This window comes from Drosophila willistoni (genome assembly GCF_018902025.1).
Source record: "Drosophila willistoni isolate 14030-0811.24 chromosome XR unlocalized genomic scaffold, UCI_dwil_1.1 Seg143, whole genome shotgun sequence".
In the NCBI taxonomy this organism is placed as follows: Eukaryota; Metazoa; Arthropoda; class Insecta; order Diptera; family Drosophilidae; genus Drosophila; species Drosophila willistoni.
Window position 1 is genome coordinate 7,872,706 of NW_025814056.1, and position 245,416 is coordinate 8,118,121.

At 37.4% G+C, this 245,416-nt stretch overlaps 53 protein-coding genes across 65 annotated transcripts; 27 read left to right on the forward strand and 26 right to left on the reverse strand.

Moving 5' to 3' along the window:
- Window positions 1–333: 333 nt before the first annotated feature.
- Window positions 334–5,628, reverse strand: LOC6645540 (guanine nucleotide-binding protein G(f) subunit alpha). The gene is made up of 5 exons (XM_002068216.4): window positions 5,330–5,628; window positions 2,264–2,476; window positions 2,023–2,191; window positions 1,314–1,411; window positions 334–1,234 (listed from the first exon to the last, which is right to left on the reverse strand). The coding sequence occupies exons 1-5, from the start codon at window positions 5,338–5,340 to the stop codon at window positions 535–537; spliced, it is 1,191 nt and encodes a 396-aa protein (XP_002068252.1). The 5' UTR covers window positions 5,341–5,628; the 3' UTR covers window positions 334–534.
- Window positions 5,629–15,152: 9,524 nt separating this feature from the next.
- On the reverse strand, window positions 15,153–16,622 carry LOC6645541 (coatomer subunit zeta-1). The gene is made up of 4 exons (XM_002068217.3): window positions 16,542–16,622; window positions 16,107–16,474; window positions 15,935–16,025; window positions 15,153–15,514 (listed from the first exon to the last, which is right to left on the reverse strand). The coding sequence occupies exons 1-4, from the start codon at window positions 16,557–16,559 to the stop codon at window positions 15,467–15,469; spliced, it is 525 nt and encodes a 174-aa protein (XP_002068253.1). The 5' UTR covers window positions 16,560–16,622; the 3' UTR covers window positions 15,153–15,466.
- Window positions 16,623–16,907: 285 nt separating this feature from the next.
- On the forward strand, window positions 16,908–19,532 carry LOC6645336 (coiled-coil domain-containing protein 13). Its single transcript, XM_002068218.4, has 3 exons — window positions 16,908–18,542; window positions 18,596–18,966; window positions 19,027–19,532. The coding sequence occupies exons 1-3, from the start codon at window positions 17,121–17,123 to the stop codon at window positions 19,220–19,222; spliced, it is 1,989 nt and encodes a 662-aa protein (XP_002068254.1). The 5' UTR covers window positions 16,908–17,120; the 3' UTR covers window positions 19,223–19,532.
- A 2,076-nt stretch (window positions 19,533–21,608) lies between these two features.
- LOC6645337 (class E basic helix-loop-helix protein 22) lies at window positions 21,609–22,678 on the reverse strand. Its single transcript, XM_002068219.4, has one exon. It carries the CDS (start codon window positions 22,676–22,678, stop codon window positions 22,280–22,282), a length of 399 nt encoding a protein of 132 aa, XP_002068255.1. The 3' UTR covers window positions 21,609–22,279.
- Window positions 22,679–22,684: 6 nt separating this feature from the next.
- LOC6645338 (LIM and SH3 domain protein Lasp) lies at window positions 22,685–56,316 on the reverse strand. Of its 2 annotated transcripts, XM_023177297.2 has the most exons (8): window positions 56,260–56,316; window positions 55,278–55,663; window positions 36,199–36,293; window positions 26,271–26,403; window positions 26,042–26,177; window positions 23,389–24,699; window positions 22,924–23,141; window positions 22,685–22,864 (listed from the first exon to the last, which is right to left on the reverse strand). In XM_023177297.2, the coding sequence occupies exons 2-8, from the start codon at window positions 55,344–55,346 to the stop codon at window positions 22,685–22,687; spliced, it is 2,142 nt and encodes a 713-aa protein (XP_023033065.1). In that variant the 5' UTR covers window positions 55,347–55,663; window positions 56,260–56,316. The 2 variants fall into 2 exon arrangements, with proteins under 2 accessions (XP_023033065.1, XP_023033066.1); XM_023177298.2 differs by lacking the exon at window positions 56,260–56,316 and having other exon boundaries at window positions 23,389–24,636; window positions 55,278–55,955.
- Window positions 56,317–58,162: 1,846 nt separating this feature from the next.
- On the forward strand, window positions 58,163–59,673 carry LOC6645340 (60S ribosomal protein L14; the record flags this gene model as incomplete). The annotated part of the gene is made up of 4 exons (XM_023177508.2): window positions 58,163–58,246; window positions 58,531–58,632; window positions 58,866–59,060; window positions 59,354–59,673. Coding segments are annotated over 4 exons (585 nt in total), but the record flags the coding sequence as incomplete, so codon positions are not given.
- A 562-nt stretch (window positions 59,674–60,235) lies between these two features.
- On the reverse strand, window positions 60,236–62,716 carry LOC6645343 (LETM1 domain-containing protein 1). Its single transcript, XM_015177815.3, has 5 exons — window positions 62,454–62,716; window positions 61,905–62,075; window positions 61,181–61,810; window positions 60,830–61,118; window positions 60,236–60,759 (listed from the first exon to the last, which is right to left on the reverse strand). The coding sequence occupies exons 2-5, from the start codon at window positions 62,000–62,002 to the stop codon at window positions 60,418–60,420; spliced, it is 1,359 nt and encodes a 452-aa protein (XP_015033301.1). The 5' UTR covers window positions 62,003–62,075; window positions 62,454–62,716; the 3' UTR covers window positions 60,236–60,417.
- A 2,155-nt stretch (window positions 62,717–64,871) lies between these two features.
- On the reverse strand, window positions 64,872–65,446 carry LOC124460662. Its single transcript, XM_047011960.1, has 2 exons — window positions 65,175–65,446; window positions 64,872–65,118 (listed from the first exon to the last, which is right to left on the reverse strand). The coding sequence occupies exons 1-2, from the start codon at window positions 65,283–65,285 to the stop codon at window positions 64,879–64,881; spliced, it is 351 nt and encodes a 116-aa protein (XP_046867916.1). The 5' UTR covers window positions 65,286–65,446; the 3' UTR covers window positions 64,872–64,878.
- Window positions 65,447–70,606: 5,160 nt separating this feature from the next.
- Window positions 70,607–81,111, forward strand: LOC6645344. The gene is given in 5 exon segments (XM_023177345.2): window positions 70,607–71,176; window positions 78,786–78,947; window positions 79,545–79,752; window positions 79,836–80,031; window positions 80,112–81,111. Coding segments are annotated over 5 exon segments (1,572 nt in total). The 5' UTR covers window positions 70,607–70,984; the 3' UTR covers window positions 80,926–81,111.
- On the reverse strand, window positions 72,218–73,491 carry LOC26530277. The gene is made up of 2 exons (XM_015177850.3): window positions 73,384–73,491; window positions 72,218–73,328 (listed from the first exon to the last, which is right to left on the reverse strand). Exon 2 carries the CDS (start codon window positions 73,311–73,313, stop codon window positions 72,648–72,650), a length of 666 nt encoding a protein of 221 aa, XP_015033336.1. The 5' UTR covers window positions 73,314–73,328; window positions 73,384–73,491; the 3' UTR covers window positions 72,218–72,647.
- A 1,900-nt stretch (window positions 81,112–83,011) lies between the features above and the next one.
- Window positions 83,012–85,119, forward strand: LOC6645324 (cytosol aminopeptidase). Its single transcript, XM_002068225.4, has 3 exons — window positions 83,012–84,251; window positions 84,311–84,775; window positions 84,844–85,119. Exons 1-3 carry the CDS (start codon window positions 83,217–83,219, stop codon window positions 84,982–84,984), a joined length of 1,641 nt encoding a protein of 546 aa, XP_002068261.1. The 5' UTR covers window positions 83,012–83,216; the 3' UTR covers window positions 84,985–85,119.
- A 1,905-nt stretch (window positions 85,120–87,024) lies between these two features.
- LOC6645325 (cytosol aminopeptidase) lies at window positions 87,025–89,191 on the forward strand. The gene is made up of 3 exons (XM_002068226.4): window positions 87,025–88,252; window positions 88,311–88,775; window positions 88,843–89,191. The coding sequence occupies exons 1-3, from the start codon at window positions 87,212–87,214 to the stop codon at window positions 88,981–88,983; spliced, it is 1,647 nt and encodes a 548-aa protein (XP_002068262.1). The 5' UTR covers window positions 87,025–87,211; the 3' UTR covers window positions 88,984–89,191.
- On the reverse strand, window positions 89,130–91,153 carry LOC6645326 (TBC1 domain family member 13). 3 transcript variants are annotated; one of them, XM_023177439.2, is made up of 6 exons: window positions 90,994–91,153; window positions 90,832–90,905; window positions 90,306–90,772; window positions 90,211–90,213; window positions 89,620–90,143; window positions 89,130–89,556 (listed from the first exon to the last, which is right to left on the reverse strand). In XM_023177439.2, exons 1-6 carry the CDS (start codon window positions 91,011–91,013, stop codon window positions 89,442–89,444), a joined length of 1,203 nt encoding a protein of 400 aa, XP_023033207.1. In that variant the 5' UTR covers window positions 91,014–91,153; the 3' UTR covers window positions 89,130–89,441. The 3 variants fall into 3 exon arrangements, with proteins under 3 accessions (XP_023033207.1, XP_046867788.1, XP_002068263.1); XM_047011832.1 differs by having other exon boundaries at window positions 90,211–90,216; XM_002068227.4 differs by lacking the exon at window positions 90,211–90,213 and having other exon boundaries at window positions 90,994–91,152.
- A 517-nt stretch (window positions 91,154–91,670) lies between these two features.
- Window positions 91,671–92,867, reverse strand: LOC6645327 (stress-associated endoplasmic reticulum protein 2). The gene is made up of 3 exons (XM_002068228.4): window positions 92,790–92,867; window positions 92,519–92,644; window positions 91,671–92,026 (listed from the first exon to the last, which is right to left on the reverse strand). Exons 2-3 carry the CDS (start codon window positions 92,600–92,602, stop codon window positions 91,916–91,918), a joined length of 195 nt encoding a protein of 64 aa, XP_002068264.1. The 5' UTR covers window positions 92,603–92,644; window positions 92,790–92,867; the 3' UTR covers window positions 91,671–91,915.
- Window positions 92,868–93,296: 429 nt separating this feature from the next.
- On the forward strand, window positions 93,297–105,821 carry LOC6645328 (trafficking protein particle complex subunit 11). The gene is made up of 10 exons (XM_002068229.4): window positions 93,297–94,358; window positions 94,419–94,649; window positions 94,714–95,157; window positions 95,229–95,627; window positions 95,698–96,111; window positions 96,246–96,436; window positions 103,593–104,128; window positions 104,197–104,973; window positions 105,045–105,239; window positions 105,309–105,821. Exons 1-10 carry the CDS (start codon window positions 93,616–93,618, stop codon window positions 105,336–105,338), a joined length of 3,960 nt encoding a protein of 1,319 aa, XP_002068265.1. The 5' UTR covers window positions 93,297–93,615; the 3' UTR covers window positions 105,339–105,821.
- On the reverse strand, window positions 96,542–100,744 carry LOC6645237. The gene is made up of 5 exons (XM_002068233.2): window positions 99,959–100,744; window positions 99,314–99,419; window positions 98,928–99,254; window positions 97,823–98,632; window positions 96,542–97,406 (listed from the first exon to the last, which is right to left on the reverse strand). Exons 1-5 carry the CDS (start codon window positions 100,742–100,744, stop codon window positions 96,577–96,579), a joined length of 2,859 nt encoding a protein of 952 aa, XP_002068269.2. The 3' UTR covers window positions 96,542–96,576.
- LOC6645238 (trypsin alpha-4) lies at window positions 101,056–102,315 on the reverse strand. The gene is given in 3 exon segments (XM_047011893.1): window positions 101,056–101,889; window positions 101,891–102,009; window positions 102,282–102,315. Coding segments are annotated over 3 exon segments (987 nt in total).
- Window positions 102,386–103,147, reverse strand: LOC6645239 (trypsin beta). The gene has a single exon (XM_002068235.1). It carries the CDS (start codon window positions 103,145–103,147, stop codon window positions 102,386–102,388), a length of 762 nt encoding a protein of 253 aa, XP_002068271.1.
- On the reverse strand, window positions 105,661–113,499 carry LOC6645240 (protein KIAA0100). Its single transcript, XM_002068236.4, has 8 exons — window positions 113,304–113,499; window positions 113,116–113,242; window positions 112,046–113,050; window positions 109,924–111,983; window positions 109,376–109,856; window positions 108,266–109,310; window positions 106,021–108,146; window positions 105,661–105,949 (listed from the first exon to the last, which is right to left on the reverse strand). Exons 1-8 carry the CDS (start codon window positions 113,354–113,356, stop codon window positions 105,860–105,862), a joined length of 6,987 nt encoding a protein of 2,328 aa, XP_002068272.1. The 5' UTR covers window positions 113,357–113,499; the 3' UTR covers window positions 105,661–105,859.
- A 168-nt stretch (window positions 113,500–113,667) lies between these two features.
- Window positions 113,668–114,726, forward strand: LOC6645241 (mediator of RNA polymerase II transcription subunit 4). Its single transcript, XM_002068237.4, has 2 exons — window positions 113,668–114,031; window positions 114,099–114,726. Exons 1-2 carry the CDS (start codon window positions 113,795–113,797, stop codon window positions 114,663–114,665), a joined length of 804 nt encoding a protein of 267 aa, XP_002068273.1. The 5' UTR covers window positions 113,668–113,794; the 3' UTR covers window positions 114,666–114,726.
- A 667-nt stretch (window positions 114,727–115,393) lies between these two features.
- LOC6645242 (cell division cycle protein 27 homolog) lies at window positions 115,394–119,795 on the forward strand. Its single transcript, XM_002068238.4, has 3 exons — window positions 115,394–116,013; window positions 116,115–116,190; window positions 116,737–119,795. Exons 1-3 carry the CDS (start codon window positions 115,990–115,992, stop codon window positions 119,292–119,294), a joined length of 2,658 nt encoding a protein of 885 aa, XP_002068274.1. The 5' UTR covers window positions 115,394–115,989; the 3' UTR covers window positions 119,295–119,795.
- Window positions 119,796–119,827: 32 nt separating this feature from the next.
- Window positions 119,828–121,371, reverse strand: LOC6645243 (meiotic recombination protein P22). Its single transcript, XM_002068239.4, has one exon. The coding sequence runs from the start codon at window positions 121,214–121,216 to the stop codon at window positions 120,134–120,136; it is 1,083 nt and encodes a 360-aa protein (XP_002068275.2). The 5' UTR covers window positions 121,217–121,371; the 3' UTR covers window positions 119,828–120,133.
- A 56-nt stretch (window positions 121,372–121,427) lies between these two features.
- On the forward strand, window positions 121,428–122,803 carry LOC6645191 (nuclear receptor coactivator 5). Its single transcript, XM_002068240.4, has 2 exons — window positions 121,428–121,998; window positions 122,069–122,803. The coding sequence occupies exons 1-2, from the start codon at window positions 121,553–121,555 to the stop codon at window positions 122,736–122,738; spliced, it is 1,116 nt and encodes a 371-aa protein (XP_002068276.1). The 5' UTR covers window positions 121,428–121,552; the 3' UTR covers window positions 122,739–122,803.
- Window positions 122,804–122,807: 4 nt separating this feature from the next.
- On the reverse strand, window positions 122,808–123,651 carry LOC6645192 (39S ribosomal protein L50, mitochondrial). The gene is made up of 2 exons (XM_002068241.3): window positions 123,381–123,651; window positions 122,808–123,318 (listed from the first exon to the last, which is right to left on the reverse strand). The coding sequence occupies exons 1-2, from the start codon at window positions 123,500–123,502 to the stop codon at window positions 122,883–122,885; spliced, it is 558 nt and encodes a 185-aa protein (XP_002068277.1). The 5' UTR covers window positions 123,503–123,651; the 3' UTR covers window positions 122,808–122,882.
- Window positions 123,652–124,079: 428 nt separating this feature from the next.
- Window positions 124,080–125,090, forward strand: LOC6645193 (60S ribosomal protein L18). Its single transcript, XM_002068242.3, has 3 exons — window positions 124,080–124,133; window positions 124,274–124,360; window positions 124,453–125,090. Exons 1-3 carry the CDS (start codon window positions 124,131–124,133, stop codon window positions 124,927–124,929), a joined length of 567 nt encoding a protein of 188 aa, XP_002068278.1. The 5' UTR covers window positions 124,080–124,130; the 3' UTR covers window positions 124,930–125,090.
- Window positions 125,091–125,532: 442 nt separating this feature from the next.
- Window positions 125,533–127,501, reverse strand: LOC6645194 (folliculin). Of its 2 annotated transcripts, XM_023177401.2 has the most exons (4): window positions 126,983–127,500; window positions 126,030–126,924; window positions 125,869–125,971; window positions 125,533–125,796 (listed from the first exon to the last, which is right to left on the reverse strand). In XM_023177401.2, the coding sequence occupies exons 1-4, from the start codon at window positions 127,334–127,336 to the stop codon at window positions 125,676–125,678; spliced, it is 1,473 nt and encodes a 490-aa protein (XP_023033169.1). In that variant the 5' UTR covers window positions 127,337–127,500; the 3' UTR covers window positions 125,533–125,675. The 2 variants fall into 2 exon arrangements, with proteins under 2 accessions (XP_023033169.1, XP_046867784.1); XM_047011828.1 differs by lacking the exon at window positions 125,869–125,971 and having other exon boundaries at window positions 125,731–125,796; window positions 126,983–127,501.
- Window positions 127,502–127,816: 315 nt separating this feature from the next.
- On the forward strand, window positions 127,817–129,220 carry LOC6645195 (spermine oxidase). The gene has a single exon (XM_002068244.1). The coding sequence runs from the start codon at window positions 127,817–127,819 to the stop codon at window positions 129,218–129,220; it is 1,404 nt and encodes a 467-aa protein (XP_002068280.1).
- Window positions 129,221–129,593: 373 nt separating this feature from the next.
- Window positions 129,594–130,752, forward strand: LOC6645196. The gene is made up of 2 exons (XM_002068245.4): window positions 129,594–130,237; window positions 130,296–130,752. The coding sequence occupies exons 1-2, from the start codon at window positions 129,594–129,596 to the stop codon at window positions 130,435–130,437; spliced, it is 786 nt and encodes a 261-aa protein (XP_002068281.2). The 3' UTR covers window positions 130,438–130,752.
- LOC6645197 lies at window positions 130,406–131,316 on the reverse strand. Its single transcript, XM_002068246.2, has 3 exons — window positions 130,793–131,316; window positions 130,548–130,717; window positions 130,406–130,433 (listed from the first exon to the last, which is right to left on the reverse strand). Exons 1-2 carry the CDS (start codon window positions 131,314–131,316, stop codon window positions 130,573–130,575), a joined length of 669 nt encoding a protein of 222 aa, XP_002068282.1. The 3' UTR covers window positions 130,406–130,433; window positions 130,548–130,572.
- A 445-nt stretch (window positions 131,317–131,761) lies between these two features.
- On the forward strand, window positions 131,762–139,440 carry LOC6645198 (girdin). 4 transcript variants are annotated; one of them, XM_023177399.2, is made up of 13 exons: window positions 131,762–131,925; window positions 132,010–132,073; window positions 132,138–132,479; window positions 132,994–133,745; window positions 133,819–134,097; window positions 134,212–136,249; window positions 136,309–136,547; window positions 136,615–136,690; window positions 136,763–136,926; window positions 137,253–137,357; window positions 137,636–138,055; window positions 139,258–139,289; window positions 139,391–139,440. In XM_023177399.2, exons 3-13 carry the CDS (start codon window positions 132,405–132,407, stop codon window positions 139,420–139,422), a joined length of 4,212 nt encoding a protein of 1,403 aa, XP_023033167.2. In that variant the 5' UTR covers window positions 131,762–131,925; window positions 132,010–132,073; window positions 132,138–132,404; the 3' UTR covers window positions 139,423–139,440. The 4 variants fall into 4 exon arrangements, with proteins under 4 accessions (XP_023033167.2, XP_023033166.2, XP_023033168.1 ...); XM_023177398.2 differs by lacking the exon at window positions 139,258–139,289 and having other exon boundaries at window positions 137,250–137,357; window positions 139,391–139,409; XM_023177400.2 differs by lacking the exons at window positions 139,258–139,289; window positions 139,391–139,440 and having other exon boundaries at window positions 137,250–137,317; window positions 137,636–137,728.
- Window positions 139,441–141,608: 2,168 nt separating this feature from the next.
- On the forward strand, window positions 141,609–142,889 carry LOC111518999. Its single transcript, XM_023177510.2, has 4 exons — window positions 141,609–141,865; window positions 141,933–142,021; window positions 142,079–142,354; window positions 142,436–142,889. The coding sequence occupies exons 1-4, from the start codon at window positions 141,845–141,847 to the stop codon at window positions 142,563–142,565; spliced, it is 516 nt and encodes a 171-aa protein (XP_023033278.1). The 5' UTR covers window positions 141,609–141,844; the 3' UTR covers window positions 142,566–142,889.
- Window positions 142,890–143,509: 620 nt separating this feature from the next.
- LOC26530125 lies at window positions 143,510–144,453 on the forward strand. Its single transcript, XM_047011829.1, has 3 exons — window positions 143,510–143,772; window positions 143,858–144,261; window positions 144,323–144,453. The coding sequence occupies exons 1-3, from the start codon at window positions 143,719–143,721 to the stop codon at window positions 144,444–144,446; spliced, it is 582 nt and encodes a 193-aa protein (XP_046867785.1). The 5' UTR covers window positions 143,510–143,718; the 3' UTR covers window positions 144,447–144,453.
- A 9-nt stretch (window positions 144,454–144,462) lies between these two features.
- Window positions 144,463–146,586, reverse strand: LOC6645627 (dentin sialophosphoprotein). The gene is made up of 4 exons (XM_023177511.2): window positions 146,569–146,586; window positions 146,075–146,476; window positions 144,686–146,019; window positions 144,463–144,628 (listed from the first exon to the last, which is right to left on the reverse strand). Exons 1-4 carry the CDS (start codon window positions 146,584–146,586, stop codon window positions 144,508–144,510), a joined length of 1,875 nt encoding a protein of 624 aa, XP_023033279.1. The 3' UTR covers window positions 144,463–144,507.
- Window positions 146,587–146,722: 136 nt separating this feature from the next.
- Window positions 146,723–148,784, reverse strand: LOC6645629. Its single transcript, XM_002068252.4, has one exon. The coding sequence runs from the start codon at window positions 148,715–148,717 to the stop codon at window positions 147,671–147,673; it is 1,047 nt and encodes a 348-aa protein (XP_002068288.2). The 5' UTR covers window positions 148,718–148,784; the 3' UTR covers window positions 146,723–147,670.
- LOC6645628 lies at window positions 146,853–147,607 on the forward strand. The gene is made up of 2 exons (XM_023177425.2): window positions 146,853–146,884; window positions 147,182–147,607. The coding sequence occupies exons 1-2, from the start codon at window positions 146,864–146,866 to the stop codon at window positions 147,605–147,607; spliced, it is 447 nt and encodes a 148-aa protein (XP_023033193.2). The 5' UTR covers window positions 146,853–146,863.
- A 330-nt stretch (window positions 148,785–149,114) lies between the features above and the next one.
- LOC6645630 (titin homolog) lies at window positions 149,115–154,939 on the forward strand. The gene is made up of 3 exons (XM_002068253.4): window positions 149,115–149,501; window positions 149,873–152,002; window positions 152,074–154,939. Exons 1-3 carry the CDS (start codon window positions 149,423–149,425, stop codon window positions 154,155–154,157), a joined length of 4,293 nt encoding a protein of 1,430 aa, XP_002068289.2. The 5' UTR covers window positions 149,115–149,422; the 3' UTR covers window positions 154,158–154,939.
- Window positions 154,940–155,955: 1,016 nt separating this feature from the next.
- Window positions 155,956–156,857, forward strand: LOC6645631. Its single transcript, XM_002068254.4, has one exon. It carries the CDS (start codon window positions 155,992–155,994, stop codon window positions 156,787–156,789), a length of 798 nt encoding a protein of 265 aa, XP_002068290.4. The 5' UTR covers window positions 155,956–155,991; the 3' UTR covers window positions 156,790–156,857.
- Window positions 156,809–159,007, reverse strand: LOC6645632. The gene is made up of 3 exons (XM_023177286.2): window positions 158,957–159,007; window positions 157,236–157,409; window positions 156,809–157,071 (listed from the first exon to the last, which is right to left on the reverse strand). The coding sequence occupies exons 2-3, from the start codon at window positions 157,407–157,409 to the stop codon at window positions 156,898–156,900; spliced, it is 348 nt and encodes a 115-aa protein (XP_023033054.1). The 5' UTR covers window positions 158,957–159,007; the 3' UTR covers window positions 156,809–156,897.
- On the reverse strand, window positions 157,342–159,013 carry LOC6645205 (tRNA (guanine(37)-N1)-methyltransferase). 2 transcript variants are annotated; one of them, XM_023177285.2, is made up of 3 exons: window positions 158,957–159,013; window positions 157,490–158,886; window positions 157,342–157,409 (listed from the first exon to the last, which is right to left on the reverse strand). In XM_023177285.2, the coding sequence occupies exons 2-3, from the start codon at window positions 158,829–158,831 to the stop codon at window positions 157,390–157,392; spliced, it is 1,362 nt and encodes a 453-aa protein (XP_023033053.1). In that variant the 5' UTR covers window positions 158,832–158,886; window positions 158,957–159,013; the 3' UTR covers window positions 157,342–157,389. The 2 variants fall into 2 exon arrangements, with proteins under 2 accessions (XP_023033053.1, XP_046867922.1); XM_047011966.1 differs by having other exon boundaries at window positions 157,355–157,409; window positions 157,480–158,886.
- Window positions 159,014–159,429: 416 nt separating this feature from the next.
- LOC6645206 lies at window positions 159,430–161,008 on the forward strand. The gene is made up of 4 exons (XM_015177802.3): window positions 159,430–159,592; window positions 159,659–159,774; window positions 159,836–160,023; window positions 160,095–161,008. Exons 1-4 carry the CDS (start codon window positions 159,534–159,536, stop codon window positions 160,845–160,847), a joined length of 1,116 nt encoding a protein of 371 aa, XP_015033288.1. The 5' UTR covers window positions 159,430–159,533; the 3' UTR covers window positions 160,848–161,008.
- LOC124459656 (adenylate kinase isoenzyme 1-like) lies at window positions 160,879–161,859 on the forward strand. The gene is made up of 4 exons (XM_015177840.3): window positions 160,879–161,004; window positions 161,065–161,184; window positions 161,243–161,385; window positions 161,445–161,859. The coding sequence occupies exons 1-4, from the start codon at window positions 161,002–161,004 to the stop codon at window positions 161,749–161,751; spliced, it is 573 nt and encodes a 190-aa protein (XP_015033326.1). The 5' UTR covers window positions 160,879–161,001; the 3' UTR covers window positions 161,752–161,859.
- A 322-nt stretch (window positions 161,860–162,181) lies between these two features.
- On the forward strand, window positions 162,182–165,920 carry LOC6645207 (adenylate kinase isoenzyme 1). Of its 2 annotated transcripts, XM_002068258.4 has the most exons (4): window positions 162,182–162,526; window positions 164,723–164,806; window positions 165,049–165,549; window positions 165,615–165,920. In XM_002068258.4, the coding sequence occupies exons 1-4, from the start codon at window positions 162,524–162,526 to the stop codon at window positions 165,705–165,707; spliced, it is 681 nt and encodes a 226-aa protein (XP_002068294.2). In that variant the 5' UTR covers window positions 162,182–162,523; the 3' UTR covers window positions 165,708–165,920. The 2 variants fall into 2 exon arrangements, with proteins under 2 accessions (XP_002068294.2, XP_015033289.1); XM_015177803.3 differs by lacking the exon at window positions 164,723–164,806 and having other exon boundaries at window positions 162,186–162,526.
- Window positions 165,921–167,844: 1,924 nt separating this feature from the next.
- Window positions 167,845–168,832, reverse strand: LOC6645208 (brachyurin). The gene has a single exon (XM_002068259.3). It carries the CDS (start codon window positions 168,757–168,759, stop codon window positions 167,941–167,943), a length of 819 nt encoding a protein of 272 aa, XP_002068295.1. The 5' UTR covers window positions 168,760–168,832; the 3' UTR covers window positions 167,845–167,940.
- Window positions 168,833–175,964: 7,132 nt separating this feature from the next.
- Window positions 175,965–177,238, forward strand: LOC6645209 (THO complex subunit 6). Its single transcript, XM_002068260.4, has 2 exons — window positions 175,965–176,168; window positions 176,240–177,238. The coding sequence occupies exons 1-2, from the start codon at window positions 176,056–176,058 to the stop codon at window positions 177,147–177,149; spliced, it is 1,023 nt and encodes a 340-aa protein (XP_002068296.1). The 5' UTR covers window positions 175,965–176,055; the 3' UTR covers window positions 177,150–177,238.
- A 2,695-nt stretch (window positions 177,239–179,933) lies between these two features.
- On the forward strand, window positions 179,934–181,315 carry LOC6645210 (inositol oxygenase). The gene is made up of 4 exons (XM_002068261.4): window positions 179,934–180,011; window positions 180,084–180,258; window positions 180,319–180,895; window positions 180,972–181,315. Exons 1-4 carry the CDS (start codon window positions 179,994–179,996, stop codon window positions 181,078–181,080), a joined length of 879 nt encoding a protein of 292 aa, XP_002068297.1. The 5' UTR covers window positions 179,934–179,993; the 3' UTR covers window positions 181,081–181,315.
- Window positions 181,316–183,022: 1,707 nt separating this feature from the next.
- On the reverse strand, window positions 183,023–184,786 carry LOC6645211 (esterase-5B). Its single transcript, XM_002068262.4, has 2 exons — window positions 183,363–184,786; window positions 183,023–183,300 (listed from the first exon to the last, which is right to left on the reverse strand). Exons 1-2 carry the CDS (start codon window positions 184,765–184,767, stop codon window positions 183,053–183,055), a joined length of 1,653 nt encoding a protein of 550 aa, XP_002068298.1. The 5' UTR covers window positions 184,768–184,786; the 3' UTR covers window positions 183,023–183,052.
- An 889-nt stretch (window positions 184,787–185,675) lies between these two features.
- LOC6645212 (inositol oxygenase) lies at window positions 185,676–187,038 on the reverse strand. The gene is made up of 4 exons (XM_002068263.4): window positions 186,961–187,038; window positions 186,714–186,888; window positions 186,077–186,653; window positions 185,676–186,000 (listed from the first exon to the last, which is right to left on the reverse strand). Exons 1-4 carry the CDS (start codon window positions 186,976–186,978, stop codon window positions 185,892–185,894), a joined length of 879 nt encoding a protein of 292 aa, XP_002068299.1. The 5' UTR covers window positions 186,979–187,038; the 3' UTR covers window positions 185,676–185,891.
- Window positions 187,039–191,053: 4,015 nt separating this feature from the next.
- LOC6645330 (carbonic anhydrase 2) lies at window positions 191,054–194,432 on the forward strand. Its single transcript, XM_002068264.4, has 4 exons — window positions 191,054–191,277; window positions 193,294–193,769; window positions 193,832–194,059; window positions 194,131–194,432. Exons 1-4 carry the CDS (start codon window positions 191,232–191,234, stop codon window positions 194,398–194,400), a joined length of 1,020 nt encoding a protein of 339 aa, XP_002068300.2. The 5' UTR covers window positions 191,054–191,231; the 3' UTR covers window positions 194,401–194,432.
- Window positions 194,433–206,953: 12,521 nt separating this feature from the next.
- Window positions 206,954–209,419, forward strand: LOC6645331 (opsin, ultraviolet-sensitive). The gene is made up of 3 exons (XM_002068265.4): window positions 206,954–207,515; window positions 207,945–208,261; window positions 208,339–209,419. The coding sequence occupies exons 1-3, from the start codon at window positions 207,241–207,243 to the stop codon at window positions 209,223–209,225; spliced, it is 1,479 nt and encodes a 492-aa protein (XP_002068301.1). The 5' UTR covers window positions 206,954–207,240; the 3' UTR covers window positions 209,226–209,419.
- An 8,044-nt stretch (window positions 209,420–217,463) lies between these two features.
- On the forward strand, window positions 217,464–219,561 carry LOC6645332. Its single transcript, XM_002068266.4, is given in 2 exon segments — window positions 217,464–218,067; window positions 218,625–219,561. Coding segments are annotated over 2 exon segments (924 nt in total). The 5' UTR covers window positions 217,464–217,629; the 3' UTR covers window positions 219,111–219,561.
- Window positions 219,562–220,968: 1,407 nt separating this feature from the next.
- LOC6645333 (neurexin-4) lies at window positions 220,969–232,987 on the reverse strand. 3 transcript variants are annotated; one of them, XM_015177814.3, is made up of 13 exons: window positions 232,908–232,987; window positions 232,628–232,820; window positions 229,591–229,707; window positions 225,718–225,914; window positions 225,347–225,488; window positions 224,105–225,283; window positions 223,915–224,040; window positions 223,638–223,841; window positions 222,645–223,574; window positions 222,402–222,581; window positions 221,910–222,254; window positions 221,708–221,845; window positions 220,969–221,634 (listed from the first exon to the last, which is right to left on the reverse strand). In XM_015177814.3, exons 2-13 carry the CDS (start codon window positions 232,737–232,739, stop codon window positions 221,444–221,446), a joined length of 3,861 nt encoding a protein of 1,286 aa, XP_015033300.1. In that variant the 5' UTR covers window positions 232,740–232,820; window positions 232,908–232,987; the 3' UTR covers window positions 220,969–221,443. The 3 variants fall into 3 exon arrangements, with proteins under 3 accessions (XP_015033300.1, XP_023033306.1, XP_002068303.2); XM_023177538.2 differs by lacking the exon at window positions 225,718–225,914 and adding an exon at window positions 226,250–226,446; XM_002068267.4 differs by lacking the exons at window positions 225,718–225,914; window positions 232,908–232,987 and adding an exon at window positions 226,250–226,446 and having other exon boundaries at window positions 232,628–232,884.
- On the reverse strand, window positions 227,967–229,058 carry LOC26529690 (L-aminoadipate-semialdehyde dehydrogenase-phosphopantetheinyl transferase). The gene has a single exon (XM_023177539.1). It carries the CDS (start codon window positions 228,983–228,985, stop codon window positions 228,008–228,010), a length of 978 nt encoding a protein of 325 aa, XP_023033307.1. The 5' UTR covers window positions 228,986–229,058; the 3' UTR covers window positions 227,967–228,007.
- A 243-nt stretch (window positions 232,988–233,230) lies between the features above and the next one.
- Window positions 233,231–236,452, forward strand: LOC6645334 (protein ERGIC-53). 2 transcript variants are annotated; one of them, XR_002724167.2, is made up of 6 exons: window positions 233,231–233,461; window positions 233,708–234,420; window positions 234,496–234,992; window positions 235,059–235,184; window positions 235,554–235,800; window positions 235,864–236,452. XR_002724167.2 is itself a non-coding variant. In XM_023177264.2 (5 exons), exons 1-5 carry the CDS (start codon window positions 233,260–233,262, stop codon window positions 235,588–235,590), a joined length of 1,575 nt encoding a protein of 524 aa, XP_023033032.1. In that variant the 5' UTR covers window positions 233,231–233,259; the 3' UTR covers window positions 235,591–236,452. The 2 variants fall into 2 exon arrangements, 1 of the variants encoding a protein (XP_023033032.1); XM_023177264.2 differs by having other exon boundaries at window positions 235,554–236,452.
- Window positions 236,453–245,416: the final 8,964 nt, after the last annotated feature.

Below are 245,416 nucleotides of genomic sequence, written 5' to 3' on the forward strand. Positions count from 1 at the left end.
TTATCGACTGTTAACAATTTTTATCGCACAACTTTTGGATACCGCGCAATTTAAAATTTCAATCTATTTATTATTTGCAATCGGTTAAAAACTTTAATTCAGACGAAAAGATACATATGTAGGTAAATAAAATGTGCGTACATTGTTGTTTATCCAGACATTTAACAAGAGGAAAACAGGGCAACTTGAAACTTTCAGATCGTTTTAACACAGTTTCACAAGAAACGAAAAGTTTCCCTCCATTGAGTACGTATTATTGATTCATTTATGTAGAAAAAAAGTTTTACAACAACATTTTTGCTATTTTCCATTCCTTTGTTTTCTTGGGGTTTGGGTTTTTGTTTTATTAACTTAACGCTTAGGTGCATAGCATATACATATACATACATATAGAATAATAATGAGAATGATATCTGATCAGAGTTTTAATGAGAATATATGCAATTCGGACATAAGAACTACTTAGCATCTAATTCATATACGGTTAGATCACAGTTTGGGGTATTTTCATTTTCTGATTTTGGAAAGCTCGAACTAATATAGGGCCAAGCCCGACACATTTTCGGATAGTATCATCTGCTGAACATCGCTAAAGACATCACGAATGCATCGTGTATCTGTGGCAACTGTGAAATGATAATAGCATTCCCTTTCCGTTGAGCTGTAGTCCGTTTGATTCCTTGAATTCCGCTTAAACGGCTCCTGGGTGATATCCACCATCTTTTGTTTTATAAACATTTTCGTCCAATCGCTCTCATCGAATAAGTTATTCTGCTGGCGGCGACTTTGGAACTCCTCGAATTCGGGAAAATAGTCAACAATATGCTTGCCGGCACGAATTTTCCGCTCCATAATGTCATACTTGTTGAGGAAGACAATTAAACCGGCGGAGGATAGGAAACGATTTTGCCAAACGGCGCGAAACAATTTTAGGGCCTCTTGCAAACGATTCTGGGTGGGATCTTCGCGTAAATTCTGATCGAATTCACTGCACGAGATGAGAAAAAGTACAGCCTGTATGCCCTCAAAGACTTGAATCCATTTATTTCTCTGATCCCGCTGGCCGCCAACATCGTACATCCGGAATTCCTGATCACCACCGCCCAAACTCTTGGGCAATGGGACACGGAATGTGATCTGTGATATGCCAGTTGTAATTTTTCGACTATGCAAAATATCCTCAGTGCTGGGTATGTAATCCATATCGCTGATTCTCACAAAATTATCCAGAAAACTAATGAAAATGAAAAGAGTTAAATAATCCAGTTAGTAACCATGCTTCGGGGTCAATGTGATTTCAAGTCTAAACTTACTATTTGGCACTATCCAGCAGGGGAAACTCATTTGAACGATTATAGCATGAACGTATGCCCACATCATTCCATAAGGCCATGACATGATCACAGTATTCCTGTAAATAGAAGAGATTATCAGTTAGCCAAATGTTTTTATGTTTTGTGACTTATTTTGAATATTACTCATAAAGATTTCATGAATGAATGGAAACAAAGCTATATCTTATCGCCCCGCCAATGACTACAATGAATCACTCCATTAAGACTAAGGTAAGGAGGAAAGTTCAGACACTAGTGACGAAAGTGCATAGTTGGTTTTTTGTTTTTTGCAAATCTATTGGAGCAAAGCAGAAACAAAATGCCTTAACTCAAACCTCCTAAACACACTTGTTTAGGAAAGTTTTTTTTTTTTTGTTTGTTGTTGTTGTTGTTCTGTGTTCTTTAGAACATTCCAATCAATCAAAGATAAGCACAAACCACGATCAATTGATCTGACTGACTGACTGAATGACTGACTACATATAGCGCACACGATTTCTGACGCAAAGCCTCAAGTATTTCAAAGTCATTTATATATTTTTTTTTCCTTTTCCTAACTGCGACAGCAGAAAAATGGCTTTACGCTTAAGTGCATAGTTTTTTTTTTTTCTTTCGTTTTTGTATTCTTTGGATAAGATATAGACTTCTAATGCATGTCTTTAATGCCAGAGTTCCTGTCACGCCTTACCTCACTCATATAGTCGGGGGCCAATGAGTCCAGGGATAGAATATAGTCGGCACTTCGTTCGCTACTCCGGCTACCAAAGCCAATATCCAATAAGGTCATTTGTCGTACCAATTGTATGATCGAGTCATGAATATTTTGATAGATTTCAGGAATCTTTTCACGTCTTTCACTGTAAGAGAATGAGAAATGTGTAAAAACATTTGCCATTTGACAATTAAGTTGGACATTTTGAGATACTTACTCATCAGTGAATCCATTGATATGCAATATTCTCATCTGTTTAATAATTGTCGTCTTGCCCGATTCGGCTGTGCCCAGTAAGAGAATCTTAACTGGCATATCCGTGTTATTCTTTTGCATATCCTTCATCATATGATGACGCACCACTTCGAGTTCTTCCTGCTGCATGGGTCTTGTTGTTTGTTTTGGCTGTTGGCGCAAACAGCGCAAAAGTCTGCAAAGAAAACAAAAAAAAAAAAAACCGGGTTAGAAAGAAAAGCAAATTTACTTAAAAAGCAAAACAAAACTTCTGACTTCTAAAGAAAAATGCGACATTGTCTCATAGAGAGAGCGAGGAGATGCCTTTGCCTTGGCATCTATAAATAGAAATGTGCAAATGTTTGCATACAACTCTAACCAAAGATACGATGTTGTTATGTTTAATTAAAATCACACACCACCGAAACCGCCAACGCCAACGCCAACGCAATAGATAAAACCGCAGAAAAGTTCAACCTTGGTGGCTGGAAGATCGGAGAGAGAGGGTCCCAGCCTTTGGGGTATTACAAATACTACCCAATACAATAAAAATTACTAATAAAACATACTGTCTGGCTGGCCTGGTCTGAATTGGTCTAAATTGGTCTGGTCTGGTCTGGTCTATCTGACGCAGTGTCGGCAAAACGTTACAACATCATTTACCCTTCCTATTGAAGTACAAACTTTAATTAAGGCATTAACATTACTATACGTGCATATATGGGACGACAGATACTAAATCAATGCGGAAGATATATACATTTAGTGGTAGTAGCTTTTAGATGGCCTAGATAAAGAACTAGTTACCAAATATATGGGAAATCTATATTAAAAGATCGTCTCACTGAAAGCAATTCTAAAAGATCAAATTCGTATTCTTACACAATATATTGCATACTTTACGGCCCATTTGACGTTTCAGTTCAGTTTTAGGAACTTTAAGGATATTGAGAACTCATGTGGATCGTTTTAAAGATATTTCCCATAATAATCCATAATTGATAAGTTTTGCAATAGCTTTTATCGTATGTTAGTATATGGAAAATTTTTCATATGACCCTAAATACCAGACTAACCAGACTTTAGACTGCAATACATATTGATATATAGGTATATATCGGGATTTTTATTGATCCGATGTGATATCAATTTGTTAAAGAAAGCAAAGCGAGTGGGCAGGGCGCCTTGCCTGCAATTTAATTTTTTTTTGTTTTATTTTACAACGGGGGCAATTCTAATTGGGCGATTGCCAAAAACTCGTGCTCTTTGCAAGAGAGTGAGACTGAAAAGTCTTATCAGAGAATTTTGGGCGCCCGCCACTCAAGATATGGGGGTAAAATAACTGAAACCTTATCAGAACTGAGGCAGCGTTAATTGGCGGCGCTCAATCGTTAACTTCGGGTTCTCTCTCCCACTCTCTCTCTCTCTGTCTCTCTTTGCCCAACTGAGTGGGTGTAAAAAAATGATGATGAAACCTGAATTATGAATTATGCACTATTTCTATGAATTTGCTTTTACAATTTCAATTTTTTTTTTTTGTTTTTGGTTTTCTTTTCTTTTAAATTTTGGGGGAACTTTGGCGGGGCTTGTCTTTGAATAACCATAACCTACCATCGATGGAAAGGTAACATTTATGGATCACGTAGATCAATGAGTCAGTGAAATTTCCTACTTAATTATGTGCGTGTATTATTATCGTCAATTTCCTTAACTAAATCTTGATTTTAACTGCCCTCATCGTCACCCTTGTCAACCCCCCCATATATCCACATACATACGTACATGTATATATATGTATATTGTTATTGATATTGCCATCATTGCCATGATTATGACCGTTTTACAAGAATAAATAAGCCCGGCAGTCGTTGACCTCCATTTGGCGCTTAGTCTTGGCAACACAAATATGTGGGTATATGTATATCAATTTCAATCAAGGAAGGCCTTTAAAAATACAGTAACTAATTTTTTTGTAATTTTATTTATGACTAAAAACAAATAAACAAATTTACAACACATTGTATTTAGTTGCCGACTTTTAGATGGACAGGTGCTAGCTAATCTAAACAAATAACCATAAAGCAATATAATTTATTCAGGCAAAAAGTAATTAACTTTAGCCCGTGACTAATTTGTTATACCATGCGATATTTAGAGAAGCCAAGGAGCCAAAATTATGGGCTTAAATCGGGAAATGAGTTTTGAAAAGGTCAATCGAATATTATCATCCAAATTGTGTGTGAGTGTGTAGGTGTATGTGTATGTGTGCGTGTAATATCAATGGTTTTGTATTACTGATACTGATATTGTATACCAAAAAAACAGTCGAAATAGTCGAAACAGAATTGTTTGAATCGTCGTTGTCAAGCGTTTTAACTTATCATGCTGATTTGAAGTCTTAACCTAATACCAATACTTGGGTAATTTCATTTTTTTTTTTCGTTTTTGTTTTTTTCTGAAGGGTTTTGTTGTGAAAGAAACGTTTTTGACCACCCAAAACATGTGAAAAAGTAATGATTTGTTTTTTTTTTTTTTTCAATTTTCTTTTTGTAACTTCTTTCACCTTTAAATACTTTAAAAATGTAATTGGAGTTATACCACAAAAAATTTGATTTGGAATTGAAAACGAGAATTGTATAAAGTAATTCGAAGAGCAATTCTGATTGTGTCAGCTCTGAAGAATAGAGTTATGGATCCAAATTCTTTAGTCCCTAGTATTTTTTTCCATTATAGAAGAAAAAGAATATAAATATTAGACATAAAAAAGTGGGCAGGGTCATGGATCGGCTATACGTAACCTGGCATAATGTTCAATTTTAAGGAATTTTGCAGACATGTAAAAATAAAAGATCAGTTTTTCCATTATTTTGATAGACTTAAAGAATAAGTTTCTTAATTGTTTCGGTTCTCTTTAAATCAAAATTAAAATGTACATATGTATTTAAGTTTTTTGTTTTTGTTTCACTGGTTTAGGTGAATAAAGAAAATCAAGTGTTTCGAACTGATTTCTGGGATTAGATAGTATTATTCACAATCTATTTGTACTAACCTTAATTTCATTTTTTCTATTGTTTTATCAATTTTGATGGTTTTAAGTAAAAAATTGTGTTTTCTGCAAATAATTTTGCTAAAGTTTTTTTTTAATTTTAGTTCACTGCACTGCGGAATCCTAGCGATATATATGGATGCTTGAAATTCCTTTAGTTTATTGACAGTTCTTGGTTATATTGTTTGATATTTATCTAGCACTTGAGTTCTGATTTCACTTCTTTTACTGCTTTTTGCAATAATAATATCCATTTGCTTTATGTATGTATGACAAAAAAAACAACAAAAACAAAAATACAAGAATGTGTTGTGGTATATATGTATATATATATATATATATATAGGGAGGATCCGTTGATTGGGGATCGTTGATCTTTAACCGGCGACACGTCTAACACCGTTTTATGGTCTCACAACACTGAAAGTCACAGCTAACGGAACATTTTCTTAAATATCAGTTAGCCCCCCAACCAAAAAAGTGACACACACAGAGATAGCCCCCTGAAAACGAACGAGACAGCTAGTGGGAGAGCAAAAAACAAAAAAGAGAGAAGAGAGTAAAAGAGTTGAGAGCTGGAGACTGAGCGCCAGCACTTGAATGGCACAATGAGCACAATGGGAAGATAAATAGAGAGACAGAGAGAGAGAGATAGAGAGGGATGTAGGGAAAGAGGACTAATCGCGAATCGTTTGTTAATTGCTTGTACGGGTGTTCAAAGTAAGAATACAATGATAAGATAACAAATCAACCACACACGCTCACGCACATGCACACGCACACGAACACGCACATACAGGTGCTTGGCGTTAAATGAGAGTGAAAAGGCGACCCGAAGAATAGAGCGCCGAGAACCTCGAACCCCCGGACGAACGCCGGAACAACGAAATCACGAAATCACCATCTCATTCGTACTCCCTCCAACCTGCAACCTGCCATCCTGTATTAGCTAGAAAGCTGCCAACTCATGAACCTGCCAATTTTGACATATCGAACCGCTAAAAACAAAACTAAAGCAAAACGAAAAGAACGACCAAAAATGAAGAAGAAACTTTTCGCTTTGACATTTTCAAGTGTGAACTGCCTGAGCAATGCGGCATTTTGTCCCACTGTTCCACTTTGCAATGGAATTGTACCTTGCACTACCTTGACAACAGACAAAAACACAGACAACAGGAGCAAGGGAGATAGATTGATAGTAATGCACTTGATAGACAGTTTTTTTTTGTTTGAGGATTACAGACAGATAGAGAGACAGAGAGAGAGAGAGAGAGAGATCGCACACTCATCGCCCTCATATTGACACCTTGCCCAACCTTTCTATGGAAAAGAACTGGCCATTTAGCCAAACAGGAGACACCTGTTAATGGGCTGATTTTCATCTACTATTATCCCAGTGCACAGTGTGTTTGCACTCCAAACAAACAAACAACAAAATGATGAAGAAAACCACAACAACACTTGACAGACTAGAGTCTAATTAAAATGTAATGTACCAGGCCCCTAAAACAGTCTACCCAGTGAGTATAGGGCACATGCCCTCATCATATGCAAGAGAGCTTATCACTAGCCCTCCGATAGAGAGAGATATCTCGTCGCCAGGCGCCTGGGGATTTGACTCACTCCCTGGGCTCATAAATTTGTAGGAGGCTTAAGTCGGCCCCGATCCTATAATATTAGAAGGCCGCCACATGGCAACAATTTGATTTCAATCGATCGATGAGTTGATGAGAGACTCAATTGATTTGTTTCGTGTTGTTGTCAAGTCTCTGGCACAGTTCAGGGTCGGTCCTTAAACCCTTTACCCATTGAGTTACCAGGTTCAATTCAATCTGTGTTATTCTGCGCAATGTCAATGTTGATTTCCCTTTCCCCTCGCCAATCGTCTTAAAGGTACTCATCATTTTGTTTATGTTCTTGAAACAATATAGGAAAACGTTGAACCACAACCAAACCATATATACCATATAAATGTGCCTGAACAAAATAAAGAAAAGTCATGCCAATGTTTGTATACCCTTACAAGTTTTAACCCTTACCCTTTCCCCTAACTACAGGTGTTAAATGGTGTTCAATGTCTACAAACTAAAGCCAAAGTACTGCGATCACCTAGAAGGAAATTCCTTGAAGTGTCTGTAAGCATTTAATATCAACTGATTTCCATCATTATATGGACAATTAAAGAGAAGATGCTGACCAAAATAAATCATCCCTTTTTGAAACGTTAAAAAATCAGCAGGGCAATCACAAGGGGACGCTTAAAAATCGTCAAAGTCAAGCTAAAGTAAATTTATAACATGTTGATAAAAGCTTTAAAGGGAATGACCTTTCTTTTGTTTTTTTTGAAAAGTGTCGATTATCCATAAGAAAAAAGTGTTTGTATAGGTATAATACATTGATTAGTCAATCAAATTATGAAATAGAATTCGACCTTAAATGAACTCTATATGGATACAGTAGACGCTTATAAAGTAGAACCATTTTAACAGTTGTGCAATTTCGTTTAATAAAATTTATAAATTATAACTAAATGAGCTAGAAGAAAAGTCTTTGTTGTTTACTTAACTTTTGCACAGATCAACTTCTATATTTCTCTAATTCTAATTTCCATTTCTAAGTGATGCTAATTTGAAATCGAAATGATTTTGAGAAATCTTAAAGTTAATTGTTAAAAAAAATACCTCACATTCACTTCTAGATCTTGTCTATGAATGACTATTTGATTAAGATTTGTTAGATAAGAAGTGACCGACTTTTAAGAGTACCGATATGACATTATATAAAAATCGTTAAATACACTACAGCAAAATCGGTGATGGACTTAGAAGACGTAGAATACACAAAAGTTAACAATAAAAAGAAAATGAATGAGATAATCATTCAATAATTAGGAAATATAAAATTTGAGTTTTCAATGTTAGTAAGGATAGATTTGGAATCTATTGACTTTAGGTAGGCATGTAAGAGGCCAAAAAAGGAGCTAAGATCATCATATGTGCTAAGTAGACTCGAGTAGTATGCAGGCAGATCGAGTTTGTTTCTAGAAGGCTAGATTTACCAAATTCAAGATGTTAAGTCGTATAATATGCATATGTAGTAATACTTGTCCTTAGTTAGCCCTGCCAAATATTAATGTATTGCATTTAAAATTATAAAACAGATATCTGCTATCTGTATCTGTTAGCCCACCAAATTTCGTAAAAATCGGATGTAAAATAACCAAGTTATGTGTAGAAACGTTTTACATCAAACGCCACCAAAGTGCTTGTAAGCGTGAGTGAGATAGCCTGTACATGCTTTCTTTAAATCCGCCACGGAGGAAAATATAAATTAATTAGATTGTACTTACAATAAGATTCTTAATTAAATTCTTTTTAATTGCAGACGTTAAACACACATTTAGAGCACCTGTTTTTGAAGGATCTTTTCAAGTTACACACACACGCATATACCTAAATGTATATACTTGAGATCAGAGTTTACTTTCCCAGTGATTACGACGATGTATTTGCTTTCAGTATATACATTTTATTAAGGGCAGCAACACTGCGTATACGTGATTTATCAATCAGCCATAGAACCCTTAGCTCCTCAGCTGGCATCTTGAAGTATTCTTGTTATGCATTAAAGTAGTGAATAAAGTGAATTTGAAGTACTTTGTCTGACACTCAAAAAGTGATGCGACATAGCATATACAGATGCAATTAATACGTATTAAAGTCTCCCTAAATTGAAATAATTAATAGAATTAATTAGTTGTCTGAGACTCTAACTATTGAGTGGACATTACCTTGGCAATAGCCAGTATTTCTTTCTTTAATTGTGGACAATTTCACAATTCTTTTTGTAAAAATTGTCATTCGTGTCGATTGACTCAATGCAGTACACAATATTTGACAATTTGGTTGGGATTGCTTGCCCATGCCCATTCCATGTATATTACTTTATTCATTTATTATTTGCTTTGGTGTCTGGGCCGATTTGAGATCCTCACACTCGCACACACACACACACACACACTTCACGTCACTTGAGTTCATTTATTTATTTCGTCTCCGTTCATGGGCATGTCGTCAAACAATTATTATCTATTTGCGAAAATTTTCCTAACCATTTAACAGAAAATCATAAAAAAACAAAACAACAACAAAAACGAATAACGAGAAATGTGAACAATACTACATTTTATTAGGACTCAAAGGCCCCCCACATACCGAAAAGCTTTTAGAGTCACTTGATTCACTAAGATAATGAATATTTAAAAAACTATTCTTGAGAATATATAAAGTCATTGTTCGGATACCCTATAAACACATACATATAGTTTTCAGGAAGCTTCCATGTGTCCTTAGTATTGTCTGATAACCATAAAATGACTAGTATATTCGATATTTCTTTTTCTCTTTTGGCTTAGTCACAAGCAAATTAGTATTATACCATATATCTTATCGGACACGTAACTTGAACAGTATTTCATTCGAATTTAACTAATTGACAATCATCGTTAAATGCCAAAGATCGTAAAACTAGAAAACAAAAGGTACACAAAATGTAATATCATTTTATAGGAATTTCTTGCATCGAATGGTAATGGAATTTCAACAATTTCAACAATTTGTTTACCAGACACCACAAAATATCGAAATTCATTAGAAAATTGCATACAGACCTAAAAAACAAGTCGCCATTCATTTCCTAGTATCAGTTTTGTTTTCCTTTCCCCCCCGCCTCCGCCGCCGTCGTTTTCACCCACTTGATATGCCAGATGAGCCTTTTCCGTAAAGCAGCAAAAAATCAAATCAACACAAAAACAAAAGAAGAGCTAAAACAGAATTAACCCGAACAGAAAACAACAAAAAAAAAAAAAAAATCCGAAACTAGAATGGAATCTCTCAAAATTCCACACGTAGATCGAACGAGACGATGGGCGACACTAACTGAATGCTAAAACCAATAATCTAAAACTCTCTAAAACCCCCCTCACCGAAAAATAAAACCAAGAACCACCAAAATAATAAAGAGAAGAGGAGTGTAAGTGTATGTGTGTGTGTGTACTTTTCTAAATACCTATAAACAAACAATTTATGTACATACATACGTATTTACACTAATACATGTGTTTATGTTATATAAATCAGATTTCGGAGGCGCAATCATAAATTTTATTTGCGATTTTGGATTGGGCAGGTGGGTGGGTGGGTGGTTGGTTGGGTGGTGTGGCGGTGGTCGGATCAATGGCGCTAATCACCAAATAAGTTATAGCACCTCAACGAAATGAAAAAAAAAAAAACGAAAAGGTAATCGAGTAATTGATAATACCCACCTACCTACCCATACTTACCTACATCTACTTGGTCTGGTCTCAGTGCCAACTCATTCCACTCACTTAGAAAAATGATATATGTATACCTATATATACATAAGTCGCCGGGCAAAATTTTATCAAAAGCCAAACGATCTACAAACCGATATCCATTTGGAGTTCTGTCATTGATTTATTTAGTTTTTAAATACAACATTTAAGTTGTAAGGACCAAAAGAAAACAAAGGCAATCACTTGCTAGAGTTTTTGGAACCTAAGGACAAGGTGTTCTATAGGACAAAGTTAGACTTTCCAAGGTTTTGGAACCTAAGGACAAGGTGTTTCTATGAGAAAATAGACATTACCTTTTATAATCACAGAAAGTAATCTAACAATTTGGTATATGGTTAATAAAGATCCTTCAATTCGAATCAAATTCAACTCAAGTGATGCATTTTCAAGGTCTATTAGCGATAGATATTTTTAGATTTATAAAATATTTCCATTTTTTTGTTTTTCCATACATATTTTTGAGTTTTCCCCATCAGACATCATTTGTTTCTTTAGGGAACTTGTACAAGATTTTCATTTCTGACTTCAAAAACTTTAGTTCCAACTTTGATAGGCCAAAAACTGTGTAGGGGAATCTTAAAAATTTGTTGTGGGTATAAAGATTTGATATATAATGAAAAAATTTCTTCGAGTGTTCGCAAAACGTGTCGCAAATCAAAATGAAAGAAGAAATACGCCCACAATAATAAAGAACTACTAAATTAGTTAAAGGCAACTGTACTTTATGACTTGGAGTGTGGATGTACACACACATTAATTAATTAGACAAGGTCGAGACTTCTTGCTTGCGGTTTACGTAATCACTTAATATAGGTCTTGAGAGTAGAAAGGTGTGCGAGAAACGTGATTTAGACGCAGGCCAATCCATAAGTGTCAATATTTGTGATATTGTCACTTTATAATTTTGTAGGCAGGGAATTTTTTATCGTTGTTGTTATTGTTGTTGTGGTTGATTGTGATGGATGTAGATGATGTGATCGGACACGAGATAAACCCCAGCCCCCAATCCATGCTTCAGCTCCGTGCATCGTGTTCAAACTGAAGTCAACCTGTTCAGCCATTGTGTTGTGTCTAATTCGACAACAAACAGCAGATAAACCGAGTGAACGCCGTAGAACTCTGGAGTAGCCCAACAACACAAAAAAGGCGTGGGGGGTAAATGTACTATAACTTTATTATTACCTACTATTATGTCTCTTTTGTACTTTGTTTGTTTTTTTGGTATTTGGTATTTTTTTGTGTTTTTTTTTTTTTTGCAAATGTTGACAAGCATTTGATTAAAGAGCACGTTAATGGTTCATGGGAACATTGATGAGTAGTGGAAAACAAGTGAAAATCAATTTGGGGTGAGCAGCATAGGAGGTCGTGAAATCGATGCGCAATATATTCTTCTTCTGTCCATCTATTTGAACTGTTTCAAAATGGGTGAATCCCCTCGACACCCCCACTCCTGCCCCCATCTTATGGCCTCTCGATTCATGTTGATTGCTTTGTGTAACAACAATTGAACAACAACCGGCTAGATTATGGAATGCCATATAACTAAATCGTTTAAGCTCAAAACGATCAATATTAATGTCATACTTACTTACTAAACAACTAACTATTATACTTACATACATACACGAATACATACATATGTATGTATTGGTGGTTAGTAAAAGGTTTCAAATTTGATTTGGTCAATGTATTTGTAGTTTCTCGAGAGCAAATGCACTTGGAAGTATTCTTTCTTTTTCGAGCGGATCGAAAAACAACATGCTTGAGTAGTATGTATGTATGTATATACAATTCTATAATTAAAAACATTCATAAAGATGTTGAGATTAAGACCCATACATTAATCGATTTTTAATGATCTAGATTGTAAAAAAATACGAATACAACAAAAATTTGTATTGAAGTTCTTTAGCCCCGCTCTGTTCTCAAGTGTCTGGCCAACCCCTTGATCATTATGATAGGACCCGGACCTGGAGACGGACCCGTACACGTACCCACAGGGACCAACCACCCACCGAGTGTATGATAGATATCGATTGGTTACGATTTTTGGCTCTCCAGCAGACGATGAATTCACGTGGCTATCGGTAGCATTTTCTTTTGTTTTTTATTGCTCTAGGATTTATTAATTATATTGCGACTCGTTTTCATAACTGAACGATTTTGCGTTTTTACTATAAGAACAAGTGTGCAGATATACACAGATATAGGTATATTGTGCCAATAGATTTATATTGTGGCATTACAAAACTTCAAATTGTGATTGCACAATTTGTAATCAGTTTCATAATTGTAATACATATTTACATTGGATTTGCTTTACTCAAGATGTAACTCTTTAGTTGATCGCAATTAAATAGCCGAACAAAAACCATAAGTATATGGAATGGAATATACTCTTCAGATTGGCATAAAGATAAGCCCAATCAGTTAAGATTTCGTAGAAATTCGAAACGAAAAAAGGGGAAACCATATGTTAAACGAAATGATCATGTGATTAAGGAAGAATGAATCGACTTTTGACTAAACTAATCAATTTTAATTAATTTTGAAAAATAATATCCGCTCTAGAACTCTAATCATAAGGAAATTACTTCAAACTACTAACATATAAAAATTTATATAATATTGCAGCAAATTTCTGGGACTCTAGTTTTGGATAGATTTGAATAATATATAATCTACGTACAGCCAAGTCTTGATAATTTGTAACCCGCTAAATCGAAAATGGCGTTAAGTCGACAAAAAATTCTATCCTCTTGAAAAAAATTAGTTAATTTGGAAATCCCAATAATTTGAATTTCTGTGTAAATCAAAAAAAAACTGATCTTACCTTACCATTTCGAATTATCGTGACTCGACTGTCACGTCTTTTCAGAGTTTTCTTTTAGCAAGTTTTTTGAAGAGATTCCTAATTTAATATTTAAATACTATTCATGAGCTGCATTTGCCTAGTTTCTACTAATATCTATGTCTACTTTTTCAGTACTAAAAGTGAGCAGATTCCTATTGGTATATAAAGACTATATAATGTGTCGACTTGACAAAATATATCTAAGCTTAGACCAGATACAAATTGTAGACTAAGTTTTCAATAAATTTCGTAAAGTTCAATAAAGAACTCTTAATGTTTAGACCAAAAAGATATAAGAAAAGTTATTGATTAGATTACGACCTTTTTATACCATGCACCCGTGTGGTGTAAATGTATGTAACATGCAGAAGGAAGCTTTTCCGACCACATAAAAAAATCAATATATTCTAGATCAGGATCAACAGCCGAGTCAATCTAGCCTTGTCCGTCTGAACACCTAGATCTCGGAGAGTATAAAAGCTAGGGCCACCAAATTTGGTATAGGGACTCGTGTAGTATTTAATGTGATCAAGTTTATTTCAAATTTTTTTCCAGCCCCCTTTCGCCCCCGCAATTCAAACAAGTGTTTTTCTCTAAGAATATTCTAGCTAGAGCCACAAAATTTGGTATGTATAGTACTCGCTTTGGTAAAGAGCGCATATTTTGTATCTGTAAAAATTTTGCCATGCCCTCATTCACACCCGTAATTTGAAAAAACTCGACTATCGCCCGTAATTTTGTCAATCAATCAATCAAATTTGGCATACTTAAATTTGATGTTAATATCCAGCAACATAGCAAATTTAATTAAAATCGGTTTCAAAACAGCCGAGTTATGCATATAAACGTTTTCCCATAAGACCGGAGTTGGCCGCTGTCTGGTGGGGGCGCTAGTGTGCTCATATGCTTAAGTGAGCGAGATACTGAGATACGCTTGTAAAAACACGTTAACGGTTTCACTGGTGTATGGTATACCTAAGTCGGCGGTAAGTCAATTACATCATTAAATTTCAAACCTTCCATTTAAGCCGCTTAAGGTCAATCTTCCAAAATAAGATTATTTCAAAGGCAACACAAAAAGGTGAGCAGGTTGTCTGTATATCTATTTCAAGAACAACCAAGTTCTATTATCAGCAGACTTTACTAAAGAACTCCAGAATTGCAATAGCAAATTCAAGGTTTGGTATACATATATGAAAAGTTGTTGCCTTTTCTTTAGAGCTATTGGAACCGAAATTCAGCATCGATAAGGCTATATAGAATATGTGTAAATTGTAAAAGTGTTGAAAGTTTAGTGTAGAATATGAAATTTACACCGTTAAGTATGAAAAAGACAGAGACAGAATATTAAGCACTATCTACGTGAATTGTAGATTGCATGTACATATATTAAACGCACTGTTTAGCTCAATATATTGATATTGAAACACTTTTTTAAAACAATGTTTCCTCGATATTTATCCTAAGCAGCATTTAAAGAGGAATTGTTAATAAATTTACATATGTATGGCCAACCAAAATTGGTTCAAATACAAAATTTACCAAATTTAAGCCTGGCAAAAGGATAAACATTAATTTGGGTAATAAGAATTTAATTCTTTTCTTTATATAATATACATAGAGTAAACTTTATTTTATAGTTCGTTCTCATCTTCGGTAATTTACAATTTGTTAGTCTTTTTCTTTTGTTTCTTAGAGTGTGAACGCCCTTGAAATAGGAAACGACAAAATAAAACAAAACAAAAAAAAAATGAGACAAAGAAATAATGTAAACTAATTCTCATGCTAGTTAAATATACTCGTATATATATATATATGTATGTATAAATGTATATGTGGCATTATAATCTAGGCGGAAATAGTTTTGGAAAATCGAATGTATTGCGACAACATCGGTGATTGCATCCGCTCCTCATTTCAGTATGGACCACTTCAATTGTTCACGCGCCGATTGTAGAACCTGCGAAAATAGATAACATACGAGGAACATATGTATTTATGTATATATATATATATATATAGAACGGCAGATTGGTTTCAGTGATCAATTAAGCTAATGCAACTGATGTGATGTGACAAATGATAAAATCAAAAAATAACAAAACGAACTAAATTCATTTCTCATTTATTTGTACATTTTTGGAAGACAACAAACGAAAACAAAACGGGGAGGAAAAAAAAGGTTTAAAATTAGAAGAACTACATATACATATCTATATACGTATGTATATATACTTTGTTCTGTTCTTGATCGAGAGCTTGACATACATATATAACTACATTATTATTGAGCACAATAATTGTCAAAGAGCGAGAAGTGCTATGAAGAACTAAATGGATACGAAGACTACCAAAAGAGGCCATTTAAGGTGTTAGTTACCTGAGCCACAGTCTGTTCGGCAATGGGTATATCATCATTACGCAGATCAACCCTTTTCACCACCGACGATGGATCCGCATCCAAGATAATCCTGAACGAAATGCACACGTAGAGAGAGGGAGAGAGATGTAGTGAACGTCATCTTATTTGTTGCTCATATAGGCCAACTTACCCGCCATCACAGATCTCATCAAAGGCCAGCATGATGATTTCCAGATTCTCCAAGACCAGACGTTTCTCCACATTTTTCTTGAGAATCAGGCTAATGGAGTCATATAGACAATTCAACACCGACAGCAGAATCAACTCATTCTCGTAGGCACTGCCCATGACATAGAAGAACAGATCGACATTGCTTTTGTAGACACAGGTGAGACCATCAAGCATAATGATTTCGGTGTTGGAACGATGTGTCTTATTGAACAGATTCTTTTCAAAGGCCTTCTGCTCTTTCAACGTGGACAGAATGTTTTTGTCATAATACTTGGCCAAGATGCGGTTGCCGTCATTATCCATAATACACATGCCCTTGATAATATCCTATGAAACGAATGCCATCAATTAACACTTGAGTTATTGGGTTATTGTCAATTAATTCAATATTTACCATCATAAAACCATCCATTTTGTGTATTTTGGTTTTTAATTTATATTTTGCCTGCTAACACGTCACTAGCATAAGCCGACTTATCGACTTATCGACTTATCGACAATCGACTCATTTTGAGTAATGTAAAATAGCTCTGTTAATTTAACATTGTCACTCACGAGTCGTATGTTAAAGCTTATGTTAGACTTTACCCGTTATTTTTGAATTTATTAAATATTAAATTAGTGAATATTTTCAATAACCTTGACTTCCCGTTGACAGGTCTGCGAAATGTAGAATGCTTTGAGAAATATATTATTGAAAATAGATTTTGTACATTTGTATTTGCCTGATTATAATATATAACTAACTAATACGTTAGCTTCTCGACCTTTGCATTTGCTTTCAGTTTTATATGAATTAAAAATCTAACCAACAAAACTCTCAAACCAAATTTCGTACTACTTGTTTTCAGAAAAAAAAAATATATAAAAATAAACAACGATAATTATAACATTTAAAAACACACAGAGACACAAATTTAATGCATGAATTTGGTGCATATTCTGAACTGATATTTTAAATCTATGATCTATAATGATGGAAGGACCTCCTACCGAGTATAGTTTACCCCCCAAGGAGAGCCACAGTAAGGGAGAACGTTCGACACGCCACCGCAAGCATGAGGACTGCAATTCATCCGTTAGTACCGTGGCAGCCCATGTGGTCGTCTCGACGACAGCTGGTAAACCCAAGATGCCAAAAGCCGAAGCCAAGAAGCTAAGAAAAAAATTAGTTGAGTTCGAGCAAGAGAATCAATCTTTGGCCAAGACCATAACCGATAAGAATCAGGAGATAAATGCCCTCAAGAAATCTGTAGAGTCGCTCAATGATGTCCTCAATTCGGTGCCCATTGATGAGTTGCGTTGCAATTCATCCATAGCCTCAACCAAGATACTTGAGTTGAGTAAAAAGAATCGACAAATGCGCGCCGAATTGGAACAGATGAAGAATCGCATGAACAAGAAGGATATGCAGATTGAGAAACTGGAGAAGGAAATGAAGGCAAACGAGGACAAGATGCAACAGCATCAGGATCTGGTCAAGAAGGGGAACAGTGCTGATGATCTTCAAGCAAAGATCTCGAATATGCAACAGAAACTATTTGAGACGCGTAACAAGAACACCGAATTGCAAAATCAATTGAAAATGGCCCAAAAGTGCCTGCAGCATGAGATTGGAGGCGAGAATTTGAATATCAATACCCTGGCCAATAATCTCAATCAGGCCAATTGGCGTGGCAGGGCCCAACAGATACTGACCCTTCAGACGAAGGTGCAGGAGCTGAAAGCTCGCTTGGATTCCTATGAGGAGCGTATGCCCGATCGAGCCGATTATGTGCCAGTTCCGTTGGGTTCCGATTTAGATATGACAGCCAGAACTGCAACTCCTCGCACCATGCAGTGCAATTCGATCGGCTCCGGTGGCGGTGGCGGCGGTGATGGCAACTCCGGTGGAGCCACATTCGATCGCTTTACCCCGGGCGTACGCAAGAGTGAGATACTCCACAAGGCAAAAGTGGAGGCATTGGAGAAGGAGATATTAAGTCTACAGACACAGCTCGATGATCAGCGTAATCGCACATTGGCATTAAAGGTGCGCAACAAGAATCTCAATGAGGAGATGCTCAAGTACAAGATGCGATCCTCTGAACTGGAGGAGCAAACCGACTGTAATGGCATTAATATAAACACAATGAACGACAAACTAAACCGACAGCGTCATCAGTATGAGAGTCGTTTGGATGATCTACGAAACGAATTGATTCGTGTCACCGAGGAGCGTGATACGGCCAGAAGGCAAATGGATGAACTGAGTGGCATGAATCTGGAGCTGCAGACCACGATGAAGCAGAAGGAGGTCTGCATGGAGAGTCTACAGGATATGGTAAAGAAACTGGAAACAGATCTAAGAGCTGTTACCGGTGGCTTTCTCTTCTCCTGTCGCGAGTTTCGTAAGGTGAGCCCCTATTCGGATCTCTCTCTCAACATCTCAATCATAATTTTTTGCAGGAAGAATTTGTTGGCATTCTGGATGCCTTAGAGGTGGAAAAGAACCAGTTGATGCTGCTGAATAAGACATTAACCGATCGAGTCGAGACCGAACGAGGTAAGAGCGAAACGACGCTTGAGCAAAATGCCAAATTGAAGACACGCATCAGTCGCATGGAGGCGAAAATTCGAGAGTTGGAGAAGGAACTGGATGTGCAATCGGATAAAAAGAAGCGTACCCAACGCATGGCCGATTATGCCAATTCATTGAGTCGCACCTCTCTGAGCGGTTCCATTGGTTCATTTAGTTTTGAGAATCAATCGCAATATCAATCCATCAACACCCTAAATACGGCAAGTGAGACCAACAAAACGGAGGATCTTAAGAATCAGTGAGTATATTGATTAATTTGAATACAAAATAATCAATATTATGCCCTTTATTCGATTAGATTGGAGCTGGCAAACGAGAAGATCACTTTGCTGACCGAGAAATTGAATTATTTGACCGAAGAAAAGTTAGCGGATGCCAAATTCTTTGACGAAACTATAAATAATTCAAAGACAATTATATTGGATACCATTTTGAACTCACGCGATGGCAAATTGGTGGTTCTAGCAGAACCGACGACTAGTGAGAGCATCTAGTTGTTGGTACTAACTAATTTCCACCACCCAATTCCAGCTCTCACTTCTCCCATTTCGCAATCTACCTACCATATATATATATATATAGAGAGAGAGAGATATGTATATATATATATATATGTACAATCTCCATTGAAATTGTTTTTACCCATTTATTGTCTTGTTATTTTAAAATTGTTCCGGATATCAACAAAAAAAATGAAAAAAAAAAAATTAAAACCAGCCACAGGAGGAGGCAATCATTTATAGATGACCCCAATTCCAAGCTTAAATTTCAATTATTAAAATTATAAAAAGAAAGAGTTTCCAATTATTAATTGTATTTGTTTTAAAGTTTTTATTTGTAACACACACACACACACACCCACACAGACACACAAACACACAAAAAGAGCAGCTTTTGGCACTGCTTATCAAATTCAATTCGATTCAATTTATTTCTTTCAATTGATTTATTTTTCTTTTTCTTTTTAGTTAATACAATTTGCAATTGGCTGTAGGCATGGTATTTTTTATATATTGTAGTTATTGTTTTATTATATAGTTTAAGTGGATTTGTTTTAAATTATTTAATATACATATACATATGTATATATGTTAAATACAATTACAACTCGTGACTTGCTCTGCGACTTCTCTCATTTTGTTTTATCAACCCCTCAAAAATCACATTCTAAACAGAAACAATTCATTTTATTCCTTCTTCCTCCTACTGAAATTCGTTTCGATCCATTCATATGAATATTTTGCATTGCATTTGTTTGTTTATATTGATATATTGTTAGTTAGGCGGCTTATTGCTTAATTATTTAAATTGTTTATCTATAAAAAACACGTTTAGCAAATTAAAGGCACTTCAATGGGGTTCTGTTATTCATTTCTCTTCACTTAACATTTTCATTTTTGTTCCTTCTCTTTTCTCTTTGTGAAACGAATCAAAATTTTCATTTTTTTTTAACACTAAAACTTAAAATATAGAAACGAAAAACAATTTAATATCTAACTATATCATTTTTTATAAACTATGTGAAAAAAAACAAAAAAAAAAAGAATTTACATAAAATAAATTTTCCAATTTTCAGGCAAACAGGGCAAATTATTTTGAAATTTTCAAAATCAAATAAACAGAATTTAAACAAAATATTTGTGACAAAAAAAATGAAATATAATAACTCACACCCAACAAATTGCAAGATTTAAAGTTAAACAAGACATGGACAAATTTTTGAAAACAAATGATACAAGTTTTCGTGGAGACAAAATATTCTCAAAATAAATAACAAAAACTCTTTTTGAATTATCATTTCATTATACTTATAAAGAACTGCATGTTTTTTGTTTTTTGTGTTTTGTTTTTGCTTATAATTTAAGATAAATCATCGATAGTTTTCATTTAACAATATACGAAAGTTTTCATTCCAGTCATTTTGATTTTAACTATTAACTTTATTATGACTAACCAAAACAAAATTTGCCCAGTTTGCTATCTAATCATATAATATTAACAAGAACAAATATAAATTTTTGTTTTCAAATATTTTTCCTTGCGGGTTTTATACATAACATTAATAATGTTAGTAATTTAATAATTAGAGAAAATTGACAAAATTGTAGGGATAATTTAGCGCAAAAGCTTTTAAAAAGCACAAAAGACACTACCATTTTGAGTAGAGTTTAGACCAATTGATTTAATCCATTTTCTTCTTGGTAGTTATCTTTGTATATTACACTAAAGGCATGAATTATCTTTTTCTTGATTAACTTTTATTATTTATGCTAGAATTCTAATTGAATTAGAAGCTTAAATATTGCTGCGAAAATGGTTGAAGTTTATTTTTCTCTAGGCATATATATATATATATATATATATACATATATATCATCGTGTATATAGAGAAAATTGATTAGCATTAGTGTGATTACGATTATTCCGATTAATTTGTATATTGATCAATAAATATTGTATATAAATTTATTTATATATTGTTTCAGGACTGAAAGGTAGATAAATGCAAATCTTGGCTGGGTCAATTAGCTGATTGGTCGCTGATTTTTTAACTTGGTTCTTCTTGTTTACTTTGCCGCTTACGAGACTACAAAAAAAAATTTAGGTATATATGTCGGCATATGGCCAGACTTCTGTTTTTTCTCAAAGATAATAACCCTGTACCGTTGGATAATGGCTAAGAATTAAAACTTTAATTACTTTTAATCACACCCTAAAGGAGTCAATCCTCGGTGTATCAGTGTAGCATTGGAATATTGAAAGAGTTTTCCTTTGTTAGATTATATAGTAGACAAGTTGAATACTTCGAGTCGGACGGACTTGGTGCTGGATTGCATTGATTAAGACTTTAGTATTGGCTAAGAGACTATTATTTAAATCATTCCTATTATCTAATTCCAAAAGTGTTTCTGCTGACTATTTTTGTACAGGGTATAATATAGGTCGTCTTCCCCTAGTTGTTATTAGCAAAACCAATGTTTAGATTCTTTGTAATTTAGCAAGATTTAGTTTTCCATGTTTTTTTTTTGGTTTTTCAAAATTTGTTCTAATTTTTCATCTCATGCGCATTGTGAAAAAAAAAATATATATACATATACATATAAGATTCTATATATATATATATATATATATGTGTGTGTGTGTAGTTTATGGATTAGTTGCGGCTTGTTTATGATAAGTATTTCAATATTATCTATAGATCTATATAGTTAATGTGGTTTATCATTTTCAAACTGAATTAAGTTTACAATAGATTTGTTGTTTTGTTTTTTTTTTCCTTCCATTTTTTACATAGTTGGCCTGACTATATAATTTATTATATATATCTAAGTATATATATCTATATGTCTGTATATATATATATATAAAATTTAAGTGTATATAATATTTTGTTTTAGTTGTTGATGTTTGCAAACGATTTTGGGTTTTCAGATAATTTTCTTGCATTTTGTTTTGTTTCTTTCCGCTCCGCCGCTTCTGCGTGCTCCACCTTCTGTTCCTTTTGCTCTATTTCTACGTTGTTTGTTGTTTTTTCTTTTCTTTCTTTATGTTTAACGCCGTCTCCGCCTTCTGAATACATGATTGAAATAATAGTAGATATCCTGTTCTACTTGCTGTTGATTGGGTGTCTTTCGTGCCGCTTCCTGCTGCTGCTTGGGATCCATTTGTGGATGATAATTGTTATAATGATGATAGCCATGCATATCGTACGGATTGTGATGACCTGGATGTATACCGCCACCTCCGGCTGCTCCAATCATTCCTCCTCCGATTCCGCCGCCGCCGCCGCCACCATTTGGCATGCCTCCAGCACCCCTCATCATAAGATTGGTGTGCATATTGCGATCGGCGAGAAACACATTGATGAAGAAGATTAGGACAAGCAGTATATAGATTAGGCAGACCAGTATGACCACAAACTGCTGGCGGCAGCAGCAGTAGTAGAACATTCCCTATTATATAACCGCCTGCTCCACATAGTTGGCGGGCAGCATGCCGGTCTTTCCGGTACGCTCCACGCGACCGGTCATCCAGCCGGAATCGATGGATTCCACTTCGAAGATAACATCGCCCTCGCGAAAACTAACCTCGTCGACGTCCTGCGCCTCGTAGTCATAGATGGCGCGATATACACGCTGAAAAAGAGACAGGAAATTAACATTGAAACTTAAAACTTGAAGGAGTAACTTCTTACCAAAGATCCACCATGACGCGATGATTTTTCCTGCACTGAGTCATATGATGGTTGTTGGCGTAAATTTTGTTCCTGTTGCTGCATCATCTGAACCTGTTGATAGTATTGTTGCTGTTTCTGAGCCTGGGCCTGCTCGGCACTGCTCAGCGATCCGTAAATACCATTGGCTGGATCAATATTCTGTATGGAGCCAATTCTCTTGGGATACACACTGTTTGCTATAAAAATATTCAAATTACCAAATTTATATGTATGTGATATGTAGGAGGGGGGAGAGAGCAGGAACAATTGAGCACAGATAAATGAAGGACAAGATTTTATAATGATGGTTGGAGTGCTTTTTGGTGGTGAAATTCACACAACGAGCCGAGCGAACGCTTGCGATATTGCTTGAACTACCAAAACCCAACTTAAAATCATGGCCTTTAACTACTAATACTTCTACTACTAGCTAGCACTACTTACCAGCTCCGCCGGATCCACGCTGTTCGGTTGAACTGTAGACCAAAGTGGTGGTCGATCTACCAGCACTTGGCATGGCCCGTGGGCCATCGGTCAATGGATCATAGTCGGCAATTTTACCAATATTGCTGCTGTTCAAAATCTGTTGCTGCTGTACAACAGACTGCGGCAGATGGCCATTGCTGGGATGATGCTTAACATTCAATGAATTCTCGGATGGCGTAACTGCAGCATAATTTGGTGATGCATATAACTGTTGCAAATGACCAGCACTGGCGGCGCCACCTGCGACACTTTGCTTGCTCCTTACGGGTCCACCCATATCGGTTTGGCTATTACCTCCAGCGGTATTTATTGCCGAGCCGCGCATTAGCATCTGATGGCTAGTGGAACCATTGTTATTGGTGCTTTGTAGGCCACCATTGCTAGCATTATTATTTAAGAGGCTGTGTTGCGATTGCTGCTGTTGGTGTTGTTGTTGTTGTTGATGATGTTGCTGTTGCTGTTGTTGCTGCTGCTGTTGTTGCTGCTGCTGTTGTTGCTGCTGTTGTTGTGCGGCTGCTGTAAGCGATGAATTGCTATTATGTTGTTGCATCTGTTCATAGTGATCAACAGCATTGCCACTGGGATGATGAGAATTATGAAGTATGGCTGAACGCAAATCATTGTAGTTGTTTATTGATGGCTGTTGCTGTTGCTGTGATGATGGCAACTGCTGCTGCTGCTGTTGCTGTTGCTGCTGCTGCTGTGATGGCGGCAACTGTTGCTGCTGCTGGTGCTGCTGTGATTGCGATGATGCTGTGGGATACAGATGTGAGGCTTGTTTAATGGCTTGTTGTTGCTGCTGCTGTTGCAACTGTTGCTGGCGTAAAGCCTGCGGTTGCTGATAGTGTGCATAAGGATCATAGATCAATTGCTGCTGCTGTTGTGATTGCTGCCTGTGAATGTGTTGCTGTTGTTGTGGTTCTTGTTGTTGTTGTTGTGGATGTTGTTGGTGGTGGTATGTGGGCGTTATGGCCGCTGTATTGTATTGCTGATGTTGTATGGGTGGCGGTGGCAAGGTCTGTTGCTGTTGTTGCAGATAGTGTTGCTGTTGTTGTTGTTGTTGTTGGTGGTGCTGCTGCTGTTGGTACAAATGCTGCTGCTGTTGCTGCTGCTGATGCTGCTGCTGATGCTGCTGCTGATGCTGCTGCTGATGCTGCTGCTGGTGATGCAGTGTTGCTGCTGTTGCTGGTGGTATGGGCGAGTGGGCTGTGGGTGCATATTGCGAGAATTGTTCAGCTGCCAATTGCTCTGAGAAATATTCCGATTCATCTTTGTTTTTTTGATTTTTGCGACATAATTTTTTCAAAATTTTCACAGTTTCCACAATAGTTAGAGTTTAGTTGTGTGCGGGTGTGTGTGTATGTGTGCGTGTGTGTTGTTGTGTATCGTTAGGTTAACGGTAGTTCAAAAAGCACACAAATTATGAGCAATTGATTGATTGGTGTTTGTTGTTGTTGTTGGACAATGTTGTTGTTGTTGGTTGAATGTTGTTGATGGAATAATATATGACAACAAATAAATGTTAAAAAAGACGAAAAAAAAAAGAAATCGGCAACAAATAAGAAAGGAGAGAGAAAAAGAAAGACAAATGAAATGAAAAAATAAAAAGAAAAACAAGTAAATAAGGCGAACGAACGAACGAACGAACAATAATCAATATTAATGACAATATGTGTTGTATGACAGATGTGAGATGAGGTCGTATTAATTGAGGTAGGGGATAGGGGGTACACGTGGGGTGAGCGGTTGGGTGGTGGGTGTTGGTGGTTGCCACAGTGGTTATTATTGTGCGTGTATTGTTGGTTTGTTTGTTTTTCTTGCATGAGATAAGAGTTAATTAATGTGATCAAATTGAAAAAACCATTTTTAATTAGTTTTTCCCCTCCGTTTTAAATGTTAAATACAAAACAAAAGACAAATTGCTACAGTGGTCTTTGGTATATTTGTATGCAATTAAAATGTCGAAACAATAAATACAAATGAAAGATTGATTTGAGGCATATTAGAAGCTTTCTCACAGAAAGAACAAACGGGAAATTTTTTAAAACTAAGCCAAATAATTCATTTAAAGTACTTTGAATATTTAGTTTAACCCTCTCTCAAGGCACATATCATTATTTTAGAAAATCATATCTTTTTTTTTGAGAAAATCATGAATACTGACAATTTTTTAAATCATTTGGGAAATTAATTTAGGTGAAATAGTTACTTTTTGCTTAGTTTAACGTGTCTGCTTAGAGGGTTAAATTCTAAATAGTAAAACTAATCTCATTTAATATTTTGACACAAATCTAGTTTAAAGCACTGTGCACAGGAGCAGTCGTCAGTAGTAACCAGCAGCAAGTAGCAGCACTTATGATATGCATTAATGGGCGAGCAACAGTTAATGACATTCGGATGACGACAATTGGCAATTATTTACACATTAAATCACAACAAAGTGTACATACATATATATATATAAATATTTAAATTAACTATTTAAAAGCACATATGTAAGTACATAAAAGGGATGAGAGTGAAAGGACTAGTGGTTGGTGGATTGGTTGGTTACTTGGTTGGTGGTTTGGTTAATTATTTTTTTTATCTTTTTATATGTATGTCTACTCACTGCTGCTATCGGAAACCTCTGCAGAACCGCGCTGCTTCTCCATGGCTGCCTTCTTCTCGAGATCACCATGATATGCCACATTCGATATGTGCTTCGTGTTCTGTTTGATGCGCAACGTTTCCGGGTCATCTGCCACCTGTCCGTGGAACAAGCAATTAATACGGTTATATGGAAAAGGAATATAAAATACATATGTATGTACGAGGATTGATGGAGGTATCTCACTGACCTGTGTAAATTTGCCTTTGGCCTTCTCAAAGTCTGCATGATACTTCACATTCGATTGGATTTTTGTATTCTCAGCAATGCGTTTCAATTCAGGCGTATCTGCAATAGCCGTTGCCTTCGCCTTGGGTATATGTCTAAAAGAACAAGAAGAAATAGACTGTTAGAGAACATTCTGAGAGAGAGAGATAGAAAGGGAGGAATGCATATTTAGATCTAAAGTGAAGAGAAGAGTTTTGGCTAGCTATAAAAGCAACAGTCAGACAGACAGAGTCTGCATTTGGCCATTGGCAATGCATGAGCTGGTTGGTTGGTTGGTTGGTTAGTTTGTTGTTGGGATGTTTGGTCGGCTCATCGGTTCTATAGTTTCGTGTGAAAAACCTCTGACCTCTCTTTTTCTTTCAGCCGTTGCGGTTTTCTATCAATTAAAAAACTGTTTTAGCCCTCAGGCAATATCAGCAGCAGCAGCAGCAGCAACAACATCAGGTAACGGGAATGATGCGAGAGAACTTTTTTGTGGCCAAAATGCAATTTATCACATCCATACTCCCCCCCACCACCACACCCACATCCACAACATATCCCTTTAACAACCTACTCCACCTCTCAACTTTAACCAATCTTTCTGTGTATAAATTTTGGAGGGAAAACCTTTGTGGCTTAACATGAATAAAATTAACATAATAAAATGGCATGTTGTATGTATGTACATATATAAAAGGGGGCGTGCCAGGCAATGCCACAAAGATATCTCAAAATGATAAAGCGAAAATGTCAAAATAGAAATTAATGTAAAATAGGGGCAGATCATCAACGAAAAGAAGGTTAATAACACACCTAATGATACCTACACTTTAGTTTTGTAGAAATATTTCTATTAAATATATAATATACAACTGAACAAAGGGACAAGGATCAAAGTGTCCAAGTTTGTATATCTTTACAGGTTCCAGGTGCTAATCGAACTTCCCCAATCATTAACGTTTCATAGTCTGACATTGTTTAGAAGAGACATTACTAGAAGATATAGTTCTTTGATTTTACTGCCTTTTTTTTACTCTTTTCTTAAGAATCGCTTAAAAAACGAGAGCTTAGACTATCTATTTATGTACAAATTAGAGACATTATGATTAAAATTTGACACAGGAATTAATATTAAACTTGTAATTACATATGTATTAACTTTTAAGAAAATTGTATTCTCCACCTGTAATTCCTATGATATTTAGTTATATCAAACGAGACAGAAGAAGAAGGTTTCATAATCTATCTTGAGCAGATTAGAATATATAAACTCTTCCTTTTATAGCCAGAGTATTTTAAATAGTATACACTAAAGATGATCTCACTATTGAATTAAAAAAAAAAAAAGAAAAACAAAATAAAACCAACCAACTGTAACGAGCCACACCTAATCTTAATTAACTTAAATCTGAATACTAAATCTGGATGATCTCGACCATTGTTGAGTATTTCAATAAATCAGAATTGAATGAAGCGAATAGAATTGAAACAATAGTTGTAACACAAATTCTTTTTGTGTAATTTGAATTATAATTTTTTGTTTTTGTTCATTTATCATCGCACACACACACACATTGAGAAAAACTAATTAAAAATTTATCAGAGGTCTTTCAGCTCTCTCTTTCTCTCTCTCTCGCTCTCGTTTACAACACAAATTATTATTTATCAAAAAAATCAAATCAAAATTGATGAGAAATGAGTATTATTGAACGGGGGCGAGTGAGAGAACAAGGGAAGTTGGGGAACAACAATGGAATTCCATTCTATATGAGTAATGTGCGCTTCTCTCGCTCTGTCGCTGTCTCTTTTTCGCTATCTCTCTATCCCAGTGGACTAATACATCAGTTTAATTATTGGTCGACAAACAAGAAGGAATCATAAAGTTAACCGACATCATGCAATGATATTTATCGATTTGTATACTTTATATAGTATGTACGTACACATATGTATGTGTGTGTTTGTGTGTGTGTATATTATATGATGTTGTTGCAGTACTTTAACCTATCAGTTGGCTAATCGATCGATTGATAACCACCAACAGCAACGGCAACAACAATAACAACTGCAAAATTATGCAGTAGAAAAGGTTGATAAACTCATATTATAGTTACTCGACGACATTACCCCCGCCCCCCCATTAGACCCCACCAACCAATCCGCCACCCATTCATCACCCTCTCCTCTTGGCCTACTCGTGTAAGTAGGTGGATTGGCCATTATAATTGCTGGCCAAGTCAATTGGACTTTATATAATATTTATGGGCAATTTTAGTGATTTTCTATATTTGCAACAGATGGCGCCACCTGCCACCCGGCCTTCCATTTAAATTAAACCAACAAGTGAACACAATTGTGGAATGCGACAGAAAGAATGGGATAGATGGGAGGCAACCAAACAGAGACAAACAGAGAAAGAGTAGTACAAGGCCGACCAACACACACACATGTGTGTGTGTGTGTGTGCGAAGGTAGTTGCTGGTTGTTGTAGGCTTTTGCTTTATCGTTCAATAAGCGTAAATAAGTACAAAGGCGGCAACCGCAAAAAGCATCGTCCGCATTGCACGTTGCATTGGTCACACATTGTCGATGTTGCTGCTGTTGCTGTTGCTGCTGCTGCTGCTGCTGCTGCTGCTGCTGGTTGCTGGTGGCACACATTACTGTTCATGTTGTAGTTGTTGTTGCTGCTGATAGCTTGTAATGAGAACATAACAATGCTTAAGCGCCAGAGGCCACTACATTGCTGCTGTTGCTGTTGCTGCTGCTGCTGCCTATACCAGCGGATGTCTCAGCACGTTCCCAATAGATCAACAGCAGCAGCAACAACAACAACAGATTTTTTTTCTCCATGTGTGCGTGTGACATTCTTTTTTTTTTTTTTTTTTTGTTCTGTCTTACTTTTTATTATCAAAGAATTTTAATTTATTTGTAAACAATACACACACAACAATGGAGTGCCAGTAACAACAACAACGGTTTCATTTTTGTTGCTCTCTGGTTTCTTTGCTTTTTGCATATTTCGTTGATGACCTGTGTATGATACGTCAGAGTTAAATAGGGTATATATGTATGTGATTCTATATCTTTTCGAAGCCAAGAGTAAAATATCTTCAAATTGTAGAAACTTGTCGAAACTAAAGTATTTCAGAATTGTTTAGAAAATACTATACAACATATTATATATGACATAGGTCTAGAGAAGATCTCAGATTGAACATGATTTCCATATACCTACTATGATCAGAATCTTGAAATCGCTAAATTCATATAGTCGAATTGTGATAAATTTAGACAAAAAATTAAAGTTTTGACCCCTAAAAATTATATTGTCAACTATATATCTTTTCCAATACAATCATATATAGGTTAAAACTTTTTGCTGTAGATTTTCAGATTCCAAATATCTATCGGGCCTAATAGAGTGAGAAGATGATAGTGTATATAGCTATAGTCTGCTACCATTTCAACAAAATGTTGATCACGTTGTCGTCTTTTATCCTTAATTATGGTTGTTGTTAATATTTTTTAAACGTAAATTGCTTGTGATGTTGGCGTTGGAGTGAGAGAAGAGAGAGGCAGACCTGGTTTTCCATCAGCTAGCTACTGTGTGTGTGTTGACCACACCAAAACCAGCTCAACACAGGCCAGCCAGATGAGTCGTAGTCGAGTAGCTGTTGCTACTGCCAACCGACCAACACGAGATATAGATACTTTAGTTCTCCCATTCGGTCACTCATTGATGTCAGTCAGTCTACATTAATTCTTTTTTTTTCTCTCTCTCTCTCTCTCTCTCTCTCTCTCTGTCTTTTTTTTTTTTTATTTTTTGCATGTGGAACATGCTTGGTGATTGGTGTTGAGTTACCATGACAGTCTTTTGTTTCGTAATAAGAACAGCCAACAATAACAATACCAACAATGTGGGGAATGTACATAACCGAGCAGTTGATAAATCCTCACAAAAGAGTTGCAGAACAACCTGAAGGGGAAGGGGAGCAGGGAGAAGAGTAGTAGTAGAGATTATCGCAAGAATTTCATTAGATAAATATTAAAAAAACGATAAGAATTTTTCGTTGTTTTTCATAAATATTTTTAGTTGCTTTATAAAACTACTTCAATATTCCATTTCTATGATTTTCCATTCCAAGCAATTCAATTTTAACAAAAGACTTAGTTTTAAATGTTAGTTTTATTTGAAATGTTTTTAAACAATATTTCTAGCCAACTTAAAGTTAAAATACAGGTTTTAAAATATTTTTTTTTCTAATGGCATCTATGATTTTTCCCGAATCTGCAGCTTTAAAAACTGATCACGAATAATGGAATTTCTTTCTAAGTTACCTTAATATGTATACAAATCGTTTAAGCTTTAAATAATAAATAAAATGCTTTCTTTAGAAAAATGTTTAAAATCGATTTCTTTAAGGCGGCAAATTTAGTTGTAGTTCTTTAAATTTTATAGCTGAGATCTTTGCCTTATTTAAATTAAGTAGATTTAATTAGGCCGATGTGGCAAAAATTCTTCAAATTAAAAGAAATTTATTTAAAAATTCAATTTAATTGCATTTATGGGGTGACAGAGTCCTAGGGTTAATCGATCAAAATCATCATTTCCTACTTAATTTGGTTTAATCAAAATGAATTATTTAATTATCTGTTTTAAACCTTTAAACCGCAAGTAAATTAAGTTAAAATATAATTTGCCTTGGTCCATGAAATGAAATGAAATGAAATGCATTCTCCACACACTCAAACACACAGGCACACACACACACAGAGACAGGGTGTGGGTCATAATCATCCCATATCAATCTGTGTATATAATAATCCCCGGTTGCAGCAGCAGCAGCAGTCAATCACAAATTGTTGCGAGAAAAATTCGAAAATTCATTTTTGGTCATTATGATTCGGTTTTCCCCACTTCATTTACCCCTCTCCTCACCACCCGCCACACACCATCATAATGCCAACTAGTTTTGTTCGCGTGTTTTTAAGCTTTTAAGATTCATATGCAAAATAGGCGGAGAAACATCATCCAAACAGAAGGAGGCGCTGGAGGTAGTGAGGGTGGCGATGGTGCTTGGTGGAGTTGATTGCCACATAAAATAGTTGACACCACTCCCAGCTCATTTCGGAAGCAAAATGCGACCGACCTACAATTGTCTATATGCACATACACATAAATATATATGTATGTATGTATGTATTGGAGTGTATATCTGTGTTTGTGTGTGGATCATTGGGCCAAGCTCTGGCCTGCTCCTCCGTCTACTCCTCATCTGCCATCCCCACCTCCATTTCATTGTTTGCTTCGCTTGTTATTTAGCATAAAATGAAATGAATAAAAAATAAAAAAACATAGAAGAGAGGAAAGGCATAAACCGGCAGCGGCCAACTATTTTTGGTAATTGAAAAGCGCTTTTTGTTGTCTTGTTCGTTGTTTTCTATTATTTGGTAGGCGGCTTAAGTAATCACCAAAAGAGTATTCGGTTTACGGACGGGGGGAGGGAAATGCATATATACACACACACACACATACGTATCTCTACATATAATAAGTTTCATTGTAAATGTTTTTTAAGCTGGATTCTTCGAAATGAAAGTAAAAATTGTATACAAAATGAGTGAGCGAAGACCCAAAAAATGGGGTATTGAGTTCATCCTCTGATTCTCTACCACTTCCACTCCCATCCATCTGTATATTCCTTTCTCAGCGGACATGGTTCACTGGGTTTTTATGTTAATAAATATAAATGCCACACAAATATGTACACATATGTGGCATTGATAGCGTACGAAGGGGCGGGGGAGGGGTAGGCGGAGAGAAGAGACTGCGAGCCCCCCCAACTCTCAATTCTGTGTTGTGCAGATGTTTTTGCATATGTTGCCTCTTCATACTGATATATATATATATATATATAATTCCATATAAATGTGCAAAAAACGAATAACATTGTAAACATGTCGTTTTCTAGTTCAATTCCAACTAAATGGGGCCTGGGTAATGTAATGGATACATGAAGAATGAAATAATGTAGAAGAGGAAGTGCGGGATAGACACGAGGGAGAAGAGAAAAAAACCTAAATAAAAAGAGTTTCATTGGCTGAATAGCCGAGAGTCAGTCCCAAGTGGTTGAGAATGATGCAGATGATACACATGTCCTGCAATCTCTCTCTGTCTCTCTCTTAGTCTCCTTCTAAGTGGACACAAAAGGTAGAAAAAAGACGACAGGAAAAAGGAGAGGAAAAATGCTTAGTTCAAGATGCAATTAGGAGGGCAGTGAATGGGATGTCTGGAATCAGGGCCAACATCCTCCAGAGGAACTTGGTAATACAATGAAAGGCCAAGCGAAGCGGAGAAAGTTTTTAAAAAGATACAATTTACCCTTAAAGTAACAAAACTTGTTTTTAAGTATAGAAAAATATAACAAATGTTGACCCCAAATCAATTTTCTCTAATATATTGCATACCTTTGGGGGATAAACCCCAAAGTTATTGATGGCTAATGCAATTTTTAACAAAGATTTCATTTATTTTAACTGACTAGCAACTGAACGGAGTAAATAAATTGCAGTTTCAATTAGTTCAAGTCGTGTCCTGGAGTGAAAACACAAAATCCTAGCATACTTTTCAGCTGTGGGAACAGAAACTTTGCAATAACAAAGGATAAACCATTTTAAAAGCGTAAAACTATAACAAATCATTTGGCACTAGGTTCAATTTACTTTCAAGTGCGCTACACTATCCAATTAACCAAGCAACGAGCCATCAACCACTTCATAGATGTATGTACATACATATAGAATGTATGTGTAAAACTTTAATTGCATGTCTCCGGAACTTCTCATAATTTATTACAATCGTTATCCCATTTGGACTTGCACTTACACACACTTGAGGGGACATGCACACACGCACACTTACACACATCACATAGAAATCCATTTCTGACCTCACCCATAAAAGACAGGGAAGACAAGGAAAAAGAAGAAGAAGGAGACAACGACGACGACGACGACTATGGAGAAACTTCTTCTCCTGACCCAAAAGTGGTTGACTGAATGGCAAACTTTTCGCACAAAGAAAACGAACAAACCCTGAATAGGGCGTGCGGCATAAGGCAAAAGGCAGGCGGCAACGAGAAGAATAATAAAAAGTGAAAGAAAAATACTTCTCAAGCAATTATAAAATGCAAACCCAAAGAACAAGCAAATCGCTGCTGCAAATCCGCAAAAGTACGAGTAAATGTATATAGTTCACTGGCATATGTACGTGAAGTCACGTAATCAGGGAATCCGACCAAACGAACACACACACACATATATTTAGACCAGCTAAAGACTCTGGTGGGCCAACAGAAGCAGCAGCAGCAGCAGCAGCAACGGTGTTGAGAGTAGGAACTGCAGTGAAAGTGGCAAAACGGAAAGAATGGGCGTCCATCTATTGCAGATGGCAAACCCATCAGACAGGCAGACAGACAGCCAGTCCAACAGTCCGACAGGCGATGACATCAGCTATTGAAATTGGTAGAGTTTATAGGACGAGATAAAGGGACTCGGGAAGGGGTTGCATTGGGTCGGGTTGGATCGGCGGTGCCGCGGGAGACTCTTTCGCCACTGTCGCAATGAAGCTAACGGACGCATAACTCAATCCGCATGGAATTTTTATTCCCGCAGCGGTGGCATCCACAATAAATCTGCATTAGAGACAAGCCCGATTCGAGGCTGCTTCTTTTTTTTTTTTTGTTCTCCCCCCGAAATGTGGAGAAATAGCTGCTCTACCAATTGCTGCTCCACACTCATTCCTGGCTTTGGCTCAAGGCCAACAACAACAACAACACCACTAGCAATAGCAACAACTAGAAAATGCCACACGCATTGCAGCAAAAAAATTTGAGTAGAGTCTTCCCCTTCTTCCTCTTTGCCTATCATCATCATCATCATCTACCATATCCTGGGTCATAATACACAATACAAAAACAGCACAAAACACTTGCTCTTCTCTTCCCTTTCTAGCTACATATCTATAGCTGTTGCCTCTGGCCTGTCCAATGAGCCGTATTTGTGTGTGTGTGTGTGACATTGTCAAGAACAATAATACAAAACTGTAGAAGAGAAGGAGACGCAAGAGGGCATTTAAGGGGCAAGGGGGCAACAAAGGGTTAAAGTGGTGGTTAGAGGAGTGGCAGGAAGGCAAACCTCATATGCTGCACTCCGCACAGTGACACACATTCTGACAACGACGACGACAATCGCGAGTCAAAAGTGCAACGGATACCAGGAAACAAAACTCTTAAGAGTGTGTAAAAACGTCAGTGCAAATCATTGAAAAAGAACTAGTTCCACAATTTCACAATGTAGGAACGATTCTATAACAAAAATCTTTTCATGGATCAATATATAATTCCAAATATAGTTACCGTCAATCACAGATTAAAAGGCCTTTAAATATCCACTAATCATTCGCCTCTCCTCGCAGAATATTAACCTCTTGAAACATTCGCAAAAAACAAGTTGGCAAACTCTGGGTCTGGACACACGGCAAATTGTCAATATTTTCAATCATTTTATTCTCTTTATGAACCCTAAAAGTAAGTCTTCCAAAAGATCGGATACTTTCGATCAATTTTTAGACTGTCAAAATGCTTTCATCGAAAATTTACTAAAATTGCTGATCCAAAAATTTGGATTCCGATCAAAAAATCCAGATTTTCGGCATCCTCCCCAAAATATTGTCTAGTCCCATTTCATGCTAGGATGGATCTAAAATCTGGATATCTGAAATCTTTTTTCCATTCTTAAATATCTAATATCTTATTTATTTAGATTTTTTTTTATTTGAAATACATAGTTTTACTTCTAGTTCTAATTGTTTGAATTTCTCTTCTTGTGTTCATGCTTCAAATTTTTTTATATTTAATTCTTTTTTGGTTATAATTCTTTAAATTCTTTTAGTTGTTCGGTTTTTTAAATTTAATTCTTCAACTACTTCTAGTTCTGATTAACGTGACTTCTTCAAGTTTTTGTTAAAGTTATAATTTTAAATTTAAATCACTTTTTACTTCTTTTATCACTTTTTCTAAGCCCTAGATCTGAGCTAGGTCCTGCACCTGATTTCAACTCTTTTTACACTATTAAGGATGCAAAAACAAGTCCATCTCCTCTGTCTTTCATTTGTAGAACTAGTGGCGCGGCTTTTAACTTGCTCAACTCTAACGACATGTGTCTTAATGAAAGCCTTTTCAGTTATCGTATTTTTTTTTTCTTTGGTTTTTTGCCTGCATTTCCGCACTTCAGACTAGCAACAACTAGCAAGTAGCAGCAGCAGCAGCTGCTGATGACAAGTTAAGGAGAAGAAGAGTCTTAGCATTCGGACACTCTGTGTCTTTGTTTGTGTCTGTCTGGAAAAGAATAAAAATATATATATATATATATATGTATATATATTTGTGTATTTGGAGCAGCTGCTTTTTGGTATGCGCTTATGCTTCTGCATTTGCCATTTGGCGTTTCCTCATTTCTAACGAAAAACTCCTCCAAACATTTATACAAAAATAGTTGGTTATCTTTCTCTGGTCGAGAGACGAGATAAGATAAACGACGCTAATGAAGCTAATGAAGATTGCAAGGCAAAAGTGGAATCAAGGTTGCCTCTTTCCCACCTCCACTCACTATCTTCTGCTCCACACTTTGTGCCTCTCCTCTCTTTTCTCGTCTCCTCGACACCTAACTGACTGTGTGATCCATCATATAGCTATGCCAGCCAAGTGATTGCGATAAGCCTTAACGTGATTGCAGCCAACTGTTCAGAGTCTCTTTCTCTCACTCTCTCCCTGTGTGTGTGTGGAAGAAGGGGGCGTGGGGCTTGGGGGCTGTGAGTGGGTTGGTTTTCATTCTTTGGTTGTACTTACGCCTCGCAATAGGGCATTTTGTTGTAGCCCTTGTAAGTTTTCATATTGAGCGCCATGCCGCATTCTGTACATTTGAAACACGTTTTGTGCCATGTCTGGAAAGAGAGGAAAAGCAGAAAGAGGAAAAATGCAATATTATTAGTTGCTCTTGTTGTTAGTTTGCTGTTTGCTGCTTGTTAAATTGGCGCAATGTGCACACAAAAAAAGAAAAAAAAAAAACTACAAAACCAAGTCGAGCATAAGAATTTGACAAGGTAAGTGGGTTAAAAATGTTTGTTGTTTAAAATAATTAAAAGGAATGGTAACCACAATGAATGAACAAACGAACACAATGCCATAGAATGTTATTTCTCTCCCCCTCCCTTAACTAAAAGTTAAACCTTTAATCGAATATTAATTTTCATTTCAATTTAAGCAAAATTTTAAGCTTCTTTTTGCTTAAGTACATCTGGTTTAGTAGTCCAGTAGTCTTTTATATTGAATTGCTTTCTAAGCTTAATCTTAAATAAAAGATTTGTTAAATTTATGCTCAGTGTTGAAATCGACTACTAGTCACCCCTAATCTCGTCTCTTTACTCTTTAAATAATGTTAAATGTATGTAAATTTAAAATAAACTTCTTAACTATTATCTGTAAAACAAGTGATTAGTCTTGAGTTATCTCTACTATTTCTCCAGTATGGCTACGTTGCTAATCTAGAGTCTCTCCAAGTTCCGACTATAAATGTGACACAAACTAAAGGTTTTTTTTTTATAGCAAACAACTTTGAATTGTATATTCCCTTGGCTACGATTTGCATTGCATAAGAAAAATGTGGCCAGGCCTCTTATCGTTAGCAAATATCTCTTTCTATGCATAAAGGCATAGAGAGAACTAAGCCAAGTCAAGTTCAGCATAGATCAAGGTAAGCTCTTAGTCAGTCAGTTAGTTCCCATATACCGTTTGCTTAAAGATAACTCGATGAGATAAACTTAAAAATAGAAGGCACAGAAGAGAACAGAAAGAGGGAGAGAGAGAGAAGAGGAGAGATGGCAAGCCAGACACAAATCTTGAATTGCGTGATTTGTGGCAGCAGCTAAAGAAGAAGACAAAGTGTGGAAACTTGCCCCAGACACACACACACACACACACACAACACCACATCATACGACACTTACACACACACAGTCAGCTTGGATCAACATTCAAGAACTACATACATACATAACTGGATAAATCTGAATGGAAATGGGTGTTGCTGCAACGCGTTATGCAAATTTTTGTTGTTACTCGACTGTGGAAACTTTTTTTTTTTTCTTTTTTAGAGGTGACTGTGACTTGGCTTTGGCAACAGAGCCTTGACGTGGAGGTCAATAAACGATTAACTTGTCTGCGGATTAGCAAAAGATGCGAAATATGCATTAATTGGTTTTGCCTAGACATCAACCGCAAAACCAAACCAAAAAAAAACTCTTCAAACATAAGGCAAATAAACGAGAAGAATCGAACAAAATCAATTTACCAAACAATGGTAGACATATGGTACATGGAATTCCATCTAATATGCTTATTATATATCCGAATTTTAGATGCCTATGACTACGATATGGATAGGATATCATTTGCTTATGGTTGATTTCTCACATTATGCCTACTAATTAAAAATTCTATTGAGAATTTAATTATATAATTTGCCAAACTTAAACCACTGACCTCAATTCCGTTTAGCTTTCTCGCTAAGCTTAATTTATAAATGGTGTCCTAATGAAATTAACTACCAAGCTCATCTAATGCCATCTATTAAAGATGTACACATCTTAAAAGTATACAAAAATATTGAGTAAAAACGGGTTTAAATCAATAACAACATTTTATTTCATGACTTCACCAACAAACAGATTAAACTTTGATCCTCACACATACACAATCAGTTGGTATGTTTAATACTAATCGACATATTAGTATAGCCCAAGATTCCTAGTGTTGCGCATGCGTAACCTTAGGCCAAAAGGAAAATAGGATTTTCATTTCAATTTCGCTTTCACAAAAAACAACAACAACAAAACCAACAAACACACACACACACTAAATACAGTTACAATCGCAAGTTTAAGTTGCTGTTTATGTTATTGTTGTTGTTGTTGTTGTAGGTGTTAGTTGAGGTAACTCTTTTTTTTTTTTTTGTCATTGTTATGGTTGTTGTTGTTGCTTTTGGCTTTAACCCACTTTTCACTCTCGAGTCATTCTGTGTTTGCGCTCACTTTTCGTCTCAATTTTCAATTTAAATGTTTCTTTTGTCAACCCGCCCCAGCCACAAGACGATCGGAGACGAGGTGTTAAATTTGCATACAAATACAAAGAAGAAAAAAACAAAATTTGCATGCTAGCCAAGCGATTGGATTGGATTACCACCAAAACCAAAAACCCAAAACCATTGGAAAGCAAATTGCAAATGACAAATGAGGCCAACACGAACGAATAAACAAAAAAAAAAAAAAGGCACACACAGTCACACACACGTCCATCAGAAGCCAACCACGGAAATAATGACAACAAATGGTAACAGGGCAAAAAGAAAAAAAAAAAAAACATCGTCTATTTATAAGTCTGAAAAGGCAACTTCAAATGTCAAAAACAAAATCACTTGAATGTCTCCATTTGGAGCAGAGGGAGAGTTTTTTTTGCTTTTAATCGCAAAAGTAAAAAGCATTTCAATGTAGGTCAAAAATTGGGAAGCATTTTACGTTGTTACTTGTTTTGTGCTTTTGGCCAATTCGTGATGATAATTATTTAAATACTTGGATTAACATATATATCTCTTTACTAAGAAGAATTAACACAAATTGCCTAGTTCTTCTTTTGATAATACTCATTAGCATTAGTTGATAGTGCAACGATAAACGAAACAATTAATTAATATTTAAAGGTTAGTAGGAAGAGACTTGTATGTTCTGAAGCAAAGCTCTCTTTATCTATCGAGAACTTTACATGAAATTAGAATCTTTTTTTTTAACTCTGAATTGAATTTAACTAATCTCTGCTTGTAAAACTATGATAATATGTAATATCAAGTTATTGTTTCCTAAATACGATTTAGGATTATAGTTTTCAAAAGTATCAAAGAATTTGAATTCAAAAATCTAAAACCTAAAAAATAAAAAGAGTTTTAAATCACTTTTCTTGTTTTTAGACTTGGTAAATATTAAAAAATTGATTTTAATTGCCGTAACTTAATAATTTTTGAAAAACTTTTGAAAGTAATGAATACTTTAAAGATGTATCTAGTAGAGCCGCTTTGGTTTAAGATTTTAATGTAGATAGTTTTAATTTTTCAGCTATAATTTTTATGCTTTTATTTCTCTAAATAATTATCTCCCAAAAGTAGTAGAAGAAAATAATATGTTTTTTGTTTTATTTTTTTTTATTTTTGGTAATTCTGTGAGATTATATTTAGCACATATTTGCACGTACCACACATACATGTTTATTAATTTTATTAAGGGGAAATGTGAAAGAGTAAGGGAGAAGAATAAAAGCAAAAGATGAGATCAGAGATTCGACCACCAGCTGAAAGAGTGTGAGTAGGATAGGGAGATGAGAGAAAAAGAACAACAACAGCTGGCTCCAGTTGGCTTAAATTATTATTTTTTGCAATATCAACAAATAAAAAGGCAATTACACATCAAGCAATCTGCAATCTAATGTTCGAAGGGAGAGATAGAGACACAGAGAGAGAGAGAGAAATATCATGATGATGATGATGATGATGATGATGGTGGCGGTGGTGATGGTGATGATGATTCACTAGCTAGCTATGCCATATCTACCAGCGATCCGAGCAACACCACAGAACAACATCAGCTAAAGTCAACCAACTGTATTGCTGACTAAAGACTTTTCATTCATTCAGTCAAGCTAAAAGAAGAGAGAGTCGCCGCACAGTCAGTCGACACCGATACACACACACACACCACACAACACTTTAACACGATGTTTTTTTTCTTTTCTTGTCTTGTTTCTTGTTTTCTTTTTCATATAGGTATGTATCTTTAAGTTTGTCTTTTTCATCTACTACTATAACCACTACTATAGTCTTACCTCTCTTTCCACAACTTACTGTCTCTCTCTCCCTCTCTCTCTCTCTCTTTCTCACTCTGTGTGTGTGTGTGTTTCGCCAGGCATTAAATCATGATGAATATCTTCTATGGAAACCAAGTTCTTCTTTTTGCTGCTTGTTGATAGCTCAAAACTACGGCTCAAACTCATAACGGTACCAATTTAAATCTAACAGCATTTTAGCATACTCAAAAAAAAAAAAGAAATACGTCAAACATTTAATAGAAAATCTTTTCAGACAATAGAACAGCAGCAGCAATAGATCCAAAAAAAAAAAAAAACCAAGATATTTTCTCCTACTGTGAAAACAAAAGACCGTAGAAGAAATAAAGACGGAGCCAGGCACACAAAAATAAACTTAATTTCAAGTCGAAATTTCTATACCCTAAGTGGTGTACAACGTAGAGAATTAGGTGTCCGAAAATATTTGACCACCCCCTCTCCTTGCCCCCTCTAGTTGTAGTTTAACAAAGAAAAAGGCTATCGTCCCTCCACCGCCGCCGCATAAGAAGTCAACAACAATGTGAATTTCGAATTTTTGTGTTTTTTTGGTATTTGAAGTGAAAAGTTTTGACAGCTTTTTTATTGTATATGTGTGTGTGTGTGTGTGTGTGTGTTTATCCTCTTTTGTAAAATGGACAATTGAACCAAGAAACAGCAGCAGCATAACAGAGCACAAATGCTTTAGAAATTGGCAAACAAGGCACACACACACGTTCACACACACACATACTACAAGGAGTTTTCAATTGCACTTACAATATGCCACTCTATTGAAGTGTGTGTAGAGAGGCTGTTGATGATAAAGTCATTGAAAAGAGGAAAATTTATGTTGGATTTTGTGATATTTGTGAAAAAGTCAAAAATTGGTTGTACGCCACACGCTGAGCGGGAAATGAGGGGGGGAGGGGAGGGGGTGAACGTACGTATATACAGTGAGACCAAAAAGTATTGGCCCACTTACAAATTTTCAACTTTCAGGCGATGCAACTTTAAAAATGTAAGCAATATGTAGACTATGGTTTAAATAATTATCTAATTAACAAATCAAAAAATCATTTGTAATGCATTTCTCCACAGTTATATTCAATAAAATGTGAAATGGGGGAAATCACCCCCTTAAAGTATGCAATGGGCTGGAAAAAGTATACATTATTTGCAAAAAATTTATAACTTTTCGGTTGACTTGGATTTTGTACGAGAAATGTTTGCTTTGAGGTTTTTTATTTTCATCCCCAGACTATTCCAAACCTATTTTAAAGCGAAATTTTGGACTGTTTATTGCATACTTTTGGAAGCAAATTTCGTTCATATTCCTCGCTCAGATCCGGCAATGCGAATAAACTATAAAAATCACACGAATTCAAGCCAAAAAAGTATGTACATTGGTATATTTGTTTTTTGGTCTACTGTAAAGGCCTTTAATATTAAAGAAATTCATAGAAATAACAAAGTTCCTAGATTATGATTCCTTAGAAAGAAGAAGCTATTTAATACCCTGCCTCTCTCTCTTTCTCTCTCTCTCTCTCTCTACTCAATTGGAAACCATCTTAATTATAGAAAATTTGATTTATTTAGTGCAAACACTTCAATAATTTTAAAAGTTAAAATATTTCTTTAACAATTGTTGTTCGCAGTTGTTTGTTGACCGTGTGAGAAAAAAAAAACCGAACAATAAAACTCTAATCTGGGAACTTCCTTTCCTACCACATTGTGTCATATAATTTCTTAACTAGTTTTCAAACAACTTTCATCTCGCTGCTGCAATTTAGTTTTAATGTCTATTTAAATACATACATATATCTGTTGACAATTAGAGTTTGGCTTTATCTTCTTCTCACTCTTACCTACATACATACACATAATCAATTTGTACGCAATGCTATGATTTTGATTTTTAAGAGTATCTAATTTCAGAGGAAACAAAGAGCAATAACAACAACAACAACAACAACAACAAAACGAAAAGCCCAAAATCCAAATTCAAAAGCCTGTTCCGTTGGCAATGTATTACGTCATTTGGTTGAAACTTTATGGATCGTGTATAACAACAATAATAGCAACAAAAGCAAATGTTTTATATGTGTATTATATGGTATATATGTATTTGCAATTGCAAAATCCGAAACACACACACATACAAATGGAAATAGACATGCGGCATGCGGCAGGCAAAGCAAGTTCCAGTTTTGAAAGCGACACAAAAGGCAATTGAATTTATGACACCCTTCTCCCCCCTACCTACTTCTCCTCGCCCGCTGTCCATAAAATCCAAACCCATACCCCCAAGCAGCACCATCTCTCTATCTCTCTCTATCTATCTATCTCTCCAATTGCTTTTAATTAGTTGAAATTGAAAACTTAGCACAAACTAAGAGAAGGGGACGGCGCATAGTGATCGAGGGAATGGTGGGTAGGCGAAAAATACACACATAATTAAATATGGAAAAGTCTTGCCCTCATTGATGATCTCTCCCCCAACCAAAAGGAAATGTGCTGCTACTGCTAATCATCATCGATGACAACGATCGAACGATAGAGCTGAGCTGAGCAGAGCAGAGCAGAGCGTAGCGGCAACTGCATTTGGCGTGTGAAAATTGATTGAAAAACCTAAACCGAGACTTACATAAGCCAATAGCCAACAGCCATAAGCAATCAACAACAATCTACTGCAACAGCAGCAGCAGCAACTAGAAAAATGTTGACCAAAAATGTATTTTTTTTTTGTTTTTGTGTTTGTTGTAAACAGTAATACGACTAAATATTCCGGTCACGTCAATGGAATTACTTAACGCGCTTGATAATGACAATTATGTCATGTATGTATGTATGTATGTATGTATGTATGTATGTATGTATGTATGTATGTATGTATGTATGTGTAGACAGTAGACATACCATAAAAAGGCATCCAACTACTAACGGAGATCCATGACTCAATCGCTCAATCAGATACACTGAGACTTTTCTCGCGCTCTCATGGCAATCCACTACACTCTATCTCTCTCTCTGTCTCTCACTCTGTCTCGCACTCTGTCTCACACTCTCGATTTTCTCCCCTCATTTGGCAAAATTGCAACTAAAAACCACCTTGACCTTATCAGCCAAGCGTGCAAATATATATATACAATATAATTTAACCCAACGAACAAACAAAAATTTCAAGTTAAATTGACCGAGACTTGAAATTCATTTGAAAAATTTCTTAAATTTTGTATACCCTGCTGTGCAGGGAATGGGTATATTCAGTGCTTTGAAAGTCAAAAGGAATTTTAAGCAACATTGCCTCGATCTAGATTCTAGAAGGTCAACCAGTCCTAATAAGTGACTGATCCTGGGGCATCTTTGCCGAAAGGATTAGCCTAATAGATCATTAATGAACCAATGGCCAAAATGGCTTCATAAAGCCGACTGTTTCGACTTTGGGACACACAATCTGAGACCACAATCGACGCCCTTTTATGGCAAAACATTTTAAACTTTACAACGACTTTTTTTGAATTAATTGATTAGTTAACTTCAGTGTTCATTTCTTGGCTGCTTGGGTACTTTTTAAGTCCATGCTTGAAAAGATGTAAGAGATGCATGAAATTTTTGTGATTCGGCTCTATGGCCCGCACCATTTGGGCAAACTTCGCCAAGCCAAGAGTAGGAAGTAGTTTAATTCTGCTTCGTCGCTTTCACTTCCGCCTCATCAGCGCTAAAAGAGAGCTCTGTAGTAGCTGCTCCCCTATATCATCATCGTCATCATCATAGGCGCGCACACACAGCAGTAGTCTTTGGTGGTGGCCACCGCCTACCACTAGAGCAAAACCGACCATCACCATCATCAGCTGCAGCAGCGGCAGTTCCCCCGTTTTCGAATCCAATTCGGAATTCAACTCTACCCCTCCTCTGTTTCTCTCTTTCTCTCTCTCTCTCTCTCTTTAGAGCTGCCTCGACAAGTGGGTTTCACTTGCATAGAAAAACACAAACACCACGTGGGTTTTAGAGGAAACTTCCTTTTGCTCTTGTCAAACCATCTCCATATCCATTTCCCTCTTCATCTTCAACTTCAACTACTTCTTCTCCATCATCGTCATCATCTTCGTCGTCAAGTTGGCAGCTGTTTGCTCTTCTTGCTCATATTTAAATTGGTATTACCAACATTTAAACATCGATTTGATATATGTTTCCTCTTTGTCGTCGTCGCTGTCCACAGACTTTTTATGGAGGCGTTTAGGAGGAGTGTTCTCTTTAAATACGTGTGAAATTTGAGATAAATTTTTAACAGTTTCTCTTTTTTTCTTTCTTTTTTTGGATTTTGTGTGCCTCCACGTTGTTTGCTTTGGATGATTAGCTTCTGTTTTTGGCTGCTTTACTTTGCATATCGTTAAACCAAAAACGGAAATGGAAATGCGACCTCACAAATGATGCAAAAACACAGTCAAATTATACACTTACATAAAAAAAACAGCTATTATCATTATAGCCAAAATCAAATATAATTGTGTAAGCGATTTTAATGATTAGTTAGAAAGAAAATTAGATTCATAAATTTTTATTAAGTAAAGTTTTCTTAGCCTTTTCGGCAGTTTTTACTGTCTAATTTCGAATGCTTCATAAATAATTTCATCTAAATTTATTTTCCTTTAAAAAATTACTATTTAAAATTTTAAAATAACCCTGAAATTAACTTAATCTAGAGTTTGTATATTTTGTTTTCTCTCTGTCGGCAAATAAAAAAAAAAAAAAAAATTTAACTGATTATTTTGTTGGCGAAATAATATTATTCCATAGTTAATTGCGTTGCCTTCTTTTGACCCCCACCACCCCTTGCATTTTCCCCCCACTGCCATCACTGTGTGGCTTGACGATTGTAATTTTTCAAATGTTCAACTTCAATTTGTTACTTCCAGGCCCCTTGCCCCTTTCACTCTTTCACTCTCTCTCTCTCTCTCTCCCTCTCTCCTCTATGTGTGTGTGTGTGTTACTTTTCTCCTGGTTCAGCATTTCTCGTTTACTCGTTCGGCTTCAGTCAATTAGCAAAGTCAATAGAATGGCTCCCGTATATGCGCCGTGTGCCGTTTGCCGCTTGCTGCACACACATTTTCCACATTTGCTGACGTTTTTGCATTTTATTTGTTTAATTTATAAACGTCAAAAGAAAATGGGGGATGTTGGGGGGTTGGGGTTGGGGTTGGGGAAGAGAAACTCGATTCTTTCCCTCTCGCCCCGCACGCTCACGCAACCAACTCAACTCTCAAAATGTCAAACTCAAACACAATTTCTATTCTATTTGTAGCTAAGCCAAAGTCTAAATTGATCATCAAACCAGTTAACAGTTTTCCCATTTTCCATTTCCGTCTCTCTCCTCCTCCTCCTCTCCTCACACTTTTTCCCAGCCTGCTTATGGAAAAGTTTCTGGTACAAGTTTTTTCCTTCTTTTTTTTTTGCAATTGCAATTGAATTATCTCTCGCACTCAATCACAATCCCTAAAGTGGTTAAGTGTATCTTTCGAGTTTGGCAAATTAGCTTAAAGGGCGGCTGGTGGCCCTTCCAGCTTCTATGCAGTTAGTTCTACTTAGGAACAAATACAGAGACAGGCAGATAGACTGAGAAGGCAAATGCTGCTCTCTGCTGATGCAATTTAATTATTAATTTGACTAAAGCCAAAGAGCACTTTACACAGCGTTTCAAGTAGTGAGTAGTGAGTGTCGCAGCCACACAATGGGAATAAGCGAAAAGTTGAGAATGTGGAACACACACACACATATACACACACACACACCATGGTGGTTGTCGTCTTCATGATATTCTTCCTTCTGAGGTTAAATGTGGAACAGAAAACTGAATAATTGACTGAGATTTCAAGCAAGATGAAAGACACGAAATTAAACTGAAAGAATCTTTAACTAAATGCAATAGTAAAGATGCCTGGGCTTATGAAATAGTCAGCAACTTATATTGGCCACGACGTTATGAAGTTGAAGCCAAACAAAATGTATTTCAATATTGTTAAAAGGTCCAAAATCAAGTGGGAAATAAATTTACTCTACAGCAAATGCCATCTCACTTGCACTTAGTACTTAAGTATGAATTGGATAGATGAAAATTATATGCAAAAACGTCAAAATAAGTTAATGACAATCGACAATCATTTAAACTTTTATTAATCGACATAAGAGATTATAATGTACATTTTTATTAGTTAATACGAGTGCAGGTTATGAATGATAATTAAAGTAATTATAATTCTGGGTCAAATATTGATTCAAATGTTTCGTTTCTTATTCGAATTTCAAAAGTATATAAAGAGGAAAAAGGCTGGAGGAGGGAGTGGGGGGTTGGGGGAATGGGTCCAGAATCAGAAAGACAAGTCAAGACACCACCAAAAGACCAAGGAGCGTGAAAAACCTCAAGTGCAATGCAATAATAATAATAATAATAACAACAACAACAACAATAAGAATGAGAAAATGAAACAAAAAAGAATGAGCAGAGAATGGGGGAATGTGGCATGGGGGGAGGGGACTTCAAGAGTCAAGTCAACCACTTGAACTCCAGTCCTCCTTATAGAGAGTAGAAAACGATCACTTGGTGGACGACACTCCTCCCCCCTACCCTCTGCCCCCTGCCCACTCTTTTACTAAAAATAAACCCACACACTTAGGGAGTGAGAGGGATGGTGGATGGGGGAAAGAAGGGTGAGTTTCAATTGGATGATGACGACGAAAAACGAAGACCCAAGAAGGAGAAGAGTGTTCTTTTACCCCCTCCTCACCCCTCTCACTGGCATTACGCCTCCTCCCTTTTTCCTGATATTGCACGATTCACTGGCAACCCCTTTTGAGTGATCCCTCCATTCTCTATCCATTCAACAACCCGCCCCCCAACTCTCTCTCTCTCTCTCTATTCCTCTTCTTCCTGGTTAATGAAGATCAATTGAATTTAAACAAAGGGAACACACAACAACAAGAAATAACTAATTTCTGCTGGCTGCCAGGCACAAAGAGGTCAAGTAAATGCGTTGCTTTTCTTTTCGTGTATGTCTGTGTGTGTGTGTGTGACATGCGACAGTTGTTGGCGGGGAGGCATAGGGCGTGGCAATACAACAAATTACTAGCAAATGCGCATTAACATAAACAACAAAGAAGAAAAACAATTAAAAGAGAAGAACAAGACGGGTGAAGAAAGGCAGGAAATCAACAAAAGATGCCCGGAAAACGAAAGAAGCTGTCCGCTCTCCCTCCCCCTCCCATCATGCCGCCCCATCTGACTAACATTCATCCATCATCCAGAAGCAACATCAGGTAGTTAAAACTTGGTCAACTTGGAAATTAATTAAGCCAACTTTATAGTAATAAAAAAAAACAACAACCAACCTTAACTCGAAAAGCAACCAAACACAATGGGCTTAATGTTTAATTGAGAGGAAAAGCAGCAGCAGCAGCAGCGACCAATCTAAGTTAGACCTAGCCAGAAGCTATTTAAAGTTCGACTTCCACTTTCCATACTTTTGAATTGGCCATTGCTTCTTTTCTTCTCTCTCTCTCTCTCTCTCTCTCTCTTTATCTTTGTTACAACAAACAAATTTGGGCCAAGCGAAACAAAATCAAAGCCAAACTAAGCCAACAGGCAAAACGGTTAATAGAAGAAAAGAAAAAACATACAATTTGACTTGGTCCACTCAACTCTATTCACCTGGTCCTCCCCTTCCCTTCCTTCCCTCTCTTCCACTACTTCCTCTTCTTAGTTATAAACTTTGGTCAAAGATTTGAAAAGAAAAAAAAAACAAAACCTCATGAATCTATATCTATTTCATCAACATTTTACGAGCATTTCTCAATGAAACAAAAAAATTCAAATCTAATATTTATACATGCAATTCCCTTGGCAATATTTTCCCATGCAATAATAATTAAATTTTTAATGCTGTTACAGTGAAACCTCGATATAACGAATCTGAGGGGGATCGCAAAATTATTCGTTATATCTATTGATTCGCTATAGGTACTGAAATGTAAAACCTTAGTCCTTTCAAGGGACTTAACAAAAAATTCGTTATATTGGGTTTTTCGTTATAACGAAGTTCGTTATATCGAGGTTTCACTGTATTTAACTCTGACAATTAAAATAATAATGAAATACAACACATGCTAAGCAAAACTTTTGTTTTTATAAAATTTCCAACATTTTAAATGCAAAGGGATGAAAAATAAATAAAATTAAACAAAAATTTGTTGTTTGTTTTCCAATACAGATAAATAACAAACAAGTTCTAGTTCAAGCTCCTACATCTCCCTTCGTCTCCCTCTCTCTCTATCTCTCTTTCTCTCTCTGTCCTCATTATAAATGAGAAATAATTGGAATTTCATTATGAAACTTGTGATGTGTTTTTTTCCCTCGAAATTGATAATCATTTTGAGATAGCTGTAAATAAATTTCTACTATATATATTTTCTTCTTTCAACTTTCTTTTGGCAAACTGCAAAGCAGGGGGAAAAAACTAAAGGGGGGAAAACATTTTTTCTAATTGCCAAAAAAAAGTTACATTAGTTCATGAAAGCGAATAATTAGACAACAGAAAGAGAGAGAGAAAAAATGATTTGGAGAAGCGTGGAGAGCAGTGGACAGAAATTGGAGCAACAACCATACACATATATATATATAAGAGTGAGAGGGAGAGTGAGAGTGAGATAGATGCAATCTTAAGATAAAAGTGCAAAATGAAAGTGAGTTGCATAATCTTGCAGTTAGAGTTCCCAGTTAAAGTTCCCCTGTTTTTTTTCCGTTGTTTGTTCAAAGTTCTCACACACAAAACAACACAAAATGAAAAGCAAAACAAAAAAGGGGCAGAGGCAGGGGGTTAGAGGAAGAAAGGGAAGCGCATGAGAGATGCAAAGGTAGCGATAAGTTTCACTAGCCCCCCCACCCCTTCTTCTTTTCGCCAGGTCTCTCTCACTCTTACCCACAGTTGTCTGTCTCTGTCTCTGAGAAAATGAATGTCGATTGTTTGTTTATTTGTTGCTGCTTGACCACTTTTATTTTTATGCCTCAATTGGCTTGGCTTGCCTTTGCTTGCATTTTTTTATTTTTTCCATTTTTATTTTCATACTCTTGCTAAAAGAGACGATCCTGAAATTCTCATTCATGTCTATTAATATTTTCCAACACAAACTGATGGAAATGTTTCTTAAGACAGTGTATACACACTTCGTTTTGTAGAGGCCTTGATTTTGTGTTTTGTTGTTGTTTCCTTCACTTTCCCCCCCCTGCTACAACAATTTCCCATTTTTTCCGTTTGTCATGCAAAACTGAAAACTTTTTGTCAAGAGCTCAGTGAAGAGTGAAGAGACTCTGGAAGATGAAGAAGAAGAAAAAAAGAGTTGCTGCTGAAGTTGGGGGCGGGGGGTGTGGTGGAGTAGTAGAAGAGATAAAATATGCATAAATAAATATATTTAATATTTGCTGACGTTCTTCAAATGCAACTTAAGCAATAGACACAAAAAGAGAGAGAGAGAGAGAGAGATGTATACCAAACGACAAAGAGAAAGAGACACTGTGAGGTCTCAAGCAAGTTTGTTGCTCAAGTCATTTGTCATTTTGCACACAGATAGACAGAGAGAGAGAGAGAGAGAGTTAGTAGATAGCAAATTGTCGAAGAGAAGGACGAAACGCGAGGCGAATGCAAAAATTAAAACATTCGCCTAAAAAGTGTGCCATGACAGCAGGAGACAGGGACAGAGATGGAGAGAGGGAGATGGAGAACGCGGTGGACAATTGGACGAACGAATAGTGTGGCGGTTAGTTCAAAGGGGCCAGCGACCCCGTCCGTTTAAGTGGCAAACCAAGTCAAATGTAGAAGAGGCATACATTTTGGATTTTCTGATGCTTCGCTGACTTTTTTCTCCTCACTTTGCTCTCTCTCTCTCTCTTTCTCTCTCTATAGCGATTTCAAATTCGACTCGTGGCAAAGCGCGCGTGGAGCAGCGGCTCCATGAAAATTGGCCAAAAAAAGAAAAAGAAAAAAAAACTGGCACGTTCCCGTGTAGTTTCCCCTCTCTTCTGATTCGCCGCCCCTCCCTCATCAACAAGCACATCATCCAACCATCTATTCCTACTCTTCCTTTCTCTCTCCTTCCTTCTTGACAACATGACAACAAAGAGGTCATTTACTTTCGTTGCAAGCATGAAATAATCGTTGTTGCTGTTGCTGCTTCTCGTTGTCGTCGTCGTCGTCGTGAAGCCGCACAGCCCCCGGAAAGCCCAAAGCAAAAGTCAAACGAAAAATAAAACTCACAGATAACTGAAATTGGCAACAGAAGCGGCAACACACACACACACACACAGAACCATATATATGTATATATTGCACATACATACATATATCTTTTTCTAGTGACAAGTTTTGGTTTTTGGTTTTTATTTGTTGCTATCAAAAATCGATTAACAAAAACCACAAAAAAAAAATACTCCCGTTTTCCGGGTGAAAATGTTAACAGATAATTGGCGGGTAGAATAAGAGAACGTTTAATGCTGTCACGAGTATCGATCGATTTCTATATCAGGATATGCCCATGTCACGTGCAGCAGTTAAAAATTCAACTAAAACCGAACATTGAACATTAAATGAGAACACAACAACCAAAAACAAAGGGCTCAACAATTTTTTTTGGTAGGGTCACCCACAATATGAAAATCTAAAGGAAAATATAAAGCAAAAAAAAAAAAAAACCCAAATGCTTTAATTTATTTATTTGTATTTAATTTGCTTCAAAGTTGTTGTAACTTTTTAAGCCGAGAGATCTGAGATTTAAGAAAAAAATTAAATAGAATTTCAAAAAAATACGCCTTTTTTCCTAAATGTTTAAAAGTATTTGAGTTTTACAAACTTGAATTTCTTTAAATGTAAAAACAAATGCAAAAAATTGTAAGAACTTTCACTGCCTTCAAAATTGTTTCTTGAAAATAAAACAAAAAATTATTTAAACAGCTTTTTTTTGTTTTCCTTAAAAGTCTTAAAAATATAAACGAAAATGGAGTGAATAAAATTGCTAAAAATTTATTTATCTATATGGTAAACTTTGCGTAAATTTTTCTACTTTTTCGCAGGTTACGTGTTTTCATCTACAAGGTATGAAAAGTATTGTAAAGGATATGTCAGATGCTACTAAAATATTTTGAAAATTCATAAAAACTCTTTATCCTTGCTAATTTGTAAATTTGCCAAATTTTAACCAATTGTCAAAAGTTTATTTTATTTTAATCCCATTAAGTTGGAATTGAAATATAATCATTATCAAGTTAACTTTTCTAACAAGATCATAAAATGCCAATTAATGGCAAATTAATGAATTCTGATGAACTTCAATTTCATGAATTTCTAATTTAGTGAATTTTTTGAGTATTTGAAAAATGCGTACCTTTTTATTATTTTATATCTTTTGCAATATGCATTAAATTCTCGAGAACTAAAGTTTTTTCATAATATATACATCATGTTGCCACACACTAAATTCAGATTTAATCGATATAATTCTTTTTAAAATTGATTAGAATTCAGCAAAAATATAGACTGGAAAAAATAGACAAATAGAACAAAAATTTATGTTTATCGTTTTGGCTGATTTTTATTTATGTCTTAAGTTTCAAACATGGAAAGTGATCTTCTAATTTGAATTAAATCCCTGAAAACTTGGAATTTTGTTTTGAAGTAAAAACATAAAGATTATTTTTAAATGTATTGGAAATTATAAAAAAAAATGTTGCACCTAAAAAATGAAATGGAACGAAGTTTTTTTTTTCCTAGTCTTCCATTTGTCATCTTGCTATGGGGTGTGATTTCATTTCCATTAAATCATCTTGTTTTTCACTTTTTTTTGATGAATCACAGAATCAATTGTGAAAATGAAAATCTAAAATTATTAATATGTGATGATTTCAATGTAGAAAAGAAAAAACCTTCATTATCATTGAAGAAAAGAGTTACTCATAGAACTTTGATTAATCTAAATCGAAATATTTACATCATGAATATACATACATACAGAGTTATGTATGTATATGTACACACATGCATATATGAACATAATAATAGATGACTCAACATGTTAAATATTTGCACGAAAAATGCAATAGTCTTACACACAATATATACACACACACACATGACACACCCTAACCTAAACTAAATAAGTGTAACATTCCCCCCTACCACCCCGGGGCACCCATCACTCAACACCCTCAGCACCCGCACCCTTTCCCTCGACACACAACGATGAAAATTGCAGCAACTAAGAAAACTACAAAAGGCAAACTTAATGCCATATAATGTAAAGGTAAACTTAGAAGTCTGGAGGCCCTTTCCCTCGCACCCCCTCCCCCCCACCTTTATCTACATATATGGTGTTCTACATATATCTTACTCCATTTGTGTGTCTGTGTGTGTTTACAAGTTTCTCAACATATCCATTAGACAAGACACACACACACACGCGGCATAAATATTTTATAACTAACTTGAAAATAGATTTCATTACTCTATTGTCTATCTCTCTCTCTATATATATATATTTAGAGAAATACAGAATTTGGATATTGGAGATGGGGCAAAGGGAAACAGAAATCGAAAAAAGTATTTGCCATTAATGCCGAAGTGTAAATGCCCTGCCTAACGCATGCGTGCTTGACCTACAGTAATAACGTGACTTTTTCCCTATTACGTGCTCTTACATGATCCTTCTCGGCTTAAAATCGGCAAAGATTAAAGATAGATCCACAATTTATCACCCATTCTTCTCATTTGACCCAAATTGTGGAAGAACTTTAGGTTCTAAAGCGAAACGATTCGGACTATAATTAGAGGCTTATGCTTATGCAGGGGGCAAGGTTGACACGGTTGACGATTGACACAAGTTCATTTCGACAACTGTCACTTGGAAAGTCTCATTTGGAATTTTTGTTAGCAGAGAGGAGATGCATGCAACACGACATTCAAGGTTCTTGTTTAACAGTTCTCGTTTTCTTTTTCGTTTTGTTTTTATCGAATAGTTAGATGAAAATATTTGTATCCACCAAAGAGACAAAGAAAACACTGACAAGTTTGAAGGCGTCGACGTTAGTTGATTCCAAAAAAGATAGATACCAGGCACTGACAACCAATCGTCGACAAAAACCTTGTCACGAGTCTTTACTGTACTGTAAAAGAGTTATTATTTACTTTGCAAGCAAAACTAGCAAATCGTAGATTTGAATTTAAAAAATCTATTTTTGTATGCATGGTTGAATCACGCTCAATGTTTCATTAAAAGGCCAGCAAAAAAGAAGGCTCGAAAAATGGCAAACACCTTGAACATTATCAGAGATTCCGTCTGCTGATTGGAAACCAGGTATCAATCCATTTCCAGGTAAAACCTCTAACAATCAGGCCCATTTGAAGTTTTCTTAATTTTTATAGATTGTTGAAATTGTTGACTCGCAACTCTAAACTTGCCATGGCCAATAACAAATTTTGTATTTAACATTTGTACCATTTAACTTTTTTTGAAAAATTAAAATTGAGAAAAGAAATGGAATTGAATTGAGAACGATATATGGAGATATTAACTTTTATCTGAAAATGTATTAAACGATTATATAAAATCAAGTTTTGTACTATTTTCCAACGTTTTTTTTTTAATTTTCTTGCCTTTCTTACCTAAATCCTAAATTAGCGAAATTGAATTGAGAATTGAGATATAAAGATATTTATCTTTTATCAAGTTTTTAGAAGTTTCTTGCCTAATGGCCACCCCTCAAAAAACATCTCATACTTGGAAAACCGAATATTTTTTTAAGTGCTTCGTTTTCTTATTTAGTCACATGTATGTACATACATATGTATGCATGCACATACATACATACATACATACATACATATGTATGTGTAACCGATTTCATTTAAAAAAAAAAAAAATATTTTTAAATTAATGACTGCTAGTAGATTAATTTGATAGTAGATTCTGATTAATCTATTTAGGTTGAAGCTCAGTAAAACTATGAGGAAAATGGCAACTACTTTTCAATGTAGTAACTAAAATTGAAGAAAGAATCATTGATTAGTGGAGACATATGTATATGTACATATGTATGTATACAAACATACATATACATACATATGTACATGTATGTAAAGGTTTTTCTTCACTTTTAGTAATCTTAATATACCTTTCTTTAGCCTATGGCTGCAGGGTATGTGAGGAGAGGGAAACACAGTACACAAATAAACTGGAATTAAGCATAAACCAATAAGCGCAGTACCAGAAAGAAGAAAATGTGTGTGTGTGTGAGGGAATGCGAAAACTAAAACTGGTCTCAAGTCAGGCAAAATCAACAAAAAATACACACATACATATACCTATACATATATGTATTTATGTACATACATACATAGATATATGCTTGCTCAAGGTCGGTCAACGGATTTTTCTTCTTTTTTTTTTTGTCTGGTGTTTCGCGTTAAGCTTTAGTTGAAAACAAAATAAATACATATATGAAACAGATCAGAAAACGCAAACGCAAACAGCCCAATGGCTGGACTGTGCGGTGCGCTGATATTTCAAGGGGGCGCCGCAACGGAAACAGCGACGCTATGCAAATTAAAAGTAATTTTAAATTTCCTGAGTTGGCGAAATTGAAAAATCGCCCACGCATAAACACACACACACACACACACACATTCCCATGCACAACACACAAAAAACGCAGCGACAGTGAGACAAATAAACACAGAGGAGTTGGGAAGGGAGAATGCGCCGTTATTTTTTGAATTCCAAGAAACAGTTTAGCGCTCTCGTTCTCTTTACTCCGTGTTGTTGTTGTTGTAATTATTAGGAGCAACAGGCACGCATGATCAATGGGGGGGAAAAATATCAAGTGCCTAGCTAGCCGTCTCTTTTTAACACACACATGTGTTGTTAGCCACATTTGAAATTTAAAACTAAAAAATGCACGTATAACTCACCTTATCCAAACATTTGAGCTCCTCGATGGGATATACCACCTTTTGGCAGCGGGCACAAGTTTTATTCATTTTGTTGTTGCTCTTTCCTTCTCTTCTCAATTGAAGTTTATGATTTGTTGTAAATGTTGTTGGTATTCTTTTTGCTACTTTTGGCGTTTGGGGGGGGGGCACACAGAAACAGGGTGGTAGCGGTGGTGGTGGTGGTGGGGGTACACAACTCCACTGATCTCCTTTTACTGTCTCTTCTTCTTTATTTGCGCTTCTTTTTTGGATGATGCTCTTCCTCTTCTTCTTCTTCTTTAGCGTATTCCTCGTCCTCTTCTATACCAGTGTGTATATATGTGTGTGTGTTAGTGTGTACACCAGAAGAAAAAATATTGTTGTAACTATTTTTGAAAATGGGGGAAAAGAAATTTTGCTAAGAAATTGCGCTTTGGATATTTCCTTTTTTTGTTTTGAGGATTAGGATTGTGGGTTGTTCTTGTTGTTGTTAATTAACACGAATTTTGCATTGCGAAACGGAATTTTGTTGGTTTTTGATGCCTATTGCCGAAAGAGGAGTTTTTGTTCTGTGTTCAACCCGAATACTTATTTTACACTATTTGGACATTTGGATTAACATTTTCAACTGACAAAACTGGCAGCAAATAACCGGTTTGCTTTGTTTCGCTTTTTGTTTTAGCACTTCTGTATTTATTTTTGTTGTTTTTTTTTTAGTATTATTGGTATTGACAAGAAAACAAAAAAGAATATTAAAAAAATCTGTTGCACAGGTTACAAAAGCAACGCGCGCATCGCAGCACGCGAAACACGACAACAAAAGGGAGAGAAAAAGAGTGCAAAGAAGAGTTGAAAAGATCAGCGGGGAGTATCAAACGCACGCGGGGAGTATAAACGCATCCTCTATTAACAATTTGTCCCGAATTCACCGATTTTTAATATATACATAGCTATATTCATATACATTGCTTGCTTGCATTACTTCGAAAAATTTACTTCATCCGATCGACTCAAAAACACACCCGCTCACGTTGAAAACAAAAACAACAATAAAAAACAAAAAAAAAAAACAAAATAACGGTGGTTCGCTACGAACTACATGGAACCACATCGAACTCGTAGCGAAAACACAAAGCCGACTAACTTATACTCCTCATTTACTTTTTGTTTCAGGGATTAACACATAGACAAAACTCATTAAAACTGATGTAATATATTTTTGTAAGCAGATCAATATTTTATATAATAAACAGGCATCTTAAAGATTTCCCAATGCCAAAGCCTTGATTTTCTATGACATTATTAAAGGTGAATTTATTCGAATCACTCATAAACATTTTTTTCATTCTCCAAGTAGCGAATGAATTGAAAGTTTAAGGTGGTTTTTTAAATTCCATCAATTTAATTTTTTGTAAGCAATTGGTAGACCGACATTTCTTTTTTTTAACTTTTGTTTCCCAACCAAATTTAAGTTAAGTGGATATTGAAGCAAAATTGGCAATGGTGAAGTTTAGACCGAGAGAGTGAGGCGCCTACGCAACATCCTTGAGGGTCACTTTGCTGCCAACTGGATGTACATCCAGGCTGCTAATGTTGTTGTTGCTGTTGGTGAGGTCAATGCTATTGTAATTCTCGTCTTCGATAAGAACAGACTGAGTCTGATGGCTGGGATTAAAGATGTCAAGTATCCAGGATTGCGATTGCCAGTCTTGATTCTGTGAAATGGTTGGAAAGAAGAGAAATATTAGAAATTATTTACATTATAAATTCCATTTCGTTGATCCCAAATCTATCAATCTATTTCCATTCTTACCTGGAATGGACCAATAGAGGATCCTTTTTGTAGAGCTTGAATTCGCCACGCAAATGCTCAATATGACTGTTATGATCCGAATTGACTGGCACCACGGGCACACCAGGTAACAACGAGATAACGTAGGCCATAGCTGAATGATCTTGATTGGAGCTCAAATAGACTTCACCAAAGTCCCATTGAAGCCAAAGTGTAGTATTCAATGTCTCTCTTAATGATTGCGGAGCATCAGTTTTTGCGCAATTAATAAAAGAAAAATTATGTTTTTAGCGGGACTATAGCTGAAAGTAGCTATTTCCGGCCAAAGTGTGGCCGAATATCACGACATGTTGAAAAGCACATCAAATGGCATTGCCAGAGACAAAATTTTCTGGGCGGGAAATCGAAATGCGTTGCTGATCAACAAAGTTTTTCAAAATGGATATGGGATATGTATTTGTTTTTAAAATTGTTTTTAAATGTATGTTTTGTTAAATTTAAATTTAAATAATTTTAAGTACATATGTATGAATTAGAGAGCTGCATGAATGAGAGACAAACGATAGTCGAATGAATCCAATCGAATTGAATTCAAATGCAACGCATTTTTTGCGAAATCCTTACATGATAGACAAAAAATAACCCCAAAATAACCAAAGGAACCTTAAAACAAATTGTTATAAAATAATAAGTAATAGGTAAGGTGTCAAAATGCTTTAAAAAGTGAACCTCCTAGGAATACCCTTCCGAACCACACCGAACTCCTTGAAACCACGTCGAACTCGAGCCATTAAGTCGAGCATGCAACAAAAGAGTCGAACATCGAGCAATTGACGCCAACTCATACCGATGATGCCAACCACGAACATTCGCTTGCAACGACATGGCGAATTCGCGCGGCCAAATTGAATATTCGCCTTTGAGTGTGACCAGCTTCGGTAAGACTGAAAACGTCTGATCATACGGACAGTGTAACCGTCTGAATAGTGGGAGCGCCGTGCCGGTATTTCAAGTGTGACAGTGTTTAACAAATGGTGCTGCCACTTGGATTTTGTGTCGGTGCTGCAAAACGGAGTGTCGAATACAACCCTGATTTTTTACCAACACCGACCGCCATATTGCTGCCGAGCTGTCAAAAAATATTTTGCCCTTCTCTTTCTTTCCGGTTAGCGTCATGGTAAGAATTAACAAAGTTTGCTCCGAGTCGGTTGAAAAATGTGAAAAATAAAATGTAATAAATTGTGTTAGATAAATTAAACATGGCCTGAATGTAAAGTAGCCAATGCATTTAATTGAAATAAAAGCCTGTCCTCAAGTTGACATTAATCGGCAAAATGCCCACTAAAAATAATACTTCACGTGGTGGAGCACCACACACACACAAACACACGCACATACATTAACTGCCGCATAGCAAAATAATTCTAATTGTTTTGTATTTCTACGCATTACTAATTACAGCCTTTTGAGAGATTCGTACAAACTGGTCGCATTGCCAAGGCCTCCGCAGGTCCCCTGAAGGGTCGCCTGGTGGCCATTGTTGATGTCATTGATCAAAACAGAGTAAGTCAATACATTTCGATTTGGAGAAGGACTGAGTGTGTGGGGACTTGCCAGCTTGCACATGATGATAATTGTCTTCTTGATAGGAAGTGCCAACTGACACATAAATGAAGCCAAGTTAACCCAACTGAAAAGCAAGACCCAAAGATAAAGTGCCTCACATTACACAGTCCCAACTAGAATCGTTTGTCCAAAAATAAATATGAATACTAATTTGTTTTGCATTACCGCAGGTTTTGGTTGATGGCCCTCTCACCGGTGTTCCCCGTCAGGAATACAGATTGAACAATCTGCATCTGACCAAGTACCGCATCAAGTTCCCCTACACAGCGCCCACACGCATTGTGCGCAAAGTGTGGCAAGATAGCGACCTGAAGGCACAATGGAAGGTCAGCCCATGGTCCGTCAAGGCCCAAAATATCTGCAAGGTAAGCACTTGGAACGACGTACTACCAACTCTCTTGTGTGAATCGCCTGCTGGCTGGATTGGTGACTGTAAATGACACTGTTTCTGTGTGCACATGATGATAATTGAAAGTTCTTGATAGGAATTGCCGGCTGATACATATATGAAGCTAACTCTTGTTTATTTACTGAAAATGCGCCAAAACAGTGTCCAACAGTTAAGTCCAGTGCGGCAGTGACGCCTTCATATCATTTTCTCCTTACATTGCCTCAACTGTTCTGTTTATTAATCGATCACTTTACTATTTCGTTTTAGCGCTCTCAATTGAATGACTTTGACCGCTTCAAGCTGCGTTATGCCAAGCGTCAGCGCAACAAGCTGCTGACCATTGCCTTCAACACACTGAAGAAGCGCACCAAGGCCGATGGCACTCCACGTGTTCTCAAGAAGGATCGTCGTGAGCGTCTGCGTGCCGAAAAAGCCAAGGGTGGCAAGAAGGCTGCTCCAGCCAAGAAGTAAAAACACAACCACAAAAACCCTTTTTAACGAAAAGTAACTGCTTGATGAACATCTAAAACACAACATCATGATGGAGCAAATAAAAAGAAGTGTTATTTTTAGGAAAAACACACGAATCCCTCTTTGCTTTTATTCTATGACAAAAAAAAAAACTAATCGGGGAAGGAATTTTATCATAACACTAACATTTTGAGACAGTCGCCTAACTTGCTGTATGGATAACTTTTATTTCATCATATTGTTGATAATTGTTTGCTTAATGAAGCATTGTCCAAGTTGATTCCCTCCTACACTAACTTCCAAGCGGATAGGAATACGTTCTTATCTCGATATTGCTGGTTCCCTGTATACCAGATAACTTGGGCATTTGTATCCAATAGACAAAAACGTGCTACCCAGATGAATGAAAGAGCACGCTTCCGTCTTTTGGGCGTCCTAATAGTGAGTGAGATGGATGAAATAAAAGTGTATGAGATGGCATGATAAGTTGTTAGTAAAAGTGAGCGAGATGGCAGATGGAATTTCAAGATTCATGGAGTGTTCACTTGGTCCATCTGTTCTTCTCTTCTAATTAAGTTTTAACTAACAGAGATTAGAGGGTTGACATTTAATAGATCGATAATCTGTGTGCAATTCAGTAAAAATGGTACTTTAATGATCTGAAACGCTTAACATAAGTGGATTTCGAAGGTTGAACCGCACAAAATTTAAATTGCGTATAGAGTTCTTTTTTTCCTTTAACAATTTTATTTGCTCCCATGAAACAACATAGAAATATATGTAATTACAAAAAAAAAAAAACAGTCCAATCTTTAAAGCAGTCTACCAAATTAAAATGATCTGACTTGATGGTACAACAATTAGTTAGCCTCGGTCTTGCAGTATATGGTCTTCCAGTTGTTTGGGTGATTGTAACCCAGAAGAATGGGCAAGTGAAGGAACAAGGTAATGTGCTCTCCTTGAATGGACGTCGAGACTTTGACCCAATTACGAAGCCATTCAATCATTTGCTCATTGCTGAGATTAACCGGATTGAGGCCGCGCAAATAGCAGGAGTAGCGCAAGGCGTCCACACTCAAATTGTGGACATCACCTTCTTTGGTTATGGCCTGGTCCATGTAGTGAACTAGAAAGGCATGCTCATGTAGGCGATGACGCTTAAAGATGCTATTCGGTAGGCCATGCATCTTGACCAGATATTTCTGCCGAAAAAGATGAAAGATGAAATTATTGGCTCTTTGTATATATGAGTGTTTAGTATGGGGATCTTACGACATGTTTACGCGACATTCCCAATAGGGAATAGGGACCTTCGGCAAAGATATCTTTCACAGCAATCAATTGCTCGGCAGTGGGATGTGTTCCACTGCCCAGTTGACCTAAGATGCATTCGAATTCGGCATGATTGTGATGTCCGGCCAAGGACTTCAATTTGGCCTGGAGGCAACGGAACACAGACTTGTTATATTGGAGGCGATGCTTCATGTAATAGTTCTGGAAATCTGAACGCTGTTCCAGCGTCCAAAAATGGGATGTGAGAAATGTGCGTGGATACCAAAAGCTATAAAAGATAAAAACAATTTGAATTATTAGTCGGTCAGGTGGATAAATGGGTGAGCTTACACTAGCGGAAAGAATGCATAGCCAACCATTGGCAGAGAGCATCCAATCAAGGCTGGAGCCACTTTCATCATATCTCTGGGCATTTGCATATACAACTCGAGCTCCTGGCGATTTAAGGCACGTATCCCCTGCGGCGAATCGTTAGCAATGCGAGCAATTTTCAAGAAGCGTTTCATGTCTCCAAAGAAATCCTTGACCCCGTCAAAGAAGACATTGTACAGCTGCATGGCCTTGGGGAAATTCTTCTCCAGCACTTTGTCATAGTTCTTAACATAGTTGAAATAGCGTGTGAATATATAATCCTGCATATTGTCCCGCATCTGTTCGCGTTTCGATTTCTGCATATCCTGCGATTCTTTGGGCAACTTCTCATCATCGGAAGTCGAATCCGATGACGATGCTGATGCGGCAGACGATGTCGAGACTGTTGTAGTTTGTTGAGTTGCTCCCACTATGGGAACGTCTTTTGGTTTATTGGCATCCCAGCCAGCTTCATAGATAACCTTGCCCACACTGGTTATCTCGGAGGCGACATTTCTTTTGAGTTGCGGCGGTGCTCCTGTTGTTCCCTCGCCAGCTTGTTGCTGAGATTGGCTGCCAAAGGGGAATCTATGTATACGCATCTTATCACTGTAAATGGTAAATTACAAAACAAATTAAGGTCATCGGCCATGATAGTAATCCCTTAGCAGGGTCGGATGCGGGGGCTAGGGGGTTCACTCACCTGACTATATACAACTGTAAGAGCTGCCGGCGCTCCTGGCGCAAGCACCAGGTGACTCCAGTGCTGGCCAAACGGCCCGCTCGCAGAGCGAACGCCATTTGTTCCTGTGACTTTATGTATTCCTCGCCCTCGCACAATTACGCAACCGGCAATTCGGCAGGACCTGTGGACCTACAGTAATATTATGATAATTGCTCCAATATCAATTTCACATAAGGTATCACTTATACGCTAATACAGTGCCGTCGAAATAGCTCTTTTATGGCTAACTTGAAAATTTAGCTAAAGATTTGCCATATTTCCATGGAAGAGAAAGATGCAAATAACAAAAACTAAATGATCAAATTACACCAAACCTTATGCAATTTAAGTATACAGTTATATTTTTACTTTTTTTCCTGTAGTTATTCATCACCACCTTGCAATTGACCGTTTTCTGGCTAAAAGCCAAAGAGCGGCCAACATCACTAGGCAGACCGGCGATAGATGGCGCTGTTTAATGCAACTGGAAAGGAAAAAATTTGTGCTATGCACATTTAAATAACATACCTTTTGGCTGATGGACGACTTCGCGAATACCGTTATGAAATATAGCACTACCGTTAAATTTAAAATTGACGATTTGAACACTTTATAATTTTGCTTGCCCGATAATGACGAAAAATGCGCGTTAAAAAAGTGAGAGCGTTATAAAAATATTTGAAATATGCGCAATTTTTACCACATAAGCAGTTTTGTGTGCACTGCTTTGTATTTGTAGGTTAATAACAGCTGCTGCTGTTGTTCGGTCGACTACTGGTGATGTTGTGAGGATACGGATTCAAATTTGTTAGTTGACCCGTAGACGTCTGTTGCGTCGGTTGCTTTGTTTGGGCTCGTTTCAAAAAATTTTGTTTCTCTTGTATATAAGTATATAATTTTTGTTTTCGCCTCGTACTAGATGCTGGCTGCAAGCAGCAATAACAATAACAACAACAACAGCAACAACAATAAGAAAAATTAAGCTGAAACACACGCGCCACGGCTAGGCCAACAAAACGAAAAACGTAACTAATCAGTACAAACACCCCCCCGTACCTCTCATCCAAGACCCCTTACCACGAATTTTCTCACTTCTCCTGTGGCACACTTTACTGAAACAACCATCAGTCATCAATGCCAGCTACTTTTGGCCATTTTGTGGCATAAACGGAAACGGAAACGGAAATGTGCGTTAGTTGTTTAGAAGCGTTAAAAGCATGTTGTTGTGGTACGCCTCCTCTCTTTCTCTCTCTCACACACACACAAACACAAACACTTTTTTCTCTGTGTGTGTGTGTGTGTGCGGAAAGAAGACCTTCAATAAGAAATTATAAAACTTAGCGCGTGTCCAAGTTACTTGACTTTCAACTTGTGGCCAAGCAATAGAAGACATTTCCTAATGCATACATACTTATGTATGTGTATACATAAAAGCATTCATACATATGTATATGTATATGCTGTGGTCTACATAAGCATAAAGTTTATACGTATATACTTATGTATATATACATATATTTGTTTGTCTCTTTTATATCTTTGTGTGTACGCGTTCCTTTTTTTTTGCGCTCAGCTTACTTTCAGCTGCTTTCATTTTGCTCCTTTTGCCGATTTACCCATACAATATGTATGCATGTATGTATGTATGTACACCTACGCATGTATGTGAATATATTCTTGTTTACTTATTTATTTGTAAGCATACATATCTTATATTTAGCGAACCAGGAAAACGGCTCAGTTACTCAGTTATTGACACATGCATAATATAACATCGTATAAGGCAAATATGTCGACTAGAATTTCGTAGATAACAACCCAACAATCGACAGACCAAAACAACAGACCCAACCAACCGACAGAGCCGTACCATTGCCACGGCAAAGTTCATAAAAATAGAAATACATACATATGAGAAAGGAAAACAGCAAACAACAACAGCAATAACAACAGATAGAAAAAAAAAACGAAGGAAAATAACTAGCTTACAGTCATAAATGTGTTTATATTTATCTACAGTGGCTTAAACTCTATTTGTATCTAGCTAGGCACTTGTCCTAGGTCTTAAAGAGATGTTCAGCTAGTTCTCATAGGAAATTAAAGTGATTAAGCGACTTATTTTCAATCATTCGAGTTTATTTAAGGTTTCAAGCTGCATATGTAGGTTCTCAATCCAAAGTTTGGAATTATTCAACAATATTAAGGGTACACTATTTTATTAATTCACATCTTAATGTATACCTCACTCCAACTAGTATATCATATTGTTTAGTATAAAACTCTCATATTTTTTTTAGTATAAAACTAAGTAAACATCGTGTCATACGGCAAAATGTTAAGAAATTCAACAAGAAAAACGACTTTAGTATAAAACTAAGTAAGCAATTGAAATCCAATCCGAATTGTGACATTTGACAAGGAAAAATATTAAGAAATTCAAAAGTCGTGTTAAAAATCAAGAAATTACAATGTAATGTCCATAAGCAGAAAGAGGAAAGAATGAGATGCACATATACATAAGTAGAAAATGCATTTGGATAATCGCATACAAATCGTGTTGAATACATGATTTACATGAGAATGTGGTATTAGGCAAATTTGTTATTATTGATGCTCAGAAAGTCCTTTTTTTCCTTTATAAAACAATAAAAATCGGAATAACTTATTTATTTCTTTATTTGAAACCCAGTTTAATAAACTAACTGCAATCTGAAAATGAAGAGATTAAAATTTAGAGAAAAGTTTCTTTCTGCTTGAGTAACTCAGACTCCACTTATTTTTCATCATTTAAATCAAATTTTAAAATTTAAGATTTTGGCTAGAATGAATTGAAGATGCTTAATAATACGATGACAGTTCTTAGATTCTTTTCAATACCAAAATGCCAGTGACTATAATACCTTACAAGACGTTACTAATAAGAACAATAAATAACAGTAAGGATAGATATATATTAGAAGATGCCATTGGAAACCTGCGGGACTAAGTGGGGGCCTATTATGCCCCATCTTAATTTCTTAAACGTTCTAGTCGGCGGATTGCAGATCAGATCCTGAGCTTTTCGACTGTGGGTGTCCATCCCAGAATGTCCTTCAGTTTGTGTCTCTCCGTAGAAATCTTGGGCAACAAAATGGGACATGTTCCGGGTCCTCGGTAATCCCGTTCTGGCACAGGGTGCATTTGAAGCCATTTTCTTTGCCGAAACAGTAAAGGAATCACCTGAGATTACATACATACATACATACATACTTTCAAAGAGTGTCCCTTAAAACGCAGACACTCCTCCTTTCCCTTCAATGCAATTTCATAACCAACACTTTCAAATAGATTTCTTGTAATTTTCATTTTGTCTCTGTCCATTTTGTTAAACTTTTCATTTAATCAAAGAAACAGTGTAATAGATTTAACATTATCAGTTCAATTCCAGCAAAGAGAAACTCCTTTGGAGTTTAGCCTAAAAATCGACCATTTCAAAGATTCGATTTTGTTTTTTTTTCTAAATGTTTGCCATGTGCACCTGGAATAACTTTTCAATGAAAACTTTCACAAAACTTTCTTAATAGCATATTTTAGCTTCTAGTGGAGAAGCTCCAACTCACTAAACTAGATAAATTTCAAAACTAGAAAAGAGAGAAAAGTATTATTAAGTTTGTTTAGAGTTTAATTATGAAATGGAAAAAGAGAAATGCTATTTTTTTTATATCCTTGCTTATACTCTTACTTGTTATTAACTTATTATCAGCTGGAACATTCCATCTAAGCCAACTTATGATTGTTAAATAAATTAATTGCGACCATTATGGTTGATGATAATTGAAAGAGATGTCAGTATTTAAACTAACTAAAGCTTAAAATCAAGCCGTTTAAGATAAATGAAAGATATTCAATTAAATAGAGATAGAAACACTGTGAATTTATGTGCGAGTGTGTGTGCGTGTGTCTGCTTTTGTATGGGTAGTGAAAGGTGTCTACATTGGGGGAGAAATTCAATTGAAGGAAACGTCAATATGTGTGTATTTATGTAGTCGAGCAACCGCAACGAGCATTGTTAGAATATAAATAACACAAATACCTTGACTGCGTAAATAAATAGCTTCAGCACTTTTAACTACATATGTATCTATGGGATACACAGGTTCAAGGATACAATGCCATTATATGTATGTATAATTGACAAATGTATGCAGGTACATACATATGTATGTATGTGTCCTGTGGCCAGTTCCCACGCCTTGCTTATCGTTTGGCCAATAGCATGGGATGACCTCGAATACAATTTAGCCAAATCATACAGCTATTTGTAATTTATGAGCTATAATTTCAATTGAATTGTTTGCCAATGATTCTGCATATTTATGAACAATTTCAAGTTTAATGCCTTTCAATTTCCATTTCCATTTCGCGGCCGCGCGAAACGTGTTCAAACACAATGCTATAAAATTGATTTATTTAAAAATGTTTGCTTTGGCCACAATTCACCACATCAAGATAAAAGCAAAACATTTTCCCATTTCAATTATAAAACCATTGACAGAAAATAATTACGTTCTGCATTCATTTAATGTCTGATCAAATCTTTACTTAAGTTTCCACTCTATTTTCATCCATTCATCTTGGCCATCAAGTTTATTGGCAGTTTATTTCTTGGTGAACAAATAAGTTTATTGTTATTGTTGTTACACCAATGTTGGCCAATAGAACGTTTTCAATATAAGCTCGAACCGATTAAACAATTAGCCCAAAGATGGCCAGAGAGATACACTCGACAAAATGGAAAGTAAATAAATTGTCCGTGAAGAATAAAAATCGATAAAATCTCTTGTGGTTACAGTTTCTAAGCTTCAAACATCTAAGAAGATATTTTAAGTGCATTTACCATCTCTTTAATGTTAAAAACCCTTTTGAGTCAAAGTTAGAATCATTCATATTGAAATTGAAATACATTTTTTGAATATTGTTTGAAGCAATTCAAGCAAAAATAATACAATAGAATATGTAGAATCTATTAAGAAATTTACCTTACTTTTCGATATGGGCCGATTTAAGATGTTAAATGATGGAAATTTATCCCCCAAAAATATGCAATATCAGATAGCTTTAATCTAAATTCGTTTTAGGAAGATTTCTTGTAAAAGAACTAATTTAGTCATTAGATATACAACTAAAGCAAGACAAGAATTTATTGTTTTACTTTTACGGTGTAATCATTTTATTGTCTATTTCTTGATCAACATTAATTGTGACATTGCCCGTTTACCTAATGACATTAACTACATGGGCAATCAATAGAATCAACACAAAAGTGACTAGCTGAATGGCTGGCTGACAGAATATTGGCCTAATTGGCCGATGGCACAGCAAAGTGGCAGCTATGACAACAGCGCAATATAATCGTTAATTAGGCATAAACTTGGGCTGGGAGAGGTTGGATAATGGGCAGGGGCAGTTTAATATTGCAGTTTGCAGGTTCGGTTTTTAAGTGCCGTTAACTGAAAATTGCTTTACAGAATCCGATCAAGTCAAATTGGCAATGGGTACTATATATGTATGTATATGTATGTATACCCAAGTTGCTGTTGTTATAGGGTTAATCATACGCACCGTTGAACCGTAGCAAATTGCATTATATGCTAGAATTTCATTGCAAACAACAACAACTAGAAATTAAACCATTGACAGAGAGCACATGCACACATACAGATACATGCATAGATAAAACTAAAATGGAACGACAAATTGTTGTCGCACTTCTCTAACCCGAATGCAATTGTCTCTTACCTTGACCATGAAATTTGTGTTGAAAGGGTTGCACTTAAAGTTCTCTCTTTCTGTGTGTGTGTGCGTGTGAATTTGGTGAGAAGGTTAAAGTTAATAATCTACTATGATAAAAATTAAACAAAGTATATAATTAGTTTAGATTAAAGTCTGAATTCTTCACCATTGAAAACCATCGAATTCATTGTGTGATCTCTTAGATTTTCAACTCTTTCTGCCTGACTTCTGCTGATTCCAACTCATTTAGAGAAATTTACAGATATATAAATGTGTCCAAGAGTTCAGTTATACATTTTTGTTGTTATTTAGAGATTTACATAATTTACAAATTTTATACCCTTATAAGAATAATATATATATTCATATTGAAAGAGTGGAACCAAAATAATTTAGCTTTGCATTCGAAAGAAACATTAATCGCATTGTTTTAGCATAAACATATTGAGCATATTATAGCCATTATTATATTGTGCCATAAGGAAATCCTTCTAGTTTTACGAAGTCGTGCAAATAATCTTTGAGCAGCTTTTCTTGTTCATTTTTGTCAAGCATTCATAAGCTAAACATTTTTCCCTTAATGCCAACAAAATGCTCACTAGGAGGTGGCGACAATGCCAAAATGCCAAAACGAGAAATGAAAATGAAAACGACGAAATGAAAGGGAAAGGGAAAGGAAAAGGAAAGGCAGAGCAAGGAAGGGAAAAGAAAAGTCGTCAGCGTCGGCGACGGCGACGTGAAGAATGCAAAGCACGCGAAAATGTGTTTAAAAGTGTTGGGGGAAAAAGTTTACAAGAAAAACTATGTGGTCGACAGGATGAGAGGTAACTCTGTATGCAAATTTCAGAGGCACACACACACACACACACACACACAGGAGGATAGCAGTTGCAGTGACTTGCGGTGAGTGTGCGAGTGACAGCCTGGCAGACACCTTGTCAATGTCTTGCGGCAACAAATAACCCGGACCCGAACCGGGACCTACAACAGAGAAGGAGATGGAGACCCACACACACAAGAACGCCAGAAACACAAGCCAAGTGGCAACAGCAACAGACTTTCAGCTGACTGGCTCTGAAACACACACACATACACACGATTTGCCTGCATATACATACGTGTGTGTGTGTGTGTGTGTTGGCCATAAGGAGCAAGTTTAACATGGTTGCTGTGTTGCTTTTTGTTTCTAGGCCTTGAATACGCCGCGGGTGTCACTTTAATGAATCTGAAATGTTGATGTTTCCTTCTGACAAGCAGAGACAGAAATAGAGAGAGACAACAACAGAGCACAGCAAGAACAACAGTAGAGAAAACAAAAACTATAGCATACCTTTTAGCGTGAAATCGGGTATAAAGCAAATGGGAAAGAAGGGAAAGCAACTAAATTAACAAATATAAGAAAATGCCTACGTCAACTCAACCTCTAATTAACTAATCCAAATAAAGAATCATGCCTAATATGTATCTATAGAGGAGGTAAAAATTTTCAATTAGATAATTTTGTAGTTTCTCTGGGTTAGTTTACTTTATCCTCCTTTCATCATAGCCACTTTGGTCTTAGGCAAAATAGATTTTCAACTACTTTATTAATTTTAAGTTAGGTCCATAAAAAATAAGCAAATAGTCTATCAATTTATCAATCAAATCGAGTGTTCAGTTCTTTAATCAAATTGTAAATAAATTCAATCTATGATGATAATGAGTTTGATACCCAAACTTGTTGCCAGCCATTAAGTAACAATTTGTTGAGTTATTTCCGCCACTGACTTTCTTTGAAAGACATTTGGGAAATTCGCCAATTTACAAGGCTCTTGTTAGCAACAAAAAAGAAACAAAAGAAAGGAAGCACAACAATTGCGATGAGCCATAAACATAAATGAGCAATAGAAAAGGAAAAAAAAAACCTAATCAAATCAATGGAACTTTCTTTCTCTATCGTTTAGGTTGGCATCGAGGCCATTGAATGTACTTAAGAACCACTTAATCCTTTTGGCCCTTAGCCATATTTCAACACGTTTTATTGGTAACATAGAAATAGTGTTCTATCATTACCTAGCCCAGAAGTTAAGACCTTTGATCTCTATAAAGATCACCTAATTTATGGGCACCCCAGGAATCAATAATCACGTTTTGGCACTTCGATTTACAAAGTTTCCATGGAGTCAGAAGGTTTATCTTGTGAAAATAATTTCTGCAAAACTTTTATGAAAAGAACTTTTCATAGTTTAAACACTTGGATCGTTACGTCATCCATAATATTTCCATTTTACGATTTGCACTTCACTTTAATTATACTTAATTACTTGGGGAATGGTCTTTTTGTTAGTTCAACCTTTTTTAATCCAACCAGGCATTTAAAAAGGAAACTAATCTTATTTCCCCCACTTCTTGGTAAAAGTGCCATGAAGAAACACAGTTTATAAGATGATGGCTGGCAAAGGAAGGGCTGACGGTTTACGCTGTATGGTTTTGCCACCGATTTGTTGGCTCAATGCACACACACACAGACACAAACACTTGAATGAATATATATGTATGTGTGTGTGTATAAGGGAAAGTGTCGTGGTATGGGAGCGAACATTTTTGGTGCTTAAATAGAAATACAAGTGTGAAAAGAAAGAAGGAATGGGGATGGGATGCCTGTGGCTGCGGTTTATGCCCTCTTCACGTGCCTGGGCCAACGAGCTTCTCTCGCTACAACGAGCTGGGCGCGAGTAAATTGAATTAAGTTTTCATTAAGCAAATAACTTGCAGCTGCCATGAAATTTACAAATTGCATTATTTATTGCACTTTGCAGAGGCGACCCCAAATAAACAATCATCACATAAATATATAATCAAGGCAGACACACACACACACACAGGCGGAAGAAGGACTAGGACAAGGACGAGGAGAAGGAGGAGGTGGTGGTGGCGGTGGTGGTGGAGCAGGCGGCAGGACCACTCCTTGGCTGACGGCCAAGCGGCATGTAAACATTTAAGGGCCCAAAAACTAAGCGAGAAGCGGAGGGAGACAGCAAGTCAGTGCCGTTGAGCGGAAGAAGGATAAGGAGGACGACGAGCAGGTGGAGGAGAAGGAAACCGACGTGGGTGGTGGAGAAGAAGCCATGGCAAAGGCAAACATTTTACAATATTAAGTAGTAACAGCAACAACAACAACAACAACACCCTGAGGTACAACCTGTTGATAAACTACACTAAAGGAACACCCAGCCAATAGAGAGAGAGAGAGAGAGAGGGAGGGAGAGATAGACAGATAAATAAAGACCGAACGAGATATAAGAACAATGGCCATTCACATATTTGACTATGATCATTTTGCCATTAGCGCCATTGTCATTGCCAGCATGCAATTATTATTCTTCCTGATCAACTCTATCCTACACATGGACAAATTGACCGATTTTGCTGGCGGCGTTAATTTCATTATCATCTCGTTGCTGACCTTTTTTCTAGGTCAAATCGATCGGCCATCAAAGGTAAGTGAAATTATTGCAATAACGATAATAATGGGGGGAGTGATATCTTAGAGCAATTTTATTCCTTAACTAATATACACATATATATTTTGATTTTATTTAGCCATAAGTTCTAGAATCCTGATTGTTCTCGTTATACCAAGATACTATAAAAAGACTTTTGGAAAGTAGTTCTTAGACCTCCAAGAAAGCTGTAACTTAAGATATCTAAAACTAGCAGCAAGGAGCAGATTCAAAATAAACAATTAAACAAATTATTATTGTTTTGTCTTTATAAACTTTTTCTTAATGTCAAATTGAAGCAAGATTTGTATTGAATTCGAATTTTCAAAATTCTATTAGTTCTTCTTCCGTTTAAATTTGTCGTAATCGAAATCATTGGGTGAAACCTCAAAAATTCTTTTATTTGGAAGATGATTTGGATATAAAACCTTTTTACGTATTACAAGTAGAAGTTTACTTTAGCTGCACAGAAGTTCATATGTCCTTTTTAGTGCAGCCATTTTGAAATATTTCATTTCTTCAATAAATTCCTAATATATTTGTTTATAATGTAGGTTTTTTGATCGCTAGTTTCTATGTTATAGTGCTACGATCCGAAGTATTGTCACACTTGATCTCAATTCGTCAAAAAAAATGTTAGATAGCAAGTTATATTCCAGTAGATTCCTGATTAATTAACCAGAGGGTCAGTCGAATAGATATTGACTCGTCTTGTCATGCCGATAAAGAATCTATATACATAGCTTGTGGCATCGGATTGTATGATCCGAAGTGATACTTTTTCCCCAGAATGAATGACATAAAATCAAAATGAACTAGACCATAATAAGTCTATATTTAAAATGGTAACTCGATTCTAAGTATAAATAATGTAGCATCTTTAGAGACTGTTGATATGAATCTAGAATATATAAGTATGTACCTGGGATTTATACCACAACAAACTTAAGGTCTTATATTTTCACCGTTTTCTGTGGCTTTTTACTTTGACAGACTTAAATATACCCATTTTAACCGTTAAATAAAAATGCCATTATATTATCATTAACTATAGGAATTTAGAATTTAATATTATAGAATTATTAACATATTTAAAATTTAGAAACCATTCAAATGGTATGTCATGGGCATAGCCTCAATAAACATAAGAAAACTGACGAACAATTTAGAAGTACAAACATTTTGTGCAAAAATGTACAATTACATGTGACGTTTGGTTGTGCGATTGGTTGTGCGTGTGTGTGTTTGTTACGCATATAGGTAGAGGTACGTGAAGAGTTGGCTTATAGTGGTTTAGTGGGCGTGGCATATCAGTGAGTTGTATGTAAGAGTGAGGATTTGTTGTGATTGCAGGTAGATTTGTCTTGGCCAAGATTATAGGTGTGTAAGTGTATGGTGTGTGTGTGTGTGTGTGTGTGTTTAAGTGTGTGTGTAAGTGTGTTTGTGTGGATCAGAGGTAGGGGTTTGCTTATTTACTTTTGTCCTTTTCATTGGGAAATTGATACTTGAATCTCTGGTCATTACTGAGCGCTGTCCAGGCACGAGCCCCATCCATGATTACGTCTGACAGCTTTGACGTCGAAGTGGTATGTTTGCGGACATACAAGTACAAAAATCTTAAGTAATTAGTTCTCATTGAATTTAATCGCTTATACGACTTGTATTTTGCCACTTCTGCTTGTAGGCGTTTTCGGTCTGTTGGTTTCCTTTTTTTATTTGTTGTTGTTGTTGCTGTTGCTGTTCCTGTTGGTTTTGGTTTTGTTGTTCTTGGTTTAATTCGAGGAGGTGCCTTGAAAGGGCGTTTCGGGCCATCCTGGAGATTTTGGGTTTCCATGTTACCCAATTCATTCCAAGTCTCTGCTGCACGAACCGCCGTCGCTGCTACTGTAAAAACCGTCTCTACTGCTGCACGAACCGTTCCTGCGGATGGCATATTTTCCATGCAAGTCACAATATCACTTGGTCCTCCTGCTCGGAGGAAATTTGGCTGCCAATTGAAGATTGGTTCTGTAATGTCTATGCCGGATGATCCTGATCCCGATGAGGATGAAGATGGATCGGCTCCCGCTGTAGATGGGGCTCCCGCTGTAGATGGGGCTCCAGCTTTACCTTTACCGTTCCACTTGCGATTCATCGTTTCTTGAACTTCCTGAGATGTCTAGACTTTAGCTTGTCCTTTGTGAACCAACGATTTTTCAACTTACTCTGACTTGGGGTTTTCTTCTTGTGATTTTTCTTTTAGTGTGTTTTTTGTTATATTTTTTGTTGATATTTAAGCGCTTTTTTTTAAATTTTTTTGTTGATATTGTTATTTTTTAGTTTTTTTTTGATGTTTTTGCCGAAATTTTTTTGTACTTTTTTTGTTTATATTTTATGCGCTTTTTTTAAATTTTTTGTTGATATTTTAGGCGCGTTTGTTCAATTTTTTTTGTTGATATTTTGAATGTTTTTAAAGTTTTTTTTTTTATGTTTTTTGAGGAAATTTTTGTTGTACTTTTTTTGTTGATATTTTATGCGCGTTTGTTTAATTTTTTTTGTTAATATAATAAGCGCGTCTTTTCTAAATTTTTTTGTTGATATTTTAAGTATGTATTTTTAAAGTTTTTTTTTTATGTTTTTTGCTGAAATTTTGTTGTACTTTTTTTGTTGTTTTTTTTTAGCGCGTTTTTTTTTAAGTTTTTGTTGATACTTAGTGTTTTTAGTTGAAATTTTGATTTACTTTTTTTCTAAATACTGGTTTAGGATTTTTTGTTGTTGTTGTCGTTTAGAGTTTTCTTATTTGTTTATGTTGGAGCTCCAATATACTTATGTGTGTTTGCCACTGGGATTCGGTTTAGAATGATAAACTTAAGGAATGAAGGCAACCAGGTAAACTTTTTGAGGCTGAAAACTACGTTTCAAATTTGAAGTTTTGTCTCCCGGCTACTTTGATTTCCCATTTAGGTTTTACAGCCGATTACACTATTGAACAAAAAATTGTATTCTCATATTAGCGTTATCGATAACACTAGGTAACAAAATAAAAAAAATTTCTCAGACATTGGGATGTAATTGTTATTTCCTAGTCTGTTATGTCTTAAAAGTGTGGAAACCACCAAATATTCCCCATAAATTTTGCGGATTACATACTTATTTTTTACCATTGATCTTTGAATTCCATTCAATATTAGGATTAGCAAACACATAATGACAAATAGCTAAGCTATTTTTAGAATTCGCCACAAGCTTAGTCTTGGCCAAAAGGAGTAGGTGCTTTAATTGGCGGCAATTGTTACATTGCCAAGTTGGCTAGAGAGTAAAAATTAAAACTTGATGTAACGTATACGCCGAATAGGTTAGCTAGAGTAATAAATATATAAGTTAAAACTTTAAATGTATAACGTATACGCAACGTATGTTGCCAAATGTGTTTAAACCATAGTTCGCAAATGACAGTTGATCGTTTTTTCTTATATGCTACGCGTCGTATCATAACCGAAAAGATTGTCCAGAAACGATCTCGCTCTGAGCGGCTCTCTTTGTTTTGTTTTGAATTGGTTTTTGTCAAGCGCTTTGCATTGACTCATTTGTGTGATGCTCTCAAATGAGTGTCGCGTAAAAAGCAATACGATTTTCGATCACACAAAGAGTCTCAACAAAAGACAGTTTGACTAAAAAACTCAACAGAAATGATCTTTGCCTTTCGTGTGCATGTAAATACGAACGCATCAATCGCGTGTGTTTACCCATACATACGCAAAAGACAATTTGCTTCATTTAACTCAAGCAATCGATCAGTGTTTGACTTGAGCGAAACGAAAACAGAAATAACTGTCTCGATCAGAGCGCGAGCGAGCTAAGTCAGTCGCGACAAAAACAGTTTCTGTCTGAGTTTTTTTTATTGTGTGAGTGAAAGACACTTATTTGCAGACAATGGAAAAGTGTTTAAAATTTCTCGTTAAATAATCGTGTTAATCGTTTCATACAGATTTATAAAGAAATATGCATAAATGTTTTGAATTAGTTAATTAATTTCTAAGCAATTCAATTAACAATTACAGTGAAATGTGTCTGTGTGTGTGTGTATATATTAATTGTCTTTATTAAATTTGCTCACAAACCAAAAACGAATGCATTAGAAATTAAGTTTAAACGCCTGATCCTGGATGCCAGGCTGGCATCAAGGACATTGCTATCGAACAACCTTGTAAATAGATCTCTTGACGGTAACTGATAGCCCTTTTCTAATTTTTTTTCCGTTTCTTAATTTTCTTTGGCTTATGGCCAATATTCTCAGTTGGCTTAAGTGGAAGATGGCAAGTCGCACCGAAATTTAACAGCAATTTAAAACTAAACTAGTGAACTAGGAAGCCAATGGGTATGAATGAGTGTGTGGGCATTGGTGGCCGGGCGGAGGAGATGATAAGGGAGAGGAAGTGAAAGAAGAGTGGTTAGCGGTTTTGGTTGCTTGCTGACATTGAAAACTGAATTTTGCATACGCACGCAGACACAAACACAAATACTAGCACACACACACACACACACAAATACATAGTCATTGCCTTGCTTGCTGGCAAACAAAAGGTTACGCCCAGGCAAGGCCCATTGGCTTTTTTTTTTCTTCTCTATTTTGCACTGTTGTTGCCTGCGCCTGCATGACCTTGGCGTACGTGAGGGCCCTTCATCTGTCTGTCTCTCTCTCTCTCGCTCTCTCAGTTTCTCTCTCTCTCTCTCTGTTCCACTGTCTGTCTGTCTGTTTGTCTGTCTAGTTGGTTGGCTGGGTGGTTGGGATGTCTGGGTCTGCCTAAGCTCCCTGCTAACTAACGGCTCTTTACAAAGAGAATTGTTGCCCAGCTAGTTACCAAATTGATGGCAAACAAAGTCTTAATTAAATACTTAAATTCAATATCGTAAATTTCAAGCAACTTAAGCCTTTTGCTCTTTGTCTTTTAATCTTTATATACATTTACTTTCAATCGTTAAATTTACATAGTTAAATTAAAAGTTTCTTAGATAAACTTTTCCCAACTGTATTATTATTAGTTTCTCATTCTTTATTTGGGTTATTATATTAATCAAACTTTATACTAAATATCCAAAAATTGTAATTTAAGTTTGAAAAGTTATTGACAATTGAAATTTCTTTGTATATTATCCAAAACTGGGGCGAATTTTGCATGCCTTTCATCATTTGGCCATCCATAAAGTATACGCACTGTATGCCTGCTAAACTAATATCAATATGAATACAAAATTTTGATAATTGTTGAAAAAATTATCGACCTAACTGATGTAGTCCTATCTATATTGACCTTGTTTTATCTGCTTATAAAAATGAGTGCGTTCCTTTAATGTTATACAAACAAAATGTCTATTTAATATTATAAATCTAAAATGTAAATCACCATAACGACTTGAGATATCAGGATTACTCTTGAGTTTGATTGTTAGATAAAGTTTATAACATCCTCCATTAATTGTTGATCATAGCTAAGACAAAACAATGTTTGTATTTTCCTTGATCTTGACCTTTTCTCCTTAGTCTACATATATCTCTCAAAAATCATTGTTTTAGAATTTATTGGTTTTCTTTAACTAAACTTTTTATAATAAAGTAAATTTAGACACTTTTGTATATCTTTATAATATAGATTATAGTATATAGATACAAAGAACCAAACAAAACTCATAAAATTCGATAGGAAACGCAAACCATGGGACCTATTTTTACAACAATAATAGTAACATTTGATGACTATCTCATAAAGAACAAATTAAAATAGTTTAGCTGACTTTTATGACCGCACACAAACACACACGAATCGATCGTAAATTAAACTCGGTTTACCCTATCAAAGTTTCACGTTAAATGCATGCAATGCAAAATGATTTTAAAGCATGCTTTCATTTGCTGCCTTCCTTCCTCAAAGCCCTTTTGCAAGGACGGAAACGGAAGTGATGTTGCTGTTGTCGTTGCCATTGCCATTGCTGCTGCTGTTGCTGTTGCTGTTGCTGCTGCTGCTGTTTGTTGCTATTGTCATTGCTTGTGGTTGTTGTTGTTGTTGTTGTTGTTGTTGCTGGTTGCACAGTATAGAATTGCTGTCGTCCATCCACGCCCACATAAAAATGCTTTATTGCATTTGTATTCAGTTGGTTGCATCGCTGCTGCTCCTTGTCGATGGTTTATCGCCAGCTCTTTTTATAAATCGAGCAATAAAATTGCTTAAGCCTTGACTCAATCAAGTCATGTATGTACTTACAATATAGACTAAATGAAAAATGGTTAGCAACAAAACGAAACCGTCTGTCTCTCTTTCTCTCTCTCTCCTGGTCCTCTCTCTGTCTCTATTTGGATGTATGTGTGTCTGTATCCGTACTATCTGTCCCATTAGGCTATCAATTGTATAAATTGTTTGCTGATGGCATCCAATACCCAATCCCCTTTTAAGAGCTTCAACCCTCATACCCAGCCCCAGCCCCAGCCATGTGACCTCAGTTTTGACTGCTGCTGGCGTTTTATTATTTTTCATTCTGTGTTTTTTTTTTTTTGTATTCTGCTGACGGCGATGTTATTTTTAGTGCCTGGACTTTGGTTTAGCATATTCACTGTCATTGACAAAGCAATTTAATAGTGTTACGCTTGGTTTTCCTTTTTGGGTTTAAGCTGTTTTTACTTGTTTCCTTTTTTTGTTTGCATATTTCATAAGCCCTTTGAATGGTCTGGCAGCTACCAATGTCATTTATAAATATGTAAAATATCGTCCACTTGCAGTCGAATTCATTCATTATTTAACAAATGACTAAAGTCAGCAGAGCACATACATATACATACATCTATGTATAATATATATATTATATATACCTTACATAGACTTGCAGTCGTGCGTGTACTGACTTTTTATTTATGCAAAATTCGCATGACCACCCCAAAAAGCGGTTTCTCTACAAAAAAAAATTAAAAAACAACAGAACAGAAAACAGAAAACCAAAAAAAGCAGCGGCAGAAAGGCAAACCACTGGGGGGCGTCTATGAAAAATTCGTGCAAATTGCTCGTCAGGCCATAAATACCAAATAAAAAGTGACGGCCACTTGATTCGCAAAGACGAATACCAAATGCCCTTGTTGGAAATTTCATAGAAATTGAATCGCATATAAAAAAGTCCCTTTTCATTTCCTATCTGTATAAATCTTAGCGCTCTGTCGTCTTTCTTCTGAAAACCAATGAATAAAGTCACCAAAAACCAGACAGATGGAAACGTTTTCAAGCCCATAAACTATATATATATATATATTCTTGATCAGCATCAATCAATCAGTTAAGCAAAGATTTTCTATAAAAAACAAAGAGTATATGGTGAGAGTGAAATAAATGATTTCAATGCAATGCTGATGGGGCGCCATTGCCATCAAGTGCAGATGTATGTGTGCGTGTGTGTGTGTGTGTGTGTGTGTGTGTGTGTGTGTGTGTAGTTGATGCACGCCACTTGGCAATTTAACCTGTAGTTTTTAAGTGGCCTGGGTTTTTGGTTAATTTTGGGGGTGGTGCAGACGCCTGCTCTACTCCACTCCACTCCACTCCACTGTGGATGCAAGACCATTATGACCACTTACTCTACTCATTTGCAGGCCTACGATAGTCGCCAATTGATGGTGACATTCTTTGTGTGCCTATGGGGTGCCCGGCTCTCCGGATATTTGCTATATCGCATCATCAAATTGGGACGAGACAAGCAATTCGAGGATACTCGTCGAAATATAATACGCTATGCAGTTTTCTGGACATTTCAGGTGAGTGCATGGAAGGGCATGGAAGGTCCTGAGCATGGAGTATAAATTGCGTCAGCATTGGCATCATCCACTTTTCAATTTCACTTTCAATGACACACAGAGACAGAGACAGAGAGAGAGAGATAGAGACAGTGACAGAGCCTTCAACTTGGCCCGTTCAAAAATCAATCAATGTGTCAGTAATTGGCATGTGTGCCAAAGGGTTCTTTTACATATTTTAGCACTTGTCACCCCTCCCTTCCTCCCTCCCACCAAGCATTTACACATAACCCACAATGCAAGTGTCAACGTGATGGTTGTGGGTGGGGAGGGGAGGGGAAAAGTCGGTACAACAATTAAAATGCCGTTTTGCCAAGCCATGACACATGTGGGTGACGCCTGCTACTAAACGTTCTAATGGTTTGCGGTGTCCTTCGTTGTCTCCGTGTCTCTCCTGTCTGTCTCTCTGTCTGTTGCATGTTCTGCAGTCATTTTGTATACGAAATTTCTTTCCCATTTTTTTTTTTTTTGTTTGGGAGGCAATTTGCCAATGCAATTACAAATCTCACTTGTTGATGATATATAGGTGTGTATATGTATGTGTAACCATTATTACAGGCCGTTTGGGTGTATATTGTGTCACTGCCCGTCATAATCATCAATTCACCGCGTCATTCGCAACCGCATGCACCAAAAACAATGACCACATTGGATTCAACTGGAACCGTGATGTTTGTTGTTGGTCTGTTGGCCGAAACTTATGCCGATTTGCAAAAATTCTCATTTCGCCAGGATCCAGCCAACCAGGGCAAATTTTGCAATGATGGTAATGATGATGATGATGATGATGATGATGATGATCCCTTTGCCCTTTAACCATTATAATTTTATTTTTATTTTACTGACCAGGCCTTTGGAGCGTTTCACGACATCCAAATTATTTTGGCGAGGTAATCATATGGTGGGGCATCTTTGCCATATCACTAAACGTTATAAGTGGTCATGAATGGGTAGCGATTGCATCGCCAATATTTACCACATTAATTATACTGTTTTTATCGGGCATACCATTACGGGAACGGAGTGCCGATGAGAAGTACAAAGAGTAAGTTCATCCACATTAGTGTGTGGCCGAGGAGGGTAAATATGGTAATGGTGATTCTGTTTGTCTTTTGTTGTCCACAGTCAATTGGAGTATCGCAAATATAAGGCCTCCACCTCACCACTGATACCTGTGCCGCCGGCGGTATATGTAGAAGTGCCAAGTGCTTTGAAGTTTATATTATGCTGTGAATTTCCCATATACGACAGCATGCGTATACAAAAGGATTTGAGCCCGTATTCATTGTCGATAGCTCGCTCCCATTCGCATATATAGCAGTCAGTGGCCCATTCCAGCAGTGCAGCAGCTGGCATGGGTACTGGATCCAATATCGGTGGACATTCGCTGCATAGGGGCCATTGTTATAGGGCAAATGGTGGCGATGCCGAGAGCCATCACAATTGCGGTGGCAGTTGCCGCAATGTTCATGTGAAAACCAATCCCTATCAATGTGAGGCAGGCTATGGTAACTATACGGGGCAACATGCCTACGGTCCTGATAACGATGATGATGCCGTTTGTGATGGCGATGGCGATGCCGATGGCGATGGCAATGGCCTCGTCGATGATACAGATACAGATGATGGTGGCATCTATATGATGGGTCCAACGTGCTCCAGCAGCAAGGCCAACATTAGCAAGGCAACACACAAGACACACTATTTCGATGCTGGCGGCGGTGAGGTGCAGGTGGAGGTGGAGGTGGATGAGGAAGAGCCAACACCGGTTAAATGCACCTACCTAGCCGAGGAGGAGCTGGCCTCCGACTATGATGAGGATATACCACCCATTGACCTAAGCAAGGCCACAAGTGTGGAGAGTTTTGGCACTCGAGTGCGAACCGAGCAGTCCGTGAATGCCGAGGGAATGCCCGTGACCGTGACGACGATTTTGTGATTGCAACAACATATGGAAGAAGCTGAAGCTCTATTGTGAGAGCCTCCATGCTAAATTCCATGATGTTTTTATTTATTTTTTTAATATTTTTTGTATGTTGTACATAAGCTTAAAGCGCCCCCAGCCATGCGTTTGAGCTTTGATTTTAGTTTTCTTTTTGATAAACCGTAATGCCAAAGGAAAAAACAAAACAAAAAAAGTAAAACATTAAATTAATTACCAAACAAACCAACAACAAAATATTCACAGCTGATGGAAATGCTTTAGTCTCTTAAAAGATACAAAAAACCATACATACATAAAATGAAATTTGCTCAAAATAACTAATGTGCCTCTTATAACTCTTAGATTGTTGCACTCTTTCAAAGTTTATAAATTAGTCTCTCTTCCCAGCATAAACAAAAAAAAAAAGAAAAAACAAACTGTTAAGCCCCTTTCCTCCCTCTAAAATGGAAAGAATACCGAGTATATAACCTTGTCCACAGATACAAAACCAAAGTAATACATATAGCCAGAAAATCGAAACTAACTATATTTTCTTACGGTATCAGAATACACCACATTACACACACACACACACACACACACCTACACCCCACCAAGTACAAGAAAAAAAAAATACAAAAATAAAAAACAAAACCGAAACATATCCCAAAGAAAAGGTAACCCACACGCTCTATACTGAATTTGAAGTACAAGACAAACAAAATAAACAATTAATAAATAAAAAATAAAAACAAAAATAAAGGATAAAATTTGTTAACAAACAGAACTTGAAGAACAATGATGAAATGATGATGAAAAATGTTCTGTAAGCCATTGTTATTTTATATACAAAACAAAACGAAAAACAAAAAAAAACCAAAAAATAAGAAATTAAACACAAATCGATATCGAAATTGTGTTGTAGATAAATACATATACATACATATGTATGTATGTATGTATGTATTCTTATACTAACTAAAAAAACCAACTATATAATCTTAATAAAACAATACTGTATGTATGTATGTGTCTGTGTCTAGTTTGTGTATCAAAATGTTAAGCAGTATTATGAAAAGAAAGCATTGTACCTTGATAAATTATAAAAACAAGAAAAAGTAATAAAGAATGAAGAAATGAAAATATATATATATACATATATATAGATACAAATTGATTTTGCTTCATTTATTTGGTTACTATGAAATCAATGGAATATCATTCTTCTATCTAAGCCAATTGATAATTTCGATGTGAGAGATTAAACGAATTAGGCCAATTGTTTATGAAATTATCTTGCGGATACTTTTTTTTATTGAAAAATATAAATTGTTGTCAATGAAAATCGTTTAAAAACATGCTAATTTACAGATTTGCAAAGATAAACTCTCTTGAATTTATTTGTTTTTTTATCAGTCTTCATTTTGGCCAATTTGAAAAGGGATTTTCAAAAAAGTTTGTTCTTAAAATTGCATCAAAAGCCATGAATATTTAGGCCCCTAAAAGTAACGAGCCCTTAGCGTTATCCGGAACTGTAAACAATAATTAAATATTCATCATTTAAACTCTTTATTATATGACAAGCTAATGGTTGAGACCTTTTAAAAAGATAATAATTATGATTGGAATTAAGTCTATAAGCCAGATACTCAACAGCCCTAAGAAAGTAAAACAAAAAACCCCTAAATCTAAGACACTCTTCGTAATGATACTTAGAATACCCTTCTTTATAGAAGAGTTGGCCAGTTAAAATTAAGATGAATCCAATATTTTCTTATTAAAATGGACAACGAGGAAAGCGATTGAGGAAACTCTTTTCGACATTTTTTTAACCAATATAAGACTTTTTCAAGAATTTTTGATTTGTTTCTAAGAATATGAAGACACGTGGCTCCCAAAATCATCTGAGGAATATTGGCCATATAAGATGAATTTCTTTAATCGTGGTTATAAGGTTACTCAGTCGTAAATCATTTGAAAAGAGTAAAATTAACTAGAAAAATTATGAAATCAATGTAGGCCATGAAATTGTATCAAGTTGGCCATGGAAATTTGTGATTTTGCTTGATTTCGGAAAATTGTCCATGTATGTCGGCCGGACTGAGCATAAAATTAGTTCTCGTCGGCGTCTCGTAGAGTCAATACCAAATCAAAAAATTCGTAGTTTTAGAAAAGTTGTATGTTTCAGGAGCAACAACAAAAAGTTATAATTCTCTAACTCGTGATTCAAAAAGTTTTCAAATTGAAATAACAAAATTCAAGTGTAATATTATTGCGGAGGACGAAAAAACCGTTCAGCTGTCACCATGTTTGGACTGACGCGAAAGATCCTTTTTAGGGCGACAAAACGCACTGAGCTATGTCGTCGTTACGCCTCGCAGGCGATCAACCAGATGCTGCAGCTCCAACAGATGGATATTTGCGCCGACCAGCCATCCCGAGGACTAGTAATCGGTGTCTATGCGGATGAAGAGGACAAAAACGATGCAGGCATCCTGACACCAACTGGCTGGCGCTATAACATCCAGAAGACTAGCGGACGTTTGATTGAAGTGCTGCGCATGTCTGGACCCATTCCCAAGCGTGGCGAGGCTCGTTTGCTCTTTGCCATCGAACCCGACCGTGTGCCATACTATTCCGTGGTGGCTGTCGTCGGACTGGGTAAGGAATGCTTGGGATATAATCCCTACGAGGTGCTCGATGAACAAAAAGAGGCTATCCGCCGCTCTGTGGCGGCTGCCTGTCAGATCCTGGCAGAACTGGACACGGATCGTATTGAAGTTGAGAATTGCGGCCATGCTGAATCGGCTGCTGAGGGAGCAGCCCTGGGCATTTGGGCTTATCAGGAATTGCGGGATCCCAAGACACGTTTATCCGTGCCAACCATTGACTTGTACGCCACCAAGGACGAGGTCTGTGATATTGAAGGATGGCGCATCGGACTGCAGAAGGCGGCGGCTCAAAATCTAACAAGACAGCTGCAGGAGATGCCCTCCAATCTGCTCACACCCACTGCTTTTGCCCAAAATGTGGTGGAAGTGCTCTGTAAGTCTGGCGTGAACGTGGAGGTCAAGGTTGAAGGATGGGCCGAGAGCCAATCGATGCACGCCTTCCTGGCTGTGGGCAAGGCCTCTTGCGAACCTCCCATTTTCCTCGAGCTAAGCTACTATGGCACCTGTGCCGAGGAGCGTCCCATCGTTTTGGTCGGACAGGGCATCACTTTCGATGCTGGCGGCTTATGTCTAAAGAAACGTAAGGAACTGTACAATATGCGAGGTGACATGACTGGTGCTGCCGTGGTTGTGGCCACCTGTCGTGCTGTTGCCGGTCTACGCTTGCCGGTAAGTCCATTTGCCAAATCACGCAGCGTTTGGCCTTTCTCATCCCATCTCCCTCTTAGGTCAACATTCGCGGCCTGATCCCACTGTGCGAGAACGTGATTGGTTGCAACTCCTTCCGCCCTGGCGATATGGTCAAATCAATGAACGGCAAGACCATTGAGATCCAATGTACAGATCATGAAGATGTTCTTGTCTTGGCCGATGCCCTGCTATATGCCCAGAACTTCTGTCCCAAGTGCATTATTGACATTGGCACTTGCTCCGGCTACATGCGTCAAGCCTTGGATGAGGCTGCATGTGGCGTCTTTACCAACTCTGAAATACTCTGGCAGCAGATCAAGCATGCCAGCATGCACACTGGCGATCGCGTCTGGCGCTTCCCATTGTGGAACTACTACAGCAAGGCTGTCCGTTCCGGTGGACGCAGTGATGTCCAGAACTACGGCATTGGCCGTGGAGGTCGCCCCTGCAAGGCTGCTGCCTTCCTACGTGAATTTGTGCCATGTGGCCAATGGATGCACATTGTGAGTACAAGAAATATTGGGGGGGAACATATTGAGGGGGAATAAACCATTTTCTTCCGTCTTCTTAGGATGCCACCAATGTGATGGTCACCAATGGACTTGACTTTGAATATTTGCGCCGTGGCATGGCCGGACGCCCAACTCGTACTCTAATTGAGTTTATTGCTCAAACCATTTGTAAGGACACAGCCCCAAAAATGGGCCAATAGATGACCAAGATGTCGTCTCCAAGTATTAATCTTGTGAATTAATCTCCAATAGCCCAAGTATAGTCGACTCGAAATTTATCGTGAAAATTAACGCAATTTGTAAATGAAAAAATAAAAGTGCACACCAGAATTGAATTTAAATTGTGTTGTATTTTAAATAATAAACCTTGTTTAAACCACTTCTTACAAGACCAAAGAAAAATATGTTTAATAGTTTTTCAATTATGTAAACCTTTTAAAAGACATCGCATAAAGATGATACTAAAATAGGGCAAGCACTAGTTGTTGTTTATATGTACATGGACTTTTTGTATTCACTGTTCATAAGTGACTGAATGACTAATTAGGTCACATACATTCTATCTATATTTAGTTTGAATTATTTTCCCCCTGTGCCCGCCTAACCATATAGAGTTAAAAGCAACCACAGAATCCGATTAGAGAGTATAGGTTTTTAGCAAGAGATAACTAAGAAGATCGTCATATAGACAGTAAGATTGTTTACAAGTACAATAATGACCGATGATTAAATGTGTTGTAGATTTGTAAACTTAAAGAAAATTCCAAAAGAATAGATAAGAAATCCAAAATCTACAATTTAAAAGCGAACAAGGGCAAGTCAAAGAAGAGTATTAGACATTTAGTCATTTCCGTATTTTATAATGCTCTCTGAGGATAAGCTAATAGAAATAAAAAGAATTGCAATAAGTCCCATTCATGATTTATTAGGATGATTAAGTCAAGAAGGTAATAAGGTCAGAAATAAACGATGCTCAGGTGAAGAAGCCTTCGAGGCAACAAGGAAAACATTCTACGCAATGTATTTAATTGCAAATTTCATTGAATTGGTCGCTCTCCCCCCTGCACCTGAGTTAGAGGCGATGGCTGCTATATAAATATCTGGCCTAATAATCAAAATTCAAATATTTATCATTAAAAATTGACTTATTGTTTTTCAAAGTATACTCTAGGCTGATTTATGAGCATGATCTTAAACCAATTACCAATTGGAGACACCTCCAAAACATGGTTTTCAAACGCATTAGCAGTTGGTGCCAAGTCAGGGCTGTACGGCGGATAACCCATCAATTCGACGTCTTGGCAGGTCAAAAAGGAGCTGATTTGAGCCAATGTGTTAGAGCTCGTGTTGTCATAGTATTAAAATTTTACCTTTGCTTTGAGACTGACCTCTTGTGGTACTTACTAATGACTAATGATAGACCTATGATATAGGTATAGGTATACATATATATATAGGTACAGATTTGGCCCACATAAAATATATACAGGATTACGCAAATGACTTTAAGAAATATTAACAACAATAAGGAATGACAATATTGAAATAAATATTGAAAAGACCAGAAAACAAAGCTGTTGATGAAGATATATAATATAATATAAGGATACTTTTCTGAAACCGATAAATTTTGTATCATCAGAGATCAATTAAAAATTCCAGTAAGATTTAATGCATTGCATAACAAAAGTAGAGACCTCAACTTTTGAAATGGTAAAAGATTTAGCATTTAAAAATCCAAGAGAAAGAAAACTAGAAATATCAAGTGCAAAAAATGGCGAGAATTGGGAGAAAAAATTAAACATTTGAAAATATTTGCAATTTTTTGTTAATTTTAACATAACACAGAACTATAAAGAGTTAAATATATATGTAAATAGTTTAGAGGATTTATTTGCGTCTCTTTTTACATCGGCATCAGTTAAGCCATCCTTTAGCAAATTAAAATGGCTAAAACGACTTGAGTTCTGATCACTGATATCAATGTATTGTGACATAAAAGAAAAACATAGTGATAAGGGCTAAAATAAAAGATAAAAGAATTGCTAAAGACAAATTTCCATAGAGGATAATATTAGCCGACTAAAGGAATTTGAAGACTATGACGAAATTGTTTGTTAAAGTCACAAAGCAAAAGTAATTTTGAATTTACGTTTTTTTCGTCAATCAAAGTTACCTGGATGCAAAGTGTCAGTTGGAAAAAACATGCCCCTATGGCTGAGATCCCACATTGTAGTCATTAATTTTTATTCCTTTTGAGGTTGAACACGCACATAATTTTAAGAATTCCGGGTGTACAAATTTCCTAAAATATTTTTTTTTTGGTTTTCAAGTGTATAATTTAGAGTATAATATAATAGAAACGAATTCTCTAACAGTTTATATTTTATAACCACCAAGTGAAATTATACCCGAAAAAAAAGTGAAATGTTTCGTGCCGCGCGTCGTTTCCTTTCGAAATCCTTGCATTTGCGTCAACCATTCCTGCGGCGTGGTTATGCTTCGCAGGCATTGAATCAGATGCTGACCATTCAGCAAATGGAAATATGTGCGGATCCTCCGTCAAGAGGACTAGTAATTGGAGTGTATGCGGATGAGGAGGATAAAAATGATGCTGGAATCCTGACGCCCACTGGATGGCGTTACAATGTACAGAAAACTCAAGGCCGTTTATTGGAGGTGTTGCGGATGTCTGGACCCATGCCCAAGCGTGGAGAGACCCGTTTGCTGTTCGCTGTAGAACCCGAGCGTGTCCCATACTATTCGGCTGTGGCTGTGGTAGGACTGGGTAAGGAGTGCCTCGGATATAATCCCTATGAGGTGCTCGATGAACAAAAGGAGGCGATTCGTCGGTCCGTTGCCGATGCATGCAAGATCCTGTCTGAGCTAGATACGGACCGCATCGAAGTGGAGAATTGTGGTCATGCGGAATCGGCTGCAGAGGGTGCAGCCCTGGGCATTTGGATTTACCAGGAACTGAGGGACCCCAAGCGTAGGATCTCGGTTCCATCAATTGATTTGTATGCCAGTAAAGATGAAATTTGTGATATTGAAGGATGGCGCATTGGACTGCAGAAGGCTGCTGCTCAGAATCTAACCCGGCAGCTGCAGGAGATGCCCTCCAATCTGCTCACACCCACTGCTTTTGCCCAAAATGTGGTGGAAGTGCTCTGTAAGTCTGGCGTGAACGTGGAGGTCAAGGTTGAAGGATGGGCTGAGAGCCAATCGATGCACGCCTTTCTCGCTGTGGGCAAGGCCTCTTGCGAACCTCCCATTTTCCTCGAGCTAAGCTACTATGGCACCTGTGCCGAGGAGCGTCCCATCGTTTTGGTCGGACAGGGAGTAACTTATGATGCAGGTGGTTTGTGCTTGAAGAAGAAGCACGAACTCTTCCATATGAGAGGTGACATGACAGGAGCAGCTGTTGTTGTGGCCACCTGCCGTGCTGTTGCAGGACTGCGTTTACCCGTGAGTCTTTAAGATGTGCAGCAAATGGTGGTAACTGAAACTAATTGCTTCCTTCCAGGTAAACATTCGAGGTCTTATTCCTCTTTGCGAGAACGTAATTGGTTGTAACTCGTTCCGTCCTGGTGATATGGTCAAATCAATGAATGGCAAGACAATCGAGGTCCAATGTACGGATCACGAGGATGTCTTGGTATTGGCCGATGCCCTGCTATATGGGCAGAATTTCTGTCCCAAGTGCATTATTGACATTGGCACTTGCTCCGGCTACATGCGTCAAGCCTTGGATGAGGCTGCATGTGGCGTCTTTACCAACTCTGAAATACTCTGGCAGCAGATCAAGCATGCCAGCATGCACACTGGCGATCGCGTCTGGCGTTTCCCATTGTGGAACTACTACAGCAAGGCCGTGCGTGCTGGTGGACGCAGTGATGTTCAGAACTACGGCATTGGCCGTGGAGGTCGTCCCTGCAAGGCTGCTGCCTTCCTACGTGAATTTGTGCCATGTGGCCAATGGATGCATATCGTAAGTGTCAGCTTGGGTCGGATTAATTAACATTAATTAATTAATTACAATCATTTGTCGCTTAAAGGATGCAACCAATGTGATGGTGACTAAAGGCGATGAGTTTGAGTATCTGCGACAGGGCATGGCTGGACGTCCTACACGCACGCTAATCGAGTTTATAGCTCAAACTATTTGCAAGGACACAGCGCCTAAGGCGCAGAAGTAGAACAGTTGCTCTTCCTTTGACACTGTTTTACGCCACGTTGCCACAGATACACACCACTTGAACAAGCCGTATATGTAGAGTCGTATACAACCTGAGATCGCGTCCTATGTGTTAATTAATGTTTTTGTTGCTTATCTGGAAGATAATCTGTTTAAATTCATTGTTTTATTGATGAAAAATATAAAAATTATACGTTATATAAAAAGGACACACTGTGTCTGTGTGTGTGTGAAATTTGTTTTTGCCCGAATATAGTGTAGGGATTAGTGCGCATTTGGCCATAATATTTAATGTATTCGTTGATTGATTGCTTAAAGGGAGGGCTGGCAGATAGGAGAGGGTATTGCTTATCTCAGACTCAATATCGAAATTGGGATTCTTTCTCAGGTAATTCGTATATGTGCAACTTATTTTTTGGGATAGTGTATTCCAAATCGGAAAGATATTCGAATAAAATGCTACGCTAAAGATAAGGCATGAGTGAGTACCACATTAATATCAATTGGTGGATAGTTTTGCAGCAGCTTCACGTTAGAAGCAAAATCATTCTCCAGAATCGCTTCGCGTTGCATTCTGTAAGGGATAAATTAATTGATCAATAACTTAAGCTAGTGGTAGAATGTGAGGACCACTTACAATATCATGGAACAGCAAATTTTGATAAGGAAATCGAAACGATGCTCGTCGGAGAACACTGAGTCCCAAATGCGTACCACATCGGGCAGTGGGAACTCTTGAGAAAGCAGGAGAGTTAACCAACGAAAGCTATAGTATTGTGGATGAAGCTCTTGATGCCGCAAATGATCATAAATGCCTATGTCTTTCGATTTAAGCATATTCGATAGTTTAGCCATCATACACCTAATACCGCCCTCCGCGTCGTCCAATGTCTTGATAAAAAAGTCTCGTATTTCACCCATTAGGGCTGTAAAACAAAAGAAACAATCCGCCTCGGCGTGAGCACGAAACGAGAGATCAGGATTCGAGGCCATCACATAATAAATGGGACCGACTATCTCATTCATGCCTTGAACATATCCCTGGCCGGGATTCAATTTGGCATAGAGAAATAAAATGCGTTGCACAACCTCCCAATGGGCCTCTTGGCCCTCCTCCATGGCGGCATAATTTTCCGCAGAGCGTTTTGTTATCAAATTTATCTGTAAACAAAAATCACTTACAATTAGACACAATCTGTTGCAATTTGCTCGATGAACGATAACTTACTTGCTGCTAAATATCCATACATAAGTATGCATAAGCAAAGACACATACAGACAGACATTAGGGCGATCTTTAGCGGTAAATACTACGTCACTCACCTTTGTCATGCCAAGTCCTTTACGTTCCACATTTGCTGAACTCAGAACTGATGGTACTACACGTTCGTGAAGCCTTCTGCCCTGTTCCCCCTCGCTGTGGACCACAATGTCACAGGGATACTCTGTGGGCTGCTGAAAGAATGAGATGTCCGGGCAAAGACGTCTCACATCCTTATCGATTTGTAGCAAAAATTCATTGTCATTGAAGAATGTATTCCATGCACTCTCGGGACCTTCGCTTAGTGGATGATCTTGTAAGCCAACGCCCCCCGATTCTCTGCAATCTGTAGCACCATCGCCCTCGCCATTGAGTGTATGACCAGGCGGCAGAACGAGTTCCACAATAAATTGCTTGTATAAAGCACGTTTCTTGCTCAGTGTGGTCGCCCAACTGCTTCGCTTTGGACCAAGATAGCCCAATAGAAGTTTCCAACTGAGGGCCCGAAAACTCTGGACATCTGGGACACCTGTGGATTGACATTTGGAATGTGTGCCGTTTTAACATATGGTATTACTCCACTCTCACCATTGAATGTCAGCTGTCGCAAATGCTTCATGTCAATCACATCCTGGGCGAAAATATCTTCGAATTCCTTAACACTACATGGGGTGGTGGGCAATTGAATGCGAGAGAAAGTAACAATATCAGATTAAGAAATGCTAATGAATGGCTTAAAATAAAACCAACCGCGCCTTAAACATGGCCATGGCTTCCTTTCGGTCTTTAGACTCTCTCTTTAGTGATTTTTTTGTAGTTGTTTGCTACAGTTAATAGTCATCTCTTTTATTTACATTAATTAAAAATTTGTCCCAAGTCCAATGTTTTGGCTATTGTGCTACAATGCTGCCAGAATGTTGAAATGTCTGCGAACTGGCCACACTGATCCGTTAGGCCTATATGACACTGCATTAAACATCCTTTCCAAATAGGTGTATTACAAAACTACTTCACAAAATATTTAAATTAAGGAATTTAACTTTAACTAACTTAACGTTTCCTTGCAAGCTAAAAATCTCTACCGAATAAAAAATATCGCATCGGTCTCTAAAGTTCCCTCTTGTGGAATTTCCTTCCATTCGAAATCAATCAAAAGCCAATTGGATTTAGGTAAAAAATTATCATATATTTTCATATATTTCATCTGTATTAAGTGTAATATGTATGTGTGTTTGTGTTTCGTATTGTATTTTTTCTAATCAATCTTTGCATAAACATATTTTGTTTGCACTATTTTTCGATTTTCTTTTCTAAACGGCTGCAAAATGTATCTTAAAAATGCATTAGATGCGCCTCCTTTAGCACACAATTATAATGAATCAATCGAATCCAACCAATCGGACCGATCAATTATATCAGCGAATAGATGAGTTTTAGTTTAAATTTATGTGGCGAAAGGAATGCACAGTATAATATACATATATAATATTATTAATATTTGTTTGTTTTCTTTGAGCTTAAGAATTAATACAAAAAATATATAAAATTATGGACTTGAATTTTGCATCTCAAATGAAATCAGGATTAAAGCCAAGAGCGGGAGGAAAGTAGAGAGTGGGAGGATAGGAGAACAGTGGGAGGGAGGAACAAAGATAATGTATCGCCTCCCCCTTTACGCAGCGCGTATGGACTGAATGATCTGGAATATTGCCGAACCGCAAACTACAAAGATGAACAAGGCCAGCAGCCAAGGTCCTACGGGATATTGTCCTTCTTTCGTTTTCTGAAATGAATAGTTTGAAAACAATTAGGAACAATTACATTAGTAAGTCTAAGAAGGGCCTACATCTACATAAGTGTTCACAGCTTAGGCAATCAAATTTATAAAATCTCGATCCAATGGATCGCTTCTTGTTACTTGGTCTTAAATAGTAATATATCCAAATTACTTTTTAGTAATGAGAATTTATATTCTCATCTCATAAGTTGCCATGTACTTATTAATTAGCTAATCTACGGCAATTAGTATACTGCACTTTACAGATAACTTCCAGAAGCAGCGAGATAACATCCGTACATACACACACAAACACAAAGAGGCAGTCACAAGTAAAATCAATGACGGCGTGGCACTTTCGCGATTGATGAATTAACTTGAAGCCCTGGTTCTGTTTTAGGCTCGTGCCACTGTTGTTATCTCTTAATTTGTTACTATTCTTCTTTTTGTTTCCTATAGAATTTCCATGCATTTTCGATGCAATATGTATTTACTTACCGACGATTTGGGTACATTGCCACGCATTGTTACATATTTACTGGCCTTCTCATTGGCAACGCGCATTCTCTGTGGTGGGGCCATCTCGATTTGTTGTTGTTGTGTGGTGGTGCACTTGCAAATCGCCTAGAAAAAGCAAAAAGAATGTACTTGAGTTAACTTGCAATTGTTAACAAAATGTGCCAGTCAAATTGTTGCTTGTTTTTTTTTTTTTGTGTTTAATGCTACTTTCACTTGGTCTTATATATCCGGCACACACTTTTTACTTTACCTTTTCAGAGGAGAATAACAAAACGAATGAAAACGAATCAAAACGAAATGAACGACGACACGTATGCTTGATTTAAGTGTTGATCAGCAAAAACGATGAGCGATTTCGGTGTTGATAAACAATAACGATGAGCGAATTTAGTGCTGATACCGATTTCATAGATTTAAATTCTATCGATAGTTCAAGTGTACTATTTAAAAAACAGCCAAAAAAAAATGAGCAAGCGCTCCCCTTGATGAAATCTTTACTAGTTTTTTAATTTCGAATCATTTGAAATGGCAATTTTTAAGAAACTTGTTTATTTTTGGTGACGGTTTTGTGAGTAAGGGGCTGAGAAATTGACATTTAAATGGGCTGGATTTAATCTTCAAAATCTTCAAAATATAGACCTAGCTTTAAATACGAAAATGACAGCACTGATTAGAGCGATTCCTGCGACTTGTAAAAATCACGTTATATTTATCAAGAGTCACTGGCAAGTTTCTGAAATTCAAATTTAGCTTTCCAGTTGCAATAACATAAAACTACCTGCCCTATTGATTTGTTTGCCAGGTTTTTATTGCTTAATTGTAATTTTATTCCGTTAAGAGTGTTCCCCCCTTGATAGTGACACGTCTAGTGAAATAGCAGTGACAGCTGTTATCGATGTTCCACACAGCTGATCATCAATGACCAGATTTTCATCTTGGGGGCGGCTTTTATTTACACATTTTGTGCAAAAATTGGTAAACCAAAAGCTCAACAAAGGCTGGACGCTTGAAGGAGTCCCGAGAGTGTACATCTGACTCAACGAATTTCTCGCTATTACCCACGGACATATAACAACATGACAATCGATGGTACCGCTCTGCCCTCGGAACTGTTGGTCACCCCACAACCACTGATTGGCTTCTGTGGCTTGGACACTGCCCGCAACAGTGTGCACAAATCCGTCTGGGATGCTTTTACTGGCAGCTTACGTAAGCCAACGGACAGGGAACGAGCTGCTGTGCAGTATAAGCAGTTGCCCCCGAACTATGACTTCCCTGTGGCCAAGCCCAAGCGAGCCTCATACGAATGGTATCACCCAAAGGGTATCTTAAAACGAAATTGGATGCTTAAGCATTTGCATGTGCTGCCCTCGGTGGTAGTTTTATTCCAGGATATGGAATGGAATGACCCACAATGGTCGGAAAAACAATTGCAATGCTCTGCGTTGGTGCAAGCTTTAAAGAACTCCCTGCAAGAGCGTCAGACACGTCTCTGTTTGGTTATACTGCAAAAGTCGGCACCATTGCCACCCGGTGAGGATTTAATGGCCGCTGAACGAGTAGCCAGCTTGACCTCTGCTTGTGGCATTCCAAGCAAAATGTTGTTTATACTGCCGCATACAGAACATCTCTTGGGCTATACCTTGAGATTAGAATCAGCATTCCTGGACATGGCCCAATCCTACTATGCTTTGATGTCCAAACGTATACGAACTCATCGAGACCAGTTAACGGCAGCTCATGCTACATTAAAGATCAGGCATCAGTTTAAGCTGGGATTTGTGGCTGAAATCAGGCAGGATTTTACAACAGGACAAAAGTAAGATGTGCTTTGAAATAAAACGAACTAAATTTAATAAAAAAAAAACAATTGTTTTAGACACTACTTCCAAGCTTATGCCAATTTGGATGAGATACGGCTTAATGATGGCAATTGTATGGAGATCAAAACTCTGGCAGGATTCCTCAACTATAAGATCTGCCGCTTAATGTTTAAGTTGAAAACTCCCAGAGATGCCATCAATCAGTTTATTATACACATAGAGAAATATAAAAGTCGTGTGGGGTTCAAGGATTTGGCCTTTGAACATTTTGCCTGGCTGAGTACACAGTAAGTAGAACAAAATCGACATATATAAGCTGCTGGACATTAACTCTGTTATTCCTTATTTCAGACACTCGGTTTTTGCTGAACTCTTTTGTGAGGCAATTAAAAATGGTCTGCCAGCTTTACAGACACAACATCCTGGCATTTATTACCACAAGGCAGCTGAATATGTGATGAAACGACGTGAGGCAGCTCAAGAGACTTATGCCAATGCTACTGCCAATGCCAATGCCAACGTCAATCCGAATCCGAATCTAAACCCCATGTCACTGTACACGGAGTTCTTTGGTATTCGATCAGTAAAAATGGGGGATCCAGCTGCCGAGCAACAAGCAAATTTACAACTTTGCGAACAGGAGCATGGATTTAATTATTCAGCGGGCATTATATCGTTACTTAGTCAGGCCATGACTCAATTTAAGATTTACAAGTGTCTGAGATTCCGCAAAAAACTAGCGATTGACATGGCTGAAGAGTATTTAAAAAGTGGGGATCATTCCAACGCATTGACGTAAGATTTTAATACCAATTTCCTATCGACTCGCATGAAATTTATATATGTATATATTCTTTGCCTTCCAGACTTTACTCGTTAATGCTTCCTGACTATCGACAAGAGAAATGGTCAACAATCTTCAGTGATGTTTTGCTTAAAACGTTACGTTGTGCCTTGTTATCAGCCTCTGTAGCGGATTATATAGTCTGCAGCATTGAGGCTTTGGCTCTCAGTCATCATGGCGATCAAAAGGATCGGATTTTGCTATTAGAGAATCTTTGGCAGGTCTTTCAATTGGTGCCCCCTATGCCACAAACTCAATTATCGAACGAAATTCAAACTCTCTGGTTGAATTCATTGGCCCAAGTGAAATCACCCATCCAAATTGATCTGGATAAGGTGCAGGATGTATTGCAACTGTTTGCTACATTTGAGCAGGTGCAACTTAACAATAATGATCTAGTGCAAATTAAAATTATTGTGAGGTAAGCATAAAGTCAAAAACTACTAAATTCTTACATATAATTTTCATATTAATTTTCTCTAATTTTGTAGAGTTCTTACCGATGTACCTTTGCGAATAAGGAGCTTTCATGTTCTATTATCAGATGTGGCTCAACCCCAAAACTCATTTAAACTAGAGGCCCTCAAATATGTGTGTTTCAGTAATCTTCTAGAGCTGCGACAGGCAAAAGACAGCACCACAATTGATCTACGTCCATTTGATAAGAACATGAGACTAGAGCCAAATTGCTATTATCAACTCTATTGCACTACCGAAGCGCATCAATTTCTTGAGAATACGCAATTGCGTATTATGCGTCTCGAAGCCCTTATGGGTACCGATCAATGTGGAGCTCTCCTTACATCAAACGCAAATTATATACGTCCGGCATTCCGATATCACACTCGCAGTCGTGATCTTGATGATAATGTTACAATCAATTCCATTTGCTATATTGCGCCCACGTAGGTCAAAACGTTTCGTACCGGAAGCACGGACGAACACAAAAAAATTGCATGACATTTGTTATGCTCCACTGACTTTTTCATTTATAAAATTGTTTTTTTTTTTTTTATTCTTTGTCTGGCTTTGATTGCAGTTTCCATCTAAACACGCAAACGAACCTTGGCCATGGGCATGGCCCTAACACGTGTGAGGATGTTTCAACAACCACAAAAATGCTGGTCAATGAATATTATCCAGTTGTGACCACCATAAGTAATCCTCATAATGTGTATCTACAAAACGTTGGTGTGCATCTCAGTGTGCCGGTTGCTCTAAGGAATAGCGGTGAGTGACAATATTTGTATATAATATATGTCTATATATTCATTTAATCTACTGTGGGGTACAACATTTTAATGCTAATGCATAATACGAATTCAATTGTTTAAAATTTAAACAGATTTACAGTTTTTATTCTCACAAATTTACAAATTTAATGCCTTATCAATGAAACTTCGTACAGTCTTAATACTGGTGTAAACACCAGGAGAATTTTTTCGAGCACAACCAACTCCCCATGACACAATGCCACACAATTGACTCTGAAAGACAGCCGGTCCTCCCGAATCCCCTTCGCATGCATCCTTTTGGCCCGGCACAGAAGCACAAAACATTGTGGAAGTGATTGTACCCCTCATCCGGTATTGACTACTGCAGGTTTTGCGCGGAATTAACGCCACCTCTACACTGCGCAGTTGTTGTGAAGGGGTTCGACTACGTTCCGTTACAAGGCCCCAGCCAGAGACTTTGATTAGATCACCGGCTTTCCACGTAGAATTGCACAGATTAATGGTAGCAATGTTAGGACCACTAAGTGGATTCTTTAGCTTCAACACAGCAACATCCGTGTGAAGAGTCCGTCCATTATAGGCCTTGGGGGTGTAGACCTTGGCAACGCCGCTACGAATCCCCGTTTCCGAGAGTCGAGATGCTCCGGCTACAACCAGTAGACGGGCAGCTCCAACACCCTTAACACAATGGGCAGCGGTGACCACATGGGTGGGCGTTACCAACGATCCACCGCAAATGAATTGGCTACCAATACGTAGACTAATCAAATACGGAACACTGCCTATATCCACTGGAGTGCCACCAACAATACGCGAATTGGCTTCGTTAATGGAAGAACACGCTCTAAATAGAATTGAGAGAACAAGGAGCGATAATATGTGCACCTTTGGCATTTGTTGGCATCGCTGAGAGCTTCCTTTACATAGCTTAAATTCGAATATTTCCGTTTTTTCTTCACTTGTTCAAATATTATACGACTACTAGCGACTGACTATTTGTCATGCTTTATATATATATACATACATACATACATATGATGTGCATATAATCGTTCTTTTTTGAGGAAATAATCATTACCAGGGCAAACATATTGTTTTAGCCCAACTCAAATAGTAATAATTATTTTAATAAACCATTTTGTTGTGACGTTATCGAGCTCAGTCCATCGGAAAAATACATTTGCAACACAAATGAAAATTGAAAAATTGTGTCTGATCACAATGAGTCCACAATAATCATTTACTACATATATATATTTCGATGACCTTGTTTCTTATTTTCGAACGTTTATATAAAACAAGTAAAATTACATAATTTATGCCAGAATTCCATTAAGAATTAATGAAAGAAATAGAGTATAGTATAGGATAGTAACTCAACGATTTAGATTTAAAGTTTGTTGTATAAACTCATAAACACGAACACTTGCCACATTGGTATATACGCCCGGATAGCTAATGCGGGCACAACCAAATCCCCAGGACACAATACCGCACACTTGTCCCCGATAAACCAGTGGACCACCAGAATCACCAGAGCACGAATCCTTAAGACCACGCACAGCAGCGCACACCATGGAATCACTAAGTTGAGCCTGCCCAGCATAGGCTAGACGACATTCCAGATTGGGCAACACTCGCACCATTGCCGTTCTTAATTGGATCGAAGGCTCTCGATTGTTTTCGGCAGTAACCCCCCAACCGCTGATTTTCACATATGAATTGGCAGCTGGCGGAGATCGACACGGCTGTATAGTGGCCACTTGTCCAGGACTTAGGCTCATGGGTGTTGTCAATCTCAGAATGGCTACATCCATGTCAAAATTATTTGGTGAATAATTCGGTGGAATGTGAAAGCTTAACACCTCACGCACCATTGGTGCGGACTCATCTAAACGCGTAGCACCGGCATGAACTGTGTAGTCCTTGGCTTGGAAGCCATACACACAGTGTGCTGCACTTAGGACACATTTGGCAGACAGTAAAGAGCCACCGCAGATGAAATTTTGACTTTGTCGTAGATAAACGATATACGGAACCTGGGCAATAGTTGTCTCCTGACCGCCCACTATGCGCGATTCGTTGGCAACGATGAGATGATTAATAGATTGCATTATCCAAATGCACCAGATGCAGAGCAAATAATATGACAACCAGTGCCAGTCCATGGCGTGTGCTAACTGATTTGCATCTGCATCAGATGCAAATAAATTGGAAGAGAATTTGAAGAGTAATTTCTATTGCCATTGTCATTTTTCTTCTAATTATTATAAACTCAAACCTTTCAATGTGCTTCGATCGAAGTTCATTATATTCCCATAAAAGGGGAAAGGGGACTAAGGACACAATGAGCGTTGACTTAAAGGTTTATTCAACTTTTTTTTGATTTTAACAATGACGTTCTATGAAATACTTGACAAACGATGTCATTGCGGGACTGCTAAGCCTTGTGTAAACACCTGGATAACCGCTGCCACAGCCATTACCCCAGGATACAATGCCAGACAGTCGATTCTCAAATAGTATGGACCCACCGGAATCACCTGGGCAGGCGTCTGTGGCATTCTTCCCGATAGCACAAAACATATTCTCTGTCACAGGACTCATGCTACCTATTGTCGTTAGGCATACCTGCTGCGGAACTAAATGCACTTGGGCAGCCTTTAGACATTGATTGGGATTAAATGGCCAATTGTCTTTGGTCAAGCCCCAACCAACTATGGTCAGATTCGCGCTGGCTGGCAATTCATTAAAGTCAAGTTTAACCAAACTTGCTTTACCCGCTATATCAAAGGGGCGCGTCAATTTTAGGACTGCAATATCCGAATCGTAGTTACAGCGAAGATTAAACTTTGGCCATACCGATGCATACCAGACCGTACGCACATGCTCCTCAAGTACAAGGTCACCCAGACATTGTTGCTGGGCATGAACTGTGAGGTCATTGACAAATCCATTTCGTCCTTCCATGCAATGGGCTGCAGTGAGCACACAAGTTGGCGTTATCAAAGAGCCACCGCATTTGAATTGTCCCCTGCGTCTCACATTTACAAGATGTGGATAATCCGCAATCGAAGCCAAGTCACCGCCAAAGATTTTAGCCTGTGGTGGGGAGCCTTTAAGAAAACGCAGCAGACACAACCAAACGAACAGCTTTAACATTTTACAAACTGAATTCTTCAATTGGCAACACGCTTATATATATATACATACATACATATACATATGCATATGCATATGTATTTCCAGTCGTATAAGGCGCATTCCTCGGCTAATTGAAAATTGATAAGCCCTCAAAATGCCATCATGATGAAGAATGGCTAAATGGGTTGTTTCCTAAGTCTAATTAAGTAATCAGTTAACCAACAAACTGACATTAAGTTTTTCTTTTTGCGAATTATATTTTATGAAAAGTTTTTGAACTATCGCGAACAGCCCCCTCAACCCGCATCGCTGCCCACCCCTAAAACATTTAACTAATACATGATTTATTCTAATTGACATCTCATGGCTATGAAGAGTTATTCGAGGAGGCAGATGGAGTATGCTCTTTGACTATATTTAAGAACCAATTCCTTATCTGGGGCACACTAGTGTAAACACCTGGTAATCTTGTCGCACAGCCATAGCCAAATGATACAATGCCAGCCAGTTGGCCATTGTAGACCAAAGGACCACCAGAATCACCATCACATGCATCCTTTCGATAGGGTTTTGCTGCACATGTCATTGACCGGGTAATGCGATGAATACCATAATAAATCGAACGGCAGGATGACATCGACCACATGGGCACCCAAACCGTATGCACACGTTTAACTGCTACGGAGGATCCTGATTTGGTTGAGCCCCAGCCAGAGACTTTGACCAGAACTCGCGGTGGCACCACCTGGGAGGCCAATTCAATTGTTTCGACATTTGCACCAACCATCTGGGATGTCAAACGCAATGCAGCCACATCCATGTTCAAAGTATTCATATTGAAGTCGGGTCGAATGACTATTAAGTCAACATAGCGTAAAATGGCATGGGGACCCTCCTGGTTAGAAGCTCCTCCGTAGATGCGTAAATCCTCCTTCTTAACATTGCGCACACAATGAGCTGCTGTAATGACCCACAGAGGTTTTATAAGAGAGCCACCACAAACCTCTGTGGAGGTGGTCACTAGCATTAAATATTTCTCATATTTAATATCGGACACCTGGCCACCAATGATACGAGGTTGCACCACATCTTGGGCATCAACCGATACCAGTAGACTGTAGCATAGAATCAGTAGTTGTTCACGTGAAATTGCCAACATAATGATTAATATTTCGATCTAAACCCTGTAGGGAAGTGGGCCAAGAGTTTTTATAGTGATTAACAAATCTTTTCACTATTTAAACAAGTGTTCAAATAAACAAATTATCTTTTAACACTACCTACACATATTTGCCCTGGAGAAACTAACTAATCTAATATTGGCATACATAATCTCAAACTGGGAAGTTGCTATACATTCAAAGAGATTTCCCTCCCATATACTCGATCTCTTTTGAATTAATGGCAATGCCATTAAAAGAGATAACCCATAAGAGTAAATTGAATTCAGAAACTTTATTCACCTTAAAATTATGAGTTATTGGCCATAACACTGTTGGCCCATTTATATATGGTCGATACTGTGGTATAGACCCCGGGATAACCAGCTCGCCCGCAACCATAACCGAATGAGACAATGCCCACTAGTTTGTTGTTGAGGGTGCACGCACCGCCCGAATCGCCACTGCAAGAATCCTTATTCTTGCCCCGGGCACAGAACATATAATTTGTTATGGTGGCCAAACTACGGTAATCCTTGCGACAACGGGTCTTACCGACAACCTTAATCTGAGCTGAACGCATTTGATTGGATGTGCTGCCACCTTCGCGGGTCAAACCCCAGCCCACAATGCGCACCGTCGATCCCGCTTTGGGTGCACTCTTGGCCATGGCAATTGTGGCAATATTTGTTCCATTCATCGATTGATTCAATTTCAATAGGGCTGCATCCATATTCATGGACTTGGTCGTGAACTTGGGTGCCACGGCAATAAAAATGACCGAACGTGTCACACCATCGCTGCCAGTTAGAGTGTTGGTGCCACCGCGCACTTGAAACTGGGAGGGACTGTGACCCTTAACACAATGGGCAGCGGTGAGAATCCAACGATCGGCAATTATGGAACCACCGCAGAGCTCCGAACCGCGACGCACTTGCACCAGATATGGAGTTTTACTCACTGATGTGGTACTGCCTCCCACAATGCGGGACTGGATTTTGGCTGGCTTCTTTACAATACTTTTGTTTCGCAGTTTGTTTTTGCTACTCCTGTTGTTGTTATTCCTTTTGACGGCCGTCTCGCCGAGCTGCGATCCAAGCACTATAAGCAAGATAACGTATTCCCAGCGCCAAAGCATCGTGGTAGTTAACTGACAAGCTGATGACCTTGCCACCACTCTTATATACCTCATCTTTTTGGCGAAAACAAAATTGTAGATATTCAACGAGACAACTGTGCAAACACAGAACATAGGTCACAATGCCTAGATGGCATGGGAGGGAGTACAGATCTTATATCATACCCCAAGGTGCCAATGACGCAGACTGCTCATCAGGGTTGCCGTGTCACATATACATATAAGAATGTGCTATGCTTTTTGGATTAAGATTATCATGAAGAATATCTTATCCCAACAATTTCTGCAATATGTCAAGACCCTCGGACATCAGACTTGAGTTTAAATTTAAAATTGGGTAACATATGTTTTGGTCAACCTTGATTTTAATTATAGTTTTAAACAAAATGCGAACTTACTGGGTAGTAGTGGCTTTGCAACAGTTTTATTCATTTTTATAATATTTTCTTTTTGTAATACTAAAGCGGTCTAAATTGTGAATAGGATGATGAAAGATCATGTGCTAGCAATATATTTGCATATTATCCCTAATCCAATCGTACATATAAACGATGTCGGTATAGACACCCGGACTTTGCTCTCTAGCACACTGATTGGCCTTGCCCCATGAAACAATGCCAGCCAATTGGCCACTGGGATTAACTGCCGGGCCGCCAGAATCGGCCGCACATGCATCCTTATAGCCCGGCACAGAGGCACAATACATGCTAGCTGTAATATTTCGATAGCCATAATATAGATCCCTACATTGGCTATGCGCCATCACACGCACTTGCACCGTATGCAATTGATTGGGCAGTACTTTTGACCTCTCATCGGTCAGACCCCAGCCAGAGACACGGAGAATTGTGCCCGGACGCGGTGATCGCAAGGCCAAACGTATGGGTTTCGCAATGGGTGATAATAGAGGCTGTTGTAATTGCAGCAAAGCCACATCGTCATCCAGAGATGATCGATTGTATGTGCTGGGCAATAGAATTCGACGCACCAATCGCGGATTCCGCATATCATTCAGATAGCTAACGCCACCGCGTACCACAAAATCACTAGGATCTCCTTGTTTTAGGCAATGGGCAGCGGTTAGGACACAATATGGCGTTATCAACGAGCCGCCACATTCGAAATTCCCTTTACGCCTGATATTCACCATATACGGATGATTTGTCACTTCACTGCGATGTCCGCCCACAACACGTGGATTTCGTTTCAAATCGCTTGTATCGATATCTTGATTATCCAATGCCTGAACAGTATTCCATTCCATTATTAGCAACACCAAAATAATGAAATCCAGCATCTCCATCGCTCGGTTGTAATGATGCGGCGTTAACGTTATCTTTCTTTCAACTGTTAGCCCCTCGAATGAGCCACTTGTATTTATAAAGACACGTTAACTGACCTTACTTAACAATATCCATACGTTACACAAAACACCTGTGCAGCAGCCATGGAACCACGACGACGACGACGACGACTGTTTACATATGACATTGAACTTGCTATGTGCTATATGTCTTGTTACGGAAGCCAAGCGACTGTCTGCCCACGTCATCTATGCATGTATGTTAGGTGTCCAGAGTTAAAAACGAATCCAATGCACAGTATTCGACTAGATTATGTTGCGTTAGGATCTGAGCATGTAGATAGTCTGCTATCTGTAGACAAAGATTCTAATCTTGTTACATATATTCTGTTGTTTCGCCCTCTAGTGTTCCTCACCACCGATATTTCTGCGGGACGTCAAAAACTGCATTCGCAAATTCAAATCGATGTGGGTGAATTATCCGGACAAAGTAGTCAAACGGCAACATATTACATATTCAGTTTGAAGGAGACGGAAATCAAGTTGCAGCAACGTCTGACCTATACCCTGGATGTGGATCGTCCGAATGGTAGTACAAATGTTCATGCAACTGCTGTGCAGGTTGCAACTGCCCCAACAAGTTCCGACTCAACGCCCGAGCATGATAACAATAATGGCAAAAGCATGGCCATTGCCGCTGCTGCAGCTGCTGTCATTTCGCCCGTACAGATTGAGTATGTGGATGAGACACGACTACGTAAATCCCGTGACGATACGTTGAGTGTGAGATGCTATATGGATTTTAAATTCAGTGCGCGATATTATACCCTAAATCGTCAGCCGTTGCCCGAGGTTTATAAGGGTGAGAACTTTTTGCTACGTGCCAATACCGAAGTAATGGCCTTAGAGGATATTGAAATCCTGGATAGCTTCTTTATATGTGTAAGTATTAAAATTCATATCCGCTAGTAAAATATTTTGTAATAATCGTGTATATAACTTCTGTATAGGATCACAACTTAGTGCAATCAAACTACAGCTTTAAGCGAAAGAAATACACTAATCGCTATCAGACTGGTGATAAATTGGAGACGGTGATAGTGCTGCGCACTAATGCCACTCTGAAGGATTGGATTACTTCTCGCGATTTGGATCAGAAAACTAAAAAGTTCCAAAACTCTTTAGCCAGCAAGTTTCGAAAGGAGGAAGTGGATTCGGCTGCTTTGGCGCCTCCGACAGCACCGCCTTCAGCCAGCCTGAGTGCCTATATGAGCAAAAGTGGTTTAATATCCAAAATACCCACGACAATGACCATAATAAATAACAATACCGCCTTGTCGAATGTTCTCCAGGCGGCCAGTGCGGTGGCAAAGGATGAGGATACTGGTGAGGCAGTTGCTAGTCAAGAGGCTGGCTTAAAATCCACACGACTCATTTATAACAAAGCCATGGAGGCCATCCAGGCCACCGGACATTGCCGGGGCTTTATAAAAGGAGTTTACTCCCTGGAAGAGACTCCTTCGAATAACCCCATCTTTGGCATCTTCTGTATACGCTGGCGTCGCCTTAATGCCAAAGAGGAAAACGAATCAAAGTTTACATTAAGTGGCCTTAACATTGTGGAACCCGCCTTGAATATCTACTGTACCATTGAGGAGAAGATGTTTGTCAAAATGCCCATGGCATTTAAAGTGGTCCTAAAGAATCCAACAAAACAAGTCCTTCATCTGATTGCGACCTTAAGCATCAGTAGTACGGATAACTTTATATGCTCGGGACACAAACAGGTGTGTATGTTTAGGCTTCATTTTACGGAATGGCTTAAATTCAGATTGGTTTTTGTTTTTTTTTCTCCCAGCTGGATTTATCGATTATGGCCTTTGATGAAAAGGAACTGGTCTATAATTTATATCCCCTGCATGTGGGATGGCAAGAGTTGCCTACATTGAGCTTGGAATACAACACCAAGGCGGATCCACAAAAGAACGACAGTCAGAATGCCCAGCTAGAGGAGTTGGTGCAAAGGGCTATGCCCAAACGGGTGTTTGTCTTGGTAAGTCTTTGCTGCAGCCTTAATCAATTGACTTTTCTATATAAACTTTAATTTATGCATATTTTGCAGCCCCAGTTGAGACAACAGAACAAGCAGTAGACGTAGGAGTTGCAACTCCAGCCGACGATTAGTTAAAGTTCACCGTTTTAAAGTGTGTGTGCATGTGATCTTTTTTTTTTGTTTGTGAATTCTTTTTAATTAATTTTTGGTATGTAAAAATTAAACTAACTCTTACTCCCAATTTATTGATTGAATGTAGCAACAGAAACATACATACAACATACACTTATAAACATAAATAGTTTTGTTTATAGTTAAGTGAAATATATATATATATTTATAGAGTAAGATAATACTTGAGTATGCTGGTGAATTTGCGAGTGTGTGGCTGTGGCTGCGGCTGTGTGTGTATGTGTGTGTGTCTGTGTATGTGTGATCTTTATTTGTAAATTGTTACTTGACACTCTCGTTAAATGATTAAATATATACCAACATTTCAGAGCCAGCGATATTTTCGTACATCATTCGAAACGTACAGTAATTAATAAATATAATAAATTATATCTATACACTCGAACAATATATATATCTGTTATATACCATATATATTATCTATCGTTTCACTTGCTGTTGCTGCTGCCGCTGCCGCCGGCGCCGCTGGATGGAAATTTGAAAACACCGCCTCCCTTACGCTGATGTCGGTTCTCATTCTAAAAGAAAAGCCATGACATTAAATAGTATAAGAGTAGTATGGTATGAATATATGTAGGTGCTTACTCACCAACAATCGATTGCCAAATAGCATTTTGGCCTTATCCTCTTCTTGGGGTGTGGCCCGTTCGCCTGCGCTTAGAACCGGTTGCCGGCGATGAATTTGCAACTTCTGTTTAATGGCCTGCGAGACAATCACCCGCTTGCTGACCGATTTCATGGCCAGCAATAGGTCCAACCAAGTCCAAGTCACATTATGATACTCCAAAGTGGGTATGACTAATGAATAATCAGTAATATCCTCTAGATTTTTCTCCTTGTTACCCTTATAGCTGACGCGAACAGGCACTTCGGGAATTTTAATGTAAATGAAGAGTTTATTTTTTTCGGCACGCTCCTTCATCTTTTCGACATCGTCTTTTTCAATTTTCACATAGAATTCAGAATCCTTGTTGCTCTTTTTGCTTTTGCCAGATCTTTTGGAGGATGACGATGTTGATGCAGTCGATAGGGAAACAGAGGACGAGCCTGCCGATGATTTAAGTGATTGCAAATTTGTCGATGATGCTGAGGTAGTTGAGGAGTTCTCGTCTAAATCTTCACTAGCCTCCGTCTCGGAGGCATCACGATCGGGAAAACAAAACTTCAGCATAGTACTGTAGAATTTCTTTGTAATGGCTATGGTAATCGGTGCCACATTGATTTCAAAGTGTTCCTTAACTGAGATACCACCAACTGGTGGCTTCTCCCTACAAAAGATGCGTAGAACACGTTTGTGTGTATCCACAGGCATGTCCTTTTGTATTTCAGTGGCCAATAGGACATCACGATATATCTCACGTGGCAATAGATTCTCCATGCGTATGTTACCTAGTTCAAGTAAATGCTCCACAGAATCATCGCTCTTGGATTTTTTGGTATAGAGAAAAGCACTTAGCACCAAATCGGCAATACCAATCTGACCATCAGTCTCTGTTAGCCGCCATTGAGCACGTTTGAAACAAATCTCATTGGCTCGGACCATGGTCACGGACTTGTCGGAACGAACATTGGATATTTTACTGAGCTGGGACAGTTGTGTTTCCTTATAGCAAAGCAACATCATATCCAACTCCTCGCTGTAGGTATTCAATTCTTCTTTACTTTCACGGATTTGCTGTTGCACACGTTCAAAATCTACACGTAAATCTAAAGTGTCACCTTCTTCGAAGCGCTCTTTGCTAATTAAATGAATGTCCTTCTCTAGGGAACGTATTTTCATCAGAAGACTACGTATTAGTGTCTGCTTTTGCTGAATGGGTCTCTTTTGATCTTCCGTAGAGTGCAATTGCAGCTGGAAACGCATTCTGGCCAGCTTTTCAGCTGCTTGTTTGCGTTGTGGTTCCACATAGAGCAACAGATTGTTTACAATATCCAATATCATTGCGTATTGCAGAGAATTGGTGCACACATCCAAATCGTGATGCATCAGTGTAAAGGCGTCAACAGGATCATCTTGCTTCTCCCATGGTGACAAAGATTCTTCCGAAGGAGGAGGAGGCACTTCAATAATGCTATTCGGATCAATGGCATCGCCATAGCTCACATAGAAAAATTCACATTTACATTTTGAAACAATTCTCTGCAATTGCACTGGTTGCGATTCCCCGGAATTGTCACTCAAAAAGGCACCCACTGTCTCGGAGACAACACCGCCTACACTTCTACCACTTCCCACCAAATGGGATATATCTTCTGGTAGATTATTGATCACTGTTTCATCCTTATCTTGGATATTATCAACGGTCAGCCACATGATCTCTTTTTCGAGAAGGGAATCATCACCAGCACTAACTGTAGCATAGTACTGCATGCACTCGAGCAGTCCTTTCCATGTGGTCTTCGAAATGAGGGAACGATCCCTCCATACAGGACGATGAACACGTTGCAAGATCTCTGCTTTGGCGGCACTAATTATCACATAACCCGAAGTTTCACAGCCCTTCAGTAGCACCTGTGAATTGACCAAACTGATGGACCAATTCTCATGTATCACATCTTGTGCGGAGCAGGCCTGTAAGCCTTGCAGCTGCAGTTCCCTTGACTGGGTGCTATGATCATCACTATAAACATTAAATTTATGATCGGCCTCGGCGATCAGTTGCTGTAACATGGCTGTGGCATGTATTTGACCAGGGGCCTTCTTAGCATTTACAACTGAAACAAAAAAGAGAGAGATAGACATGTGTTTGACAGGTTCCCAACCATTGTGATACTCAAATGCATAAGCCACTATTTCAATCATACATAGAAAGATAGATCAGTATTTTACTCACTTGGCAAAACCTCACTGCTGGTGCTCGATAAGGTAATGGTGCTATCACTACGTTTGTGTTTCATTACGGCTGCCGAGTTGCCTCCCTCTTGGCGATAACTCTTTACTGCCTCTGTGGATAGATTATTCTTCAGTTTCTGTGATTTCATGAATGAATCGAACAGAGCAAATGCAACGTCCCGATTGCTTTTGGTCCAGGCTCCTTTCAGATCATATACCACCAGCTTGTGGGTTGGTGTGCCCGATTTTGATTTGGCATCCTCTTCGGCACTGCTCGCTGCTGAGGGCATCAGAGCCTCGCGACCGTAGGAAACCTTAGCCACGCTCAAGAAATAGAAACGAACTATCCTTAAGGCATCGGCACTGGCTGCCGCTAAATTCTCTGAGCTGCTATCCATTTTCTCGGTCACAATGCTCTTCAACCAGATTTCAGCATCATTAAGCTCACAATTCATATAGACTGTTGACCAATCCGCTCGTGGTCGGTGTATTAGACCATCATCTATGGGATTTAGTGTTAGGCAATATTCCGAACTGAAAGACACCCGACGTCCATTTAACTGGAATCCCTTGTGCAGCGCATGCGACATCCAATATAAAACTTGAAATTTGTGAAGACACATTTGTAGATTGGCCTTTTTGTAATGGCGACTCAATTGCTTCTTTCGAGGTCGCACATTGTTGAATACGGGGCCACGACGTGTGGGACGTGTCACTCCCGATAGGATTAGCTTGAGGCTCTCAAACCAACGTAACGTGCTGCCATATAGCACAAGACTAGGAATATCAAATTCTACTTCATCTCCGGCCTTTGGCTTCGTCTCGAATGATATCCAAATATTGAGATTAAGCGAACGATAGGCACGAAACGAATCATGCACTTGATTGCTGGAATACTCAGGTAATTTATCCGGTGCGCATGGCATTACGGCATGATGATCGTTCGGATTAGCCAAACAGACCCAATTTAGCTTGAAGGTAAGCTTAAGATTTGGAAAATGCAACAAACGGCAATCATCGTATCGTGAAGCGGTTCGTACAGTCACCTAAATAAAGAAAAATGCGTATAAATAATCCGCATTTAGACATTATGGCAATATGTATGTCTTACATTGAGTTCTCCCTTGAACATTATTTTGGCATTTGTCCATATGATGCCACAATTATTCCACGTCAATTCCATCTCCTCGGTTGTATTATAGGGATCCAAAGACGCATGTAACAGAACTGTAAATTGTTTAGCTATCAGAGTCAAGCGTCCATGCAGCAGTAATCGCATTTTATCCCAGAACGGCAGCGGAGGTGAAGGATCTTTCGAGGGAGCCGAAATCTTTTCAAAACTTAAATTGCATTGAGCCATCACTGGCTCCCAGCAGGGACCAAACGCATAGCTACAGCTCTCCAGTTCACAATCGAAATCATGATAGAACTTTATCGAGGGCATGCTCCGTTGCACCACATTGGTTTCGAACGGTTCACCCACCTCAATAAAAACATCACGTTTGGCACGTTTCGAAGCCATTTGTTCTGCGCCACAGAGATTGCCATAGAGGCGCATTGACTTTACATAGAACATGGGTTGGGGAAAATCCCTGCAAACAGAAAAAAAGAGATGTGATGCACAATGCGATTGCTATACGTATATGCAAAAGGATCTACCTCAACATAAATTTCCACTCAGAGCAGCTGATATTGACTCCACGACACCAGAGAGTGGTAAATTGTAATCCCTCTTCGGGCCAAGGACTTTCTGAATCGATGTCTCGCATAATCCTTGTGACATTCTCATAGCCGTGAATCGATGGATCTGCCATGGCCATTATTTCCACATCTGTCATAATCCAGGCCAAAAGGCGCGTCCTTACTGGACCACTTTCGCGTATTTTCTTTGAACGTTGTATATAAATCTCGGAATTCTTTTTTACAAGATTCGCATAGAGACTCTCAATGGTGCCTGCTGGCACTAATAGACGCTCCGAGCAAAGTTCAGCGATTTTTTTATCAAACAAATTTTTACGTTTTAAACTTTCTAAATACTCGTCCACCAAAAGTACATAGTTATCCCGCAATTTCACCTCAAACGGATCGTCACTAATCTCCAATAGGAATTCTTTGATTTTAATTACCAAATCACTAGGCAGGGGTGAGTTAACGGTGAAGGGTTTCTTCTTGTAATTGTGCACAAGTTTGAGCCATTTGAAATGTGAGACACACTCATTATTAATGGCATCATAAAAATCATGATCGTACGGAAATATGGCCTTGAAAGATCCAATAGAGGTGACCCAAACTTTATTCGATGGTAATGTAAAGCCGGGAACGTTGAGTCTTTCATGGGTTAGGACCTCTAGACGTGGCAGAGATTGCATATCCAATTCCTTAACGGTAAATATATGCTGATCATCAATATGGACTAAAACGTTCTTCGCATAAACCATATCACGTTCTTTGTGACTAAAGAAGAGACTTTCTACAAAGATTTGTATAGAATGACGATCCGATAGTTTCAATTCGGCCATAAAACTGCGTTCCGCTGACAATTCTATTATTAAGTTTGGACTAGATTTGGCAGATTCGTTCAACTCTTTCGATTTGGGCAAGGCTAATTCGTCTTTTAGATCAATCATATCTCTGGCTAATGTATAAAGGTGCATATGTAAATTTGAGTTCCACGAGACTTCAATGTTGCCGGGTATATACACTGAAAGCTTGCCCAACGTATCTTTCATCTGTTCATGCTGTAATCGTATCATTTTACAATTGGCAAAAACATCTTGAAAATCAGTAAGACATAATGATGAGCCAGTCATGGATCGCATGATGGCCATTTGATAGTCTTCTAACTGCAGTGTAGATATATGAAGAGCTTTAGACAGGTTAATCTCTGAGAAGCTTAGCAATATATACACATTGTAGTGATTCACAAAATACGCTGTTATATCTTTGATATTCACAGATATTCTTAATGATTTTCCAAATTCTTCCTCTGCATCCTGTTCTGATAATCTCTTTAGTTGTGGCTTTGTCTTCTTGGCTTCTAAGCCACCATACTGCTTCAGACAAGCCATTGACTTGACAATAAACTCAGCCAATTGCATGCTATATTCTGTACGAAATGTATGCACTGATATGTCCAATTTTGTGGTATTAGCATAGGAGCACAATTTTACTAGGCTAACGCCCAAAAAGAAGGGCGAACCCGGAGAATGGGTCTTCTTTAGATTGTTTGTATCATTTATAGAATTGCCCAAATTCGACCAAAGAGTCTCTACCATTAGCTCCATAGTCCATTGTCGCTGATTTAGCAGCAAATTGAGAAATTTATTATTATACAGTGAGCTGCGCTTCTCCTCAATCTGTTCGAGAACAAATCGTGTGTGACTAACACTCATAGCTATATGCTCGTCTTCCAGTTTCATTAACAATGAAACATTCCACAATTCAGCACATCCTTTGACCACTATACGCTGCATTATCCATTCTAAAATGCCACCTTCGCGCTGTTGTTTGGCTTTAAGGCAAGTTTCCGCTGCACGGTCAAGATATAAGTGATTGGGAAGTGATTTCTGTTTGTGCAAATGCAATGACTGATGATGACTGCTGCTTCTCCTTTGACGGGCCAAAAAATTATTATTTACAAAGTCATAAATTTCGCTATGATTGTAAATGATTTGGAATGTCTTGAGCTTCACGTACAAATTAAAAATGTCTTTTTCAAGCTGTAAAAATGGGGTTTATATCAATCAAAAGTATATACATACTTCAAATATTTTGTTCTTACCTTAGAATCAATAGTAAATTGTTCAACGAAGAGCAACTTTTCATATTTGGTATCAATATCCAAATGCTGGAAAACCAATTTGGCCACCATTTTAGAATTGAATTTACCAGTAATTTGAAACAGCTGCAACTTGGCACTAAAATCATTTTGGGAATTTTCCTTCACCGCCGAAAATGTTGCTGCCTTAATGCTAAAATTAAAATTCTTTGGTATAATTGGAGCTAGCTTTTCATAGTTATCGTTGTCGTAGCTATTGCTATTGCTGTTGCGAGATGAAGCAAATGCCTCATGGAGACGACGCTGTTGGGTGGAGGATGAGGATGTCGTTGTCCTTTGTTTTGCTTCGCTTAGAAATTCATATAGACCGCCATGTATAACGGATTTGGCATTATTAATGACCAAGCTCAGTGTGTCCATTGATAGAGGTCCTTGCGCAAATAACGAGGCATCTAATGCGACATCAAAACTAACTTCACCCAAACACGGACGTATCTTATGAAGATTATTTTCCAGGGATTGTCGCCTTGATGCTGCTTGACTACAATGCCTTAACATTTTAGCTTGAGCCTCGCTCAATGAAGCATTTACCAAGAGAACTCTGGCATTTTGCACAATGCTGCCATCCAGATGCAACTCTTTGGCTGTGGCATGTATAAACCAGCCGGGATCGAAATCATTATTCATTAGGACCACGGATATGTTATTTACATGCACAGCCATAAACTGGGCAAAGGTTATAATGCTGGCAGGTACTTTGGTCTGCCGAAAGTCCGGCACACCCTTGCCACTAGTACTATCATCTTCCTTGGGAGGCCAACTAAAGCCGGCGGCCTCGATGCCAACTCCCTCATCTGTATGCTGATTATGACTGCTGCCAACGCCGGCACTACTACCACCGCTGCTGTGAATGTCCTTGTTGATGCGGATGTCCCTTATGTAAATGGACAGGAGCTTTGTTACCTCTGTGGTAAAGAAACTGCTGCGTAGGCATACTTCTTCGATTTGCTACGAAACAGATATGATTAGTTAAATTTTGTTAATCAATCTGTGACGTCATCCACGTAACTAACCACAGAAAATCCACTCTTACTAATGTGCACGTTCTTTAAGGATAAATATGGCAAAGTGATGCGACCAATGCGCACTTTGACCCGAAAACGTTTTATCAAATACCAGCTAATGCCTGTGGGCAAAATCCTAATTGGAAATTAGGTTCAATTAATTCGATTTCGATCAGCTGGGCTTGTTCTAAACTTACCAATAGATCAACAGGAATAGTAATAAACAAAATACCATTAACTGTAGCAGCATCTTGGCACCATAGCTCGATTATTGCTGCTGAAGTTTGATGAAGCGAAAGAGTCTTACAATATATTCTTTAGGCCAAATCAATCATACATAATAAACTAAAATTTATCAACAATCATGATGAGTACGATATTGAAAGGGATGGAGACAACATGGCAGTGACAAACCGTTAGAGATGGGAAACGCTCAAAAGTCACAGTTATGAATGTAAAAATTATATTAAAAAAAGTCAAAGTTTCTCAAATTATTAAAATAAAAAAATGATTTAAAAATTACTCAACTAAATTTATATCCCTACAATAAAATTACACAGTGTTATGTGCTATTAAGGTTTTTGTTTCTGTTGTTTGACACGGTTATCGGTTATAGCGGCGCCTCGATGCTTCCAGCCCTGGTTGCAAATAAACAAATCTAAAACAAATCAACAAACTTTTGCATAAAATGTCGTTCCATTTGAGCACAAAAGAGCGGTTACTTTTGTTAATTGATGACATCGAAATGATTGCCAAAGAGCTTATTGAGCAGGCACATCAGAAAATATCTAGCAACGAGTTAGTGGATTTGTTAGACCTGCTAGTCTCCAAAGATGAGGAATTTCGCAAAATGTTAGAACTGGCCGAGGAGCAAGCCAAAGTGGAAGAGTCAATGGATAAACTAAGAGCTAAAGTGGAGGTGCACGTAAGTATTAAACCGAAACCCAAACTGTACAGGCAAAAATCTAATTCCTACTTTCTTCATATGGTAGGACCGGGAAATACAAAAACTACAAAAGTCTCTAAAAGATGCCGAACTCATTCTTTCCACGGCAATATTCCAGGCACGGCAAAAACTGGCTAGCATCAATCAGGCCAACAAACGACCTGTATCATCAGAGGAATTGATCAAATATGCCCATCGCATTAGTTCGGCAAACGCTGTTAGTGCTCCGTTGACATGGTGCATTGGCGATCTACGACGACCATATCCCACAGACATTGAGATGCGAAATGGACTGTTGGGCAAATCCGAGCAGAATCTCAATGGTAGTGGACCCATGACACATCAAAATAGTGGCTTAACCACTGACCAGCGTAGTTTGGGGAGTGGTAGTGGGAGCGGCAGCGGCAGTGGCGGAGGTGGTGGTGGTAGTAGCGGGGGCGGCGGCAGTGGAGAGGTACCCAACGCGTTTCAAAATCAATTTAATTGGAATCTGGGTGAACTGCATATGATGGGCGCGTCAGGCGGTTCAGTGGCATTGGAGACACGCGCTCAAGATGATGTAGAAGTAATGTCCACAGATAGTTCGAGTTCCAGTTCAAGTGATTCGCAATAAATCTGATAATTTGTAGCTTAACTTTAGTTAACAATAAAAATAAGTAGTTCATAAGCTAAAAACTCTGATACAGCTTATTTATCTCTCTCACAAGCAGCTTTTGTGAAATTGTTCAAATTTATATACAGCATGGTACTTTAAAATTCAGATATTTATATATTGCCAGTTGTTCCTATAGGAATTGTGTAATGTAGTTGATTTAATTAATTCTGGAATACAATCTATGTGTAACAATAAGAATTTTGAACAAATGATATATCAAGCGATCTTTAAAAATTAACATTGATAAGCGGAACCATATTAATGAATAACCAAATTGCCCTCAATGGCATTTTTACATCTTGAGAAATAAATTTATTTTAACGTAAAGAAGGTTAAGAAGGTAAATACGCTCCTGGTACCAACAAATTTTTTGACATTCATTTGGCATCCCTAAAACACTTATCGATAACAGTAGCCGGCCCAAATGTTAAATGTAGATTTTATAACTATTTAAAAAAATTCACGTGAAGTCGAAATTAATAATAGTATTAAAAATGTAAGTTATTTGTTGATGAAATGTTTGATTTCAGTGGTTGAATTGTTTAACGAGTTATTTTTCTGCAGCCCTATTGTTGTATCGATAATATCGATAAATTTTTATGTGTGTGCTGGGCCCACCACTATACAAAAAATTAACATTAACGCGAACAAACATAGTTTTTTAATTTTTTTTTTCCTTTTTAAATAAAAATGAAACTTGTTTTAGTCATTAATTATGTCGCCAAAGTGTAGTTGATTAGTGGGTGCAACAACACAAGTGAACGTTATTTGTGCAAAGTATCTTGAAAAATAAAAAAGTGTTACGACAAATTTATAAAGTGAGCAGAAGAGACGACGCGGAGTCCCGCAGTGCGTGCGTGTGTGTGTGTGTGTGTTGGTGTGTGCGTGTGTTGGTGGAAAGAAAAAGCAAATGCCGAGGCGACTCCAAGAGCATTTGCAATATTAGAAAACATATTCGAAGTCGCAGTGCAAAAGGAGAAGAAGGAGGGTGGACACAGGGACAGGCACCTAAAACCCGCACCCCGCGTAGCATACGCATAGAGAGTACCCACCTCGACCACGACCACACGACACTTTTTCTATTTGTTGTCTGAGGGAAATGCATGATCAAAAATTTTCAATGCATGTTTAAATTATAATTGTTATAAAAACCAAAATTAAAAGACATCAATCGGGAGTTCGACCCAAGAAAGGACTTATAACTAGGTCGACAATTTTTCCAATCGACCGTCGCCCTTGTCCTGTCTGCCCCACACAATCGGATTTTAAAAAAACAACAAAAATGATGATACAAGAACCTGTGCAGGTAAATCGATAATAAAATTAAAGGAAACAATTTGCAACTCTCTCTTTCTCTGTCATTTACCCTTTTCCATTTTCTTTCCCTTCACTTTCACTCATCTATAGGCGGCCATATGGCATTGTCTGAACCATTACGACCTCAAGGATGCCATTTTCCTTTCCGAACGTCTATGCTCTGAAGGTAAGTACGTCAATCATCATTGACATGAGGGGGAATTGTAATTGAAAACTTTCGGCTTTGCTCCATTCGATGGATCTGTTTTTGTTTTAGTTTTTTTTTTCGAGTTGCACTGAAGCAATCCTGAAACATAGGCAAGAAAAAAACGGGAAAAGAGTTCCGCAAGCTTTAGAAACGTCTGAAACGTTCTAGCTAGTCGCCGCAATTTTATGCTCAGCCGAATGCAATGCAACAGTTTTACTTACCTACAGAGGTGGTAAGGGCAGAGAACGCTTTTTATTCAAAGCTAAAAGATACGAATAGTTTGAGCCGGGAAGCTGTACTAAAAGAACGATAAATATATATGCTACTGCAACTTAGAAACCTTTTTTATGTAGTCTTATGCTTGAGTTAAATGCGTTATCATATCCGATTTTTACCACGTGGTAAATAGTTTGTCTGCTCTAAAAGAATACCTTGTGATTGATATTGAGAAATGTGTGATAATTCTTATACATGTCCTTTTTATTTTCTCTCTATAATGCTTTGAATTTCCTTTTTCAATTGCAGTTGAAAGTGATGAAACGATCTTTCTATTGGCCACCAGTTATTTTCGATCCAATCTCATTCATCAGGCCTATTGGTTGCTCAAAGAGAAGTCACGCCGTTCACCACAATGCCGTTTCCTGCAGGCGAAATGTGCCTTCGAGCTAAAGAATTACGCTGATGCGGAAAGTATTTTAATAACCACTGGCTATGTGGATACAAAACATTTTGATGATTTGCAAAAGGAGTTTGGTGAACTGGCCTGCTTTGTTTATCAGCTGTTGGCGCAAATTTGCATGCAAACCGAACGCCATAAATTAGCGGTTCAGGCATTGAGACGAACGCTAAAGTTGAATCCATTCATGTGGAGTGCATTTACCGATCTGTGCCTGCTGGGACAGGATGCAGATGTTGGTTCAATATTTCAAATACAAAGCACAGATGTGTTCAATACGTGTCAAGGAAGCACAGCGAATGCCAATGCTATGGTCATCTTTGGAAGCAATGGCGTCAATGGTGGTGGTAGTATTGGTGTTGGAGGAGGAGTAGGAGGAGGAGGAGCCAGTTGCGATAAAGAGCAGTTAACCAACTATTTATTGAATACGCCCATAGATCAGCAGCAACCAATTCAAACGCCGCCAAATCATTTAAATAATAATAACATTAATCTCAATAGCTCCATTGGCATGCTAAGAGGTTGTACTGGTAGTGGTGGAGTAGGAACTGGCCTTTTGGAAGATACCCCAATGTCTGGGTACAATCAAGAGTACGATGTCACACCCTTTCGCAAGCAAATCAAATATCTATCCACCTTTTCACCCAGTTTTGGTATTATGCCTCTAACCAGTCCATGTGCTGGCGGAGACAACTCCTATTCCTCCTATCATGGCTCACCCCTGCCACAGATTTTCTCCGAGGTTAATCAAGATGCGAAAATAATGGGCAAAAAACTCAAAACAATTGGTGTGGTTGGTGGAGGAGTAGGCGGCGGCATAATCAATCGCAAGGATGTAAAGCCAAATGTATTCACCCAAGCTGGCAATATCACTCCACGTACGCCTATTAGCAACAATAGCATTAATAATAATGTTAGCCAGGCCAATGGTAATCCCATTACCGGTAATCCCAATAATGCCGTCAGACGGAGCTCTCGACTTTTCAGCAATTCCACCTATTCATCGGTTAAGGAGAACAACAAATCAACCAATTTCACTAATAATAAATTTGTCCAGCCTCGATCACCGCCGAGGAAAACCAAAAATCGCATACCCAAAATATGCTTGAATAATGAACTAAAAGAGAAAGTGGAGACTATAACCACTTCCTCGATAGCATCTAATAATAATAACAACAATAATAACAACAATAATGCAAGAAATCCAACGGAGGAGGCAAAAGTGTTGCTCAACAACAGCCTCAATAATGCCCAAACGATGGCTCATCAATTGCTGAATCTTAAAAAGCAATCGGCAGATGGCCTTATGTCCCTATTAAGAGACTTGGCTGATGGCTATAAACTTCTCTCCAATTATAGATGTAAGGCATCCATTAAGCATTTGGAAACAACAATACCAAAGCATCATTTATCCTCCAGTTGGGTGCAATCGTTGATTGGTCAGGCATTCTACGAGCAAAGGGATTATGAGTCAGCTATCTCAATATTTCGACAAATACACGAGATGGATCCTTATCGTTTGGATTATATGGAAATCTATTCCACATCGCTATGGCATTTACAGCGAGAAGTAGAACTCTCTGCCTTGGCACAGGATTTAATCAATCAGGATAAACGTAATCCCATTACCTGGTGCGTTTCTGGAAATTGTTTCTCCCTGCACAAGGAGCATGAAACAGCCATTAAATTTTTAAAACGCGCTGTCCAAATTGATCCCGATTTCGTTTATAGTTACACTCTCCTCGGCCATGAATTGGTCCTTACGGAAGAATTTGATAAAGCCATGGATTATTTCCGTTCGGCTGTTGTACGAGATCCAAGACATTATAATGCCTGGTGTGGCATTGGTACCATCTATTCCAAGCAGGAGAAATATGAGCTAGCCGAATTGCATTATATAAAGGCACTGAAGATTAATCCACAGAATTCTGTTATCCTCGTACACATCGGGGCCATGCAATTTTTTATGCAAAAGAAGGACTTGGCACTGCAAACTCTCAATACAGCAGCCACATTAGATCCAAAGAATCCATTGGCTAGATTTCATCGGGGCTCCATTTATTTCTCATTGGGCAAATATCAAGAAGCCTTGCGTGAACTCGAAGAGCTTAAAGAGATTGTACCGAAGGAATCGGTGGTTTTCTATCTTATTGGCAAAATACATAAGACTCTTGGTAATATGGATTTGGCCCTAATGCATTTCAGTTGGGCCACCGATTTAGATCCCAAGGGTGCCAATAACCAAATCAAAGATGCCTTCGATTCAATGGCACATCCCAGCTGTTGTCCGGCCACTTCATCTGCCAATGATACAAACACTTTGGATGTTGACTTTGAGCCCACTTCAGAGCGTTCCGATGACTCAACGCAGGCTCAGCAGGATGTTAGCTATGATAGTGACTATTAAAACGAATCCGAGAGCACACGCATAGAATTGAGAGGGAGAGAGAGACAAGTCCTGTGGTTGTATATACAGAAATTAACAAAACAAAAAAAAAAAAAACGAAAGGAAAACACAAAAACAACAAAAGATAAAAACAAAAGGAAATCGAGATTTGTGTGGAGAGAAAGATGTTGATGAAACCAATTAAAATGAATGAAGTATAATTAATAATTAAACAAAAATGTCTAGATAACTTTTAGAATTAGTAATTTAAAATACAACAACAGCAAAAGAAAAACATAAACAAAACTCTAAGCAACAGCAACAACAATTATAAATTACCTTTAAAATACTATACACGAAAAACTGATGGCAACACTTTTAAATTTTAAGTTGAGGTATCACAGAAAAGAATAAAATATGGCAGAAATAGGACATTAGAAAAGTTCACTCAGCTAAAATTTATGATGATCTGGGCCATGGGCCACACCAACAACAACATCAACAAGAAAAACAAATAATATACAGAATTAATCAAATTTAAAAAAACAAAAAACTCAAATATTTATCCTCTTTATTTTCTTAAACAAAACAAAAGATCAATGTTTCAATAAGGCATAAATTAGTATCTTTGTCGACTTTTTGTATCTCTCTACCGTGTTAAGTAGTAAAATTTCTTTCATTGACGCAGTTTAAAATTTTATAAACTTATAGAAAATGAAAAATGTTGAAGGAAACCAGCTCAGATTACAGATATATAGTATGTTTAATATCAGTTTGAACATTTTGATTTGGGTGTAAAGTCTTTAGAGAATTTTGCAATTCCTTCAATCATTCAAAAAAATTGTAAACAGTTTCGATATTCATGTTTGAGTTGATGATAAATCACCACTAGATGGTAGTCGTTGGTGGATCTGTGGCCAAAGCACTAGCTGCTCGTGTGTCAATTTTTGAGTAATGTCAATTACTGAACGTAAACGATCTAGCTCTACATCAAGCATCATGGCCATGGCTGGCAAATGGTCGTCCAATAAGAAAATTTTACGTGGACATTCCATCTTTAGGACTTGGTTAACATCCTTGGTGCCAAATATTCTGGCTACGGAATCACATAGTGAAGAGGAACTGCAGGAGCTTAGTGAATCCAAATAGGGTGATGGCACCATATCGTTTGCTGGTTGGGTTGGTTCGGGTGTCAACACACTATCATGGCTAGACTCTTGTGAAGGTGGTAATTGGTGTATGAAATGCGCTGGATATTGAGTAGGTAGCTTCGATGGAGTTGAAGGCTGAGTGGACGAGTTGTTGTATTGTAATGTCGCCTGTTGCGCTGGCTGATCGGAAATATCTTGGGATAACTCTAATTGGTTTTGGTTTTGTTTGGGCTGGGTCAAAATCGTTTGTGATTGAGACGGCGCTGGTTCTGAAGGATTTTCCTTTCTTGAACGACCACGTCTTGGCTGACTTTGGGATAGCCGTGGGTGCTTTGGCAGTGTTTTTTTCCGAGGCAGACGGCCTCTAGTTCTGGGATTTGAGCTTTGCCGCTTCGTGGGAACTTGGGTGAAACTTGCTGCTTTGCACTTTACTGGTGGCATCATCATTTCGTCCTCCATAGTCGCTTCAAATGATCGCTTAAGTATCTTTCCCTGACGTAGGTGAACAATTTTCGTCACTTCATCCTTGGATTTGGCAGGAGATAGGCCTTGACTAATTTTTGTTACTTCAGAATCCTCTGTGGTATTTATCATTTGGGCACAAGTTAGCTGGCTAATTTCGGATTCCGTATCTTCAAACAATTGCGGAGAACGTTCTTTTTGAACCACAGAAACGTTTTCCTTTAACATTAACCGTTCCGATCTGCGTAGCTGCAACTGTTGGCTGCATTCTCCAAGGTTGACGGTGAGCTCTGCCTCAGAGCAGTATGTGCTTGTGTCGCTATTATACATACTTCCAAATATATATTTAGAATGATATAGTATATGAAATTTTCTCGGGCCATGGAAAACTAATGGTAGTTAAAAAGCAGCCAAATATTCAAAAGAGTGCTGCCAGCTTCTCGGACTAGGGCTGCATGCCAACATTTCACCGCCACTATTTTTGAAATAGTTTTTCCCCCTATTCTCCAATACTCACGAAGTGAAGTTTCTTTTTGGCTCTGCCTGGTCACACCAGGCAAAATCATTAAAAGGATTTTAGTTTGTTTTTTATTTTCAAAAGCAGATAAAAATTCTCCGAATCGCACGTGTCAAAATAATTACCAGCAAATTTTTGATTCCGATTCAATGGAGACTACTCGTGAGCCTGAACCATCGGGATACAATATAGCTAAAGATCCGGCTTTGAAAAAGAATCGCATATTCCTGGGCAATATTCCCATCTGTACACGGAAGGATTTGGAAAGCATATGCCAACCATATGGTAATGTTTTAGGCTCGGTGGTGCAAAAGAATTTCGGATTTGTCCAGTTCGAATCAGAGGAGATAGCCAATAAAGCGGCCACTGCATTAAACCGCTCCACTTTTAAGTCAAATGTTTTGACTGTACGGAATGCCAGCATTAAACCGCCACCAGTGCCAAAGAATAATATGATGCCAATGGCAATGCCCAACCAAATGCCGATGCCGCCAGTGGCCATTCAGGGAGGGATAGTAATGTCAGCAGCGGAGGCGGCTGAAGGTGGATCTGTCATTAATGACTGCGAGATTGTAGTGGTGAACCGGGAAAACACGTAAGTAGACGGTTACTTACTAATATCATTTAGAGGGGATCAAATATTAATAATATTCTTACTTTTTAAGGAAATATGCGGAGTACGTAGAAGAGCGTTTGAGAAAAGTGGGTATGCGAGTAGATGTTCTATTTCCTAACGAGGATGTAATGTTGGGCAAGGTATTAGCCAATATCTCTTCACGTGGTTGTCTCTATGCCGTGCTGGTTACTTCTCAACACGAGACATTAAATAGCATAACTGTGCATATTCTTTATGGAGTACCAGCAGAGCATCGTAACATGCCCGTAGAAGATGCCATCACTTTGGTAGCCACAGATTTCCGACTAAAGAAGCAGCGCGATGCTGTGCCCACCAAGGTCCCAGGGCATCCTTACCAAATACGGAAACTGCTTGAAATGTTGTGCGCCAATCATCCATTGACTGCTTTACAATATGAATGCCTTATTAAGTACTTGGAATCGAAACGTCAAGAGCAGATGAGGAGAGAGTTGGGAGATGCAAATGCTTTGGCCAAGCTGAAGGCTCCGGATCCTGAGGTTGAGCTACAAAAGAAAATCCTTAGCATTATGAATAAGCCGGCTGTAACAGATATTAGTTACGAACTAATGTATCCAACAATTGAAGCGGTTAAGGAAGATCAACGCTTTATGGCCTTGCTGAAGGACGCCAGAGTTTTGTCCGCTCTGGAAAGCATTTGGACACGCGATCTCATCGATACGGTAGCAGAGTTTGTATAAATGCAAGATGCACTGTAAATTTTTAAAATGTAATGTACTTTACCTTAATTAAACGATAAAACAAATAACTTAAGTTTTCTACTTTTACACATTTATTAAGAATTTATTTGGATTTAAATATTAAAAATTAAGCCAATAACAAACTTATGGCCATGATCTTTTAGCCTCATGTCCATCGTACTTTTTACGATATTTCAAACCCGTCACTAAAGTGGAGCTCTTTGGGAAAGCGGTTTTCCCATTGAATTTCGTATCGGTTTCGGGATTGAAACGCACATATTCGTATTGTATATGCAAATTTTCGGGTAAATCTGCGCGTTTTAATGCATCCAAAGGCACTGTGGTATCCACAGATCTCTGATAAAATTCTATAACATCGGATATGGTCTCCATTTCATGAATTTGTGAATTGGGCACTGAATGGTTAAATTCTTGTTGACAGGCCGACAGAAACTTAAATTTATTCTTAAGATCCCCAAACTTGTGTTGGTCTCCACTTAGCTTCAAAGTGGAGGCCAGAGAACGGACAATGTCCCCAGCATTGGGAGGTGGTGCATAGGGCTTGTGTGGACGCAGAAAACTGCAAGAGAATTGAAGAAATCGTTTAGTTATGAAAACCTGGAGTCTACTTGACATATTTACCCCTTTGCTGCAATTGATTCACCAACGGCTGCAAGGGTCACATTCTGAGGTTTGGATGCAGGTTTACTGGCAAAGCATCTCACTAAACGGGGCACACAGTGCAATTGGTTTTGTTTAAACATTTTTTAAATTATTTCTGTTTTTTGTTGCAGGTGCCGTAATAGTATTGCGACTAGAGTTGCCATATGGCACATGTCATCGGAAACTCTGGCAGTCTGGCCAATAGGATTGTGTGGTTCAAGAACCAAATTAACTGGTTTTCTATGCGGGTGAACTAAACTGGTTCTTTAAAACCAATCGGAAAAATTATATATACGAAATAAATTGTGTTCTTGTAATCAGAAAACACAATTAAAAGGCAAACACTGATTTAACAGCTCTAAATATAATTTCAATTGTTTCAACTAAAACTTCTTAATTTCCCATTACTTTGTCGAAGTTAAAAAATGTTTTAATTTGTGCTAATATATGCTTACTTTGTCGAAGTCAAAAAAAATTTTAATTTGTGCTAATATATGCGCATATTGTTGGATTATTTATCAAAATTCAGAGTAAAAATAAGTATATTACTTAATAATGTTCGCCTAACCTATCATCATATTTTGTGAAATTTGGATCAAGTATAGGATCTAGTTGTGCGGGTCATACAAATATATTCGATAGTGACTCCAATAAGAGCTATCGACTAAGATTTTTTGACTTAGATTGTACGGTCACACTGCTTCATCTCTTTCTTTTTCCGGTCGCGAAATGGTAAGGAGTGCGATACAAAACGAAAACTGAAAAATTAATTTGTAAACATCGTGAATATCTTTACAAATAATTTCTAACAAACTGGATGGATTAATTGGAACGATGTGATACACTCGCTAATAATAATATTTTGTTTACAGGGTATTGATATCAACCACAAGTACGATCGTAAGGTTCGCAGAACCGAACCCAAATCTCAGGATGTTTACCTGCGTCTGCTGGTCAAGGTGAGTATAATCAATAAATTATTGTTGAAACCAACAAAGCTATTGAAAACTGATTGTAACTGATGTTTTTCTTCATTCCACTATGTTTTTAGCTTTACCGCTTCCTGCAGCGTCGTACCAACAAGAAGTTCAACCGCATCATCCTGAAGCGTTTGTTTATGAGCAAAATCAATCGCCCACCACTATCTCTGCAGCGTGTCGCTCGTTTCTTCAAGGCTGCCAAACAGCCTGAATCTACCGTGGTTGTTGTGGGTACAGTGACCGATGATGCCCGCTTGTTGGTGGTCCCCAAGCTGACTGTTTGCGCTCTGCATGTTACCCAAACCGCTCGCGAGCGTATCTTGAAGGCTGGCGGTGAAGTCCTGACATTCGATCAGTTGGCTCTTCGCGCACCAACCGGAAAGAATACATTGCTGTTGCAGGGCCGTCGTACCGCCCGCACTGCCAACAAGCACTTCGGCAAGGCTCCCGGTGTACCCCATTCGCACACTCGCCCCTATGTCCGCTCCAAGGGACGTAAATTCGAACGTGCTCGTGGTCGTCGCTCCAGCTGTGGCTACAAGAAGTAAGCAGCAACAGCAAAAGAATGATTGGAGGAGCAGCGTTTACGTCGTCGTCACTTTTTGGTTATAACAGATATTGATTTGTCAGAGATCGAAGGATATAAATTCGCCATGGCGACGTACTTCGTCATCGGCAATAAAGAATTTTTGTTCCAAATGGTAAAAAATGTCTTTCCCTCAATTGAATTCTATATTTTTATTTTGTTTTTTTTTTATTTTTGTTTTGTGAATAATGTGATAAAGCCACAACACGTATACACGTGGTAAGGTTAGGCATCAGTAAAAAAACATTTTTTGCCATTACAAGTGGTTTGTGTGTGTGTGTGTAGAGCAATTGAATTCGGTGTGTTTGCACAATTTGCAAATTCGCCAAGAAGAATGTATGATATATTACAAGTCATAAATCTGGATCTATGAATCTGCAGTGGGCGACAGTTCGTTTTCGACAAAACTCTTCAGTATACGTTTAACTGTGAGGTTCATGGAATTGAAAATTATATTGGAGAACTTGCGTGGTGTATTACAAGGAACTTTTGTTAGTATTTGTGTCTGCTGGCGCCAGTGGGTTATATGGGCTCCAGTAAATAAATTGGAAAATGGGGAATCATCTTTCAATTAAAAATAATTTTATTATACGAAACACGAACCAACCAAGATCTATGTAGGCACGTACCATAAAGTAAAGTATAATTATGTACAAGATATTCTATTATTAATACATTAAAAAAAGGTGCCTTAATCCTAGTATAGGATCAATGCAAATGTGTGCTCCAATAATTGATCAAAGGCTGATCCTGCGGTTGTACACCCAAAACCTTTTTTAATTTGAGTTGCACGCTGGAGGATTTGGCATGATTCAGGCAAATTACTTTGCTGAAATAGAAAGAGACGGATATTAGGAAACTTAAGAAAGAAAGAGAAGGGAGGGGATTCATTGTAACCTACTTCTTCCACTCTTCAATTAAAACTTTAGTCTGTTTGTTTAGGACCAGCTCAGTAAAGATTTTTTCTTCAACCGCCTTCAGTAGCTTGACCATGAGATCGGGCACTGGATAAAATTATTTATTTATACATGATTTTTTTTTTTTATTAAATGGGTTACTTACATTTTCTAGGCAATTCAGCAGGCCACTTGACTGAAACTTCATGACCGTTGACATGCCGATCAAGAAAATCGATGCGAAATACTCCAGTACTGGCTATGGGCACTGCTATGTCATTTGATACGGATATAATTTTATATTCTGAGCTAATCGAGTGTTGATGCTGGGCATCGATACGTATGAGATTGTGCATGGCTTCAGGCAAGAGTTTCTTTAGGCAAACCATAAACCGAAATGTGCGTTCCGGGGAGCCTCGAACAATTATCTTTATCCCGGTTAAGGCACAATAGCAAACCATAGCGAATTCCTCCTTGCGTAAAACTTTTTTCAAATGACGCAAAGAGAAGAACTCCTCCTGCTCGGGATCATCTATGGACTCTTCATATTTCTGAATCATAGGCAACGTTGAGCTGTTATATGTCAGTCTCTGTGCTGGTGGACGACCACTGCTTTGCGGTGGCAGCCAGGGCAGATTACCAAACGTTACATGTTCGGTAAGGAAACGCGAACCAGCCAGCAAAAGCCAGGCAAAATGTGAATGTAATTGGGGAAATATATTATCCTCCCCCGTAAGTTCCGGTAAGGAGCGATACGAGTGTGTAAGAAACTGTTGGCCTGAAAGCCGCCTTTGTCTAGCCGTTGAATAGTTGATTTCCTCGGCCTCTTTGGTTCTTAAGGCGCCCGCTTGCAACTCCGATGACACTTTCTTTAGGTGTTCGGCCAGAAATGGTTTTGTATTTAATAGAAAATATTTATCCTTCATTAAAACTATAATGGAAAAAAGCTGAAAGGATCCTCGAGCCTTTAGATCGCTTACACGAAACTTATGACTTAGTATATGCCCGCGGGTCGAATCGCCAAAAAATACAAATTCACCGTCCTTATCCTTGGTTGTTGTCTGCAATTTCAGATCTCATGAATATTCGCGTTCACTTGCGATATTAAACAATCCTTACCTGGCCGGTTGTTGTTTTTTGATTCTGTTGCTGCTGTGGAAGGGCTTTGTTGGTATCTATTTCATTGCTGAGACTCAGAACAGCTGCCTGATTGACCAGAGTGAACACTTCGGGTAACACTGGGACTCGTGTGCTCATAAATGTGGCTCCACTTTCCGTATCGGTGCTGTAGATGGCATTGAAGTTGTGCCGTCCCATCGAATTGCAGGCTGAGCATGTCAATTTTGTTTGTTGTTGCTGCTGCTGCTCGAGCTGCAAATCGTCGATTTTCGTGTCTCGCAGGGTTTGAGTGCAGAATAAGGCGCAGGGGCCATGGGCCTCGCAGAAATGACAAAGAGCTATCACGGCATTCATTGGGGTTTGATTTTATTTGAAAGGATATGTCTAGTTAGGCAAGGCAATAACTGCAGTATTTAGTGGAATCAACAGGAGCCACACAAATTTCGCTGTTATTGTTTTTGCAAAAACAGCATTTTGCAAAATAACCACTATGAAACTTTTTGTTTTCCAAACAGTCAGTCATATGATTTGCAGAGTTTCAAAGTGAATTAATCGATTAATCGGTTATAAATACTCACGTTCCCCTGCCAGATATCAAAAACAAAAAAATAACGGCTAAAATAATGGAACCAGAAAAAAACAAGTTTTGTTTTTAGCCCGTAAGAATTTTGCAATATTAACTGACACAATACCTAACCCATATGACAGTGGTAATCTGATCTGTTTGCGGTTTAGATATGACTGAATTCAGTTTTCCTTGTAACACAAAATTATAAGACTTGAACAATATTCACTGGCGACCAGTGACTCTTGGATTGTTTGATCGTTAGCATCATGGGAAAGACTAGAAAATCTGTTCGGATAGTAATTGTAGGAGCAGGCGCTTCAGGAATAGCGGCAGCCACACGACTCTTAGAAAAAGGATTTAGAAACGTTCTACTTCTGGAGGCAGAGAGTCGGGTAGGAGGACGGATTCAAACCCTGCCATTTGCTGATAATGTGGTAGATCTGGGAGCTCAATGGTGCCATGGTGAACAAGATAATGCCGTCTACTCACTAGTAAAGAACACGAATCTAACTGACGGCACGGGAAATTATTTTAAAGATGTCAAAAATATACGTTCCGACAAGGAAATTGTAAACGATGAAGAGGCTTCAGCTTTAAAGAGATTTCTAACAAATTCTCTACCAAAGGAGACTGAGGAGTATAAGGGTTCGGTGGGGCAATGTTTGGCCGAAAATTATTGCAGGGGAGCAGATCAACTTAAGGATCCCAAACTAGCCCAAGAGATTTTGGAATGCTTTAAGAGATCGCAAAGTTCTTTAGTCGGATCTGATAACCTGGATGAAGTTTCGGGACGAACACATTTGGAATATAAGCCATGTGATGGCGATCAGTTGATCCATTGGCATGACAAGGGATTCTACAGATTCCTACAACTTCTAATGAAAGCAGACCCCGAGAATATAAATGATCTGGGTGTGATCGGGGAACGACTCCTGCTAAATAAGAAAATTAATAAAATAAATTGGGAACCTTCGGTGGATGAGATAAGGGTTCATACAACAAATGAGGAGACGTTCCTGGCCGATTATGTCATTTGTACCATGTCCTTGGGGGTCCTTAAGTATTGTCATAAGGATCTGTTTCATCCACCTTTGCCTTGTTCTAAATTGCAAGCCATACAAGGCTTAAAATTGGGCACTGTGGACAAAATCTATTTGGAATTTCTCTCATTACCCGATTCCTTTATAGGTTTCTATTCCCTTTGGCTAGAGGAAGATCTGCAAGAACTACGTCAGTCAAAAAGGTTTTGGCTGGAGGGCATAAGCGGTTGCCATCGAGTACTCAATCAGCCACGTATTCTTCAAATTTGGATTGGTGGTGAACATGGCCGTTATATGGAGACTCTTCAGGAAGCCGAAATTCTTGAAGCTCTGCAGTGGCTTTTCCAAAAATTTCTTAGCTTTGATATACCCCACCCGCAACGGATTGTCCGCACACAATGGCATTCGAATACGAATTTCCGTGGAAGTTACAGTTTTCGTACAACTTTCGCTGATCAATTGGCCACGGGTCCCTGGGACTTGGAAGAACCCCTTTCGGGCTTGGATGGGAATCTTAAAGTGCTGTTTGCTGGTGAAGCTACCAGCCGCAATCATTATTCCACTGTCCATGGAGCTATTGAGGCTGGTTGGCGTGAAGCAAATCGCCTTAATGACTTATACTTAGATTGACTTTTATTTGCATAATTAAAAATTCAATCTTACACTAGACCTTCTCTGGTGGCAAAATATATTTTGGTTTGGTTCATTGCTTTTCGTTTCCTATATAATGTTAAAACGTTTGTCATGCTTTTCAATCAATTATGATGAGCGATAAGTTATTTTTATGATCGGCCGCTTCAATGCCCAGTTCGTAAGTTTTAAACAAATAACATTAATGCAAGGACTGGGGAGTAGGAGGAACGTGTGGAAAGTGCAGGAGATCGTCCCAAAAATCCAATAAAGATCGAAATCTTCCCCTCACGTGTGCAAATAGAAAAGTCAAACTGAGCATTTTGATCTTCGTATACTTCGATATTCTTGTTCTTGCTAATTGGCTGTTCAAATGTTTGTGTCCCTCAAAATTTCCACTTGTCATCGCATTAACGATGAGCTGATGCTGATGGCTCACTTAGATTACACCTACACCAAAGAAAATCAGTCTTTGAAGATCAACGCGACTAAGATGTTTGGCACTCGACTTGGTCTGGTTTTAAGTCTAGCGATTGTCTTTAGTATGATGGCTGTATCAATTTTTGGCCAGAATATTACTGAATTCCTATTGCACCGCCAGAGGCGATGGTTGATCTTCCAGAATAGTGGTTCGATCAAGTTCAGTATTGGTCCATCAATGCCGATACCATTGGGAGATCATGTGTCCTTTCGTTCCTGTGTGCTATCGTATACTCTTCAAGGTGGTACTTATTCAATGCCCACCTCACCGATTTGGCCCTGGGATAAATGGGAATCAACTTTTGCTAGGTCTCTCAACCAGATGAGACGGAATATTGAGATCCAAACGGCCAGTGGCAAAGTGAAATATGCCGATGATGCTCGTCTTTTGGTCTATAACGCCCTGGAAGAGTATATAGGTCGAAGAAATGACGACATGTCCATTGGAAGGCCATGTCTTTTACGTTCTATATGCGAAAATGCTCAAATTCATCATCATGTGGGTATATTTTCCGAAATTCTAAACATTGTCTTAAGGTGAGTCCCAGATCATAATAAATTAAGAAAATTATTTTTGACAGCAAATTAATTTTAGTCCAGGAAAAGCAGATCTGGATATAGCATATCATGATGCCCATACAGCCGGACGTGGGGGAGTCAATTGTTTGACTCAATATGATGCCTGTCCTCGTGGCCTAAACTTTTTGGATGAATTCTTAGTAGTTGAGAATAACTGAAAGAGTAAAAAAGATTGCTTAACAGTTCAAATTGTTGCTTAACAAAAAAAAAAAATGAAAAAAAACACAAAGTTAATAAATACGGAGTAAATATTGCGAATATATTTTACCAATGTCGCAATTGGGTGGACCTTTTTAAACATCGTTCGCGTCTATAATAAACTCATCTAGAATGCTTGCTCCTCTCGGGCATTTCTTAAATTGAATTAAACAATCAACGCCACCCAAGCCTGCTGCGTATGCCTCTTTATAATCCTCATCCAAAAGAGCTTTGCCAGGACTAAACATAATACAATAAAAAAAAAGAAAATCCATTAGACTGGATTCGTTTTCTTTACAATATTTAACAACTTACGTTAATAAAATATTCACCAATTCAGCCATGATGCCCACATGCTGATGGATCTGTGCATTCTCACAAATATTTCGCATCAGGCATTCATGGCCTCGGCCTTGCACTCCATCACTGACCTGGTCCATATATCTTTCCAAAGCTGCATAGGCAAATACTCTGGTGTCATCTTCCGGCATTGAATCCAATTGCTGAATTTGTTTTTGTAATGAACGAGCATAAATCGTTTCCCACTTGTCCCACGGATATAAAGGAGCTGAAGGCAGAGTGTATCCTCCAAAGTGAAGCGTATAATAATAAACCAAACTACGCCAAGTGACACCGGGATCCTCCAATTGGGTTGCCATAACTGGACCAACAACTAATCGTATAGTGCCACCATTCTCATAGATCAATTGATGTCGTTTCTGGCGAGCCAACACATAGTCTGTGAGATTGGATTCCTTGGGGACTAAGGCATCAGAAGAGGCTTCAATTAAGCCGCAGAAAGAAATCAGTTGGAGAAACCAAAGTTGTACCGTCTTCATTGTTGGAAAGTCGTCTGACAGCTTTGACGTACTGTTTAAGAATGCGTTCTAAGAGAAGTTCAATCTAGTACCGATCTCAGTAAATATTTGATTAAAGAATTATCACGCAAATTGGGTTATAAAAATCATTGTAGTAGACAGCAAAAGAGCAAGAAATTTAAAAACAATAATATTTTCAGAAAGTAAAGTAATGGATCATTCATATATCACATTTTATTGAAAAATTAGTATCTTTATTTTAAGTGTACTTAAATTAAACGTTTTTTAATGATGAGCGGTTAAAAAATGAATACAATTTAAAGTTTTTGTAAAGTTGTAAAACATTTACGGATTTGAATAACGCGCTTAATTGACTATTTGCGAGAGTTATCGATAAGTAGTGCGATAATTATCGCAGTCGAGTTCACCTAGTAAAATGTGTCGCCTTTTTGTTCATCTCTAATATTATTGGCCAATTGTGCTGCTGTAATTTTTTTTTTTTAACTAAGCAATGTTTAAGTAATTTTCGACGCGTCAACTGTCAATGCGTGCCTTTTAATGTTGTAATTAAGTGTGTCTGTTAGTTTATCTGAAAATTTGCATTTACATTTCATTCATTGTGTGTGTTCGGTGAGTCGCGTCGTCACAATAACGCATTTGTATGTTTGTGTGCGTGTGTTGGTGTTACAAATGAACATGTTTTTGCTTTTCTAGTTATACATAGCATTAGACAGTGGGATACGATGATTTCTACCGGGCTACGGTGCTTTTGTTTCAGGTTGGTCCTCCGTTTGCGCTTGTTTAACAATGTAACCATTCATAATTTTTCGAATTTCTTTCAGGTGCTAGACAAATGCCCCCGAATCCGATTAATCCATTTTCCATTTCAATGAACAATTCGCAATGTTTAAGAGGCTGTAAATAAGGTAGTTTGTTTCAATAAAAACTGCTCTGAAAATACAAGCAGGTTGGCATCCAGCAACCACACGTAGGGGGACAGGACAGGTGCAGTACGCACTACATACATACGCACACACACACATAAGTATATTCTCACATACGTCTAAGCATCAGCAGCAGCAGCACCAACAACAACATCAACAACAACAATGGCTAGCACTACTACCACCACGGCAACGCCAATGGAAATTGATGAATTCATAAATGGAGCACTTGTATCTTGGGTGAGTGAATTTATGCTTTATGCATAAACAATTTCAAGTGTTCAATAAACAACGGCAGCAGCGGCTCAACCTTTGTCTCGGCAACAGCCAAGGTCATTGTAACTTGGCTGGCTTTAAGTGTCAGTCCGACTTTTATGCATCACGGGCGGTTTATGACACGACGGCAGGCAACCAATTTTTGTGGTAATATATTTAGAAACCAACCACAAAAAAAAAAAAAAACAAGTAGCGGATTGAATACTATCAGAAATTACGTGAGGAATTATTTTAATCAAATTCTACCTGTTCTTTAACAGTTGAAAAAGATTGGTGTTACAACCAGCTTTTAAAATCTACCTAGCTAAATTTTTAACCATATATACTTTTAAAATGCGTGTCATTTGCCCTCGCGCATTACTTAATACGCCCCTGTGTAGATATTATTCACAGTTTTGGTTTGTCATTTGCTAATTCTTATTATCTTTCTCTCTTGTTTTCCCTACATCTGCACACACACACGCACACGCACATACAGCTGGAGTCGTGCCTGCCTCGAGCTGAGATGTTAGCCGGTTACACTTCTCTACTAGATGGTTTGATCATTCACAGTGTTTGGCTACAAATTGATCCGGAGCCTCAAAATAATCCAACTGAGCTGAACGATGTAACTGGTCAGGCACTCAGCAAGGCGAGAGCCAAGAATTTCGAATGCATTGTGAGAAATTTGAAATCTCTGTTTGAAGAGGAACTCGGCCAGACCATTTTGGTGCTTCCCGATGCTTTTACACTCGGTTCGTATCCGGAGAGTAAGCAGGGACTAGAGCAAATGAAAACGCTGCTCACACTGCTTCTCGGAGCGGCCGTCCAGTGTCCGAACAAGGAACTGTTCATAGCTCGTATTAAAGAGTTGGATGTAGAAACGCAACATGCCATAGTGGCTCTTATTAAACAAGTGACCGATAGCCATAGTCTGGTTCTTACTGAGGATTCTCTGGAGCGCCTAACACCGGAGCACATGTATGGGCATATTTTGCGTCTAACTAAGGAGCGAGATCATATGTATTTAAAATGGATTGAAATGGTTTGCGTGGAACCCGAACTAAATTCCAGTGAAACAGGTGGAGTGGGTGAATGTGGTCAGGTTGTGGGCGGAGTAGGTGTTAGTTCACCCTCTAGCAGTGGTACTGCTACTTCAACCCCCTCCTCTTCCTCAAATTCGGAAAGTAACCATCTCGCTGTTGAATGTGCCGACTTGAGGTCGAAAAACCGTAAACTAAGGCAGGAGCTGTAAGTAGCACCCACATCTAAGTATGAAAAAACTGCAATACTAACATGTTTATCCTTTTTTTTTTGGTTTTAGTGAGGAAAAATCGGAGAATCTTCTTGAGTTGCGTGAGGAACTGGATGCAAAAAAAGTACGTTTCGATAAGCTACGCCTAGAAAGTCAGGAATGGTTTGCCGAAGCTAAACGAGCAGCTGCTTATCGCGATGAGGTAGACATTTTGCGAGAACGAGGGGAACGTGCCGATCGCTTAGAGATTGAGGTCCAAAAATATCGCGAAAAACTTGGCGATTCCGACTTTTACAAGTCACGGGTAGAAGAATTGCGTGAGGATAATCGTGTGCTTCTGGAATCCAAGTAAGTGCCAATAACTATTTACAAACTATAATTGTAGCCGAAGCAAATCAAATTTTTAATGTGTTTCGGTTGTTTTTTGTCTCTGTAATGTCATCGTTTCCATTTTATTTTTAGAGAAATGCTTGAAGAGCAGCTGCAGCGTTATCGGAAGCGTTCCGAGCATGCCATTACCTTAGAATCGGAGATTATGAAATATAAACAGAAGCTCAATGATATGGCTCTGGAGCGGGATGTAGATCGCTCCAAGTTGGAAGAGCTTCTTGAGGAAAATGCTCAATTGCAGTTGGTAGCCAAGAATCTTAATTCATCAACGATGACACAGGATGTTGATAAGTCGTTCTCTGACAATGAAGAAGATGATTGCAATTCCGGGGATAATAGCCTGTCCGAGCAGTTAACCAACAATGCACAAACACGTGTTCTAAAATTAGAGCTTGAGAATCGTCGTCTAATGGCCGCCTTAGAGCAACTGAAAGAGAGCAGTTTCCATGAATCGACTAGCAAAATGTTGGAGCTGGAGAAGGACAAAAAGAAGTTATCCCTGAAATTAGAACAAATGCAGGAAAACATACTGAGACTTACCCAACAGAATGTGGAACTGGAGGGTGTATTTAAAAATGCCCTGGAAGAGAATAAAAAATTGCAGGATGCCGTCGATAGCCGCCAAAAAAGTTATGATCGTCAGAGTCTCGAGCGTGATCTGGATCGTCAAAAGTTAGCAGATTCAGAGCAACAAGTGGAGACCCTAACAAAGGAAAAGTTACGTTTCCAAACATTAAACGAAAGCATCCAAAGAAGAGCTGAAGATTTAGAAAGATTAGTGGAAACCAAGTCCAAAGAACTGGACTTACAAAAAGAGAAATCCCAACAATATGAGGAGTGCAAGCAAAAGCTATATGAGATTGAGCTGCAAGTGGCCACCCAAGAACGGGAGAACTTGAGTTTATTGAAGGAGGTGGGAAAGCTGAAAGAAAGCACTGAACAAAAATCTGTGGAATTAGACGAAACACTCAATTGCTTGGAAATAAAATCGAATGAACTGTGCAGGTTAACCAAACTGGTTGAAGATTCAGAGCAAGAGCACCAAAAGCTAATGGAATTGGAAAAAATCAATCAAGAATTATCCAGCCAGAGAGTGATCGATCAGGAAATGATTACAACTTTGAGAAATGATCTAGTTACTGGTACTTTGGTTAGCAAGAAGGTGAAACACAACCTTGAGCAGTTAGGTCTTAGTCAAGATGAGGGCCAGGGCGAAGGCTTGGATGTGGAGCAAGTAGTAGAAAAGCTAGTTCGCAATCCAGAGACCTTTAAAACTGTTAGGGAGATAATGTTAACTGTTAATCGTGAAAGAGAACAAGAAGAGGGCGGCCTTAAGTCGGATATGTGTGTCCTTTGCCACCGCCAGGAGATTTTCACTGTGGAAAAAAATATTGACTTGGTAATTGGCCAACCTCAATCGCAGGAATTAAGTTTTGAACATAAGCCCAATCGTGACTCTTCAGAAATTTTGCGTCTAAAGGACTCGTACGGAGAACTGCAGACCGAAAATGCTCGTCTAAGTGTAGATATAGCAACTCTAGGATCACAAATCACTTCCTTAAATACCCAACATGTCGCTTTACAGTTGGCAAATTCGCAATTAGCTGCTGAAAAGGATTCTCTTCTAAAGGATATTGATTCGTTGCAACAAGAGCACAAACATGCTATGCAGGATCAGGTCACATTGCAGTGTCTTCACGATCAGCTATCAGCGGAATATGAATCCCTAAACAAAGATAAAGAACAGCTCAAGGCTGCTGTCAGGGATCTACGACAGGAACTGAGGGAGACACGTGAAAATTTAGCTTCTCTCGAACAGCGTATTGAAGAGTTGAGCTCGCAAAATAACAGCTTGAAAACATGCAGCGAGGATTTGTCCATCCTACGAACGGAACACTCCAAGCTAACTGATGATTTTCGTAATCTATTTGCCACCAGTGATCGGTTTAAGAATGAGTATAAAAATATACAGGAACAGTATAAAATGATACGCATGGAGCACAGTGGTCTTAAATTGCAGAATACGGAATTAAGTGGCGAACTTAATTCTAAATCCGACCAAGTAAGACTCTTACAAATCGAATACACTAAAGTTCAACAGAAATGTGACGTGAGTACTCTGATAAATTCATTTCGTATAGTATCTTAAACTGGTTTCTTCATTTTTAGATGCTCATACAAAACAATGCTGAATTGGATTCGGAACGAAAGGCTTTAATGGATAATACGTCACAATTGCTTTCACAATATCAAGAATTGTTGGCCATGTCACTCGAGGATAAAAAGCACTTCCACGAGGAGGAAAAGAACTATGCGGAACGTGTGCATAGCCTGAAAAGGCAAAAAGAAAAACTCGAAGAGAAGATCATGGAGCACTATAAAAAATCGGAGACCACTGTCCAAAAAAAGTAATATGCAAATTTCATATTGTAAATTTATCACAATTTATCTAATACTGTTTTCCATTTGGTGCAGGAAACCATTTGCCAGCAGCCTAGTTAGACGTGTGAAAAAGGCTAGCTCCGATTTGATGAACAAAGTGCCAAGTCGTGTAGGTTGAGACACGTAACAACACACAATTTGACAATTACATTTATATGTATATTTTATATTTCTGCTATAGAATCGGCGATCATGGGTAGATGATGCTCGTGCCAGCTCTCAGTTTGTCATTGGCTCTGAATCGGGCGGCAATGATTCGGATAATAGCAATGAAGAGCCTCTCTCAATATCCTCGGATACTCACCTGTTGCAAAGGAATATTCCTTTGCGTCAAAGCTTGCAGCGGTAAGTCAATAATTGAAATTGAATACAATTAACACTGTATTTTCCAGTTTCATAAGAATTTCAAATACGTAATTCCAATTATTGGTCATTGCCAATTGGAATTATTCGTAATTTTGGCTTTGGTTTAAATTATTGGCTGGATTATTTTTAATTTTTGGAACTGCCAAAGAAAAAAAAAAATTGTAAAAATACGGTTTACGGTGAATGTTGTTCTTGTTCTATTTTCATGTATACGCACACACCACACATACACACAATCTCCAACCACTATGCACCACACGAACCGACACTCTACAACACTCTGTTTATGTATTACATGCTAGTAGGGACTTACTGGATAATCCCATGCAACGTGGTGGGCAAGTGCGCAGTAGTCTACAGGCACAGAAACGTACGGATTTATCTAGCTCACGTAGAAATAGTGTGCACGGGTATGAGCTGTTGTGAAATGTTTAACAAAATTTTTCCCTTTAAAAAATGAAAAAAGAAAAGAAAAAACAAAAAGAATGTGATGTAAACCTTTTCCTTAAAACTCTATGTTGTCAAATGTTGTGCAGGAGTGGCCCGTAAGTTTCCAGAATTGTTCACTAATCAAAGATTAAGATTTTTATAAAATAATGTGATTTTCTGGAAGCCTTCGGATCACTTTTATTAATCAGAATTTAAATTAATTCAAAAATTGTAGTTAATTTGTGAATTTATTTTTCAGAAGTCTCGAGCCGCCCGATGTGACGGGCAGCAGTTTAACTCTGGGCACTGCCGGATCACGCCGTACTGTGTATTTAATTGATGAGCAAGCCACAGCAAGTCAATCCGCGGCGACTGCACCCTCTGGCAGCGGCGGCAGTGGAACAACAACGCCAACACCCAGTAACAGCAACAATAATACTGCCGAACCCCAAACGCCCCAGAAATCCGGCCACATTGAAGGCAACAGCACTGCCGGCCAAACTAGCAGTCCCGGACCATCGACGTTTCTCATGTACAATCGCATTAATACCAGCATCGCTGGAGAATCCACGGCAAATGACCATAGTCCTTTGCTGCAACCGAGTGGTGGCGGCAGCGTCAGTGGACAAGATGACAAGTCATTGCGGAAACGCAATGAGGATAAAAATAATAGCATCTGGTATGAATATGGTTGCGTTTAAAGATAATATTACGATAATCATTATACAGTATACGTCCAAACACAAACATTTTCGAATTTTGTAATGCATTTGCTGACAAAGTATTTTTTTTTGTTTTAAAAAATAACGAATTTATCTGTCAATGCCTTAGTGTAAAGTGCTTCTTAAACTAGCTATGATTTTTGCCTTAAGATGAAATGTTTTACCATTTATATATAGTTTATAATACCGTAGATTTAGAAATCTAGATTAGTAAGTGAAAACTCCAAAAAGGTATCGAAGAGACTAAGCAAAAGCATAATCGATTAACTTAAATAGTAAGTATACAACTTTATACCAATAATGTCATGAAATTGTTGATATCCCAAATGAAAAACGTGTAATGATCAGTGGTGAACCTTAAAGAAGCGATATTATGTTATGTTAGTGAATATCGTATTTATTTTAATTATCCATCCCATTTATATTGAGCAGGATGAACTTTTATATGCTTTTTTAAAATTGTGCAACTGTAAATAATATTAATTAATGAGCTCTCTAATCATTGCTATCAACTTTACCTTTTAAAAAATGGAAAAAAACGTATGATTTTTGGAATACTTAATGTTTGTATGTGTTATTTTATGACATGATGGTTAGAATATTAATTCTTGTTCGAATACCGCGCCTCAGATTGTATAGAAAGTTGCGCCACTGATTATAATCTGTTTTCTAATTGATAAAGAAAGCAAGGTCAAAAAGTACGCCACGATCGTACCAATTGAAATTAATTTATTCTTGTAATTGTTAACATCTATTTCAAAATTCCTATTATGTATTAATGATGTCTATATCGCTGCCTAAAAACTTTGATGCTTAAGTCGCTGCCTAATAACTTTGATAAATTGATAAACTCGAATATACTTACACACCATATGTATTCCTATGTTGCCTTCATATTTTTGTGCATAACTCATAGATATTTTACCATATTTATAAACACGTACACATACATACGTATAATAATTTATTGAACGCAATAAAAACAGACAAATTGTCTGCAAGTATATAAAAAGACAACTATTACCGTAAATTCCAACAAGGCGTTGTCAAAAACAAATTCGTCTAGATAAAAATTTAGTGTTTAGATAATATTATTTGACTTTATTACTGTATAAAAGGAGAAACTTTCACAATATGCTCATCATTTTTAATTGACAAGCAATGTGGCTGCTGAAACTGGTCATAACATTGGTAATTATCGAAAGGATCTCAACACTATCTAAGGATCCAAGTACTCTCAAATTGGCTAACTAACCTGACCCAATCTATCATTTCATTTTTTACTTCTTAAGATTTTGGCAACCCAGTTGTCAGCCTTATGTGATGTTTGCCAAAGTGCCAATAACGTGGCCTGTCATAATGAAACTGCCTATTCCATCTGCATGTTTGGTGAGTATGCACCAAGTTCTCTGCTACATTTATTTCAGCTTTAGTTTAAAATTTTAAATATGTATACAGAGGAAGTTTTTGTTAATCTTTCCTAACCCACACGTGTCAAAGCTGAAAAATATTTTATCTAAAATTTCTTCATAACAACGCCTTCAAGGCTGGATCTGTGATCTATGATAGTTATATAACACACATATTTGATTTTAATCAAAATTGCCAAAGCTATAGATTTTTAGACTTTGGAGATAAACGTATAATAAGCAGGCAAAAGTGATTTTGACTTTTGGGAGCTACATGATATAGTGGTTCAATTGTTCCAACTGTGATATCTACAATGTCTAAAGTATATAGAAGCTTCCTTCCAAAATTTCAGCGGCTTAGTTTCTACTAAATTGAAGGAGTTTGCGTTGATCCAAACGGACAGACAAGCCTGATCAAGAATATATATATTCTTGATGTGGTCCGAGATGCATCGTTATATGCGCTGCACATTTCGGACCAAAAATAATATACCCTTTTTTGAGTATTTAATTTAAAAAAATATGAAAATTCTTGAAAAATCGTGTGTTTGCGAATTAGCCAAAATTTTTTAGATATATCTGGTTGAAATCGGTCAGAAATTGCCGGAAATTCTAAATGGTAGCTCGTTACCTTTGATTATTTGTCCATACGCAGTTTCACCAACGGTGACATAAATCTTATGATTCAAGCATAGGAAGGCATGATCATACTCCAACATTTCGTGTTTCAATGTGTACTCTAGGTTTGATGAACGGAGATAATAATCAATAGAACGTACTCTAAAAAATACAAATGTTTCTATTAATACCGGCGAAAATTTTAACAACTTACTCTTGAGTTCTGATGCTTTTTTAATCACAGAAAAAGCTTTCTAGGTCTTCTGCTCTATAAGTTTTATTCGAAGAACTGTATTCCTATTGAGAGACTGATTTTAATTAGAGTCTCCAGTTTTGCGATAACCTGACTCTCTTTTAGTTACCTCATTTTAAGTTGTTGGCCACCACATGTTGGCTCATTTTTTGATTTTATTTTTTACACTAATACCGGTGCAATGGTATTGTAATGCTTTATCAACTGTATTTCGAAACAACTGATATTTCTACTTTATTTTACTCCTTAAAATGAAATTTTTGAATATTTGCAATAACTTTTTGTTATTCAAAATTTAAATAATAAGTTGTTTTGTCCCATCTTTTTACCACAAATTCACCTTTTTTCTGCAAACAAACTTTTTTATTAAAAAGCCCAAAAACAACGAAAAAACTTGGAAGAAATAAGAAATAACGAGCGTACGATGCTGATTGAACTTTTATTCCTATTTTTTTTTTTAACATAGCTATATACATATATATAAAAACTCTCTTTTTATTTCAATACAGGCTTACCAACAAATAATTTCGTCCAGTGTCCACCGAATACATACTGCACGGATGACACATACACTTGTATTAAAGGAGATCCAGTTTGTAAGTCAGGTGAAGACTCAATCACAGAAACAACACCTGCCGATTTTTCTTCAACTGACGAACCTACATCTACTACTGAGGAATTAACATCGACCACTGAAGAATCCAGTTCTACTACTGAGGAATCCACTACTGAGGACTTAACATCGACTACTGCAGAACCGATTATACCTACTACTACTACTACGCCTGAACCTACTACTACTACTACTCAGAAAGCTACGACAACTACTCCTCAACCTACTACTACTACCCCTGAACCTACGACAACTACTCCTAAACCTACTACAACTTCTACTACTACTACCACTACTACTCCTGAACCCTCAACAACAACAGCGGCAGCTTGGGATGCAGAAGCCTCATGTGCAGCCGTCACAAAAGTTACACTCTTTAAAAACGAAGACGATCCAACATGCACCACGTAAATATACATACACTTTCAAATATTGCAGACTAACAAATTATAATGTATTTTCCATACTGATCCATTTTGCAGGTATATTTATTGTTACGATCTTAATGGTGTCTTTAAATCAAGTATCCGCACTTGTGCATCGAGCAAACCATACTTTAATTCCGACAATAACAAATGTGATAGTACCCTGCCAGCTGGCTGTACTTCCACATAACAGCTTGGCAATTTAGTTGTATACCATTTAGTTATCTAAGTACCATTGTAAAAGCATAAAGTATATTTTTCCAAGATGTTATATTTTCTTGGAAAAATATACAATGGTGAAATAAAATGTGAAAGCAAAAAAAAGATTAGATATCTAATTCTATAAAAGCATGGCAACCTTAATAATTGACCAATGTTAGTTCATTAGCAGATGCGAAACTTTTCAGAATATACAAATTGTGATCAGAATGAAACTGTGTATAGCCTTGGTAAGTTAGATCTAGCATTAGAACCTTAATATTAATTTCTTATATAAGTATATTGATTTTTGGCAAGGTTTTGATATCATGTTTCACCGCAAGGACATTGTCAGAGGCAACTGCACCTACAATTGAGAAAAATGAAAATGATCCCACATGCACTACGTAAGTTTTTATTGTCTATTAAATTAACGAATTGTGATTGATTTTCTCTATTTGCAGGTATAACTATTTCTATGCTGTTAATGGTGTCTTCCAATCGATAGTCATTAAGTGTTCAACTAGTAAACCATATTTTGATTCAGTTCAAGCAAAATGTGTGGCTCAGAGGCCTGAAGAATGTTATGTAGAAGAAGAAACTGCCTCCAGTGGAACTGAAAATCTAACTAAAGAGTCTTTATCAACAACTACTGTGGCGTCTTGGAGTGCAGAGGCCACTTGCCTAACTGCCACTTCAAATGCTTTCTTTAAAAACGAAGATGATGTAACATGCAACACGTAAATATAAGTTTTGGATTTATATATGTCCATTCTGAATCAACACAGTGTAATCAATTTTCCATCTTAATGAATTCGCAGGTATATTTATTGTTACCAATTGAATGATGTATTCAAACCAATAGTTATGAAATGTACATCGCACAAGCCATACTTCGATTCAGTTACCAAAAGGTGTGTTAGCACCCAGCCATCTGAATGCATAGAATAATTGGCCATGCATTAAGGAATGAGCCACAGCTAGACCATGATACAATAGATACTTGTTGTATCATCAGCTAGATAAGGATCATCCCATCCAAAGTTTTAACAGAGTTCAACGTCATTGAGATGTTGTGTCTAATGCTTTTCAAAAGCAGAAATGTAAATAATCGTATTTCAAAATAAAAATGCAAAATATGATCAGCAAATAAGCTTAATTTGTTTCGCGAATTGAGAGATAAAACATGTCTTTTACATATCTACATATGCACATTCATATTTTGGAGCATTTAAAGGCCTTGGAGTTGGCTCAGTAAGCATTTTGGTATGCAAGTGATAGAATGTCATTCAAATTATTTCTAATTTTGGTAAGAGTTTCCGCTAGATTTTGTAGGACTCTTTGCTAACAAATGTGTTCGTTTAAAGCTTTTTATTGATCATCTATCAGCCACATGCAATATCTGTCAAGATAATCGAATAGCCTGCCATAGCAAAAATTCGTTTTCCATATGTTTAGATGATAAACCAACCTATTCTGAAATAACATGTCCCGATGGTCTGTACTGTACGAATGGTTCTTACATTTGTCATGAATATGAGCCTTTATGCCAGTCAGATAAAATGGATATTAACCCATTGCCCGATGCTTTGGATCAGACCGCAACCGATACAGCGGTTTGGAATGCCGATGATGCCTGTGTAGTAGCCAACAGGACGACAACATTTCAAAATCAAGCAGATCAAACATGTAACAGGTAACAGGAGAGATGGTCTAAATATCAATTAAATTCAATTCATTCATTAATGATCTGACAACCTTTTAGTTATATTTATTGTTACCTATCCAATGGCATTTATCGTGCCCAAATTAGAAAATGTAAACTTTATGAATATTTCGATGAATTACTAAAATCTTGCTCAACCACGCAACCCGAAGGATGTATTAACGAATAATTTTTTTGACATTGAGGAGCGGCTTTATGATCTGGCAATAATTCTAAAAATTTCTTTACGATTGCCACAAACTAGTTATCAAGCTACATAAATAAAAAAAGACCTCATGGTTTTATCTTTATCTGCACAACTACAAGCAAAACGCACTAAAATATATAAATTGCCTTCAACTATATGCTCTACTAGGGGGCTAATTTCACAGTTTCTTCATGTATCTGACATTATACAGACGTTTCATCCTTACGTTTATAAAAATGATTAAAGTAAGTGCTCTTTTTACAACTTGTACCAACCAAAATACTTTCTCGAATAGACAGACTTCGATTTTTATGCTTTGCTACTTTCCAGACATGGATACTTTTAGGTCTACTCTCACCAATCATCGTAATTGGCCAAGATAAGTGCGATATATGTCAGAAGCAGAGTAATGTTGCTTGTTTTAATGAAACAACATTCTCCATATGTTTGGAAAATACTACGATACGTATGTATATAGAATGCCCCAAGAATTATCGATGCACCGATGGGACATATGTGTGCTATCCTAAGGCAAGCAGTACATCCGCTTGTGAGATTAACGATTCAACGACAACGACTTCGGTGACAACTCCGTCGAGCGACATATTATCGTCATCAGTCGGAACTACGGAGTCCACTACAACCACAGCAGCTCCCCGAGATCCTACGGTTATGTGCCAGGAAGTGCAGGCAACAGGATTCTATCAAAATGAATTGGATTCAACTTGTGCAACGTAAGTGAATTTAATATTTAGAGCACTCAACCATTATAATTATTGTATCGTATCGTTTAAGTTATGTCTATTGTCGTCTGGTCAACAATGCATATACAGCTACCGTCAGAGATTGTCCTAGCAACCAATGGTACGATGCAACTAAAAAATATTGCAGTACTACAAAACCAGACACCTGTTCATAAATAAATATTGTACTTATTGTATTTTATTGTATTTTGTACTGATCGAAACATGTGTTTCATCTTAGCAATCATCAGGTCTTTCAGATTGGCACAGAGCCGTCTGGGAATTGTAGTACAAATTCGTATTGCAATGATATAGCCATCCCAGATAATCAGTGGACAGCTTATAACAGTAGACGTAGCTAAAATTTATGCAAATAAATTTAATTTGTGTTGTTTTTAAATGGACAAAAACTTACTCTTGGCATGTTGTATCAGTCTCAACGCGGAAATATCCCTTCTGTTTCAAACCGGCGCAATAGGAATCGGGGTTAAATGCTTCTGTTGTTGAACTAGAAGCTGTAGTTGTACGTGGGAATGATGTTGTGGAAGTGTCATTTACAGAATCTGTCGTGGATATTGTAAATTCTGTGGTTTTTTGTGTGGAAGTATCTGTTGATGAAGTAGAGGATGAATCTACAGGAGTTGTGGAAGAAATATTGGACGACTCCGTCGTTGTAGAGTCTGACGTGGACGAATCAGTTGATGAATCTGTTGAAGATATTGTTGATTCTGTTGAATCTTTAGTGGAGGAATCAGTTGATGAACTTATAGTAGATGATTCCGCTGGTGAATCTGTAGAAGTGGAAGACTCGGTTGAAAAATCCGTTGTTGTAGATTCGCTTGTTGAAGAATCCGTAGATGATATTGTTGATTCTGTAGTATCATCTGAAGCGTTTGTGGTAGAAGATGAATCTGTAGAGCTGGAAGAATCATTTGATGAATCTGTAGTAGAAGAATCGTAAGGCGAATCTGTGCTGGAAGAATCATTTGATGAATCTGTCGTCGTTATCGTTGATTCCGTAGACAATGGCGTGGAAGTGTCATCTGATGCGTTTGTGGTGGAAGATGTATCTGTAGAGCTGGAAGAGTCATTTGAAGAATCTGTAGTAGAAGAATCGTAAGGCGAATCTGTGCTGGAAGAATCATTTGATGAATCTGTCGTCGTTATCGTTGATTCCGTAGACAATGGCGTGGAAGTGTCATCTGATGCGTTTGTGGTGGAAGATGTATCTGTAGAGCTGGAAGAGTCATTTGAAGAATCTGTAGTAGAAGAATCGTAAGGCGAATCTGTGCTGGAAGAATCATTTGATGAATCTGTCGTCGTTATCGTTGATTCCGTAGACAATGGCGTGGAAGTGTCATCTGATGCGTTTGTGGTGGATGATGAACCTGTAGAGCTGGAAGAGTCATTTGAAGAATCTGTGGTAGAAGAATCGTAAGACGAATCCGTCGTTGTAGATTCTGAGGTGGAAGAATCATTTGATGAATCTGTAGAGCTGGAAGACTCGTTTGAAGAATCTGTAGTAGAAGATTGCAATGTAGAAGAATCGTTCGTGGAATCTGAAGTTGAAGATTCTGTGGTGGAAGAGTCCTGTGGGGCATTTGTCGTTGAAGTTTTCCATGTGGAATCTGATGTAGAAAAATCTGTCGTAGATTGTTGGGGTGAAGTATTCGTGTCTGTGGTGCTAGATAATGAGTCTGTAGAGCTCGTTGTCGGTTCTATTGTTGTCGTCGAAGGCTCGCAAGAAGGCTACAAATTGTCAAATGAAATTATTTAAAATAAAAAATCAAATTACTATGCATACAGTTGACGATTCCATGGGGGCGCAATAGACATAGTTCTCCAATGTGCAATAGTAGCCATCAGGACATGTAGAAATGCTATTCTCGAAAACGGTAGTTTCATTGTAACAAAATCCATATTCAAATTCACTCAAACAGGCATAACGTCTATCAGTTAAAAGGCAATCGCCACAACTGTTCCCATCGCAAGCAGCACTTACAGACTCACTGGGGGACACACATATCTCATCCGTGCCCGTGCAGACAGTGTCGTCAGGACAGCTGTGTGTATCAGTGTCGGTAACTGAGTCCCCGCAATAAATATAGGATCGACTGTCCACGCAAGCTATGCCCGTGCTAAAGCATACATTGCATCTCCACTGACCGAAGGTTAGATCCAGAAATGCGAACAGTATTGCGAGAAACTAGATAAAATGTAAGACATACATATGTATAAATGAATTTTATGGCACAATATTGTTCTTTTTTCGGTATGAATCTATGTTTATTTACTTACTGATATAAGTTTCAACATGTTTAGAGTTCTGCAGAGTTAAAATGCCTAGAATAGTTGTGAATTGGCAATCTGCCGTTTATATAGGAGACGCCAGAGTTTTCCCTTGACTTGGGTGTGGTTTTAGACCGCCGTAAAGATAACCAAAATACAAAAATCAAGGTTCCCATAGTAGTGAATCACATGGCGCCGTAAACCTACTTCTTTATTTATTTATTTTCATTTTTTTTCGGTTGTTTAAAAGGCCAAGCTGAATGAATTCGCAAACCATTCATACGACTGTTGGCAAAGTTTCAAGATGTACAAGTTTATCTATGTGGTAAGTAAAAGACTTAAAATATTCGCTAACACAATTTTCAAATTGAAGGCCAGTCTAAAAAACTTGATCCTTTTTCTTAACGACAAAAGGCCTTATCTAAAGCTATTATTAACGTTTACTTTACAACAGGCTCTTCTATATTTAGATAAAGTTCTGCGTAAATTTTTAACAATTATTTGCTTTCGATATTAACTAATCTTATGAGTGTAACTTTAATAAGACGACAGAGAAAATACGATATGGTTTTTGAAACTTAAGTCCTGCAGTTTTCATGTAGTGTCCTTTTTTTTTTTTAAGGTTCTTTCTGTGTTCCTGTTGCATTTGATTTATCAGACATGGAGCGATTGCAATGTGTGCCAAGCGTCGAATGGCGCTGCTTGCATCAATCAAACGTCATATCATTTGTGCTTCGGATCCGATCAACCGTATACAAATCAGACATTCACGTGCACCGATGGTTTAGTGTGCACAGATCAGCCCGTGATTTGCTTTCAACGTAGCGAGACACCATCCAGTTGTGGGGACACGGATAGCTGTGGCCAGTGCGCTCCAAACTATGTGTTTGCATGTACCTCACGGACAACATTTGCGTTTTGCTTTGGAGCCACCACGCCAACCAATGTCACCGGCAGTTGCCTGGATAATTATTTCTGTGATTCATCCTCTCAAGATATATGCGTTAACAAGACCACAGATGATTCTATAATATGCCATTTGGATTGAATTTACATATATGTATAAGCTACTTATAAGTATAATTAATTAAATTAAATATGATGTTTATAACTATAATTGGTCGTTTTGATGGTTTAGCCAATTGCGAACCAGTCGGAGGGAGGGCAAACGGAAGCGCCACTCTTCGGAACAGTAGGTATAGACCTCATCGCCTAATTGTAGTAGTTCCATCGCAAATTGCCGCTCATCATCTTGCCATTCGCGATCATCTATACCCCCAAACATTTCCATGCGCACCAAGGCGGCCATAGTGGGTCCTAGATATTTTTTAAGGCCTTGATATAACTGAGTCTTGGTTAAAGTTTTGAGAGAGGAGGAGGAGCTGGCAGTTTGTGACAGCATTTCGGATGCTTTAGACTTCTTTAATTGTTCATGATCATCCAAAAGTTTGTCGTATTTCCGTTGAAGCTCGTCGTGGGCGTTTTGTATGGAAGTTTCAACCGATTCGACATCAGTATTGATCTCATCCTCTATATTTTCCAGGCTGTGACCCTCATCCACCAATCGAAAGGCAAGCATTCTTAATCGTTTAGTGTCCTGTTTCAATTCCTCTTTTTCCTGTTGTAATAGTGGCTTCTCCACCTCTTCGTCCTCCTTTCTTTTCGTTGCCTTGACATCAATCGTTTGAATTGTATCTGCATCTAAAGAATCAGGCATTTCCTCATCCTCCTCTGTAACGTCTGCATAATCGTCGCTGTCGAAGCCAAGCGGACACTCAAATTCTGCCGGTGGGATCAAATGCTTGGCCGTGGGTTTCTCTAATTTTACCATTTTTGGTTCACCATGCGTATCGAGATTTTCAATATCCCAAGCCAAATACTTGTTTATCCGCATCAGAGTCGGATTCGGCATTTGGCTTGCTATCAGTCTGTCCATTTTGTAGTTCATAAAGCATTCCACACGAAAATGCCGAGCACATACCGCTCGATTGGCCAATTTCTTTAGGTCGGCCAGTTCGGTAATTTCCTCATTCGAGCAGTTCTTTAGCCAAGCCTCCAGACGTTTCGGATGCCTCACCGGAAACTTGAAGAAGTGCATTTTGGGATTACGCTGCGATGAAACTTTGCAATTGCGAAAAACACACCGAGTGCCCCCCATTGGAAAACGTAGCGAAAACTTGAATTATTATTTAAACAAATTTGTTTTGATTTGAAGCCATTAGTGTGACCAACTAAGCTAAAGACAGAAATACACATATGCAAAGGTTGAAGACTTCTCACACTGCATAGAATTCTTAAAATTGTGATTATATTTAAATGCATAGAAAAATCATATAACTTTTCTTTTCTTTGCAATGCTCGATTAGCCAAAGAAATATAACATTTTCTAAACGCATGCATGGTTTGTCTTGTAACGTACTAGAACATTTAATTCTTTCTGATAACAGTGTGAGTGGGTCGTAAGTTATCGTTCACGAATGATGACAACTCTGACCGTTAGTCGTCGTTGACATTTTCAAACAATCAAACAAAAAAAGTTCTCTCTCGATCAACGAAACGACAAAAAGTCCATTTGAAAAAAAAATAGAACGGAAAAGATAATGCCGAGCTAAACGACCAAACGGATTATTCAATGCGCCGCGATGGCTACCAACACCACGAACATAACAATTTTCATAAAATTTCTAAAATACGACAAAATAATTGGAAAACGACAAAGTTAAACTGTGCATCCGTTTCTTTCTATATATAGAAATTTCTATATATGACGAAATTTAAGCAAAAAAAAAGTAAATAGGTTAAATACAAAAATTCCTCGAAAGCAATCTCAGAAACAGCAAAAAAGCAAAAGAAATACGGGAAAATGGGCAACCAGCCGGGCAAATTGCAGAATCAAACACAAACAGGACGACCCAAGAAGAATGTGCATTGGAAATCTGCAGGCAAGTTTGTTTCAAATTCAATGGAATGGGGAAGTAGTAGCAAAACCATAATATATCATTAATAGAAAAATTGAAAGAAAAAAAATAGACTTATGGGCTATGTAGGCAGGTGGGAGAGCTAGGAGAGACAGGCAGTGAGTACGCGGGGGAGAGAGGACAGCCAGAATTTTTTGTCGGTTATTTTTAGCCATTCGTTCAAGTGGTTGCTGCTGTTGCCGTTTGGCCTAAAAATTTCGTGTCTAAAGTAACGGTAGAGAGCGTTAGAGAACCAAAGAGATTGAGAGAGAATGGGCGAGCGTGTGCGGGAGCGAGATAATGAGATGGATCTCTAAGTTTAATTGTTGTTTTCTGTTTTTTTTTTGTGCCCACAGAGCGTCCCTCTCCGCCGGGTCGCCCCATACTGACGCCACTTTCCCTGACGGAGCAGCAGCCCGATGTGGTGAATCTTCGCTGGGAGCGCCCTCTAATGGATGGTGGGTCCCCTATTACTGGCTATACTGTAGAACATCGTCGGATGGGCTCCCCGCATTGGGTGAGAGCTACGCCCACACCCATCTCAAGGTGCGAGGTATGCATTAGCGGATTAGAGCCCGGTTGGCGTTATCAGTTTCGTTGTTTCGCCGAAAATATTGTGGGACGGTCCGATGCTAGTGATCTATCCGATCCATTAACAGTAACTTTGCAACGAAATGCGATAACAGTGCCCCGTTTCATCGATGAATTGGCGGATACAAATGCTGTGGAGGATGAGCGCATCGAATTTCGTGTTAAAATTTTAGGTGAACCACCGCCAGAGATCAATTGGTTTAAGGATGGCTATGAGATCTTCAGCAGTCGTCGAACTAAAATTGTGAATGAAAACGATGCAAGCGTTCTGATCATACACCAGGTGGCACTTACGGATGAGGGTGAGATCAAGTGCACGGCCACTAATCGAGCCGGTCATGTCGTAACCAAGGCCCGACTTATGGTGCAGGCTCCTCCAAAAATACGTTTGCCGCGCACCTATGAAGATGGTCTTATTGTTGAAGCGGATGAGGTTCTGCGCCTTAAGGTGGGCATAGCGGGTCAACCATTGCCCGTCATAACATGGCTACATGAAGGTGAAGTTATTGCACCCGGCGGGCGTTTTGAGATCTCCAATACGGATAAGAATTCCATGTTAAAGATCGATAACGTGTTACGAGAAGATCGCGGCGAGTACGTTGTAAGGGCCTGGAATAAACTAGGCGAAGATATCACCTCATTTTTGGTCACAGTCACCGCACGGCCCAATCCACCAGGTGCTCCCAAGTTGAATATGTCCTTTGGGAAATCGGCCACATTGTCCTGGACCGCACCAGCAGATGATGGCGGTTGCAAGATCGGCAATTATATAGTGGAATACTTTCGCTTAGGCTGGAATGTTTGGCTAAAGGCAGCTACCACAAGATCATTGACAGCCACCCTCCACGATTTAATCGAAGGTTCGGAATATAAATTTCGCGTAAAGGCCGAAAACCCGTATGGTCTGAGTGAGCCTTCTGAGGAATCGGAGTTATTATTTATACCCGATCCAAAGAGGGGTATAGTCAAACCCAAATCGGCCACGAAAATAGCTGGTGAAGACATTTCAAAAGGAGATAAAGACGCATCGAAAGTGCAGGTACCTCCTAGACGCAAAACTCTTTCGCCTCCACGACCGCAATCTGATGCTTCAACGGGTATGTCGCCCAGTTCCAAGAGGAAGCCCAAACCGCAGCTTATTGATAATGAGCAATTGCATCATGAAATGTCCTATGGCACTTCAGTCGAGGCGTTAAAGTTAGATGCTCGCAAAAGTCCTGCTCCCACGACAACAACTTCCTCAGGTACTAAGCTCAATCTAACTTTGATTACGACCACAGCTTTGCCCATGGAGAAACCACAAAAATCGCCCCAAAGATCGCCACAGATGACACCCACTCCTTCATCGCCTTTGTCATCATTGAAATTGTTTAAACCAAAGATTAAAACCGAAACGAACAAACTGCCTCCAGCTCTACCCACGCCCTCATCACCCCCACTCCAACAACGAAAACGTAGTCTGAGTCCTCCCGTTAAAAAGCAACCACCGCCACAATCATCATCTCTACGCAAAAGTCCAACGCCTCCGGAACCAATTAAAACGACGCCCGCCCTACAACGAAGCGCCGAACCTGTCCAATTGGGTGTTAATCAAAATGTGCGACGCTTTTCGGGACAAACAGCACTAAGTCCAGCAAAAAATGTGCCCTTATTGGCCTTGGCTGTTGCCACTAATGCCAGCGCAGTTGTGGGTGAAAAGTTACCCACTATTGAGATAAGTTCACCACCGCCGCCTACGCCAACGGCGATGGAACCACCAGCATCACCATTGCCAACTCCTTCAAGCTATCGCCCGGCCAGATCCTCAGTTGCAGAGAAACACGACGAAGTTCATACCAGCAATGAGTTCATGTTGGTGGTCTTCGATAAGAATAGCAAAGTTAAGGATAAAGACAGTGCGTATGCTTATGGCTTTAATTGGAATCCATTTATTCGTTTCTCTTTCTACCTCTCTCTTTCTCTATAGAACAAGATTCCTTTGAGTTGGATCTGGAGGATGCCATACAACCACCGCCAATATCAATTTCTGCTCCAGACTTGGCTTTCTTGGAGTTTACTAACTTGCATACAACGTTCCCATTGCGTCGTTCAGTTAGCTCCACTGAATTGCTTTATGAACGGGCCATGGCCCGATTCTATGAGGCTGTGGAGCTGGAACAGGCATCGAAATCCGCGCCGAAACCTGAAATACCGGAAAAGCTAGTGCCACCGGCTAATCTTCGTAAACGTCTGGGTTCGATTTCTGAGGCGGAACGAGCATCATTTGAGCGACGAAGTGAACTAAGGCGTCAGTCCGCAGATATGGTATCACTTGGACGCAAATGGGACTCTAGGGAGAATGTCAACGAAATTATAATGACGCAAATGTCACGTCTGAGAAACGCGGAAAGGGACGAACACCAAAAGGAGGAAAGACAAATGGAAACAAACGAAGATGAAGAAGCAGATGCTGAAGAAGAACACCTAACTGAGAGCACAGATGATGAAAGTGAGGAAATCGATGATAGAGATGAAGATGTTACAGGTGATAAGCCACTTAAATCTAGCTATGATCTGGGTTCGGATTATACCGAAAGTACTGCATCATCTGAACAAGATTCCATAGAGAAATTCAAAATGGAATTAATGGCACGAACTCGATCACCAAGTCCCCGTGACTTGGAAACCTATCATCCGCGTATTATGGCTGGAGGAACATTTACACCATATCGTGCTCCTACACCGGAACAAGCAGCGGTAGTTCTAACACGTCCTGTCCCCTTACCTAGTCCTGATTTTGTGCCAAAACCTATACTGAAAAGGTCCTCAAATGAGCATGTAGAACAAGCAATAGGAACAGCAGCTGTAGAGGCTGCAAGTGTAATTCCTTCAACTACGCCCGCTCCTGGCCCTACGATCAGTTTAACCCACACCACAAACACTAATCCTGCTACTACTGCCGCAGCGAGCAGCAATATAAAACTAGATTTAGCCAAAGGCTTAAAATCCTTTTTCAGTCGCGACAAACGTACGACTACCGAAAAGAATACCGAGGCCAATGAGGAGCTATCAAATCCATTGGAAAAAGTCAATGCCGCTGCTATAGCAGCCGATGTTGAATTGAAACGGAAGACCAAAGAGTTGGAAGATCAACGTCGCCAGGAGGCTGAACGCCTAATGCTAGAAGAGGCTCATGCCGCTGTCGATCACTACAGTGATCTGGTGCGCGAGGTTGGCTCTAGCCATAGATATCACAAGCCCCTCTATCTCGATCGGGATGAGCTGAAAAAAGCAGCAGCCAGAGCCAGCGATGAGGAGATGGACAACGAGACATTAGAGATTAAACAGCGTCTTGTGAATGATGATGATTTGCTCTTGGCTCCTCCTACTGTTAGTCGTGAGCGTCGTCTCTCCATTTCAGAACGCGAACAGTTGGTTCATGTACGCGATGCCTCCAGCAATTTAGCTCTAAATAAGGTGGCGTCTCGTCAAAGCAGCGAAGAGGAGCAGCATCTGCCATCACCGAATACTCCAACTACACCAGCTCCTGAAGAAGAGGAGGAGTACCCCATGGTTTTAGTAGTACCACCGCCAAAGACAAAATATAAAGCGGAACCCGAAAGTGAAAGTTACATGGGCGACGCTGTTGAAGCTCGTCCCGATGCCCGAGGAAGAACTCGCTTGGTTAAGGTTAAACGGGTAATCAAGCGTCGAATACCCTCACGGTCGCGGGATACATCCCTGAGTAGACCACCAGCACCTCTACCACCTACGCAAAGCACTTCCGCCTTGTCACCGAGGAGCACAGGTACACTGATGTTATCGCCTGCCGATCGAGAACTACTGGAAAAGGCCTCGGCTTTGGCATTAATGCACTCTGAGGAGCAGGCCCATGAGAAAGTTCGCTCAGCTTTAAGTTACTCCACGGATTTGGTTCTCTTTTTGGTTGCCTGCTACGTTTATTTATTCAAAGATGCCCGACTGGTTCTGCCCATATTGGCTCTGATGATCTATCGCCAAGTAGGAGAAGCAATTAGAGCTTGGTGGCAACGACGCAAGGGGGGCAACTGACCAACATCGTTCCTCACCGTCATTCAGTTTCGCTTTTATTTTTTAAGTTAGTTTTCTTCTTTTTTTTTATTCATTATATAGTTCGTCTCACGCCAATCTTAATTGATAATAATTATGAGCTGCTTATCAGCCAAATAAGGAATTCAATTAGCCATCCTAGTTCCACTTCAACTTAATGGCATAATGAAAGTTTTCACAATTTAAATGATAAAGAGCTTGTGCAACAGAATTTTTTTTAAGTTAGCTTAAGGTTTTTTTCTATAAGATTCGTAATGAGTGAGAGAAAACTAGGTCTACGGACGGTCGGGTGAAAAGGTGGATAAAGAGAATGGGAAAACATTTCTGTATACGTAAACAAACCATCAAAAAACAAAAACAAACTCTAAAATTGTTTAATAATTATATATATATTTAGAATAATTTGTATCTGTATCAGAGAGTGCAACGCTACAAAGCAGAAATCAAATTTTTCAAAAGTATCCGAAAGAAAACGAAAACAAATTAAGTAATTTCCTATATCCAAAATTCTAATCGACTGAGATTTTGTAAAAGATCTGCTTTGTATTTAAAAAATTATGATACAAGATGTAAGTTGCATGCCCTGATATGTTGTATGAATGTTTGTATATCATGCCAGTTATTTCGTGTTCAAATACCTCCCAAAAAAGGAACCCAATCGATTCGCTAATGTTATTCAATATGTTCGTTTTGTGGTTTCTCATAATTGTCTCCAAAATGCATTGTTGATATTTGGAAATAAAGTTCACACAAAGCCAAAGAAAGAATCTTTTTAAAAGTGCTCATATATTTCATGTCAGAATAATCCAAATCACTGTACATACATACATACTAGACAGCTGCATGACTTCATTCACTTAATAAGTAAAATAGAGTATACTCGGATAGAATTGAATAGAGTGAGTGACAGACGCACAATGAGTGAGTGTGTATGAGTATTAGTATATTTTGGTACTCATACAAAGCAAATTGAATGACACTGAGTACTGAGTACTCAGTAAAACGGAGTGACAAATTTGACACATCTAAAAAAATTCGAGTTATTCAAGTATCAGGGTACATATTTTGTGTATTTATTTTCTTTGCTTCGTTGAAACACAGCAGTCGCAAAAATGGAAGGAGGAAAAACTATCCAAAGTGAGAAAGTATGTAATTTAAAGCGTATTTTGTTGTTTTTGTTTTCGTTTGTTTTGTTATTGCTGTAGTCAAATATTGCATATAATGCTGTGTCGGCACCTGTCATTCGGATACATTCGAAACAAACTCACTTATACTCTCTGTTTTAACATTGTGCGGCCGAGTATAAAGCAAGCCTATCCACTCACTCATACTTATTCCGTTTCGCACTCATATTCACTCAACTCACTTTGAGAGTAGTATATCCGAATGTCACTTTTTTGACATTCATGCAGATGTCTAATACATACATAAGTACCTATGTGTGTATCTAAATACATATATGTATATTATATATTGGTTGACTGGGTTTAGTAACTGAAACTGTTTTGGCCGTTTTTGCTTTATTAAGATTCTAAATTTATCAATTTGTTTGCGATTTTAAGATAATACTATTATGATTGTTAATAAAAACGTATTTTCCCCTCCCGGATAGGAATTTCCGGCAAAACTATAAACAGTTCGAAGCAAAGATAACATCAGCATCATCATGATCATCATCATCAGCTGCAATGTCAACACACAAAATGCTGCGACAAATTCATGGAGAATTTTTTGTTTTGTTTTTTGCTGATAAGTTGAATTGGCCATATAAAAAGGGAGAACTTTGTGGGGTCTCTCAGCAGTTGAGAATCTAGTGATGGCTTCTTCGTTGACTGGGTTGTTGTTTTTGGCCCTCTGCACATTGACCTACAGTCAGTGGCCACCACAATCGTCTGTCCCGATTGCAGGTGGGCCCTTGCCATCGCTGGGAGTGGGACTGGTGACACCAGCGCCACTGCCAACGCTTTCACAGGACTTGGAAGAAATCATACGTCTTATACAATTCAAACCAATTAAGCAACTCGTTTTGCGTTACCTATTGAACGATGCGGAGTTCCAGGCATTTGTGAGAATTATAAATAGCCAGTCGGGATTCACTGCACGCTGGCGTTTGTTGTCCCAGCCCGAATTGATTCAATTTTTGCAATGGGTTGACCAACAGCTGGTTGCCTCTGGCGGTGGTTCATTTGAGTTTGAGGAAAATGAATTGGGCATTAGCCTATGGAATCGTTATCCATATTGGTCGGGTTCAGTGCTTGGCTGGCGTGGATTCTTAAGCGAACTGCAACTCTATTTTCCCCAGTATGCCATACGGGGTCTCATCGAAGCCAAGGTACTGCAGCGTGGTATCTTTTCACAGTTCTGGACACGCATGCAAGCCTTACAAGGCGTCTACGAACGCTGGTTGACTTGGCCCGACACCATTTCCGTGCTGGATCAACTACACGCTGCTGGCATAGACAAAAATCAATTGGATGGCATAATACGCGAACTCTTTGGTTGGAGTCCAAGTGTGGCAACGACGAATGGCACCACAACCGCTGCAACTCCAGCAGCTCCAACACAGAGTCCAGCTGCTGTTCTGCCTCCAGCTAATCATCCATTAGGAATTTAGTTTCCACAAACATCTCATATTTGAGTAATACATATATATCTATTATATATTTGTTTTAACCATTGAAACTAACTACAACTACATATATGCAATTCGGGGCAATTTGGTTTAAAACTTCAGTTTGCTTAGGTTATCCGATACCTTCTGGGTATTTGCTGCAGGCTTCCTCTTGTTCTTAATGGGGGCCACCGATGGCTTTGGTTTTTTAACTACCAAATCCTTGTGCAAAGTCTTCAAGCTGGCATCAGCTTTCTCCTGCTTGGCCTTGACGGATTCTTTGATCTGTGAACAAAAGCCAAAAATAATCAGTCTTTTATGATGGAAAGACAAAAGTCAATCGTACTTTTAAATACTTCATTCTCAAAAATGAATATCTGACTTCAACAAAAAAGAAATATGTATCTATGGTATATGGCCATATGATTTTCCTATCCGGATAAGCTTACCTTCTTAAGTTTTCCTTGAACTTCTTTGGGCTTCTTGCCTTTGCCCTTTTTATTATCGGCTACTTTGAACAGATTTTTAGCCTTCTTGGATTTATTGAAGGGGGTCTTTGGCTTGGCGCTGGTAGAAGCGCCAGTTGCAGCTACCTTCTTGTTATTAGCCTTGTTGCGACCCATCTGAAACGAAGATAAACTCAACTATATAATGGTTTTAGGTAAAAAAGACCATCAACTTTATTTGCTTAACATTTAAATACATTTCACTTTAGTAAGAGCCACGTCGCTATCGTCTGCTTTGCGTTTCTTTACAACAGGCTCCGTCGTCTCCGTCTCCTTGGTTGTGGTCAACAGATGATAATTGAGTTTAAATGTCACTCTATACATGTCCTTTTTGGGAGCCACATTGCGAACAAAACTAATATTAAGTGAATTTTCCTCGGCGTTAAGGGAGCAGCCCAAATTTTGTTCGACCAATTCTTTTACCAGATCCTTTGTATTTTCACCCTTGGCGAAGGCATAAACATGAACTGTGGGATAGTTTAAAAGATCTTTGGATAGATCGTGCAAGTCCTTGTCATTGTATAGAGCACGAAACGCGTCCAAGAACTCAACGGCCATGGCAGGCAGATTCATCGTTATGTGTATGGAATAATTCGAATCGGATTTATGCCATCGCTCAAGAAGATCTCTCTGTAGATCTTTCAATATGAATTCTCGGCCATCTTTATTGAACATTTGGATATTATTTAGACATTTATTGCGCTTTGCATTGTGCTGTAGCCATTGAAAACTATGAGGATTCAGATCATTAGCCATGACTTGGCAACGTTTCTTCGCAGCCGGCACACTGAATGGACCGACTCCGGCAAAGACATCGTAGAGGACATCGCCGGGTTGCAGTAATTTTACAATGCGTTCATGTTCCGTGGACAAACGAGGATTCCAATATACCTGCGAGAAATCAAATTCAAAGGGAATCCCATTCTCTTTGGTCTCGACTTGGTAGTCGTCTTGGCCACATATCAATTCCATTTGAAAATTACGATAGGTGTTGTCTATTGTTGACGCTTTATTGACGACTGAACGGCAATTTGGCAGTTTGTCTAGCAGAATTTGGCCGATAATGCTCTTGAAGGGTAACAAATGATCACGTAGATTTAAATGCACTATATGACCGATGCGGGAATAGGAGGTGAGACCCTCTTCTTCTAAGGGCAAAATGCTTTTCAGTATCTCATTGGCTGTCCAATTGTCATAGACTAGTTCGAGTTGGCTGAAGGAAAAGTTCTGCTCAGTGATATCCCTTTTTGCCAGCTCTTCCGTGGGCAGCGACTCCCATTTGGTGATGGGCAAAGGATGAAGCAAAATCTCCTTTTGTTGTGCCTTTTGGTCGTCTGATCCACCATCTACCACCACTGGTCTAACTGGCTTTAATTTCTCCATTTTAAGCATAAATTTCTTAACTAATGGCATCACATGATCCACTTGGGATTCGTTTATCCTCAGCCTGGGGACTTGCACGTTTTTTTTGAACTCTCCACGTTGTAAGTGCCTCATGCCACGGACATTAGCTGGCGGCAGCAGCTCCGGACATTCCATATTCTTGAAGTAGTGGCGTTGTCGAAGGATTTGTCGTAGTTGTTGTTGTTGTACTCTTAGTTGCGATATGAGTTTGATTAACTGCATTAATTAATTTGAGAAAAAAAATCTTATAAAAAATTTACCTTTAACGAATTAGCACTTGGTTCGTTATATGTTAGCGTTGCAAAACAATCGATGGCACTATCGATAATAACGATGCACAGTGGTCAGTTACGTTAAAGTTACTGGCAAAAATGTATAACTTTTGAATCAACTTAAAAATGCAATTTAGAATACATTTTTAATATGTATTTTAAAAAGTTTTTGGTATCAAAATAAAAATGGTTCGTGGTTCGTACGCCCAGCACTTTTAAATGTTTATTGAAAGACTATGCTCCTATGCATGTTTTTAAAACTTTCTTCTACTTTAAAATAATACCCAAAAAAAGCAGTTAAATTTTAATTTATACTTTTTTTTGCGAATCGGAAAATTCTGATGTGTGGTTCATGCCAGTATCATTTCTAAATCCGACCACTGTTTAATCTTTTACGAAATTTCGATATTTCGATAACAACTTCAGGCTATCGATAGTTTCGAAGTAGAAGAATACGACTAAGTTCAACAACTTAAACACATTTTTTTGTTCAATAAAATATGATATGGATTGAAAGCATATCATTTTTTAATATCTTACTTACTTTTCTCGGAAAATATGAAGAATGAACGACGAGAAACTAGCGAATCTAGTAGAAATTGTTCCAAAAAGGGGATATTTAAGGTAAATAACTAAATAATACTATACTATAAGAGAACTCGACTAATGGTTTTAAATTGAAAATTTTAGTCCAAATGAGCTGATAAAGCAGCGGCATGTGGAAATTGAGCCACCAAGAGTGGGGCTAAAGCGCACTCATAATGAAAATAGCCCCGAAGAACTGGCAGAACTTGAAATAGCCTATGGTAAATTATTTAGGAATTAGCAATTAGGCACATGAAGTTGTTATTCTTGACTCCTCCATAGCTAACCTGCGAACGCAGCTATCTGTGCCTCGCATAGAGCGCCTGGCTGGACGCTCCTTGGCGACTTATCATAAGGATCAACAAGTTGTCGAAGTTCTAAAAAAGGATGGAAAATTTGAACATTTCGGCTATAGCCACAAGGGAAAGTTCTATTTAGAGTACTATGAGGCATTGTTTCTTGTGGAATTGGTAAGAAGCGATCTGAAGAGAGAAGGGAAGAGTGTGCAATGAGTTAAGACAATTAAATTCTTTTTTTTTAGAACCGTCTACAATTAGAACATGAAGGAATGATCCTATCTATGGAGCAAAACTATAACTTTCTTCTAGGACCTGCAGCATGTGATAGGTATAATCATTATCTGGTCTACTCCTGTTTAAGTCGCTTGGGTTATATCGTCGTCCGACATCGGAAACCTGAAGTCAGTCGGGATGACTGTATTTGGGCTCTGTTAGAGGAGAAAATTAGTCACAAACCCATTGTTGATGATATAAGAACTTCTTCTTTTTTCAATGAATTGCAAAGCCAAATGGAAGCCTCTACACAAAGAATAATAAGCCAAGAGTTCCAATCGCAACATGGTTCCACCGAGTTTAAATATAATTTTGGTAAACGAAAAGCATACGAAGAATATTCACCAGCCTCTTCAACTGTAAGAAAGAGAGTTTGTTTGCCAACAAACCAAAGTTTGGTGGATGTTTTGAAAGCCGATTGCAGCTATTTTAAGTTTAAGAGGATTTTCCAAAAATTCGATATAGTAAAACTGGCCAAAACGACCGCAACCAGCTATAACGATAAGATCAAATTAAATATAATATTTGATTTGTATTTACCTAATGAGGGTTTTCGGAAAAGTTTATGCCAAACTCCCAGTTTTTATGTGGTAATTCTGCCAATGGGTGCCTTATTTCCCACTCATAATGACATAGCTCGTTTGCAATCAAGTGTGCCATTGCTCATTATATCTGTTAGTGAATCGAAGCAGATACAGGCATTTCTTTACTATATTAGTTAAAAAATAGAATGATAACCAAGTTAATGAATGTAAAAAATTGTTAAATATTTAGACAGTCCCCTTTGAAATTGTCATCAATATGTGTATGTATTATTATAAGCCAAATTCGAGTTAAGTTTTCGGTTACTTATTACAAAAATTTTCCAGTTTCAAAATGGTAACTAAATGAAGAATTTGCTAAAAATATTGAATAGTCCAAAACCTTTTCTGCTTATAGGCCCCACCAATACTTTGGATAATTGGTGGCCCCTCCAGTGGCAAGGGAACACAATGTGAGAAAATTGTGGGCAAATATGGTTTCACCCACATTAATCCTGATGAAATTGTAAATAGAGAGGTGAGAAAGGAAGTTAAATATGTATATTATATAATAATAATATTAATATTAACTTCAGATTGAAGCGAAAAGTGCAAGTGGTAAAAAATTCGAAGGTTTACGCTCACAAGGGCAGGAAGTGCCTTTTGATGAGATTTTACCCTTTATCGAAAAACTAATGATGGAACAACGTGGCGGCATAAAAGGATTCGTTATAGATGGGTAAAAAACAATGAAAAATGAAATTAAACAGTGTATATATATATAAATGTGGTTCCTAGCTATCCTCATACATTAGCCGAAGCAAATTTGATGGAACAGAGTCTGGGATCACCAGATATGATAATTGCTCTGGAAATTTTACCAGAGTCGGCTGGTGCACGAGCTCAGAGTTCTAGTGGAGGAGCACCGAGACATTCACAGAGTACCTATAAGAGAAACGCCAAGTCGATATTCGAACAATATTCAGACAAACTAGTTCAAATCGATGGAGAACGTGATGTTGATCAAATATTTGAGGATATAGTTCCCAATATTGATTTGTTAATGAAAAATCGTGGTGGAAATCGTTTGCCAATTGAACGTTGAATAACTTGCAGCTTGCAGCAAAATTGGCGTTAACATTAAATGATTCTTTGGAATATCGATGGAGCGAATTAATTTTTGAAGTGTTAAATTCAAAAACTTGTAGAATTTTAAAATTGCAAAAATGAGAGGAAACAAAAAATAAAGCCATTTCAATTTAAATTTGACAACCGCCATTTATAGAAAAAATAAAAATAGCGCCATCTGTGTGTCGCGTTTCGAAACGTCAAACAGCTGACGTGAGCTTAATAAAATAGCAAATTTGAAAAAGTGAAGCGAATTGAAAAGGTGAAGCGAGTTTTATGGCGCGTTCAGATTTCAGAAAAAACGGTATATATTTTTGTTTTGCAAATACAAAGATAAAAAAAAACAAAACAAAACGCTCGTCGTAGAGCAAAAATTAATAACAAAAAAATTCAATTAAGTGCGATTTGTGATAAAAATCATTCAAAATAATGTCAGGTGAATACACATATATTCAAATTGCCAAAATTCGAAAACGAAACCGAAAAAACCAAAAAGACTTTAGTCGCTCACAAACTATGCGGCATTGAGGGTGGATATCGAAAAGCCAAAATTCGAAAGCGAAATCGAAAAACCAAAAACTAGCAACAACAATCAACAGCAATAGCAGCAGCAGCAGCGGTAGGAAGGAATTCATTTCACCTAAATTTTATTCGCAATTTGTTCACTGAGAGGCAAGAAGCAACAACAGCAGCAGCAGCAGCACCACCACTTTTACCACCACCGACGTTTCTATCTCATCTATATAAGCATGGTGAGTGTGTGTGCCCGCTAGTGTGTGACGTGTGTGTGAGTGTGAGTTTGAGTGTGTGTGTGTATCTACATACATATATTAGTTTTCGTCTTGCTTTGATTTAGTTGTCCTCCCCATCCCTTCACTATCCTGATCCCATATATACACACACACACACACACATAGTCTTGCCCTTGATCTAGTTGCATTTCACTTGACCTTGCTTGTTCCCGTTTTTTTATTACTTATACGCTCTGTAAGCTGTGCTCTCAGCTGAGTCTTGGTTTGTTAGTCCAATCAGCTGTTTTTTGCGTTTTATATTACCTATAAATAAAGTCTGATGATGATAATGATGATGCTGATGTGAAATTCCCTACCCAAAAACAGAATACAACAACAACATAACTGCCAAAAACAAAATACAAAAACAACAACAAAAAAATTAGCAACTCAAATTCTAACCAAATAGGCAACAAAAACAAAAAGTCGAAATTTCACATTCCAGACAACAATAATAATAATAACAACAGTCGATGATAGTCGATCTCCAACCGATTTTGACGTCAAAAGATTTGCATTAATTTGGACTTTAGGAATTTCTTTTACTTGGCTGGCGACGTCGGGACGGGCGACAAGTTTGAATCATTAGCAAGTTGCGATATACTCACCGCCCAGCTCAGCGGTCGCCGAGCTCACATTGCCTCCGTCTCTGTCGCCGCCAGTTAAGAACTTGTGTGGATCGAAGCCGGTTCGGTCAATAATGGTCAATCGATTCTAAACGACGCATCAACAAACAAAAAAAAAAAAAAAACAAAAATAATAAAGAGTTCTAAATAATAGATAATAGTGAGAAATTCAACAACTGTCATAGGTCAGTTTTGCCTTCCTCTATTTGTCCTTCATAATATACGCATATTTATACATATGGATATATCCTTGGAAATGACATTTGGAAGTCACTGAACTAAACTTAACTAAACGCATACACTTACGTAAAATAAACCATGAGAATTTTTCATCAAGTTTCTATTCTATTGTGTGCTCATAATGTGCTGAAAGAAAATCGGAAAATCCCCACTAAAATTTATGCTCTAAACACAACCTGCTTATTATCAAAAATTCATTCAATTTGTGAGATGATTTTTCGTTGAATTTTTTCAAATTCTTGCTAAGAGCGACAATGCGGAACCGATCCCCCACCTTCCCATTGGGGGTAGAGAAAATAACCAAACACGCACACATAATTTTAACAACAACCACACGAGCCTACAGAAACAAAAAAAAAAAAAGAAAACATTAGAGAAAAATTCTCTTCAATTGTTTATGGCAATTGAAAATTGGAATTGATTTAATTAACGCATCATAAACATCCGTTTAATATAGATGAGGAGAAGAAAAAAGGTTGTCAGTGATCTATCTATCTATGTATACAAATCTAATCTCATTCAGTCAAGATCAATGTCATATCTATATATATACATATATATATATATATATGTATATATGTATGTATATAAAGTACGTATTCACACGCAGCAATTGGAAAGTTTATAGTTTTTAGGTTGTTGGCAGAATGCCCAAATGTTTATAATAACTACATAGAGCGAGAGCAAACAATATGTATATGTATGTATGTATATGTGTGGGTTGTATATATATATATATATATATATGTATATGTACACATGTTTACATATACACATAGTAAAATATCGAAATTAGTGAATTTGAAAGTCAAACCACATGAAAAGGTATTCTCATTCTCATTCCAAACGGAAGTGTGTGATAATAATTATGTTTCCTTCTGTTTATGTATATACATATGTACATATATGTATGCACCTATGTATGTAGATGTACATTTTTCAAAATTAACGATACCCATAAACACAATTTTATAAAATCTTCACTTTTTTGACATGTATTTAGAATGTGAATTTGAGAGAAGGGCCACCCACGGAACATTTCCGCTCATGGTTATTCATCTATAAATGAGAAATGTATACCTAAAATAAAACTCTCACAGATTACTAATCTTACTGCTTAAGAATACATATTATTTTATAATATATATGTATATACATATACATATATTAATCCTGTCCTCTACTATTACCTTAATCCTCAAGAAGCTTGTGAGATGAAAACTTTAACTTGTTTTGCATCAAAGTATGTATGTATGTATGATGGCTCCTCCTCCCTTCACTTTTTGTGTAGTTATTTATGTGTCACCAAATGGCCATGAAGAAGGAGGCCCAAGACAAGATCAAAGCGGAGGAGTTACGTAAGGCTCAAGCCGGTGTAAGTAGGTTCTACCTCCACATACTACTGGATGTTGTCTGGCATGTTCAACTCTCTGTATGGCCATAGCTTCTAAATACACGGAAAACAATCAAACAAAAAAACCTGCTCCTAACTCGCTTAACGTCAAAATGAACAAACTAACCTATATACCACCCCAACTATATGCATAAACAAACCTAGATGTGTTTCCATATTGATTTGATTCACTTTACTGATGAAATGATTTACCCCTCTTCCAGTCAGATATACCGATCATTTGGATTCTGGGAGGTCCCGGTTGTGGCAAGGGCACACAATGTGCCAAGATTGTAGAGAAATATGGCTTCACGCATCTGAGTAGTGGTGATTTGCTGCGCGAAGAGGTGGCTTCCGATTCTGACAAGGGTCGCCAGTTGCAGGCCATTATGACGAGTGGCGCCTTGGTGCCAAATGAGGAAGTTCTTTCGCTACTAAACGGAGCCATTACCCGGGCCAAGGGCAGTTCCAAGGGTTTCCTCATCGATGGTTATCCCCGTGAAAAGGGTCAGGGCATTGCCTTTGAGGAGCAAATCGCTCCCGCCGATTTGGTTTTGTATTTCCAATGTGCCGAGGAGACCATGAAGGATCGTATTCTGGCCCGTGCCAATGCAGCAGCTGTGAAGCGAGCGGACGACAATGAGGCAACCATTTTGGCACGTTTGAAGACATTCAAGGATAATACCAACGCCATATTGGAACAATATGTCGAAAAGACATTGACGGTAAGAGTACCTTATCAACTCTTCTTTAACTGAAATTATTTTATCGTTCTTTTTCTTTGGTCTAGATAAACGCCAATCGGCCCGTTGATGAAATCTTCTTGGATGTCGTTCAGGCTATTGATTGTGTATTAAAAAAGAAACAGAAAGCATCGGCTTAATCTCAATTAGTTAACGGATCTTACAATACCAAAAAACGCAAAAAAGCTGCACCAAAAAATGTTAAAAACCAAATGAATTCGATTTCAAATAGCAATATATTGTTGAAAGAACATGTGCCCTCCCCCTCCCATGTTCGCATGTAAAAATGCAAATGCAACCTAAGCAATGTTTTCGGTCAAATGCTTTAAATAAATCTTAAATATACAACGGAATAATGATGTTGAATGTGGAATTACTTTCCTTTGGTAAACACTGTGATATTGTGTCTGTGTGATTGAACACTTTGAATTCAATTAAACATGTTAAATGAATCGTTAAGAGTACATACTGCCAATTAATTTGTAAAATGCAAATCCCGATTTAGACACGATATTTCATTTTAATTAGTTAACAACTCAAAATCAAAGTCCAATTAGTCATAAGGTTCGAGTTGAGCATTAGCCGCAAGGGCACGTGGTTTTATATTTACAATTTTTTATTCTTATTTTTGACTGGAAAAACATTCGAAAATGAATGTGCTCAGTTTAGTTTATTTAAGTTTTAGTAGTTGTATTAGTAACAACAAACAATCTAGCCACGTGCTGGAAATGCAGGAAATTGAATAAGAGAGAAAGAAAACAAAAACACTATAAACAAAAAAATTAGTTTAATGAACCAGTTTTGTTGTAGGCGTCGGGGCGGAAAGGAAATCACATCAAATCCATCGACAATTGTATACTCTAACACAAAGTTAAATGCACTTGAAAGTGTAACTTAATAGTTGAAGATATTTTAGTAAGCAACTCAACTTATTAAAGATAAAATGTGGTTACTAATTATGAAGAGGGCTTTACATTAGCAAGCGAACTTTGTAGGTTAAATCAATGTCAGGTTTTCTCTACTAATCAATAGGGTAGCAATTGATTTATGTTAAAATGAGGCTTATCCTCTTGTTGCATTGGTTACTTTTGAAGGATGGCTAATCTTATCGGGCTTATTGGTCAAGTCTAAACTTCTGTTCATAAATTAATTGTATTGCAGTTGCACTGCTTAGTTTGATAACAAATCACTTGATTAGATTTAGTTTTTTAATGGTTAATGATATCATTTCGTGGTCTCTCAGAAATTATGTCATTATCTGCTCCCGATTAGCTAATTTGCTAAATATAACTAACACTTTCAGTTGTTGTCGTAACATAAATTTTAATTTCGAGCAAATTTATCATACATATATGTGTGTATACCCTCGTCTAACTCCACCTATTGAATTTCAATGCAAGATTTTATCAATCGATGATCAATCGAATAGAACATAAAAGTTTACCGCATAGTTTTAAAATTCATGTCTAGGAATATTTCATATTGACAGGTTCAATCCACTTCAAGTCCTTTTCATTGGTTTCTAGCATTATTTGTGCGTCAGGTTGATCACTTTTCTAAATGATCAGAAACCGATTTTGCATAATTTATGGCAAAATAATAACCCAAAACAAACAAGAAAGAAAAATCATATCAACAATCGCCAAAAAAAAAAAAAAAACCTCTATTGAAAAACTGGTAGGAATAGAATTAGAATCAGTTTGAGAATCATCTGTCGCGGCTTCTTGATATTTTTATTTTATTTCTATTTTTTTTTATCACGGAACTAAATACCTAAACGAAAAACGAAGATTGAACGTCATCATCGATCGGCAGCAACCACCAGCACCACTCAAACTGGAGTGGAGTTTCGAGTTCTCATTGGAGAGCCTCTGGTCCCCCACTTCTCGGCAAATAGTGTTAAGGCAATATGTAGAAATTTTTATGTAAAATAAGTTGTTATGTAAAAAAAAAACGAAAAAAAAGAAGAAAAAAAAAAACATAACAACGAAAACTAGGAGAAAATTATCACTGATGATTATCTCTATATATACATTGTTTGCTGACTCTGGCTAAACTCGATGGGAATTCCAATTCCTCCGCCGAAAAAAATAAAATCAGCATGACTAAAGCAGGTTTTTATGGATTTGTTATTTGTATTTATAATTTCTTTATTTCTTTTGACTTTTTTTATGTTTTCATATTTTGTGTGTTTTGCTTTCTTTTTGTTGTGTCTTATAATTAGAATAAATATTAATCATAATAAAAATAATAATAATAATAATAGTTTAACTGGGGGAAAATAATATCACAAGATCTTTAGAGAATTGTTTGTTTTGTAAAGCTATATAAAGAGATTTTCTTCAGTCCAAGAGATTTCTCAAATTGAATTTCTTAGATCAGATTGTCATCGCGATATTGATGATGATGATGATGATGTTGTTGTTGAGGGGCACCAATTTGCCTATCAATCCAATCCAAATAGTGTGTAACTCGAGTGAAACCACCAGGAATATTTGTCTCACAACCATCGGCAGGACCAAAACTTGTGATGCCAACAACCATTTGGCTACCTTTCAATACCAATGGACCACCGGAATCTCCGGTGCAGACAGTCTCATCTTTCAGTCCCTTGGCACACATAACACCGGCCGTGACAACATCATATTCCTCAGAACATTCCATATTGGATATAACTTTCAATTCGGTATATTGCATGTTATCGGAATTGGACATCTCGACCATGGCACCCCAACCACTGGCAACCACACTCATTCCGGTGAAATGATCATGCCTATTGCGGGGTAAGGTCGCAGGCTGTATGCGTGATGTGAACACTATATCCATGGGCAATTTGACCAGAGCTATGTCATTTGCCGCCGTCTCCGGATTGAAGTGTTCGTGCACAATAAACTTATTCGAACGCATAACCAGTCCACCCAATTCCTGAGTATCCTGTACGCTCTTGGTGCCCAAATAGACGTCGTAATGGGTTACGCCCATTGTGCAATGGGCGGCAGTCAGTATCCAGCGTTTATCGAGCAGTGTTCCACCGCATAGGATGCGTTTGCGCCACAATTGTTTGCCGATTAGCATCACCTGGTATGGGAATTTTTCAATTTTTCCATATTTCGATTGTCCGATGGCGTAGCCCGATGTGCTGGGCATTATGATTCCACCCATTGCCAGGCACAGGAGTAGTGTGAAAATCATTTTGTGTGTGTGTGTGTGAGTTTTGGGAGGGGATTAGAGAGTTTCTCTCTTTTTTCTTCAATTCTTATCACTTTTCACTTGAGTTTTCCCAAAAACAAAAAAAAAACGTTTTTCAGCTTTCGTTTTCAAAATCTTCTTCTTTTTTTTAGCTTTAGCAAGTTCTGCGCGGTTCAAATGTTGGCTTGAATCTAAATATATTCTGACAGAGTCGCGATATTTTTATACCTCGCCGATATTTGCCGGCTTCTCATTCTCTCCCTCTCTTTGTTGATCACAATCTTGCTCTCGCTCTCGCTTTAAGCTAAAGCTTAAAGCTGCTCTTATTTGTGATTGTGATACAGTGGATCGAAATTAAAAAATGTATACCCAAAATATATTTATATTCAAGCACAGTCGGTAAAATTTTTAATTCAAACGGTTTCTCATATAAAAATAAATGTTTCAAACTTAATTTTGCAAGGTTTTCAACAAACAAACTTAAAGTTCAGCATCCTTTATCATATAACAATTTAAACATTATACGTTCAAGGGTTTGAGATATTTAATACTTGATTTAATGTATAAGCGTAACTCTTTGGCAAAATTCGTAATAAGTGGAGAAAACCTTTATCCCTAACCATTAATAAAAATATTTAAAAATTTACTGTCTTTGTTGCTCTATTTTTACCTCTATTTATTCATAAATATGTGTTTTGTAGTACGTAATACCGGTTTTAAAATTTTCCCAATGTTTTATAATAACGACTTTGACTTTATTGAGTACTTCGATCCTGTAGTGCATCCAGTGCCAGTGATCAGCCAGGCTTCAAGGTCACATTTCTAAGTTTTTAAAATATGTTAAGCTGTGATCAAATTGAGATATAAGTTATGAATATAACATTTTGAAATCGGTCTGAAAAAAGCAGATTAATTAAAGATTTGTGCGTTAATATTCTACGAAAAAAGAACATTATCGTTTTTGACCGTTTTTCATCCATGTTGTAACCTTCACATTGGAAAGTTGTCTTCTTATTTCCGGCACTAAGTGCACAACTAAATTCCATAATTCCTACCAATTTAATCATAGTTTTTTAAGTTTTTGTTGTTTTGCAAAAAATGGTAATAAATATCCATGTTGGAGAGGAATAATGACTGGTCGTATAAAAGTAAAATGAATCGAACCTCACTTTTCCTTCATTCAACAAAATTTTATGCATTGTCCACTGTGGTGGATAATGGTCGAGCTTTAGCGGGAGTAAAAAACCGAAATCGAGCACCAAACCAAGTTTTCTGCGCGGTAGCTGGTTATTATGACAGCAAACAAGCTATTAAAATCTTGTTTGTGCTTTACGGGACTTTATTTAGTCTAATCAATTGGGTTTTCAAGAGACAAACGAAGAGAGAGAGAGAGAGAGAGAGAGAGGGAGAGGGATCAGAGTTCATCCTAAATAAATGAAAATCCTGCAAGTCAGCATCAATTGGCGAAAGAGATTATACTATCAGGATGACTAACGGAAGTGGAATTGGGTTGACTTTGATTGCGTCTTCACCCAAAAATAACTTTTACACAAAATTTCACAGACTTTCAATCGATTCCACGAAGTATATTTTGTGCTTCGATTATGACTATGAAATTATTAGAAACAAAGAGACAGAAAGAGAGAGACAGAGGGAGAGAAGAACAGGTATGATGGGAGGGAGGGCATTAGGTTGTGATGACTCTTGGAAGGGGTTCGAGGTAGTGGTAGGTAGGAGGGGGTCTGGTCTGGTGCCGCCAACCAGCCGGAGAATTCGAGTGACAAATACTCGCCCCAACCTGGCGACTAGTTTTCAAACTGTTTCATTCACTATATGGAATTTTTATTTGATTTTTTTAGTTTGTGTTTTTTTGTTTTGTTTTTTGAAAGTGGGTTTTTGCGCATAAAGATTATTGTTTGTTTGGTTTTAGTATTCATACCCTATGACCACTATGACCCAAACTGTCCCCACATCCGGCTGTTATAATTTGAGAACCGATTACAAAGATTATATTATCCTACGAAAAGGCTATGAATGAAAGCCTATCATTTGGCAATCTGATTTATATATTAAGGAAAGCACGACTCTCTCTTAAATACATATATCACGATCTAAATTGGCATATCTAAAATCTATTGATCCATTAGAGATCGATGAAAGGAGAAGAAGAATTAAAGGACTTTTGACTTCTTAAGGTGGCAATGAGTGTTTTTGGCTTAGGGAAACATAAGTCTTATGCTTGTAAAGAGTATTTACTAGTCGGCTTTTGGGCACTATATAATCTTATTGATTTGTTTTTAGTTTCTCGATTGCACATTTTGGGACTTTGGGTTCTGTTTTTGTTTTTTTCATCTTTTTTTGCATGTAAACAAAGATTTTTGTTGTTTCATGCGAATTTAAGTCGAACTTTTGATGAATCAAAAAATCAAAAAAAAATATATATGTATGTATATATCGTTTGCTTGTTTATAAACAAATAATTAATATGTAGATTCTTTCCAGTCTGATTCAGTTTAAGTTAACGCAAATTTCGTAGTTAGCCGATGTTTTGGTTTCTTTTTTTTTCGTTCTTGTGGGGATTTTTCGTGAATGTTAAAAAGTTTTCCAGTTTTTCTGTTAGCTGCGTATTTTGATTTTGATTTTGGTTTACGGTTTTCGCTGATCAAATTAAATCAGAGTTGAAGAATGTTTTTTTAGGAGCTAATTCATCTGGCGCCAGCTTGGTATTTTGTTAATTGGAATAAAAACAATCATCGATCGATCGCATTTTATTCAATTTACTTAATTAGCAACCGAAATTGTAAAAAAACAAACATGTCGAAATGTTTGTTTTTTTGACAGAAATCAGAACCAATGGAACCTTTATGATAATGGGCTGGAGGGCGGGGAAAGGGAGACAAGCTGAGGATGCCAAGGCTGTTCAGTTTTAATTGCGGGAAGGCGTCAAAAACAAATGAATGACATGAGAGAGAGGAGGAAGGGCGAGAATATTGGAACATAAAGTGCCTATTAAAGTGATTTGGTAAACAAAAGTTGTTCAATTCTTAGGACAAAGGACTTCAAAGGACTTGGCTCTAGATGCTGATCAAGCATATATATACTAGGAATCTTTTTTAGTGACTTGAGTATACCCTTTTTTCCTATAGATATTTAACCAATTGACGTTTAGGCCAAAGTTTTAATAAATCACTGGGATTAGCAGTGATTTCCAATTATTATTGAAGATATTGGAAATAATCATATGCATATCATACATAATAATTAGTTGAGTTAGTGTATTTGAAATTCTAAACACTTGTTGAACAAAAATTATTTGCTTTCTTTGTTCAAGAAGGTGTAAATGAGAAAATATATATCTTCAAAGTCAAAATTAATTGGGCGTGAAATGGTGTGAAAATTTGTTACACCCAAAAAGAATGAAGAAAAAGAAAAAAGCTTACAAAAATTCTTTTGTGTGTGTGTGTTTTTTTTTTTTTGTTCAAAATGAAACCCTATAGTTTAAACTTTAAAGAATTTATTGCTTGCCGTTTTTGGGGCGTTGTCGAGATGTTTAGAGAGCAGTTTAGAACGAGCATCACATCAGGTTGGCTAAACTAATCTAATCAATCAATTAGCTTTTTCGGCACATCGTCAAATAAAATGCAATAAACAGTTTATAGAACTGCTTTGATCTCATAAAAACAAAAAAAAAAAAACAAATAAAATCTTAAAAATCACCATATTGAACTAATTTCCATTTTTCATTTTGGAAACCTGCAAAGATTTATTTGTTCTGTAAATGTTATGCTAATTTGATTTTTGATTTTCGGTTGTGGGGGACTTTGGAAACACCCGCAAAAAAAAAAAAAAAATAAAAAGAAACAACACACACAAAAATCTTAACTCATGCCATAAAGTTCAGCGGCTTACCCGCTAATCTGGCGCCAGACATCATGTTGTTTACCTTGTGCGAGAAAGTAGTTGACCTTGGGTATTTTTTGGTATGCTTTTTTTCTTTTTTGCCTAGAAAGTGGATCGATCATCGAGGAGATCTCCTCAAGCTACGCAGTAGATATATGCATATATGGACTAGCCGAGTGCATTAACCGCTAAATTTGTTTACTCGTTACCCCTAACGAAAAATCAAATTGAATCAAATCAAATCAAATCATATCATATCGAATCGTTCATTGACGTCACAAAACGTCGACGCAGCTTTTACAAATTAATTAAAATATTGCAAAAAAAAAACAGAAACAACAACACCAACAACACACATTTGAAACGATTTGAAATGATCAAGCATTTAATATGCAATGGCGTAGAACCAGTAGTCATTCGTTCGCCCAGTAAAAACAATCGTTTGCCCCTTTTAATGTCTCTTCACTGGGTTGACGGTGGGAGGGAGGGAGGTAGGGAGGGTAAGGTTAGGGATGCGACCAAACTAGATCCGGTTGGGTTTTTAGTTCTTCTCTAGCTTTAAAAACGTTGAATTCTAATATCAAAGAAAGAAGAAAGAAGCCAACAAACAAGTTGCTAAGAAAGAAATTTATTGCCTTTTGGAATTCCCCCAAACACACATATACAAAAACAAAAATACTGGGCCAAAAGACAATAACAAACTCCCATAGATTACTGTTGTTGTTGTCTCTCTCTCTGTGTGTGTGTGTGTGTGTGTGTGTGTGTGTGTAGCAAACAAAATTGTTCGAGTCTAGCGATTATCATTAGTTAGCTACTAAAGGAGAGGGAGAGATTAGATGATAGCCGATCGACGAACGCCGTTACTGGCGCCAATTCTTCAGACATTTAAATATCTTGGGTGGGTAGGTTGAAAAGTATTTGGTTAAGGCCATGTAACCTCATTAATTGTTATTCTTGACCAAGAAGAAAGCAGCTTCCTTTTCTCATCATTTAGCTATAATTCTCAACTACTATTAGCATTGAAAATGTATGGCAAGACTTTAGCGAAGTATCCTTTTTTTGTTTAGTGATTTTTAACTTAAACTAACAAATAATCTACTAAAATTTGTGTGATATAATAATTATGCTATATTATTATTCGGATTATTATTAGTTAAGCTGTCACACCGGGCGTATACGTTATTGTAGACTAAATGGTTGGATCTACTATGACTGTGTTAGCTAGTTCAGTCTTATTCGAAAATTATAAAAAATATATTGATATTTTACGAAATGCCACTGCATGAACTTTTTATACCTCCCTCGTGAGTTTTTGAAACTAACCTGCAGTTTCCAACATAATCTCAGCTAAATTGGTAAAAACCCATGTGAAATGTTGAAAAGAAGAGCAAAAGAAAGTCATCAAAATATCTCATCGTATCTCGTCGTCGTCGTCGTCGAAATCAAAACAAATCGTTCAAATTAATATTATAATTGACAAGTTAAATTCCTTGGTTTTTTTTTTTTTTTTGTTTTTTTGGCATAATCCGTCAAAAGTTGTCAAATAAAAATTTGCATAATCAATAAAAAAAAAGATAGGTAATGAAATGAAGCGCCCGGGTTTGGTTTCTTATTGCGGCAGTCAAGATAAGCCAGAGGGATACTACATATTGATGAAGTTGGAAAACCGCATTCAAACACATCCTAAATAAAAACTAACTATAACTTCGGAACGTGTGCGTCTTGTGCTCGTAAAGAAGCAAAGAAAAATAATAAAAAAAAAGGTTCTAAGCCAACAAAAAAAATTTATGAGACTTGTGGAATTTTTAGTGTAAGCTTTGTGTGTGTCTGGTTTTTTTTTTTTTTTTTTGGGTCGTTTATAATTTGATTCTTGAGTTTCGATGATTTTTTTTTTCGCGTCAATTTGGCGCCGCGCGAAATAATTAATTATCAATTTGCTTCTGACTGGCGACAAGCAGAGTGAGAGACATTAATATGCCATTTTCATTTCGAATACTAAAATTTGCATATAAATTAGAACATTCTAAAGTCAATGCAAAAAATCATAAACCAACTAACTAACAACACAAAACAGCAGAAAACAGAAAACCTGATTTAATATCAACTTGATGTTAAAACTCAATAAAAAAAACACAAATCATAATTGGTAAATCATCATATGGAAACGAGCTCTCTCTGACGTCACAACTGTCCCTTCCTACAGAAAAAAAAAGAAAAAGATTCGGTCCGGCATGATTCAGACAACATTTAATGTCAAATTTAATTATTATCTCATTTAATCATCAGACAGAGAATCAAAGAAAAAAAAAAATAAACGTCACGTAGCCCAAACAAATGTTTTGTTTACTAAAACAAATATTTGTCGAGACTTCGCGCCCCCCTTAGGCATGGAAATAGTTGTCGGTGTTGATATCTAAAAATATTGGCATTACATGGGGTAAGAGAGAGAAAAAGTGAAATTCTTAAGTTGTGATTCAATCGAAAGAAGATCTTCAAATCGTAATTAGCTACCTAATCTCATTTATCATATCATGTACATATAACGCATATCGGAACAGTCACTGAACTCAAACGAACACATATTGCCTGCCAATTTTTTTGGAATTCCACACACCGAAATTGCCAAATGAAATTTATGGCATTAAAACGGCAAAATAATCACATTTTTACGGTAAGTAAAATGCTTTCTGCTTTGATTTAGCAGCAATTTAATTATATATTCATCGGCAAATATGTATGTATATGTATATCTCATGTCACTGGTGTCGATCTTGTGTTCACAATTAAGATTGTAATTCATTAATTTATTGGCGTGATATGGCTATGGTATTTTCATTTCCCTTAATAAACTTAAAAACAAAACGAAAACCAGTTGAGTGACTTTTTCAAGAGGCTAAGATAATAAATCCCTTGATAACTGTAAAATGTAATTTTAATTCTTAACAAAATATTTTTAAATTTGCCGCCACACCAAACCAAAAGTACCAACGTCGAACCGAACAAATATCAACGTTATCGATATCGATAGTTGATAGTGGTCGATAGGTTGAGCCGCTGCCAATCAGTGTTGTCAAATCGTGATTTTTAATTGATTGCGGGAATTGGGTAATTTTTAAAAATCTATTTACAAGGCAGCTGTAAAGTTAAATCAGTATAATGGTTCAAAAAAACATTATGTACGACATAAAAATTACACTTATATCCTATTTTTGGAATTTTTTCAATTTTGCTCCGCTAAAAACTGCTTGTTTGGTTTGCATCAAAGTTGGCAACACTGCCGCCAATTCACCATCAGCCGCGTTTCAAAGAAGTATGGCAACTCGATAAAATTCCCAGCTCTAGCGAGCAAGCCGGTTCGCATTTTGGATCATAATAAATATAAAGTTATTGAAAATAGAAATGAAGCAAAGGGATTTGAAACGAGCTTATAACAATGTGTTGGCCCAAACCTTCTCTACTTCCCGTCGGCATCTATTTGCCGGCAATCTGTTTGGCGATATATTTGTGCTCAGGTAAGGCAATAAAAAAAATCCATTTAAAACTCTAAAATGCAACATAAAATTTTAATTACAATTATGCACAGCCTCAAGGAGTTGTACAATGAAGAACCACCCGGGCAACTGAAACTATTTCCTCAAGGCGACAAAGTTGATGTCAATTGTTTGGCATTTTACAAAGATTTTCTGATTGTGGGATCGGTGGGCCTCGTTTACGGATTGAAATGGAATGAGGAAACAGAAGTTTTGGACTCAAAACGTGCCTGGGAGGTTAAGATACCCATACAAGTGGATGCCGTTGAAGTGCCCGATGTGAATTCTTTTTGGTTATGCCAGAATACCAATTCCCTATATGCTGGCTGCGGAGACTGCACGATATATCAAATTACACTAGAAGATGGACGAATTCTACGGGATTTCTCTGGACACACGGATTACATACACTGTGTGGTGGGTAATTCTTCGAGTGGATGCATTTACACGGGATCAGAGGATGGCACAGTGCGCATTTGGAGTCACAAACAAAAGGAACAAGTCAGTCAAATAGAACCGCATAGGAAATGCGACCTAACGCGAACAGATTGTGGTAAATGGATTGGCGCTGTCGACGTAAATGACGAATGGTTATTATGCGGCGGTGGTCCATATCCATCTATTTGGCATTTACGTTCCCTAAGAAGTCCGCAGGACTTTGGATTTCCTGCTCGAGTGCATGTATGTAATTTTGTTGATGACTCCGTCCTTATTGCTGGCGAACATGATCATATTGAGTCGTATACAATAAACGGCATCCTTCAAGCCAATATTCCTGTGGAACACACCGCCTGCTATTCGGCAATTTGGCAAACAGAGCCTTTCAAATTTATGTCCGTTGCCGGATTTAGTAACAAATTGCATATACTAAAAGACTTTCGATTCCTCGATAGCAAAATTACACTCTATGGCAATGTAGAGAACGAAAAAGAGGAAATTGAGGACAATAAAATCTATTATTAAGAGCTTTATACTATAGGTTTTTATCATACTTAATTACTTTTGTTATGACAACAATCTCCATAATAAACAATGCTATTTCGGTAAGATAATAGAAATCCATCTAGTTTATCAAACGGACATGTCCTGAATTAACATTAACTTTCACCCCAAAGCGGAAGAAACCTGATTGTGTAGATTTTTAACTCACAATCTATTTCTGCTCCATTTCCCACACCAAAAGAAAAGCAGCAACTAAAACTACACTCACACACACCTTAGTGCTTGTTGTGAAAGTGATAACAAGCACTAAGGTGTAGGTGTAAGAAAAACTTAAATGAATCGTTAATTTTATGAGAACCGATTTCATATAGCGCAAGCAATGGAAGGCCCTTAGCTTTGTAATACTGTTCAGTGGTGTCAAAGTTTTTGGGACATACAGTTTTTCGTCTCTTTATTTTGATTATAAGATTTTTAAATGTTATTGCACAGATTGCTCGTTTCAGTCTATACCCTTAAGTTTGTCATTGTAGTAAGATATTGTACCGTAAGTTTTGTGAGCTTAGCCTTAGCCGTTTAATACAAAGCCCCGAATTTAAGTCCGTCAATCCAAATTAAGTAATTAAGATAAACCTCAAATTTAAATTTTAGCACCAGAATTCAATGAAAAAATTGTATTTTTTCATGGGTTTTTCGGATATTTCAACTTAACGGAGTTTTACGGTAATAATTGATTCTAACGCGTTATTTGCAACGAAGTTTATTAATTTTTGATCCTATTTTGATAAACAATATCTCATTCGACGAGCAATTGAATTAACTTTCTTTAAAAGTTTCACAAAAATAATGCTATATTATTATCAATTTACTCGTTTCACAATGCAGAAGACACCCAATTTTCTAGTTTTCGAAGGCAATTTTTTATCCCTTGCAAATCAGTCGGGATTTTAGACGCATGTGACCCACCGGAAGGAAGCTACTTGTAGGCATAACTTACTAACTACAGAAAAAAAATGTTTCAAAATCGCGTCCAATGTCCGAAAACGGCATTCCCATTTGATTATTACAAATTATGTATTCGTTTAGGCATTAAGGGAAACCTAGAATAGAAAACTGTCACACATTCTTCGGAAACAATTGCCACCCTAATCGGTGGCTGATCCAAGTCCATTTCTGGAATCCCGTCTTGTGAGTGGAGCCGAACGATGATGACCCCAAGCTGTCAGATTTGGCCAATGAATTATGGCAAACATGTGCAAAAATCTATCAAAAGTCATCATAAATATACAATTTCGAAGAGTTTGTCTAGCGAAAGTCAAGTCAAGCACACGACGAATATGATTTATTGATAACTTGGTACAGTGGAACTATCCTATGAAGTACAGAGCCGCATACGTTTAACAGCTGCAATTAAAGGCGGTTATCTTTAGGCAGTTCCCACTTAGATCCACTTTCTGATTGATCATGCTTGTTTTTCATAGTCTGAGGAGGTGGCCTGTCCTTTCGGTCTTTGTGTCTATATATAGATCGGACTACACATAGGTTATTTATGATTATTTAATTAATGTCGCTACTATTAATGGGATTGAACTAGGTGATGCACTAGTCAAGGCTGTCAAAGCTCCATCCACAAAAGCGAATTTTTATCCTTTCCGCTATTATTAGAAAGAAATTATTCTCTCAGCACGTGCTAAGCGTGTTTATTGAAATTGTAATCAATCAGATTTATAAATATTATGAAACTTTTCCACGATCATTGGATCACCTCTACTGGCAGTTGATAAGACTTATTGACATGGCGTCGATGACGAACTACGCCTCCGAGTAAGGCAAGACCAATAGTAGAACCAGCCCCTCTCAAAGACAACTAATCGAATCGAAATTCCAAGTTTTACGCGTTTACTGATCAGTCCGATCAGTCGTGGACATTTGTGTGAAATCTCACACTCGTGGCGTGAGTGGAGAACAGAAATGGGCATAGGAATCGGACTCGGAATCGGAATCGGGGACCCACGTCATGTTGTTGTCAGACTCATTGGACTGATAACTTTCCTCTAGGCAATCCCCCCCTTGATGGCACATTATTTCTGCGTTCGATGACGGTGTACCGAATGGATCAACGATTAGGCAGCTGCTCTGCTCCGATGTGGCTCTGGATTGAATTCAGCCCGCCTAACAAGTGTCCAAGGTTATTGCCGGTACACTGGCAGAAAAACCCGACTTAATCATATCTGATTTGCGAGACTAATGTCAGTATTCCAAATAAACTCAAGAGGTTTTTAAAACTCTTTGATCGCTTCGAGTATTCCCTATTAGCAGCAAAGGAAAGGCTTTATTTGGAGCTCCCATCCTCGGGTTTGAGGGCGTCCAACGACCAATTGCATCTTCTTGAGCTTGCACTTGCTCCACTTACATTTTATCGGTCAAGTTCAGTGGTAAAAATTTTATGGCATGTAATATTCATAGTAGATAAGGGGCAATCAGAAATGCAGTCTCTAAAGGAAGAGAGGCTCTGGGCCGATCTTATGCATTTTATTACATTGAAAACGTATTTATAGTATTGCTTAGAGAATTGATAGCAGAATTGTGAGAGAAGAGTGCCAGAGGAGAGGAGGGACGCTCGTGTTTTGAAAAGAAGCAACAAAAATGCCATAAATCATTCGAACATACACACGAAATAGGTATATAATGTATATATATATATATATATATATATATATATATATATATAGTAAGTGATTCTGATTGTGAGATTTTCGATTCGTTCGCGCTTGGTATAAAAGCCTGGAATATCGGGGCGGAACAATTCAATTCAATTTCAGTGAGTTGTGTGTGAAGTGCTGCCCAAAATTCAGACAAGCCCACAAAATGAGAGTCCTAGCAGAGGTAAAGGCAGTTGCCCATTGGCCCACGGACTTCCTTTTGAATGAGTTGTAATGTTTCTGTAATATTTCATAGAATCACATCCATTTGCTGGATCCCTCGGAGCTGCTGCGACCAGAGCCAACCTTCGCCGACAAGAATCCTTCAGCCTTCCGCGATTATAGTGTGGATACCAGTAATCCTCTGAAGGAGCGAGTGCGTCAAACATATCGCCAGATGCATTTGAATCAAACGGTTGACTTTGTAAAGGGTAAGAGCTCCAGAAGAGCGTCTTGAATAGACCTGGTCTGACTCTCTCTTCATTTTCAAGGACGTCGTGATCACTGGCTCAAATTTAACACCATCAAAATGACTATACGCCAGGCTTTGGAGAAGTTGAACGACCTGGTGGATGAATCGGATCCCGATTTGGATTTGCCCAATATCATCCACGCCTTTCAGGCAGCTGAACGCGCCCGCGCCGAATTCCCCGAACACGATTGGCTCCACTTGACCGCCCTGATTCACGACCTGGGAAAGATCATGGCCTTCTACGATGAGCCACAATGGGCAGTGGTGGGTGACACCTTTGCCGTCGGCTGTCGATGGGGCGACAGTATTGTATACCGCGAAGAGAGCTTCGAGGGCAATCCTGATGGCGATGATCCGAGATACAACACGGAGTACGGCATCTACCAGCCCAACTGTGGATTGGATAACATCCTCATGTCCTGGGGACACGACGAATACATGTACAATGTCCTCAAGCACAACAAGACCAAGTTACCCGATGTGGCCTGCAATATTATACGATTCCACTCCTTCTATCCCTGGCACAACGGCGGCGACTACAAACACCTGCAAGCCCCCAAGGACGAGGAGACCAAGAAGTGGGTCTTGATATTCAAGTAAGCACAATTCAAATTGATCATTATGCAAATCGGGTGGGAATATTCATGTTCCTTTCGTCTTCTCTCCTTCTAGTCGCTACGATCTCTACACAAAGAGCGAGGTGGTGCCCGATATTGATGCCCTGTGGCCATATTATCAATCACTCATTGACAAATATTTGCCTGGCATTATCGAGTTCTAAACTCTAAGCATAGCAATATATGTATATGCCAAACTACATATATTTGTATATCTATATAATCTACTTACATATGTCTTTATAAGCCCTTATATATTACCATTTATATGACCTTTTAAATCCCTTACTAACTTTCACCTTTTTAATCACATACATGTTTTATATTTTAAGATTAAAAACTGAAAAATACAAAAATTATTACATTAATGACATTATAGTAAGAGTCACTATTTGCTTATCTCTGTATTGTCTATTCACTTATGGAAAAGAAAAGTCATTCGACTAAGTCATTTATTAGTTCCTTTCTACCTGTTACAAAAATTAGGCGATTTTAATATAGGTGTACCAATGATAGGAGAAGTTTAAAGATATAGTTATACAAAGATTATAGTAATATGACAGATATTTGTTGAAGAAATTGTATAATTATATTAAAACTACATACTTCTTACACAGTATTAGAATACCTATAGAATGTTTAGGAAAATTACCCCCTTTCACGTTTCCTAATATTTAGTGACAGTTTTCTTTTGTAATTTCTCTGTGAGACTTAACATAATTTGTATTATTTTATACATGAATAATAGAGTCGTGTACTTAGAGAATTGTATTACAATTGGTTCAACCCCGTTGACCCTCTCATCGACTAGGGCGTCGCTTAGTTCATTGACGGCAAATTACAATATTGATCTAATATCTACACTAATGAAAATAGGGTATATTAATCTCGTTAGGAATTTGCAATGCAGCTCCAATACAAAGAACACATTCGTTAAAGCAAAAATGTTGAAATTTTGCATGTAATCGTTTTTGGTGCTTGTTCCAGTCAGTGCCGGACTAAGTCAGCGCAGGACTGTAGCAAGCCAAACAGCACCAAAAATACATTTTCGGCGTCATAATGTAAATTAGAACTTCACAAAGTTAGAACATGAATGTAGATTGATTAAAAACGATTCGCAAAGATAATGGTTTTTTTAAGTTTTAAAACAAAAATGTTACGTTAAACTAGCTTTTTCGACTGACTGTATTTCGTTAAGTTCTAACCGATTTTAAAAAGACATATATAAAAAAAATCGAAATTTTGTTGTCTAAATGGCATTAAACAATTGAAAAAAATCATCACAATATCTCAAATTACAACATTTTGCAATATTTGACAAAAATATGTTGTTCTCGAAATTTAAATACAGATTAAAAGGCATTATTTCAAATTGGAAACAAAGACTGAAACTTTCAAATGGTCCAAAAATTGACTAAATTGTAGCTTTATAAAATTAAGTTTCTTTTGAAATACTTTCCTCTTTTTGAAGACATAACTTAATAAATGATTGATTCCCATTCAAAAATTAAATTAAAAGCATTCAAACGAAATATCACTTTTGAAAATGGATTAAAGTTTGGCAAAATTCCATATTCGCAAAGTTGGCTGTTTTTTAGAATTTTTCAGAGCTTTGTAAATACACTTTTTGTCAAATTACCTTTTTAATACAGAACTGTATTTTCTTTATCATTTGTATTTTCTGATTAAAAAATCTTTTAACAGCGCTTTCAGTCGTTAGGGCCGTCATCCTGCTATATGGCTAATCCGTCACTGATCGCAGTTTGCATTAACCAAATTTTTGTGAACTGGTTTCTGTTTTACAGGTGTTTGGTTTGTGATTGACAGATCAATTATATGAAAAATTCATCAAAATAGCAAAGTGGGTAACCAATTCACTTCGACTCTATGTTTTTGGAAAGTAAAATAATATTTCTCTCTTCTAAGATGTTTAACCTAAAAGGAAAAGGGACTTACAAGTAATACATGTGTTTGATTTCTCCCAAAAGGATTTTTGTCGATCCCCCTTCATAAATATTGCAGGTGTTTGACTCACCCATGGACACTTTTGGCAAATGGCTAATGAAGGTGAAACTATGATTTGCGTTTGTAATTAAAGATTATGTCTTGCATTATGAGATTTAATTTATTTTCTGTTTAGGGAAATTCATCGTATTGTTCGTTTAAGCAACCATTACGATTAATTGATAGCAATTGGAATTTATCACTTCCCACATTGTTTTGGAAGTGGCAATCCCCAAACGATAGAGATCCATTTGGGCTCTGAACAAAATCAATTAACATATTGATAAAGTTTTGGGATATGGTTTTCTCATCTGAACGCAATTGAGCCTCTCGTGCAACATTCTCAAAGATCAGGAAATAGTCATCGCCATGGACAGTGCCTGCAAGGGGAGAGAGAGAGGGAATTACTGATTGGATAACATTTTCTAGCCGAGTAACCTACCAAAGTGAATGTCACTACGTTGAGACAGAATTTGGCCAATGCCCTTTTCGGCTGGATTGTCGTAGACATAGGCATAAACAGGACTTTGGCTGGACTTGCGATGAAGATCGACAGCTGTTTGTGTCTGATTCTTAAATAACACATCGGTAAACATTTGCTGCAATGGCAAATATGTATCCAGGCTGAATTTCTGATTGCCAAGATATTTGTCTCTTAGGGTCCAGGAATATTGATCCATGTGCTCGATTGTCTCTATGGTGTCGCGATAGAACAACAGATAGGGTGCCCAGTCGAACCAGCGATCATTCAGCTCGTCCAACAGTTGCCGCCCGAATGGGGGTCTCTTTTCGATTAGCAGGGCAGCATTGTAGCCACCATCTTCCGTCACATAGGAGACCATCCAAGGTACATGAGCATATTTGCCACTCTTAATGATCTCAGTGGGCGACTCGGTAAGGAAGGCTCCATCTATATCAGGCTCGACGACGGGACCAAAAGGAGTAAATGGCACATAGTTGAATATGAGAAAATGCCTTACTGCACTCACAATCTGCTGAGCATCTTTCGTTTTCAGACATTCCTTTAGGTTCAGTGATGTCAGGGAAGTGCCACAGCCCAAATATCGTCCCAGTTCGAAGGCACGTCCACGGCTGCCTTTTAGGATCACCCAAGGGTCCAGAGCGGTGCCACTAAAGGACATGGCCACCTTGGCCACTTGCTGGAAATCCTCCCTCAGCATTTGCAAATGAACCGCGGCTCCTCCAGCCGAATGACCCAGCACTAATACATTTTCTGGCTCGCCACCAAAATGAACTATGTTCTGCTTAATCCATTTGAGAGCCAAGTGTTGATCCTTCAGTCCATAATTGCCTGACAAATCCTTGTCCTCTGCACTTATGAAACCTAACGGGCCAAGGCGATAGCTGATCTTAACCAAAATAACTTGGCCAGAGCGCATTACATGGTCATGACCGTTTTGGTCAGCTCCACCAAACATAAAGGCTCCGCCATGTATGTGGGCAACAACGGGAAACGTATTCCGACTGGCGTTCTTTGGCTTGTAGATACTAACCTTAAGGCAATCTTCATCGCCAACCAGCTTGTCATCGCCTGCAGTGAATTGATTCCATTGCATGCATAGATTTGGCGGCTGAGTTGCATCAAATGGTTCCGCCCGATCCTTCCATTGCCCCCCAAAGGGTTGAGGTGGCTCAAAACGTAAATTGCCAACAGGTGGCTCGGCATACGGTATGGATTCAAAGCTCAAATAAAAACCATTATCGCGTCCCTGAACTTTACCATATTCAGGCAAATCCACAATTATGGAATCATCCGAAGTAGTTGCTTGATGCCAAAGGCATACCAAAAGGACTCCAATCAGCGATCTCGAATAGTTATTGCACATGTTGTGGCTCGCTCTAATCCCACCGGCCGACTGAGCTGCTCTGTGGCATTTATAGCTGGTTTTGTGCCCCAGCCTTATCATTAGCTCAGTGCCCGCATAAGCAACCTTTGCTGTCTTCTTTAGAAATAAATATACATACATACAAATGTACCTACATATATATTTGCTCTTTGCATGGTAAAGTGTGAAATACATATCTTATATCACCGTGAGAAAAGGAAAATAAGACTTCCCGCTGTATAATTTTAAAACAGCTTTTGCTTGATAACAATATCATTCATAGTAAAAAAAAAAAAGAAAACTCAGACCCCCAATATCTAGATAATCATTTAACCCCTCTCTCTATCTCATTGGAGTATTTGGCTCCCATTTACTGCACGCCATATGTACGCATTCTATATACCATACATATATGTACGTATTCCAAACTGGTCGGATGGGACGGTACGACTATAAAAAGTAACTCAAATTGAGAGCAATGACTTGCAATTGTCAACACATTTTATATTTAATACGCTATTTCGTGCAATCGCGAGAAAGTGCAACCAGATAAACGTTTTTTTTTTTTTAACAATAATTTAAATAATTATATAATAATAATTATATAATTGATACAAATCAAACAATTAATGTAATGAAAGGTATACACATACTCTTAAATGTTAAATCTATCGATTGGTTAAATTTCCAAATGATATAATATTAACTCTAAATCAAAACTAGAAATAATCTTATAATCCTCAACTCTTTGTTTTGATTACGATTAGTTGAAATCAGGATATTTGACAATTCAACAAACAAGTTTAATCTCTTTGGGAAGGGAATTACAAAGTCGGTAGACCCGATCAGTCCGGGTTTTTAGTTCACAACTGTCAATCGAAAAATATTTCTTTAGAAATAATATTGAATCAGTTATTAATTTCGCTTTATATTTATTGTATTGATTGAGTATATATTCTTAATAAGAGTAAATAAGTACATCTGTTGCTGATTAGATGTGAAAGGTTTCTAAATAGTAGATATAGTATACACCTGTATCTGATATTATTATAGGCTTGGATGAGTATAGATGTGGATCGGCATATATATGTAGATTAATATACGTATTTAGCTTTGCTTAGAGTTTAGAACTCGATAATGCCAGGCAAATATTTGTCAATGAGTGATTGATAATATGGCCACAGGGCATCAATATCGGGCACCACCTCGCTCTTTGTGTAGAGATCGTAGCGACTAGAAGGAGAGAAGACGAAAGGAACATGAATATTCCCACCCGATTTGCATAATGATCAATTTGAATTGTGCTTACTTGAATATCAAGACCCACTTCTTGGTCTCCTCGTCCTTGGGGGCTTGCAGGTGTTTGTAGTCGCCGCCGTTGTGCCAGGGATAGAAGGAGTGGAATCGTATAATATTGCAGGCCACATCGGGTAACTTGGTCTTGTTGTGCTTGAGGACATTGTACATGTATTCGTCGTGTCCCCAGGACATGAGGATGTTATCCAATCCACAGTTGGGCTGGTAGATGCCGTACTCCGTGTTGTATCTCGGATCATCGCCATCAGGATTGCCCTCGAAGCTCTCTTCGCGGTATACAATACTGTCGCCCCATCGACAGCCGACGGCAAAGGTGTCACCCACCACTGCCCATTGTGGCTCATCGTAGAAGGCCATGATCTTTCCCAGGTCGTGAATCAGGGCGGTCAAGTGGAGCCAATCGTGTTCGGGGAATTCGGCGCGGGCGCGTTCAGCTGCCTGAAAGGCGTGGATGATATTGGGCAAATCCAAATCGGGATCCGATTCATCCACCAGGTCGTTCAACTTCTCCAAAGCCTGGCGTATAGTCATTTTGATGGTGTTAAATTTGAGCCAGTGATCACGACGTCCTTGAAAATGAAGAGAGAGTCAGACCAGGTCGATTCAAGACGCTCTTCTGGAGCTCTTACCCTTTACAAAGTCAACCGTTTGATTCAAATGCATCTGGCGATATGTTTGACGCACTCGCTCCTTCAGAGGATTACTGGTATCCACACTATAATCGCGGAAGGCTGAAGGATTCTTGTCGGCGAAGGTTGGCTCTGGTCGCAGCAGCTCCGAGGGATCCAGCAAATGGATGTGATTCTATGAAATATTACAGAAACATTACAACTCATTCAAAAGGAAGTCCGTGGGCCAATGGGCAACTGCCTTTACCTCTGCTAGCACTCTCATTTTGTGGGCTTGTCTGAATTTTGGGCAGCACTTCACACACAACTCACTGAAATTGAATTGAATTGTTTCGCCCCGATATTCCAGGCTTTTATACCAAGCGCGAACGAATCGAAAATCTCACAATCAGAATCACTTACTATATATATACATATATATACTTTTTATACTCATTTCGTGTGTATGTTCGAATGATTTATGGCATTTTTGTTGCTTCTTTTCAAAACACGAGCGTCCCTCCTCTCCTCTGGCACTCTTCTCTCACAATTCTGCTATCAATTCTCTAAGCAATACTATAAATACGTTTTCAATGTAATAAAATGCATAAGATCGGCCCAGAGCCTCTCTTCCTTTAGAGACTGCATTTCTGATTGCCCCTTATCTACTATGAATATTACATGCCATAAAATTTTTACTACTGAACTTGACCGATAAAATGTAAGTGGAGCAAGTGCAAGCTCAAGAAGATGCAATTGGTCGTTGGACGCCCTCAAACCCGAGGATGGGAGCTCCAAATAAAGCCTTTCCTTTGCTGCTAATAGGGAATACTCGAAGCGATCAAAGAGTTTTAAAAACCTCTTGAGTTTATTTGGAATACTGACATTAGTCTCGCAAATCAGATATGATTAAGTCGGGTTTTTCTGCCAGTGTACCGGCAATAACCTTGGACACTTGTTAGGCGGGCTGAATTCAATCCAGAGCCACATCGGAGCAGAGCAGCTGCCTAATCGTTGATCCATTCGGTACACCGTCATCGAACGCAGAAATAATGTGCCATCAAGGGGGGGATTGCCTAGAGGAAAGTTATCAGTCCAATGAGTCTGACAACAACATGACGTGGGTCCCCGATTCCGATTCCGAGTCCGATTCCTATGCCCATTTCTGTTCTCCACTCACGCCACGAGTGTGAGATTTCACACAAATGTCCACGACTGATCGGACTGATCAGTAAACGCGTAAAACTTGGAATTTCGATTCGATTAGTTGTCTTTGAGAGGGGCTGGTTCTACTATTGGTCTTGCCTTACTCGGAGGCGTAGTTCGTCATCGACGCCATGTCAATAAGTCTTATCAACTGCCAGTAGAGGTGATCCAATGATCGTGGAAAAGTTTCATAATATTTATAAATCTGATTGATTACAATTTCAATAAACACGCTTAGCACGTGCTGAGAGAATAATTTCTTTCTAATAATAGCGGAAAGGATAAAAATTCGCTTTTGTGGATGGAGCTTTGACAGCCTTGACTAGTGCATCACCTAGTTCAATCCCATTAATAGTAGCGACATTAATTAAATAATCATAAATAACCTATGTGTAGTCCGATCTATATATAGACACAAAGACCGAAAGGACAGGCCACCTCCTCAGACTATGAAAAACAAGCATGATCAATCAGAAAGTGGATCTAAGTGGGAACTGCCTAAAGATAACCGCCTTTAATTGCAGCTGTTAAACGTATGCGGCTCTGTACTTCATAGGATAGTTCCACTGTACCAAGTTATCAATAAATCATATTCGTCGTGTGCTTGACTTGACTTTCGCTAGACAAACTCTTCGAAATTGTATATTTATGATGACTTTTGATAGATTTTTGCACATGTTTGCCATAATTCATTGGCCAAATCTGACAGCTTGGGGTCATCATCGTTGGGCTCCACTCACAAGACGGGATTCCAGAAATGGACTTGGATCAGCCACCGATTAGGGTGGCAATTGTAACCAACTTTTTTGTCAGCCGGTTTGGACAATGTTTGTTAATGTTGGGAAATAATTATGTGAAAGTTACACAATTTAACGATTTTGGTGAAACTGAAACGAAATTAGGTGTTTAATTGATTTCCGAGTATTTAATTGGTATTCGAAAACCAAGGCTAGCCTGACAATTTTTCTTCGATAGTGCCTAAAAGTATGCCACATCTTTAATACAATTTTAGGCAATGTATTGCAATATAATTTTGATGACCTTTTAAATATATTAAAAAAATTGGAATTTAACTTTTGAATAGAAAATTTCATTTACCGCAAACTAAAAAACATAATCTTCATTTGCTGTATTCAAAATATAAACTGATTTTATTTACCATAGTGTTAAAGTATGAAATCTTAGAATCTAGTAGGCGACAATTTTTCTTAAGAAATTCTAATGACCCTCGTATCCGGGGGTAAATTAGTTTATATTTCATGCTCAGCGTTGGCTACTTAATAACGTGTGTGTGGACGCTTTTTGTTTTGGTTTTAAACAAACTTGAAAAGTTTTTTCTTCATGTCCCAATTTGGTTTTTGTTTATCTGAATTGGTGAAGACAATTCTCTGACAATTTTCTGAGCTATTGTCATAACATTTAATATTTGTCAGCATAATATACCCTTTAATGACTATGACGAATTGGAGCAAAATCGGATAACTATATAGCTGTCAATAGCTCAAATTCTCCGCATTGCTCTAGCCTAAAATTGTTGCCCGTTCTTTCGTCAACATTAGATTTATTATACATAACGTTTTCCAATTTGTCGGCTTTAGGTAAGAGAAGAGTAACAAGAAAACTTTCAAGGGTATAGAAACTTCGGCACGGCCGAAGTTAGCCCTCTGGTTTTTTTCTATTTTTTTGTAATTCATGAGTCTTAAGAAAAACATTTTGAGGACTATGAAGCAGGTAAATGCTTGATTATTTAAGTTTTTAATTGAGATTGTTGGATAATATACCAGATTTTATGGGAATAAATTTAGTATACAATGGAGACAACGATTTTGAAGTATTTGTTTGTATTTATAATTGATTTGTCGTATTAAATCACAGACTGATATAAAAAATGTCTAATCCCTTATTCTAAGGGAGGTGATTGTTTATGCCTAATATATTTTTAAAACTTTAAATAGAAATGCACAATGACATATGTAAGTCTTTTTTTCTCAGTGCTCTCGGTTTGGCCCAAAGTTAGAATAACTGGAAGCAATTATGTGTAGTCCGCTCGACACAACTCGAGGTCATTTCCCCATCTTTTTCTTCACACAGACAACAAATAGCTTTGTCCAAAAATACAAACAACAACAACAACAAAAAAAAAAAACACTCAAAATTTTTCCATTGGATTTGTTGGTTTTCGTTTTTTTTGGGGAATCTTCATCATTAGCTGAATCAGCATATTGCTTATATTATTGTTTATGGATCTAATGTTTTTGCCTTAGTGTTATTAATATAATTGAAATTGCATTTTGATTCGTCTTGATATCAGAGAGCCTCGGGGGAAATACACAAAGTAAGTAGTTGCCAACACGAGGGCCCCCAAAGTGAATAATGCGAATATGCAACTGCATATGGTTAATGGAAACTACATATTCAATTACTTACTTACTTTTCTCTATTTGTAAATGAAAAGCAGATCGAGATGATAAATAATCTTGTTGCTTTCATCGCCCTCAAATTGTACACCCTTCTGGTTTTGGTTTACATCGAGGCAAAGATCTATCTGTCTACACTCTCTACCTGGTTTAAGTGTTTTGTTTATCATCATCATCTTCGTCATCGTCATCGTCATCATCACCATCATCGTCGTCGTCGTCATTATCAAAGTCGTAATAGCTCCGCTTAACGCACAAAAAACCACACACAAATAGAAAGAAACAGAAATTAGTCATTCAAGAAAAAGAAAAAATTCCGCACATTACGTCATTGTGCTGACTAGCAGATACTCTTACCCATATTGAACGACAAAATAACAATTCTCCCCACCTTCAATAAAATATAAAAAATATTTTTATAGTCGTTTCTCCTATCTTACCCATAGAGAAGTAAGAACATTGTGTAACACACTCGTTTTCAAATTGTTTGTGTGAGTGCATAAACTGTAACCTTTTTGTTGTTGTTGTTTTTGTCTTGTGACCCAACAGAAAATACAGGGTATTCAATTCAACTTCTGCCTGGGCTTTGGTGAAGGGGGGGGGGAGGGTGTCGGCTCTTGGTTAACCGTTTCAAAATTTGCTTCAATTTGAGTCACTTCGCTGTTGTCGCTGTCGATTGGCGGTTGTCGGTTTGTCGCTTTGTCGGCTCTCTCCACTTGATTTAAGTTTCAATTTAATGACTGAAGAGGGGAGGGTGACAGTGCGGGTATAGGGAAAAATTGATATAAGTTTCAACGTGCCACTGGCCCTAACCGCAGTTGTCTGACCGCATTTGGCGGATAAGGAAGTCGGCTTAGAATAGGAAAGTGTTTCAAACTTATTTTCAAAACAAACAAAAAATAAAAACTAAATAAAAATGTGGAAATTTTGTGTTGTTTTTGTTATTGTGATTTGCTTCAGTGGTAAGAATATTTAATATTTAATACAATACACAAAATGCAAACAGAACGGTTAACAAATTAGTTTGTGTGTTAAGTATAATGTTAAACAAATATTTCAACAAATGCAACTGATTGTTTGATAATAAAGACTGAAATGTAAACAACAAGTTGATTAAGTACGAAGAGTATCTTGATTAAAAAAAATTAAACAACAATAAGAAATCACTACTAGCCAGACAAGTGAAGTGTTTATGGCCCTCTCTGCATTTGGTCATATCGTGGTCTATATAGTTATGTCTTAATATTTATACAATTTATAGACCCACTTACAAACAGGTCACCTGATAGTCAGTCTCTGTCTCTCTGACAGTTTACCTGTTTGACAATCAGATATTCTTGATTGTTCATCATCATCACCATCATCATCATGATCATGATCGTCAGACAATCATCAAAGTCATGTCCAACGCGCATGATACTTAGACCCAGAATACAAAAGATTCATTTCCATTTCTATTTTGCCCAAGGAATAATGATCAAGACAAACAGAATGAAACTTCTCCCATTCATTAGAAATCCATTTATCAAATTACAATAAACAAATCAAAATGTTCCTTATACAGTTTGGTGATAATTTTCTTAAGTATGTATAAATTAAATTTAAACAACTTGTTAATTATATAGCTTTATACTGGTATAACTATCAGAATGATATATAGAAACGTATGTGTTGTGTACTTTTTGCATATCATTCTCTAATCTAAATAATTTTCATTTCAAATACAAGTATTTAACATTTTTAGAGGTCAATTTTCTTTCCATATAATATCATTAACCCCAGATGGCTTAAATCTCAGGTGATAGAAGCTTCTCAAATGAAATCCTTGGTCCAAATTATCATCAGATCGAGCTCACAAATTGGTTTCAGTCAGAAATAGATTTTTTTTTTTTTGGATTACATAAGTCGCAGTAGCATATAGATTAAATTGCCAAACCAGGCCTGAAATATTTGTACAATTTTCCATAATTTGGGCCAACAAAATGCTTAAAAAATTAGTCAATAATTTACTTAAATGCGTATGTAATTTGGGCATGCCGTTGAATAACTTGCTAATTATTAATAATTTAAATTTCAGCCAGCTCTGTGCTAATTGTCATTTGGCACAGCAAAAATGAAAATGAAAAAAAAAAAGAAAAAACAAAAATATATAATTTTATTAATGGCTCGGTTAGGCCATAAATTGATGAGAAAATTCAATTTGAGTTAACACCTGACTTAGATTAGAGAGAGGGGGAATGCAACGGAATGCAAGGGGCAAATCCGGGGGGTTATTGACTATTTAAATAAACTACAGGTTATTGAAATGGAAAATTTTACTATACGACAGACAGTTGGTACAGTTAAATTGATTATTTGTTATAAAAGAAACTAAACTGAAAACAATAAACCAGATAACGACCTGGCAATACCCTTTAGTACTTATATATGGAATGCTACAATAAGCAGATCAATTCAAAGGTTAAATATTAGCAAACTCACTCGAATTGTTTCCCAGTCAAGTGAACTTTACTAGGAATGTCATGACCGTTGTCTACGGTCAGACAAAGAGTATCAATACAATCAACATTAAACGAGGCGCCGCTGCCCTGAATGTGAACTTTACACAGATAATTGTTGTTAAACTAATCAATGCTAATTAAATGAGCAATTTCGTCTAGTTGAGTGTGGGAGTTGGCGACGAGTGAAGACCAGGGGGCAGGGCTAGAGACATGTTTCACCTGATTCAATTGATTGAAATGTAAACAACATAAATTCGAATATTAAACAATACTTTCGTATATTAATAGCAGCCGACAAAAATAGCCAAACATTTGAGAGACAGAGCGCGATAGAGAGATAGTGAGATAGAGGGTGGAAGGCCCAACCCAATAATGCCACAAAGTGTCACCGACAGACATATCCATTATCATGCGATTGCCCAATCAATTAACACTTTTGCCTACCTCTCTTTTTCAACTCATTTGCTTCTTGTATAGTTTCTCTGACGTTGTCGCAAGATTTCGGCTATGGCGGAAAACATGGACCCGAACATTGGAGTGAAGATTTTAAGCGTTGCAATGGCAAACATCAAAGTCCCATCAATATTGATTTGGTAAATGTCGTCGAGAGGGAATTCTCACCGTTGGAGTTTACCAATTTCGATGCCAAACCGACGGGCATACAAGTGAGCAATAATGGACACACAGTTCTGGTGAGAATGACATTCGCCGAGGGTGATGAGCCGCGAGTCTTTGGTGGACCTCTGGCAGACCGTTCGCCTCGAGCAGGCTACCAGTTTGAGCAATTTCACTTCCATTGGGGCGAGAATGATACGATTGGCAGCGAGGACCGTATCAATAACCATGCCTATCCCGCCGAATTGCATGTTGTGCTAAGAAATCTAGAGTATAGAGACTTTGCCAGTGCCCTGGGCCAGGATCACGGTATTGCTGTGTTGGCATTCTTCTTTCAGGTAAGCCTAATGGCCCAATTCTCACAAGAGTCACGTCTCTTGAGTACGTATTTCCATTGCAGATTCAAGGCGCAGATAATCCAAATTATAATGAGTTCGTTCAACTGCTGTCCACCATAGAACGCAAAGATATGTCGGCCAACTATACAAGACCAGTGCGACTACAGGACTTCCTATCATACGACTTGATGAACTATTATAGCTATATAGGATCATTGACCACACCACCGTGCAGTGAGGAAGTTACTTGGATTGATTTCGAAACCCCAATTGATATATCTGAATATCAGGTGAGCTTTTTCCCATGACTTTAATGGCTAACAACCAAACTTATAATCGTTGGTCTTTTCTCGTTTTTTAGCTAAATGGTTTCCGTCAGTTAACCGCCCATGATGAGCACTTGAAAAACAATTTCCGTCCCATTCAACCGTTAAACGATCGAACTATATATAAGCATAAACTGAGTGCACCGCCCACAGACAAAATGGGTTCAATTCCCTTTGTAAATGTCGACAATTTCGCTGGTAGGATAAGTGCTAGCTCCGCCTATTTCTACCTCCTTTCAACTTGCCTTTGCCTTTGCCTTCGCCTTGGCCTTGCCTCAGCTGGTTTTTCAATATATGTTTTTTGAGTGCCTTTTAATTAGAGCAGAGAGGAAATGTATGGCGTTTGTTTTTCGGTTTTTTAATTATATTGATGTATGCCGTGTCTGTGTCTGTGTCTGTGTCCGTGTGCGTGTGTCCTTTGACATGCCTTAAATGGCTAAAATGCAAACAAACGAACACGTGAGTGAGCCGCCCATCGAAACGAAATTCATTCATAATTAATATCCGGCACATGTTGTCGAAACACAGCTCTTCGTTTTTGCCTATTGTACACCGAATATAGACATACGATATCGCATATATCCCCGATATATATGTACCTACCTCTGCAATAGACATTGACTATATAGCTACTTATGTCAACATTTACATTCGACCTTCGCTGTTTAAAAATGTTATTGCACATTGTGATTTTAATAAAAAAAGAAAATAAAAAAAATACAAAAAAAAAACAGCTCGCTCGTTAAGCGAAGCATTAGATTTTATTCAAAAATTTAGTGTAATTTGTTAAATATTTAATAAATTAAAACTCAAAGAAAACTATTTTCGAAATTTCAATAATTGTGATTCATCGAAAGGTTGCCCTTCCGAATTAGTAAAAAAAGAGCGTCTTGTTTGCTGTGTCCATGGAAAAAATTTCATATTCTCGGAAGGTCTGAGACCGAAGAAAAAAGCTGTTAACTCATTTCCATTGTAGTTTACCGAGGCGTATATCAAAATGACCTCCAAAGATGTGTCAAACGGACCACATAATTGTTTCTAGTTGTTCTAATGGCCTCAATCCAAGGCGGTTGGCCAACAACAATTCGGCTATGACGCACTTTCTATGCTCTGCAACAAAGCAACTCGAAATCAACAATTTCAGATAGTTAGTCAGAAAAACAAATAGTAAGTAATCCTAAGTACTCTATGACGTATCTGATGGTTAAAGCCAAGTTTTTTCTATTGGCTATTTTATTTGAATATAACAGATATTGAGCGGAAACTTTTTTGAATACATAAAATGTCTGCTAATAAATGGCAACGTGGCGTATACGTGATTTGAATGTAAAATTTCACAAAATTAAATGACAATTAAAGAGTTTGCTACTCTTCTTTTATGTTGGAAGTGGTAATTTTTATAACTAAATTTTGGAAATTCAATGGGCCTCATATTAATATATGGTTCAATTTAATTTTAAGGATAATTATTGAACTAAATCCAGAAAAATTACTACCAAAATTGAATGATTTAGGTCAATGATATTAGTATTTAAGTGAAAACTTCATAGTAAATATATTTATCGATTCTTCATATATTTTTAAATAAAACAAAAAAAAAATAGGTTATAGATAATAATATTTCACTCACCAATTTTCGAATTTATTCCATCTCTTTAAGATGTTGTTATCAAACAGTTCTTGTATTTAATCAATATTTTTATACATTGAATTTAGATATATGTACCTATATAAGTTTAAAATTAAATTAATGATTATTCACTATAAACTTAAAACAAACCACATCATAATATTAGGCTACCTATCTGGATTTTAGGCAAATTTAAAACTAATATCTACTCGATGTTTACTGTTTGTTTACTTGTTTACTTTAATGATCATTAATGCAGTTTTTCCAATAGTTGATATACTTTATTTAGTTAGGGTAATGCATAAATCTAAAACTCGAAAAAATTAAGCTGAAAAACACTTAGGTACACCTGCTTTAAGTGTGGTAAAAGGTAGACTTCTCTCAGTACAAGTCACTAATTACTTTCTGCAAGGGGGGGAAGGGGCATTGTGTGGGGGAAAGGGTGGACTACTACGAGTCGAGTAAGTGCTTTTTTTTTGTGTGTGCTTTGAAATGCGTAAATGTCGTGTTCGTGTATGTATGAATTTACTGTTGTCAAAAGACTTTTAATTTTTAACCCAGACAGCAAATGCGGTTGAACTTTTTTATTTATTTTTCGGTTTGTTTTTTGTTTTGTTTTTTGTTGCCGCCCCCTCACAACTCATTTTCTCGCATTCTGTCTTCTTTTTTTTTACTCATCTTCAGTGAGAAAATAAATATTAGTAAAACTCAGAAATGAACCCAGTATCAGCAAAAAAAGAAACAAAAATCTCACACAAATAATAATGCACATTTACTGAAAGCAACGACTTTCAGAATACCCATTACCAAAATGGTCAAACGATTATAAATACACATTATGTTAAATGTTAGAGTCTTAATGATGTTTAAGATAGATCGACTTGAATTGAATTTATTTATGGAGTAGTCTTCATCTACGATCCCTATATACCCCATTGAAGACTTTTAATTAATGGACACTAAGAGATTGAGCAGCCACATTAACCTTTCTACTAAATATGTATATAGACATATTTATGTATATACGACTGTCTGATTATTTAGAGAGTTACCGTTTCCATCAAAGCTAATATTTTTCATCCCCAAAAACCATCATCATCATCACGAAGTTTCCATAGCCTTTACCCTATATATTCAGCATCAATAATCAGTGGAATTAGACAACTTGTTGGCATTAAAGCTCTATATGCATGGACTATGGGGGGACACGGTGGTGTGGGGGGGGGGGGGGGGGGGACTAGGCAGAAATTTGTTTTTAATTAAAGTGCAACTGCTGAACTGAACTGCGGCAAGCTTTAGTCAATTTATTCTTACTTGATGATTGAGCTATATACACAAACGGGAAAGAAGAGAGTGAAAAGGTGAACCGGTATATATTTGGGTTTGTGGGATTCCATGATTGTCGTTTTGAATTGCAATTGAAAATGCCATAGCCTCACAGAGCCTAGTCAATCGAATCGTATCAGATTTATATCTAAGTATGTATCTGTGTAGGTATATTCAATTAAATGAAATCTATTTCAAATAAATGTATTTCTTCTTTCTAAGGCTTACGGCATCTGTTTGTGGAATAACAAAACTGAAATTGAAACGGTAATGAATTATTGGCGAGACACAATTATTCTCCCCTTTATTTATGCTTTTGTGGTTACCCCTTCTTGAGTTCACAGGAATTTCTAAGCAACAGCAATTAATGAATTAACTTTTACCTTTGCCACTTCTTACATAAACATTAGCATAATGAGCTATTGATGGTAAGTAAATTATTTACATAGCAACCGAGAAGCCAAATATAGTATATGGATACATTTCAATATCTGTCAATTTGGATTTAGGCAACGAGTAATTCAATGATTATAAAGAGTTTGGGCTGTGTTTTTTTGTTTTAAATATGTGTTATCGAAGGTGATGATGCAAACAAAACCGCCAAATCATCTATAGTCAGAAGAGCAACAACAACGACTAAATTGCGGCTCGTTACGGCACGTGCAGGTAACCACGGCCACGCGTATCACGTACCATGCCAGAGTCAGGAATCTATAATATGCCGAAGGCAGTTGCAAATGGATTAACAACCAGGCAAAATAGTTTAACTTTAATTAAACATCAACAAACGTTAAACGGAAGTGAAAGAGGCAGACACACACACACACACATAGGGAATATGGGCAGCCAATGATTTGATTTTTCCATATAGTTTGGCTTACCAAATCACAACAAGTGCAAACCACGACAACAAACCCAACTGCCAAGTTCAAGAGCCATTCTATTCGTTTGTGTTTGGTAACGACTTCGAAATACCCATTAAAAGAATTTAAAAGTTTGTCATCACTAAGAGAAACGTCGACAACCCATTAGGGATATTTATGCTAATACGAGCTTTTTTTCCTCTTCATGCATTGAATTTGTCCTTTTACAAAATTAATATAGTTCTTCAATACAAAATTCGATGCATCTAGCTATGTAGGATTTAGTTGTACATTATCAACCTAACTATATTTTACAAGCACTGGCAACTAAGGCCTTCGGCTTAGACGAAAACTACATCCATACACTAGCCTGGGATTCGAACCCGGATCCTCGTTGTTCAGTTGACTAAATGAATGGGCCACTTAGACAACTCATCTACCGAGGACTGCTACTTCTTAAATTTGTTTCCTGTTTTTATACTATTTAATTTCTATTTCAACGTTAGAAAATCAAAAGAGGGTTTTGGGAAATTGTTAGATACATTCTCATAAATATAGAATTCCAAACACTGCAATAAAAACCAAATATTTTGTGATTTTATATTAATAAATACTTTGAAAACTTTGTAACTTCAAAGAGTCATAAGAAAGCAAATATTTGTTATGACTTTGTTATTGATATTAACTATATTAAACATTAAAAAAAAAACATTTTCAAGTGTAAGAGTGAATATTCTTACATGGTTCTAAGTTCACAAGCGTTTTGCAAGAAATTACTTTTGATTCAAATATATATAAAGGATAAGGAATCTCCCTTCCTTTTTTTTTTTTGATGAACATGACTTGTTTTGTATTTTAAGCTCTTTATTTTAACAGCGTATTACTCAATAAATTGAAATAACATATTTTTTGTATTTATGAATAAAATGCATTCTTCTGTATTTAAATTTTTTGGTTTGCCTTTCGATTGATGCCACTTTGTTAAACGTGTAAATCGATGAATTGGTGTAATTTAAAAAACTGTTAAAGGGTACGAAAAGTATGCTATGAAAAGGTGAAACACACACACACACATACACGCACAAAAATATGCACATGCATTTGGGACACGGACTAACACAGTGACAGATTTGTCATTTTGAGAGCGGCGTAGAGAGAGAGAGGTATTCTCTCTGATTTTTGTCATAATAATAGTGAATGATGCATGCACATATACGAGTGGTAAATGTGTGAGTGTGTGTGTGTTTGTGTGTCTGTGTGTGTGGGTGAATGCGAAGAAGGAAGTAAACGAGATGGAATGGTTCGGATGCTTCGGCCTAGGCATATCTCTGCCATAACCACAGCCACAGCCATTGCCCTGCTCCTCCCTTCGTGCTGTTCCTCCCTACTTCTCCTTCGTGTCTATTTCTACTACTAGGACTAGACGCTACCGACGACGAGCAAGAACTTTCATTCATTGATAAAAATGCCAGCTGCTGCTGTAATGCGGCTCAGTCGTGCGCCAACTCTTCCATCAGTCAGGTCCCAGCCTCAATTTTCAGTCTCAGTTCGAGACTCTCAGGTCTTATTCGAAATTCGTCTGCAATTTTAGGAATTTCGTATAGTTGCCACGGGACAATTTACTTTTTGTTTGGTTTTTTTCACAAAATTCTAGTGGAAAATATATTCGTGCTGAAATCGAAATAGACAAAAAAGTGCCAAAAAATATCAGTAAATCAAAATAAAACACACAAAAATCACATCTTTGAAAACAAACATAGCTATTTTGTGGCAAAACTTTTTAACATATAGTCGACTTGGCGCCACTTTACGAAACTTTTCTAATGACAAATTGAAAGGCAAACTCGGAAAAGTGGAAAACGAAAAAAAAAAAAAGCAAATCCAAGCGAAAAACTGTGCAAAAACTTTAAATCTAAATCCAAAGTGGCCAATTCACTTGAATAGCAAAATAGAACGAATTAGGAAAACAACAATTGAAACTAAGTTAAGAGCAGAGTAAACCAATAAACACAAAAAAAAATAAAAATAAATAAATTTTACACAAATATTTACTATCATTCAGGTATGAATTAACTAATGCCTATCGTTGTACATTTTGTATAAATTAATATAAATAGACTCTCAATTGACTCTCAAATTGTTGTTCAATTTATTTTCTTCCTTGCAGAAACTTATTCATTTGGAAGTTTTTCTTGTGTCCCTTTGTTGAATTTAATTTCCTTTGACAGAAACAATTTGATGTTATGAATTTTATTGAGGTTGACTGGCTCCATGTGTAACCCAACTCCATTGACATTCATGCAATTTGTAATTCCCCTACCCAAATAAGGGCAAAAAGGTTGGCCAAAGGAATTCACTCTCGAGCATACTGATTCCATTTATCAGCAAGGTCCATTCAATTAATGTCTAATGAAGCTTCATTAAGTTTGAAAAGAATCTATCTAAACCACAATCTATTCTATCCTGATGCTATAATAATAATTTAAAACATTTTGTATTTATTGTTCTGTAAGTGAAGAGTATCTCAAAGTCGGCATGCAATCTGTAAGTTTTTTTTGCAAAGATAACAGAAAACATTGATTTTGATTGATGATTGAAAAACTATTCAGTTGCCATAACAAAATCTAAGTAGATACATCTGTATATGTATGTATGTATCAGAAAGTATACAGATGCGAAAAAGAAGAGTCAATTAAATCATGATAGAAAATTCTCATACATATCAAATGAATCTACCCTTTTTCTTAACAAACTTCTAGTGAATTATAAATGTATGGAATTTTTATACAAGTTTTTCATGACAAATAGTTTGATCAAGACAGGAAAAGGTCTCTTTTAAGAAAAACTGCACAGATGTTAATCCTACATACATATGTACATACATATATACCATGGTCAATTAATTTCGAAATAAATTTGGACGAAATTTATTCGTCTTTAGTAATATGCTGAAGAAATTTAATACTATTGTCTGTGTTGGTGATTTGCAAAAACAAATGAAGCAAAATATAATTTTGTGTTAAATTTCTGTAAATTATAAATGTATGGAATTTTTATAAAAGTTTTTCATAACAAATAGTTTGATCAATACAGGAAAAAGTCTCTTTTATGAAAAACTGCACATATGTTAATCCTACATACATATGTACATATACATATACCATGGTCAATTAATTTCGAAATAAATTTGGACGAAATTTATTCGTCTTTAGTAAAGAAAGAAATTAAATACTATTGTCTGTGTTTGTGATTTGCAAAAACAAATGAAGCAAAATTCTGCAACCTTAAAACCCTTCTGTGAGAGTTTTTCTATTGAATTTGCTAACCCATTAACTAAACGGCATAAACTATGAACTTAAATGTGTTTTAACAAGGTAAACTAAAGTGAGAGAGAAGAGGGTAGATTGCAAAGTTGTTTTTTGCCCAGCGGCCCCTTTGCCCTTTCTCCTGGCTTGTTAGTCCTGGCCCTATTTTCTGCCTTGACACACGTTCCGCCTTTTGTTTGCCCTGAGACAAGTGAGTGGCTTCTGCTGCCTGCTGAGTCCTGTGCTTTGTGGCATTTATCAAGTAAACAAGTTTGCGTTTTTTTTTCTCTCATTCTTTCTTGTATTTCCGTTGTACTGGAGGCATGCATGTTCTTACAAGGATTTGGCCGAGACTTGCATACATGTTAGCTGTTAGATGCAAAGTGGACAGGTTGCATGCTGATGATGATGATGCTACTGATGCTGCTGCTGCTGGTGGTGGCTCTCCGTAAACGGCTTGGCTCAAGTGGGTAGAGGATGCAGGTTGTCCTGATGCCAAGTGCCACTTGGAAAAGGACACAGAGAAGGCATCATAGAAAAATGTAGTCTATCTTAAAGTTGTGTCTTAAATCCATTTTACAAATTTCTACAAGTACTTGACACGGCCTAATGCGGTTCAGTTTTCATTTTCAACAGCTGTATAGAGCACAGCTATTGCTGCCCCTCGATTCCTGCCACATCCTCCATCTCATTATTATCATCATCATCGTCAGCATCGTCATTATAATCATCAGTTCTCAATTCCAGCATTTAGTGCCTCTCTAAGTGCCTGTTGATGACTATGCTTGCTGCTGCTGCTGATGCTGATGATGATGATGATGATGATGATGATGATGATGATGATGTTCAGGATGGGGGCTGCTGGCCCAGCCTTGAGCCTAGCTGTAAAACATTGCATTTAGACAAACTTACCGAATAGATAACAGTTGAGGGGCAGTGAGGTGATGGTGTTGCTTGCAAATAGGTTTAGTTGCAGTTGAAATGAAACGTTGGCGCGAGATAGCATAAATCAATATACCTCTAGGGGAAGGGCGTTAAATGCGGCCAGAAGTAAGGCTCTCGGTTGGGTAAAATATCCATAAAAAAAAAACCAATGTCTAGGTATAGATATGTACATATATATATATATATAGCTACATACATATGTACATGGAAGACTGAACGCGACGCAACATGGAAATGGCAAAGGCAAAAATCTGTTCTGCTTGTGTTTTTATTAGCGAAAATTCAATTTAGGGAAAAATGGAAAAATGCAAATACAAAGTTCACTTCAAATTTGCTGCGTACGAGGGTAACTGGAAAAGCGGCTGCTAAATCTCATAAAGAAAATGCAAACCAATAAAATTCTACAAGAGTTTTAGAGGTTTACTAACTTTTCTCTTTTTGGCTCCCAAATGTATGCTATATATTTTTAATTTCATTACATATCTTGTAATCCAATATGCTGCTAGAATTCAAGCTTCCATTACAATTAAAAAACTGTCAGAAATGCAACAAGAGTCTTGATTCAAGACTCATGGATGTGAAATGATGCAAATTTGCTCTCTAAAGTATGCAATTGAATTCGTAAATATTCAAATTGCATTATCCTAGATCCAAAACCTTCTTTCTTTCTTCTCTGCAGTCTATGTCATACTTGGAGAGTAAATTTTTAGCAATTTATATCTTTAGATCCGTTAGACTCATTAATCCAAATGAAACTTTCATAACCCACCTCGTATACACATTACACATCTGTTGTATTGTTTTTGTAATGCTTTCAACTGCATGGCGATGGCAAACAAAAAGCCTGTCATTAATCATTTCAAGCAGAAATCACCCATTTGTCAGGATGTTGTCTAAGCGAAGTCTTTAAGTTGAAATAATGAAAAGCACTTACGGCCGCTTGAGGGAAATTAAGAAAAACTGATGGCCAAAAAGTTCTTAACAATCTATCAGATACCTAGTCTAGTCCCACTCTGCACTCATTCGCGATCCAATGCATTTAATATACCCACCACTTCGGGCTGGTCTGAGTGAAGGGTATGGAAGAAGAGCCAACTTTATTTAATAAAACTGTTAGCAGCTGCAACTGAAAAGTGAAAAGCCGTACGGACTGCAGGAGAATTGAAAATCTAATTTGAATAAATTATTTTTGCATGCTTTTAGGCGCTTAGCCCATTTCCTTTAGCAACACCACCAAATACAAAAAACGATTCAATTCATTTCATTTTTATTTAATTGTTTGCCTTTTTCCACTAGCAAAGAAATCAAGGGTTTGCAATTAAAACATTTCCCGTTCATATTTGTAATTAAAATTTCTGTGGATTGCAACTAAAAAGGCATTTCCATTTGCGATTTCTTAACAAGCGGAAAAGGCGGAAAAACCCACAAAATGAATATGTGGTTGGCAAATGACTCACATAATGCAAAATGTACAAAAATATGTACATACATATATTTAGCTAACAACTGATGCATCATCTAATTTGGATGCTCCTTTTGGCAACACTTCAATGGCCATTATATCGAATCAAGGGAAATCGAATAAATTGCCCTTAACTCGGCCAGGCGAATAAAAATGTTTGAAAGGTCTCAATTTCATAGGAAACGTAACAATAGTTTTCCGCCCATAGCAATTCCTTCGAAAATACGTACATACACACATACATATGCACATAGCATAAACAACAAAAAGCCTTTCCATCGCAACGCTTAACTTTTCAACAATTCCAGTTCATTAGCTATATGAGAATTTATTGGGGAATCAATATAATTCCATTGAAAATTACATTTTAAGGCTTACTAACAAATCTAAATTAAATTTGGATAGCACGTGACGTGAAAAGTGCAACAAAAATCAAGCAATATAAATATGTAATAAATAACTAAGTTATTTTTTGGCAGAATGGAATATTAAATACCATTTTCTTCGATTAGCTATTCGCTTGTTTAACAAATTTCAAAATGCCATCATAAAATCAAAATTGTTAAATTAACGATCTGAACTCTGTTTAGAAATACAAATACAAATACTTACATGGATAGGTATATATACTTAATAATTCAGTAACAGATGCGGGCAAACAAGGACCAAAGTGTAAAAGGAATTTTATGTTTCTGATTGCATACTTTAGTGGGCATATTTTCCCTATTTCACATTCCTAGATTCGTCTTTGATGCCGCACTCAATGAAAGGGCTATAGAAACGATACTAATTTTTATCTTTAATTCAAAAAGACCAAAAAAAATACACATTTATAAAATTGGCCAGCTAGATTTAATTCGTTAAAGCTTAGTTACAGTTCCAGTAAGCAGAGTAACCATTAAAAGTTAATACTTTTGTGCTTGAATCATAACAAAAGAGAATACCTTCAGGGATATTAGAAAGCTTAAAAACCACTTGAGTCGGGATCTATTAAATATAAAATTTGTTTGAAATTTGTGTAAAAAAGAAAAATAGAAAGCAAGTGAGAAATGCCAACTTTATTTTGTATTTCGAGCAGGTAGAATGACGATGGGGGCAACAATGAGCAATCAACAGGCAACAGTATCCTGCCTCCCGGCGAGCTGACATTCAAAACGTTGAAGCGTAGAGAGTGTAAGCCGCTTTTTGTTACACACAAAAACATGCTCACACACACACTCACACACTCAAAGAGACGAGTCTTACATCTTTTCATGTGGTGCTTGTTACCGATCGTTTGCCAGAGCCGATGTATCTATATATGTACATATGCATACATTTACGACTGATTAATTGGCATAAGAGTACAAATTGCTATTGACATTGCCAACCCATTAGAAGTTTCCGCAAAATTTATGTTATTTTTGCCGATTGAACAAAAGGGAGACAAGTTCACACAGTTGTCAGTTTCTGTTTGTTGTTGGTGTGAGTGTGTGCGTGTGTGTGTGAAACCGATGACATTTTCAATTGGCCAATTAGGGCCAATTAAATGCTGGTAAAAGAGCAACACAAAAAAGGAGAACAACAAGAACTTCTCAAATGCCGGAACTGTTTTGTGGCATTAAAATAAAATATAAAAAAAAAAAAAACCAGCCACAAAAAGAAAAAAGTAAATAAATAAAGTAAGAAAGTTGCTTTGGACCTTCTTACTGCATACACGCACTGAGAGGCTTGATGGTGGTCCAAAGTTTAAGGGGGTGTTGCAGGATGTCAAATGGAACTGGCCTGGAAAATGCGGGCGCAAAAGTTTTGAGTTCTCCCCTCCTTTTTACCACAGTTGTCAAGTGCTGGGATAAGTGAGAGAGGAAATGCACTTTTGCGGCCCAAAGATCCTATCCACAAACTTTGCTCACGTGGCCAGGCTGACTGTCTCTCACTCTCACTCTCTCCCTCTCTCTCTCTCTCTTCCTCGGTCTCGGTTTCTATACTTATTTAATAAGCAATTATATGGCCTTAATTAAATGTTGAAAGATTTACATAATCATCACTGGCATCTGTGAATACATCGATAACCGTGTCCAGAGCTCCACTCTAAATAGATTTGATTTTCTTGGCAACGTTAATTGAATTTTCGGGTTACAATCGAATGTTACATTAAACAAATGCATAAGTAATTTACTAAGTAAGAGAGAGAGATGGATACAGAACAGCAAATACTGCTCAAGATTAGCATTTTCCTCATTTAGTATGTTAAGAACACATTCAATAAATCGCAAAGTGTGATGCAAATCATATTGAGCATTCAATCAATATTTAACCATATCTTAATCATCAACATCAGAACTAGATTCAAGGGTAACAACTATAATGAAGAGCTCATTGATTTCGATAATGCTTAATTTAAAATATTGATAAATGCAATGCCAGAAAAATGTCATTTGTCAGTTTCATAAAAATAATGAATTAAAATAGATTTGACTTCCGAGTTCTGAGCCATAAATATACGTAATATTTCAAGGAGTCTCCCACTATAAATCAAATCAAATTTGAACTTGAATGCACTAACTAAAAATTGGATATTCTAGTTCTTTTCTCCTTTCATTTGATTTATCAATACATCAATTGTTATGCCATAGAGCTAATTGCAATTAGATTTCATGGGATCCAAAGAAAGTTGAAGATGAAAAAAATCTAACTTACTTTCTGGGAATTTTTTATGCCATTTATTTTATTGGTCATAATTTTATCATATGGCAAAGTCATGCTAACGACTTTAAAGCAACATAAAAATCTGTTTTAAATTTATATAACAAAATAATTAAATTGTGCTTAACAAAATTTAATACAAGGCTGTGACTTGCTGTTTAATTAATTGGTATTTGCTACATTTATTTTTGCTTTGTTTGCATGGACATTTTAATTGATGGAATGATTATTGACAAATGTCCCGCATGAATAAGTCAATACAACACACAAATAAAGAACAAAAAAAATGTTATGAATTTCGATATTAAATAAATAGATTGACAATGTGTAACTTAGATTTAATATCCTGGCGAATCGCTTGAAGGTTTTCCCTTCAACTTTTTGCCATATTTTGTTTTCTTTTTGATTTGGTTTTGGACAAGGTTATTAGTTTCACGCAGAGTTCTTCTAGTTTTTTTTTATTTTTGTGTAATAGACAACCCGCAGATAATGAGATTAAGTTTGAGTTGAAGTTTATGCAGTAGTTGAAAAGCTATTTGTCTGACAATGAGTTTAATCAAATCAAAGTAAGCAGTGATTAAAGTTAATCGTAACTATTTTGCGTTGCCATTGCAGCACAGCACAGCACAGACTAATCGAAATAAAACGCTGGTAAATCGAAAAAATGCTGACCAACTATGGCGGCAATGACTCCGCCTTTAACTGTTTGTTCGCCTGCTTCTGCTTGGGATAACCGTAATTGAGATCCACGGTAAAGGTAAATACGCGGAACGGCAAGCGAAGCCAAGCCAAGCCAAGTCAAGTCAAGTCAAGTCACGGTCCGGTTCAGGTCCACCTTAAGTAAACGCAACGCGGCCAGGCACGTTTAAAGCAAAAGTCAACAAAAATATCGTAAAAATAAAAAAATCTCAGTAAATCAAAACATCCCAATGGATATGGACATGGCGCTGGACATGAATGACGCAGCCACCACCACCAGCCTGTGGATAACCAGTGCTGCACTTTCCCTATCCGAAATATTAGTGAATACCACAAGTCATGTTGTCACCACGTCACCAGCATCAACATCAACTGTGGAAACCACTGCTGTGGCTGCCGTAACAGCAACGGGGAAAGTTGTCCACGATGATGAGAAGCATCATCATCATCATCATCATCACCATCAGGATGAGGTGAACGACAACAATGTAACAACAGTCTTAAGGTAAGTGGGTAAGGGGGTATTATGTTAATCAGCTGATTCAGTTATGCAAAAACTGCCAAGAGAATGGAAAATGGAGAATGAAGTGTGAAGTAGACACTCAAATAAAGGATACAATAAGAGTTGAACAATAGATTTTCATTACTGATGATCCCACGATTGGGACAAACTACAGAGATGCAATACGAAAATATCTTCCCTACAACAAAGAACTAGTTTAAATTATTCAAATGATTATTGCAGGTGCCTTAAAAATTTGCATCATATTAGCTAGGGAACTGGAGGAAGTGCTATTCCTCTACAACATTGTGTTTACACGTTTTTGTTTTTGTTCTCAATTTGGCCCCAATAAGTAGGCAATAGAAAATACAACTCTACATATGTACATACAGATTATGCCCTTTCTATTTATGTATATTTATTTAATTTCAGCTCTTATCCCGGCTATATACACTATCGCGACAAATACGATCTAAGCTATATAGCCAAAGTAAATCCATTTTGGCTACAATTCGAACCACCACGGTCGAGTACCTTCTATATTATGGCAGCCCTCTATTGCCTGATATCGGTTGTGGGTTGCATTGGAAACGCATTTGTCATATTTATGTTCTCGAATCGAAAATCGTTGCGTACACCAGCCAATATATTGGTTATGAATCTGGCCATATGTGACTTTTTAATGCTGGTTAAATGTCCCATTGCCATCTATAATAATATCAAAGAGGGTCCTGCTTTAGGCGATATCGGTAGGTGAACGTAACGTATATTATATGCTAAGCTTGAACATCTATAGCAAAAATTTTGTTTGTACTCTCATTGACAGCTTGCCGGATCTATGGGTTTGTGGGTGGATTGAGTGGCACATGTGCCATAGGCACCTTGACAGCCATTGCCCTGGATCGTTATAATGTTGTGGTGCATCCGTTGCAGCCATTGAGACGATGTTCGAGGCTACGCTCGTACCTGGTTATAGTAATGATCTGGTGTTATAGTTTTCTATTCGCCATTATGCCCGCCCTCGATGTAGGATTGTCGGTATACGTGCCCGAAGGATATCTGACCACATGCAGTTTTGATTATTTGAATAAGGAAACACCAGCCCGCATTTTCATGGCCCTGTTCTTCGTGGCAGCCTATTGTGTGCCCCTCACTTGTATTATGTTCTCATATTTCTATATCCTAAAGGTGGTGTTCACAGCAAATCGAATACAATCGAATAAGGATAAGGCCAAGACGGAACAGAAATTAACATTCATAGTGGCGGCAATAATTGGTTTATGGTTTCTCGCTTGGTCTCCCTATGCCGTGGTCGCCATGATGGGTGTCTTCGGATTGGAGCAGCATATCACGCCATTGGGTTCGATGATACCAGCTCTATTTTGCAAAACGGCAGCCTGTGTGGATCCATATCTTTATGCAGCCACACATCCCAGATTTCGTGTGGAAGTCAGAATGTTGATCTATGGACGTGGGGTGTTACGTCGAGTGTCGACAACCCGCTCTTCGTATATCACACGATCGAGATCATCGTTTACCCGACGTTTGCGTACGGGTAGCGAGTTAGATATGCGTACAGAGCCCTATATAATGAACAATAATCTTATGATGGTCCCAGAGGAAACCGAAGAGAATGAGGAAATCGTTGTTGTCGCTGAGATCAATAATCCATCCAGATGCGTTTCCATGCATGAGCATACGAGTAAGTTCTAAAAACGAAAACTCCAAACGAATTCTGGTGAGGTGTGGTAAATAATGATGATAGTCTGTTTCAATGGTTTTTAGTCTAACTCAGTTTTCATTTCAACATGTTCCTTTCAAATTTTGCATATCTAAACTAAAAGGATTTCAAATTTCTCTAAAGTAGGAAGGTGAATGATGATATTTAATCTCAATTTAAAGAGATTTAAGCTAGATGGAGCTAAAAAAAAAAAACTACAAAATAGTAATTAAGGAATGATTCATTTTCTTTAAATACTATTTAAAAGAAAACAAACAATACAAAAAACAAACTCGACCATGAAATAAGAAAAGGTCTAATTACGAAAAAGGGGGAAAAAAATAAATACGAAAAAAAAGAACACGAAACGAAACGTTGAAGAAATACTTGGCCTATTGTAGTCAGTCAATTGTCATGGAAATCCATCTACAGCTGCAATTTCTTCTTCAAAGCCATGACAACGTCAACCTACATGCTTACATATAGTAGATACTTGTAGATGAATAACAACAAGACCATAAAGTGATAGGAAACATATATAATGAGCTTACGAAATATTACAATAGTTTATGGCGCGAGGGCTGGTCGATAAGTCTGGCATTGGTGATGGGGGAAGAGAGTGCGAGCCAACTTAATGTTTGTCCACTTTGTCAGTCAAGGTCAGCTACTTATCACAGAGCCCTCAGCTCTCTTTAATCATATACAACATACTTATATAAGTCAACATAGACATAAAGGGGGCAAGTTAAGCGTAAAGGCAGGTGGTTTTAGCCAATTATGTGTTAGAGGCAACAATTGGTACAAAACGTAAATTGCATAAGTAGTTATTGAATGGTTAGAATTTGTGTAGGAGGGCAGGCAAAATGAAATAATCCCATCACAAAGTACATTAATATCCCCTCCTAAAGTCGCATCCTTTCAAAAAGGAGTTCAGATAATTGCGATTGGGATTTCCGCCATGAGTGTGTATTGAATGAAAATGAAAGTCAAAGTCATCACCAAACAAAAATACAATTAGTCTTAAGTGTAAAACCAATTTCAATTTGGTAAACGAATAAGCTTTTAAATGTACTCTGTATATATTACACTAAGTGATTCAGCTTAAGCCCTAAGTATAAGTAAATTAAAACAACGCTCGATGTCTAAAATACCTTGCAGGCATTACGAATTGCTCTAAACAAACTTGATTACTTATATTTATTAGTTTGAGTTAAAAGACGAATTTAAAACAACAACAAAAAATAGTAACACAAATTTGTGAACAATATTTTTGGTCAATACCTTTTTTGTTGATATCCAAAGGTTAATTAAATACTTATGTATTATATGTGGCAATTTAGTTATTTTTATCAGAGTAGAAAAATAAAGTATATAAATGTTAGCAGTTCTAAATTTTGATAGAACAATGATATAGTAAGCTTCGTATATATACAAACATTTAACAAATAAAAGAGCATTAATTGAGAAACCAAAATGCGACATTCAAAAAGTCGTAAGCGAGTACTTGTACCTACTTATACATACATATAATATATGTTAATCTATCAAAACGAATTTATACATATATTCTATAGTTTTACCTAGATGTATTTGTATATATATAATATATATATATACCCTCTGAACAAAACAATGCTAAAAATGGGCATTTTAATTACTACCTAACAATTCCTCTGTGTGTTTGTCAATGTCTTTGTGTATATGTGTATGACTGTTTTTGTATGTGTGTGTGTGTGTCTGTGTGTGTGAACAATGAGCCTTTTTGCTTCTATTTAGTTGTTGTAATTGTTCCTTGAAAACAAAAAGGTCTAGTAGAAAAATACCAACCTAAACTAATTAAAATATATATAAAAAATGCACTTTGACAGCCATTGTTTGTATGTATTTAGCTTAATATGTGTGTATATGTATCTAAGCGTGTGAGAGAAGAAAGTGAACAAGAAGGGCAGGCCGAGAAATAGTTTCATTTATATAAGTTTTTAATTGAAAAAAATATATATATACTAAAATAAATGTCTGAAAAAAAAACTAAAAATAAAAGCATTTTAAAAATTTGCATATTGCATTTCGACCAACAAAAGCTTCATATACTCGAAAAAAAAACTTTGTTTTTTCCAGCGAAAAGTTTGCTAAAAATGAATACAATTTCAGAATGAATTTGATATTTCAAATTTGAACATAAATAAAACGAATTAAAATGTAAAGTAAAATATTGTGATCAATTGAGATCTAAAAATCCAATTGCGATCAAAACTGGTATCAAAAAGTTGGTCTAGGAATGTGAATTATACATAGAATGGAATTTTTTGTACTAAAGGTAAGCTAAAAACAATTTCAACAGGTGCAACAAAGGCTAAGACCAAGCCAAAATAAAAACTTTCTACCGGCCACATGTCGTATACTTAATTTTACCCCTCATACAAACATAAGTAATTTGTAGCAATTCCCCCTATTCGAACAGCTGAGAGCTTTTATCCCAGTATTTTGTTATTACACGAGCACACACACACACACACACATACATACAGGGACAGAGCCAGAGAGAGTAGAAGAGAGGCAGCAACACACACACAAACACACACAGAAGGAAGAAAAGAAATTCATAACACAAAAATTTTTAGTAGTCGGCTTTTACAGCAACATCGTGGCCCGCAGCAGCAACCAAAAAGAATTCAACGAAACATATACAAATTGTTCAAATAAAATTAAGCAAAAAGTATCTCAAGCATATTTAAGTGAAGTTCAATTAATTAAAACTATTCAAACTAGGTGCAAAATTAAAGTTAAAACAACCGAAAAAGGCAACAGAATGTAAGTGTGTAGCAGCAACATCTCTCAGCATCCAGCATCCAGCATCAGCCTGATAATTGATAACATTATTCCATAGTCCATAGTTGAAATGTTAAGCAAAGTTCAGTTTGTACCACTGAATAAAAGTGTTGGCTTTTTCTGTTTTTGTTATAAGGCAATCGCTTAGCCGGCTTTTAAGGCCTTCTTCTTATTCTACTATCGCTTCTTCGTCTCTTGCGTCTGCTGCAAGCAATTTACAGCAATTTACACAGACATGACCTGGGGGGGCCGATTGATTGCATGTGTATCTGTGTATATGTGGGCGAGTCTCACTGTTGTACAGTGGGTCACGTGTCACAGAATCAATAACATGAGTTCATTAATATTTTCTTTTGTTAAGACTAGATTAGTAAACCATTCAAAACTCAAAACTGCATTCCTTGTAACTACATATATTAATCTGATTAAGTTGAAGAATAATTATTAAGAATAGACATTAGGTTAACATTTGAATTAGAACAGAAAGTTGACCATATCAATATAATAGATGGTGAAGTAGTCATCCAATCGAATTGAGGATATTTTTTAAAGACATAACAACAAGGGAAAAAAAGAGTTTAGAATTCGGTTTAAAAGTGTTTTTATACGAAGTGTACTAAAAAATTAATATATTTCAAATAAATCAATTGGAAATTTATACCCAAAAATGTTATTTTAATTTAGCTACGAATTAGTGAAACGTTCGACTTTTATCAATAGTTGGAAATTGAAGACAGTAATAACACTAAAAAGTGTTTATTTTTGCCCATAGTGCACTGTTTATGCTTCTAAATGTGTGTGTGTGTGTGTGTGTGTGTGTGTGAGTTGGGGGCGTGGGGGTCGAAGTGTGTGCGTGTCTATGGGTGTCTGTGATTGCTGCCGGCCAAAATAAATATTGACTAAACAAACTTCATATAGGCAAATGTTATTGCCTCCGATTTATCATCTTTAAATGCAAACTGATACATACAAATATATATATCCAAATATTTAGGTATTTATGTGAATTGCATGTAACTGTGTTCTATACACTCAAGCAAAAAAGCAAACATTTTGAATACGTTTAACTCATAAAATCAAATGTTAATTGTTATATTTAAATGATTAATTAAAGTGCAGTTTCCAATATTTAAAACCGTATTAGAAACTCGAGTAAACGGTATTTTTTTAGACCATTCTAGAATTATTAACGCTAAAACTAGTTGAGAATTACAACTAAAGGAAGCAAAGGCACAGCTTAAAAGCACAAGAGTTCAATTCATTTAGATATTTGTTATTATTTTCTCACAGTGCACAGAAGTAAGTTGCGTGCCTGTCATTCTCTTATCACTTTGCTAATATGCAGTTTGTCTTAACTTGTGAGCGGGTGGATGGATGTAGGGGGAGGAGGGGTATACTTGAAAATGTTTTCCGTGATAAACACTTTTATGGCTTACAGCAACAACAGCAATAAACCCTCTCGTAGACAAAGTGTCTGGCACACTCCAGGCAACAACAGCAACAACAATTGACAGCGACACAAATGAGCAAGCAAACGCAACTCTCACCTACACTTGCATGTTAGATGGGGCCATTTCTGTCCTTTTCTTGCAGCCATCATACACCACACACTCACACACTCATACTCCTTGCCAAATAACTCATACGACGCTTTGCCTAGGCGACAATGCTCAACTCAAGTGATGACGGGTCTTACTGTCAACTCCCCCCCCAAACCGGCCCCCCTCTTTTACCCATTCACTCATCGGCCCTCTCACAATTCATAAGTCCTGGCTTCTGTCATTGTTGCTTTGTCTTTTATAGCTCGAGGTGTTTTTTTTTCGTTCGTTCGTTCGTTTGTTCGTCCGTTTGTTTGTTTGTTGCTCTGAATCTCAGCTAGTGAATTTATGAATGAGACCAAACTGTGAGTAGACGTGGGTTCGGCAGTACGTTTGTGTTTGTGTGCCACTCACGATGTCGTATAATATTTAAGCTGTCTAAATCAGTTTCAAATTAATGACTAAAGTCAGATAAGGATAATTGCTTTGCAACAAAAGCGTGTAAGTACATACTGGCTACTGCAACATTTCATAATGGATAAGATCAAGGGGAAACATTAAAGTAGAACGATCGGAATCGGTTTTAACATGACTTCAATCGGCATAATGAAAAATGAAATCTTTCTTTTTTCTAATTTTTAAAACAATTGAAGTTCTCAAAATTATTTTTCCGCCTTTTGTCGTTTCTAACAAACAAAGCTCCACAAGGCCAAAAGCAATTATTCTGCCAATTTTGGAACCAACTCAACTAGACAATAGCATTACACTACAATAGAAAGGAGAAAGACAGAACAACGAAAAATAAAAAAAAAAACGAAAACTCTTATCGTTATTAGTTTATGAAACAGTTTGTATGCTTATACAGCATTCTCTAGGAGCAAAAATTTTGATTATGATTTTTCAGCCTTCTCTCGTCTCTTTTATTTTCCTCTGACAAAATGCTGGGCTTATTGCTGCGGTTGCCTACAGAGGCGGGGTTTTTTTTTTCCTTTTTTTGCATATTTGCAGGTTGCTTGTGGAATACGGGGGTGGGTTTGGGGGGCTTAACTCTTTTTTAATCATTGGAACTTTGCAAGTTTGGCATGTGATGAAACATCTAAACCATCACTTGCAGCAACAGCAGTAGCATTATCCGCATCAACCGCAATATTGAATATACACTTTACCCAAATAAGTGGCATATTTATTTTTATATGAAAATTAATTAAGCAAATAATAATGTACATATATATTTAAAGCAAACTTAGTCACAAATCGATTTGTCTCTCAAAAGATGAAACTCTGTTTCAGGCTCTTACATAGTTAGAGCTGAGACAGCCTTAAACTGTCATGACTCTAAAAGTTATTTGATGTTCTTATATAATAGGTAAAGTAGTAAGTTTTAAAGTAGTCTTATATGGTATGCAATATTCTCTCTAATCGAAAACTAGTATACCCCATTTGATTTTCTGGTTTTTTGTTATAGAGTGTTTTGACTGATTGACATGTTGGCAGCGATTCCAATGAGACTGACTTACCTGAACGCTATTTCTAGTGGCATTTTTGATCAAAATCATTATTCGGTGTGTGTTGGTGTGCAATATTACGTATACGTAATGGTGAATTCTCATTATCGAAATTTGTGCAATCATTTTTTGTCTGCAATAATATTAATTTCATGCTTTTTCCGCTATGCTGTTATATGTATAGAGGTATTCATTCTTTCACTGATTTTTTGATGCCTACCTTTCGTTTGGCTCTATCAATTTCCTCCTTCTCCCACCATAATGACGTCAATTGTAGCATAGTGTAGAATGTTGAGTACTTTTTGTGTGTATTGTTTGTGTTTTCATTACGCGCTGTGGCGCAATGGCAACAGCAAAGGCAACACCAACAACAAGAACAACAAGAACAACACCAATATCAAATGAAAACAAATCGAAATAGTTTTTCTTCTTCATTCGGCAGCAGCTGCACATTTTAAGCGGCGGCAGCATTAATTAAATCAAGGCAGAAGCGCACAGCCACGGCCGGGCATTGCCACAGGTCCAACAGCAGCAACAACAGCAACAACAGCAGCAGCAGCATCAGCGGCAGCACTCGAAGTTCGATTTTTATATATAGTACCATATTTTTTGCTCTCATTGTTGCCCCATTTCCATTGGCCCACCCCACCAAGTACATGGGCGTAGTTAGGCCAACAATTATAGACAGAGATTAATTCTGATTGAGAATCCAAGCAACGATCACAAAATACTCTATCCCAATTTTGATTTTGGGCGACATAATTCAATATTTTTGTATTCTATTGTTAGTTTAGAGTTAGAGCTTCCGAAAACTGTGAAAAGTTGTGAAAGTTTTTGGCTCCAAAATTGTAACTTATTCGGCGATCTTACAATTAGTCTCGAAAGGATTACTCTACACGGACTACGACCATGCCTGAGCATACACGCTACTAATGACCCTCGTCGTGGTACAATTCAGTATCTTTTTCCCGTCACTTTTATTTTTTTTTTTGGCAGTTGAAGGAAAAACATTTGCTGGGAATGCATGTCGCACGACGATTCTGTTCTGTTCTGTTCTCTTCTGTTCAGTTTGTGGCTCTGTTCTCATCAGGCCGATGCATGAATTTATAATTGCATCATTCTTGGACATACACACCCAACCACTCACACACCAGCACGGACACGCACACACACACACACACACACAAGTGTTGCTGGCATCTATCCGCAACGCAGACTTTCATTCATTTGCATTGTAATTGGCATCCAAAAAGGTATTTCTGACCTAAATGGTTTTTCTTTCCTTTTTTTAAAAGAATTTTTTTTTTCTTTTTACCTATAAATAAACACGCGCAAATTTCTCGTATTTATTTATATAACTTTGGCGAATGCCAAAAAAACAATCATACAATCAAAATACAAGTAAACGAAAGGCATTTTAACCAATATTCCATTGAAATAATATTTATGGAGAAAATTTTTAATGATAGGATCTAATTATCTTTATTTACTTGCCAAGTTTTGGTAGTTTTTGATGTTAACACCTTTTGGAAATACATAAGGCTGGTTAGAAAATCAAAAAGGAAAAACAAAAAGTTATATTTCCAGAATAGAATAAGTAAGCAGCAATTTGAGAAAAGGATTCGTAAAGATTCTTAAAAGACCTAAACGATTGTAATGACTGTTTTTTATCATTATCTAATTTGTGTGTATGTTGTTTCTCAGTCCTTTAGAGGATTTTCTTTAAAAGGTTTCCCAAATAAACTAGAAATTACACATTTTAGTTGGTATTTCTGTGGCTTTCGTCACGTTAATATTCTGAAGTATTTTAAAACAGTTTAACTTTTAAATAAATTTTGTTACATCAACAATTAAATGTTTAAGGATCTGTAAAAGATCCTTATTGTTATTATAAAACTACATATACTAAATATTGAAAGTTTAAATAAGGAATTTTATAATATTGTGTGTAAATTTAAATTAAATCAGTAGCAAAAAAAAAAAGTAGTTATGATACCGGCGGTTTCTTCGTCTATATTTCAAATGTATGTGTTGAGCATTCCTGGCAGATCTATTCTTTAAAATTTGTAGACTAATTCTTCATTTCATTTAAATAGGGGAAAATGGAACGATCCTAGGCTATCCTTTTGAAAATTCTTACTTTAATTTTATACTTTATTGAAATTGAGAAAAATGGACCAATCCAGAATCCTTTTGAAAATCTTTACACTAATTCTACATTTTATTCAAATAGCAAGAATTCTTGTTTAACATTTTTTTTCTTTCTCATTGCTGTATCTGTAAGTGACGCAAAAAGTAATTGTAAATTTTGTTCTTTTTCTGTATTTCAAGTGAAAGTTGTTTGTCAAAATGTTGGTTAGTAGCAAGGAGTAAGAAAGTCTCTGCAGAATCATACATCAGCATTAAGCACAAGCAGCAGCAGCAGCGTCATCATCATCAATCATCATATCAGCATCATACCCATTGAAGTAGTCATCTCCGTCATCGTCATCAGCATCGTTATCAAAATCATAATTATCAACGGAATGCTGTTGGACATAACTTGGCTACCGACTGCCTGCGGCTCTTTGGCTCCAGCTTTGATACCACCAGCACATATTGTCATCCTTTGGTATTTCTGGGAGAATTATGCTCGCTATGTGGATAGACGATTCTGCACATGCTCCTGCTGGGACACTGTATTCAAGGGACCCTACGAATCGGGTGTGGCCTCGTATAAGCATATGTATTTCAATGCCACTCCCAATAGCTTCAAAATGTGGATGCTAACGGTGTTTGCAGTGATAGCGCTCTATGAGTGCATCAAGAGATTGATGGCGTTGATACTCCAGCAGCGTATAAGATATTCCATGCTGTTGCTCTTCCTGTTGTCCATATTCTCGCACTATTATGCCTGGTGGGCGTATATCAACTATTACAACGATGACTACTATACTCAATGGAATCATCAGCTCTTCTTTACAGTAAGTTAAACAACCAACAAATGCTTGAACAAAACAAAAACAAAAAAAAAAATAAGAATTAAAAGGACATCATCATATGAGTGAGAGCCACTCATAATTTATTGGCAAAGTTCGAGATGATGCCGGGGCGCTTAAGAAACTTAAACAATAAATCGCTGCTCTTCAGTAAGGAACTTTCTTTCCAACCATCCATCCATCCATTCACTTGGCTCTCACACACACACACACACACACACACACCCAGACACCCACAGCTAAAGCAAGTGTTAGTACTTCACCAGAAGAAGTGAGATGGGAAATATAGCCATAAGTTTTCAAGAGCAGAATTTAATCGAAATGGAAAGCAGCATACAACAAAAAAAAAAAAGAAAATAAAAATAAATTCAAAAAGTTGAAACTACGTTAATGAGCCAACTTATTTGCAATTTGCGAATAAGTAGGTAGTAGGTGCATTCTTGTTGTAGACAGGTGGGCTATGACCCAAGTAAGGTTGACTTCCTTCTGATAGAAAAAAAGGAAAAGCGGCTAGAATTAATTGGTATGAAATTTCATTGCAGATAACCGAATTGATCTCAACGGTGTTAGTTATGCATCTAGCATCGACAACAAATGTGGTTACACCAAAGAAAGTCTTTTGCATAGTCGGCATCGCCCTGCTGCATATATTGGCCAGCAGTTTTGATCAGTTCTTCATGAATGTGGTGCGCGGCGAGGGCTATGCCCATCAGATAGTACGTGATATTGGATTCATGGTGCCCGACCTGCTGCAATTGCTTGTCCCAGTGTGGCTGTTGCGCCAGACCCGGCGGGAAGGCTACTCGACGCGTCCCTTCCATCGAGATCGAAAACTGCATCGCGATATTGTGGCCATGTTGTGCCTGGTATCGTTGCTCTTTGTCCTGTGTACCGTTTTGTGAGAGCGACTCATGCTGGATGCCTACGAAGAGGCGAATGGCAGAAAACTGGAACCCGTTCAGGATGCGGCAGTGCGACTCTTGAATCGATATCGTATGCTGGCCGCCAGTGGCAATGTGCACAACTAGAAGCAATACACCACGCGAATGGTATGTGATGATGTGAGATGAGAGAGAAATTATCGACATGGACAATATGCTAGTGAGTGTGTGTATTTTTTTTTTTTTTGTTTTTTTTTGAGGGGGCCATCCATTGAGGTGCCCATTCCTGTAGTATTTTTGAGTATTTTCCTTTTACCATTTAACATTTGTGATAGTTACTTGTCATTTTTTGTTTTGTTTTAAACTATTGCTTATACCGGTTTTTGTTTCGTCATGAAAGAAAATCATATCCAATAAGCATTATAACATACATATAGAGAACACATACATATACATACATATAGAGATATATAACAAAACTAATCAAACGATTGAGAAGAAGGTGAAGAAGAAAACCACTGTTATCTTCCATTTAGAAACGTTGAACAATAGGTATTATAGTGAGACATATCCCCCACACATACATATTATAGTATATACATACATACATACATACATACATTTAGTACATACAATACATACACACACATATATACATATATATATATACATATGTATACATAGTTGAATATGTAGGAATATTTAGAACAGCGATGAGATGCTCGAAAATCCTTAGGATTCACATTTAGATACAACGAAATATGGAAAACAAACATACATACGTAAAACTTTTTTGTTTTTGTTGGAATATACATACATCTACATATATATATATATATATATATATATACCCACCCTAAGTGTTATAGGATTTAGACTGTTAATCTGATAATAAAATCAAATATTCCAATTAATTGTAGTGAAAGTGAGTGAATACAGTCAAGAATCAACCGTTAGACAACAAAAACAACAACAATATATCCTGTAGTAATCAAAATTAGTGTTAAACAATATTGTTATACATATGAAAAATCACTTTATACACAAAAGAAACCAAATAAACATATGCAAAATCTATACATACATACATTAAATGCATATATATATATTAGTATATATACATATATATGTATATGGTATAGTATATATGGAATAGCCTATAACTTATATACACCTATATCTATATTTTATATTGTATTAAATAAACCGTAAGAGACTGAACTTCATAATAGTTTTTCCTTTTCAACTAGAATAAACAAACCAGTTCAAGTAAGTAAATATTAAATGTGTATTCTATATCCAATAATTAGGATGAATAGTTTGACAATTTTCTGATTTTAATAAAAACCAAAATATCGTAATGTAGTAGCCAAAAATCCAAAGGAAGTAGCTGCGTCAAGTTTCTCTCTATGTATATATACAAATATATTTTGTGTTTCGTTTTTTACTAAAAATCGGTCCAACAATTGGTTATACCAAAGAAGCAATCAATTCGTTAAATTGTTTCTAATCGAATGCAATAGCAATAGACATGCCATCTCGCTCAATCTCATGGCGATGGTTAGAAGCATTTCTTCAAAATTGAAAAGCAAACAAAATTTGTAAATCCAAAACTGTGTGGATATAGGATGCTCTACATGATGACTATATACATATGTATATGGTTGGTAGTCAAGAATAAATATATGTAAATATATTTAATATTTAATCGCAAGCTCTTCCATTTAGTACTGATTTGATAATTATTAAGACAATGCATGAACATTTATTTTTTATAGTTTTTAATTTATTGAAATTGGAAAATTGTCTCGTTTTTATATATGTATATATAGATATATATATATATATATAGCACTAACTCTATATACATTTACAATTTCAGATTTCTAATTGCATTTTCCAAAAATACAATTATCTTTGTTTTTTTTTTGTTTTTCTTCTCTTTATGCTTAGTAAAAATGTAGCTTGATTTTCTTTTTTCTCTAAATTAGAAGACAGAAAAACATATTTTTTAAATATAATGGAATGTTTTTTTTTGTGTGTGACTGTGTGTGTGGTAAGTGTATGTATATATGTTTAGGTGTTTAAATGTTATACAAAAATATTACAAAATAAATTTATTTCACTTAATTTGGTAAAGAAAAGAAAATGTAAAAACAACTAAAGAACTAAATCAAAATGGACGGGTTGTTTCTTTTTTTTTATAAGGTCAAAGTGCCGTCAACATACATTAAACGAAACCAAAGAAAACAAACAAAAAAGTTGAAACGAAATCATGCCTAAAAACAATTGGCAGTGGAAAATGGAAAAATCGCGATTTTCCAATAATCGTTCTTTTGTGAATTTTTTTCTTTTTGGTGAGAGTCTGAGTCGTTGTCTAAGGCTGTTTACATGTGTGTGTATGTGTTTGTCATGTGTGTGTGTGTGTGTATGTGTATAGTTTATTTTGTGTCTTCTATGCGTTGTAAATAGATTTCAAATTAAATGAAAATCTCTGTCCGCTTTCTGACTTGATGGCCAGTGGTGGAATGGAGTACAGCATCATCGGGATCATCGGCACCATCGGCTCCCTGATCCTCGTGCGTTAAATAGTCACCTTTATGCCTATGCAAGTAGCGGCCAATCAGGAAGAACATTAAAATAAGCAAGAGGAATAGTATAACCAAAAGGCCTGAAACAAAAAACAAGAAATGGACAATTTAAATAGAGAGAATACAGAACACAATCCACTTCTAAGGACTTACATGCCAATAATACAGAATCCACTTCATTGTAGGCCTTGCGCAGTTTCTCCTCATCGACCAGAGGCGGTGGCCTTGTCTCGATTTCAATGGGTGGATGAGTTACTGGCTCGACGCCACAAAAGTCTTCAGTTAGTTGGGCTAAAAATTTGAATTTTTTCACATGATCGATTGCATTATAAAATATTAGAATTTATCTACTTACTGCCCAAAGATTTCACATTACTCGGTGGATTCTGTTGGAACATCAGTTTCAATGGATATATATCATCAAATTGCACTCTCGACACACAACCAATAAAACCATCGGTCATTGATTCGTTTTTACCAATATACATATATTGAATATTATTGAATTGAGCATCTGCCGAGGCTTTAATATCGAAATTATATTCAACTGGCTCATAATTATCCACTTTAAGGACCACTGTCGAGCCGCTGTTCTTTCGCATAAAATGAAGATCATGATATTGACCTAGACCAAAATGCTTTTTCGGAAATATTATCTCCTGACGTTCGAAACCAAAGTCGAATACGCAACGCAAGTGTCCTAAAATAAACATATATATGAAAATGTCAATGGATCGTTCATTACAAATTAATGGAGGATTATTAAATAATGGAATTAACACAAATGAAATAAAAATTGATAATTAACTAAAGCAATAAGTATAATAAAGAACTTTAAGACACTTACCCGAATTGGAAATCTGTATGGTTAGATATTCGCCAGTGAGATTTGATGAGAAACCTAATAGGAAACCCTTTGGAATGGTTGTGGTAAAGCCAACGCGTATATTTTCGGCAATAGTGGAACGGAAAGAGCCTTCAAATTCATAACGTATAATCGAACTGGAGCGCAAGTTAACGCCAATTTCTGAAAAAATATTTGAAAAATTATAACAAAGAATAGCTATAAAATTTAAGTATAAGTAATTACCATCTGCACAAATGGGTCCTTTGAAGGCGCTCCAACGGCAATCGCAACTATAGCCATCATAACGTTCAATGCAAGTGCCATTATTAAGACACGGGCTGGACTCACAGCGACCCACACAGCCTGTGCTGATGCCATAGAGGCCACGCATGGAATATTGCTTAAGGTCGACCATTTTACCATTTAATAACAAAGCACGAATGCATCCAACATAACCATCACGGTATTCAGTGGTAGCTCCTATAACCAAATCGGAGGTCAAGTGAAGAGCTCGCACCGGACCTGGTGGCTCACGCACTTCGGCCTTGATCGAACCATCGACCACCAAGCGAGCCTCTTTGCGATTCCTCTCCACACTGACTGTATGCCAATTATTATCATTCAAATGATAGCTGGTGCCCACATTGACTCCAAGTGGACCGCTTCCGGCCTGATATTGGAATTGCAATTTATTGCCATTGATGAGACTTAATTTGATGTAATCGGATGGTCCGGTGGCATGGAAGATCACTGAATTCTCTTGGGTAGTACGGAATTCCAAATAAATATCACCCGAATGACCCATATCAAATGGAGGTAAGTTTATCGAAGCATCGGCTATCCGGAATGTCACCACATTGCTAAATAGATCGTCGCCCTCACAGCGCAATGGGCCCAGGGTATATCTACCCTGTTTCTCATCCAATGGAGTGCCAGTGTCGCCAAATTTCACTGCACGCACAGGTAAATGTTCCTTCTCTCTGATATCACCGCCATCCTCTGTCCATTCCAAGGAATTGGAATCACAATTACACCATTTGGTTGGATCATGACATTTGCCGAGAATACCACATTCACATTTCCTCGAGCCAGGCAAGGCACCTGCCCAATAGTCCATGGGCTGATTATTTCGTGATATCCACCACGAAAACGGACGGAAATTGCCAACCTCGGCTGAAATTTGTTAAAAATCATAATCAAAAATCCAAGTCCAATAAAATAAGAATTGCAACTTACAAGGCGAATTGAATAGTCTTGAGGAACGACAGGAATAGCTTAAGCGCTGCCAGCAGCTATGAGATCGATTGAGTAATGCTTCGATTTGCAATTGATTGGCATCGTACATAATTGATTGCTCGAATGATCCAGGCTCCTGGAAGCCATCCACAGTGGTGGTATGCTCCTGGCTATGACTCAAGGTTGTTATCACACGGCCGTCCGCTGTAATAAAAATGATCACAGGAAACGTTACTCTCCACATAAGAGAATCGATAAATCCTTTCTCATATCTTACAATAAAATTCACAAGTTACAGGGAATGGTTCCAATGGACCACTGCCATCAACGTCAATCTGAAGATTGACACGCTGCTGTACATGCTGGACATTCTTAAGAGCTTGACAGGATAGCGGATTGTTGGCTACAAATAAAAGGAACAACTCATTAATCTGTGTGATATTCAAACCTTCGCGTTTTTTACTCACAAGTGTGACAAACAGCTCCTGCATAGCCAGTTTGAGCGCAGTCGCAGAAGAATTCCCTTGAGTTCTGATGGCAAATACCCTTGTGCTGGCAGGGATTTGGATTGCAACGATCAATCATTTGGCAGGCATCGACGACGACATCATCGCCACAACACACCTCTTCGCCTTGGACCCAATCCTGGGGTAGCTTATAATTGCCATCGACGGAAATTAAACGCATGCAGCCGACAAAACCGTTTTTCTCTTTGCCACCAGCTATATAGTAGAGACGCCCAGTAGCTATTTGCAGATTCTTTGTGGTAGTCATCGGTCGCTGATCAATATTTAGGATCAGACGATTTCTCTCAATCGATATCACAAACGAATGCCATTTGCCATCATTGAATTGTTCATCATAGTTATCCAATATGATTCTGGGCTTGTCTTTTGGTTTCAAATCAATCTTTACTTTACCAAACTCGAGGAAAACTTTGATATAGCCACCACTATAGAAATCATGATGTAACATCACGCCACTCTCCTCATAGGTACGGAAGTAGAAGGAAACATTCAATCGTTGCGAGTTCTCGTATCCCTTAAGGCGTACATAGGAGCCACGTGTGGTAAAGGTCACTGGATAAATGGGTGGTGAGGGACAGGCATAGATGGTATTAACCTTCTGATACAGATAGGCCTCGCCCAATTCATAGCTATCCTTCATGTTGCGAATAAAGTTGGTGGAATTCAAATAAAGATTTTCCATGCAACCGGAGAAATTTTGCTGAACAATAAGACCCTCCTGGACATTGGGTACGCCGCCCAAATACAATTCCCGATTCAAATTCAGACGACTAAATTCACCCTTTATCTTTCCACGTACTATCACACGATCCACAGAGAAGATTATGTCACGACGATTACGCGATATAACCACATCATGCCAAACATTATCATCAAGCAGACTACCCACAGACAGGGAGGTCATTACGTTTGAGCCCAAATCCAAATTCAATATCATTTTGTTATCCTTCAATTGAAGGGCATAGTAATCGCCCTGAGTTCCTCGCGAGTACATTAAAACGCCGTTGGCGAATGCCGTCTTGAAGCGAAAACGTATGGATTCCCGGGTCGAGGTAATTGGCTCACGTCGCAGATCATAGCGTACCAATCCAGTGCCATTGAAATACAAATTCTCCGAAACTATGCAAATACAAATGTTTATAATGAGTGCATTAATTGGAAAATTATTCCTACTGTACTTACTATAATCACAACCATAGAGCTCAACACGCATCGAAATTCGATCATGCCAGCGTGTGGGATTAATGCGAACCCATTGTGCTATAATGGGCACTTCGAAAACATTGTAGTGTATGGAATTGCCATCTGAATTGCCTTTGAACATCTAGGCGAATGAAATATAAAGGATTACAACATTAAAAACTTGTTTCAATACAGCAAATGTCATTATATGCACATTGCACGATATCGTATCCTTCTTTTAAGTTTCTTCTTCCAAAAACCATGCGACTAATAGAGTTATAGTTGATAAAGATTAGAACATTACTTTTTAGTCACCATTATGTCTTAGGCTTAGTTATAGTGCATTTTTGGTTATTATTTATTTGAAATACCTGCGGTTCGCTAGTAGGATTAACGTACGAACGCCAAAATTCACCATCATCGGAATATTGTACAATATATTCCGTAACAAATTCATCAGTGTGCATGCGTCCCATAGTCGCGATCTTGCGAACCATACGCGGCTCACCCAAATCGAGTGTTAGAAAATGATTATAGGTATTCTCAACTGGTGTCCAAGCAGCATTTCCTGTGTATCATCATTATCACCAGTAGTAGTGTATTAGCATTAGGATTAGCATTGTGTATAATATTTAATGTTAGGATTAGGATTTTAGTGACACACAAAAAAAGAGACAAGCTACATTATGTTAAATGGGTGCACCAGTTATGGATGAAAGTTTGGAAAGGACCAAACATAAAATAAATCAAAAAAGCAAACAACAAAATCAAATAAAAAAATAAATGATAATTTTGCTCCCCAAAAACCCACACCAACAACCACCACATTGAGTAAAATATATGGAAACACACATACACACAAATAAATCCCCTTTAGGAGGTGTGGATGGATTCCAATCTTACCTTGATATTACCACCAGGTTCTTTATAGTCGGCAAACTCTAAATCGGTTATGCCATAGCTTATCGTATATTCGGTGACATATTCATTACTATGGGGACGTCCTTGTAGGGCTATATGCGTGACATTTCTCACCAGACCCAAATCAATGATCAAACGTTGATCAAAATCCGAATTTTTCGCTGACCATGAAGTGCCAGCTTCAGGTGGATAATTGGCATAATTGCAGGGGGTGTGTGGATGGATAGATGGCGGAGGAGGAGGAGGTGGAGGCAATAAAATGGGCAATAAAATGAAAAGATAAAATTTTACGAAAAGCAAAAACAAAACAAATAAAAATCCACTTAAATTAAATTGATCAAAAAACAATATATACTTATACATATATAGACAGTATGTTGTTGTTAATGTTGTTGTTGGTTGTATGCCGCCTGGTGCTCTAGTTTTTCCCCCTTTTTGAATTTAAGGTATTTTTCATTCTATCCCCCTTCTCTTCGGTTCGGGGGGTGTTTCTCAATTAATAAACCATAATTTAGGGGCGATTTCTATTGACAGCTGCAAGTGGTCGATCTCAATGAGGGCAGCAGCTAGCAACCCTGTTAAGAGTGCCAAAGCAGAACAGAGAGAAAGGATTTGGGGTAGGGATTTGTATTTTTAGTGTTAACACTAAATGGTCTGCACTCAGACAGGCGCGGGAGGGGTGACCACGGGCGGTAGGTAAGAGGTCAGGGCCATCAGTGTGCAGGGTGACGGCTGCACAATAATTGCAGCATGCTTTTGTTTTAGCTGAGTGCGGTTGCAAAATGAAAAAGAAGGAGTCTGTAAATGGAACCTTCATCCTTTGGAAACTTTTGCTTCAAGTTTTCTGGTCTCCATTTCAATGCCGCATTCAACTATAAAACTTTATTTCGGCAATATAAACAAGCAATCCCAAAAAAAAAAAAAACAATGAGTGATTCCCATCGATAAAACTTTTCGTGGCAAACAAAATGAGGCTATTACCTACCCCTAGTTACCTTTAAACAAGTCATCCTGGTCGCCGTCGTTGTCGTCCTGCGGTTGTTTGCTTATCAACTTAGTCAACTAACTAGGGGTAAATCTGTTTTAGGGATCAATCGAAGTTGGTATACTCTGATTCCTCAGTTTCTAAGGTAATATGTACATATGTAGGGTATATATGTGTGTTCGTTGTTAGCTGGTCTAACAAAAGGAAACAAGGAAATGAATTCATGGCGCAAATGAACGTTAACGACGACGACAAATAAAGTAAGTTTGTCTGAGCCCAAGTCTGATTTCCATTTTGCTCCCTACTCCTATGTTCCTGTGCCTGTCCCTGCTGCCTGTGTTCCCCAAATATAGATTTATAGCCTTTTAAGCATATTTCCGGCTTTGCTACGTTTCATGTTTGCATGTATTTTATTCCCCTATATACCCCTTCCCACAACAAATCAACATATAAAACCAGCTGAATGGGTAGGGGGGAAAAGGGGCTTAAACTAACATAATTGGTTGCCCTTATTCAGCAAAGGGAAGAAAATGCAAGGATTCGTCCGTACACATACATATCTATAATAAAACTCATATTCCAAATCGATTCAAGGTCTTAGCCGTACATTTTTGAGACTAAGCCCGTGTAATCCCATGTTTTTAATATTAAGCATGACTATCAATTATGATTATAAACCCAGTCCCAAACAGACATGAATTCCACCAAGAGAGATTCGAGTGTACAAAAATATAGTATAAATTTATTAACAACTTTTATGATTTTTTGTATGGCTTAAGTAAGGCTTGCTTGCAATATTCTAATATGTCCCCATTCACTGATCCTATCGCGTCCCCTCTGCCGTCTGGAGGTATAAGATCATTAAAATGAAGCCAAGTAAACTTTTCTTGATCTACGGGTAGACAATTTCGAAATGCAATGGCAGCACAATAATCCTCATCGAGTAAATGTTCCTCGAAACGCCAATTAGTCATTAGGGTATCATCACAGTGTAGGATAGTGCCTTGTAAAGGCGATGAGGACTCCTCCAAGGTGTGGGAAGCATCAACATTAAAACTGATCTTCTCTAAATCAATGGTTATGCCAACGCCCAGTTCCTTGACATAGGCCTCCTTTAGGCACCAATGACGCATAAATGCTTTGAGTTGACCTCTATCCGAGGATTGTGCTCCTATGAAGGACCATTCTTGAGTCGAAAATTTACTCTTCATGAGGCGAAAGAAATCTTTAAGAGGTCGGCCACCATCATAGGATATTTTCATAACATCCACGCCGATGCCAAACTCATCGCCGCCCTCCTCACCGAGGCAGGTGGGATCACTCCGGGCAATGCCAGCTAACACCACCAGTTTGCCCTGGTGTGAAACATTGAAACTCAGCATTGACTTTGACTTCTTCTGCTTCCACCCCTCATTTTGAGTTGTCACGCCGCCCTCGCCCTCGCCCTCGTCATCGCCATCGCCCTTGTTGCATTTTGGCAACCAGTAGGGTTTCCCCCGGGCGTCACGCTTAAATTGCACTTGCTGATAGTCCTCGTGACTGCAGCCGCTCACATATTTCCGCATTAACAGACGGCCAATTAGCGAGGATAGAAAATCATCAATGAAATGAAATTTCATTAGGCGTTGTCGCTCTTCGATTTGTATGACGGCCACCGCCTTGGACAATTGGGCCAATGTTGGTGTCCATTTGCCTAAATCGAAGGCCCAGCGTGTGCAAATGTGTTTGTTCATTTGTTTGGCAAATAAAGTACATATATATATCTATTTAAATAACAAAAACATGATGTTTTCTTCTATTTGCAAGTGTTCTTCTTCTTTCTGTTCTTTCTTTCCAATTGGGTAGTGTGACCAGAATGCTGATAACGACAAAATAGGCTAAGCCAACGGGACTTATGCAACACTTTAATGTTAAACCTAAGCGCCAAATTTAAAATGTCTTTTGATTCGGTCAATATCCGCCCTATTCCTTTTTGTTTAAATAAAATTATAAATATTTGTAGTTTCTTAGGAATTTAATAAAGGAGTTCACCACCGATACTGAGTTAGAAACACATTTATTGCTGCTGTCAACTCCTGTATTTCACAAATTTAAAATGTCTTTTGATTCGGTCAATATCCGCCCTATTCCTTTTTGTTTAAATAAAATTATAAATATTTGTAGTTTCTTAGGGATTTAATAAAGGAGTTACTACATTGTAACGTCTTGTAGGCAGCATTATTTAAAAATAATAAATTAATCATAACTAATTTGAACTTAAGCACACAACTCAACAGGCTAAGTAAGAATGTATCTACTAACGAAAAAATTAAAAAACGATAATGGAAAGGTAGCTTACCATTTAAACGGGCCTTTTCCGGACCACGATCGTTTAGCGATGAGGTAGCTGTTAAAGCGGCTCGCTCCATTAGCTGCTGGTTGCATTCATAGTCGGAGAAGTAATCACTGAAGGCATCTGAAAGAGTTAAGAGAATAAGACGGATGAATAATTGATATTCACTTGACCCATATCCATATAAGTATATACATTTATGTCGAAATCCATATTCTCATTTATAAACTGTCACTAAATTGTAAATAAATATCCAGGGTCATGGTGGTCGACTAGTTTATACTTTGTACTATAATGTTTGTAGCTTTCAAGAGCCTATTGTGCTATGGGTAACAATTTTTATGTTATTAATATGGGTACATGTCATAACGCCCAGTGTCATAAGGCCCTTGGGCCTTATGACACACATTTTGCGACATAAAGCCCACGGGCGCAATGACACTTTTAAATGTGACATAAAGCACGCCGGACTTTATTTCACTTTTTTATGGGCGTTATGACACGATTAAAGGGCAAACAATTACATTTTTTAAATATTTTATTGAATATTCTTCAATTGTGTCGTAGCGCCCTCGGGCGCTATTTCGTTTTTGGAGTGGGCGCTAGTTCACATTTAAAAGTGTCTTAGCGCCCATGGGCGCTAAGACACACATTTTTGCGACATAAAGCCCAAGGGCCTTATGACACTGGGCGTTATGACATGTACCCTATTAATATACCCGGTTTACCCTCTGGCAAACAATAAGATTATTTTTGTTGGCTATGAGCCAAAATCAAGAATTTTAAGTACATCATTTCAATTACAATATAATTTTCTTTATTTTTTCTGAGTGGAGGATCCTCTTTTCGCTTTTTTTATGGCTAGGTCATAAATTTCCATACAAAACCACTAAGTAAATAAATAAAAAGAAATAAGAAAAACAAAAAATATTCGCTGTTCCATATCTTCTCTGTTTGTATATAAACATTTGCTGTTGCCAAAGAGACACCGACACCGACACCAAGTCAAAAGGATGCATTGCATGGGGGTATCCTTTATCCTCACAGCCACTTAGTCTGAGCATAAGAGCATGATAAAAGCGGAGCCGGATATCCTAGCATAGACACAATTGCAATCAACCCCCAAAGAATAAGGTGATGGGTGCAGCACTTCTTTTTGGGGTAAACAACCCTTAGGATGTTTGCTCAACAGAGTTTGTTGAGTTCATGTTCATGTGCACATTTTAACTTTCACATTGACGTTGATTTTTATTTTGACTTTGAGCTTTTGGCGGGCCCCAAAAGATTAGCCAAACTATAACATGCCATGGTTATCAAAAGGGCTTACCTTTATTCTCTCTCTCTCTCCCACTCCTTTGATAAGCATTGAACCAAAACATATGTACATTACTTAACACGCACGAAAATCTTGGCAAAAACAATACCAAAATCTAAGAACAAAAAAAAATCAATATAAAAATAAAACTTTGAACTACTTTCTTTCCCCTTTTTTACTGGCTTGGATGACGATGATTGTGCCCTTACACGCCATTAAAAAAGAAAACTATTTTTCTATGGAAAGAATCTATCTTCTACTTGGCTTGAAAAGCAATTAGACATTAGATTAATTAAGTTTGCTGTCTTCTAATTAGATCACATTGAGTTCAAGTCACTATTTGAGGGAAAAAGATGATTCACGTGAGTCATATTTAAGCTTTAGAGAATCGATTAGTCAAAGTTTAAGTAAAAAAGTCATCGTAGGAGACTTGAAACAAGCGATCAGAAAATCTATCTGCTTATTTTTAATAAAATTCCAACAAAAATCTTGGGGCCATTCTTGGGAGTTCTAAACTTGTCTCTTCTAATCATATAAAGAGGAAAATCGAATTTGTGGAATTGTTGTTTATACATTAACAATCAATTTCGATGCTTTTCTTTAGAAAATTAACCAAAGGAAAATACCGTTATTTATATTGGAATACTTTTGTTTTCCATTCGAAAAACGTAATAAATATGTATGTATGTATATATATGCATCAATATATGTACATAGATATGTATGTAGAATATGTAATAAATAAATCTGGCTAATGTTCTCAATGAAATAAATATGACGTGACCGATTTTTGAAAAGCAATTTCCGCTGTTTCAGATCATTCGGAAAATGTGAAGTGCGAATGATGTGAAATAAATTGGCAAAGGGAGGGGGAGGGCAAATTGTTAGTAGTGGTGTGTCTGAATGAGGAATTGGTGTGTGAAAGGGGAGCTGCTGCTTGTGAGGCGGGGGTTTTGGCTGGCTGTCTGAGTGAAGAATTGAAAATTGTTTATTTTTAGTCATAAAAATGTTTGCACATGAACTTTGTATAATGTTTACACACACACACACACACACACATGTGCACTGACAAATTGTCTAACAAATAAATGAACATCACTTTTATGTGAAAGAGAGGGAGGACACAATGGCAGGGATTACCGCAAACGGGAATTGGGGGTGAAGTGGGGTGCTTAATGGGGAAAGGGTGACATATGGTAAGTGAGAAAAGCACGTGTAAGACACGAGAGCAACAAAATAAAACGAAAAAAAAACAGATGTAGATGATGCGCAGACGTCAAAAAGATAACAGAGTGCAAAACGCCGGCTCCAATTGGAAATAAATATCCAACAACAAATGAATAAGAAAACGAATATCAAATGCCAAAAAGACAAGTGATCAACATACGAATCGTAGCCAATAAAGAAGAAACCAAAAAAGGCGTTGGTAATCGGTTTTTGTTTTGCCCTAGCTGTTCGTAAGCAACGTTATGATCGCCTCTCCTACACTGCTTTTTTCTCTTTCTAGCATGCACACTTTGTCACTCTCTGCTGGACTGATCGAAGAGCGAGTTAGAAAGAAAGAGTAACAAAGAGAGACGAGTTTTCAGCTTTGGGGGAACACGCCCAAAACGAACAAATGAATAAAGCGAACTTGGCTTACGTTAATTAACAGTATTTCGTTTGCGACTTGATAAGGGACAATTTTTTATAGAGGACTTAACTCATAACTTTATTAATATCACATACCTGCTTGCACATTTCCTACGCTGTTGCTGCTTAGCAGGAAGATGAGGTAAATTGTCGTTGTCGCTGTTGTTGCGGCTGCTGAGGCTGCCTTCGTATAACTTTTCAGCCTCATTTTGTTGATGGCGCCCCGTTTGTTTAATTTCGTTCACCACCGATACTGAGTTAGAAACACATTTATTACTGCTGTCAACTCCTGTATTTCACAAATGTAATTGCAGAAACAAAACAAAATAAGTTTCGCTTATCAATTTACAAAAAAAAAAAAACAAAAAACAATTACAATTTAATGCTGCTGGGGCGGATGACGATGACACACTTAACTCAGTGTGGCCAGCTCTTGAAAGTGTAAAAACACGAGCTCTAACAGACAGTGTGACCAACTCTGTTAGTGTTACCAGCCTTAGAGAGTGAAAAATCTAACAAACAGTGGGACCCTACTACAGTTTTTAAAAAATCAAGAACCGCTCACTAGTTTAGTGTTACCAGCTGTCAAAAATGTAAAAACACAAATATCAGACAGTGTGACCAACTCAGAAGCGATAGTGATAGGAAGTGGATATGGCAGCACTGGTGACTTCTGGCAACACTCACAATATATCTGCTGGCCGATTTAGCTTCTGGCAACACTGAAGATGAGGGCGACCGGGACGCTGCTGCCAACATTTTGCCAATTCGTGGCTATTTTCTTTATATTTATTAAACAAAACTATGTGACGGCCACCGGGAATCCAGCCCCTGTGGGTGTCCATCGTCGATTCGAGTACAAGTATTCGTTTAAGCCACCATATTTGGCGCAAAAAGACGGAACTGTTCCGTTTTGGGAATACGGGGGAAGTAAGTAAGAAGAAGCAGCTCCACGTCAGTTGTTTTGGCCCGCTCAATGCTGGCCATTGGTGCGAAAGAGATGGCGTATTGGGTCCCAAAGTAACCAACTTGCTGACAACCACTGAGCAGCAGCCGCTGCTGCAGTCATGCAAAGTGGACACGCAAGCACTTTGTCTTGATATCATATCTCAGCCCTTGACTATATGATTGGGTCCAAACCAATGCTAATGCCACTTGTTGCTCTCTGATTTATAGATGCCATTGCCAGCTCCGAAAGTGTACGTGTGGCGCCGTCGTTGCGATCTCAAAAGGGTGCCATTTGGACAAAGTCGCAAACGAACTTTGACTGGTGGGATGTGGAGATAGTGTTCCGCGTAACGGGACGTGGCCGTATCGGAGCCGATGGTTTGGCTTTCTGGTACACCACTGAGAAGGGTGATTACAATGGGCCCGTGTTTGGTTCCTCGGACCGCTGGAATGGTCTGGCTATCATTTTCGATTCCTTCGACAATGATAATAAGCACAACAATCCTTATATCAGCGCTGTACTAAATGATGGCACCAAACAGTATGATCACACCAATGATGGCACAACACAGTTGCTGAGCGGCTGTTTGCGTGATTTCCGTAATAAGCCATTCCCCACCCGGGCTCGCATCGAGTACTACAACAATGTCCTTACCGTGCTCATCCACAACGGAATGACCAACAACAATGATGACTACGAAATGTGTTTGCGCGCCGATGGTGTTAGTCTTCCCAAATATGGTTACTTCGGCATTTCAGCTGCTACTGGTGGCTTGGCCGATGATCACGATGTTTTCCATTTCCTAACAACCTCACTGCATGCTGCTGGCCAGGAGCCCCAGAAAGTTGATAACCAAGAGAAACTGACTCAGGAGTATAAGGAATACCAGGAGAAGCTGGAGAAACAAAAACAGGAGTACAAGAAGGAACATCCCGATGAGGTATATGCCACGCTGTCAGTTATATTATTATCAAAATGACAGATAATTAAACATGTTATGCATGTTCTCTTGTAGCACAAAGACGGCGACGAAGAATGGGATGAATTCTACGAGTCGGAGAATCAACGCGAGTTGCGTCAAATCTGGCAAGGACAGAGCCAAATCGCCGATCATTTGCGTGAGCTCTCCCGCAAGGTAGACGAGATCATTGGACGCCAGGAGAATACACTTTCACTAGTCTCCCGCGGCTTGGCAGCTCAAGCTGGTCAGGCTTTGCCACCGCCAGCCGCTGGCAGTGTGCCACAGCAGCAGCAACTTACTGGTGGCGTTGGCATCACCAGGCCCGATGTAGATTTGCTTATTGCTAATCAGAATTTATTGCTTAGCTCAATCAGAGAGATACGTCAACTTGTTGGCGATATTAATGTACGCACTGATAACATTCAAACAAATCAAAAGAACGCGCCCACCGCTCAAATTCAATCAACGGGCTACGATGTACAAACACTGATAGCCGAGATGCGTGATGGCATGAATCAGGTTAAACAGGGCATCACACATGTGGGACAGAGGTGCGTTTAATGATTGTCTTCTCTAATTTCAAGTATGACGAAATGTTAACATATTTTCGTTTACAGATTGGGAGCTCCGCAAGCTGCTGGGCAGGTTGCCAGTTGCCCCACCGGCAATTGTGTTGGTGTCACATTGTTCCTAAGTGTTACAGCTGTACAATTGTTGCTTGTCTTCATCTATAACATATATAAGTGAGTACTAAATGCAACATACAACAACATACTAAACTGAAATTATTCTTTTCACTTAAATATCTACATAAGATTGTTCTAGTTCTGTGATCTATGTTCGATCACAAAAGATCTTTTGATTATTGAGTCTATTCTAGACTATTTTGCAACTTGAGAAAACTTATATATAAAGCTAGATCAATCACATTAGTATTTGATGGCTATTTTAAACTTAAAATTTTAAAGCTATTTGTATTAAAATTATTTACTATTTCATTCTGAAACACAAATTTAGTTGCTCAGCGATCTTTAGTAACAAAAAGATTAAGCTATTAGTTAATTGTGAATGATTTTTTGCTGCAATGCTAATCAATTTTTTATTTGTTTCAGAAACCGAAGTGAAGCACAAGCAAAAAAATTCTACTAGGCCAAAATAGAACGACTCTCAATTAAGCAAATAACAGCAATAGCATCTACAATAACGTCAAGAAGAACATGCAACGTGTAACCACAGCAGCAACAAAAACAACAACAACAACAACACAAATGGAGGGTTAAACACACCTGACTAGGCGACAACTAAATTTAGTTGAAATGAAATACTTAAGACTACAGCGTAAATGGCTCTACAATATTTGTAAAATTGTTTTTTTTTTTTATACACATATATATAGCAACTATATGTATATTGATTTGTCAGGTCAGTTGTCCCTCATCGTAATAGAAATACCCCGCAGAAATGAAATGAACAATTTAAAAGTCAAGAACAATGATGAAGGAATAGCCAAGTCTCATGACAAACACGATGAGTTTGATGATGATGATGATGATGATGATAACGATTAAAAGGAAGATGAAGACTAAAAAGAGAAGCCACAAGACAAATTTAGCAGATTCGTTTGGAATGTTTTTCTATAATTAGAAAATGAAGACCAAGTTTAATTCTATTCTCAACTGCTGCATATCAAAATGTGGGCAGCCTTTACCTCGGCATTTCTATCGATTTGAAAATTATATGTAAACAAGAAAAAAAATCATCAATTGAATGGAAATGAAACAAAAAAAAAAAAACAAACAAAAAAAACTGCAAATGAAAATCCAATTATAATTCCATAAATTTAGAAAATTTTTGTAATCTTTTTTATACTTAAAAACAAAACCAACAAAAAAAAAAACAAACACAAAAAGTTGAGTTGAAGCGCCTCTCAAATTTCGATTGGCCAGAGCATACTATATCTTCCCATTAGCATGAAATTTAATTTATGTAATAAATTTGATTCTCTCTTTAAGTTTTCTCCTCTTTATTAGTTTTTTTTTTTTATATAAATTTTTGTTTGTTTGTTTATTATTTTTAGCATTTTTGATTTCTTCGCATAGTCTGATGCATAGAACTTTTATACTGAATATATATAATATACATACATAATGCATAATTAATTAGAAACTATAATATCAATGGAGAAAATGTGTGTGTGTGCGTTTTTATATGTTGTCATTCCAGTCTCTATAGAAATGTTTAAAGTGAAATAAAAAAAAAAAACAATTTATTTGCAAAAACGTAAAGAAAAAAAACAAAACGAAACGAAAATGAACATATAAAAGTTGAATAGTTATTTTTATTCTTCCATCGCTGCGCTTAATTCATTCAATCAACTGAAAGACTAAAAATGATAAAAGTTCATTTTTGCTGATATTGATAGCAAAAACTTTATATTTGCCATGAAACAAAACAAAATTTGAGGAGCCAGCATATTAAAAAACCAAAGACATGGCCCTAACTAAGTCGTAGTTTCTATACTCTCTGGCAAAAGAAAAAGGAAATACAGATTTTCCAGAATTGATTCACAATCTTAATGGATTGGTATTTTCAAAATGAATTGGGTTGGAAAACCAATTTTGGACTATATAATTCAAATGAGTGGTGATAATCACGCAATTAGACTGCGAATCGGATGCTCCAAGGATTTACTAAATTAATTCAAAAGCTTTTTCAGTATTTTGCAACTCCACGAAACGTTTGTTGACTAGATCTGTTGAAAGGCCAGATTATTTAATCTTCATTTGACAGATCGTAAGCAGTATTATTCAAATTATATAAGGGTATAAGTTTATTTTGTTTTCAAAGAACCGAATTCTTCTTTCTCCTCATTCAAGAGATCAATAATTAAAAGCGAAACGACTTTCTAACTGTGTGTAGTAAGGGGCGGACCTGGACTTAAGTTTTAACCATAGTAGTTTAATTTGTTTTCAAAAAAGAAGCATTCAAAATTCTCAAGGATTCTCCTCATTCGACAGATCGTGTCACTGCAAGCGGAACTAGTCTCTACCTGGATATAGTAAAATGCGAACATTATTAACGTATTAATTCAATATATTTTAAAAGAATAAAAATTCAACTGATTAAGAGGATCCTGTACCCTGTAACTCTCCATTGTTATAAAGAATTTGCTCAGCTTGGAACTTTCCACCAGTTCCCCTTCCTAGTAGGATATACATAGGCATATAAAATGATCCGATCCCATCAAATATAAGCCATTTTGAATATCATTGCATTCTCTCATGGAAAGTCTAGTCTTCTAGAACAAAGTAAGTATTACCTATTGGTGTCTTTAGTAAATGATCGCTCGATTTACCACATACTTAAAGTGACCAAGTCTGAGTTAAAGTGCATATACACTTTCTAGAAGTGTATTTAAATAGTCGTAAACCCCTCGACAATGCGGCAAAAATGGCGCCACGTGGTCGGCTGTTTTTCACTTTATTTGTAGTTTGGGTAAGAAGCTGGGAAACTTTGGCCATAAAATGTAACTGCCATTGGTGGCATTGTGGGCAAGCCTGCCCCATCCCCCACACTTCAGGCGCCAAACCATCTTTGTGTTGGGAGTGGGGGAACAACAACAACAACAAGAGTTAAAAAACAAAAAAAAAACAGTCGCCCAAAGATAAATGGACAGAAGCCAACAGCAGTCATGGCTATGTGATAAATTTTCGTGTGTGTGCCTTTTGGTTTCTTTTTTCCCATGTTTTCATTTTGGCAAGGGGGGAAAAGGGGAGGCTCTTACTGGGTTTGAGTTGAGCCAAAAGTGGTTGGACGGATGCTGGGGCTTGGCTATGTGCCAACGCCGTTTATGTAAAGCCAAAAGCATATTATATACTTCATATATGGCCAACGCATTGCGCAGAAGCAGGGACCACTTGGAGTTGGAGTCGAATGGTTGTTAATATTCTTTAACAGCCAATCAGCGTGAGGCAAACCGGCGTACAAAATGGCTACGGTTTATGAAGGCAACCGAGGAATCATCATAGTACGGGGATGAATACACTGCACAAAATAGCCACAAAATGTTTGCAAAACAAAAAATATGCTATTGCAATTGCAATATAATGCATAATAATGCATTCAATCAGAATCGGGAATTGAGGTGTTGAATTTGAAGGCATCTATTAGCCTAAATATTGGCAACTTGTGTGGAGATTCTAACTAAATGCCATTTAAAAATAAACTTCCAACTCAAATTACAAAACTAAAATATTGTTAAAGAACTCTATTGCGTTAAAAAAAGAAAAAGATAAGAAGATCTAGAGAAAATAACGAAATTTAGATTAATCTACCAATTCAAATATGTCGACGAAGTCAACATAAATTTTGAAGCTATTTCTGTATTCAACTTTATTCATTTGATTATGTTTAAAATTAAATAATTAAATTAAATAATTAAATAAAAATAAAAATGTTCTTGTCCTCTGTAATAATAATGTTTTTTCATATATGTATTTAAGATTGTAATCGATTAACTAAAGAAATTATTGCTGGTTCGGACTCATAGCAATACAAAATACAATATAATTCATATTCATATACATCCATATCATTTATATATATCCAATGTAAATATAAGATCTTGAATGAAAATCGGTCAAAAACTATCATATTTAGATTTTAGCAAAATGTATGGTTTTTTAAAACTTTAAAGACTTTGTTTTCAGACTATATTTTGGTAAATTTGTAACCGATATCCAAAAAATTTGTATCAACGAAATGGAAATGAACTAAAACAAGAGGGCCGGGGCTAACTTCGACCGAGTCAAAGTTTGTATACCCTTGCAACTTTTTGGGTAACTCTTTCCTTACCTATAGCCATCAAAGTGGAAAAACGTTTTATCTAAAAAGGCTAATGTTTCCGAAAGAACGGCATACAATCTTAGCATGGCAAATAACGACGATATTGATCAAAGTCACTGTTTCCACCGATCGTTTCTATGGGAGCTATATGATATAGTTACCCGATCTGTATCAAATTCGGCACATTCACTAACAGATATATTAAACTGACAAATATTTCATTTGAAAGCAATCGCGTTAAAAGTAACGAAGTTATTTAGAAAAGTCACTGTTTTCGACCGATCGTTCCTATTGGAACTATATGATATAGTCACGCGATCTTGATCAAATTTGGCATAGTCGTTTATATGACTATGTAGTAATAATAATATAATAAACTAAAAAAATAAATAAATTTTGAAACGATTTTTCAAAAAGAAAAATTATGTATACAGCACCAGTTTATGCGAAACTTGGCATCATTTAAACTTGAAAATAAAGATATCAATTTTTCAAGTAGCCCAAGAATTGACAATATTAAAGCTTCATGAGATTATAAATTATTGACTCTTTTTGGCCCGCTTGAAAAGATTACTTGATAATGACCTCTATTCCAAATCAAAATTGAGTTTCAAAGCAATAAAAGAAGATGTCACTTTCCGAAATTGGTAAAAATTTAACTAAGTTACAGATTCGAAAAATAAAGTGTTTTTTAAGAATTTCTCACATTGAATTTACCGCAGATTGTATTTGAGTAAATGAATGAATAATGAATCAACCTCAAATGGATCAAAAATCAGTTTACAGTGCTCTGAAAGTCCGGAACTATTAAAGTACGGGACTCGTAACATTTTCTAATCCCAATATTTGTCTAATAATATTAACAGATAACAGTTAATAAGTCTATAAACTGATACCCATAAAATTTAAAGACTTTTTCTAATTTTAAAATCTTTTATAAATCTGATATTGAGCAAATTGCAAACGATTTCAAAGCGAAGTGGGCAAGTTTATATAATAGATCTCAAATTTCTATTTAAACCTTTTTTTTTTCTTTAATTTATAGGACTTGGAACTAAATGATTTTGTAATTTAAGTCAAACCACATGGTTGAATGAGGTGAATATAATGGTTTAGGGTTTGTCTTCTTGACCCGATCTTGAACAAAGCAGACTTAATTCGAAACATATAAAGAATGCAAATTAAATGCTTAACAATCTTAAATATTAACTATTTAAATATACTTGGGATTGCATTTTAAATGGTTGAAGGAATTGTTGACATAAGGGATGGAGTTTAAATACAATTCGCAATCCATTTAATTATCATTTGGTTCAATTAAAAGCGCTCTAAATTGCTCGATACTTTAAAACCCACCGATAACTTAAATAAATCCATATTGCAAATATTTACACATCTGTGGAATTTTTGCCCCGTTCACCACAATCCATTAGTAAATGAAATTCATAAATCCCGGATGACGGCGACGACAGTTTTGCAACATTTGCCAAACATTTGCGACAAGAGACGAACAGAACAGAACAGAACCGAAAAAAATAACAAGGGAAATAAAATCAAAGTCAAAGTTATTACAATGTAACACAGGGTGGATACTATCTCTCTCTCTCTCTCTCTTTGTCGACTCTGTAGATATGTTGACACATCCTTGTTTTTGGTCTCGTTCCCGTACTCATTCTGCTACACATCCTTGACAAATGTTGCGCAAACAAATGGATTACATTGCCAATGGCCAATGACTTAGGCAGCTCTCCAAGAGTTAACTTAGCCCAAATGTATGATAATGAATCATAAATTTCCATAACTGTCATACGAATACGAATCCGGGTAGATTTTCTTGGTCATATGGTGTGTAATTCGATGAAGCAAGTTTATTACTGTTAAGGAGATTAACTAAATATGCAATTTGTTTAAGACTCTTTACCAATTGCATATATGTACATATATATACAGATGAACATTGAATTTGATCAAAAATATATATTTATAGATATTACTTTCAATAACTTTATGAAAACTTCATAATTATATTGATTCCAGAACAATATTTACCACAATCTTATACAAAGAAATTGTAGATCTAATCAAACTATGAAAAACTGTACTTTACTTTACTTTTAAAATATGTTTTTCTCGACTCACCTAACTTGGTTTCGTTTTACGACGATAATCAATTCTAAAGACTTTTCAACGGCAAAAGATAGTAAATTGAACTTCCCACCGAAAACTATATTTATCATTAGAAATATATGCAAACTTGACAGTGTTTATCGGCTTGGATAATTTGATATTGTTAAGCAAAAGCTCCCCAAACATCTTACCTCTTGTATGGCTTTTAGTTAAGGATGCCAAAACAAAAGTCAAAGGGCCAGGCGAACTTCCGCCGTTTTAAAGTAAGTAGATCCTTGTATTAAATAATTAAATAAATTAAATTTTTGTCAAATATCGTAATTCGGTGTTAAAGCACAAGAAGCAAAGCCAGCGCGAGGCATTATTAAATATTAGCTTTCTTTTGTGAAAGTTAAGAAAGATATGAATTTCCATTTCCATATTTACAGTTTTCCTAAGATAATGGCTTTTTAATTTTCAATCTACCGTTTTTTGAGACTGTATTCTTGCCCATTTCTAACCGATTTCAAAAAGTTACATTTCAATTAAATCGAAACTAAGTATACTTTGAAACGACATTAAAGAATTGGATATCCAAAAAAAGTTCATTTCGATGTGAAAAAATTATGATGTGTACATCATTTAAATTTTTAGGTTCTAATACAAACTTTAAGATTACTTCGTAATAAGTAAACTGATGTATAAGTTTCAAAACTCGTTTCAAAATTTTCAAATTTACAGATTCACAAAATGTTTGAAATATTTTTAAAATAATCTTTGCTGATTCCGCCTATTTTCCTTAGACTGTAAGTCTAAGTTTCTAATCAATTTCAAAATGATAAATATCAATTAAATCAAAATTAAGTATATTTTAATATGAGAAATTGAAAAACTAAAATCTTGGATATTTAAAAAAATTGGTTTCAACCCGTTAAATAAAAAATCATAATGATATTTTTGCAAAATTGGCAAATATTTAGGTCTCGAGATTTTAATGCAGATTAAAAGACATTATTCTAAATTAAATATAAAGATATGCACTTTGCAAATACTGAAAAATCAACTAAATTAGAGGTCTATTAAAACATCATAGTTAATTGCATTATTTTGGTGTTCATTGACGTTTTTTTGGCTCTTTTGAAAAGATAACTTGATAACACAGGCCGACATTTTTGAGGTCATGAAAAAGTGTTTTAAGTTCAATAGGTCTCTTATAGTAATTTGGGGGTGCTGATGACAGCCCTGTGTTAAGTTTTTGTCCATCACGTTAGGATTTCGAAAAAAAAAAAAAATGGGTTGGAAATATTCAAAATAACCTGATATGCAATATTTTATAGTATTATTATTAAAAGCAATTTACAAAATTGTTCCTTGTTATAATGCACAATATCTTACACTTTGGATATGGTTCCAAAATGGGTAAAATTTAACCCAAATTTTAAAGAAATTTTGGAATCTTATGCATCTTTCAAATTGCTTATTAGTAATGTTTGTAAACAAAAGCTATTTTTCTTGAGCAGAAATTCTAAAATCTGTTAAAAATGTAGGTAAACAATTTTTAACTTTCTATGGTATACTTTTGGGTGCCTATTTTCCAATCACAAATCCCCCAAATTTTCAAAATCAGTATGTTATGGCCAAGAACTGAGTATACAGTCAGAATAAGCCCGAATTAGCTAAGAACACCTCTCAAGTTAACGTCACCAAAAATTTACATTTTAATTCATTTAAAAGAAGAAATAACTTTCGACAATAGGTTAGAATTTTTTAAGAATATTCAGTATTTTGTATACTATATTTTTATCAATTTACTTTATTTTTATAGCTGCTGAACAACAGCATGGAGATTAGACATCTGATAAGAAGTCACCCACTTGACATGCAATTTTAAGACACTCAGTATTTGGTTACTGAATACTTAAGTAAAGATAATTGTTTTATATTATTTAAAATTAATATGATTGCCACTGGTCAATCTGGTCATCTGCTTTTATCATTTGACTAAATGAAAACTTCCAAGGCGAATCATAAGCTGTATACCATTGACTGTCGTGAGTGCCTCGCCTAGATTAATCAATCTCTGTGAAACTCTTCATTGTTGAGAAATTGAAACATGCTTCCAATGTTCAGGCAGCCACACACTTCAAGCATGTGTCTCCTGCTGGAGCAGCTGTGGGAGTACCACCCAGTCCAAAGGAGGCCAAGCTCTGCATAGTGGACGATTCGTTTGAGCCATCTATTCCTCTGGTCACGGCCTATGCTCGGGCCCAAGGGGCCGATCGCATGAGCTGTCAAGATCATTTCTCAAGAGGTATCTGGCTATGAACCAGCTGCACTGGAAATTTTAAAGAAAACGAAAAATGGAAGCTATTGCATCCTCCAGGCCACAAATACAACAATCAAAAGAAGACTGGTAAAAGTTTGTGAATGGAATATTCGATTATTTGCTCCATCCGAAAGCCAACAAAAATGATTAATGTAAAAAAGCGTACTTTAACTGGTAAACACAATTACAATTAGTGATATTTTAGCCATTAGCGGGTTAACGTCTGTTAACAGTTTCTATTTGTGATGGAAATTCACTAGAAGCCTATTTATGGATCAGAAAATAAATTATATCCTTTTTGGTTGTGTGTGTTTTGTTTGGTCATATGAAATTTTAGCTTGTTAGCATAGTTTAAGAACAATCAACATGCCAAGCTTGGACAGGTTATTGAGGACATCTCATCAGTCTGGCAAAGGTCTAACCAAAAGGCAAACCCAGTGAATTGCTGTGCCTTTTCATGGTCTTCACAGGATAACTAGTTTGGAGTATATGCTCCAAAACTGTATGCCCAAGGTCCATATGGTCCTGTAAACTATCTTTTTGTTAAGTTTGGACTTCTTGACGACTAGTCAGTTCGCTTTTAAGATGGCATTTAAGATCTTTTGACCTTGATGATAAGCTTTTTAACCTAGCCCGTTAAAAATGAGGCTCAGATATTTCACCTCGTTTGTTCGAAGGATCCATTTTTGTTACCTTTGAGAAACAGAGAAAATCAAATGTGAAATAACAAAATATTATACTATTTTATATTAATTTAACTAATGTCGTCTGTTTAAAAAAGGTTTTGTTTTAAAGATTAATTCAAGGCTAAACATTTCTTGACAAATGTCCAAGAAGATCGTGTAAAATCAACTGCAACTTCTTCTTTTTTTCTTCCTACTGGGCTCTACTTGGAAAATTAATGATTCAGATTCGTCATTCTTGGTGCATATGGAAAGCAATTAAAAACAGGATCTATTCGATTCATCACATGTGTCCTTAATTTTAAAATGCAATGCATTGATTTGTCGGACTTTTCGTTTTCGCCAAGATTGTTCATCTTTTGGCAAAAATAAGAATAAAATTGTCAGATGGTAAATGTTTGTGCAACTGCTTTAGTTTCTCATGCCATTAGGTTGCGGGCTGTGAAATGTTACAAAAGGATAGTCCATTAGACACAAGTCACAATGCTAGTGAATTCAAGGCACTTGGCAATGGCTGGGAAATGGCAACGCATCGAACCGCACCCTTTTTGTGATTTTTGGCGAAAAACCAGAACAAAAGTCGATACTGGATAATATTTTTCGCTTTTTGGTATGACGAATCCACATGTCATACACGAGTCGAATTGCCATTCAGCTCCTGCGACTGCCACTGCTAGTGCCAGTGCCAGTGCCAGTGCCACTGCCCCTGCTCCTGCTCCAGCTCTCACATCCGTTTAGCGGGCAATCAAGCGTGTAGTGCAATTCAATAAGAGAGGGATGGCATAGGATGGGATGGAATGGAATGGGATGAGATGAGATGGGGTGGGGTATAAACGGAAAAACTGTCATGGGCCATGGCGAGTTGGAGAACTTTATCAACACCCATGTCGGCATTAGTTTTGTTTACAAACTTTCCGTTGCCTTTTTGACAGGCGCATTTCTGGGGTGGGATCCTGTTGCCCCTGATCCCAGAGATACATAATACATACATATCCCTAGGGGTGGCTTTTGCGGG

What these genes read in the sequence shown, in the direction of transcription:
- LOC6645193 (XM_002068242.3), top strand. An exon ending in ACCTGCGTCTGCTGGTCAAG is followed by an intron (nt 124,361 to 124,452) that starts GTGAGTATAATC and finishes CTATGTTTTTAG; the next exon opens with CTTTACCGCTTCCTGCAGCG.
- LOC6645237 (XM_002068233.2), bottom strand. Translation starts at nt 100,744, where the DNA reads ATGTTGGCAATTTCACGTGAACAACTACTGATTCTATGCTACAGTCTA. An exon ending in CTGCCTCCTCGAATAACTCT is followed by an intron (nt 99,420 to 99,958) that starts TCATAGCCATGA and finishes TGCTCACTGCAG; the next exon opens with CCCATTGCATGGAAGGACGA. An exon ending in GAGCATGTGCGTACGGTCTG is followed by an intron (nt 99,255 to 99,313) that starts GTATGCATCGGT and finishes CGGATATTGCAG; the next exon opens with TCCTAAAATTGACGCGCCCC.
- LOC6645328 (XM_002068229.4), top strand. Translation starts at nt 93,616, where the DNA reads ATGACAATCGATGGTACCGCTCTGCCCTCGGAACTGTTGGTCACCCCA. An exon ending in TTTGCCTGGCTGAGTACACA is followed by an intron (nt 94,650 to 94,713) that starts GTAAGTAGAACA and finishes TCCTTATTTCAG; the next exon opens with ACACTCGGTTTTTGCTGAAC. An exon ending in CCAAACGGGTGTTTGTCTTG is followed by an intron (nt 105,240 to 105,308) that starts GTAAGTCTTTGC and finishes CATATTTTGCAG; the next exon opens with CCCCAGTTGAGACAACAGAA.
- LOC6645209 (XM_002068260.4), top strand. Translation starts at nt 176,056, where the DNA reads ATGAAGCAAAGGGATTTGAAACGAGCTTATAACAATGTGTTGGCCCAA. An exon ending in GGCGATATATTTGTGCTCAG is followed by an intron (nt 176,169 to 176,239) that starts GTAAGGCAATAA and finishes AATTATGCACAG; the next exon opens with CCTCAAGGAGTTGTACAATG.
- LOC6645210 (XM_002068261.4), top strand. An exon ending in AACGGTTGACTTTGTAAAGG is followed by an intron (nt 180,259 to 180,318) that starts GTAAGAGCTCCA and finishes TTCATTTTCAAG; the next exon opens with GACGTCGTGATCACTGGCTC. An exon ending in AAGTGGGTCTTGATATTCAA is followed by an intron (nt 180,896 to 180,971) that starts GTAAGCACAATT and finishes CTCTCCTTCTAG; the next exon opens with TCGCTACGATCTCTACACAA.
- LOC6645631 (XM_002068254.4), top strand. Translation starts at nt 155,992, where the DNA reads ATGGCTTCTTCGTTGACTGGGTTGTTGTTTTTGGCCCTCTGCACATTG.
- LOC6645324 (XM_002068225.4), top strand. Translation starts at nt 83,217, where the DNA reads ATGTTTGGACTGACGCGAAAGATCCTTTTTAGGGCGACAAAACGCACT. An exon ending in TTGCCGGTCTACGCTTGCCG is followed by an intron (nt 84,252 to 84,310) that starts GTAAGTCCATTT and finishes TCTCCCTCTTAG; the next exon opens with GTCAACATTCGCGGCCTGAT. An exon ending in GTGGCCAATGGATGCACATT is followed by an intron (nt 84,776 to 84,843) that starts GTGAGTACAAGA and finishes CCGTCTTCTTAG; the next exon opens with GATGCCACCAATGTGATGGT.
- LOC6645326 (XM_047011832.1), bottom strand. Translation starts at nt 91,013, where the DNA reads ATGGCCATGTTTAAGGCGCG. An exon ending in GCGACAGCTGACATTCAATG is followed by an intron (nt 90,773 to 90,831) that starts GTGAGAGTGGAG and finishes GTCAATCCACAG; the next exon opens with GTGTCCCAGATGTCCAGAGT. An exon ending in ATTTGCTGTTCCATGATATT is followed by an intron (nt 89,557 to 89,619) that starts GTAAGTGGTCCT and finishes TATCCCTTACAG; the next exon opens with AATGCAACGCGAAGCGATTC.
- LOC6645627 (XM_023177511.2), bottom strand. An exon ending in CCCCCATGGAATCGTCAACT is followed by an intron (nt 146,020 to 146,074) that starts GTATGCATAGTA and finishes GACAATTTGTAG; the next exon opens with CCTTCTTGCGAGCCTTCGAC. An exon ending in ACTGATACAACATGCCAAGA is followed by an intron (nt 144,629 to 144,685) that starts GTAAGTTTTTGT and finishes CATAAATTTTAG; the next exon opens with CTACGTCTACTGTTATAAGC.
- LOC124459656 (XM_015177840.3), top strand. An exon ending in ATGAAATTGTAAATAGAGAG is followed by an intron (nt 161,185 to 161,242) that starts GTGAGAAAGGAA and finishes TATTAACTTCAG; the next exon opens with ATTGAAGCGAAAAGTGCAAG. An exon ending in AAAGGATTCGTTATAGATGG is followed by an intron (nt 161,386 to 161,444) that starts GTAAAAAACAAT and finishes TGTGGTTCCTAG; the next exon opens with CTATCCTCATACATTAGCCG.
- LOC6645208 (XM_002068259.3), bottom strand. Translation starts at nt 168,759, where the DNA reads ATGATTTTCACACTACTCCTGTGCCTGGCAATGGGTGGAATCATAATG.
- LOC6645196 (XM_002068245.4), top strand. Translation starts at nt 129,594, where the DNA reads ATGTTTGTGTCCCTCAAAATTTCCACTTGTCATCGCATTAACGATGAG. An exon ending in ATTCTAAACATTGTCTTAAG is followed by an intron (nt 130,238 to 130,295) that starts GTGAGTCCCAGA and finishes AATTAATTTTAG; the next exon opens with TCCAGGAAAAGCAGATCTGG.
- LOC111518999 (XM_023177510.2), top strand. Translation starts at nt 141,845, where the DNA reads ATGAAACTGTGTATAGCCTTG. An exon ending in TGAAACTGTGTATAGCCTTG is followed by an intron (nt 141,866 to 141,932) that starts GTAAGTTAGATC and finishes ATTTTTGGCAAG; the next exon opens with GTTTTGATATCATGTTTCAC. An exon ending in GATGATGTAACATGCAACAC is followed by an intron (nt 142,355 to 142,435) that starts GTAAATATAAGT and finishes ATGAATTCGCAG; the next exon opens with GTATATTTATTGTTACCAAT.
- LOC26530125 (XM_047011829.1), top strand. Translation starts at nt 143,719, where the DNA reads ATGTATCTGACATTATACAGACGTTTCATCCTTACGTTTATAAAAATG. An exon ending in CGTTTATAAAAATGATTAAA is followed by an intron (nt 143,773 to 143,857) that starts GTAAGTGCTCTT and finishes GCTACTTTCCAG; the next exon opens with ACATGGATACTTTTAGGTCT. An exon ending in TTGGATTCAACTTGTGCAAC is followed by an intron (nt 144,262 to 144,322) that starts GTAAGTGAATTT and finishes GTATCGTTTAAG; the next exon opens with TTATGTCTATTGTCGTCTGG.
- LOC6645630 (XM_002068253.4), top strand. Translation starts at nt 149,423, where the DNA reads ATGGGCAACCAGCCGGGCAAATTGCAGAATCAAACACAAACAGGACGA. An exon ending in TGTGCATTGGAAATCTGCAG is followed by an intron (nt 149,502 to 149,872) that starts GCAAGTTTGTTT and finishes TTGTGCCCACAG; the next exon opens with AGCGTCCCTCTCCGCCGGGT. An exon ending in CAAAGTTAAGGATAAAGACA is followed by an intron (nt 152,003 to 152,073) that starts GTGCGTATGCTT and finishes CTTTCTCTATAG; the next exon opens with AACAAGATTCCTTTGAGTTG.
- LOC6645207 (XM_002068258.4), top strand. An exon ending in TACGTAAGGCTCAAGCCGGT is followed by an intron (nt 164,807 to 165,048) that starts GTAAGTAGGTTC and finishes CCCCTCTTCCAG; the next exon opens with TCAGATATACCGATCATTTG. An exon ending in ATGTCGAAAAGACATTGACG is followed by an intron (nt 165,550 to 165,614) that starts GTAAGAGTACCT and finishes TCTTTGGTCTAG; the next exon opens with ATAAACGCCAATCGGCCCGT.
- LOC6645241 (XM_002068237.4), top strand. Translation starts at nt 113,795, where the DNA reads ATGTCGTTCCATTTGAGCACAAAAGAGCGGTTACTTTTGTTAATTGAT. An exon ending in GAGCTAAAGTGGAGGTGCAC is followed by an intron (nt 114,032 to 114,098) that starts GTAAGTATTAAA and finishes TTCATATGGTAG; the next exon opens with GACCGGGAAATACAAAAACT.
- LOC6645632 (XM_023177286.2), bottom strand. Translation starts at nt 157,409, where the DNA reads ATGGGTCGCAACAAGGCTAATAACAAGAAGGTAGCTGCAACTGGCGCT. An exon ending in TTCAAGGAAAACTTAAGAAG is followed by an intron (nt 157,072 to 157,235) that starts GTAAGCTTATCC and finishes TTTTGTTCACAG; the next exon opens with ATCAAAGAATCCGTCAAGGC.
- LOC6645541 (XM_002068217.3), bottom strand. An exon ending in GATGAGATCTGTGATGGCGG is followed by an intron (nt 16,026 to 16,106) that starts GTAAGTTGGCCT and finishes CATTTCGTTCAG; the next exon opens with GATTATCTTGGATGCGGATC. An exon ending in CCGAACAGACTGTGGCTCAG is followed by an intron (nt 15,515 to 15,934) that starts GTAACTAACACC and finishes CTATTTTCGCAG; the next exon opens with GTTCTACAATCGGCGCGTGA.
- LOC6645333 (XM_015177814.3), bottom strand. Translation starts at nt 232,739, where the DNA reads ATGAGGCTGAAAAGTTATACGAAGGCAGCCTCAGCAGCCGCAACAACA. An exon ending in AGGAGCTGTTTGTCACACTT is followed by an intron (nt 224,041 to 224,104) that starts GTGAGTAAAAAA and finishes TTTTATTTGTAG; the next exon opens with CCAACAATCCGCTATCCTGT. An exon ending in CATACAGATTTCCAATTCGG is followed by an intron (nt 222,255 to 222,401) that starts GTAAGTGTCTTA and finishes TGTTTATTTTAG; the next exon opens with GACACTTGCGTTGCGTATTC.
- LOC6645195 (XM_002068244.1), top strand. Translation starts at nt 127,817, where the DNA reads ATGGGAAAGACTAGAAAATCTGTTCGGATAGTAATTGTAGGAGCAGGC.
- LOC6645205 (XM_023177285.2), bottom strand. Translation starts at nt 158,831, where the DNA reads ATGGAATGTCCGGAGCTGCTGCCGCCAGCTAATGTCCGTGGCATGAGG. An exon ending in GGCTCTTACTAAAGTGAAAT is followed by an intron (nt 157,410 to 157,489) that starts GTATTTAAATGT and finishes TCTTCGTTTCAG; the next exon opens with ATGGGTCGCAACAAGGCTAA.
- LOC6645331 (XM_002068265.4), top strand. Translation starts at nt 207,241, where the DNA reads ATGGATATGGACATGGCGCTGGACATGAATGACGCAGCCACCACCACC. An exon ending in AATGTAACAACAGTCTTAAG is followed by an intron (nt 207,516 to 207,944) that starts GTAAGTGGGTAA and finishes ATTTAATTTCAG; the next exon opens with CTCTTATCCCGGCTATATAC. An exon ending in TCCTGCTTTAGGCGATATCG is followed by an intron (nt 208,262 to 208,338) that starts GTAGGTGAACGT and finishes TCTCATTGACAG; the next exon opens with CTTGCCGGATCTATGGGTTT.
- LOC124460662 (XM_047011960.1), bottom strand. Translation starts at nt 65,285, where the DNA reads ATGGACAGAGACAAAATGAAAATTACAAGAAATCTATTTGAAAGTGTT. An exon ending in TTAAGGGACACTCTTTGAAA is followed by an intron (nt 65,119 to 65,174) that starts GTATGTATGTAT and finishes GTTTCGGCAAAG; the next exon opens with AAAATGGCTTCAAATGCACC.
- LOC26529690 (XM_023177539.1), bottom strand. Translation starts at nt 228,985, where the DNA reads ATGAACAAACACATTTGCACACGCTGGGCCTTCGATTTAGGCAAATGG.
- LOC6645192 (XM_002068241.3), bottom strand. Translation starts at nt 123,502, where the DNA reads ATGTTTAAACAAAACCAATTGCACTGTGTGCCCCGTTTAGTGAGATGC. An exon ending in GAATCAATTGCAGCAAAGGG is followed by an intron (nt 123,319 to 123,380) that starts GTAAATATGTCA and finishes ATTCTCTTGCAG; the next exon opens with TTTTCTGCGTCCACACAAGC.
- LOC6645338 (XM_023177297.2), bottom strand. Translation starts at nt 55,346, where the DNA reads ATGAATAAAACTTGTGCCCGCTGCCAAAAGGTGGTATATCCCATCGAG. An exon ending in AAAATGCCCTATTGCGAGGC is followed by an intron (nt 26,404 to 36,198) that starts GTAAGTACAACC and finishes TTGTTCTTTTAG; the next exon opens with ACATATACCCAAGGCGAAGG. An exon ending in AGAGGTTTCCGATAGCAGCA is followed by an intron (nt 24,700 to 26,041) that starts GTGAGTAGACAT and finishes AAAAAAACAAAG; the next exon opens with ATGAATCGGAATATTTCTCA.
- LOC6645330 (XM_002068264.4), top strand. Translation starts at nt 191,232, where the DNA reads ATGTGGAAATTTTGTGTTGTTTTTGTTATTGTGATTTGCTTCAGTG. An exon ending in TATTGTGATTTGCTTCAGTG is followed by an intron (nt 191,278 to 193,293) that starts GTAAGAATATTT and finishes CTTCTTGTATAG; the next exon opens with TTTCTCTGACGTTGTCGCAA. An exon ending in TGTTGGCATTCTTCTTTCAG is followed by an intron (nt 193,770 to 193,831) that starts GTAAGCCTAATG and finishes TTTCCATTGCAG; the next exon opens with ATTCAAGGCGCAGATAATCC.
- LOC6645337 (XM_002068219.4), bottom strand. Translation starts at nt 22,678, where the DNA reads ATGTTCTACTACTGCTGCTGCCGCCAGCAGTTTGTGGTCATACTGGTC.
- LOC6645240 (XM_002068236.4), bottom strand. Translation starts at nt 113,356, where the DNA reads ATGCTGCTACAGTTAATGGTATTTTGTTTATTACTATTCCTGTTGATC. An exon ending in AATTTACTATTGATTCTAAG is followed by an intron (nt 111,984 to 112,045) that starts GTAAGAACAAAA and finishes CCATTTTTACAG; the next exon opens with CTTGAAAAAGACATTTTTAA. An exon ending in CAGCAGTGAGGTTTTGCCAA is followed by an intron (nt 108,147 to 108,265) that starts GTGAGTAAAATA and finishes TTTTTGTTTCAG; the next exon opens with TTGTAAATGCTAAGAAGGCC.
- LOC6645628 (XM_023177425.2), top strand. Translation starts at nt 146,864, where the DNA reads ATGTACAAGTTTATCTATGTG. An exon ending in TGTACAAGTTTATCTATGTG is followed by an intron (nt 146,885 to 147,181) that starts GTAAGTAAAAGA and finishes TTTTTTTTTAAG; the next exon opens with GTTCTTTCTGTGTTCCTGTT.
- LOC6645336 (XM_002068218.4), top strand. Translation starts at nt 17,121, where the DNA reads ATGATGGAAGGACCTCCTACCGAGTATAGTTTACCCCCCAAGGAGAGC. An exon ending in CCTGTCGCGAGTTTCGTAAG is followed by an intron (nt 18,543 to 18,595) that starts GTGAGCCCCTAT and finishes AATTTTTTGCAG; the next exon opens with GAAGAATTTGTTGGCATTCT. An exon ending in ACGGAGGATCTTAAGAATCA is followed by an intron (nt 18,967 to 19,026) that starts GTGAGTATATTG and finishes TTATTCGATTAG; the next exon opens with ATTGGAGCTGGCAAACGAGA.
- LOC6645540 (XM_002068216.4), bottom strand. An exon ending in ATCAATGGATTCACTGATGA is followed by an intron (nt 2,192 to 2,263) that starts GTAAGTATCTCA and finishes ATTCTCTTACAG; the next exon opens with TGAAAGACGTGAAAAGATTC. An exon ending in CCCCCGACTATATGAGTGAG is followed by an intron (nt 1,412 to 2,022) that starts GTAAGGCGTGAC and finishes TTCTATTTACAG; the next exon opens with GAATACTGTGATCATGTCAT.
- LOC6645242 (XM_002068238.4), top strand. Translation starts at nt 115,990, where the DNA reads ATGATGATACAAGAACCTGTGCAG. An exon ending in TGATACAAGAACCTGTGCAG is followed by an intron (nt 116,014 to 116,114) that starts GTAAATCGATAA and finishes ACTCATCTATAG; the next exon opens with GCGGCCATATGGCATTGTCT. An exon ending in CGAACGTCTATGCTCTGAAG is followed by an intron (nt 116,191 to 116,736) that starts GTAAGTACGTCA and finishes TTTCAATTGCAG; the next exon opens with TTGAAAGTGATGAAACGATC.
- LOC6645629 (XM_002068252.4), bottom strand. Translation starts at nt 148,717, where the DNA reads ATGGGGGGCACTCGGTGTGTTTTTCGCAATTGCAAAGTTTCATCGCAG.
- LOC6645327 (XM_002068228.4), bottom strand. Translation starts at nt 92,602, where the DNA reads ATGGCCCCACCACAGAGAATGCGCGTTGCCAATGAGAAGGCCAGTAAA. An exon ending in GCAATGTACCCAAATCGTCG is followed by an intron (nt 92,027 to 92,518) that starts GTAAGTAAATAC and finishes TATTCATTTCAG; the next exon opens with AAAACGAAAGAAGGACAATA.
- LOC6645334 (XM_023177264.2), top strand. Translation starts at nt 233,260, where the DNA reads ATGAGGGCGACCGGGACGCTGCTGCCAACATTTTGCCAATTCGTGGCT. An exon ending in GTTTTGGGAATACGGGGGAA is followed by an intron (nt 233,462 to 233,707) that starts GTAAGTAAGAAG and finishes TCTGATTTATAG; the next exon opens with ATGCCATTGCCAGCTCCGAA. An exon ending in ATCACACATGTGGGACAGAG is followed by an intron (nt 234,993 to 235,058) that starts GTGCGTTTAATG and finishes TTTCGTTTACAG; the next exon opens with ATTGGGAGCTCCGCAAGCTG.
- LOC26530277 (XM_015177850.3), bottom strand. Translation starts at nt 73,313, where the DNA reads ATGAATCGCAAGTGGAACGGTAAAGGTAAAGCTGGAGCCCCATCTACA.
- LOC6645239 (XM_002068235.1), bottom strand. Translation starts at nt 103,147, where the DNA reads ATGGAATGGAATACTGTTCAGGCATTGGATAATCAAGATATCGATACA.
- LOC6645206 (XM_015177802.3), top strand. Translation starts at nt 159,534, where the DNA reads ATGAACGACGAGAAACTAGCGAATCTAGTAGAAATTGTTCCAAAAAGG. An exon ending in CCAAAAAGGGGATATTTAAG is followed by an intron (nt 159,593 to 159,658) that starts GTAAATAACTAA and finishes TGAAAATTTTAG; the next exon opens with TCCAAATGAGCTGATAAAGC. An exon ending in CATTGTTTCTTGTGGAATTG is followed by an intron (nt 160,024 to 160,094) that starts GTAAGAAGCGAT and finishes CTTTTTTTTTAG; the next exon opens with AACCGTCTACAATTAGAACA.
- LOC6645343 (XM_015177815.3), bottom strand. Translation starts at nt 62,002, where the DNA reads ATGGCGTTCGCTCTGCGAGCGGGCCGTTTGGCCAGCACTGGAGTCACC. An exon ending in TTACAGTTGTATATAGTCAG is followed by an intron (nt 61,811 to 61,904) that starts GTGAGTGAACCC and finishes TACCATTTACAG; the next exon opens with TGATAAGATGCGTATACATA. An exon ending in TATGCATTCTTTCCGCTAGT is followed by an intron (nt 61,119 to 61,180) that starts GTAAGCTCACCC and finishes TATCTTTTATAG; the next exon opens with CTTTTGGTATCCACGCACAT.
- LOC6645197 (XM_002068246.2), bottom strand. Translation starts at nt 131,316, where the DNA reads ATGAAGACGGTACAACTTTGGTTTCTCCAACTGATTTCTTTCTGCGGC. An exon ending in TTGGTGAATATTTTATTAAC is followed by an intron (nt 130,718 to 130,792) that starts GTAAGTTGTTAA and finishes TATTATGTTTAG; the next exon opens with TCCTGGCAAAGCTCTTTTGG.
- LOC6645198 (XM_023177399.2), top strand. Translation starts at nt 132,405, where the DNA reads ATGGCTAGCACTACTACCACCACGGCAACGCCAATGGAAATTGATGAA. An exon ending in CGTGTGCTTCTGGAATCCAA is followed by an intron (nt 134,098 to 134,211) that starts GTAAGTGCCAAT and finishes TTTTATTTTTAG; the next exon opens with AGAAATGCTTGAAGAGCAGC. An exon ending in AAGTTCAACAGAAATGTGAC is followed by an intron (nt 136,250 to 136,308) that starts GTGAGTACTCTG and finishes CTTCATTTTTAG; the next exon opens with ATGCTCATACAAAACAATGC.
- LOC6645325 (XM_002068226.4), top strand. Translation starts at nt 87,212, where the DNA reads ATGTTTCGTGCCGCGCGTCGTTTCCTTTCGAAATCCTTGCATTTGCGT. An exon ending in TTGCAGGACTGCGTTTACCC is followed by an intron (nt 88,253 to 88,310) that starts GTGAGTCTTTAA and finishes GCTTCCTTCCAG; the next exon opens with GTAAACATTCGAGGTCTTAT. An exon ending in GTGGCCAATGGATGCATATC is followed by an intron (nt 88,776 to 88,842) that starts GTAAGTGTCAGC and finishes TGTCGCTTAAAG; the next exon opens with GATGCAACCAATGTGATGGT.
- LOC6645212 (XM_002068263.4), bottom strand. An exon ending in AACGGTTGACTTTGTAAAGG is followed by an intron (nt 186,654 to 186,713) that starts GTAAGAGCTCCA and finishes TTCATTTTCAAG; the next exon opens with GACGTCGTGATCACTGGCTC. An exon ending in AAGTGGGTCTTGATATTCAA is followed by an intron (nt 186,001 to 186,076) that starts GTAAGCACAATT and finishes CTCTCCTTCTAG; the next exon opens with TCGCTACGATCTCTACACAA.
- LOC6645191 (XM_002068240.4), top strand. Translation starts at nt 121,553, where the DNA reads ATGGAGACTACTCGTGAGCCTGAACCATCGGGATACAATATAGCTAAA. An exon ending in GTGGTGAACCGGGAAAACAC is followed by an intron (nt 121,999 to 122,068) that starts GTAAGTAGACGG and finishes TTACTTTTTAAG; the next exon opens with GAAATATGCGGAGTACGTAG.
- LOC6645194 (XM_023177401.2), bottom strand. Translation starts at nt 127,336, where the DNA reads ATGAATGCCGTGATAGCTCTTTGTCATTTCTGCGAGGCCCATGGCCCC. An exon ending in TGCTGAATTGCCTAGAAAAT is followed by an intron (nt 125,972 to 126,029) that starts GTAAGTAACCCA and finishes AATTTTATCCAG; the next exon opens with TGCCCGATCTCATGGTCAAG. An exon ending in TTAATTGAAGAGTGGAAGAA is followed by an intron (nt 125,797 to 125,868) that starts GTAGGTTACAAT and finishes TTTCTATTTCAG; the next exon opens with CAAAGTAATTTGCCTGAATC.
- LOC6645211 (XM_002068262.4), bottom strand. Translation starts at nt 184,767, where the DNA reads ATGTGCAATAACTATTCGAGATCGCTGATTGGAGTCCTTTTGGTATGC. An exon ending in ACGTAGTGACATTCACTTTG is followed by an intron (nt 183,301 to 183,362) that starts GTAGGTTACTCG and finishes CTCCCCTTGCAG; the next exon opens with GCACTGTCCATGGCGATGAC.
- LOC6645243 (XM_002068239.4), bottom strand. Translation starts at nt 121,216, where the DNA reads ATGTATAATAGCGACACAAGCACATACTGCTCTGAGGCAGAGCTCACC.